Source organism: Mustelus asterias, chromosome 5 (genome assembly GCF_964213995.1).
Source record: "Mustelus asterias chromosome 5, sMusAst1.hap1.1, whole genome shotgun sequence".
In the NCBI taxonomy this organism is placed as follows: domain Eukaryota; kingdom Metazoa; phylum Chordata; class Chondrichthyes; order Carcharhiniformes; family Triakidae; genus Mustelus; species Mustelus asterias.
The window spans coordinates 98827620-99115977 of record NC_135805.1 but is presented as its reverse complement, the minus strand read 5'-3'; the positions used below and the strand labels follow the sequence as shown (position 1 = coordinate 99115977).

The following is a 288358-nucleotide window of genomic DNA, read 5'->3' as shown; positions in this document are numbered from 1 at the left end:
CTAAGAAAGCGATAAAGAAAGGAAGGATAGACTATGAAGCTAGGCTAGCAATTAATATAAAAACTGATAGTAAAAGTTTTTATAAATATATAAAAAGGAATAGAGTGGCTAGAGTGAATGTTGGACCCTTGGAGGACGAGAGGGGGGAGTTAATAGTGGGAAATGAGGATATGGCTGAGTCTTTAAATAAGTTTTTTGTGTCGGTCTTCACGGTGGAGGACACAAATAGTTTGCCAAATATTAACGATAGAGGGTTGGCAGCAGGAGAAATACTTAATACAATTAATGTTACCAGAGAGGCAGTGCTGGGTAGACTAATGGGACTGAAGGTGGATAAGTCCCCGGGTCCGGATGGAATGCATCCCAGGGTATTGAAAGAAATGTCAGAGGTAATAGTGGATGCGTTAGTGATTATTTATCAAAACTCGTTGCATTCTGGGGTAGTGCCGGTTGATTGGAAAACGGCTAATGTTACGCCGCTGTTTAAAAAAGGAAGGAGACAAAAGGCGGGTAACTATAGGCCGGTCAGCTTAACGTCTGTAGTAGGGAAAATGCTGGAATCCATTATTAAAGAGGAGATAGCAGGGCATCTGGATAGAAATGGTTCGATCAATCAGACGCAGCATGGATTCATGAGGGGAAAGTTGTGCTTGACGAACATGTTGGATTTTTATGAAGATGTGACTAGGGCGGTTGATGGAGGAGAACCGGTGGATGCGGTGTTTTTGGATTTCCAAAAGGCGTTTGATAAGGTGCCCCATAAAAGGCTACTGAAGAAGATTAGGGCACACGGAGTTGGGGGTAGTGTGTTAAAGTGGATTGGGGACTGGCTATCCGACAGGAAGCAAAGAGTCGGAATAAATGGGTGTTTTTCCGGTTGGAGGAAGGTAACTAGTGGCGTGCCGCAGGGATCGGTACTCGGGCCGCAACTGTTTACCATTTATATAGATGATCTGGAGGAGGGGACGGAGTGTAGGGTAACGAAGTTTGCAGACGACACAAAGATAAGTGGAAAAGTGAATCGTGTGGAGGACGGAGAAGATCTGCAGAGAGATTTGGACAGGCTGAGTGAGTGGGCGAGGATATGGCAAATGGAGTATAACGTTGAGAAATGCGAGGTTATACACTTTGGAGGAAATAATAACAAATGGGATTACTATCTCAATGGAAACAAATTAAAACATGCTACCGTGCAAAGGGACCTGGGGGTCCTTGTGCATGAGACGCAAAAGCCCAGTCTGCAGGTACAACAGGTGATCAAGAAGGCAAATGGGATGTTGGCCTATATTGCGAAGGGGATAGAATATAAAAGCAGGGATGTCTTGATGCACCTGTACAGGGCATTGGTGAGGCCGCAGCTGGAATACTGTGTGCAGTATTGGTCCCCTTATATGAGGAAGGATATATTGGCATTGGAGGGAGTGCAGAGAAGGTTCACCAGGTTGATACCTGAGATGAGGGGTTTGGATTATGAGGAGAGGCTGAGGAGATTGGGTTTGTACTCGTTGGAGTTTAGAAGGATGAGGGGGGATCTTATGGAGACTTATAAGATAATGCGGGGGCTGGATAGGGTGGAGGCGGAGAGATTCTTTCCACTTAGTAAGGAAGTTAAAACTAGAGGACACAGCCTCAAAATAAAGGGGGGTCGGTTTAAGACAGAGTTGAGGAGGAACTTCTTCTCCCAGAGGGTGGTGAATCTCTGGAATTCTCTGCCCACTGAGGTGGTGGAGGCTACCTCGCTGAATATGTTTAAAGCGCGGATGGATGGATTCCTGATCGGTAAGGGAATTAAGGGTTATGGGGATCAGGCGGGTAAGTGGTACTGATCCACGTCAGATCAGCCATGATCTTATTGAATGGCGGGGCAGGCTCGAGGGGCTAGATGGCCTACTCCTGCTCCTATTTCTTATGTTCTTCTTATGTTCTTATTATCACAAAAGAGGTAGTGTTGGACAAGTTAATGGGGCTAAAGGTAGACAAGTCCCCTGGTCCTGATAGAATGCATCCCAGGATACTAAAAGAGATGGCGGGAGAAATAGCAAATGCACTAGTGGTCATTTACCAAAATTCGCTGGACTCTGGAGTGGTTCCCGCAGATTGGAAAACAGCAAATGTGACGCCACTGTTTAAAAAAGGAGGTAGACAAAAGGCAGGTAACTATAGGCTGTTTAGCTTAACTTCTGTAGTAGGGAAAATGCTTGAATCTATCATCAAGGAAGAAATAGCGAGACATCTGGATATAAATTGTCCCATTGGTAAGACGCAGCATGGGTTCATGAAGGGCAGGTCATGTTTGACTCATTTGGTGGAATTCTTTGTGCAGTGGACAATGGGGAACCTGTGGATGTGGTGTATCTGGATTTCCAGAAGGCATTTGACAAGGTGCCGCACCAAAGACTGCTACATAAGATAAAGGTGCACAGTGTTACGGGTAATGTATTAGCATGGATAGAGGATTGGTTAACTAACAGAAAGAAAAGAGTGGGGATAAATGGTGTTTTTCTGGTTGGTGATCAGTGACTAGTGGTGTGCCTCAGGGATCAGTGTTGGGACCGAAATTGTTTACGATTTACATAGATGATTTGGGGTTGGGGACCAGGTGTAGTGTGTCAATATTTGCAGATGACATTAAGATGAGTGGCAGAGCAAAGTGTGCAGAGGATGCTGAAAGTCTGCAAAGGGATATAGATAGTCTAAGTGAGTGGGCGAGGGTCTGGCAGATGGAGTACAATGTTGGTAAATGTGAGGTCATCCATTTTGGTAGGAATAACAGCAAAATGGACTATTATTTAAATGGTAAAAAACTGCAGCATGCTGCTGTGCAGAGGGACCTGGGTGTCCTTGTGCAGGAATCTCAAGGAGTTGGTTTGCATGTGCAGCAGGTAATTAAGAAGGTAAATGGAATTTTGTCCTTCATTGCTAGAGGGATGGAGTTTAAAAACAGCGAGGTTATGTTGCGACTGTATAAGATGCTGGTGAGGCCACACCTGGAGTACTGTGTACAGTTTGGTCTCCTTACTTGAGAAAGGATATACTGGCACTGGACGGGGTGCAGAGGAGATTCACTAGGTTGATTCCAGATTTGAGAGGTTGGCTTATGAGGAGAGACTGAATAGACTGGGGCTATACTGATTGGGATTCAGAAGAATAAGGGGAGATCTTACAGAAACATATAAGATTTGATTTGACTTATTATTATCACATGTATTAACATAGTGAAAAGTTTTGTTTCTTGCGCGCTGTACAGACAAAACATACCGTTCATAGAGAAGGAAACGAGAGAGTGCAAAATGTAGTGTTACAGTCATAGCCAGGGTGTGGAGAAAGGTCAACTTAATGCAAGGTAAGTCCATTCAAAAGTCTGACAGCAGCAGGGAAGAAGCTGTTCTTGAGTTGGTACGTGACCTCAGACTTTTGTATCTCTTTCCCAAAGGAAGAAGGTGGAAGAGAGAATATCCAGGGTGCCGAGGGTCCTTAATTATGCTGGCTGCTTTGCCAAGGCAGCGGGAAGTGTAGACAGTGTCAATGGATGGGAGGCTGGTTTGCATGATGGATTGAGCTACATTCATGACCTTTTGTAGTTCCTTGCGGTCTTGGGCAGAGCAAGAGCCATACCAAGCTGTGATTCAGCCAGAAAGAATGCTTTCTATGGTGCATCTGTAAAAGTTGGTGAGCATCGTAGCTGACATGCTAAATTTCCTTAGTCTTCTGAGAAAGTGGAGGCATTGGTGGGCTTTCTTAACTATAGTGTCAGCATAGGGGGACCAGAACAAGTTGTTGGTGATCTGGACCCCTAAAAACCTGAAGCTCTCGACCCTTTCTAGTTCATCCCCATTGATGTAGACAGGGGCATGTTCTCCTTTACACGTCCTGAAGTCGATGACAATCTCCTTTGTTTTGTTGACATTGAAGGGAAGATTATGAAGGGAATAGATCAGATAGAAACAGAGAAGTTGTTTCCACCGGCGGGTGAAACTAGAACTAGGGGACATGGCCTCAAAATAAGGGGGAACAGATTTAGGACTGAGTTGAGGAGGAACTTCTTCACACAAAGGGTTGTGAATCTGTGGAATTCCCTGCTCAGTGAAGCAGTTGAGGCTACCTCATTGAATGTTTTTAAGGCAAGGATACATAAATGTTTGAACAGTAAAGCAATTAAGGGTTATGGTGAGCAGCGGATAAGTGGAGCTGAGTCCACGAAAAGATCAGCCATGATCTTATTGAATGGCGGAGCAGGCTCGAGGGGCCAGATGGCCTACTCCTGCTCCTATTTCTGATGTTCTTATGTTCTTAATCCTTACCAAAACAGAAAATGATGGAAAATCTTGGCAGGCTTGACGGCATCTGTGGAGAGAGAATAAAGCTAACTTTTCAAGTCTGGGTGACCCTTCGTCAGAGCTGAAAACAATAGAAAATGGGATGAGATTTGTACAGTTGTAGTGAGGAGGTGGGGAAGCTGTGGGAACTAGATAGAGAGACAGCAGTTGGTGGAGACGAGAAAGACTGACAAAGCTGTCACAGATAAAAAGACAAAGGAAATGTCAATGGTGGTGATCATGGCTGAGAAGGGTGCTGATGGTGGCACATTAAGAGATCGGAATGTGTAAATGGCAGAACAAAGGTAAGCAGAATGACTAAGGATAACCTGAGACATGTAACAGATGGCCCTAGTGGCGTTGGGGGAGGGGAAACAGTGATGGGGGAAAAAAGGATGGAAAGCAAGAATGCAAAAATATTGAGAAATGAAGCAATGGAAGAGTGAAAATAAATTGGAGGAGGTTCAACAGATTGATTCCGGGGATGAAGGGATTGACGTATGAGGAGAGATTAAACAGTTTGGGCTTATACTCACTGGAGTTTAGAAAGATGAGAGGGGATCTGATTGAGGTGGATAAAAAGGATTGATAAAGTAAATGTAGACCAAATGTTTCCTCTTATGGGGCAATTTAGAACAAGAAGTCACAGGTATAGGCTGAGAGGTGGTAGATTTAAAACTGAGATCAGGAGGGACTACTTTGTGGAACTCGCTGCCCCATAGCGCGGTGGAGTCGGAATCATTGAATGGTTTCAAAAAGGAGATAGATATATTTCTAATAAAAAAGGGAAAGAGGGATATGGGGAACAGGTGAGGAGGTGGATTTGAGACCAGGGAGAGATCAGCCATGATCTGATTGAATGGCAGAGCAGGCACGAAGGGCTGAATTTGCTTACGTCTGCTCCTAATTCCTATGTTCCAATGTTCCTAAGCATCTGCAAAGCCGATAGTTCTGGATCCATTATACAGCCACTGAGATGCCCTTTAAAATGACCAGCTGACTCACATCGACTCTTTTGGTCCCCAACCAAAGTTGAAGATTACCCACATGATGTGATACACATAGAGTTATGACAACTGATTGGGGAAACGCTTGAGGAAACACTTGAGGGAAACCTCCAGTGGTAGATCTCCATAGCTTCTTCAGACATTCCTACAATCCAGTTTCACCTTCTCGGCAGAAACTGAGCCAAAGATCTGTGCTCTTTTTAACTGTGAGCAGAAGGTCATCTCCAAGCAGTCCCATGCCCTTTCTGATTATTCTTTTACTCCTTATGTTCCTGTTATTTCATGTTACGTTGACTGTCAATCTTCTTTCATGCACTCGCTCCCTTTTTGCTTCCCTTCTATACATTTTCAAAAAGAAATGCTCTTAGCTTTTTCAATTCGTCACTTTGGTCAAACCTCAATAGCTTGCTGCATCTAATTTTAGATTAAATCCATACAAATTTGACAGGAAGTCATTAAAGAGTATGTCAAAGACAATATTGTCTAGATTGCTGCCACTTGAAGACTAAATCGTTTTGTGAAAATGAAGGTTTAGAGGCAAGTACCATGGCTTTAAACTAATAAAGAGAACACATCAACTTGAACTTTGTGCCATGGTGGCACAGTGGTTAGCACTGCTGCCTCACAGCTTCAGGGACCCAGGTTCAATTCCAGCCTTGGGTGACTGTCTGTGTGGAATTTGAACATTCTCCCCGTGTCTGCGTGGGTTTCCTCCGGGTGCCCCAGTTTCCTCCCACAGTCCAAAGATGTGCAGATTAGATTGATTGGCCGTGCTAAATTGTCCTTTAGTGTCAGGGGGATTCGCAGGGTTACAGGGATAGGGCAAGAGTGGGATTGTTGTTGGTGCAGACTTGGTGGGCCGAATGGCCTCCTTCTGCATTGTGGGGATTGTATGATGTATGATTCTATGAAAGCAACACAATTTTGAGCTGAACTCCAAGTGTGAAACAATAGAGGGTACAAGTCAATTCAATCCTTCAGTCATAGAAACTGACTTGGAGGAAAGAGCTGCCACTGAGTGATGTCAACACAAAATGGGGACTAAACTGCCCAAATTTGGGATTGAAATGTGTGAGTAGCCTGTGCCTAGTCAAAATGATGCAGGATACCTCAGCAGTCAAAGTTAACTTTTATTTATCAGTCATAAGTAGGCTTACATTACACTGCAATGAAGTTACTGTGCAGCAGGGGCCCAAGTTCATGAGCAGCTAGCGCCACCCAATGCCAGCCTACACCTCTTAAAACTGGCTGCAGCCGAGCCTGAAAACGCTTCAAGAAATTGCTAGGAGGAAGCAACAGAAAAGATAGAATAGGCCAGAAAGCATGTCCCAAGACACTCAGATGCTACGCTGGAGGCTCTGGTGTTGAGGGTGGACAGAAGAAGAGAGAGATCATCTGATCTCAACAGCTAGAAGGAATTTCAAACAGGTATTGAGAAGGTAGTGGGTTCAGGCGGTTAGAGAGGTGAATGCATAGCCCCAAGGATCTGGATGCAATGCCAAGATAAGTTTTTAATAATCTTACACAAATGGAAAAGGTCAGCAAACTCATAATCTATCAAATGCACCAGTTGCCTCACATCCTACCCTATTCACCATACTCTCTCCTTGAGCCTACCAGCAATCAATGTCAACGACATGCAAACCTCACACACTGCTGTAAGCCTCGCACTCATATGTCACAGCTTGCACACACTGTCAGCTTTTCTACTGTGGTAGGCACATTACTCAAACAGATTGCACCCACTCACAGGTACACTTGTCCCTTTTGCAGAACAAGATGGCCATTAGTAGATGACAGTTGCAGCTTCCCTGTTGGGTTGGTGAGGGAGGGGTTTAGGCACGGCTATATGCGCTGAGCCCCATGGGGCAGATGGGGGAAATAACTGCAGCTGCCGCTGCTGAGACTGAGGCCAGCCCTGTCACTGAAGTCACCCAGGATGATGTGCCTAATGCACCTTCTCAAGTTTCACTTCACCCCTGGCCCACATCTGTAAAAGATGCAGATGGTGTAACTATGCATCTCTTGCTTTCCCCCTAAATCCCTACTTCCCTGATTTCAACCCACCCTTTGTGCATTTAAGCTTTAGGAATTCAGGAACTGCCTCCTGGACAGCCAGTGGTGTGGGATTCTGAAAGCTCAGAGGGAGAACAGACTGAGGAGGAAGATACGGCATCACTTGACCTGACCACAAGCAGCCACCACCTCTGATACTGGCACTGCGCAAACTTTAGAGGGTCACTAAGAGTCGGGATCTACACACAGTGAGTCACTGGCCGTGAGTCAACATGGTGGCTGATAGAGTGCTGATAAAGCAGATTGGTGCAGGATGAAGAAAACACACCTGATGCCAGGATAGTGGGCATTTACCAGCATGATATATTGGGCATTGTGGAACACCAACTGCACATTGAGTGAGTGGTGCCCTTTGCAATTTTAATACATTCAGCGTTGAGATGCGGTGCCCGCAAAGCTACAAGTGTGCGGTCGATGTCACCCTGCACCATGGAGAATCCTACGCTCTTCCTGATTCCCTCCATTCAGAGTGAAAACAATGAAATCTCCTCTCCCGGTGGCACCTTTTCCTTCAATCTGTTTGGGTGATGTAGCAGTCAGGGTTGAATAACTGACAAAGTGTGCTTGCAGCAATGCTAAGTGTGTGAGGGTAAGGTGTAGCCCTGATTGATAGAGATCATTAGTAGTTGTGCGGTATGGATGTGACTCCCTTGTGCAGTTGATGTATGTAGCATTCAGTGACTTTGGTCACTCCAGTGAGGTCATTGAACATCTTGCAGCACTGCATCCAGTACCCCAAAATCTATCAACTTCTGGATTGAATATACTCAATGGTTGAACTTCCACAGTTCTCTGGGGCACAGAATTCCAAAGATTTACAATCTACCCTGTCAACCACAGTAAGAATCACCTCACATTCTTCCAAACTCCTGGTATTGTATGGGCCTGATCTCTCTTCATAGGGGCGGCACGGTGGCACAGTGGTTAGCACCACTGCTTCACAGCGCCAGGGACCTCGGTTCAATCCCAACCTTGGGTCACTGTCTGTGTGGAGTTTGCACATTCTTCCCGTATTGGCGTGGGTTTCACCCGGGTGCTCCGGTTTCCTCCCACAGTCCAAAGATGTATGGTTTAGATTGATTGGCCATGCTAAATTGACCCTAGTGTCAGGGGGATTAGCAGGATAAATATGTGGGGTTATTGGAACAGTGCCTGGGTGGAATCGAGGTTGGTGTAGACTTGATAGGCCAAATGGCCTCCTTCTGCACTGTAGGGATTCTATGATAATCCCCTCATCCCAAGAACCAGTCAGTGTTGCACTCCTTCAAGGGCTTGAATCCTGACATTGTTTTCCATGGCTATCAAGTACCACAGAGTTTTTCTGGAGGACATCCTTGCCCCTGTGGATAAAGCCCATCCCCCCCCGCCCCCCCCCACCCCCCCTTAACCAATGTCTACAGAATACTGGAACTTTAATGTTTGCATTGTAGTTCTTATGCAAGATAACCAAAGGCAAATCAATTATTGATTGAGCTAACTGCAGTTTATTAATTATTGAGAATTAGCCCCAGGGCCTTGCTTATGAGTTTCCTCTATTGCATGGAGTACTGCTGGCATGTTCCCATCAAACCTCTTCAATTAGTCCATTCTACTGGCCTTCAGTGCATTCAGCTGCCTCTTGCTGGACTAAACAACATTCTTCATGCTGTGCTCTTCACACCTGTAAGTATTAAATAGTTAACACTACAACTATTGTATGAAACAAACTTTATAGTTTTTGAAGAGGCTTCTACATTTTAAACTCACTGCTCACTTTTTTTAAAAATCAGAATTTACCATGCATGATTTTGTTTATATTAAAGCCTGACGATTAATGTCTGAACATTACAACTAGTATGCAAACTTTTAACATGTTTAATTGATACTTCTCTTTGTTTATTATTTGAAATATGTTAACCTGATTATTTTATGAGTTAGAATCTGTGTTAAAATAGCAGGCAAAGGAATGTGTTTTGAATAAACATGTTAAACATTGTGAGTTTTTATCATAAATACTAACTTCCGGGCAAGCTTTAGATTAAAGTAGCTACTTGAGTTCCGATTTTAACTTGGGGTGAAAGGTCAACTTGAGTCTTGCAGGACGAATGGCAGCCTCAACTCAACGGACCAATTTGTAGCCTGGGCCATTTTAACTCATGAGAATTAAGAAATAGAACCACTTGGCCCCTCTAGCCTGCTCCATCATTCAATAAGTTCCTGCCTTATCTCTACCCCAAATCCACCTTCCAGCATTATCCCTGCATCTTTAATTCACTTAGTAGCCCAAAATCTATCAAGCTCTGGATTGAATGTACGCAATGACTGAACTTCCACAGTTCTCTGGGGCACAGAATTCCAAAGATTTACAATCTACCCTGTCAACCGCATTAAAAATTTCCTATCTTTCAACTCGATAATCTCACGTTCTTCTAAACTCCTGGTATTATATAGGCCTGGTCTACTTAATCTCTCTCCATTGGATAATCCCCTCATCCCAGGAACCAGTCTGTGTTGCACTCCTTCATGGGCAAGTATGCCCTTCCGTAGGTAAGGAGATCAAAATTGCACACAGTATGCCAGATATAACTTCACCATTGGCCATGTACAATTAGACTTCATTACTCTTATTCTCCAATCCAATAGTCCTCTTAGTTGTGCATGGTCGGTTTGTTATACTGCTCAATTGAGCAAACACAAGGGAATGTTACTTGTTGCCTGTTTGCTACATGGCGCATTCCCGATTGTTGCATGGCCATGAGGAAACATTGCTCCAATCCATTTGGAACAAAAACTACAATTTGGCTTCCTAATTGCTTGCTGTACCTGCATGTTAACTTTTGGTGGTTCATATACAAGGACATAAAAGTTCCTCTGAATGCAAATGTTTCCCAGTTTCTCTCACCATCACTATTCAAAAATATGCTGACTTTTTCTTCATTTTTCATTTTCCTATCAAAGTAGATACATTCACATTTTGCCACATTACATTTGTTATTATAATGAAATGATACCTTGGGCTTATTTACGTCCTCGATACAAATCACTCAAGGGTAAAAGCAAATTACTGTGGATGCTGGAATCTGAAACAAAAACAGAGAATGCTGTCAGCAGGTCTGACAGCATCTGCGGAGAGAGAACAGAGGCAATGTTTTGAATGTGGATGACCCTTCGCCAAAATTCGAAATGTTGGCTCTGATACAAGTGCTGTCAGATCTGCTGAGATTTTCCAGCATTTTCTGCTTCACTCATAAGGGATTGGATAAATAGGTTGTGGGCTCACTTATTAAGACGAGACACATAAGAATAGTTTATACCTGGGTATAAAGCTTGAAAGCATCAGAGCTGAATGTGTGGCTCTGCTCATTGCTGTTTTGGAGTATCAAAGTAAAGACACCCAACACTTAGCGATAAGCAAATCAAGCAAAGTTTATTACCAATATGCACACAGGGGGACCATCTCTTGGCTACACCAGGAGGCAACTCAACTCACATTCATTCAATGCACAAATTTATTGTCACTTTCGTTCAGCCAGCTGCCTGTTACAATATATAGTAGCCTTCTTTGTTCTACATATCAGTTGTGACGACTCATTTAGTTCCCTTCTATGTTTCACTCTCTGCCTCTGGTCATACCTCACATTTCTCAATAACAAATTGCCATTATCAGCTTGTTACAATGCTGGCAGTCCCCAGCATTTGTATTATAAAATCCCAGGTTCCCCATATTGTCAAGTATCCCAGGATTCCTCACTTCAAAGCAAAAGTGAAATTAACATTGCATCGCATGACCCATTACCCATCCCAAAAAGTGATGTCAAGCAGATCTCGCTTAAAAGCATGTTATAACAATATTCTATGTCATGTTCTTGACCACACATTCAACCCCTCAATATCCCTTTGCAACCTCCTTGAATCCCTCCTCACCGCTACTTTCCCACATAACTTTTTACCATCAACAAACTTCGATGTGCTGCACTCAATCCCGTAAGTCATGAAGATAATATGCAAATACCTGAGGCCCAAGTTCCGATCCTTGTGGTATTCCACTATAGTTCTAGCTTACTAACCTGAAAATATCCCATTTATTTCTACTCTCTATTTCCTGTCTATCAACTAATTCTCAATCCATGCTATAAATTTTATGAGTTCTAATTTCATATATGATCTATTTAGTGGCACCTTACGAAATATTTGTGTTCTGAAAATCCAAATACACTGGATTCACCTGCACCCAGTTATCCGCCTTCTTCCTCCTGGCCTCATAAATGCTTGTTGACTCTGCTTAATCATAGTAGTGCCTAATAATAGATTATAGCATTTTGCCCACTACAGTAAGTCTCTGTTTAATGAACATTTAACATCATTTCACTTTAACCTTGGTCAGTTCATGGGGGCATTATTCCCATTTTAACACCATTTCCCCCCAGTCTGACACAGGACTGCATAACCCAACCAGCACCATGTTGGAGCAGTCTCTCAATTTTAAATGACTGTCGAACTGGTCTTCCGACCTGCTGCCATTCATCTCCAGACCCCTCGTAGACAGCAAGGGTACAGGAGAGGGAAGAGATGAGCAGGAGCATTTAAAGAAAAAATGTGGATTATTACAACCCCAGCTGACCACTTCTACACAATTAGGACTTGCACATTTGCAACACTGGAGATCCGGCTTCAGATTGGATCTGGATCTCCAGTGGGAATATAGGCTTAGCAGAAGAAAGTAGCAAGTGGGAGAGTCGGAGAGTGGGAGGTTCAGTGATATCAAATATCGGGAGACATCTCTTTAACCTGTGCTTGGCCCTCTCTCCACTCACATTGTCTGTACCTTTAAGACTTGATTACCTGTAAAGACTCGCTTTCCAATCATTACCTTGTAAATTGAGTTTGTGTCTTTATATGTCCTGTTTGTGAACACAAGTCCTCACTCACCTGAAGAAGGAGCCTGAGACTCCGGAAGCTGGTGCCAAATAAACCTGTTGGACTTTAACCTGATGTTGTGAGACTTCTTACAGACAATGCACCCAGTGGCCAGAGTCAGGAACTGCAGATGGATGCCAACCTAGATTAGATTCAAAGATTCGTAGATGTTTACAGCACAGAACAAGGCCATTCGGTCCATTATCATAGAATCATAGAACCCCTACAGTGCAGAAAGAGGCCATTCGGCCCATCAAGTCTGCACCGACCACAGTCCCACCCAGGCCCTATTCCAGCAACCCCACACCATTTACCCTGCTAATCCCACTGACACTAGGGTCAATTTGGTAATCCATTTAAACCGCACATCTTTGGACTGTGGGAGGAAACCGGAGCACACGGAGGAAACCCACGCAACCATGGGGAGAACGTGCAAAATCCATACAGACATTGACCCGAGGCTGGAATTGAACCCAGGTCCCTGGCACTTTGAGGCAGCAGTGCTAATCACCGTGCCACCGTGCTGCCCACATCTATCTGGCTTTGGGGTACTAACAAACAAATCTGATATTGTAACCAGCCCGGGAGGAGCTACTTCTGAAGTGGGGCACAGAAAAGGCAAGGACAGCTCCTATCCAAACAACAGATAGTCACTGGCAAAGCTATGCTGGAGGCACACCTGGTTTGCTGTTGAGATCTTCTCCTTGTTTGAACTTTGAATAAGTTTTCTGTCTCAATGTTACACAGTAAAAAGGAGGAAAAAAATGGCTTTACAACCTCAGGATATCCCAAACACTTTACAACCAACAATGTACTTCTGAAAAGTCGTTACCATTGTGACATTGGGTAAAATAGCAGCCAGATTGAACACAGCAAGATCCCACAAACAGCAACGTGACAACAATGAGGATATTTTTAGTGGCCAGGCGACCGGTGATAAATTCCCTGCTTTCTTTTGAAATGGTGCCACACAATCTTTTATGATCACCCATGAGGGTCACTGGGGCCTTGGTTTAATAACTCATCCAATAGCCTCCCTCAGTTCTGCTCTATTGCGATTATATGCTCCAGACTGGCACTGACAACCTCCTTGTTCACAGGCTGTCCAAGGCGGTCAACAAAGATCTGACTACAATAATCCCATTTTCCAGCACTTGGTCCATAGCCCTGGAGGTTATGGCAGTGAAAGTGAATATCTAAATACTTCTGAAATGGTATGAAATTTTCTGACTCAATCACCCTTTTAGGCAGTGAGTTCCAGGCTCTCACCCCCGGGTGAAAAAGTTTCTCCTCAACTCCCCTCTTGGCCTTCTACCTCTTACCTCAAATCTATACCCCCTGATCCTTCTACTAATGGAAAAAGTGCCTTACTATTCACCCTATCTATACCCCTCATAATCTTTTACACCTCAATCACGTTCCCTCTCAATCTTTGCTGCTCCAAGGAAAACAGCCCCAGCCTATCCAATCTCTCCTCATAGCTCCGACCCTCCAACCCAGGCAGCATCCTGGTCAGTCTCCTCTTCACCCCCTCCAGTGCAATCACATTCTTGCTATGATGTAGTGACCAGAACTGCGCACACTACTCCAATTGTGGCCTGACCAGCAAGAAGGGGCTATGTACAATTAAGAAAGAAACACAAGCAATAGGGAAATAACTGGATTTTGATTTTAGCTTAGACTATAAGTACAGCTTAAGGCTTTAGATAATTAATATTTTAGAACCCCAAAACTGAATTTCATCATTTGAAAGTGTTAAGGGGTTGTGGTTGCTTGTCTGACATAAACAAGAATGACATTTTTCTAGTCTATATATTCTATTTAGTTAGGTTATGTCTGGGGAACTCAGTCCATGATTCTGCACTATGTGGGAAATACTAGATGCTCCTGGTGATCTGGATGATCATGGGGGCAATTTTCCCATCACGCTGCGCTAATTCTTTAGTGCAGCAGCCCAAGAGAATTGCGAGTGGGCCAATTCACAGGATTCGTGCATGCATTCCCGACGCGCATGCATCTCTGAGCTCCAGATATCCGGCGTGGTCAGGAACATACTGTGACCAGCAGGTAAGTCATTCTAATCTTATTTTAATGTTATTTAAATGTCATTATCAGGCCCGGGACTGAAGGCTCTGGGCCTGATAGCATCTCCCACCCGCCAGTACAATTTCACTCTGGCGGGGTTTAGAGTAGCTCCCCACTTTTAGGGACATAGCGGGAGATCTCACTGGAGTGAAGGGGAGCAATTGGGCCCCCCAGTAGGTTGGGCAGTGGGGGTGGTGCCCCCTGGGCATGTGTACCGTGCCAGTGCCCCAGCACTGCCCAAGAGGCAAAGTGCCCATGCCCAGGGGGCACCTTGGCACACTGCCCACTGGACATCAGGCAGTGCCAAGGGGGCAATCGATGGATGTGGGGGATCCTACTGCCACTCTGCATTGGGATCAAGCGGGGCTGGAGGGAGGCCAGTGATTGTGGCGGGCTGGGGGGGGGTGTCTGCCAGGGGAGTCTGCCTGGGTGGGCATCACTACTGCGGGGGGGTCTGGATCGGGGCATTTTGGGACAGGAGGGGGGGTCGGGGCTGGCCAACAAATGGCCCTGGGGTCTGATTTATACCAGTTTTCCCTCAAATTCAGCACCTGGAACTTTTTTGGGAGAATCACCCCCTCCACGTGTGCAGGAGATGTCTCGGCTGGAATATCACGAGCTCCGTATTTTGGAGCTTGTGGCAGCTGAGGGCACTTTGGTGCATTTACGAGGCTGAGAGGTTCATAGATGGCATGTTTCAGGACTTGGTCACCCTACAGCTTAAGGAGGTTCAGGCAGAGAAGGAATGGGTGACTGCCTAACAGAGGAGACCAAGGGGACCAGGCAGGGATTGAGGGAACCTCCCGAGTGCATTTTGCTCACAAACCATTTTTCAGCCTTAGAAAATGGCGAGAGTGACAATTCCTCTGTGGAGGCCAACCTGATTTTAACAGGGAATTAGATGGAGTATCTACAATTGTGATACCTACAAATGTCACAGCCAGTTACAAATGTAACAGAAGGTGGACACAATTTATGGTGAAATCTCACAAGGAATGCTGACAGGTGAGGATAAATACTGATTTTAGTAATAAAGAGATCTTTCTAACATCAACTAAAGTTACAATCAATATATTTGTTTTGTTTAATCTCTCTCAAACCCTCTCTAGTGGCCGAAATCTTTCCACCATTTTCCCATCCCACAGCAGTGAACAGAGATTTGGCTGGCTGCCAAATTCTCCAACTTTGTTGCAGCGGGAGCGTGGCATGAACGGCAGGTAAGATCTCACCCGACTTTCTTTTAAAACCAGAATAAAGCTATCGGAATTCATGCTCTGGAATTTCTTCAAATAATTTTGAAAAGCAGCCAGATAGATTTTCTTTAAGGCTGATTTGGCCAGCTCAAAGTTACTGATGAGTCCCGCACACACGCACACACACGCACGCATAGGCTGCAGGGTTTGCCTTCAGTTAATCTGAATCACTGGGCTGGGCAAAAACATCACCTTGAAATTCAGGCTTGGAGTAAATTCTTCATTTTTATTTTAAGTCCTCATTTCAAATATTTGATATTTCAGGTTTTAAAGATTCCTTAGTTTTATGAAAGCACTTTGAGTGATTTGATTGCTTTACCAACAAAGGATGACAGGAAAAACTGACATGCGGTTACCCTGTGGCACGCTGACACATAGGGCCCGATTTTACCATTTTGATTCTAAGTGCCGAATCTGGGCGTCGTACAGATCCGACCTTGAAATCCGCTTTCAGACGCCCCCATACGCTTTCAGCCGGCTCCAGTCCGATCCGCACTGTGGGTGGGGCTTAGCGCTGCCAGAACGATTGGAGCTCTGAACTGTGCATGCGCAATTCGCAAATAATTTGAAAAAGTGCGCCCGGGTCGGGGAAAAAAAAGTGGAGAGTGGCTCTCTGACACAGATCATCCTCTGGGGGGAGGAGGCAGGTCAGATGTATCTCTGGGGGGGGGGGGGGGGGGGGGGGAGGAGGAGGAGGTGGTCAGTGATAGAACAAAGAACAATACAGCACAAGAACAGGCCCTACGGCCCTCCAAGCCCACGCCGCTCCCTGGTCCAAACTAGACCATTCTTTTGTATCCCTCCATTCCCACTCCGTTCATCAATGATGTAGATCATTGATGTGCCTTGCACTGGAAGTCGCTCCTGTGCTAATTTTATTCTGGTAGTCACAGGAAGATGGAATCTTGTAACCCTGTGATGACTTCCAAGTTTAGGTGAAGGAGAGCCTGGGGGTTTTAGAGAGGTTCTGCTGTAAAGAAGGCAGAAAACAACAGCTAGCATGGCCACTCCAGGAGGAGGGACTCGTTCCTCCGGTGGGGAGAAGGGATCGCCCGCAGAGTGGCAGCGGACACCCCTGCCCCTCTACCAGTGAGAGATCGGGCCTCCCCCCCCACCAGACAATGATCAGCCCTCTCGTGCCCCCCCCCAGAGATACATCTGACCCACTTCCCTCCTCCCCCCCCCCAGAGGATGATCTGACCTGCCTCCCTCCTGCTCCCCCCCCGCCCCCCCCCCCGAGGATGCTCTGACCCGCCTCCCTCCTCCCCCCTCCCAGAGGATGATCTGGGTCAGAGAGCCATTGCAGGCTCTGAACCCGCTTCGGAGGTTCCCCCTGCAAAATAAAAATCCGAAGCAAGTCGCTAAAAGTGCGGATCCGGAACGGAACAGAGAAGGTAAAATGGGAATTGATGATAGAGTTGGGCAGGCGGTTCATTAAATTGACTTAAATGCGTGCTAATGCATTTAAATCATCGGGCCGCCTGATTCAGGCACGGAACAGATCCGCGCCCGAATCAGGTGTCGGTAAAGTCGCGATTTGCTCAGACACGGGTGCAGATCGCGATAAAGGCCTCACACCCGATTTTACTGCGATTTTGCGCCCGAAAACGGGTGCAAATTGTTGGTAAAATCGGGCCCATAGTTTCCTTTAAACATGCATGATATAGGAAGTAAGATTTATATGTACAACAAATGTACACTTTATGCAAAATTTTTAACATGCTAGTAGATCTCCCACAGCATTGTTCACATGATTCAATGGAAAAAAAATCATTTAAAATAATATGCATTTTATGAGAAAAAACAAACCTTTCAGCTTGTGAAAGTCTTCAAAGATTTATTTACATATTCTTCAGACAGAAAATACAATGGTGATAGAACAATTTGGAGAATTGTTCTATCGTCACCCAGTGTGCAATGGCAATTGCAACAGTTAACACAGCAAAACTGAATGGGAAATATGGGCATATAATTGGGGAGGATTGACAACATAATTAGTTTTTGTAGAAAGGAAACAGCAGGGCAGCGCAGTGGCACAGTGGTTAGCACTGCTACCTCACAGCATCAGGGGCCCGGGTTCAATTCCGGCCTCGTGTCACTGTCTGTGCGGAGTCTGCATGTTCTCCCCGTGTCTGCGTGGATTTCCTCCGGGTGCCCCGGTTTCCTCCCACAGTCCAAAGATGTGTGGATTAGGTTGATTGGCCATGTGAAATTGCTCCTTAGTGTCAGGGGGATTAGCAGGGTAAATGTGTGGGGTTACGGGGATAGGGTCTGGGTGGGACTGTGGTCGGTGCAGACTCAATGGGCTTCCTTCTGCACTGTAGGGATTCAATGATTCTACGATTCACCAACTGAAGATTTTAAGTAGGATAAACAAATTTAAAAATCGATTATTACTGAGAAATATCTGCTTCTTAATTAGTCTGCTCATTTGGTGTTGTAATAAAAACCTTGGTTCAATGAAATTGTCAGTGTCTTATATTAAAAATAATTGTTTTATCACTATTGGTTTATGTATGTTGGTGCATTAGTGAGAAAGCGAGTGAGAGTTGCTCAGATATTAAAGTATGGCCCTATGGATTTTTGATATCCCTGTTTTACGGTGGAAAGATAGAGTGCTTTTCTCTTCCTCACCAGCATAAATATCAATGTCATTGCTGTTATTCCAACACCAGCAGTGTCATCTAATATTGATCTAAATATTTTTCCATCAATTGTTGCAAATCAGTGAAAATTCCAACAATCAGCTTAATAAATCTTGTACAGTTTTTGCTGATTTGGTTTTGGCAGTTTGAACAGATAAATTAACCTGATATTAACAACCACTGTTAGACAGTCTTTGCCAATCCTCATCTCTACTCTGGTTTACTAACCTCAGATTATCCTGTTGATCTTGAAGTTGCTGATTGCGTGGTAATCGTCTTCTATTTGCTGCTAGGTTGTGACTTCCTGATCTTTCAGTTGTTCTTGTAGACTGTTAATTCCTCCTTTTTAGCTCTGTGAGGTTAACTTTTGAACTTTGACTTGCAAGGTTTCAAAGTAAAATTGAAGAAGAGGAAATGCATTGCAGTGAAAAACACCTATGGGTTGAAATTGCACTTGCACTACTTTGCTGGCATACTGAAAGTTTGTGCCACAGGCTTATATATTCTCCATTCACCTGGCTTTTTGAGGATCTTAGAAACTTAGAAACCCTACAGTACAGAGAGGCCATTCGGCCCATCGAGTCTGCACCGACCACAATCCCACCCAGGCCCTACCCCCACATCCCTACATATTTACCCGTTAATCCCTCTAACCTACACATCCCGGGACACTAAGGGCAATTTTAGCATGGCCAATCAACCTTCATTAACATCCTTCATTAACATATCACATAACAGCATTGGGAGTTTAAAGATTGGCTACAGGATTTCTTCTATAAATCTTTGAAATTACAGGTGCAGCACCTTAAAGCTGTACCTGCTCTTTCTCTTTTAGGAGAACAGCTTCTCCTATCCTGGTATTAATTGATTTAGGAAATGAGCCACATAAAAGATCATTGACCTGAAACAAGATTCTGCCAGACCTGCTGAGCATTCCTAGCATCTTATATTGTAAGATCTGAATTTGGTGAAAGACAAGGGCCAGAATTCTCCGACCTCGAGCCCATCAGGGATTCTCCAAATCTTGCTGCTGTGAATGAAGATTTGGCTGAGCGCCAAATTCTCTGTTCTTGCTACCAACAGTAGCAGGACATATGGCATCAGAGAATTCCAGCCAAAATAGAATTTTAGGATGAAGAAAACATCGATGCTCGAAGTGAAAACCATTTATATCCTTTTATTATAGACAAAGAGTACAGACAATGAAGCTAAGGAACACATTTTCTTTCAAGGATGTACAAATAATGCTCTAACCTATTCAGTTCTTCAATTTGTGCCTGTAAATGGTTGTATTTTTTTACAAGTTGCTTCAACTGTGACTTGCAGCAGTGGAATGAAGCTTGAAAATCAAATAAGTGGAAATAAATCTGTAACAGTAAGTCTTGCACACTTTCACCATGCCACAGATTTTGAAGGTATCACATGTCGTGTTACCTGGAGGATAACAACTCCAAAATGACAAGTTAATAGTGCAAAAAAATCCTAATTGTCCCAATTATCCAGAAAGTGGTTAATGAAATAAGAGGTTAACTTAACATATCAGGTAGTTCATAACTGCAATGAAATAAACATCTTTCTTTCTTCAAAGCTAGCTGGCAATATGACAAAACTAACCAAAGAATTTCTTCAAAAATGTTTTAACATGACTTTTGATGCCATTCAATTTCTTCACTCAAATTATTTACAGTCGGAAATACAAGCATTTCCAGCATAGACCTGTAAAAATGAAAAAAGGTAATCTTATTTATAAAATAGGCTATTTAATGTTGGAAATACCTGCAGAAAAGTTTCCCTAGATAGGTGTGTGTGGTGAACCATCGTTGGTTCCCACTGGATAGTGCTGAGCCAGGGGCTGGCCAGGACTACAAGGATGTACATATGTTACTGTTGGATTGTGCTATTGTTGCTGTTGGGTTAGGGTGGGGTTGTTACACCTTTGTATTGTAGTGTTGTGGCACATCCCAGTCGGGCTCCGCCTCCTGGGAGAGGTATAAGAGTCCCTGCTCTGGCCGGGACCCCTTCAGTCTGGGATAGTGTATATAAGTTCTGGTCGCTTCATTAATAGTAAATAAAAGCCTTCATTTACTGAGCTTCGAGCCTCGTGTCTGAATAGCGCATCAGTGTGTTCCTAGGTCTCAAACTGAAAATCTTAGCTGGCATGTGTTTGCTGCTTTTCAGCAGTTCTCATGGGAAACATGTTTATGTGAGAAGTATCTCACTGGAGTTACTGGCACCTAGAATGACCTTTGGTTGAGCATGCAGCAATCTGAACTTTTGGCAATGCATAAACACGGTGTTTTGGGACAGCGGTTTAATGCTAAACACTTGAAAAGCACCAAAAGAGCAGACCACGCTAACTACCATTTCAGCTGTCAGGGATGGGGAAGGTCGAGGATAGACTTCCCACACAGAACAATTGAGGCCTTTAAGTGGACAATGAAGGATTGTGTAAAAACTCCATCCAGCCAGTGGCAGGAGAGACTCTCTGCCATATGGGGAGGCTGATCATACAAGTTGGTGACCTCCTTGAGCACAAGAAAGGATGACCTCTGGTGTTCCCACCATCATTGCTGCTCCTGACTGGCTGCAGTACCAGCTTCCATTCTGTTAATTGGCCAACAGGTGTTAGAGGCAGGATATCTACCTTTAGAGGGACAGGATCTCAAACAGTTAATTGGCTGATGAGCATAGAATCACATCAGGTCATTTCATAGCAGGGTTGTCTACGGCTTTCTGGCCCAACATCAGTCCAAGTAATCGGAATTAATCACTAGCTGACCTAATCACCATCTGCAACTATAATATTCCTCCAAGCATGAATATCAAATAGTTCCTCAATATATCTGAACAGTTAAATAAAATTTAATCACAAAACCATCCACTAACAAGCCACCAGAGAGACCTCCATGTATTTTATTCTATTTCTACAATTCATGGAACCCATGACAAAGAACCTGAAGGTAAAATTCATTCTTTGCACCCCTGAAGTATGGTGTCTATGATTTTCCATCCATTAATAACACAAATGTGGAACATTGCCTCTACCTTATACAGAAATTCACATATTAGAATGCATGCCAAGGCTACAGTAAACATGAGAAATTGATATACCATATATCACTTGAATACTTTAATGCAAATCACCTTGTAAACACATTCCAGATTGTTATACTCAATATTTTCATTTTATAGCAAACAATTCACTTCACTTGGTTGTACTAACCTTGCTTTCTTTTTTCTTTGTATGCCTTCCTGCAAAGTAAAAAGAACAAGTAATTGTTCTTCCTCTTCGGTAATTTTCTGCAACTGATCCTGAGCTGCTTTAAATTTTAATTCTGCAGAATTCAGAAGAGGAAAAGGATCATAGAATCCCTGAGTGCAGAAGGAGGCCATTCGGCCCACTGAGTCTGCACCAACCACTATCCCACCCAGGCCCTATTCCCTCAACCCCTCATATTTACCCTGCTAATCCCCCTGACATCAGGGTTAATTTTAACGTGGCCAATCCACACATCTTTGGACTGTGGAAGGAAACCAGAGCATCCGGAGGCAACGCACAGGGAGAACATGCAGACTCCGCACAGACAGTGACCCGAGGCCAGGTCTATGATAGGGTCAAACGCAGGAGAGATTAAGGATTAAGACCTTAATCTTTGCCGATTCGAAAGCGTTCCATACCTTAACCAAAATAATGCTCCAAAGCCCCCAAATCCACAAGACCCACAGCTGAATCTGGCACCAGCTATTTCTGCTGGTGGGGCAAACAGGGCATGTTCTATGTTGCCCAACTGCAGTTCACCCAGTGCCTTTATGCGGAAGGAATTTTGGCCAGCCAGGTTTCTGAAATACATTTGAGGAAAGGATCGCAATCTGTCGACGTTCTTTGGAGAGGTAAAGTGCCCTTTTGGAAGTGGTACCCCTTTAGGAGAAGACAGATAATCCTTGGGATTACTAAGAGTTGATATGAATGCGTGTAAAGAATGGATAGGATTGTGAAACTGTTAAGCTTTCAAGTCATTTACTACCCTAGCTCTTAAAACGTGGTGAGAAAGATCAACCTGCATTTCAGAAAAGGTGCTTACAATTTCACACTTTGTCAACATAAACCAAATGGTTTCATTATTGGATTAGTGCAGCTTGATTGCTTCTACAACCTATCATTATCACAACAGGTGGCCTGCAAATTCACAGTTTGATTGACAGTTCCAAGTGGTGTTCAAGACATCAGCTATCTTTAATGTGGGGCCTATGAATACAAATGATTGTTTTATAAGGGCTTAAAGAATTAAAGGGATTTAGTAAAAGTGAAAGGGCTTTTACCAATTAGAATGTTTTTTTTATACAGTCAAGTCTATAATAGATGTTTAAAATTGTATTTTATTTCATCTCATATCTCCTGAGATCTGCCCACAGTGGATACTAGCTGAGGCACGGAGGGTGTAAAAGACAAATGTTGTTGGGTGGAGTCATGAGTTGGCATGCACTACATTGGTGTAAGAGCTATAAAGTGCCATGGAGTTAATGGGCTGGCCTGAGTTGGCACAAAGTTGGCATGGGGCTGAAAAGAGCCATGGAGATAAGTGGGTGGCCATGGGTTAAAGATTTGTCCCTAAATGGAAAAAAAGGGATGCTGGTGCAAGGTAAAAGGGTGCAGGTGGCGAAATAAAAGATGGGTCAATAAGTGGTATAGCTGACAGGCAACAGTTGCTGGTAGCAATTCTGTTACTAAGAAACTGGTTATGGTCTCAAATTATTCAACAAAATGTTGAGTCCAGAAAGCTGAAAAGTACCTAATCACAAAATGAGTTAGGATTCCGCGAGCTTCCATTGGGCTTCTTTAGGAAGGGACAGAGAGGACAGGGATGGCATGCAGAATTTAAATAATTGGCAATTAGAAGCTCAGGGTCACACTGTGGACTGAACAGAATTGCTGAGCAAAGCAATTAACTAAACTTCCTTTGTGTTATAGCTTACCATTCAGCCTATCATGCCTGTCTTTGTTCCTTGAACCATCCAATTTAGTCCTTGACATGATTTTATTTTCCTGAAAACATGCAAATTAGTCCCTTTTAAGTGCAAGTCCAATTGTCCTTTGAAAGTTCCTCTGAAATTTCTTTCTATCCTTCTTGCAGACAGTGTTCCAAACCTTAAAATCCCCGTGTGTGGAAATTCTTTTCCTCATTTGCCCTCTAGTTCTTTCGCTAATTATCTGCCCTCTATCATTTCCCAGTTACTAATCCAACTTGCCAGAAGAAACAATTTATCCCTACTTGCTGAATCACAATCCCTCATAATTTTGAATACCTCAATTAAATCTCCCTGAATAAGAGCATGATATAATGGCCCATGTCTCTGCATTATTACATTTCCCAACTTGCAGGGGTTTACTACACACAGCCATGTGCCTGTCAAGGTGACCGCGCAGGATCTGATGCACTCAGATCCTGCGCGGATCAGCTGGTGGAGGTATTCACAGACATCTTCAACCTCTCTTTACAACAATCTGAGGTCTCTATCCGCTTCAATAAGACAACCATCATCCCGGTACCTAAGAAAAACCAAGCAGCGTGCCTTAATGACTATCGGTCGGTGGCTCTGACATCCATCATTATGAAGTGCTTCGAAAGGTTAGTCATGGCACGAATCAATTCCAGCCTCCCAGACTACCTGGATCCACTGCAGTTTGCCGACCGCCGCAACAGGTCCACAGCAGACGCCATTTCCCTGGCCCTGCACTCAACCCTGGAACACGTAGATTACAAAGACACCTATGTCAGACTCATATTTATTGACTACAGCTCAGCCTTCAACACTATTATTCTCATGAAACTCATCTCCAAACTACGTGGCCTGGGCCTTGGCGCCTCCCTCTGTGACTGGATCCTGAATTTCCTAACTCACAGACCACAATCAGTAAGGATAGGCAACAACACCTCCTCCACGATCATCCTCAACACTGGTGCCCCACAAGGCTGTGTTCTCAGCCCCCTACTATACTCCTTGTACACCTATGACTGTGTGGCCAAATTCCCCTCCAATTCGATTTTCAAGTTTGCCGACAACACCACCGTAGTGGGTTGGATCTCAAACAATGACGAGACAGAGTACAGGAATGAGATAGAGAATCTGGTGAACTGGTGCAGCAACAATAATCTCTCCCTCAATGTCAACAAAACGGAGGAGATTGTCATCGTAAAGGAGAACATGCCTCTGTCTACATCAATGGGGACGAAGTAGAAAGGGTTGAGAGCTTCAAGTTTTTAGGTGTCCAGATCAACAACAACCTTTCCTGGTTCCCCCATGCCGACACTATAGTTAAGAAAGCCCACCAACACCTCTATTTTCTCAGAAGACTAAGAAAATTTGGCATGTCAGCTACAACTCTCTCCAACTTTTACAGATGCACCATAGAAAGCATTCTTTCTGGTTGTATCACAGCTTGATATGGCTCCTGCTCTGCCCAAGACCACAAGGAACTACAAAAGGTTGTGAATATAGCCCAATCTATCACGCAAACCAGACTCCCATCCATTGACTCTGTCTACACTTCCCGCTGCCTCAGCAAAGCAGCCAGCATAATTAAGGACTCCACGCACCCCGGACATTCTCTCTTCCACGTTCTTCCTTCGGGAAAAAGATACAAAAGTCTGAGGTCACATACCAACCGACTCAAGAACAGCTTCTTCCCTGCTGCTGTCAGGCTTTTGAATGGACCTACCTTATATTAAGTTAATCTTTCTCTACACCCTAGCTATGACTGTAACAGTACATTCTGCACTCTCCCGTTTCCTTCTCTATGTTTTGTCTGTATAGCATGCAAGAAACAATACTTTTCACAGTATGTTAATACATGTGACAATAATAAATCAAAATCAAACCAAATCCGATTCCTAATCCGCCTCGTTCACCATCACATGTTCCTCCTGAGCTGTGTAGTGATTCATCTTCTCAAACTCATATCCTTTGAATGTTTGTAGGTATGTTTCTGCATGCAAATTTTGGTTAAAAAAACATGTTTTGGGGTAGTGTGAGGTGATGTTGCTCTATTGGCAGTGTTACTCTTCCCAAAGGATAAAAGAAAGGATTTGTATCTATATAGTACATTGATGCCCCAAAACATGTTATAGCCAATTAAGTACTTTTGAAATTTAGGAACATGCAGTGATCAATTTTCACGCAGCAATGTCCTACAAACCATTCCTAGCAATTTGTTTAACTGATGTTTCCTGAGGCATAAATATTGGGCAGGACACTGCGTGAACTCTCCTGGTCTCAGTCATGGAGACTTTGATATAAGGACTGGATACTATTCCTCAACATTTCCTTCCCCTTTGAATATTTTACCATACTTTTCCACTTATTTATACAAGAAAAATGAAAGAATTGCAACCATATCAATTCTTATTCTATGAGCCATTTTTCTAAGAATAAAATTTCAGATTATTTACCAATGCCCATGCCACCTTATTCTTAAAATATTCTCGTTTTTCCTGTAACGCATTGAGTGATGCAAGGTTTTTATAATGACGTTCTTTTTCCTTGACTTTCTTCTTTAGCTCTGTTAGGTTTTTTTGGAAAAATTGAATCATTTTGTTATCAATTTTCAGCTTACTTCACATACCTTTTGATCAAGAGTTTACCTTTGTTGCATAATAATATGGTGCAGAGAGCTGTAATAATAATCATATAACATATGAATTGGATGCTACAATCTAACACGTCACCTAACGTGCTATTTCTTTGCAATGAATAGTTCTAATATCAAAATTAAGGATTTGAACAAATAACAAAATAAAGTAAAATGATAAAATATATCTATTGAATTGTCTTTTATTAAGTACCTTTGAGGAAGTCTTGTAGCGCAATGGGTAGTATCCCTGCCTCTGAACCAGAAGTTCTGGATTGAAGTCCCACTCTAAGAATTGATGACCAAAGAAGATGAGTTCATAATCTGGCCAAACAGGTAGAGTATCAACTTGTAAATCCTTCCAACATATGCCACTGGCAGGCAATAAGAGTGAGAGAGATTCCTGGTCAGCCATGTGACAGAAAGAAGGGTGGAGCCTTTATCATCACGATTCATAGCTCCAGGTTACAATATGTATGTAAAAGTGTACGTTGCCAAAACAACTTGGGTTTCTTGGGTTGCTGGTTGGCTGGATGGTCAGTGTGGATCACATTGGGGCCAACAGCATGAATTCTGAACCCTGTCCTGGCTGGGGTGGATTTGGAACCTGCCTCCTTGCCCCACCTGTGGTGGATGTTGTGGTGCTCTGAGTTGGGCCTGTGTTTGGGCAGAGAACTGAAGAAGAAAAATGATTGTTGTTATTGTTAGTTTGGAGGCCTTAGCTTCCACAAATTTGATTTTGCTCTTGATATTTAATTAAAGCTCTCTGAGCTGAATTTGGAAGTCAAAGCATGGTTGGTGCTAATTTCCCAGATATATCAGTGGGATGAGAGAAGCAGGAACAATTCTGAGCTGCATTTTTCATATCAACATTTAAAATTTAACAAGGGCGTCACGGTGGCACAGTTGTCTCATAGCGCCAGGGGCCCGGGTTCGATTCCCGGCCTCGGGTCACTGTCTGTGTGGAGTTTGCACATTCTCCCCGCGTCTGCATGAGTTTCCTCCGGGTGCTCCAGTTTCCTCCCACAGTCCAAAGATTTGCGGGTTAGGTGGATTAACCAGACAAAATTGCCCCTTAGTGTCAGGGGGTTATGGGGATAGGGCCTGGGTGGGATTGTGGTCGGTGTAGGCCTCCTTCTGCACTGTAGGATTCTATGATTCTAACTCTATATGGGGACAATCCTATTTATAGGTATAAATGTATTTTTCATCATGGTGGTGTTTCATCAACTGATTGAATTTGTCAAATGTTTTTGAAAAGATTGTTGGAACAAGTGTTCCTACTGTCAATCCAGTGTCTTAATTACAGTAATATCCTCAACAATATTATTGTACCTAAAAAATGTGTGTACAATAAAGTCCCGCTTTTGTGACTTCTTTGTTCACTTATTTGCTTACCCACACTAAAGCCTTTGTACGTCAGATCACCCATTACAGGCCCAATTGTTTGTTTCTTCACGTTTATGTATGTTTAAAAAAAAGCCAATGTTACAAACTGCTGAAAAAATAACCTGATTTATACTGGAAATAAAAACTGCCCCTGTGGTCTCGTAGCTTGCTCTAAATTCTTTACCCATGGGGCTCAATGTTTATCAGCAGGTCACGCTCTAAATGGGTAGGATTTGCTCTTTTTTTTATTCAACTTGTGTTAAACGCACACTCTAAATGCTGAGCAAGCTAGTCTGACAACAGACTCTTCCTAAAGTTTTGCTTTTTCTTATTGAGGGTAAGACACCATTAAAGTAACAAATCTTTTCAGGCTCAAAGGCATTGTGCCTTCTTACACACAGGTGAGAATGAGGTGCCGCAGTTACAAAGGTGATTTTATACACCTTCTGTGCTGAACACATACATAAGTTGCTGTTATACACAGCCATGAAGGTACTTCATAAAACATCATGTATAAATGACTAGTATGATAAAAATGAGATTTGAAGGCTGTGATCAACAGAAAGTAACTCCACACACCAACACTGCCCTCACGTTGCTGAAACCTAATTAACCCCCATTGTGAAGCATGTTTGTCATTTGTGATTCCGCTGTACACGAGGTTCCACAGGAACATAACCCCGGGAATGGCTGCACTTTACTGTATGAAGTCACACTCTGATTTGGAGGGAGCAAGGACATATTTACGGGAGTTGTCCTTGACACAGAGAAGAAAAGAAATATTTGGTAAAGCATTGTTGTCCAATCATTTTATGCTCGATAATGTCCAACTGTGCTTATGTATCATGATATAACAGAGCCAAAACCAAGGCTGTAGCATTATACTTGATTGATTCACCTAGGTGGCATCTGAAACTGAGTTATATATACTTGTGCTCTACTGATGTCATCTTGTTTTTCAATCTTCTCCTTTGCTATTGTCTTCATCTGCATTATTTGCCAATAACTTTTGCACATCTGATCCAAGTGAGTAGCTTTCATAAAGAACTTCAAAAATACATCAACTTCAAAAATACATAGCCTGGGGCATCCTGAAACCAGAGAGCTCTCATTATCTGCACCTCTGATAAGGAGTTCACAGCACTTGAATGAATTAAAATTAAATGTCAGGAAGCTCTGCTCAACCAAGCAGTTAATTGTAGTGGTGCTAGCTTCATCATCTCCAGTTAAAGGAAAGGCAACAAGAGATCTCGTTCTCAGATATTTTCCAGCAAACTCTGCTGCAAATATACATAAGATGTGAGCAAATTCCTGATCAGCTTTGATTTTCTCGCTTTATTTCTCCTTCATCGCTCCCTCAATATGGCCAAGCAGCTGTCCAATCCAATCCTCTGAGTAACATCTACTTAGGTGAGATAGAGAAGAATGACTGAAGCCAGTGGAATAGTATCCCAGCAAGGCACTCATCTCTTGCAATGAGGAAGAGAGGGGTTTGGCAAATTAGCAAGAAAGAGAACTGGCGTTATATAGCTGTAAATGTACTTGCATTACATATAAAATTATACAGAAAACTACTCTAGGTGTCTCATGGGACAGATCATGGCTAAATTTCATGCTTCCCCACCGGTGGGTTTTTAGATGGGGGCAGGGGGGAGCGTGAAATTGAGTGAATGGGATTCCCTTTGAGATCCTGTCCACCTTGACAAAGCAGTGATTTTACACTGGGGCGTGCAAGCCCTCAGACAATACAATTGCGCTTGCCCCAATTGAGACACTCAGCCTCAATGTTTAGGCAGGCAGAAGGATTTACCTGGCTTGGGAAAGCCCGACAATGAACAGGCTTAGATCTTGGCAGGAAGTGTGTGGGAATGGGGTTGTGCCTCCATCAGAAGCCTGATGTGGGTGTACCCACCCCCCCCCGCCCCTCCCTTAAGGTCCAGTAGTCACTGGATATCCCTTTTGCTCCAGCCTCACCCCATTCCACTTCCCCTCCCACCGCTCCAAAAATCACCCCTTTGCTTCCCCCATGCCTTCCCTATCCTCCCCACTCTGGGACTCCTTAAGCTTACCTTATCCTCTGGTCCTGGGAACTCAGGCATCTTCCTGAAGTTCCCCTTCAGTCTACTCCAGTTCTTGTTGCTGCAGGAACTGGAGAGCTGTCAGCCAATCCGGTCAGGATTCCCTCTCAGGTGAGGGGCGGAAATCACACCTGCAGTCAATTGACACTCATTTCAGTGTGAGTGGCTCAGGGGCAGGAAGGGAAACCCGCCATCCAAAAGATTCAGGCCCATGTGTATAAAACAGAAGCTCTATAAATTCTCAACATGTGATATATTTAATATATCTCCCTATATTAGTTTGCAAATTAATATAATAGTTGCCAGTATCCAACAAATCTTTCCACAAAAGCAAGTCAACTAAAAACACTGTTCAGTTCAATATAAATTAACAGGTGGTTCTTCTCAAAACAGCAGAAACAAATTCCAATATAGCTTTTTTCACTTCAAGTGGAATTACACATATGAATAAGTTAAACATACTGTTGTAGTCATGAGTATGTGATTAAATAATGTGCACGACTGTATGCATTTTACATAACACACTGGCTCCACATATACAACACAGTTTACCTTTTAATTTTCTGCTCCATTTTTGGATTGCAATAAAAGTTTGCTCATTTCTTGATTTAAAACAGACCTGGGTTATCCACCAATGTAGCAAGAAAACTGCCTTATAACCTAGAGTATGTAGATAGACAATAATGTTACTGCAAGGAACTTTTCATTTCATACTAATTATTGGAATACACCATAAATTGTCACACAAATCTCCTCTTTAAAGAGGACAGATTAAAATAGAGCTGATGCAATGGGTTGAAACCAGTAAGCGGTTTCAGATCAGATATTTACATGAATGAACTATACACAGTTCTCACAGTATCAATGTCCTCCACGTGTATTTCCTTGCATTCCTGGGTTTATGGAAGCAAAAAATAGAACTCACTTTCTCTCCAAGCAGAAGGCCTTTAATACCAGCTTCATCCCTCAGCCCCAAGCAGAGTTAAGCTTTTGAATGTGGACAGCAAAAATTTACATGCATAATTCTCCTATGTAAACTGTTGCCTTAAGCTGTTGAAACGAATTCTCTGGTTGTGAAGTTATTAATCATAGAGGGCTCAAGCCATTTAGGGATCTGGCTCTTCCTTCAAAGGCCTCAGCAATGTTTGTCAATCAATGTCACTACCCCAAGCTGCGGAGGCGTACCATTGATGTGGGACCTAGAGGCTTTGAAGAAGCTTAAAAAGCAGCACCTCATCTTTTCTTTAGGCACTTTACAGCTTCTGCCTCAACACTGAATTCAACAAATACTGCATATCAATGAAGCAGCTTGGTAATTTTTTTGTGTTTATATCCAATTCAATCCAATCAAAGTCCAATTCAAAGTCTGAACAAGTAAGATATTCCAGATCCAAGCTGACAAGACAAGCTCGCCGCTCCTGTCCTGGGCTTGATCTACATTATCTAAGTTGATTGGAGCGGGCATTGCTCCTCCTCCAAGGCTTGATCTCATTTGCATCTTAGCCAAAAGGCCTAGATGCCGCTTTTAAAAATTGCTTCAAAAGAAGCTTCAGTGTAACGTCATGACTTCGGCCAGGTGCAGGACAGCAAAACTACACTTGATCTTAGCCAAACGGCTGAGCAAAAGTGGAGGCATCAGGATAAGTGCTGGCGAGGTAGAGTTGACTGTCCTCAGTTTGCAAAAACTAACTATGTGCCTTTTGAATGATATTGTTGAGGGGTAGCATGTAGACAAGAACCAGGAGGGGCCATATGGATCTATGGGTGATCACAGTAAGAGTTTTAACAACACCAGGTTAAAGTCCAACAGGTTTATTTGGTAGCAAATACCATTGGCTTTCGGAGCACTGCTCCTTCGTCAGATAGAGTGGAAATCTGCTCTCAAACAGGGCACAGAGACACAAAATCAAGTTACAGAAGACTGATTAGAATGTGAATCTCTACAGCCAACCAGGTCTTAAAGATACAGACAATGTGAGTGGAGGGAGCATTAAGCACAGGTTAAAGAGATGTATATTGTCTCCAGACAGGACAGCCAGTGAGATTCTGCAAGTCCAGGAGGCAAGCTGTGGGGGTTACTGATAGTGTGACATAAACCCAACATCCCGGTTTAGGCCGTCAGTACTCAACGCCGACAACTGCCAGTTTCCAGATGTAATTTTACAACTCACCCGCTTCATCCTGGACCACAATGTCTTCACCTTCAACAACCAGTTCTTCATCCAGACACACGGAACAGCCATGGGGACCAAATTCGCACCTCAATATGCCAACATCTTCATGCACAGGTTCGAACAAGACTTCTTCACCGCACAGACCCTTCAACCGATGCTATGCACTAGATACATCAATGACATTTTCTTCCTTTGGAGTCATGGTGAACAATCACTGAAACAACTATATGATGACATCAACAAGTTCCATCCCACCATCAGACTCACCATGGACTACTCTCCAGAATCGGTTGCATTCTTGGACACACGCATCTCATTAAGGACGGTCACCTCAGCACCTCATTGTACCGCAAGCCCACGGATAACCTCACGATGCTCCACTTCTCCAGCTTCCACCCTAAACACGTTAAAGAAGCCATCCCCTATGGACAAGCCCTCCGTATACACAGGATCTGCTCGGATGAGGAGGATCGCAACAGACACCTCCAGACGCTGAAAGATGCCCTCATAAGAACAGGATATGGCGCTCGACTCATCGATCGACAGTTCCAACGTGCCACAGCGAAAAACCGCACCGACCTCCTCAGAAGACAAACACGCAACACAGTGGACAGAGTACCCTTCGTCATCCAGTACTTCCCCGGAGCGGAGAAGCTACGGCATCTCCTCCGGAGCCTTCAACATGTCATTGATGAAGGCGAACGTCTCGCCAAGGCCATCCCCACACCCCCACTTCTTGCCTTCAAACAGCCGCACAGCCTCAAACAGACCATTGTCCGCAGCTAACTACCCAGCCTTCAGGAGAACAGTGACCACAACACCACACAACCCTGCCACAGCAACCTCTGCAAGACGTGCCGGATCATCGACACGGATGCCATCATCTCACGTGAGAACACCATCTACCAGGTACACGGTACCTACTCTTGCAACTCGGCCAATGTTATCTACCTGATACGCTGCAGCAAAGGATGTCCCGAGGCATGGTACATTGAGGAAACCATGCGGACGCTACGGCAACAGATGAATGAACACCGCTCGACAATCACCAGGCAAGACTGTTCTCTTCCTGTGGGGGAGCACTTCAGCGGTCACGGACATTCAGCCTCTGATCTTCGGGTAAGCGTTCTCCAAGGCGGCCTTCACGACACACGACAGTGCAGAGTCACTGAGCAGAAACTGATAGCCACGTTCCGCACACATGAGGACGGCCTAAACCGGGATGTTGGATTTATGTCACACTATCAGTAACCCCCACAGCTTGCCTCCTGGACTTGCAGAATCTCACTGGCTGTCCTGTCTGGAGACAATACACATTTCTTTAACCTGTGCTTAATGCTCCCTCCACCCACATTAAGACCTGGTTGGTTGTAGAGATTGGCATTCTAATCAGTATTCTGTAACTTGATTTTGTGTCTCTGTGCCCTGTTTGAGAGCAGATTTCCACTCCATCTGATGAAGGAGCAGTGCTCCGAAAGCTAATGTTATTTGCTACCAAATAAACCTGTTGGACTTGAACCAGGTGTTGTTAAAACTCTTACTGTGTTTACCCCAGTCCAACGCCGGCATCCCCACATCTATGGGTGATAACAGAGATAACGAAGTGGAAGCAGGATGTGAGGCCATTGCAAGTGATACTCTCGTTACGATATAATAGATAAGAATGGAACCAGAAGTCTGCAGTCCCACGCAGCTGGATGACAGTGGAGAGGCATTAGAAGAGGAGGCACGTTCAACCACATCAAAGGCTGCAGGAAGAGAAAGAGGATGAAAAGAGATAGGTTACATTTGTCACATTCACAAAGGGTGTCATTTGTAATTTCTGTAAGAGCTATTTTGGTAATGTGGTTGCGATGAAAACTTGATTGGAAAGTTTTAATCACAGAATCCTACAGAGCAGAAGGAGGCCATTCGGCCTATCGAGTCTGCACTGACCACAATCCCACCCAGGGTGTATCCCATAACACCATGCATTTATCCTAGCTAGTCCCCCTGACACTAAGAGACAATTTAACACCGCCAATCCATCTAACCCGCACATCTTTGGCGTGTGGGAGGAAACCAGAGCACCTGGAGGAAACTCACATAGACATGGGGAGAATGTGTAAACTCCACACAGACGCTGACCCAAGCTGGGAGGGGAGGGGGGTGGAGGGGGGTGGAGGGTGGAGGGGGGGGGGGGGGGGGGGGGGGGGTGGAGGGGGGGTGGAGGGGGGGAGGCGGGAGGGGTGGAGGGGAGGGGGTGGAGGGGAGGGGGTGGAGGGGAGGGGGTGGAGGGGGGTGGAGGGGAGGGGGTGGAGGGGAGGGGGTGGAGGGGAGGGGTGGAGGGGAGGGGTGGAGGGGAGGGGGTGGAGGGGAGGGGGTGGAGGGGAGGGGGTGGAGGGGAGGGGGTGGAGGGAGGGGGTGGAGGGGAGGGGGTGGAGGGGAGGGGGTGGAGGGGGGGAGGGGGTGGAGGGAGGGGGTGGAGGGGAGGGGGTGGAGGGGAGGGGGTGGAGGGGAGGGGGTGGAGGGAGGGGGTGGAGGGGAGGGGGTGGGGGGGGGAGGGGAGGGGGTGGGGGGGTGGAGGGGAGGGGGTGGGGGTGGAGGGGAGGGGGAGGGGGTGGGGGGGAGGGGAGGGGGTGGGGGGTGGAGGGGAGGGGATGGGGAGGTGGAGGGGAGGGGTGGAGGGGGGTGGAGGAGGGGGTGGAGGAGGGGGTTGGAGGAGGGGGGTGGAGGGGGGTGGAGGGGGGGTGGAGGGGGGTGGAGGGGGTGGAGGGGGGGTGGAGGGGGGGTGGAGGGGGGGTGGGGGGGTGGGGGGGGTGGAGGGTGGTGGTGGAGGGGGTGGTGGAGGGGGGGTGGAGGGGGGGAGGGGGTGGAGGTTGGAGGGGGGTGGAGGGGGGGTGGAGGGGTGGAGGGGGAGGGGGGGAGGGGGGGGTGGGAGGGGGAGGGGTGGAGGGGAGGGGGAGGGGAGGGGGTGGGGGGAGGGGAGGGGGGTGGAGGGTGGGAGGGGAGAGGGTGGAGGGGAGGGGGGAGGGGGGTGGAGGGGAGGGGGGAGGGGGTGGGAGGGGGGTGGGAGGAGGGTGGGTGGGGTGGTGGGTGGGAGGAGGGTGGGTGGGGGGGCTGGGAGGAGGGTGGGAGGAGGGTGGGAGGAGGGTGGGGGGAGGGTGGGTGGGGGGTGGGGGGGAGTGGGGTGGGGGGGAGTGGGTGGTGGGAGGAGGGGGGGGTGGGTGGGGGAGGAGTGGGTGGGGGTGGGTGGGGGAGGGGAGGAGTGGGTGGGGGAGGGGGGGGTGGGTGGGGGAGGGGGGGTGGGTGGGGGGAGGGGGGGAGTGGGTGGGGGGGAGTGGGTGGGGAGGGGGAGGGGGGAGTGGGTGTGGAGGGGAGGGGGGGGAGTGGGTGTGGAGGGGAGGGGGGGAGTGGGTGGGGGAGTGGGTTGGGGTGGTGAGGGGGGGTTGGGGGGGAGGGAGGGGGTGTGACGGGAGGGGGTGTGATGTCTCATTCCCGGGGGGGGAAGAGGGGGTGTGACGGATCATCCCCTGGGGGGAGAGGGGGTGGAGGGGGGAGGAGAATTTCAGTATCAATCAATTCATGTCCAAAAATTGAAAACTTTGATGCTGAAGTAGCTTCTCCTGATGCAAATTAATCTAAGGTTTTTTATTTTTGTTTGTGACGTCTCATCCCCTGGTCGGGGGGGGTTCCGCTGCGTGTCTGCGGCCGATCCCTCCTGGCACCATCACTGGGACACTACCAGCCATAGATTACTCTTCCTGCAAGTGCGAGAGAGCGGGAGAGATGGCTGTGGCTAGTGTACCAGTGAATGATCCGTCACACCCTCTCTCCCCTCCCCAGGGGTGATAAGTCTCACCCCCTCCCCTCCCAACCCCTCACCCAAGAGGGCGATGTGGGCCCGCCCCCTCTCCCCATTTCCCCCCCCCCCCACCAGAGTTCCAACTGGGCCCCGCCAGCGGACCTGTGTGAAGTCCGGTCACTCCAGCCGTGGCTCGAAGTCAGTGTCCAGGAACGTGCTGCAGGCTGTCGAAGGACTGAAGGTGAGCGGGAAGGATGGTGGAGGGAGACCACGATCGAGGTAGGTTAGGGGTGTGCTCTGCTGGGGGGGCCTGCTTCCCAGAGGGGTCTGATCCCGGGGGCGGGGGCTGCCTCCCAGAGGGGTCCGATCCCGGGTGGGGGGGGGGCGTCTGCCGGGATGGTTAGAGGGGGTGTCCGCGAAGGGTGGGCCTCGGCGATTCCCCTGCTGAATAAAAGTACAAGTTGGACTTTTATTTATCAGGTCAGTAAAGGCGCGGGCGCGAATTGGGCCAAATGCTGGTAAAGGGGGAATTGATGGTAAAGTTGGGCGCGCACTTCAATAAGTCGATTTAAATGCATGCAAATGCATTTAAATCGTCGCGCCGGCCGAGTTGGGTGTGCACCGGAACGGCGCCCGAATCGGCCGTTGGTAAAGGCGTGATCCACGAGGGATCGGGTGTGGATCACGGCATAGGCCCGACGCCCAACTTTACCGCCATTTCGGGCGCGAAGTTTTGGTAAAATCGGGCTCACCGTTAAGAATTATGTTGTGAAACCATAATAATTCATCTCTTCTGTGCTGATTCCAGGTTTACAAGAATGTCTCTTAACACATTCAATAAAGCAAAAATCTACTCAACCCTAGCACCCTATTGTGCTTTATCACTACTATTTTGTGGAGGTGTGTAGGCAGAATTCGCAAAGCTGCAAGGGCCATTAATATCCAGGGAGCTGGAAGCATTGCATTACTTAGATAATTTGTAGGCAATAAAAAACACCTTCTATCCAATAACCATGAAACATTTTAGGACAGTACAGGTAATGCAGTGAACATTTGATGAGAAAAAAATTAGTGCGTTGTGTGAACAATTTTTCAGTTGAGCCAAGCTACGAAAGGGCCGAAACTGACACCCAATTTGGGGTTGGTTTGGCATTAACAGTAACACCTAATGATTTCAGAGTTATGTCAACATAGTGAGAAAAATAAATAGGTTTTGGATTACAACAGATTGGAATTTATATATATGACCTGGATTTAAAAATTCAATGCAATTTGCAGATGACACCAAACTGAGAAGAGCAGTGGAATCAAAGGACGCAGCTCAGAATGAGTTGGGCACAATATATATGTCGATGGAACAATAGCAGGTGAAAATGAAGGCAGATAAGTGTGAAGCACAGCAGATAGACTAGAAAAATAAATTACAAATGTATAAACTATTGTTTGCAGATAACAACTGATTGCCTGAAAAGAGATCTCAAAAAAATTAGTAGACTTAATGTTCAACATGTCCAAATACATGAGAGCAGCAACCAATGAAGCCAATGGAATATTGAACGAGATGATCAAAACAATGCTTAGGATCTCACTGGATGAATTAATTTAGATGGGCTGAATGGCCCTCCTCATCGTAACCATCCTACAATCTTACAGAATGTTTGGGACCATGTTCTCTTACCTTAGACAATGCCAGCTCTTGGAAACTTTGAAATAATCAGCAGCTGTTAACTTATTATATCCCTGAACAGCAAGGATCTGTGCTAGGACCGCAACTGTTCACATTATATATTAATGATTTGAATGAGGGAACTAAATTTATCATCTAAATTTGCAGATGATACAAGGTTGGGTGGGAGGGTGAGCTGTGCAGAGGATGCAGAGATGCTTCAGTGTGATTTGGACAGGTTGAGTGGGTGGACATATGCATGGCAAATGCAGCGTAATGTGGATAAATGTGAGGTTATTCAGTTTGGTAGCAAAAATAGGAAGGCAAATTATTATTTGAATTGGTGTAAATTTAGAGAAGTAGATACTCAACGAGACCTTGGTGTCCTTGTGCATCAGTCGCTGAAAATAATTGTGCAGGTACAGCAGGCAGTAAAGGCAGCAAATAGTATGTTGGCCTTCACAATGAGCAGAATTGAATATAGGAATAGGAATGTTTTGCTGCAATTGTTAAGGCATTGGTGAGGCCACACCTGGAGTTTTGATGTCTTCATCTGAGGAATGATGCCCTTGCTATAGAGGGAATACAGTGAAGGTTTACCAGGCTGATTCCTGGGATGGCAAGACTATCATATGAGGAGAGGCTAAGTCAGTTAGGATTATATTCACTGGAGTTTAGAAGAGTGAGAAGGGATCTCATAGAAACTTATCAAATTCTAACAGGGTTAGACAGGGTAGATTCAGAAAGAATGTTCCTAATGGTGGGGGAGTCCAGAACTAGGAGTCATAGTTTGAAGATAAGGGGTAAATCTTTTAGAACTGAGATGAGGGGAAATTTCTTCACCCAGAGAGTGGTGAATCTGTTGAATTCACTACCACAGAAAGTAGTAGGGGCCAAAATTGTGATTTCAAGAAGGAATTAGATATAGCTCTTGGGACTAAAGGGATCAAGGGGTATGGGGGGGAAGGGGGATCAGGATATTGAATTTGATGATCAGCCATGATCATAATGAATGGCAGAGCAAGCTCGAAGGGCCGAATGGCCTACTCCTGCTTCTATTTTCTGTGTATGTTCACATTATTTGGCTACACTTAATTACACTTCTCATTGACATTGCCAAATACCTAACCTGTTCGTTTCAAATTCTTCTTTTTGTTATTTTGTAATAACCCGGTTGAAACAGCTATTAACATCCAGGCCTGGGGAATTTGACATAAGCTCATGAAATCGCTGACGAAACAGGCTCATTTTCATTTGGACAAAGCTCACTTGAAAGACAAAATTTACCTCTATGTTGAATTGCTCTGAGATCATATTGAGTTCTTCTTTCTTTATAGAAATGATATCCCCTAGAAGAAATATATGGATCTTAAATAATGAAAGGATTTTGCACAGCTGGCATATTTCATCAAAGATTTGTATTATATAAATCAATCATTTGTAAGGCAAGTGTGGAACTCAACTTTTTCTTTCATTTGAAAGTTGATTGATGTATTGTTATATACTAGTGTACATACAAACATAATGCTCCAGAACCGCTTCATAGCACACTTTCTGCAATATTTGCATAATATTTCATATTATGACATTTGTTGCAACACAAAGACATGGCAAGAAGTTTGATATATTAATGTAGAACACAATACAATGAAGTTATTTATTCTCTTCTCTGTCACTGGAACAGAATTGGTGTATCATTTAATGACAAAACCTTATCAGAGCATTACCAGGACTTACAGTTATAAAGCGAGTGAAGAAATTTGAGCTCAGACGAAGGGTCATCTCGACTCGAAATGTTGGCTCTATTCACTCTCCACAGATGCTGTCAGACCTGCTGAGATTTTCCAGCATTTTCTGTTTTTGTTTCAAATTCCAGCATCCACAGTATTTTGCTTTTATCTTTTGCATAGATGTGCTGGACTCCTCCATCATTGAGGATGGGGATATTTGCGGAACCTCTTTCTCCAGTGAGTTGTTCAATTGTCTATCACCATTCACAACTGGATGTGTCAGGTCTGCAGAACTTTGATCTGATCTGTTGGTTATGGAATCACTTAGCTCTGTCTATCACTTGCTACTTATGCTGTTTGGCACATATATAGTCCTGTGTTGTAGCTTCACCAGATTGGCACCTCATTTCTAGGTATGCCTGGTGTTGCTCCTGCACCCTTCATTGAACCAGGGTTGATTCCCTGGCTTGATGATAATGGTAGAATGGGAGATATGCCAGGCCATGAGGTTACAGATAAGGCTGAAGTACTTGCAGCAATCTTTTGCCAGAAACCGAGTGGATGATCCATCTCAGCCTCCCCCAGAGGTCCTCAGCATCACAGATGTCAGTCTTCAGCCAATTTGATTTACTCTACATGTTGTCCAGAAATGACTGAAGGCACTGGACACTGCAAAGGCTATGGGCCCTGACAATATTCCAGCACCAGTACTGAATATTTGTGCTCCAGAACTTACCATGCCTCTAGCCAACCTGTTCCAGTACAGCTACAGCACTGGCATCTACCTACCCAGCAGTGTGGCAAATTGCTCAGGTATGTCCTGTGGGCAAAAAGCAGGACAAATGTGTACCGGGCAATTACTGCCCATCAGTCATTAGTAAAGTGATAGAAGGGCCATTAAGTGGCTCACTGAATCTCAGTTTGGGTTCCGCTTCTGATGTCATTACAATCATGGACTAAAGTGCAGAACTCCAGATGAGTACGACTTCCCATCAAGGCAGCATTTTGACTAAGTGCGCCCTCAAGGAGCCCAAGCAAAACTGGAATCAATGCGAATCAGCAGGAAAACTTTCCACCATTTGGAGCCATTCCTATCACACAGGAAGATGGTTATGGTTGTTGGGGGCTAATCGTCTCAGTTCCAAGACATAACTGCAGGAGTTCCTCAGGGTATATCCTGGGCCCAATCATCTTCAGCTGCTTCATCCTTCCTTCCATCATAAGGTTAAAAGTGGGGATGTTCACTGATGTTCAGCACCATTTGCAACTGCTCAGATACAATTCACATCCAAATGTACCAAGACCTGAACACATCCAGGCTTGGGCTAACAATTAGCAAGTAACATTTGCACCATATAAATGCCATGTATTGACCATCTCCAACAAGAGAGAATTTAACAATCACCCTTTGACATTTAATGACATTGCCATTGCTGAATCTCCCACTATCAACATGACCAGAGACTGAACTGGACTAGCCAGTAAACACTGTGGCTATAACAGCATGTCAGAAACTCAGAATCCTGCTGCAAGTAACTCATTCCTGACTCCCTAAAGCCTGTCATAGAATCATAGAATCGTTACAGTGCTGAAGGAAACCATTTGGCCCATGAAGTCTGCACTGACCATAATCCTACCCAGCCCCTATTCCCGTATTTATCTTGCTAATCCCCCTGACACTAGGGTCAATTTAACCTGGCCAATCAACCTAACCCGCACATCTTTGGACTGTAGGAGGAAACTGGAGCACCCAGAGGAAACCCATTCAGACACGGGGGGAATGTGCAAACTCCACACAGACAGTGATTCAAGGCTGGAATTGAACCCGGGTCCCTGGCACTGTGAGACAGCAGTGCTAACCACTGTGCCACCGTTTCGCCCACTGTCCATCAACTATAAGGTACAATTCAGGAGTGTGATAGAATACTCTCCACTTGCCTGGATGAGTGCAGCTCCAACAACCCTCAAGAAGCACCATCCAGGACAAAGTAATCTGCTTGATTGGCATCCCATCCACAAACATGCATTTACTTCATCACAGACTAACAGTTGCAGCACTATGTACCATCTACAAGATGCACTGAACGAACTCACCAAAGCTCCTTCGGCAACACCTTCAAACCCACAACCGCTACCATATAGGAGGAAAAGGGCAGCAGATACTTGAGAACACCACCACCTGTGAGTACTTATTCCAAGCCACTCACCATCCTGACTTGGAAATATATTGCTGATCCTTCACTGTCGCTGGGCCAAAGCCTGGAAATCCCTCCCTAAAAGCATTGTGGCTGTACCTACACAATGTGGACTGCTATGGTTTAAGAAGATAGCTCACCACCACCTGTTCAAGGGCAATTAAGTTTGAGTAATAAAAGCCGGCCTAGCCAGCAATGCCCACATTCCGTGAATGAATTTTTAAAAGCAGATGGATCATGACAGTGCAGCACTATTGTGGCACTTACAGTGCTCTTTGGTGTTTTTTAAAAATAATATGAACACATTTTATTTAAGTCGTATATATTTAGCTCCAGCCACAACCCTCTCTTAATGTGCCACAGCTGAACATGACATAAATGACATTAAGGATTCCCCCACCAGCACTATTCAAAGGCTTCATCAATTTACAGGTTAGTTTCTGAATTGTTTCTTCTGGCTGTTGCTGCAATTCTACACACTTTGGACATTTACCCATACTTGTTTAAAGTTTTAGCAGTGTACAGGGAATGATCTGACTCATGCTGAAGTACCTTTTTGGTGACTTGAGGCTCATACAGGAATCGATTGCATCAGATACGTGTGGACTAGTGGGACTCCCCCTTGGAATTGAGCATGACTGAGAGAATGAGCCCATGCAGAGAAGACAAGCTGCTAGAAGGAGTGGGAAGCTGAGAAAAGGGCTCCTTAGGTAACAATTCTCTTACCTAACTTCTGGCACAATCAAATGCTCGAGTCGTTATTGCTTCAAAAGAGGTGGAGACTTAAAACTGCTAACGACTGTAGCCATGACTGCAATCTCAAACTAAGACAAAAGCAGCATGCCTATTGCTGTCAAGATGACTGTAGCTCTTTTTGTGCATCTGGCTCCTTCCAGGCTGCTACTGGAGATATAAGAACATCTCACCCAGCCTGAGCTGGCATCTGCGCTAACCTTTCCTCCTTCCCTGGTTCTTATCCAATATTTCACCTTGGGCAAATTCCTCCACTACCCTAGCCTTAAAAAAAACATGCAGTTGCTGCTGGCTGTAAGTGTGAGACTGCGTGATGGCATCTCTTCACCTTTACTGCTTTCTTCCTCTTTCTTCACTGATTGGGAAGGCTCTGGTTTTTTTAATCTGTAAAGAAAAAGGGTTGGGTAAAGTTGGGTAGAGAGGAGAAAAGACCATCAGCAGCTTTTAAGTCAGAAGATATTGTAAAATATGAGGGAAACATTAGATAAAAAGAGGAGGATTAAGTGTTTTGCAATCTTATCATCAATCAATTCAGCCTGCCAGTGTCTTTGACTTCAGTGATATCCATTCCTGTGATGGTCAGCATGGTTCCTCCATGGAGACCTAGACATTCGTGAGAACCTGATAATACCAGAAACAACTGTGGAAGACAGTACCTCAGTTGAGGATAATTCAACACCCAGTCAACCTCCGAACCCTATGTCGACTCCAGCTGAGGCAACTATAGACGACATCCAAACTAACCAAAAACACCAGAGGTTGCAGTCAACACGGAAAAGCAGATGCTTGAGTTTCACCGACAACCACCCAGAAATCGCATTCTCGGAAACATCTAACATACTGACTGTGCATATTGTGAATTTTGATTGTTAACATGATATTGTGTTTCACTGCAGAAAGCTCGAATGTAAAGGGGGAGGAAAGTATTGTATATTAATGTGTGTTCCTAGTTGGAACAAGGTCACTTTAAGAGTCCAATCATGTGGCGTATTGATAAAGTCATTGTCAGTTTAGGCAAGCTAACAGTCTATCCTAACAGCCTCTAAACACTTTTCCAATAAAACTCTTGTTGGCTTTTGTATCTTTGTATTCTGCAAGCCTGTACATTAAAAATACCACAGGAATCAAACCCGAGAACTTTCCAAAAAAGATTTGGATAAAGTGTTTGAATGTATAGGCTGCAATGAAATAGCATTCAGTATTGCTGCTGCGAACTACACAAATGTAGTTTGGGTCTTTTAAGTTGGATTTCACCTTAGGGGCGATAGTGCAAAGTTAAAGTTTATTAGTAGGCTTGCATTAACACTGCAATGAAGTTACTGTGAAAATCTCCCAGTCGCCACACTCTAGTGCCTGTTCGGGTACAGAGGGAGAATTTAGCATGACCTAATCAGCATATCTTTCCGACTGTAGGAGGAAACCGGAGCACCTGGAGGAAACCCACACAGACATGGGAAGAATGTGCAGACTCCCCGCAAACAGTGACGCAAGCCAGGAATCAAACCCGGGTACCTGGTGCTGTGAGGCAGCAGTGCTAACCACTGTGCCACCGATTTGACTCAAAGTGGATTCTGTGCTTAAACTGATGAGAAAAAAAGCAACATACTGCAAGAACAGGAGGCTCTGCACAGGATGAATGCAGAAATGTAGTGGATCAGCAAAACTATTGGCTAGAAGAAACTGAATCATTACGTTTCTACCTTCAGCACAGAACAAAACCTTCTGTTCCTGCAGTATGCTGTTCTTTTCTCATCAGTTGTAGTGTCAGCTTTCAACCAAATTCACTGTCACTTCACCATTCAAGGGTGAAATCAAACAGAATGACACGGAAATGACCCATAACAGTCTCGATAATAGGATAGAATTCTACATTTGGGCTTGAGTGAAAGAGGAATGAGTCATGAGTCGAGGTTCTAAATTGAGGCAAAGCTGATTTTAGATGGGATGAGGCAGAAATTCACGACACAAAAGATGAGGCAGAACTGTATTGGATAAAACCACAGGGATGGATTTTCAAAAGAAAACATTCGATAAAATACAAAAACTTTACATACCCATAAAGGTTAAGTGATCTACTTCTGTAATAAACAAGTATGGTTGACAAGAGAAGTGAGGAATAACATTTCTATAAAGTTAAAAGAAAGCATGTGGACTGGGAAAAATACAAACCACAAAGGGATACAAGTTCTTGTGCTGGGGAAGTGTTTGGGGCTCTCTTCACAAAGGAGATGCCATTTTTTGGTTTCCTCTTCCATCTACTTCTCTATATTTGCTATGAGAAATGTTCATTATTCTATTTATAACAGCTGCCTGGTGTGTTTCAAGTCCAGAACAAAAATGAAAGTACCTGGCAGCTGTGAAAATAAAGTTTTTAAAAAATGGGCGTTTCATGTTTCATCCATGTTGCCTGTGTCACAGAATGGGTACTCACACTTTACCATTTATCTGATGATGAATTGTTGGAAGCTTCGAACTTTAGCATCAAGTTCTTTTGGTGTCTCTAAGCGATCTTAGTCCTTTGCTGAAACAGCAGATATTTTTGCTCTGTAAAGTGGCTACACCAACTAGCCATTGTTCTGAAATCTTAGCTAGGATCATGCTTTGATTTAAGCCACTTAAAGCTTTAAAGTTTATTTTTCTGTGTCACAAGTAGGCTTACATTAACACTGCAATGAAGCCACGTGAAAATCCTCTGGTCGCCACACCCCGGCGCCTGTTCGAGTACACTGTGGGAGAATTTAGCATGGCCAATGCAGCTAACCAGCTCATCTTTCAGCCTGTGGGAGGAAACTGGAGCACCCAAAGGAAACCCACACAGATACGGGGAGAACATGCAGACTCCGCACAGAGAGTGACCCAAGCCAGGAATTGAACCCGGGTCCCTGGCGCTGTGAGGCAGCAGTGCTAACCACTGTGCCACCTATTTAAGTGTGTAAATACACACTGCATTTCTGGTGATGATGGAACCACTCTTGAAGATTTTCAGGGGTCCATCCAATCCATGTTTCTCAAGATCAAGCCAATGGTCGGTCTATGTTCGCATGTGATTTGTTCTTGGGCATCTTCATCAGGGTGGGTTCCTTCTTCTTCCATTCTTGCATCAGTTTTTCACTAATACTGAATTCACTGCAGCACAGTTACTTGATGATTAAGCAAATCATAGAATCGTAGAAACCCTACAGTGCAGAAAGAGGCCATTTGGCCCATCGAGTCTGCACTGACCACAATCCCACCCAGAATCTACCTCCATATCTCTACATATTTACCCACTAATCTCTCTAACCTACGCATCTCTGGACACTAAGGGGCAATTTTAGCATGGCCAATCAACCTAACCCACACATCTTTGGATTTTTATGACTTTTAGCTTGAAACCAGCTTCATACTTCATTATTTTTATTGGAGAAATGATTTTTGTTCATCACTAGCCATGCACAGTCCACTCTGTGTGGATGTGCTTTAAAGTCCCATGCATCTTTTTGACAAGATGACCTCTATCACCTGCTTGATCCCATGCGCTGACGTAAAGCATGTTTCTAAGATGAGAAATTGAGGCCGACTGCTATTGTGGGTATAACACGTCTTAGCAGAAAAGGGAGTCAACTTATATGCCTTTATAGACCTAAACATGATTTCTGGCACTGAAAAAGTAGGATCTTCATATACATTGGATTGACTTATATGCTGTGATATATGGCAATAAATTGCTACTTATATCAGTCTTTAGAGGATGACGGTAAGTTCAAGAGATACGAGGAAAACAAAATTAAAGTAAGAGGAATATGATGTTGGCGAAAGTATGGCTATTAAAGCTGGTCAAATCCCCGGAGCTGAAGGGTCATCTTGGATATTATTTATCAGACTTCTAGAAGACATTTAGCAGTGTTCGACAGGCTGTTAACAAAGATGTAATTACAGTCTTGTATAGTAGATGGGACATTTATTGAACAAAGCTCCATCAATGCCTAGATGACATTGCTGCTGATAACAATTGCTTCCCACTAAAAATTTGCAAAAGTGTTGAGACTAAAGTTTTGCCACAGGCTTTGGAACTCTGATATCAGGCCCAAATGGGGATCATGAGCCTGCACTTGGCAGTACGGAGAACGGTTCAACAATCCTCCTGTTAAGGACAGTGGACAGGCTCTCAACTCTTCCGGCCCAGTCAGAGGGCCGGCACCTCTGCAACCCCACCGGGAGAGATTGGCGTGGCTGAGGCAGGTCAGGCATAGTAAAGATGCTGCAACATGGACGCAGCCTCATGGGGCTGCACACCAGTGAAAAAACTAGGTCAGCAGATATACAATTAGATGTACAACTGTCTGAAAATGTTGACATCTGTTCAAACATTGCTGCAGTGAAGCCACAAACTTGTGTCTGAAGCTATGATCTGGTTAACTTCAGAGTGTCACAGAGCAGGAGAAGAAGCACTGGCATTTAGTTGTATTGAGGTGGATGCATTCTCAGATACCTTGTTGCATGCGATACATCAGCTTTGAAGTATCCTAGTGTGATGGGACTTGCACAGCTACCATGGCAGCAAGTGATTTATTTTCACGAAGCTTGACACTTGGAAATATGACTCACAACAACGCGTATCTGACAACTCTGAAGCAATGGTTTCATATGAATTCCACAGATTCTGCAGTGCATTTGATTCTACGATAACATTCTTGCAACTGGAGGCCATAAATATATTATAGTCAACAATAAATCAAACTTCTTTCTGCAGAATGTGGTTAGAATGTGGCGCACACTATCAAAAGAAGTTGCTGAGGTAAACATTGTAGAAGCATTTAGGCAAAACTCAATAAATACATGAGGGAGAAGGGAACAGAAGGATATGCTGCTCAAGGGAGATGAATTACAGTGGGAGTAGGCTTATTTGGAATATAAAGACTGACATAGCCTTGTTTTTAATGATTATTTTAATTAAAATCAGAATTTAATGAAATCCATCAATTCAATAAATTGTGTACTTTGCATGTACTTTCATTCATGTTAGCACGGTGGCACAGTGTTTAGCACTGCTGCCTCACAGCACCAGGGACCCAGGTTCGATTCCCGGCTTGGGTCACTGTCTGTGTGGAGTTTGCATGTTTTCCCCGTGTCTGCGTGTGTTTCCTTCGGGTGCTCCGGTTTCCTCCCACAGTCCGAAAGAGGTGCTGGTTAGATGCTAAAATTTTCCCTTGGCATACCCAAACAGATACCGGAGTGTGGAGACTAGGGATTTTCACAGTAACTTCATTGCAGTGTTAATGTAAGCCTACTTGTGACATTCATGTTAGCCCAGGTGTCGCCTGATACAGATATGCCATCTGCCAGTGCATCTAGATTCCATGCTTCTATATTTTATTTAGAAGTGTTTCCACTTCCTAACATGGGCCTTTTCAATGGTGGCTCTGAGATCAGAAACCATGAAGGGTGCAAAAAGAATGCAGTACTCCATAGTTCCTATTGTCACCTAGGCAGCCCAGCCTACATCAGCGATAAATATTCACCCAGTGTAAAATGGGGGATTTCTCACCATTTTGGCCACAGGTTGCAATTTTTTCATCCCTCCTGCTGGCTTCTATTGTATCAAGTTCCTCTATGCTTCGAGTATTCATTTTGTTTCTGGCTACAGTTCCATCACAAAGATCTTTCGTTTGTTTATAGTGAAAGGCAGGACCTGAAAATGCAGAAAAGTTGCCAAATTATTTGGTCAGAGATAGGTTATCATTGAGAATTTGAACTTCCACATCAATTTATATAGATTTTAAGTTCAGATCTTCCTTAACTTTTTGCCCATCTTTTGAAGATCCATGAGTTGTTTTCCAGAGAGCAGGACTGTTAGACCACACAATTATCCACGTCAGTTCTTAAATTCTAAAAGAGAACAAAAATAATTAATTGAAAGCAACTGAACTGCTTGATATTCTACCTCATCTGCCAATACATGAAAATGACTAATCTTTCATAAAGAAAAAAATGTTAGAAACTTAGCTTAAAAGGCTACTGCTCCTATTTAGTGAATACTTACTATAAACCTTGCAATATTGTTGTCGATACAAAGTGTCAGTACTTCGACTGTAATCATTCATAGTGAACCTAATACAGTAAGTGATAATTATAGTGTTATAGTTGTCAGTAAATAAAGTGTGTGAGTGGTCCATCAAGTTTTGTCTTGCACCTTACAAGTGTGTTTACAATTCTTAGTAAATGCCTGTTACATTATATTCACTGGAGCATTTGAGATTTTCTTGGAATTCTCTGAGCAGGACGGCTTGGTGGCACAGTGGTTAGCACTGCTACCTCATAGTGCCAGGGACCCAGGCTCGATTCCCGGCTTGGGTCACTGTCTGTGTGGAGTTTGCACGTTTTCCCCGTGTCTGCGTGTGTTTCCTTCGGGTGCTCCGGTTTCCTCCCACAGTCCGAAAGAGGTGCTGGTTAGGCGCATTGGCTGTGCTAAAATTTTCCCTTGGCATACCCGAACAGGCGCCGGAGTGTGGAGACTAGGGGTTTTCACAGTAACTTCATTGCAGTGTTAATGTAAGCCTACTTGTGACATTAATAAATAAACTTAAAACTTTCAAACTTTAAACTTTTGTCAATTTATAGTGGCCACAATGCTGCAACAATCGAAGGGCACTTAGGCAGGGTTCACTGGACTTGCACTTGTCCACACTGGAGGTTGGAATAATTCGAAATCTATTCCAGTGCTGTGAGCCCTACGGGAGATTTTAGACTTGTGTGAACAGCCATCAATAGTGTATCTGTCTAACCAGTCAGAATGAAGCTGGTCAGGTATTCACCACCTGCGAGGTGAGCTGAGATTAATGTTCAAGGACTCCTTGAAAGTGAACCTCAAGAAATATATCACAGTCATCGTGGACTGGAATTAAAGAAAATACACATGAAACTTGGGAGTGATCTCAAGGAGTGGCACTGTTTTCTTTGAACAGCAAAAGCCAGAAAGACAAGACACTCCCAACAAGTTCAAGACAATTCACCCTTGCCTGCACTGTGGAAAGCCATGCAGGTTTGCAATCAGGCTGTGCAGCAATGTTAGAACATACTCCAAGAAACAATCACCTTTGATCATGACAGGAAACTGATGATGACTTCCATCCTGGTTACATCAGGGACTATATGTCCTGTTTATACTTTCAATTCCACATAAATATGGCTTTGCAAAAAGAAAGCTCACCCCGTCCATATTTATCCATCATTCCCCTCCTTTTCACTCCAAGAACATTTTATCCCCTACTTTGTCCGATACTTTCAACTTTCCGTTTCCCTCTTTTGGCTCACTTTTTATCAAGAATCTAGAATTTATTAATAATAGCAATGTTTGAATCCATCTAACCTTATACCTGTGATTTCAGCAAAACTATCTCCCCTTATGTCTCCACTTAGCACTTACAATTGTGTCTGTTTACTCATAGCCTAATTATTCTGTTAGTCCTAAATCATTTCTGCAAATTCAACAAGGCTAAGCCAATTATGTGATCTCATGTATATATGTATACATATATATATATGCACGTGTGTAATCTCATGTATTCACCCTTTCACGTTCATCCAGGCAAGCGGAGAGTAATCCATTATACTCCTGATTATGCTGAGTAAACTGTAGATGGGCTTTGGGGAGACAATAAGTGAGTGACTCTCTGCAGAATTCTCAGCCTCTGGCTACTCTTGCAGCCATGATGTGGAGATGCCGGCGTTGGACTGGGATAAACACAGTAAGAGTTTTAACAACACCAGGTTAAAGTCCAACAGGTTTATTTGGTAGCAAATGCCATTAGCTTTCGGAGCGCTGCTCCTTCATCAGATGGAGTGGATTTCCACTCCATCTGACGAAGGAGCAGCGCTCCGAAAGCTAATGGCATTTGCTACCAAATAAACCTGTTGGACTTTAACCATCCAGATGTTGGTAGTGGGGGAGTCAGCAATGGTAATGCCATTGAATGTCAAGGCATGATGGTTGGATTCTCTCTTCTTGGAGATGGTCATTGCCTGGCACGTATGTGGCACAAATGTTATTTGCCACTTATCAGCCAGGCCTGGATATTGTCAGGGTCGTGTATAAATGGGCACAGACTGCTTCAGTATCTGAAGGAATCACGAATGGTGCTAAACATTGTGCAATCTTCCATGAACATCCTCACTTCTGACCTTATGATAGGAGGGGGGTCATTAATAAAGCAGCTGAAGATGGTTGAGCCGAGGGCACTGCTGAGGAACTCCTGCAGTGACGTTTTCACTGTAAACACTGTGTAATATTTGCATTAATTGTCTGGTTTGTAGCAAATTGATTTTTGAAAACAGCTATTATGGCACAATTTAACATTTTTCCACCAAAACAAAGAAATAAAAGTATTTAACTCAAAGTGAAATTAAAGCTACGATAAGTATCTCAGCAGTACAAAATCAAGTTCGAATGGGCCTTTTCACTTCACTCTCTTTCCATGTGTACTCAGATACAACAGGCAGAATTTTAGTTGTCACCATTGGGATGAAATGCAGTTCTAGAGCCTGGAACTGCCAACAGTAAGACCCTGAGGGAGATTTTGGAGGAGGCAGCCAATGAACTGGCCACCTCTGGAAGCCCCATCCAGTTAAAGATGATGTGTGGGCTCCTGAGTTGATAGGACCAACATAAGGCCATCCAGCACAGAAAAACAAGCAGCCCCACCATCAAATGGAGGCACGAGGGCACCTCCATTCCCAATTGTGATGTATCTGCTCAGAGCTTTGACTCTGTGTGAGTAGAAGGCAAATTTGTTGTGTGAACAAGTACAGTGCATAAAGGTTTCCTCCAATTCAGTAATCCATTAAGCGGCACAGTAGCACAGTGGTTAGCACTGCTGCTTCACAGCTCCAGGGACCTGGGTTCGATTCCTGGCTTGGGTCACTGTCTGTGTGGAGTTTGCACATTCTCCTCATGTCTGCGTGGGTTTCCTCCGGGTCCTCCGGTTTCCTCCCACAGTCCAAAGGTCTGCGGGATAGGTTGATTGGCCATGCTAAAATTGCCCCTTAGTGTCCTGGGATGCGTAGATTAGAGGGACTAGTGGGTAAAATATGTAGGGATATGGGGGTAGGGCCTGGGTGGGATTGTGGTCGGTGCAGACTCAAATGGCCTCTTTCTGTACTGTAGGGTTTCTATGATTAGCCCCTTTAAATTCTTTTTCTTCAGCTTCTAGCAGTTTAGCTTGTAACAATATCTGGTTTCCTTTTTCAAAATTAGAAACACAGAAAATAGGAGCAGGAGTCAGCTTTGAGCCTGCTCCGACATTCAACATGAACATGGATTCTCTCTCTCAACGCTATACTCCAGCATTCTCCCCGTGCCCTTTAACACCTTTAGAGTCGAGAAATCTATTTCCTTCTTAAATATAATTCAGTGATTTGGCTTCCACAGCCTTCTGTGATTAAAAAAATCCATGGATTCACTATCCTCTGAGTGAAGAAATTTCTCCTCACCTCAGTCCTAAATGGCCTAACCTGTATCCTGTGATTCTGACCCTTTATTTACTTTGTAAGCCTCGGTTGGGCTGCTTTTCTTGCTTTGTTTTTTTTTCTAAGAGTTGCTTCAAGAAAAGCTGGAGAATAAACTTCAAAATCTTAATTCAGGATAAGATTGAACTGTGTTATTTTTAAATGGAGATATGAAGCCAAGTTTTCAAGGGCCGGTGGAAACCAGTCTGAAAGGGAGGCCCAAAACAGGAGAGAAATCCCTTACATGGGCCAGCTACTTGTTCACTGGTTTCTGCAAGGGGCTAGGAGATTACAAGACTGGTTACCTGACTGGTTGCAACGGGTATCCCCTTGAGGGTATAATCAAGGGCATCCTTCTAATGTTGCCTGGATTGTGCAGCCAGCATACGGGAGACTCATTGAACCAGGAGACCATACAGGAATGGGTGGGAGCCTCCCAACAGCAGACCATGTAGCTATCAGAGCCAAAGGTTCCATTCAATGGGGAAGACAATGTGCTAATAAAAGGTCACAACCAGGGTTGTGCCTGTTACTGTGGTGGGCTTTTCTATTCAATGGCCTTAACCCTGTTGGCCCTTCATATACCCCCTCATTTGTGGCCAAAACAGAACTCCTAGTTATGGCAAGATCATTGACACGCATGTAAAATGTTATTATTTTGCACACTGATCTCACCACTGTTAGCTTACTCTGCAACGTCCTGGTTTCCTTATTGGAATTGGCTGCTCAGTGTGTATGGAACGAATCAGGAGTGGTGTGGCCAATTAGTAGCTAACAATTCAGCTTTTTGATCGTTGCTGCAATTTGATTTGCTGGTGTCTGACAGAAAATCATTAAAAGATATCATAGAAATAAACATCAAGTAAAAATCAGTACAAGGAGAAAGGCTAAGACTGTAAAAGTCCTTACCATTATGTGGTATCAAGAGACTGTGGCTGTTCAATTTAATTACAGTATCTAGCATTGTGAGAAATAAAACAAAATAAATACAAAAAGCAGTTACATTTTCATTACATTAAACCTTCAAATATGTGGGCTCTGCTTTGATCAATCCAAGCAAGATAATCCTGAGTTAAATGTATAAACTTAAAATAGCTGCGCTAAGATGCCCAGAAATGATGTTGGCCCTTTCAAGCACATTCAAATGTTAATTAAAAAGGATAACTATGGTTAGTTAAGGCATGGTAACATTGATTGGAATCAACAATTACTAATCAAAAATACAACCCTGAGAACTCACTCAGCTTCTCAACTGAAAAAGAAACCTTGTGATGAAGCAAAGGGAATGCACTACAATATTGGCGTGAAACACAAGGACCTGTATTTTGAAGTTAGCGGTGAAAGGATAACGCTCTCTACTGACTTCAATAAAAGCTGCCTATAAACCTATAGCGGCCTCTACAGCATCGGATCCTTTATTCCAACATGTCTTCGAATCCGGCACTATCTACGGGGTCCAGCAATAACGCATGCAGCAATCTGACTGATCAGCCATTCTGATTGGAGAGTTCTCACATGGCAATGCATGAAGTAGTGTTATAGTTTATACCTTATGAAAGTGTAGAGAAACGGAATTGAAGATTGGGTCAAATTATGGAATTGAAGTAGAAGGTGAAATATAATGGACAAACTAAAATATAAAATGCCCCAGATGGTCTTCCCACTACCGTCCAGCCTCCCCTACATCCTCACAATTTTATGATGGGACTTTGACTCTTGGAGCTGCTTGTAGTCCCGGTGGACAGTGCCAAGGTGCCTGGTGGGCATTAGAGGTGCCAGACTGGCACTGCCCAAGGGGCATCCCCCTGCCCTCGACCTCCCTGCAGGGCCTCAATGGCCTCCGGTTCCACTGGCGATGCCAACATGACTGTTCCCCATTCATGGGGAGCAGGTGTGTTCCTCGCCGGAGAGAATATCTCCTGGCGAGGCCATAAAGGCAAGTGAGCCCAGACGATTGAGCGCCGGGTTCACTAAACACATGCTAATCAACATTAAAATATATTAACATAATTTATCCAGCCTCGCGCCCATTTCCAGCGAGAGGCTGACCTCGCCAGAAATCCTGCTCCCATAAGATGGCGAGAGCCGAGAAATGAGGCGTGATCCTGATTTCTCAGCTCTCGCGGGATTTTACCGGCCTAGGAGCGAGTCGATAAAATTTCACCCAATACGTTATCAAGAAAAAGTCACCAAACGGTAAAAATTGGAAGGCTGTAGGGAAAAAAATAAGGAAAACTTAAACTTTTATTTATATTCATTCATGCCATGAGAGCATTGTTGACAAGGCCAGCATTTATTCCCCTCCCCTATGCTACTGAATGCTGTGCTCAGCCATTTCAGAGTGCAGTTAAGAGTAAACCACATTGCAGTGAGTCTGGAGTCTAGGAATGTTATAGTTCATATGTTTTAGAAATTTTTAGTTTTAGAAATTGAATTTTAAATGCAAGTTCAGTGGGAGAAAGATCTTGGTAAAAACATCTAGAGGCTGACAAATCACACATGCTTAAAATAATTACAAATCAAAAGATAACTTCGACGGATAATCCTGACTCAAAACGTTGGCTCTATTCTCTCTCCACAGATGCTGTCAGACCTGCTGAGATTTTCCAGCATTTTCTGTTTTTATTTCAGACTCCAGCATCCTCAATATTTTTGCTTTTATCTGGTAACTTGTATTTGCTGGATGAGGTCAGAGGAAAAGAATAAGAGTCGTGAAACAGCAAGTGAGTTTACTTAGCTATGAAAACTGGAGACATGAAGTCTGCAGTTATTCCAGTAAAGGATATGTTATTCATGTGGTTTCCCAGAATTAAGGAAAGCTTTGGAATTAAAAGATAGTTAATTTACATTTCTAACTGGGACCGAATGGCTTCCTTCTGCACTGTAGTGATTCTATGATATTCTATGAAATAACAAGTTGTATGTGTCTACATTGCTGTAGAAATGTGTGGAGCTTAGTGAGATTTTTTGTTTTGAGATTATCTCTGTGAATTCAGTTAGTACATAGCCGCAGGCAAGACTGGTTGAGAAAAGCAGCTAAGAAGAGACAACCAGCAGGAAGACTGATTGGCGCTTAGAAAAGCTGCTAAGAGACAGTGTCAGCTTTGGGTTTTATGTAGCTTGTAATCCCTTGGAAATCGAGAGATAAAGGCAGACCTTTACCTGAAGTAGAGTAAATATTGGATCTATCATCCATGATGCAGAGTTTGATCGAGTATTCAGTGCAAGACAGAACTATTGGAAGATTTGTTTAGCTGGAAGCTAAAGGAGGAAATCTACAATCATCCCATCAATGAAAGACAGTTAACTTTCTTGTAATTGTAATTCTAGAAGTAATCAGCTTGATTGCCGTTTGAAACTACAAGGGGATATTGAAAACCAAGAGTGCTTTCTGATGTTTTAAGCCATTGCATAGGAGTAGGGCCATGCTGGAGCTGTGGAATACAGAATCATGAAGTACTAAAGGAAAGTTGAAGCGTCCATTAGTCAAAAGCTGATGGAAGACCCTCATGAAATTTTGCACCTTGGAGAATAGCTCGAACGCTGAAGGGAAATTAGAAAGGGAGAGTTGTGATGTACCTTTTGGATTGGTCCCAGGAAACGTGAATGAACCGCCAAGATTTTGTAAGATAAGGAAACTCTTGGGGGGGTGGGGGAAGGGGAGGTTGGGGGGGGAAGGGGAGGGGTGGGGGAGGAATGAGGGAAGCCTGGGAGTTAAAAAAGTAGAACTGAGTTCATTATATAAGTAATTATAAACTATGGTGTTAAGTTAATAATGCTTATTTGTTTAATTATTTTTGATATACAATAAAGTATGCTTTTGTTTAAAAAGGTCCAATCTTGTGATGTAGTTCTTTAGGTTACTCTCTGGGTGTTGAGATTTCTTCTTTAAACCTTACCAGTCCCTAACAGGATCATAACAGGAGTCACATATGGGCCAGACCAGCTAAGGAGTATGAATAAACCAGATGGGAATTTAATGACAATCCAGTAGATTTTCTAGTCGTAATTACTAAGAGTAGCTTTTCATTTTGGATTTATTTAACTAAATTTCAATTGCCCTGCTGCCATGCTAGGAATTTAACTCAGTAACATAGCTACAATGCTACCATACCCTATATAACTGCACTGTGGAGTCAACTTTTGGGGGGGGGGGGGGGGGAGGAGAGGTTAATTAGATATTCTTTCATTGTGTGATTAGATGCCTTTTAAATGAATCAGACAAGTAGATTAATTGTAACAGTACACTCTCTGAATTGTGATAACAACTGCACTAACTCCTTTCACTGATCAAATAAAGTCTTCAACACTGAAAATCCTCTGGTGGTTCAGGTTCATTGCAGTTTGTGGAATGCAGTGCGATCCCACAGCTGCAAGAAATCTTATGAATCAGTGAAGGTATGCTGCATGTGCTGTATGGCTAGTCCCTGAGCAACACTCTGAAAAGTATCAATTGGTGACCTTTGTTATATGGCCTTATGGAGTAGTCATGATGTGGAGATGCCGGCGTTGGACTGGGGTAAACACAGTAAGAAGTTTAACAACACCAGGTTAAAGTCCAACAGGTTTATTTGGTAGCAAAAGCCACACAAGCTTGATGAAGCGTCATTGACCTAAAATGTTAACCGTGTTTCTCTCATCACAGATGTTGCCTGCCCTGTTGGGTTTTTCCAACATTTTCTATTGTTATTTCAGAACAAACTCTTACCGGTTTCCCTTGTGTGGCACTCAGGAGAACACTCAATTCAAACTCTAAGACATTCTGTTTCACTCCCAGTCCGAATCTGGAATGGCCCCGACACTAAAGCACAAATTAAATAATGCATATGATTCTTCTTTTCTTAAATGTTTGAATGTTATTGCAGATACAACTCTTCCTGACACCTGTATATATGATACCAGCATCCAATTACATGCTAGCTTGTGCCAGAATTTTGTCTTAAAGTTAGGGCTTGATCAAAATTTAGCCACATTCATCTTTCTTGACAGCGAGTTGACCCTCATCTCTTTAAGTGCACCTCACACACTCAATACAGAACTGGAACTTTTTATTGTAGATTGTGCAAGCCAAGAACTTCAAGGAATTCAGCAATCGTATCTCATGTTCAACTTCCTTGAATACTTATTAACAATCTGAAAGAACTTAAAAATAAGAGCCTAATAAACTAAGGAAACTTTTTGTTAGCTATTGCAGCTTTACCTTTCTCTCTATATCTCTATACATCCAAACTTACCAAGCCAGTATCATCTGCTCTTCCATATTTCAGCACTCCTTGGAGTGCAGAAGAGTGAGCGGTGACCTTATTCATACATAGAAGATCCTGAGGGGACTTGGCAGGGTAGATGGTGAGATGTTTTCACTAGTGGGAGAGTCTCAAACAAGGGGACATAGCTACAAGATAAAGGGCCGGTCATTTAAAACTGAGATATGTAGAAATTTCTCCTTGCAGAGGGTGGTGAATCTCTGGAATTCTCTGCCCTAAAGGATACTGGAGGCTGGATCATTCAAACTATTTAAAGTGGAGGTAGATAAATAATTGATAGACTAAGGAATAGAGGGCTATGGGGAAATGACACAGAAAAGGAGTTGAGGCCGGCATAGATTAGCCATGATCATATTGAATGGCGGAGCAGGCTTGAAGAGCCTGGTGGCCGACTCCTGCTTCTATTTCTTGTGTTCTTGTGTTGAAACAGCAATTTGCTAAGTGCCATTCCCTTACCTTTTCCCCATATCTCTGCATTTTTTTTCCTCTTCAGATAATGATCCAATTCTCTTTTGAAAACTTTGATTAAATCTGGCTCCATCACATTTCCAGGCAGTGCATTCCAGATCCTAAAGTTAAAGTTTATTCATTTTTGTCACAAGTGGGCTTATATTAAAACTGCAATGAAGTTACTGTGAAAATCCCATAGTTGCCACACTCCAGTACATGTTCGGGTACACTGAGGGAGAATTTAGCATGGCCAATGCACCTAACCAGCACATCTTTGGACTGCGGGAGGAAACCCACGCAGACACGGGGAGAACTCCACACAGACAGTGAACCAAGTCAGGAATCAAACCCGGGTCCCTAGCGCTGTGAGGTAGCAGTGCTAACCATGCTCGCTGTGTGAAAATGTTTTTTTCATGTCACCATTGCTTCTTTTACCTTAAATCTGTGCCCTCTGGATCTTGATCCTTCCACCAACAAGAACAGCTTCTCCCTATCAACTCCAAGGCTTGGGAAAGGATGCAAAAGATACAAAACGCTAGGGTCTGTGTCATCAGGGGCACCCAGGTCCAACTCACAGCTTTTGCCTTTATTGGCAGCACCATCGCTCTCAAGTGGCCACTCTATGCCGTGTGCACTCACACACAAGCACATGGTGGGCACTTTATTCAGGGACACAGTTCCAATACTTGAGATCGATTACCTGAAGAGAGAGCCCAAGTCCATGCTGCCATTTGTTTTGACAGCTAGGGTTCATTCTGGGTGGTGTATTCTGCCCTTGGCCACACTCTCACTCTCCTGCACAGGCACTGGCTAACTAAAGGACTACAGGAGCTTCCATCCCATCATGATGGCAGAGTGGGCAAGCTGATGAGCTGCAGCTGCAACAACAGCCAGGCCGCGGAGTGGCACAGCTGGAGTATTAAACAGTGCAGAGAAGAAGCGCATCTTGCCAACTTCACAGCTGTCCTGAACTTCTCCTCAGTGGAAGGGAGGGAGTGACAGAGAGATTGAGTGAATGTGAGAATGAGTGAGAGAGTGAAAGTGAGTGAATGTGTATTTATTTATTAGTGTCACAACTAAGGCTTACATTAACGCTGCAATGAAGTTACTGTGAAATTCCCCTAGTCACCACACTTCGGCACCTGTTCGGGTCAATGCACCTAACCAGCACATCTTTCAGAATGAGAGGGGAAACCGGAGCACCCAGAGGAAACCCACGCAGACACAGGGAGAACGTGTAAACTCCACACAGTGACCCAAGCCAGGAATCAAATCCGGGTCCCTCGCGCTGTGAGGCAGCAGTGCTAACCACTGTGCTGCCCAAGGTGCGTGAGTGAATGTGAGAAAGAGTGAGTGAGTGAGTGTGTGAGAGAGAACTCTAAGGTTGGAAGTGAGCAAACACACAGAGACAGATCCTGCTCAGGGAGCACTCACACACATCTTGCCGCTCCTTCTCTTCCTGCCGCAATAAAAACCTGTGCGCACACCAGGCTGGGAGAGGAGGAAAACCCAAGTTGAAAGACAACTTGCTTCAAACCACCACTTTTGTGTGAATTACGACGTGTGTACATAATAAGTCTTGGCTGACAGCCCAGACATATCTTAAAATACAAGAACTCCTGTTTAAATGTATTTATTAGTGTCACAAGTTGGCTTATATTAACACTGCAATGAAGTTACTGTGAAATTCCCCTAGCCGCCACACTCCAGTGCCTGTTTGGGTACACTGGGGGAGGATTTAGCATGGCCAATGCATCTAACCAGCACGTCTTTCCGACTGTGGGAGGAAACCGGAGCACACAGAGGAGAACATGCAGACCCCACACAATGACCCAAGCAGGGAATCAAACCTGGGTCCCTGACATTGTGAGGCAACAGTGCTAACCACTGTGCCACCATGCCGCCCAGAAGTTCCTGCTCCCCAGAAGCATTGTTTGATTGACTGTTCAGGCTCTCTGATCTCTGTAGTCAATTCCATAATGTGTCTTGACACAACAAAGAACAAAGAAAATTACAGCACAGGAACAGGCCCTTCGGCCCTCCAAGCCTGCACCGACCATGCTGCCCGACTTAACTAAAACCCCCTTCCTTTCCGGGGACCATATCCCTCTATTCCCATCCTATTCATGTACTTGTCAAGACGCCCCTTAAAAGTCACTACCGTATCCACTTCCACTACCGCCCCCGGCAACGAGTTCCAGGCACTCACTACTCTCTGTGTAAAAAATCTGCCTCGTACATCTCCTTTAAACCTTGCCCCTTGAACCTATGCCCCCTAGTAATTGACTCTTCCACCCTGGGATCCTGACTATCCACTCTGTCCATGCCTCTCATAATCTTGTAGACTTCTATCAGGTCTCCCCTCAACCTCCGTCGCTCCAGTGAGAACAAACCAAGTTTCCCCAACCTCTCCTCATTGCTAATGCCCTCCATACCAGGCAGCATCCTGGTAAATCTTTTAGAACATAGAAAGCCACAGCACAAACAGGCCCTTCGGCCCACAAGTTGCGCCGATCACATCCCCACCTCTAGGCCTATCTATAGCCCTCAATCCCATTAAATCCCATGTACTCATCCAGAAGTCTCTTAAAAGACCCCAACGAGTTTGCCTCCACCACCACCGACGTCAGCCGATTCCACTCACCCACCACCCTCTGAGTGAAAAACTTACCCCTGACATCTCCTCTGTACCTACCCCCCAGCACCTTAAACCTGTGTCCTCTCGTAGCAACCATTTCAGCCCTTGGAAATAGCCTCTGAGAGTCTACCCTATCCAGACCTCTCAACATCTTGTAAACCTCTATCAGGTCACCTCTCATCCTTCTTCTCTCCAGGGAGAAGAGACCAAGCTCCCTCAACCTATCCTTTTCTGTACCCTCTCCATAGCCTCCACATCCTTCTGGTAGTGTGGCGACCAGAATTGAACACTATATTCTAAGTGCCGCCTAACTAAGGTTCTATAAAGCTGCAACATGATTTGCCAATTTTTAAACTCAATACCCTGGCCGATAAAGGCAAGCATGTCGTATGCCTTCTTGACGACCTTCTCCACCTGCATTGTCACTTCCAGTGACCTGTGTATCTGTACACTAGGGTGGCCATTTCCAAATTTCCAAAAAGGAGGACATACCTGGTCAATGATCAAGATGCTGGCAGCGGAACCGCGCAGGCGTGAAATGTTCTCCCAGTATGCACCACTCGGGTCAGATTTTAAGACACAATTAAAAAAAAGAATTGACATTCCCGAATTGAGCAGGAACCGAAATTCTGACGGGAGCGAATAGGAATAAAAATCATCAACATTATAAAAAAATATTAAAATGTGAGCATGCCTGTGAGCATGTGCGGGAGGGGAATTCTCCCAGAGGGCAGCGCGCGGCCACCACCGCATTGAAGCCGTCTCTTCTGGCAACGCAAGATGGTCGCCAGCCGTCTCCCCTGGCAAAGCAAAACAGACGTCGGCTGTCTCCCTTGGCAACGCAAGATGATCGCCGGCCAACTCCCCTGGCAACGCAAGACGGATGCCGGCCGTCTCCCCTGGCGACGCGAGATGGTTGCCGGCCGTCTCCCCTGGCAACACAAGATGGACGCTGGCCGTCTCCCCTGGCAACTCAAGATGGCCACTGGCGGTGAGTGATTGCGGCCCAGCCGCAAACCGGGAATGGAAGGCGGGCCCAAAAAAGGAGGACAAATTAACATCTGGCTCGAGGTGGCGCCGGACGGAGGACAGAGTGCTCAAAAGCCGGACTGGCCGGCCTAAAGCCGGACATCTGGCCTCCCTACTGTACACCCAGATCCCTTTGCCTACCAATACTCTGAAGGGTTCTGCCATTTACTGTATATTTCCTACCTGTATTAGACCTTCCAAAATGCATTACCTCACATTTGTCCGGATTAAACTCCATCTGCCATCTCTCCGCCCAAGTCTCCAACTGATCTATATCCTGCTATATCCTCTGATGGTCCTCATCGCTATCCGCAAATCCACCAACCTTTGTGTCATCCGCAAACTTACTAATCAATCCGGTTACATTTTCCTCCAAATCATTTATATATATTACAAACAGCAAAGGTCCCAGCACTGATCCCTGAGGAACACCACTTGTCACAGCCCTCATTCAGAAACACACCCTTCCACTGCTACTCTCTGTCTTCTTTGACCGAGCCAGTTTTGTATCCACCTTGCTAGCTCACCTCTGATCCCATGCGACTTCACCTTTTGCACCAGTCTGCCATGAGGGACCTTATCAAAGGCCTTACTGAAGTCCATGTAGACAACATCTACTGCCCTAACCTCATCAATCATCTTCGTCACTTCCTCGAAAAACTCGATCAAGTTCGTGAGACACGAACCATGTTGCCTCTCGTTAATACAAGTTAAGCAGTTTCAGATTTTGGGGTTTGTTAAACTTCAAAGGGCCTGGATGATTTACATTTTATTCGCTTGGTCCAAACCTCAACATTGTCGTTGGATTACATTATTTTTTCAGTTTTTTTTCCACATCCCACAAGACATTTTTGTTCTAGAGACTGCAGAGTGTGTCAATGGTCAATGAAATACCAGACTTTTACATAGGAGACATAAGAGGACATTGGGAGTGATTGGGAGGTCAGAGCTTGGCATGGGGCAAGAGAGGACATAAGGGGTAGGTGGGGGCATGGATGGGGCATGGAGTTTTTTTAATGGGTGAAAGGGGCTCAAGGAGGTGAGGGCTGGATGGGCTTTTTTCCCCCCACTAGGATAAAGTTACACGGCACTGAGATGGGTCTTTTAAACAGCCCGCCTCCAAACCAGCAGCTCCAATGGTTACCTCCGCACATCTTTCCTGGTCAGTTGACCCAACTCTAGTCTGCACCTTAGTCCCGAGGCAGACGGAATGAGCCACGAATTTCTCAGCTCCCCCTACCCACCTTGAGGATGAAAATCCAGGCCTGTAAATCCATGCTCAGCAAGGCCAGCTGCTTCTTCCCCTGATGGTAAACTCGGTGCCTGTCTTTCACTGAGGCTTGCTCTGGGCCCTTGTCCCTAAGGTAATCAGATCACATCGATTTGCCACTAGGCAAAATTAGGAGGAGGTCAAGTGCCCCTCTCCATTATTCCATTTTACCTTGAATTAAAGGAGACATTTTAAAACATAACCATCTTATAAAACATTACATTCGTAACAATAACTTGAAGTGCAATCAGTCAGAGACAAGAAAAAGCAAGGTGTTTTTTAGCATTTCACAAATGAGCTAAATGCTATACAGATTGTTGAGTACCAAAGCTTGCACTCAGGCTGAAGACTGCTGATGAGCTAATCATTAAAGTGTTTCAGTTATTATTTTGAAGATCAGTTAGACTTGAACCGTGGAAAATCTCCAACAATATAAATCTTGCTCATCGAAAACTTGGCGGGAAGATTCTCCCAATCTAGTGGAATACCAACAACACTTCAGCAAAATCTACTTGTTGGAAGGAAGGAATTCTCAGTGGGAAAAATGAACAATACTTGTATATTAAGCACATATAATAACCTCTCTTGAGGAGTTAGCAAAATAGACTTATGGTGTAAAAATTCTCAGAATGTGGGTATTCATAACAAACATGGTATTTAGTGCCCATCTCTAGTTGGTCTGTGAAGGTGGGAACACAACTGAATGGGCTGCCAAATCACTTCATGTTGCAATTAAGAGTCAATCACACTGGTGTGAGACTGGAGTCACATAGAGGCCAGACTAAGTAAGAACAGCAGATTTCCTTCCCTAATGGGCTTTATTAAAGTGACTGTTTTTTTAAAAAGAGAATCAAATAAGCTCATGGTCATTTTCTTAACTGAAAGCTTTTTTATTTAATAAAAAACAGGATTCAAGATGCTATGGTGAGATCTGAACTCTCATTCTCTGGATTATTAGACCAGGCCTTTGGATTGGTAGTCCAGTAACATAAGGACTATTATACAGCTTTCATTCTCACAGGTCAGTGATCAACAAAAACATTAAAACTGTCACAATTCTAATTGTATATTTACATCCATCAGAAAGGATGGATGGGGGCTCAGTTTAATGTTTGAACAAAGGCTGCAATCTCAACTATGCAATGTTCCTTCAGCACTTTTTCTCAAGGGCAATTAGAGATTGGACAATAAATGATGGCCTTGCTATTCTGTGCAAGATTTTTAAAAAGTACTGCAATGAAGTGTAAACTTTAACTATATGCTTAAATTCTGGAGTTCAGCTACCTGCCTCCAAGTTGTATATGCAGCAGGACAAACTACCTTAGGTGCCACACTGGGGTGTCTTTGAATCACTGATGCTGCTTGAAAATGTTGAGTATTGTAGCGGGCTCCCTCTTTTTAACTCCACTCGTGGGCTTATTTTAGGTTTGGTTCTCTGTTACCTAAACCCCACCAATGCCCGAATGATTCTCTCTCTCGCGCATGGAACAACGGCCACCTTGCGCTGACTTCACTAGAGTAGCGCTCCCAAGAGAGAGAAAAGGAAACTGCTGCCTATCCACTACCTGGAAGCCTTTCCTGAGTGGGCGGGTTCGAATCGCCCAGAGTACCCTCGGTTCTCGACTCCCGGAATTATGGTAAGGGATATTAAAATGTGACCTGACCAGAGATAGCTGATGAGAAAATGAAAGAGCAAGATGGGCTTCAATCGAGTTCAAATCATATATCTTTTATTAAACACCAAAATTAAACCTCATCAACACCAGAAAACAACATATAGGTATCTTATACTCTATAACTATAACTATGGAGACAAAACTAAATGGGCACAACGTAAATTCTAACTTTAAACAGTGTTAGCAATATCATATACTATGAAAAGGTTCATGCACCCACCATTCCCACAAAAGCCTCCACTGCTATGTTACCCTCGGGAACTTCACAAATTACTAGGAAATACTCAGTTGAGCTGACCTTGACCTTCTGGGCTGGCTGTGTGCTGGAAAACTGTTGTCTGCAATGCGGTTCAGGAGGGTGAGAGAGTTGCCATGCTGGTCCGAAGAGAAAAAGAGAGAAAGAATGGCCGCGAAGCCACACATTTTAAAGTTCAGATTTCAAAAGTCCCGTGAGCTCCGCCCCCACCAGCAATTGCAAGAACAATGGTCCTAGATCGCTATCAGCTTCAGTGATAGCACAGTCTATTGAAATCACAAATGGCTGAGACTGCCTTGTCCAGTATGAATGGTATGAATGGCCCATTGATGTTCCTCATCACTTTACCGGGGCTTACAGATTGCTTTCCCATCATGGAGATGGGTTTCTCCTTACTGCTGGATAGCCCCATTATCATATCTATTGTATCTTATCCAGGTACATTGTGGCTGGTATTGATCTTCCAATCTCTATGCAGGTCTGGTCTGGTGACGTCATCTGCTCCCTTTGTGATTCAGTTAATCTAATCAGCAGCCCGTCTGGACCCTGACTGTTTGTGAATTCGACTGGAGGCAGGCAGGGCTGAGCCTGCTGGGAGAAAACAGCCAGTTTCTGCAGCCAAACGTGGCCACTTCTACCATTTAAATGGCCAATGTGCGTTTTACAGTCCTTATATGCATTGGTGTTGCCTGAAAAACTTACAGTATCAAATGATTTCCAAAGAGATATTTTGATGCAGACTGTCTCACTAACCTGAAGATCCTGCCTGAAATTAAATTGTAATCTCATTTGATGACATTGGGGAGGCGATGACCTGTTGGTATCATTGCCAGACTATTAATCCAGAAACTCAGCTAATGTTCTAGGAACCATCAAGGCAGATGGTGGTATTTGAATTCAATTATAAAAATCTGGAATTAAGAATCTACTGATGACCATGAAACCATTGTTGATTGCCGGAAAAACCCATCTGGTTCACTAAAGTTCGTTAGGGTAGGAAATCTGCTGTCCTTTCCTGGTCTGGCCTACATGTGACGCCAGAGCCACAGCAATGAGGTTGAACCTCAACTGCCCTCAGGCAGCTAGGAATGGGCAATAAATGCTGGCCGATCAGAGATGTCCATGTCCCACAAATGAATAAAAAACTCTGGGGTGTGAACCAGTCATATTGACTTACTTACACTTGAATTCGAGCAGCGGGCTTGATAACCTCCTTTCTTCAATACGTCTTCAACTTGTTTTATTTTCAAGAGGAGGATAGGGCACAGATAAACAATAATTCATCTGTAGATTTAATTTCTCAATTAAAACGAGTCTTGTGATTGTCAGTGGGCTATAAAATTCAGACATCTGACAGACTTGACTAGAGGCAAAGACAACTGACCCATTCTTCAAATCTTTGCAGGTGATGAGAACAATAATTGTAAAAACAGCAATAATAAATTCTTAGCTTGTAAAGAATGGAATATCTACTTTACTTTATTGGCTTAATCCTGACAAAAATTAAACAGAAGCTTTTCTTCATTTAAGGGAGACTATATACAGAATTGTGTTATCTTCATAGTGATAAAAATGGATGGCGATGCTCGAGACCAGAGCAGTGAATATAGTATTTAAGATTTCAAACAAGATAGGTAAGAACAAAAATAAACAAATTACACTGGGTCCCAACCAACCCAAAAAAGCATGTAAAAAATCCCAAGGATAGTAGAAAAGCAGGGCAGCAGAGAGGATTCGTACAGAACCTAGAACCAAGAACCAGGGGACACAGTTTAAGAGGAAGTTGTCTCTCATTTAAGACAAGAGTTTAGGAGGAATGTTTTCTCTCCGAGGGTCCTTAGTCCTTGGAATTCTCTTCCCCAGAGAGCAGCGGAGTCTGGGTTATTGAGTATGTTCAAGGCCGAGATGGAGAGATTTTGGATTGACAAGGGAGTCAAGGGTTATGGAGGACAGGCAAGAAAGTGGAGTTAAGGCCACAATCAGATCAGCGGTGATCTTATTGAATGGCGGAGCAGGCTCAAAGGACTGAATGGCCTACTCCTGCTCTCATTTCTTATGCTCCTATGGCTAAATGCAAAGTAGCCGCAATATAATCCCTTCAGCTGGAATATTTCTACAATACAAAATAAAAAAGAATAGGAAGGCATTTAAGACTGAATATTACTGAAATGCAATTCCATGTCAAATTAACTACTTAGAATAAATTATTTAACTTCGCTCGAACTATTGTGTAAGATTGATAGGATTTTGAATGAAATCACCTGATCTGAAAGCATAGCCCAGACTACACATTTTCTCTCTTAACAGGTGACTGACATTTTGGTGAAGTTTCATTTCAATTCTATGTCTCCTGAAAAAATCATAAAAACCTTAAAATAGGACAGGAGTAGCTTATTAAGTTGTATTAGTGTAGACAATGGATTGAATGTTTATAATTGGCACGTTATTCAAACATGAACTCCTCAGCATATTTAAACTATTTATTTGCAAGGCTTAAAAATACCAAGCAAAGATTCCCTGGTGTATCTGACATTTTAGAATTTCCTACAATATCTAAAGTATTCATCTCATTAGCTACTAGAAATATAAATGGCGACTTTTAAAATTCTTTATAGAACTAATGATCTAATCTCAAATCTAGTGCCATTACATGTGTGAAAGTAGGATTACCTGATGGGGTTCTGAAATTTCCACTATGCTTGTTTACTATTTTGTTATTAGGGCCACAATTGCTTTGGTCAGTAAGACCCACACTACTATATTTGTGTTCCTCAGGTTGTAACCTTTTCTTTTCAGACAAGAACAATGAAACTGCTATGCAAGAAGATCTCATACAAAACATGGTGAAAAGGAACTAACAAATTAGATTATGCAGAAAAAAAATAAGATTCATACCTGGAAATCCGAAACTGGCACTGGGATATCGGGCAGACAAACCAATAATGTAAGGAGTCATTACAAAAATAAGAGATTAAGGAACTGGGTAGGAGGAGTCAAGAGCCTGGCACTGGAGAGAAATAAGATTCAAAACAGACTTGGGAACTGATGGATTCCCAAGGATGAAGGGTAACCAATTGCAGAAAAAATGAGAGATAAGGCAACTGGCTCCCACCCGTTATCGACAGTAGTTCAACTAATAAGAGTTATGTCCACTTATTAGATTCACCATATACAGACACACATTGCACTCTTTTTGATGAGATCATGAATTTTCAGAGATTTTGAGCAACTGTCCAAGAACACACTCAAACAAGATAGAATTAAGCACTAGATCCTTGTCTCCCAAATATTAATGGAATTCTTTCACAGGAGGCAGACGTAGCTGGCTAGGGCAGAATTTGGTGTCCTCCCATAATTGTATTATCCTTGAGAAGTACTTGTATGGTCTATTCTGTTAACCTTTGATGCTTTTATTTTAGGACTTTACGTTTCGTTTTCTGGTAATTTGTAATTTACAATAAAACCTGTTAAAAGGGATTATGCCATGGATATTTATTGAAAAGTTCAAAACCAAATTACAAACATCCAATTAAAAAACATGCACAACTTTACCTCGCTGGAATGTTAAGAATTATCAAATGATACGATGGGTCAATGAGCCCATCATGCTGTTTTTTCTCTTTGATAGAGATATCCAAAATAATCTAATTCCCCTTCTTCTTTCCCATAACTCTAAATATTTTACTCAAGTATTTATCAAATTGTTTTTTGAATCTGCTTCCACCTCACATTCAGGCAGCTCATACAAGTTCATAATTTTCTTGCTTCATGTTGCCTCTGGTTCTGTCAGCAAAGACCTTATAGCTGCAGCAAAGGTCGCAGATTAAATTTCTCCTTATTTATTCTATCAAAACCCTTTCATGATTTAGAAAACCTCCATTAATTATTTTCGTAACTTTCCCTGCTAGGAAAACAGCTTTGCTGTTGCCTCCACAAAATGAAGTCCCTCATCCCTGGTACATTCTGGTAAATCTCTTCTGTATGGTCTTGAAAACCTTGATATCCTTCAGTTAATGTTGTGGTCAGAATTAAATACTCCAGCTTTGGCCTAACCAGTGTCTTGTAATGGTTTAGTATAATTTCTTTAGTTTTATACTCAATTACTCCATTATTTAAGCCAAGGATCCCATATGCTTTTTTAATATTTTCTCAAGTAGTTCAATCACCTTTAAAAGAACAAAGAACAAAATAGCACAGGAACAGGCCCTTCGGCCCTCCAAGCCCATGCCGCTCCCTGGTCCAAACTAGACCATTCTTTTGTATCCCTCCATTCCCACTCCGTTCATGTGGCTATCTAGATAAGTCTTAAACGTTCCCAGTGTGTCCACCTCCACCACCTTGCCCGGCAGCGCATTCCAGGCCCCCACCACCCTCTGTGTAAAATACGTCCTTCTGATATCCGTGTTAAACCTCCCCCCCTCACCTTGAACCTATGACCCCTCATGAACGTCACCACCAACCTGGGAAAAAGCTTCCCACCGTTCACCCTATCTATGCCTTTCATAATTTTATACACCTCTATTGATCAAGGAAAACCCCAAGGCTTTTTACTCTTATGTGAGGAATAAAAGAATGACCAGGGTGAGGTTAGGGCCGGTCAAGGACAGTAGTGGGAACTTGTGTATGGAGTCAGTAGAGATAGGCGAGGTGATGAATGAATACTTTTCTTCAGTGTTCACCAAGGAGAGGGGCCATGTTTTTGAGGAAGAGAAGGTGTTACAGGCTAATAGGCTGGAGGAAATAGATGTTCGGAGGGAGGATGTCTTGGCAGTTTTGAATAAACTGAAGGTCGATAAGTCCCCTGGGCCTGATGAAATGTATCCTAGGATTCTTTGGGAGGCAAGGGATGAGATTGCAGAGCCTTTGGCGTTGATCTTTGGGTCCTCGCTGTCCACGGGGATGGTGCCAGAGGACTGGAGAATGGCGAATGTTGTTCCTCTGTTTAAGAAAGGGAATAGAAATGACCCTGGTAATTATAGACCGGTTAGTCTTACTTCGGTGGTTGGTAAATTGATGGAAAGGGTCCTTAGGGATGGGATTTACGACCATTTAGAAAGATGCGGATTAATCCGAGATAGTCAGCACGGATTCGTGAAGGGCAAGTCGTGCCTCACAAATTTGATAGAATTTTTTGAGGAGGTAACTAAGTGTGTTGATGAAGGTAGGGCAGTTGATGTCATATACATGGATTTTAGTAAGGCGTTTGATAAGGTCCCCCATGGTCGGCTTATGATGAAAGTGAGGAGGTGTGGGATAGAGGGAAAGTTGGCCGATTGGATAGGCAACTGGCTGTCTGACCGAAGACAGAGGGTGGTGGTCGATGGAAAATTTTCGGATTGGAGGCAGGTTGCTAGCGGTGTGCCGCAGGGATCGGTGCTTGGTCCTCTGCTCTTTGTGATTTTTATTAATGACTTAGAGGAGGGGGCTGAAGGGTGGATCAGTAAATTTGCTGATGACACCAAGATTGGTGGAGTAGTGGATGAGGTGGAGGGCTGTTGTAGGCTGCAAAGAGACATAGATAGGATGCAAAGCTGGGCTGAAAAATGGCAAATGGAGTTTAACCCTGATAAATGTGAGGTGATTCATTTTGGTAGGACAAATTTAAATGTGGATTACAGGGTCAAAGGTAGGGTTCTGAAGACTGTGGAGGAACAGAGAGATCTTGGGGTCCATATCCACAGATCTCTAAAGGTTGCCACTCAAGTGGATAGAGCTGTGAAGAAGGCCTGTAGTGTTAGCTTTTATTAACAGGGGGTTGGAGTTTAAGAGCCGTGGGGTTATGCTGCAACTGTACAGGACCTTGGTGAGACCACATTTGGAATATTGTGTGCAGTTCTGGTCACCTCACTATAGGAAGGATGTGGAAGCGCTGGAAGGAGTGCAGAGGAGATTTACCAGGATGCTGCCTGGTTTGGAGGGTAGGTCATCTGAGGAAAGGTTGAGGGAGCTAGGGCTATTCTCTCTGGAGCGGAGGAGGCTGAGGGGAGACTTAATAGAGGTGTATAAAAAGATGAAGGGGATAGATAGAGTGAACGTTCAAAGACTATTTCCTCGGGTGGATGGAGCTATTACAAGGGGGCATAACTATAGGGTTCGTGGTGGGAGATACAGGACGGATATCAGAGGTAGGTTCTTTACGCAGAGAGTGGTTGGGGTGTGGAATGGACTGCCTGCAGTGATAGTGGAGTCAGACACTTTAGAAACATTTAAGCGGTTATTGGATAGGCACATGGAGCACACCAGGATGATAGGGAGTGGGATAGCTTGATCTTGGTTTCAGATAAAGCTCGGCACAACATCGTGGGCCGAAGGGCCTGTTCTGTGCTGTACTGTTCTATGTTCTATTAGGTCACCCCTCATCCTCCGTCTTTCCAGTCAGAACAACCCCAGTTTACCCAATCTCTCCTCATAACTAAGCCCTTCCATACCAGGCAACATCCTGGTAAACCTCCGCAGCACTCTCTCTAAAGCCTCCACGTCCTTCTGGTAGTGTGGCGACCAGAACTGGGCGCAGTATTCCAAATGCGGCCGAACCAACGTTCTATACAATTGCAACATCAGACCCCAACTTTTATACTCTCTGCCCCGTCCTATAAAGGCAAGCATACCATATGCCTTATTCACTACCTTCTCCACCTGTGACGTCACCTTCAAGGATCTGCACACCCAGATCCCTCTGCGTATCTACACCCTTTGTGGTTCTGGCGATCTCTTCTTCCGCTGTGCCTTTTGTTATATTCCAGGTTGAGTACCACAAAGCTGGCTACCCGAAAAGCAGATATTTTAATGATGTTCCATGTATCAATTTTAATTAGAATTTAAAAAATCTTACCTGGACAATTTGGTTAGGTGCTGCATGATGCGGCTCTTGCCAAGTTACTGGCTTCATGTGCCGTTCTATCGCGCACACCAAGTGATTCTTGACCCCACCCAACTGGCCCACATCCTGAACTGCCTGACCCCACGTCCAGCAATACCCGAAACGCAGCACTGCCTAGGTCTCGAATTTGAAGTACTGTAGCCTGTTTTTAGGAAGAATTAGAGGCAATGTGAACTAAGAAAATGCATTACTTTACATTTCACTGTATTAAATTTCATCTGCCATCTGTCAGTCCATTTCAGTCTGTATAATGACGCCTTTAAAACCTCTCCCCCCCCTCATTGTTTACATTTCCAACTTCTTCATCTTTCAAATAATGCCCTGTATACCAAAATTCAGGTCACTGATATATATTATAAAGAGTAGTGGCCCCCAAATTGACCCATGGGGAATAGTACTGTATATCTCTTACCCATCTGAAAAACTGTTGAGCACTGCTCTGTTTTCCATCCCTTAACCAATTTTGTATACATGCTGCCACTAATTCTTCAATCCCATGGGCTTTAATTTTGATAACAAGTACATTATGTGGCAGTTTCAAAATGCTTTTTAAAATATCAAGCGCATTACCCTCATCAATCTTTTCCATCATTTCAAAGAATTTATCAACTTAATCAAACATGATGTGCCATTAACAAATCTGTGCTGATTTTCTTTTATTAGCTTATGTTTCCAAATGCCAATTTATTTTGTCCCAGATTACTAACTCTGCAAGTTTCCTTCGCAATTACGTTAGACTGCCTTGTCCCTCTTTTAACAGAGATGTAATATTTACAATCCCCCATCAAGGACAACTTTTGCACAAAATCTCCTTTCACACTGTTGGGATAAAACCTAAATCCAAGGAAGAGTTGAAGTGTGAACACTTCTCTTCTGAACATATTTTGACGTATAGGAAATTAGAAATCACTTTAAAAGATCATTTATTCATCAGTAATTTCAAACTTTTAGCTTATTATATTTTATATTTTGCAATCAATACACAGAGGATAAAACTTTAAAAATGACAATTATCTTTTATTGTACATTTCATAGTGAAGGGTTGAAACTTACAATTATTATATTTTCCAGAAGCTTGACCATGAAAACATTAGTTTATCTGTTTAGACAAAAGATAATAAAGCTCACTAAGCCTTTCCCTTCATGCAGGCAATGTAAAAAAATGCTGGTAAAAGTGTATTTGGTGCAGTACCTATGCATTTGTAATGGCTTTTATGAATATCATGGATTAATACACAGGTCATCATTATAAATTAAAAGGTGCTACAAACAGAACTCAGAACAGATAAAATAAAATTGGGCTAATATATGAAACAAACTGAGGCATGGACATATTTCAACATGAAAACCATTCTGGTAATTTATTTCCACTTTCAAAATATACTACTTCATTATTAAAAGAACAAGCACGTATCAATGCTTCTTTTAAATAAATGTTCATTCACATAAAAACTGAACAATATTTATAAGGTATGTCAATAGCTATTTAATCATCTGAGTCTTCAGCTTGATCTCGTGAACGGAAAGGTAATGTGGTCTGTCCTCTTTCAGGGTCATGCATACGAAGGATTCTAATTAGGCGACTGGACGGCAAAGAACTGAAAGAAAACATTTTAAAAATATGCATAGTTAATGAAACAGCACTCCAGCAACTATAAAGAAATGTTTCCTTTAACTAATGCTACTGTTGTTATCTTCAGACTTCATCATAAATGCCCGTCTGGATGACTTCCCATCCTCCACAAACTTAATCTCATCCACTACTTTGTTGCTGTCACCCGATTCTACACCAAGTCCAATTCGCTCATCAACTCTGTCCTCATAGATTTGCACTGTTTTTGGGTGACCCAATTTAAAAATTCTCTTGCTCAGGCTTAAATTTCTTTTAGAATAGCAATGACAGAGTCCCAATGATTTTTCTTCCCCTTCAGGCACTATACAAAATGTCATATTAGAAAAATTCAGGCATATGGAAATATGGAGAGATGAATACAAAGTCTTAATCAAGGGTTTGATAAAACTGTAATGACTTGATGTGTGCACTAAGCATACACACTATTTCCATATAATCCGTTTTTGTCATTTTATGAGGAATGATTTTGTATGGCAGCTTGGCTGACAAGTAACTTCTCTATGAAATATTAGAAGAAACGAATTTAAACTGTGTTTTCTCCAGAAGCTTGGGAAATTACAGATCTACAATGATAGTACAATAAATTACTAAGAACTTCAGACAATGACAAGTACAGAAGAGTTCTGACTTGGCAAAAGATGCTCAATAATGAAAAAGGTCAAAATTTGAGGATGAGGATATACAGCTATTGTAATCAAAAGAAATTTGAGTGGAAGCAAGCCCACATGGCATATAACCACCCTCTTTTCCACATTCCTCCTTTGTTGAAGCTGATAGAGCTTATCAACTGTTCAACCAATTGTTAGTAATTAATGTACAAAGGAACAATGTTTATTTCCACATTATTGCGCACAGACATGGGGAGGTTAGGTTAGGGCCACTCATGCCAAATGTTAAGGCATTATCTATTGGTGCAGTGACAAAGAACTTAAGAGTCACAAAGCAATACAGCATGGAAACAGGCCCTTTGGCCCAACCGGTCTGTGCGGACCATGGTGCCCTCCCAGCTAGTCCCAATTGCCAATGTTTGGCCCAATAGAGTAGAACTTGATTTGTATCAATAAAGCCATGAGAAACATTTCATGTGGAAATGAAATCAAAGATTGCTTTTCCAGAAGAGTTTCAAACTCAAAGTGATTCCATCTTCAATGTCTGCAAGAATGCAGCAAAGCTTACAGCTGGCTTTGCAAACTGAAGAAGGGAGATCAATAAATTGGACAACCAGTTCAGCATTCAGGTAGTTTAATGAAGTGTTGATTTTCAGTTGAATGGAGTTTGTGTCAACAATTTTGGCCATTTTCATATCTGTCTGCAAATTTTACAGCTAGAGCTTGAAAAAGTTGCAATTGTTTCAGACCTCTTCACAACTCAAGAATGCAAAGTGTAGTATGACTCAGTTGGTTGTTTGGATACTCATGCCTGACCTGTAACAACCGTGTGACAAAGTCAATTTTTACATTCCAACAAACTAAAATTTACAATGGTTGTACTTAATTTAGAACATGTATATATATATATATATATATATATATATATAATATATATGTATGTATTCAAAGTCACGTCAGGACACTTACGAGCAGTCACTGAACAATATCATGGTTCTTGAATCAGCAGAAATGGAGGCGAGTGATGCAAACAGACTAATCAATGATTTGATCAATAATTGTAATTTAAAACACATTCAAAACTGGAAATTAATACCAATAAAGAACAGCAAATTCAGTGGACACCAGCAGGGGAAAGTTGTTTTTGTGTCCACTTCATTTCATATTTTAACAGCCAAATTATTTGTAACACAAGTTGTTATCCCTGATCTTCTGAATCGCAAACAGAATGCGTTAAACACAGTTGGCCATTCAGCCTGTTGTGACTGCGCCAGCTCCCTGCAAAAGCAACTCACTTTGTCCCACGTACCCACCTTTTCCCCATTGCCCTGCAATTCCTTTCTCTTCAGATAATTATCCAATTCCCTTTTGAAAGCCATGATTGAACATACCTTTACCACAATCTCAGGCAATGCATTCTAAATTCTAACCACTCGCTGTATAAAAAAGCCTTTCTTGTTGTAATCCATGGTCCATCTTAAAATTTTGTCCTCAGGTTCTTAACTTTTCCAACAATGGGAACAATTCCTCTAAGCTCTGTCCAGATCTCTGGTGATTTTGAACATTTCTGCCAAATCTCCTCTCAATCTTGTCTTCTCTAAGGAGAACCCCAGCTTCTCCAATCTATCACATAACTGAAGTCTCTCATCCCTGGAACCACTGCACCTTCCAATGTCTTCACAAATGCTTTCTGAAGTATGGTGTCTAGAATTCGACACAATATTCCAACTGAGGCCAAATCAGTGTTTTTTAAACATTCACCAGAACTTCTTTTGCTTTAGTACTCGATGGGGGGAATTTTCCCATCCTGCCTGCCACGGGAATTGTGGCGGGCGGGATGCAGACCATGCAAAGATCCATTGACCACAGGTGGAATCTTTTGGTCTTGGGATGAATGCGGCCGGAAAATCCTGCCCTAGGTCTGTATGAAGTAGAGAACCTTGTGTGATTTGAACCATTTCTTAATCAACCCTGCCATCTTTAGTAATTTCTACTCATATACTCCCAGGTCCCTCATTTCTTGGCAGCCCCATAAAAATGTTATCCTTTATTTTGTGTCACTGTTCCTAGTTTCTCCTACTGAAACGATCAATATCCACCAAATGTTCCCCTATTGACCCGTGATCCACCTCATTCCCCAGAACCAGACTCAGCAATAAGAACATAAGAACTAGGAGCAGGAATAGGCCATCTGGCCCCTTGAGCCGGCTCCACCATTCAATAAGATCATGGCTGATCTTTTAGTGGACTCTGCTCCACTTACCCGCCTGCTCACCATAACCCTTAATTCCTTTACTGTTCAAAACTTTATCTATCCTTGCCTTAAAAACATTCAATGAGGTAGCCTCAACTGCTTCACTAGGCAAGGAATTCCACAGATTCACAACCCTGTGTGTGAAGAAGTTCCTCCTCAACTCAGTCCTAAATCTGCTTCCCCTTATTTTGAGGCCATGCCCCTTAGTTCTAGTTTCACCTGCCAGTGGAAACAACTTCCCTGCTTCTATCTTATCTATTCCCTTCATAATCTTATATGTTTCTATAAGATCTCCCCTCATTCTTCTGAATTCCAATGAGTATAGTCCCAATCTACTCAGTCTCTCCTCATAAACCAACCCTCTCAACTCTGGAATCAACCTAGTGAATCTCCTCTGCAGCCCCTCCAGTGCCAGTATATCTTTTCTCAAGTAAGGAGACCAAAACTGTACACAGTACTCTATGGGCCCGATTTTACCAAAACTTTGCGCCCGTTTTCGGGCGCGAAATCGCGGTAAAGTTGGGCGTCGGGCCTATACTGCGATCTGCACCCGATTCAGAGCAGATCGCGGCTTTACCGACACCCGATTCGGGCGAGGGTCCAGCCCATGTCCGAATCAGGCGGCCCGACGATTTAAATGCATTAGCATGCATTTAAATCAACTTAATGAACCGCGCGCCCAACTCTACCGTCAAATCCCACTTTACCGTCTTCTGGTCCGATGCGGATCCGCGCTCTAATCAACCTGCTGAATAAAAATCCGAAGTCGCCGCTGCAGCCTCCGAAGAGCGGGGTCAGAGACTGCAACGGCTCTCGGACCCAGCTCCTCCTCTGGGGGTGGGGGGGTTGGGAGGAGGAGAGGGGGCGTGACTGATCATCCCCTTGGGGGTGGGGGGGGCTGCTGCCACTCTGCGGCCAATCGGTGGGGAGCGAGGGGGCAGGGGGTTCCACTGCCACTCTGTGGCCGATCCCTCCTCCCCACCGGAGGAACAAATCCCTCCTCTCCGGAGTGGCCGCATACTTCAAACACCACGACTGTCATTATTCAGCTCAGCGTTCCGCAGAGTGGCAACGGAACCCCCTGCCCCGCCGCCCCCCCCAGGGGATGGTCGGTCACACCCCCCACACCCCCCCCCCCCCCCCCCACCACCACCCACCAACCCCCCCCCCCCGGGGATGATCGGTCACCCCCCCACCCCAAACCCACCCGATGGTCTGTGTCAGAGAGCCGTCCCCTCTGCTTTTTTCTTTCGCGCCCGAGCGCGCTGCTTCAGATTTTTTTCAAACTGCGCATGTGCAGTTCAGAGCTCCGATCGGTCCGACAGTGCTAAGCCTCGCCCACAGCGCGAATCGGACCGGAGCCGGCAAAAAGCATATGGACGCGCTGGAAAGAGGATTCCAGGCTCGGATCTATTTGACGCCCAGATTCGGCACTCAGACTCAAAATGGTAAAATCAGGCCCTATGTGTGGCCTCACCAGCACCTTATACAGCTGCAGCATAATCTCGCTGTTTTTAAACTCCATCCCTCTAGCAATAAAGGACAAAAATTCCATTTGCCTTCTTAATTACCTGCTGCACCTGCAAACCAACTCCTTGAGATTCCTGCACAAGGACACCCAGGTTCCTCTGCACAGCAGCATGCTGCAATTTTTTAGCATTTAAATAATAATCCATTTTGCTGTTATTCCTACCAAAATGGATGATCTCACATTTACCAACATTGTACTCCATCTGCCAGACCCTCACCCACTCACTTGGACTATCTATATCCCTTTGCAGACTTTTAGCGTCCTCCGCACACTTTGCTCTGCCACTCATCTTAGTGTCATCTGCGAATTTTGACACACGACACTTGGTCCCCAACTCCAAATCATCTATGCAAATCGTAAACAATTGCAGTCTCAACACTGATCCCTGAGACACACCACTAGTCACTGATCGCCAATCAGAAAAACACCCAACTACCCCCACTCTTTGCTTTCTGTTAGTTAACCAATCCTCTATCCATGCTAATACATTACCCGTAACACCATGCATCTTTAGCTTGTGTTGCAGTCTTTGGTGCGGCACCTTGTCAAATGCCTTCTGGAAATCCAGATACACCACATCCACAGGTTCCCCATTGTCCACTGCACATGTAATGTTCTCAAAGAATTCCACCAAATTAGTCAAACATGACCTTCCCTTCATGAACCCATGCTGCATCTTACCAATGGGATAATTTATATCCAAATATCTTGCTATTTCTTCCTTGATGATAGATTCAAGCATTTTCCCTACTACAGAAGTTAAGCTAACCGGCCTATAGTTACCCGCCTTTTGTCTACCTCCTTTTTTAAACAATGGCGTCACATTTGCTGTTTTCCAATTTGCGGGAACCACCCCAGAGTCCAGCGAATTTTGGTAAATTACCACTAGTGCATTTGCTATTTCTCCCACCATCTCTTTTAGTACCCTGGGATGCATTCCATCAGGACCAGGAGACTTGTCTACCTTTAGCCCCATTAACTTGCCCAACACTACCTCTTTTGTGATAATGATAGTTTCTCGGTCCTCACCTGCCATAGCCTTCCTGTCATCAATTTTTGGCATGTTATTTGTATCTTCCACTGTGAAGACTGACACAAAATACCCGTTCAATGCCTCAGCCATTTTCTCATTTCCAGTTATTACATCCCCCTTCTCATCCTCTAAAGGACCAGTGTTTACTTCAGCCACGCTTTTTCGTTTTATATATTTGGAGAAACTTTTGCTATCTGTTTTTATATTCTGAGCTAGTTTACTCTCATAATCCATCTTACTTTTCTTTATAGCTTTCTTCGTGGCTTTCTGCTGACCTTTAAAGATTTCCCAATCCTCCAGGTTCCCACTAACCTTTGCCACTTTGTATGCATTTTCTTTCAATTTGATATCCTCCTTTATTTCCTTAGATATCCATGGTTGATTATCTCTTTTCCTACAGTCCTTCCTTATCATTGGTATATACAATGCCTCTTTCATTGTTCAGTAAGAAGTCTCACAACACCAGAATAAAGTCCAACAGGTTTATTTGGTATCATGAGCTTTCAGAGCGCAACTCCTTCATTGTTGGACTGGAAACATACTAATCTAGAAAATTCTTCTGAACGCACTTTGGGATCTCTTCCTCCATCATTAATATCCTCACTTAAACTGCATTCTCGCAGCGCGTTTTCAATTTAGCATTTAAATAGCAGAGCGTATGTGAATAGTGCAACCTTCCTTTTTGTTTTAGCACGGTTACTAAGCATGCTTAGCTACTTCAGTCTCTGCCTATTCGAACTTCCTTGCTAAATCTCATTTGCTGTTGCGAAGTTGGGTGGAGTAATTGTAGATTGGTGTTTGTAAAATGCTCGGGAAAAAGCATTGCATGGTCCCTTTAAAAGGTGGTGCTTTTTCTGCGCTTAGAATTAAAAAAAATACAAGTACATAGAGAGCCCCAAACTGAAACATTTGTATTGAAAGGCCAAGCAGCAGTTTTTACCAAGACAACAGGCTTTTGAATTTAGCCAATTTGAATCAGGCACTTAGATACCAAGAACCTATTAAATTTAAATCTGATGGTTTTGACAACCTAGGACCAATCCTATTGTGGGAAATATTGATATGTCATCACAGGTATAAAGAAGGGGGCAGTGGAACAAAAAGGAGAGAGCAACTGCCACCTCCCGGAGATAACAGCTCTCAATTCTCTCTGGAGAGAAAGAATCGCTGGCTCTCATAGCTTCATCTATGTTTTAGAGAAAGCACCATCTCGATAGCAAAGGTACCAAAGAAGAAAGAAGTTCCGGACAGAAGAATCAACAGAGAAGGCCCAGAATATTCCGGAAGACACAAAACCTGGTTGTAATTTAGAGAGTGACTAAATTCTATTTTTGTTAATGAGTGGAAATTGTATTTACCGGTACAGCATACCATTAGAATCTTATTTTATTTGGGAATAGTCGATAGTTAGAAGGCTTGTTAATAAGTTTAGTAAATTTTTTCACTGTTAGTTAGATAAATAAATAAAGTGTTGATTTTAGAGTTTGTGTCAGGGATTTATCTTGTATTTAACCACTAGAACTTGCTGAAAGGCAGGTCACACCACGTTACACACTTTTTACAGATTATAAGGCGAGGTACTCCTCTTTGGGTGTTTCGGTGTTAGTTCTCAGAGAGGTGGGGGGGGGGGGGGGGTCAACTTCCGCTTTATAATATTGCCATTTCCCTCTCCCACTCTCCCGCCCACTGCTTTCTTCTCCCACAATTAATCCCATGTTTTCTATCCCTTCACCACTTGCCAATCACTGCATCCTGCTCATCACCTCCCTCTCTCAATACTTCACTAGTCGCTTCCCGACACAATAGTATTTGCCTCCTCCCTCTCCCAACCCTGCCCTTGCCGCGTCCCTCTTCAGACCCTGCCACTCGCTGCTTCCCCCTCGTGATGGTGCCCCTCACTGCCGACCTCTCTTGACCCTCCCCTCTCACTGCTTCCCTCTTCCGAACCTCCCCCTCACTGCTCCTTATGATCCTCTCCCTTGATGCTTCCACCTCCCAAGCCTCTCCCTCACTCTTCTGACCCTCACCCTGCCATGTCCCACTTGCTACTTCCTTCTCCCAACCTTACCGCACACCACCTCCCTCCCCTGAACCTCAGGCTTGTTGCTTCCCTCTCCCACGCCATTCAATTCCCCCAGGTTGCCACGCCACTAAAAACCTGCCATGCGCAGTTTCCCTTTCCTGATCCTCTTGCAAGCCCTCTCTCGGAATAGCAAGTTAGTAACAATAGCAAATTAGTTAAGCAGCAAGTGAAAAGAGATTTTTTGGGCCAGTTAGGTTCAAGGCAGCCAATAGATTTTTAACGTAAAAAGATCAGGTCAGGAATGTAACGCACCATTTTTACAAGCTTTGCTTTAGGGAAGTGGTTTCTGTTTAGCATGTTTTAATTTAGCACACCTGTTTTAAAGAACGTATTAGGAATGCTAAACAATAAATAGCTTTATTCGGATAATTAAAGTTGTACAAGGCTCTGGGCCAAGTGCTGGAAAATGGGATTAGAATCGTTAGGTGGCTTGTCTTTGACTGGCTCAGACACGCTGGGCCGAAGGGTCTTTTTCTGTGCTGTATACCTCTATTACTCTATTATAACTACTCTACAGTTTTTTCACCCCTCTAATTTCTTTACAAATTTATTCCTCTATATCTTTTCCACAGTTGATGATCCAGCAGCAGTTTCAACTTAAATAGTATATTAATGCTGGTGGAAATAGAAAAATATAAAAGCAGAAGTGATAGCAGATTATAGACCTGGCAAGGAGATTGGCTGAGTAGCCTGAGAGAGTAGGACTAATGGGGAGGTACTTGAATTGACTAGTGTCTCACAAGAGTCTACGTTGGGGTTACAATATTTATTAATGACTTGGATGGTGGGATAGGAGGTCACATATCCAATCTGCTAATAACAGAAAGGTAGACAGTAACGTAGATGGAAGTATAAAATTACAGAGACATATAAATAGCTTAAGTGAATGGAAAAACATGTAGAACAAGGGCAAATATGAGGTCATCCACTTTGCACCTAAAAAAGATAGAACAGGGTACTTCCTAAATGGTGAAGGAATGGTGGCTCAAAGACACCAGGGAGTCCAGATACACAGGTCATGAAAATAAGTAACAAAACAAATGGAAAGCTGGCCTTTATAGTGTACAAGTGGGCAGAAGTCAGGTTTCAGCTATACAGATCGCTGGTTATCCCACACCCTGGAGCATCGCTGCAACCACTCCCTAAGAAAGGATATATTGGACTTGGAGAGAGTGTAGCATAGATTTATAAGAATTATGTCTGGATTCCAAGGATTAAGTTACAAGCAACAATTACATAAACAAGGGCTGTATTCCCTGGAATTTAGAAGTTAAAAATTTGATCGAAGTTTTCACATATTACAGGGAATAGATAGTTGATAGAGAAGAATGATTTCCACTGAGTGTGGAGTCTAGGACTCTGGGACATAGTCTAAAAGTTAGAGCCAGATCTTCCAAGAGAAATATTTCTACAGCTGAAGGGTGTAAAAATTTGGAACCCTCTCCCACAAACCATAATTGATACAGGATCAATTGAAAATTTTAAATCTGAGATTTTTGTTATCCTAAGATAACGAGGGACAAGGAGATATGGAGGTAAATCATGGATTATTCTGATCTCATTGAATGATGGACCAAACTCGAGGGTCTAAGTTACAGTAAAATATAATCAAATGACTACTTTTAATATACATATCCACTTTACATGGAAACATGTAAAGTTTACATGGAAACATGTAAAGTTCATACAAGAAAAGAATAGAGTACATACCTCATGTTCTGTGGAGTAAGGAAGATGAACTGACGGTAACGCTGGGAATTAGCCACCTTTAACATCATGTCCATAGAAATCCTACGATTAACCATATCCTACAATTGAACGGGAATATAAATACTGATATAAAATAGGTTCACAAAAACAACATTTAGCTCCATATTTAGCCGTTTAATACGGCAACAAATTCATAAGAGCAAGTAACTTAACAGGAAAGCTGTGAAATAGTGGAGTCCATTCATATGTAGAAACAAATTCTCAAATGAATAACTAAAGTAAGCTTTGTTAAAGGAATGTACAGCTTACAAATCAAATACAATATAAAATAAACACAACTATATATTGTATTATAAATTATCCCTTTAATTTTATCTCTATGGTTAAAAGTAATCAATTGTCAGACTTGCCTGAAGACTGAATGAAAGTATCTCATTTGCATGCATCTACAGTAACTATAGCTAAAAATCAAGGAACCCTCACATCATGGATATGGTAGATTTGTCAATTGGTTTAAAAAGTCAGAAGTCTGTCTTTCTAAACATTGTAGCTAGAACTCGTGTAACTAACCGTAGATGTATACTTCTTCACTGAATTTTAGAACTAGTTATTTGTTTGGTATTAAATTAAAAATACTGCACCCATCATGCACAAGGTGTTGCAACAGATGGCAGATAGTTATATTTTACAGCCATACAGTTTAGGTTGACTTTGAAGAACCAAACCACCAAGCGGATTGTTTTCACCGAGACCTTTCTCAACTCTGTGGCATTTAATCTTAAACCAAGAACATAACTCACACTTCTATCAAATAAGTGCTTCTCCTACATACAATAGAACAAACAACGTTAAGGAGGCAAATCATGGATTTGATTGAAGATTTTGTTGGCTGTTGTCAAAACTCTGTCAGTCACTTTCACCTCCTCTCCAGAGAAATACTTAACTAACAAGGTGTAAATGTGACCCAACTTGGTCTGCAGAGCAATATTCCCAGGGCTGCAGGACTTCAGGTGAAGAGACGTATTTCACTCCACAATTCCTGGAGCAGTCTGTACAGTGTTGAGTGACAAGGGAGAGGATCAGTTGACAGACTAATCACCTGTTCACAAGTTACAATCCTTATTTGGACTGTGCTTGGTGTGCACATTTTCTTCCCTCATAGGCCCAGCTGATTCAAGTTTCTTTGCTAAGGGGCTGGGGCCATTTTCTGGATAATGATTTGTTATATTTCATCCAGAATATCATAGGGCAAATTATGATTAGTGAAGACAATTTTGACAATTAGTCAAGACATAGTTCAAATTACTGTGAAGGCAGTATTTTAAACTTTTGCATTTCAGACAAAAGAAACATGTCTCAGACTCAGAATGTAAGGTTTACCAACCATCTTGCATTCTTTCCATAAGTCTCAATAAAGTGGCTCAACAAGAATTGACCAAGCAGGAACTGTCAGTCTCAGCTGGATTCATTCCTGACACTCTCTTGTTGAATTGCTTGTGTGCACGATCAATTGCCAGTAAGGCAACTAAACACCCCAAACTGGATCATAAATCCGCAATAAATTAACCAACTGATCTGTAGAATTGTGCAACTTGATATTTAAGCAAACACAAGGAGATTTGGTCGTACAGGCACTTACAGCTGTAAAAATGGAAGATCACACGGGGTCCAAAGAAAATCAGTCCTTTCTAATATTCCGACTAATGATCTATTATCCATGTAGAATATAATACTAGTTGCAGGTTTATATTATGGATATTGAACTAATTTCATCAAGCAGTCATTTTTCTCTTATAAAAAACATTGCTAAGCTATGGACAATTCCACAATTAGGAGATTTAATAATAATACAGAATATTAAAGGCTGAACATGATACAATCTTTACCCCAGTGGTTTTATACTCACTACTGAAGTACAAGAGAATGCAATCAGCTTTTTAAAACAAATCTAAAACCTGTCAGCATACCACCTATTTAGCCAGAAGGCCTGGAACACTCCATTGGTTAGGTGGCATATTAGAAATAAAAAAAACTCCAGTACTTTCATGCTCCAGAACTAGGCTGACAAAGTTAAAAATGACAAGTTGTGATAAATATTAGTGCGCGAAAGATTAGCTGAGCCCAAACATAAGCATACCATGTAAACATCAAACTCATCTAGACAACGGAAAGGAGATTCCATGGTGTCCCACAGCGAAAGGATGAAACACACAGTTGAGAATGAACGTTCACCACCAGAAAGCGATCGCATATCACTGAGTGCTGCCTTGTCTCCCTCTCCAGGTTGAACCTTTAATAAATCAAGAGATTTTCAAGAGGATGAAACACAAATAAGTTCAGCAAAAATAATAGAAGGATAAAAAACAATTAAATAAGGAACTCTTGCAAGCAGCTCAAATCTTGAGCAAAATGGATGCCAAGCAACATAACCCTTGTTGGGAAAAAAACTGGCCTAAAGATAACATTCCCATATAAAAGAAACTTCAATTTGCTTAGCATCTCAAGCATCCCTGTTCAATTAAAAGGATCTATTTTTTTTCCAAAGTTCTGCAGGACTGTTGCAAAATGAACATCTTCGCGAACAACTGAAAAAAAATAGACATTGTGATGTGGCTTTTCAATGGTCATTTTTCTCATTGCTGTAAGTATTTAAATATGCAGAATGTTAGCAGGTGACCAGCGGGCGTTGCTGCTCAGTAAATTGAAATAGCCTGCAGTTAAGCAAGTATTCCCTTTCAAGAAAATGCATTTTCTCCTGCCCAACATTCTTCATTATTTTTAGTTTACTACTTTTCGTTCTTCCTTTTGAGTTTTGTCAACTTCCCGACAAAAGGGCTTAAAAGCAAAAGTGTTTGAGGATCTATTTACATTTGCACTATATTGCATTAAGCACTTTGCACCATCAGCCACCTGACCCATACTTTGTCTCAATTGAGGCTTCCTATGACTAAAATTTCCTAAACATCTATATAATTCCCATAGTGTTAAAGTTAGAACCATCAGATTTAATAATTGTCAAATGTAACTATAGGACCTGACACCCATTAGTCTCTAAAGTAAACATTGTTCTGTCAGTCCAAGGTGGAAAGCAATGACCTCATGTCTGATGAATCATTTCACGAGTTCAGACCCAAAATGATGGGTGTTTGGAATTTTTCTCTGGTATAAAACCAGTCAATAGCCATGGCAATCAAACAATTAGGAAATCTGCTATATGCAGATGAAAGCTGTCCAAGACAGCGAACAAATTAATTCCGATCAATAGGCAATTTCTTTTCAAAATTTCAAGTGTATTTCCTAGCTGAAATTCAAACAAAAGGAAATTAATTTCATAGTTGTAACAGAATAGGATGCAACAAACATTTGTCACACCGCCCACTTAACAATGTCTTAATGCCAGGTTAAATCATAAGTTTATTTTATTAATCCTCAAATAATTCATAGCAAGCAAAAACTTCCAGAATAACATTTTTAAAATGTGTCAGTTTAAATGCAGTATCCAGCGTTGCTTTGGTGCCCTCTACTGACTAAAGCCCATCCCTTTTAAACATAATGTAACACCATGGGTGAGATTCTCTGGCCTCTCAGTGGCAGCAGGCAACATGCTGTTTGCTGGTGACGGGATTCTCTGATCCTGCCGCTGTCAATGGGACTTCCAAGGGAAGCCACCCCAAGCCACAGGGAAACCCGTGGCAGGGGATGCGCCACCAGTGGGAGCAGAGAATCCTGCCGGTGTGAACAGCTGGAGAATTCTGGTTTAAAGCACAAGCAGGCATGCCCTCTGGTCTCTCTTCCCAACCTTATAGCTATGGCCAGGGTAAAATTAGTCAAAAACTATGTAACGATTTATTTTAATACTCAATTACATGGTTTACGGAACTCGAGGAACTAATTTCATAACTACAGGAACCAGAGGACAAAAGCTAGCCTGCAATTTTTTGAAAATAAATTATATTGACTGTGTGAAGACTGGAACACACTAGTGCACAGCATATTTAGTAGCCAGCTCCAACTGTAGCTTCCACACTTTCCTTTGGGTGAAGGCCAATATGTAATTAAAGACTGAGCGCTATAAGAGAGTTTAGAAAAAAACTGTAACTGTCAAAAAAGTCTGAAAATCGGAGTGAGTTTGGCACTACAATCTCCCCCCATACTCAACTGTTTTGGCAGTCGGGGAGGAGGGGGTGCAAGGAAGGAGAGCCGGCTGCAGAGTGCTCGGGTGCCATTGCACAAGTGCCCCTATCTCCCAGTGCATTAGGTGATCTTCTTTCCCACCCATATGGCAACATGGGGCACCAGCATCGGGATCCACCCGATTAGTCCCCTGTCACGACCCCCTCCACAGCCAACCACCTCCGTAGCCCTACCCTGCACGCTCCCCTCCCTCTTTGCTGGTCTTCCCCAGTCTGCCGATCGCCCTGCTTGTCAATCAGCCCCCACCCTTGCATACCTCCCCCTACAGAGCTCTCCTCTCCTGTATACCAACCCTCACCCTGCAGAGCCCCACCCCCTTGGCACTGTTCCTGACACAGTTACTTCACTTTTATTAACAGTGCCACTGCATTTTAAAAAAAACTTAGAAAATAGGAGTAGACCTTCGAGCCTGCTCCGGCAATCAAAATGATCATGGCTGATCCTCTATCTCAACCCCACACTCCTGCAATCTCCTCCCTGACACCTTTACAGTCCAGAAATCTATCTACTTCCTTTTTAAATGTGAGTTGAGTGAATAAGTTTCTCCTCATCTCAGTCCTAAATGCCCTACTCCATATCCTAATACTGTGACCACTTGTTCTAGCCATACCCCACCCCCAGCAAAAATAAATAACATCCTTGTATCCAGTCTGCTCACTCCTGTCTGAATTCTATATCTTTAAATAAGATCCTCTCTTATTCTTCTAAATTCCAGTGACTATAGGCCTAGTCAATAAAGTGCGACATCCTTAGAGACAACTGGGAATCCCTGGCTCAAGACTATTCGAAGTAGAAGAAAAGCTTCCAGGAAGGAGCTGAACACAGATTTTAATTGCTGAGAGCAAGCTGAAGTCAAGCATCAACAGTGAAAGGAGTACATGGCAACCCCGAGCATCCCACCCACTCCTCCAACCAACATGTGCCCCACCTGAGAGAAGGTCAGGCATTGGACTCGCCAGCCACCTGAGAACTCATTTTTAGTGTGGAAGCAAGTCATCCTCTACTCCGAGGGACTGTCTAAGAATTCAATCCAATCTCTCCTTGTACGACAATCCTGCCATCACAGGAATCAATCTGATGAAACCTTCACTACACTCCCCTCCATAGCTGGTATATCCTTTCCTGGGTTAGGAGACCAAAATTGCATACAATCTTCAACGGTGGGAAGAATAGTGAAGGCAGGTCAGACCTTGCACATTCTTAGGATGCTTCAAAGCCCTTCACAGCCAATGAAGCATTTTAAAGTGTAGTCACTGTTTTAATATGCAAGCAATTTGCACACAGGGTCCCACAAGCTGCAGTGGGATAAAGTGAATAGATCGCCTGTCTTGGAGTTGTTGACTGAGGGATCAATATTGGCCAGCACAGAAAAAGGGCCCCTACACTTTTCAGTGCCATGGAACATTTTTTCAAGCACCTGCAGCACAGCCTCAGTACTGTACTGAATTGTCAGCCTAGATTATGGCCAGAATTCTCCCAAAAAAATTCTAGGTGTCGAATTCGGGTGAAAACTAGAGTAATTTGTGATGGTATTTTCAGTGGGAGTTCAGAGAAGAATTCCCTCACTCTGTGCGCTGCAGAGGCCACCAGTGTGAATATCATTAAAACTAGGGAGCGGGCCTACCCTGCTGGAGAGATTGAAATCAGCACGCGGAGCGGGCTACTGCTCATGTGCCCATCTGTCAGTGGCGAGATTGGCGCATGTGCAGTGGCCCCACACAGATGGCCTCCCGATCGCTGGCCAGCCCTGCGATCCCTGCAACGCTGGTTTTCCCCTCCCTTCTCCGCGGCCCAATCGCTGACCCCCCAACCATTCCCAGGACCAGCCAAGTCTTGATCTCCAGCCCTTTTCCACTAATTCTACCCCCTCCACCCGCAGTGCCGACCCCCCCCAAGCAGGCTGACTGCTCCCACCCCCATCGATCTCCCCCTAGGCCCTGTCCCCAGCTCGCCCCACCCCCTTGGCACTGTCCCCAGGCCCCACTCCCTTGGCACTGCCTGATGGACAGTGCCAAGGTGTGCCCTGGGCACCCTGGCACTTTGCCTCATGGGCAGTGCCAGGGTGCCCATGCCAAGGGGGCACCACCCCCCCTGCCCGACCCCGGGGGCCACCCCGATTGCCCCCCCCCCCCTCACTCTAGCGGGGTCTCCAGTTAGTTCCCCAAAAGTGGGGAGCTACTCTAAACCCTGCCGGAGTGAAGTACTCCTGGCAGGGTGGGAAATGCCATCGGGCCTGGAGAATTCAGTCCTGGGTCCGATAATGACATTTAAATTACATTACAAATAGATTAAAATCACTTATCTGGTCTTCCTGCCGGTTTCCTGCATGGTCCCGACCGCGCCTGCTTTCTGGCGGTGGGAAAAGCAGTGGGGATGCATGCACGAATCCTGCAAATCGGCGCACGTGTGCATCTCCCAACCCGACCCACCAAAAAATTAGCAAGTCGGAATGGGAGAATCAGCCCCTACATTTCTGCTTTTGCTCTGGATTTTTGGAACTATCTCCTTTATAGTTGTATAAAAAAGCCACAGAATCAGTTCTAAATAACTTACGGCAATTGAAAGTGTTGCATTCTTATGATCGAAGCTCATTTTCCCATGGTAACCTCGCTGGGAAAGCATAGAATCAAAATAATACTTGCAGCGAAGAGAAATGTACCTATTTAATTCAAGCACAAAATGGAAATAATATTACTGATGCTTCCATGGTACAGCAGACACAAAACATATGCAGCCCTTCAATTATTCCTCTAAGGAGCACATTAACAGATTGCTAGAACTAACTGCAAGTTTCATAAATATGTTGGGGTTTATGCAAGAGGCATCACCATACTATCACAAAACACTTATCTCTGGATTCTGTCATTTTCTCCATTTTACTTTCAGCTCCAGCAAGCAATCACCTTTAGGAGCTACTACAGGAATGTGGGAAAAGAAAATCAAGCCCAAATTAACAGTAGATATTGAAAATCTGAGCCTATAATATTTGTGATGTGGAGTAGCCAATGTTGGACTCACCTGATGAAGGAGCAGCCTCTGAAAGCTCATGATTCCAAATAAACCTGTTGGACTTTAACCTGGTGCTGTGAGGCTTCTTACTATAAAATTTGTGGCCTCCTTCTGCACTGTAGGGATTCTATGATTCACAGTCATATTGTTTCATATTTCTACATCTCATATGAGTATTTGCACGTGTGCATGACAAAAGCAAAGCAATTTTGCACTTCAGTGAAGTAGTTGCAGAATTAGCTTGGTAATCTCGATCATTAGTATTGATTTAGAAGAGTGAGAGACAACTTGATTGAAACATACAATATCCTTAGGGGCCTTGACAGGGTGGATGTGCAGAGGATGTCTGGCCTTGTGAGAGAATCTAGAACTAGGAGTTACTGTTTAAAAATAAGAGGTCACCCATTTTAAAAAAAGATGCAGCAAAATATTTTCTTTTAGAGGGTTGAGAGGCTTTGGAACACTTCCTGAAAAGCTGGTGGAAGTAGAGTCTTCGAATATATTTAAGATGAGAGGTCACATGTCACCAGGTTATCGTCCAACAGGTTTATGTGAAATCACAAGTTTTCAGAGTGCTGCTCCTTCATCGGGTGAAGTGAAGAGAAATGTACCTATTTCACCTGGCCATGGAGCAGCGCTCCAAAAGCTTGTGATTTCAAATAAACCCATTGGGACTATAACCTGGTGTCGTGTGACCTCTCATCTTGTCCACCCCAGTCCAACACCGGCATCTCCACATCAGGAATATATTTAAGGCGGAAGTGAATAGATTCTTGGTAAACAAGAGGGATGCAGATTTGAGGTTACTATCAGGTCAGCTATTTTCTGTTTTTAATTCCAGATTTCCAGCATTTTCCTTTCATTGTTTGGAAGTTGGCGTACATCACGTCAACAACATTATTTTTTTATTCTTTTACAGGACAGCACTGGTTAGACCAGCATTTTTATTGCCCTCAAGGTGATGGTGACTTCTTGAACCATTGCAGTTCATGTGTGTAAGTACATCCATAGTGCGGTCACTGTCACCAACCCTCTCTGTTGCCTCATAAGAAAACACAATTATGTGTTTTCAAACTCGATTTGCTTTTCACAAGTCCTTGCTGGCTGTCCGTTCATCCACACTCGCCCAAGTGATATCATTTTGTACCAGATTACCATTTCTAAAAGCTTTCCAAATATCAAGGTTGAACTAATTGGCCTGCAGTTGTCGGGTCAATCCTTGCACCCTTTTTTTGAACAAAGCTGCAATGTTTGCAATTTTCTTGTCCTCTGCACCACTCTTATGTCAATGAAGAATTGAAAGACTATTACTACTGTTTTCATAATTTCCACCCTTACATCCCTCAGCAATCTTGGATGCATAGTTGGAATGGAAGCAAATTTGGTGGCTTTTTTTGTTCTATCCTTCATTGTTTTATAATATTCTAAACTTATTCAGAACAACTTTTTTTTTTAATTGAGTAAGTAATATAAAACGAATATGCAGTTAAATTATGGAAATACAATAGCTAATTTGCACATAAGGTGCTGTAGTGAAAATAGGAATGCGATAAATGAGCAAATAGGTTGAGGGATAAACTTAGTGTCACAGGATCTTTTGCATCTACCCAAGCAGATAGAACTGCAAATGAATGCATCATTCAAATGATAATAACCCTTATGCCTGCACCGAAGTTTAAGCCTGGATTATATGCACAAATTCTAGAGTAGGAATTGAATCTGCAACCTCGTAGCTCACTCAAGTTAACTAGCTAAACAAATTGTTCAAAATATATGCATTAGTTATAACCTAATAAATGAAAACATAAGGCGGAATCTTCCAAACCACTCTTTAAACAAACACAATGATGGAGCTCCACATTTCTGGCCCAGACTTACAAAACAGGCTTCTTCACAAATGCAGAGTGGGCCTGTTTTTGTAGTCATTCCTCGTAGAACTAGCTCATTGACCCATAGTGTCCCTACAGTGCAGAAGGAGGCCATTCCGCCCATCGAGTTTGCATCAACTCTCTGAATGAGCATGACCACCTCCTGCCCTATCCCTGTAACCCCGCGCATTTAACATGGCCAATCCACCTAACCTGCACATCTTTGGACTGTGGGAGAAAACCAGAGCACCCAGCCGAAACCCACGCAGACACGGGGAGAACTTGTAAATCACGGCCAGAACTGAACCCAAGTCCCTGGTGCCGTGAAGCAGCAGCGTTAACCACTGTGCCACCGTGCTGCCTCATTGGTAGAAGCTGAGCCAGACCCCCGTTTAATGGCATTAGCTGCTGTGTTCTGGCAGGTCTTCCTTTACTAACACATTGAAAAGCTTTGGAACATGTATTTAATTAGCTTTTCAGTGCATCAGTAAACAAGTAAAAGTGAGGGAAGTCGGTAAAGTGGTCAGGGTTCAGATTGTGTGTGTGGGGGGGGGGGTGCAGGCGGAGGGGAGAGTTAAAGTTCTAGTGGCCAAGGGGGCAGGGTCAATCGGAGGAATGGGTTGGAGTCAAAGATGTGGGGTGCCTGGAAGATGGATTCAGAGGGTTGGGGGAGGGTGCAGTCAGTTGTATAGTTACCTAGGAGTTAGACATGGATTTAATCAAATATGCCAGCAGTAAGTATCTTAGCAACGGAGTCAGAACCCTGCAAATTCTCCGACTCTTCTCAAGAGTTGGGAGACTTTTTTGGAGGAGGGAAATGCCCATTCTAAGTTAAAACTTCTTAGGCAACTCCAATGGAGTCGTTGAGTTGAGATGTCAGAGGAGTCCCATAGCATGTTTTCCAGGTATATCCGATGAGCAGCATCCAGAGATCGGAAGATCAGAGCGATAATTGCATACAATAGTGAAGAAAACCTAAACTCTGTAAAAGGCAAAGAAAAGTTCAGTACAATTTCTAAATGAGATTTTATGCTAGATTTCCCAGCACTAAAAATGGAATACAATGGGTAGAAAATATGCTGCAGTCATGTAAAGATCTGGTGAGACTCTGGATTCAACTCTATACCTCCCTGGGCTTGTAGACCAAGATTAGTAAATATATTAAACAGGTATATCAGGTTTTGTGCATCACACAAGATCTAGTTTTAGAGCTCACGTTTCTTCCAAGACTCAGATGATCACTGTGCACCAAGACGATAAGTGCGTACAATGCCACAGTAATGAATTTGTGCAAAACTGCCAACTCAGACTAAGGAAATTACAGCATATCTGAGCAGAGCTCGGATAACCCTGTAAGCCTCACTAGAACAATGCAAGTGAAAAGATATTTCATTGAGGAATGAAATGCACATCAGTTATGACATTTAAAATAATGATACCAAATTAAATGAATCAGTTACCTCCTAAATATTTTATATGCTTTGTGTCTTTCCTCCATTATTTTATCAAGCAGCTGCATAAACTTCTTCAGGTTCTTAATTTGGCTTTTGACATTCTTATATGTTTCCAAAACATCAAAGTACTGCCTGTTCAAAAAAAAAAGCAACAAAAAGTTGAATCAGTGTAAGCAAAATTGAAGTTTCAAGAACACAGGTTCACCTGAACAATAGTTGGAACTCACAATTTGTTCTCGGATCTGATTGGAAAGGGAAATCAATCTATGCAACAGCATATGCTGCATTAAAATTTTAAAAAAGCACTAAATTTGCCCATTATTTTTGCTTAATTAGAATAGACATTGCCCCATAAGATTCAAAATATCCATTGGTAAATAGTTGTCAACATAAATTTCAGCTTTGTATTGTGGAAATGGTGGTGATGATTTAAGTTCTGGTTCTTCAGTAACTAACTATAGCAATTTTTTTCTGGATCAGAATTTCATGGCCGACTAATATTCTGCAAAAAAAATTTTGCCACTGCAAGTTTTCAATAACTTACTCTGAATCTCAAGATCCTAACAAACAAGTAGGAAACCGAGCCCTGGGCTCTTGCTGACTGAATTCAGTCGAACCTGCCCATAATTTTCGCTTTAAAGATACTCAGCCCTTAACAAATCACTTCTCCCAGAAGGTTGCCACCAAGATCAAATATTAACTGGTATTTAAAATATTAATTTTTGCACTTGCATCCATAAACACTGTTGTAATGCCTGAAATACGGCAGCTGATCTGCACACAGCAAGGTCTGACAAACAAGCAATGAGATGATGACCAGATAATCTCATTGATTTGAGAAATTAGTATTGGTCAGGTTCTGGAAAGAACTCAAGTTATTGTTCTTCAGACTGTGCCATGGGATCTTATGCCCCGTCTGAGAACGGGGATGGAGTCTAGATTTAGCCCCGCATCCAAAAACACCAGTTGCAAACGTGCAGAAATCCCTCAGTATTGCAATGAAGTGTGAACCTGGGTTATGTTCTCAAGTGGAAATTCAGGTCATAACGTTCTGACCGAGGCCTGAGTTCTAGTAATGAATTACAACTGACACAACATCACAAGGGGGTAGCATTGCCCTTAGATTGAATGAAACAGAGTGGGGGGGATTGGGGAGGTGGCAGAACAACTATGAAAGAAATATATATCATTAAATTTTATGCTAAAGTTACCTTGCAGCTTAATCACCTGCAACATGGTAATTGTAATGCTGATGTACGTTGCATCTTAAAACTACAAAAGACAACTTTCGCCAGGATGTTTGAGACTCTATGCTGAAATTACTGACATAGCTGCCCAAGAATTTATACCTCGTGAGAAAGATAGGAATTAGGAGCAGAAGTAGGTAATTCAGCCCTTCAATCCTGCTCTGCCATTCAATCAGATCATGGCTGATCTCTTCCTGGTGTCAAATCCAACTCCCTACCTGTTCCCCTTATCCCATTTTTAAAAAAAATCAGAAATATATCTATCTCCTTTTTGAAACCATTTAATGATTCAGACTCCACCATGCGATGAGGTAGCGAGTGAAAATGGGTGATAAAGACTGAAAAGCAACACTTTGAATTTGGTGGGCGACTGGATGTTGGTGCAACGCTTTAGCTTTCTAATATTGAGATGGTCAAAATACGCAACATTAAACAATGCAACAAGGTCATTTGGAAAGTGATAAGAAAAAACAGTAGCAACATATTCATGACATAAAACGTGTGGAAGAATAAATAACAATACAGCAACAATGCCCATCACTGGACCAGCCAAGCAGTTTAGCAACCTCACAAATGTGATAAAGAAGGATTAAATAAAAACACAAAATCTTGATATGATTAGTCTTGTACTTTAAAAGGGAAGCTTTGAATAAAAAAAACATTCCTTTTCTTTCCCCTTCAAGTTCTAAATTCTCCATCAGTTCAATCTCTTCCGACTGTTGCTGTGTGCAAAGTGGTCACTTTGTTTCCCTCAATTATAATATTGACTACACCGCAGAAGTAATTTGTTGGTCAGTACACACTTTGGGACATCCTGTGACTGCAGAGGGCATCCACAAATGAATGTTATTTCCTTATATACAATATTAAATTGCAATGGGATTTTTGATTCCTTCTTACGCACATCACACAGGACAAATACCTGGTAATCTCCTCTCTGTTCCCATGCCGTTCCTGTTCTGTGCTGATCCTCTCTCTTAGACGATTCATCTCCACATCAATACTTCTTGGAGTTCGACTGACCGCCAATCGTTCTGCATAAATTTGCATGGCTTTAGCAGTATTTTCCTGGGATAAACAAGAACATAAAGAGCTGAGAAAGGAAAATAAGGCACTTGGCACGACAATCTCATCTCAACTGCCAATGTTTTTCAGGTAGCAACGCGAAGTATAATTCCTGGTTCCACATGTACGAGCATACAAATGATAAATTTATGCCCCTGTGCAGTCGGCTCAAACAGGAACAATCTAATATACAAGTTCAAACCACTCTTATTTTCTTCTCAGGTGAACAATTTCTGCAAAAGATGGTAAATGCAGCAGCACATTACATTCACTCATATTCACTTGGCTGTGGCATTTAAATGGCCAATAGAAAATCAAACAGATTTTTAAAAAATCATGAGGAATTTTGATAGTGAATAGGGAAAACTTATTTCCTCTGGTTAGGGAGTCTGTGACTGGGGGCCCAATAGTTTTGGAGAAACTTCTTTTTTGAAACAGAGTTGCATGAAATCATTTGCCATAAACTGAGGCAAAGCACTGCTTCTTTTAAATAAAAACTGGATAAATGGAGCAGTGAATAATTCAAGACTTTTGAGATAAAACAAAGCAAAATTAGTTGCTGCAACAAAGAACTGGCAGAGACGCGCTGAGCTGAAAGGTCTCCTTCTGTGTTTTAAACATCTATGGCAACTTGCCCTCCAGACTACTGGCTCAGGCTATTGATTGCAAATCACATCTCCATGCCTCCCATGCTGGGCTGTTGCTCATTCAACAGCAGAGTCTGGACAGCACCATTTAAATGCTTCAGTGTTAAGGAAGTAGCACATTTTGACCTAGGGCTGTTTTGTCTGTCCTGTGACAGCTCTCACTCTTGGTTTTAGCCCACTTTCCTCTTACTGAGTCAAAGTCAGAAACAGCACAAAGGATAGATCCACGCCATAACAATTCTGCAATAAGGAAGATGAGTTTTAAATATTAACAGAAAGAGCTGGGACTAAATCAGGACAGAGAGTGCTGTTGAAACAGTGCAGTCTCAAAGAAGCCAAGCAAAGGTGACGCAAGAGCTTAAACAAAAGAAAAAGCAGAATACTAAGAAATGTATTTTATGGGATACTGGATTTCAACATACTTTAAAGTAAGGGAATGACTGCTGTGGTACTGCATTAGCAGATCATCTCTTTAATCATCCCCTAAGGCCCATGCTCATATCAACAGTTAAACAAAACAGTTGAAACAGCAGAATGCAGCACTAATAGCTGTAGCTTTATCTGCTTTTTTGGCTGAGTACCTCATGAGGGAATACAAAATGCTCATATTCTAAACCGATTGCATGACAAAGCTATTAATGCTCATTAAAATCAAGGATATTTGAATTACATTTTCAAGCTAGTTGTAATGTTTTAAGTTGTTTCGTGGTGGTTCAGAAGCCACAAGCAATCAGCTGGAGGCCAGTATTCTGAAAGGATATAAATTTGGTGCAGTAAGAAGGCCTTCTGTTGAAATTGAATGGTTTGTGGCAGCATCTTTATTTCTCAAATGTCTCAAAATATTGTTTCAATTCAAATGACATATTTTGCAAAATTATTTTATTAGTTTCTCCAAAAGCACAACAAGTTTGCATGAGTAGATAAGCCACACACACCAGGAAGGTGAGAGTTTCAAACCCTGGTCTGAGCTTTTAATCTCCACCAGCTCATCAGAAAATATATTACAATGTGCCCCAGAGTCTTTGGATTATGGATGGACGATAAATAAATAAACCCTGAATATCTAAATATCTGATAAAAACAGAGTCAGATTCAGCTGCAGTGTGCTTTGTGGTAAATAACCATAACACTCAGACAAATATTACACGTGAATTATAACATCGTCTGACCCAATTTCCAACAACCAAAGCATGACACATCTAATCCCTAGCATGGAATGGGAATCTTCACAGGAGGAGGGAGAAGAGCAAGGAAAGATTGGTGGGCTAAGGGAAACACTTGACTGGCTAATGATAATTACTTTATTCCTATCAAATCTCCAAGTACTCTTTTGAAAACTGAATTGCCAAAATTATACAACTTAAAAATTTCACTGAAAATTATCTAGAAATTTTGTTCAGAGGAAAATAATTAAAACTATTCATCTAGGGCCCGATTTTACCATCAAGTTGCTCCCGTTTTCGGGCGCAAAATCTTGGTAAAGTCGGGCGTGAAGCAGTAGCGAGATCCGCGTCCTCCTTCGCACCGGTTCCCCTTTTACCAAGGCCTGAAAACAGCCACGATCAGGACCATGCGTGAAGCGGGCGCGACATTAATTTAAATTGACTTTATGGGCTGCACACCCAAACTTACCGGCACTTCCCCTTTTACCACCGTGTTCGCCCGTCCAGATTCAGTGCAAAACAGACATGGTTCGCAAAGGTCCGATGCGGGGGCTCCAACTTCTGAGGAGGTAAGTTCCGAGCTCCCGGCAGTTCTCTGACTCAGATCGGTGTGTGTGTGTGTGTGGGGGGGGGGGGTTGTCAGATGACTCTCTGACTCAGATTGGTGGGGGGAGAGGGAGGTGGGTCAGATGGCTCTACTCAGATCGGCGGGGAGGGGGAAGGGGGGTCCACTACCACTCTACGTGTGATCAGTAGGGGAGGGAGGGAGAGTCTGTTGCCACTCTGCGTGCGCTCGGTGTGGGGGGCCCCCGCTGCCATTCAAGCACAGTGATTATTGTTAGACAGACAAATTATTCTGCAGCGTTTCGGGTGCGTTTAGCCCCGCCCACAGGCTTCTGCAGCGCGATTCAGAATCGCTGCTATTTTTTCAGGCAGAGTGTGTATGGGGGCGCCTGAGAACGGATCTAAAAGTCGGATCTGAAACACTCCCAGTTTCAAGTCTGCCCCAGCACTTAGAATGAAAATGGTAAAATAGGGCCCCGATAGTCAAACAATAAATAAAACAGTAAAATAATTTGTCTAACAATAATCACTGTTGTTGAAATGATTAAGGATACTGATATAAGATACAAGTTAGAATCTTCCACATTAGTATTTCTGCTGCACTATGAAGTTATAATGATGCTTTAACAGATGATCATTGACAGAAAGAAAAAAATTGTGTACCTCCAAACTTTTTTCTTTATTTTCCAGACGCTCTCTCAGTTTATCTATCCCATCCAAGTGCTCTTTTCTTTTCTCTTCATAATGTCTTTTATGATGTTTACACTTTCCAACTTCTGTATCAATTTTACTTAGGTCATCCTATTAAGAAATAATGCAGGCCATTTTTAAACGGATAACGCAATTCTGAAACAAATAAGTTCATAAACTTTACACAATCAATCTGCACCTTGATTGGATCAGCTCCTTCAGCTATTAAATTGATCTTCTCCTTGATCTCTTTGTACTTTTGTTCAGCCTCACTCACTATCTTTCGGTGCTCATCCATATCCTTCCTTGAATGCTCCAACTTATCCTTGCCAGACTCAATTCTGTGCCAGATATCTTGCACTTCTTCTTCCTAGTTTTCATTAAAAAAGTTAAGAGTCAACTAGAAAGGAACCAGTTATCATCCAAATTGATACGAATGACTTATCTTCATGCAATCTCAAGTATCAAAAATAACATGAAAATAAAATTCAGAAGTCTATTTGAAGTAGGAGATTTGCACCAATTCAAAAAAAGTTAAGACACTCACCAGTGTGGAAATATCCACAGACTGGGGCTCGTCCACATTCTCTAAATCCGTAATTTCTACTTTTACCTTTGTCATATTTTCCTGAACCATAAAAAAAGAAAAATAGATAGAAAGGTTATTTTTCTTTTTATGTAAAAAAAAGGAAAGCATGTTTTCCCCCAAATTTGTAATTACGGACCTGGATTTTCCTCTTCTGCATTTGTTTCATTTTCATTTGAGACTCATTTGTCCGTATTTCTTCTATTATTGACTGCAATCGTTGTTGAAAATGTGACAATTTGGCCATTTTATTGCTTACTTCCATCTCCAGCTGACTGCAAAACAAAAAAAAACATATTGACCAAAGCACTTATGCCCCTGGAAAACAAAAGATAATTAATATATGTTCAGTAATAACATTTTTTTGAACTCACGCAACTCATGGGCAGACTCATATTAATAGTAGACCAGGGTGCAAGCTGGTTCCTAATGGTGAATCCGCAGACTAGAATCGCATGTTCAATTACACCAACTCCTCACATTAGTAACTATCAGACAATGTCCATATTTCATAAACAACAATTATAACAACTTAGCAATACTATATTCTTAAAGGATGGTATTATAAATGGATTGGCATTAACAGTCAGGAAACATGCAAAGGTTATTATTTGTCACTAAAACAGCACTTGAGGATGTTATAATTTAAACATTGGTGATTCTCATGATCAGCTTATCATACAAAGAGCATAATTTAGTTCAATAGACAAACACAAGATTAAATTTCAGTGAGGTGATAGGCTGACATTTTACCTCTCTGCAGTTTATAAATTATAATGCTAATATGCTATACAACAGCACTGCGGAATTCTTTATTCTCTTAAGGTTTTAGAAAAACTGGCGGTACAAACTTTCCACCAGTATCATAGAAATCATAGAAACCCTACAGTGCAGAAGGAGGCCATTCGGCCCATCGAGTCTGCACTGACCACAATCCCACCCAGGCCCTACCCCCACATATTTACCCGCTAATCCCTCTAACCTACACATCCCAGGACTCTAAGGGGCAATTTTTAACCTGGCCAATCAACCTAACCCGCACATCTTTGGACTGTGGGAGGAAACTGGAGCACCCGGAGGAAACCCACGCAGACACGAGGAGAATGTGCAAACTCCACACAGACAGTGACCCGAGCCGGGAATCGAACCCGGGACCCTGGAGCTGTGAAGCAGCAGTGCTAACCACTGTGCTACCGTGCCGCCCAGGTTATAGAGCCAGCCATGAGCGGCACGGTAGCACTGCTGCTTCATAGCGCCAGGGACCCGAGTTCGATCACTGTGTGGAGTTTGCACGTTCTCCCCGTGTCTGCGTGGCTTTCCTCCGGGTGCTGCGGTTTCCTCCCACATTCTGAAAGATGTGCTGGTTAGGCGCATTGACCCGAATAGGCGCCGGACTGTGGCGACTAGGGGAATTTCTCACTAACTTCATTGCAGTGTTAATGTAAGCCTTATTTGTGACTAATAAATAAATTTTATTCATTTTAGTTTCTTCATTTGTTTTGCCAACCTCTCTCAACCATGAGCACAATTATCACCCAAGATTTCAGAATCATACCTCAACATGTAGCAAGCCAGAAGGGAAGACTGACAAGAAGGGGGAAGGGAAGCAAGACTGTAGAGGGAGAAGGAAAAGGATGATGTACAGGACTGGGCTCCCAGAGTGTCTTTAAAGATTTATGGCTCCAACCCACATATTTTTGGAGAAATTGCAATATTAAGATAGCTGATAGATACATTTACCAACCTGATTTCGGATTCCACATCGCTACCCAAGTATCTTGCCCTGTCCGTTTCTGAGGAGTAATAGCGGTTGCTAAAGACCTGGTCACCTGCTGCAGTAAAAGCTTCTCTACAGTTCATGGGTGGTTTTTGCTGTTGCATAATTTCACGAGCTCTGCTGTTGCTCTAGAAATGAAATAATATTTAGTTTCTTGTTAGAATTTCTTTACTATGAAAGTGCTTGTTTGAGAAAAAAATCCAGTACAATCCTCAATATGTTACCCATTGTTCTATGAAGGGCAATTAAATAACCTGTTGGCTATATTATACTGCCATAAAAATCATATAATGTTTGACCAGCGAGTTAGTACTGTGCACACGAAAATGCAATTTTAGAGACAAAATAGCATTGGACCAGACCTCTGGCTGCAGTGGAACCTAACTCTTAGTAGGCAATGAAATCAAAGCACGTTGAAGCTAGAATATAGAAAGAGAAATTTATTTGCCTCAAATTTTGAAATATAATTTTAATTTATTTTCTGGTATATTTCTACTTTGAATAAGCGAATGGATAAAATTTAGAATAAAAATAATCTGGTCCTGGTCGGTGGTAAACTCCCCAGACCAAGAAACAGAAGCTGCTTAAGATTTTCCAAAACTCCCGATTCTAGAATGGTTCAACAGATTGCAAGTTAGTACATGTAACATGGTTATTCAAAAGGGAGGATGAGAAAAACCAGGGAACTCCAGGTCAGTCAGCCTGACATTAGTTGCTGGGTAAATTTTGGAATCTATCATTGCAGAACCTGAGCAATGCACTTTGAAAATTATAGTGTGATCAAACAAAGTCAACATGGTTTTTACAAAAGGGACATCATACTAGACAAGTTTACTAAATATTTTTGAGGATGTAACTATTAGGACAGATACAGGGCAACCAGTAGGTGCAATATATTTAGATTTGCAAAAGGTATTTGATAAGGTGCATTGGTCTTTCTGTTGTGGCATGAGATAAGGGCTGTTCGAATTGGGGGCAATAACATGGATAAAGGGTTGGTTAACAAACAAGAAGCAAAGAGTATCGATAAACATGTTGTCTTCAAGTTGGCAAGCTGTGATGTATGGAGTACCATAAACATCAATGCTGGGGCTTCAGCTATTTATAATTGTTATTATACAAAGCTACGGCATCTCCTCCGGAGCCTTCAACATGTCATTGATGAAGACGAACATCTCGCCAAGGCCATCCCCACACCCCCACTTCTTGCCTTCAAACAACCGCACAACCTCAAACAGACCATTGTCCGCAGCAAACTACCCAGCCTTCAGGAGAACAGTGACCAAGACACCACACAACCCTGCCACAGCAACCTCTGCAAGACGTGCCGGATCATCGACACAGATGCCATCATCTCACGTGAGAACACCATCCACCAGGTACACGGTACATACTCTTGCAACTCGGCCAACGTTGTCTACCTGATACGCTGCAAGAAAGGATGTCCCGAGGCATGGTACATTGGGGAAACTATGCAGACGCTGCGACAACGGATGAATGAACACCGCTCGACAATCACCAGGCAAGACTGTTCTCTTCCTGTTGGGGAGCACTTCAGCGGTCACGGGCATTCGGCCTCTGATATTCGGGTAAGCGTTCTCCAAGGCGGCCTTCGCGACACACGACAGCGCAGAGTCGCGGAGCAGAAACTGATAGCCAGGTTCCGCACACACAAGGACGGCCTCAACCGGGATATTGGGTTTATGTCACACTATTTCACATAAATATTTCTGCTTTTTTCCTCCTGAGTCTTTATCATGCGATCCTAGAATCAGAATTTATGTCACACTATTTGTAACTCCCACAGTTGCGTGGACCTGCAGAGTTTCACTGGCTGCCTTGTCTGGAGACAATACACATCTTTTTAGCCTGTCTTGATGCTCTCTCCACTCCCATTGTTTTGTTTCTTAAAGACTGGATTAGTTGTAAGTATTCGCATTCCAACCATTATTCATGTAAATTGAGTCTGTGTCTTATAAGTTCTGTTTGTGAACAGAATTCCCACTCACCTGAAGAAGGGGCTCAGAGCCTCGAAAGCTTGTGTGGCTTTTGCTACCAAATAAACCTGTTGGACTTTAACCTGGTGTTGTTAAACTTCTTACTGATTATACAAAGAGACAGAGGTGGAGATCCTCATGGCTACCATCGACACCACAAACCACCGGCTCAACAAAGGGACAGAGAGTACTATGTCTTGGATTGCCGATAACAAAGCTTGGTGGAGATGTAAGCTGAGATGAGGACACAAAGAGGCTGCACAGAGATATAGACAGGTTAAGTGAATGGACAAAGCAGTGACAGATAGAGTATAATTTGTGGAAGTGAGATCATTCAATTGGGTAGTAATAGAAAAGCATGATATTTTTTAAACAGGCGTGAAACTTGGAAATGTTGATATTCAGAGGGACTTGGTCCACTCATGCAAGGAACACAGAAAATTAGCATGCAGGTACAGCAAGCAATTAGGAAGGCGAGTGATATGTTGTCCTTCATCGGAAGGAGATTGGAATACGAGAGCAGGAAAAAAATAAAAGCAAATTACTGTGGATGCTGGAATCTGAGTAGGGAGAGTTGGAAGCCTTGCTAGAATTGTATAGGGCTTTGGTGAGACCACATCTGGAGTATTGTACGCAATTTTGGTTTCCATATTTAAGGATGGACATGCTTGCTTACTTTGGAGGTGGTACAGCAAAAGTTAATTCTGGTTCCTGGGAAGAGAGACAGAGTAAATTGGATCTATACTCTCAGGGATTTAGAGGTGGTCTTATTGAAGCACAAAATATTCTGAAGGATTCAAAGAATAAGCACCGAGAGGTGTATTCCCATCGGGAGAAACAAGAACACACAATCTCCAAATAAGTGGCTGCATATTTAAGATTGAGGTGAAATATTTCTTGAGGGTAGAGTATTTTTGAAATTCTCTCCCCAGACAGCTGTGGATGCTCCATTGTGGATAGATTTAAGGCTGAGATAGAAAGTTATTTGGTCTCTCTATGAATCAACAGATAAGAGAAGGGGGTGGGTATGTGAAGTTGAGACTGAGGATCAGCCATGATTGTAGTGAATGATAGAACAAGTTGTAGGGGCTGTATTGTCCACCATTTATATTCCACTATTCCTATTTATTAGGTTCTTGCATTATGTCCAACTCATGAAAACCTTACACCTCCTACAGTGAATTGTCTCATTGAAACACAGGGGCCATCTTTAGGAATGTGGCTCACCCACTTCATTCTTGTTTTTATTGATTTAGGGATATGGGCGTCGCTGGCTGGCCAGCATTTATTGCCCATCCCTAGTTGCCCTTGAGAAGGTGATGGTGAGCTGCCTTCTTGAACCGCTGCAGTCCCTGAGGTGTAGGCACACTCACAGTGATGTTTGGAGGGAGTTCCAGGATTTTGACCCAGCGATAGTGAAGGAAAACAGTGATACATTTCCAAGTTAGAAGTGACTTGGAGGGGAACCTCCAGGTGGTGGTGCTCCCAAGCATCTGCTGCCCTTGTCCTTCTGCACAGTGGTGGTTGTGGGTTTGGAAAGTACAGCCTAAAGAGCTTTGTTGAGTTCCTGCAATGCATCTTGTATATGGTACACACTGCTGTCGCTGTTTGTCAGTGGTGGAGAGAGTAAATATTGTGGAAGGGGTACTAATCAAGTGGCCGTGTTGTCCTGGATGATGTCAAATTCCTTGAGTGTTATTGGAGCTGCATTCATCCAGGCAGGTGGAGAGTATTCTTTCACACTCCTGACTTGTGCTTTGTAGATAGTGAACAAGCTTTGGCGAGTCAGGATGTGAGTTACTCACTTCAGGATTCCTAGCCTCTGACCGTTTATTTAGCTTGCCTGTATAAATAATGGGGGATTCAGCTAAGATAATGCCACTGATAATCAAAGGTGATGATTAGATTATCTCTTGTTGGAGATGATCATTGCCTGCCTCTTGCACTGCACAAATACTACTTGCCACTTGTCAGCTCAAGCCTGGATATTGGACATGGACTGCTTCAGTATCTGAGGAGTTATGAATGGTGGTGAACATCATGCAGTCATCAATGAACACCCCCACTTCTGACCTTATGATGGAAGGAAGGTGATTGATGAAGCAGTTGACGATGTTTGGGCGTAGGACACTACCCTGAGCAACTCCTGCAGAGATGCCTTGGAACGGAGATGATTGACACCCAACAACTACAACCCTCTTCTTTTGTGCCAGGTCTCACTCCAAGCAGAGGAGAGTTTGCCCTCAATTCCCATTGACTCCAGGCTTGCTAGGGCTCCTTGATGTCATACACAAGTGATACCTTGATGGCAAGGGCTGTCAATCTCACTTAACCTCTGGAATTCAGCTATTTTGTCCATGTTTCAACCAAGGCTGTTAAGGTCAGGAGCTGAGTGACCTTGGCAGAACCAAAACTGAGCACGATCAGGTTATTGCTAAGGAAATGTTGCTTGATAGTGCTGTTAATAACCCCTTCTATCACTTTACTATGTTTGTCTCTTACTTTATATGTACGAGTTTTGAAAAATTTGAAGTGTTCCATTGAACCAAAAAGCTTGGGTACTTGTTCTAGAAGCTGTTACCAGAACAACTCCACACATATCAATTATATGACATGAAGCACAGAGAAAATAAAGTAACAGGAGAAAGAAGTTATACTTTAAGTATCAAACTTTTCTTTGCACAGTTTAACTGAATACCAAAATGAATCCCACTGATGATTTCTTACACATGTAGCTCTTTCAAACAATGAGATAATTTAAAGGCAATTCACTTTTTTGTTTGTAGTACTTGAAGAAGGAACACTAGTCAAGACACCAGTTAATTGTGTAAGACATAAAGACATGGAAGTACTGTGTGGGTGGGTGGGTGGGTGGGTGGGTGGGGGGGGGGGGGGGGGGGAAGAGGACATAGTTTTATAAAAATTCACAGTCTATCAGCCTCAACTGGGCAACTGTGCCCAATTCCAAGCACCACATTTTAGGATGTGGAGGCTTTTAAGTATTTTCCGTGCCATCTTTAGAGAATGATTCTGGGGTGAAAGGCTTCAGTTATGATAGATTGGGGAAGCTGCGCCTGTTTTCTTAAAGAGGAGATTGACTGAGATTGAATAAAGATGTTCAAAATCATAAGGAGCTTGGAGAGCGCGATGAGGAGAAAGCATTCCCTTTGTAGGAAGGATCGGAAACAGAGGACACCAATTTAAGATGATTGTCAAAAGAAGCAATAACAACATGAGGAAAACATTTTTATCACAGTGTCTAGCATCTGGAATACGCTGCCTGAAAGTGTGGTGGAAACAGATTCAATTATAGCTTTCAAAGGAGAGCTGCATAAACACGTGAAAGGAAAAAATTACAGAAATATGGAAAAAGGCAGGGGAATAGTTGAGTAATTCTTAAATAGAGCTGGCATGGATGTGATGGGCTTAATTGCCTCTTTCTGTGCTGTAACTTTTTCATAATTCGACAGGGCATGAATGCTATTGGCAAGGTCAGCACTTGTTGCCCAACCCCAATTGTCCTTGAGAAAATGATGGCAGTTTGCCTTCCTGAACCACTGGAGTCCATGTGGTAAAGATATACCCACCGTGCTAGTGGGAGAAAGTTCCAGGATTTTCACTACGCTGCAGTGAAGGAACAGCACTTACTTCCAAGTCAAGATGGTGTGTGGCTTGGAGGTAAATTTGCAAGTGGTCACGTCTCCATGCACTAACTGCCCTTATCCATCTAGATGGTAGAGGTTGCAGATTTGGAGGGTGCTGTCAGAAGGCTTGGCGAGTTGCTGCAGTGCATCTTGTAGGTGGCATACAGTGGTGCTACAGTGCATCGGTGGAGGAAGTGAATGTTGAAAGTGATGGGTGAAGTGTCAATCAAGAGGATTGCTTTGTTTGGGATGGTGTCAAGCTCGGGTTTTGTTGGAGCTGTACTCATCCAAGCAAGTGAAGAATTTCATCACGTTCTTGACTTGTGCCCTGTAGATGGTAACATGCTTGGGGAGTTAAAACATGTGTTACCTGCCACAAAATTGCTAGCGTCTGACCTAATCATATAGCCACAGTATTCTTTTTAATTGGTTCAGTTAAGTCTCTGGTCAATGGTAACCCTCAAGACGTTGATGGTGGAGATTCATTGATGGCAATGCTGTTGAATGTCAAGGGGAGATGGTTAAATTCTTTGTTGGGGATGATCATTGCCTGGCAAAAATTACTCGGCACTTATTAGCACGAATCCAAATGTTGTGCACATCTTGCTGCATGCAGGCACTGAACATTTCAGTATGCAAATGTTTCAAATAATACTGAACACTTTCCAATCATAAGCAAACAAGCCAACTTCTGATGTTATGATGGATGAAAGATCATTGATGAAGTGGCTGAAGGTTGTTAGATCTAGGGATTTCTGATTACAGTGATTGACAGGGTTACGTGATGATGTGGTTTATGTCCTGGGTCTGTAGCAGAGGAATAGGCTTTTGCAGAAAGCAATTTGTTTGCAGCTGAAGCTAGGAGGATTTTACAGGTTTCTGGAACTCCATCTCTCTCTGAAAGCTTTAAGTCTGTCTACACTCATTATAGCAAGTATATTTAAGATCGCTAGCTGTATTTAAAGTGGCATTTAAGTCTGTAAGAGGAATGTTGCTTATTTGGAACTGAAAAAGTGATGTTAGAAATTAAAGTTGTCCTTTTCATTTCTAAATATTGTTCAATTGTTGAGGTTAAGCTGCTTCATTTGTTGGAATTATATTTAAAACGTGTTATTAAAAGTTAGCTTCACTATAAAAATCTCTACTTTCTCAATGGAATCATTCCTGAAAGGAAGTATCCTTTCCTCATTTATGCCAAAATAGAAAAATTGTTATGGTCCAGTCTGGCTTCATAATATACCTTGGAGTTCTGGTCCGGGACCCTAACAAAAATTGGGGCCTCTTGCCAGGATGAAAAAGTATAATTCCTTGTTTGGTTTGGGATTATTGAATTTAAAGACAGCGAGTGTAGAGAAATGGTGCTTTCTTTCAGATGTTGCATTCGGTTAGTTTAAATAGGGAGTACCTTGTGAAAAAATGGCTCTTTCAGTGGCTAATGATTTCCTGGGTATGGAAAAGGCTACTCAAGGTGGTTAAAGCAAAGCTTTTGGAGTTGGCGAACAAACTATAGTTGACTTTACCTGAAAAGACAAGGAAGGCGGAGATAATTTCAGTGATAGCGCAGCGTTTAAATTTGCCAGACACAGTTCGAATCATTGGAATTGACTAGATTTCAATTATAAACAGTTGCAACAAGGATTCTGAGGAGCTGAGAAAAGCCATCTTAAGTGCATAGGAACTAGTACCAGAAGCCTACAGTCAGAAGTTTAGAAACCTAGGAAAGAAGGTGGTCAGACATGTATAGAATTTGAAAGAATCAAACCAAGTAACTTTGATAGGTGGATAAGAGTCTTAAAAATAGACCAAACATATGATGATCTAATGGAAATGGTTATTTTGGAGGAATTTAAAAATTCACTTCCTGCCATAGTGAGAACTCACATGAAAGAACAGTTAAAACTGTGAGATTAGCAGCCGAAATGGCAGATGATTTTGAATTAGCTCACAAATCAAGGTTTGGTTTTTGACCTCAATTTCAATCTGTGAGGGATAGAAACTGGAAAAAAGAGAAATCTACAGGTGGTCAAGACAAAGGAGGTCACGTTGTAGATAGTACGCACAGTTTGCGTTAGGTTAAAAAGGAAACTTGAGGGTGGAAGAGAGATCAGAAACCTTAAATGTTTTCATTATAATAAAGTTGGACACACAAAGTTATCCAGAGGATTGGGATAAAGGAATTCCATTTGCACTCTTTGCAATTAGGGATGCACCTAATGAATCAACTAAATTCAGTCCATTCAAATTGATTTTTGGACATGAAGTAAGAGGACTTAAATTGATCAAGGGGAAATAGTGAGTCAGTATTCTGATTCTACATCGTTGGAATATGTGTCAAACTTTAGGGAGAGATTAACTAAGGCTGATAAATTGGCTAGACACATTTAAAGGTGACACAGCATGTGATGACAAAAGAAGCAGATATCAAAAAAAATCATAGTTTTGTTAGTGAGGAGAAAGTATTAGTATTATTACCAGAGGTAGGTGAACCTTTAAAAGCAAGGTTTAGTGGGCTTTATCAAATCGAAAGAGTGAGGGAAACTATTTGATAAGAACGTTAGATAGAAGGAAAACTCAGTGTGTCATGTTAATATGCTAAAACGTTATTTTGATAGGGAAGAAAAACAGAAGAGGATGTGTTAGTTGTTAGTAAAGAAGTAAATCCAGATAATTCTGAGTTTGACATTCCGCAAATTACTTTGGACAATGAGGAAGTAATCAGAAATGCTAAAGAATGATATCACTGAAGTGGCACCTATACTGAAAGCAGAAATTCAATTATTAAATGACAGAACTAAAAGTGAAATAAGCTTCTAAATTTGAGCATTTGTCCTGAATTAAATAAGCAATTGTTCTATTAAGATACTCAAAAGGCTAGGCTATGTTAATTGACTGACATTTCAATTATGCTAATTAAACCCATTTACAAATTGATTCCATGTTACCAATGCCCTACTCTTACTGAAGCTGAAGGAAATGCATTTATTTTGTTTTGGCAGACAAAGTTATTTCTCTCATTGTAATTGAAGAGATTAGGTAGATAGCAAAGCAGGCTCCTGTAATTTGAATATTAAGGATTTGAAATTGTTAGGACTCAACCACAATATGTAAGTCTTCAAACAATTCATCTGGCAGATCACTGAAGAAAAGGTGACATTTTCAAATGAATTCTTAGATTATAGATGAACATGACAAACAAACCAAAGTTTTGAATAAGCACACAACTGGTCAAATGGAGTACTCTAACCACAAATTGCACCTTTGGAATTATAGTTGGAAGCAATGCACTACATATTTGATGAAACAAGCTTCTTAACAAAATACAAATAGCTCTGGTTCAGTATGCTGCATTATGGAGGTCAATTCAATCATTTTCCAACTTTAAAACCACCACAGCCACTTCTAAAATTGTATGAAAAGAAAATGGCAAAAGGAGGACTTACATTGATTAACAGGATTCTTTCTATGCCTCTCATGTCAATCAAACAGTTTGCCACCACTGGGTTACTTATTTCTAAGGCATCAAGAACGGTTGGGAAATCTGGATGACGAACAGCTCTTCAAAGAGACAATATACATTTTTAATTATTTTTGTACCGCCTCCCTCATTAAGCTTTGAAAACAGTGAGTGTAATGAGCGAAGAATATTAAATTTTACAGATTATGACAGCAGTGAAATGTTGTTTTCTATTAAAGACAATACAATTAAGCAGTTTATGAAGAATCAAAACAAGACATTTACATTTATTTTGACAATTTGATAATACAGAACTTGAGTATTGCTGAAAACAGAGACAAGTTATCAAAGCTTTTCGTCTTGCACTCATCAGGACAGCTCACAAGAAATTACCAACTGTAAACAAGGCGACAAATTATATTACACAAGAAGAAGGTGCTGATTGGTTGGCGAGTGGACTTTGATTGGTGGAGGCATTGCTATGGAGAACGCAGCATGGAAGTTAACTACCCAGCTTCCTTCAAATTCAAAAAAGGCAAGTCAACTCTGACTGGTTAAGGCATTTCCCTAGGGAAGGAACCAGAGAGTGACTGTTCCCCAAACTATTGAAAAAGGCGCAAACTATTGAAAATGTGTGGACCTGTTCCTTCCGTCTGAAAGGGACAGAGCGGTCTCTGTCTGTGAATGCATGTGGCTTCTAGCATGCCCAAGTGAGCTGCACCGTGAGCTCGAGTAGCGCAGCGGGCTGGGAGATAACGGGGCTAGCCCGGGGGGGGGGGGCGGGGGGCGTCCTGTAGCCGGACGTGCAACTGGGCTCCAGCCCAGAGAGTCTCACAGGCTGTTTTTTATGGTCATAATCAGCCTTGTGCCAGTAATCAGCACGAGGCAGATTACTATATTGAAATTCACAGCCTGGGACGGTATCCGCTGGGCTCGCTAATGCTGGTACTGCCAGCCTGGCACTGCCCACTGGGCACCATGCAGTGCCAAGGGGGGTGAGGCCTACTCAGGGGAGGGGGGCACCCGCTGCGCAGTCTGCATTAGGGATCGATCGGGTTGGGAGGGAGGGAGGGAATGAGCCATCAGGGCTGGGCATGTGGATGGGGGAGAGTCATGGAGGCTGCTGATTTTGGGGGTGGGGGGCGTGGATGGGAAGCAGGCGATCAGGAGGGAGGGCCTAGGAAGCAATCGGAAGACCTGTGATGGTGGACCCAGTGTGCATGCACCGATCTCCCCACTGAAAGATCAGCACATGCGCAGTGGCCCACTCAGCACGCTGATGCTGGCCTCGCGAGTAGTCATTCAACTAAGTATGCCCAAAAAGCTGGCAGGAAAATCTCCCATTTTCCCACCCATTGGACACTTGGTTTCTTTTGGGAGAATCGCCCCTTATATTCCGAGTGGTTGCGTACAGTCAGTACTTTGCCTGTTGCAGACAGCTAAAGGGAAGTGCGAGTTGATATGATCCACCAGTTGTTGGGACGTATGGTCAATATTGCTGCTATCACTGATACTGAAATTCATATATCCCTTTCACTGTGTGAGATAGGCAGACATCATTTTTGGCTTGATGCAGTATTCTGTTAGTGGAGAATATCACTCATGTTGCTATTGCATAGTAACAGCATGCAACAGTTAGCATCATCTGTTGTTCAAATTGTAAGTAAAACTCAAAGCTTTGATAGCATGTCTTGCTTTTTTCGACAATATTTTGACAATGTTATGAACTTTGCCACAATCATGTACAAAATCACCCGATTGCATTATCACTAACACGGGCATCTGCACACAAATCCTTTTTCTATAGGCTTAACTGTGTGGGCAACAGTTTAATAGACAGACATGTAGCACATTGAAGAGTGAATGCTGCAGCATAATTCTTTTCTCTGAAATTTATACCAAAGACTCAAATGGGACTAGCCACAGCTATTGTACAATACAGTAAAGCAATGAGGCAATGTGGCTTTAAAAATATCTACTTTTACTGACGAAAGTAGACATGCACATATTTTAGACAGAGAACTTAACATTGGGTAAACAATATAAATTAAATACAATGCTTTTATGTACAGGTTTTTTGTGTAAAAATGTCTTAATGAAAGATTAAACATTTGAGAATCTTGAAAACATACCTGTCTTTTACATTGTACATTTGATTTGAAAACTCACACACATTAATTTGTGGTCGTCTTCCTGAACTGAAATGTCGAAACATCAAAGTCTGCAGCACCTGCTCATCTCTGTAATTATCGCAGCAAAATGAAAGCAGCAGTCCTTTCAAACAACTTTCAACTGCCAAAGCCAGTTCAGGATATTTCAGTCTGAAGCAAGCACCTAAACAAATAAGTAAAACTTTTACACAGTAACTAACATTCACTATTTTTAAATTTATATGGTTATGTCCTAATATACAGTAAAAAATGTTCCCAAGCACATTTATCCCAACCATAACTGTTTACATCAAAAGACTTGTATTGCCCAATGGATAAAATAATACTTTAGTACGCCACTCAACTCAAGCAGTCATTTTTAAAGCTCTTTACTGGCTTGATGCATTGCATTACACATTACTGAGCAATATAGAATGGAACAGTAGTTGGATGGTAGTAGGAACCCCACGTTTCACCTCATCATCTTAAGCTAAGTGAAAATTAATCAGGGTTTTTGCACCGATTATTATGCAGCAATTCTCTTAAAAGTGTACATGAAAACATCAGGTGAAGCAAGGATCAGAGTTACTTGCACTGCTGCCAAATGACCTTACATTCCTAGACCAAGCTGACATAAATAAGCACTTGAGCAAGATACCAAACTGATGACAGTAACTGCAAAAACAAATGATGCATTAATCCAAGCCTTTAAAAGGCAAAGGATGTTTAAAAGATACAAGAGGTAATTCTGATCCACCACGCATGCTTATTAACTGACCACTGTTAGTAATCAAGCATAGTTAGAAGCATCAACATAATTTTAAAGTCAGTTAAACAAGCCACTCCAAATGTATTGGCCAAAAACAGGTATTTACCAAAGTAGCAGAGCAGCAAGTGTGTCCAAGCAGTGCAGTAGAGGAAGAAACATTCGTCACATTCAAAATTCAGATTGTCAAAACTGGGACATGAGCGATTGAGTTTGATCGGCTCAATAACTCTTGCAAAGTATTAGAGATCAGCATGCAAGTTTGCTCAAAAAAAAGATAATAGGTTTCACAGTACTCGGGCAGCATTTCCATAATAAAAGTAAACAGAAATTGAAATATGGGAATAGGTAATTAAACTCAATTAGCCAGTGTTACCATTTATCCTTCACAGAAGTAGTAACCCTGATTGCACATGCCTGCCTTATTCCCATAATTTTTTATTCGTCTTTCTTTCAACCAGTTATCAAACCCATTCCTAAAAGTTTACATTCCTTATCTTAATTATGAACGCAGTAGAAGTTGGCCCTTTTAAGTAGTATATCTGAGTACAAACCTGTGACATTATTTACATTAAATCTAATCAGGTTACAGCCATCATTTTTTAGGGACCTCACTGCATCCATTTCCAGAATGGCATCTGGGTCACTCAAGTCATGGATTTGTCTAGTAACAATAATTTAACAGGGCATGATAAATCCCCGGGACCTGACGAAGTATATCCCAAGACATTGTGGGAGGCTAGGGAGGAAATTGCGGGTCCCCTAGCCAAGATATTTGAATCATCGATAGTCACGGGTGAGGTACCTGAAGATAGGGGAGTGGCAAATGTTGTGCCTTTGTTTAAAAAGGGCTGCAGGGAAAAGCCTGGGAACTACAGGCCAGTGAACCTCACATCTGTGGTGGGTAAATTGTTGGAAGGTATTCTGAGAGACAGGATCCACAGGCATTTAGAGATAAAGGACTGATTAGGGACAGTCAGCATGGCTTTGTGAGTGGAAAATCATGTCTCACAAATTTAATTGTTTTTTGAAGGGGTAACCAAGAAGGTAGATGAGGGCAGTGCAGTTGATGTTGTCTACATGGACTTTAGCAAGGCCTTTGACAAGGTACCGCACGGTAGGTTGTTGCATAAAGTTAAATCTCACGGGATCCAGGGAGAGGTATCTAAATGGATACAAAATTGGCTTCTTGACAGAAGCCAGAGGGTGGTTGTAGAGAGTTGTTTTTCAAACTGGAGGCCTGTGACCAGCAGTGTGCCTCAGGGATCAGTGCTGGGCCCACTGTTATTTGTCATTTATATTAATGATTTGGATGAGAATATAGAGGGGCATGGTTAGTAAGTTTGCAGATGTCACCAAGATTGGTGGCATAGTGGACAGTGAAGAAAGTTATCTCCAATTGCAACGGGATCTTGATCAATTGGGCCAGTGGGCTGACGAATGGCAGATGGAGTTTAATTTAGACAAATGCAAGGTAATGCATTTTGGTAGATTGAACCAGGGCAGGACTTACTCAGTTAATGGTAGGGCGTTGGGGAGAGTTACAGAACAAAGAGATCTAGGGGTACATGTTCATAGCTCCTTGAAAGTGGAGTCACAGGTGGACAGAGTGGTGAAGGCGGCATTCGGCATGCTTGGTTTCTTCGGTCAGAACATTGAATACAGGAGTTGGGACGTCTTGTTGAAGTTTTACAAGACATTGGTAAGGCCACACTTGGAATAGTGTGTGCAATTCTGGTCACCCTATTTTAGAAAGGATATTATTAAACTAGAAAGAGTGCAGAAAAGATTTACTAGGGTGCTACCGGGACTTGATGGATTGAGTTATAAGGAGAGGCTGAATAGACTGCGACTTTTTTCTCTGGAGCGTAGGAGGTTGAGGGGTGACCTTATAGAGGTCTATAAAACAATGAGGGCCAAATAATGAGAGAGTCTAAAACTAGAGGGCATAGGTTTAAGGTGAGAGGGGAGAGATACAAAAGTGTCCAGAGAGGCAATTTTTTCACACAGAGGGTGGTGAGTGTCTGGAACAAGCTGCCAGAGGTAGTAGTAGAGGCGGGTACAATTTTATCTTTTAAAAAGCATTTAGATAGTTACATGGGTACAGAGGGATATGGGCCAAATGCGGGCAATTGGGATTAGCTTAGGGTTTTTTTTAAAAAAGGCAGCATGGACAAGTTGGGCCGAAGGGCCTGTTTCCATGCTACAAACCTTTATGATGGGATGCAACCTGCCTAGCAACAGGGAGAAATCTGCCTAGCGATAGCAGTAATCAGCATTCAAAAGATCAGTTTTTCCAGGAACAAGACTGGCAGGCATTTAGACAGAACCAGTTGTAAATCGCCCTATTAGTAGGAAACAACTTACCTAGATGATTGAGCGATCAGTGGAGGTATTCAATTTTTAAGAGTCCAGGATTTTGAGAGATGCAGACAGCCAAATGCAGAATTAAGAATCAAAAAGGAAGAATGGTATAATTGCCAGCACCCTCAGAAGCAGGCAGGCCAGTTTACATCTAGCAGTCAAGAGGAGAGTTTACTTCTAACAGCCTGAGACCAGTCCACAACTCACAGCCAGGAGGCTACACCAGCATCTAACTTTCAAAACAATGGCAGTGCAGAAACCTTTATGAAGGCAGTTTAAATATCTTTGCTGGACCAGGAAAATATGTTTCCGAAACTTGATCCTCAGCATTGTATTGTGTGGTAACTAGAAGCTGGATTTGACTTTGATTTGTTTAATTTGGATGTTGTCTGGGAAGGGGGAAGTCTTAGGGAGTTCAGTGCTCGCAGATATGTTTTGGAACAAGGGGCAATTTCTACATAAACTGTGTGTTTAGTGATTCATGTACTTAACTGTAGTTTTGTTCGTGTCTTTTAATAATTATCATACGACAATTGGCCTAGTTATTCTCACTGGGGTTTCACATGACTCCTCACACTATTTCCAAAAACAAAGCTATGCACCACCTTAAACCGGTGTTCACGTTGGGACACCTCCTGCAAAGCTGTAATGATTCCCTTAAATTAGATACTGTAAATTGCCAGCTCATTAATATTGAAGAATATTTTGGGTTTCTAGTCTGTTTCTTTTTAAAGCACCTTCAAATTTAGTTTGACCCGTTTGTTACAGAATAATTTCCAGATAATACAACTACAGAAACACGACTAACAGCAAGATGAGTTGATAATTAACATTATTGCTTCAGTTGAGGTAAGATTTTAGTTGTGAATCATTTTAGACCTGCTGAATATTTAAACTTCATGTTTTGTTTCCATAGACATTCTGACCTCAAAAGAGGACAGCTGTTATAATGTTTGATGCATCTTGTGTCTATTAAGATGCCCAATTGAGCATGGTGGTGGTTAAATTAGATAGACAAACTGGTAAGAAGCAACCCAAATAGAGAACAAATGCCTGTTTTTAATTACATTTGCATTTTTGCAAATATAGCAAGTTACAAAATTGGAACGAAGGGAAGAACAGGATGCTATGTTCCTTTAGCTTTTCCATGCAGTGTTTCACAGGTGGGTTGTCAGGCAGTGAATTTGGATTTAAATTGCTAATGGAGATAACTGAAATCCAGCAAACTAAAATTAAGATCACTTCACAACATCAATACCAGAATGATCTCAGAAATTATTGAGATGTCTACATGGAAATGCTGGAGAGCTTTGCAATATGACTGATATCAAGACTGTTATGGCAGCTTAATGTCTTGAACAGGATTAATCTCCAAGACTGAGAATATGGGTTTAATATGTTTATGAAGGACTAAGCAGATACGACAAGTGGCAAGCTGTTCTGCTGGGAACACCTAGAGGCAGATAGACTGGGTACTACATTATAAATTTCCAAACTAACTATTTGGTTAGTAGCAAAAACAGAAAATGCTGGAGAAACTCACCAGGTCTGACAGCATCTGTGGAGAGAGAATAGAGGCAACATTTTGAGTCTGGATCACCCTTCGCCAGACTCAAAACATTGGCTCTATTCTTTCTCTACAGATGCTGTCAGGTCTGCTGAGTTTCTCAGCAGTTTCTGTCTTTGTTTCAGATTCCAGCATCCGTAGTATTTTGCCTTTATTTGGTCAGTAGTATATAGTGAAAAGGAAGCAAATGAAACAGATGTAAATTGAGGAGGCTCAATCACTCTAGAATCAGATTTTGTAAACATAATGCATTCTGACTCTTGTTAGGAATGTCACATAATAAAGCTCAGAGCTTTGACTTGATGGTGAGTGTCACAAACTATTATAGAAACATTATTGCAGGAACACAGTAAAGTGGAGACACATCAGTAGATATCTAAATAAATCGAAATACATTGGAGTCGCTTTTCCTTGAGGTGAAGGAATAGAAGCCATTTCAAAATACCAAAAGTCAGATGCAAAAAATAATAAACAGCAAATTATTTGATTTGAATATACAAGTGCGAAATGACAGCTACAGCAGTTTTTCCTCAGTGTAAATTCTCATTTTTTCTAATTATGATGATTAAATTTCTTGGGTAGTTACTTTGTTTTTCATGTTAAAAACTAAGTTTGACCAATTTACACTTGGATCTAAAGGGATTGGATAAAACTTGAAGGGAATAAATTTACATGGCTATGGGAAAAGAGCAGAGAAGTGAGATTAATTGTATAGCTCTACCAAAGATGCAATAAAAATGTGATGGGTCTCCTTCTTTGCTTTACAATTCTATGCTTTTATTGAAACATGTCTGAACCTAAATTTCTGAATTATGCATCAGAACATTCCATCACAATCTATTAAAAGCTATCAGGCTATATGACAACTACAGTCACCTAAATGGTATAGCAAAAAAGTTCATCATTAAAATTTAATTAACTTAAAACTAGAGAACATAAGACACTAAATCTTGAAAATGAACATGAACATATTACAAGAGATTCAAAGCAAATCAATTTGAAATTATTTGGCTTAAATAACCGTATAAGTTATTGAAATTTACCTAAAGGACCGACTGGTTTATGCCTGAAGCGGCCCTGTTCATATGCGTCCGCTATTGCATCAAGTAACACAGGCATGTTTTCTCCAAATCGTTTCAATTGGTTTGTTCTACTGGCTTTCAGTTCTTTGAGGCGCTCCTTCCTGGATTCAGCAGACTGTTTCACATCTTTTTCTTCTTCTCTAAGGATATATAATAAGAGCCAATGCTACAATTGCAACATGCATATACACAAACTGAACACAAGATTAATATTGTCACAGAAAAACAATTTTATTGAAAACGATTCCAAGCTTTAAATTCACATAATAAAATTGTTGCTTCATTATTGAACATGCACATTTCTACTTCTATTAACATACTGAACTTGAACAAATTGTCTGTTCTCTGTCGGTGGAGGGGAAAGATTTACCGGGATTCAAAGATTAGCATATTCTGTAAAGGGAATAAATTGGAATTCTTACGGAACGTGGGGAATCGTATACTGCAAAAATCAGAACACACACTCCTGTATTTCTTCAACATAGACCACGTAATCTTGGTTTCCTATTTTCAGCTGATTACAGACAGCCAGTATGGATATGTAAAAGGTAGATTATCATAGAATCCCTACAGTGCAGAAGGAGGCCGTTCAGCCCATCGAGCCTGCACTGACAACAATCCCACCCAGACCCTGTAACTCCACATATTTACCCTACTAATCCCCGACACTAAAGGGCAATTTACCATGGCCGATCCACCTAACTTGCAGATCTTTGGAGTGTGGGAGGAAACCGGAGCACCTGGAGGAAATCCATGCAGACATGGAGAGAACGTGCAAACTCTACACATTCGTAGAGTCATAGAGCTTTACAGCATGGAATCAGGCCCTTTGGCCCAACTTGTCCATGCCGCTCAGTTTTTACCATTAAGCTAGTCCCAATTGCCTGCATTTGACCCATATCCCTCTATACCAATCTTACCCATATAACTGTCTAATGCTTTTTAAAAGACAAAATTGTACCCACTTCTACTATTACCTCTGGCAGCTCATTCCAGACAATCACCATCCTGTGTGTAAAAAAATTGCCCCTCTGGATCCTTTTGTATCTCTCCCCTCTCATCTTAAACCTATGCCCTCTAGTTTTAGATTCCCCTACCTTTGGGAAAAGATATTGACTATCTGCCTCGTCTATGCCTCTCATTATTTTATAGACCTCTACAAGATCACCCCCAAGCCTCCTGCAGTCCAGGGAAAAAAGTCCCAGTCTATCCAGCCTCTCCTTATAACTCAAACCATCAATTCCGGATAGCATCCCAGTAAACCTTTTCTGCACTCTTTCTAGTTTAATAATAACCTTTCTAGTTTAACAATATCCTTTCTATAATAGGGTGACCAGAACTGTACATAGTCACCCAAGGCCAGAATTGAATCCGGGTCCTTGCCGCTGAGGCAGCAATGGCACTGTGTCGTGATGTTGGGACTCCAATTGTTCACTGTATTTATCAGCATCTTAGATAGAAGATCACCCAGCCAAACTTGCCGATGACACAAAAATAGGTGGCACAGTCAGCAGTGTATATTAAAGTATAAAATTATCAAGTTATATTGATAGATTAAGAGAATGGGCAAAACTAAAGGAAATAAATTTTAAAATGATCAAAAGCGAGGTCATTCACTTTGGACCAATAACCAGTTGCAATAGATCCAAAGAATCTAGGGGCCCAGATACCTACATCAGTAAAATGTCATGAACAGATCCAGAAAAGAATCAAAAAGGTTTAATGGCCTTCACGTCCAGGGATTCTGAGGGTGAGTGGGTAGAAGCCATTCTGTAGCTATTTAAAGCCCTACTTATATCACATTATAAATATTTCTGGGTAGCACTACTAAGATACACAAGCCTTGGATGGAGTGCCGTGCAGATTTTCCAAATTTATAACTCAATGTTAAGGGTTAAATTATGGCACAAGATTACAAAAACTAGGGTTTGTCAGTAATTTAGAAGGCTAAGGAGTGACTGGTCAAAGTTTTCAAGATATCAAGGAGAAAAGATAGGAAAGAGAGGGGTGGCGGTTGGGAGTGGTGGGGGGGGGGGGGGGGGGGGGGGGGCGGGTAGATGGAAACAATTCCTGTTGCTTGGGCAGGGGCATAATCAAATAATTGCAGCCAAACTTTCAGAAATTAGGAAAACTTCTATGTGCAAAGTGAAACGCTCTTCTGCAAATAGCAACTGATAGTCGATGAAATGCAAATTTTAAATCAGAGATTGATAAAATCTATAACCAAAGGTATAAGTGGTATAGATGAGTATATGAAATTAGGTCACAGATTAGCTATGATTTTTTTTTATTCATTAGTGGGACATGGACATCAGTGGCTGGCCAGGGTTTGTTGCCCATGAGAGGAAGTGGCTTGCTTAGCCATTTCAGAGGGCAGTTTAGAGTCAACCACATTGCTGTGGCTCTGGAGTCACATGTAGGCTACATTGGACAAGGAGGGCACATTCCCTTCCCTAAAGGACATCAAAGAACCTGATGGGTTTTTCCGACAATGGTTTCATATCAGCAGTAGATTCCTAATTCCAGATATTTTTTATTCACTTTGAATTCCACCACCTGCCGTGGTGGGTTTCGAATCTGGGTCCCCGGAACATTAGTTGAGTTTCTGGATTAATAGTCCAGCGATAATATTACTAAGCCATCGCCTCCCCTTATTGATTTGTGGAGTGGGTTTGAGAGTCTGAAGGCATACTTATGCTTCTACTTGCAAGGCATTCTCTTGGAAATTTATTTCTGCCTCAAAACAACATACTTGGTCCCCAGATAATATGTACAATTGAGAATTTGTTTCCATTTATTTAGAAAACAGATTTCTGCCAATTCAAGCTTCATTAACTATCCATAAATATTTAAGTGGACAGCTTAACAGTGACTGTTTGATATCAAAATCTTAACGATAACGTGCCAACAAATCATAGTCATACAGTACAGTCTTCAAGTGGATCCGCTTCGAAGGTAATTAAAAGACCAGTGGGAATTTTCTGAAAGGAAATATATGTGCGTGAGGCTTCCATTTAAATGATGCATGAGTTTCAGCCCTAAAACTAAAAATGTGACTTTTCTCCTCATTAAGCAGCGTGCACAATATTTAGATTATGCTTCGCTTTTTCCTTCCAAGTTCAGTCATTTTCTATGATTCCAGATCTACTAAAGGCCACAATGGAAATCTCGAAGCATCTTCTGTTAGCTCAACAGCACAAATTCAAATTGTCAATGTAGCCATTTAACATTGCCCTTTTTACAGAGCATTATCATATGTGAATTTAAAATATGTTAAAGCTTCATATTTTCATAAGTACAATTTTTTTTATTTTGAGCTGCATATGCTGTTAAGTTGTCAATTGTATGCCTGAATTACAGGCATGGTGGGCCACTACTTCTTGGCTCCCCACTGTTGCTTTTGGGAAGTAGTCCAAAGATGCACAATTGAAATTCCCATATAAGGATTTACCCAGCAATTGTCCAGAAGGGCTAACTACCTCGGGACAATTGTGCCAGGCTGGGAATCATCCAAAAAAGTGATTTAAATCGCTAACTTTGGATCGTTCTGCCAGTTTTACCCCTCAGAGTTTCTAAGGGAAACGAACACTTCTAACTTCAGAGTAACTATATTAAACACCAATAATACAAAATATATATAGCAAGCTGAGTCTTAATTATCAGTTATTTAAGAATATCAGTTACATAATAACTGTTGAACATTTCTTACTGTCTATGCTATTACAGGTGCTGATAACAACAGCTAAGCAGCTATTATCTGTACCAGTGACTTATCTCTACTCTGATTACGAACCCAAGCTTATTCTGCTCATCTCTAGACTTGCTGATTGCATGTTGAAACTGTGCCAGCTGCTGGGAGGTTGTGGCCTCTTGATCCTCCAGTGCTTTCAGTTGCTTTTGCAGACTGCTAATTCTTTCTTGTCGCTCGTTGAGGTCAGCCTCTGAACTTTGATTTACACTATTTTCAAGTAAAATTGAAGAATAAAGTTATTACAGGTGATATGTTTGACAAGAGAAAAAAGTTACAGTAAATAAAGCACTGCTGGCATCAAGTAGAATTCTTTGCAAAAATTTGAAATATATACTATGGAAAACAAATTGCAGTCAAGTACAAGATGGATTTATAGCTCAAATACAACACAACTTGCATTTTGTAGTATCCTTAATATGGTAAAATATCCCAGTGTTATCGGGCAAAGTTTGATACGGAGCACACAAGGAGATGTTCGGACAGGTAATAAAAGATTTAGTCAAAGAGGTAGGTTTTAAGGAATGTGAGGAGGTAGATAGGATAAAGAAGGAAGAGGGCAAGACCATACAGGGAGTTGAAAACAAAGATGAAAACTTTAAAACTGAGGAATTGGATCAATTGACAATCAAGATAGGCCAGCGAGCAAGTGGGTGAACAATATTTGTGCAAGTTAGGATAAAGGCAGCAAACTTTGGATAAGCTCGTGTTTACAGAGGGTGCAAACTGGGATTCTAGCCAGGAGAACATGGGGAAGTTAGAACTGGATGTCACAAAGACACAGGTGAGCTTTCTAGTGGTGGATGTGTTGATGTAGGGTAGATAAATGGGGGTGTTATGGGGAAGTAGGTGGATGAAGAAAATGGATCAGAAAATCAGTTCAGGAGCAAATAGGATGTCAAGAAAATAAAAGGCATCTGATTTATTCTCCAGCACAATGTCTATCTCTCAGAATGGAACCTGCTCATAATTCTTTCAAAACAATACAAATAATGTTCTGACCTATTTCGCAGTTCTTCAATTCGTCTCTGTAACTGATCGTGGTCTTTTTCAAGTTGTTTCAACTGTGTCCTGTAGCGGTGGAATGTGGCCTGCAAGTAAGTTCAAACAAATTTGGCTTAAAAACTGACTTTATTAGTGTAGAAACATAGGTATGTAAATAATAAAACTGAAGTACTAAAATTGAAAACTAAAAGAAGTGACATCTTAAATACAGTAAGAAGTCTCACAACAGCAGGTTAAAGTCCAACAGGTTTATTTGGCAGCACTAGCTTTCGGAGCCTCAAGCTCCTTCTTCAGGTGAGTGAGGACTTGTGTTCACAAACAGGGCATATAAAGACACAAACTCAATTTTGCAAGATAATGGTTGTAATGCGAGTCTTTATAGGTAATCAAGTCTTAAAGGTACAGACAATGTGAGTGGAGAGAGGGTTAAGCACAGGTCAAAGAGATGTGTATTGTCTCCAGCCAGGACAGTTAGTTAGATTTTGCAAGTTCAGGCAAGTCGTGGGGGTTACAGATAGTGTGACATGAACCTAAGATCCCGGTTGAGGCCGTCCTCATGTGTGCGGAAGTTGGCTATCAGTTTCTGCTCAGCGATTCTGTGTTGTCGCGTGTCATGAAGGCCGCTTTGGAGAATGCTTACCCGAAGATCAGAGGCTGAATGCCCATGACCGCTTAAGTGTTCCCCAACAGGAAGAGAACACTCTTGCCTGGTGATTGTTGAGCGGTGTTCATTCATCCGTTGTAGTAGCGTCTGCATGGTCTCCCCAATGTACCATGCCTCGGGACATCCTTTCCTGCAGCGTATCAGGTAGACAACGTTGGCCGAGTTACTGTGTACCTGGTGGATGGTGTTCTCACGTGAGATGATGGCATCCGTGTCAATGATCCAGCACGTCTTGCAGAGGTTGCTGTGGCAGGGTTGTGTGGTGTCGTGGTCACTGTTCTCCTGAAGGCTGGGAAGTTTGCTGTGGACAATGGTCTGTTTGAGGTTGTGCGGTTGTTTGAAGGCAAATAGTGGGGGTGTGGAGATGGCCTTGGCGAGATGTTTGTCTTCATTGATGATATGTTGAAGGCTCCGGAGAAGATGTTGTAGCTTCTCCGCTCTGGGGAAGTACTGGACGACAAAGGGTACTCTGTCCGCCGTGTCCCGTGTTGGTCTTCTGAGGAGGTCGGTGCAGTTTTTCGCTGTGGCGTGTCGGAACTGTCGATCGATGAGTCGAGCGCCATATCCTGTTCTTATGAGGGCATCTTTCAGCGTCTGGAGGTGTCTGTTGCGATCCTCCTCATATGAGCAGATTCTGTGTATACAGAGGGATTGTCCGTAGGGGATGGCTTCTTTAACGTGTTTAGAGTGGAAGCTGGAGAAGTGGAGCATCGTGAGGATCGCAACCCCCAGCTTCTGTCGTGACACTACGGACTTCCTACAGAAATCCAGCACACAGTTGAACCAGGAGCACTTCTTGTCACAATGGATGTTTTGGCACTCTGCACCAGAATCCCCCACGATGACAGCATTGCTGCAACTGCCTCAGTACTCAACGCCGACAACTGCCAATCTCCAGGTGTAATTCTACAACTCATCCACTTCATCCTGGACCACAACGTCTTCACCTTCAACAACCAGTTCTTCATCCAGACACACAGAACAGCCATGGGGACCAAATTCGCACCTCAATATGCCCACATCTTCATGCACAGGTTCGAACAAGACTTCTTCACCACACGGGACCTTCAACTGATGCTCTACACTAGATACATCGATGACATTTTCTTCTTTTGGACTCATGGCGAACAATCATTGAAACAACTATATGATGACATCAACAAGTTCCATGCCACCATCAAACTCACCATGGACTACTCTCCTGCATTCTTGGACACACGCATCTCCATCAAGGACGGTCACCTCAGCACTTCACTTTACCGCAAGCCCACGGATAACCTCACGATGCTCCACTTCTCCAGCTTCCACCCTAAACACGTTAAAGAAGCCATCCCCTACGGACAAGCCCTCCGTATACACAGGATCGGCTCAGATGAGGAGGATCGCAACAGACACCTATAGACACTGAAAGATGCCCTCATAAGAACAGGATATGGCGCTCGACTCATCGATCGACAGTTCTGACATGCCACAGCGAAAAACCGCACCGACGTCCTCAGAAGACAAACACGGGACATGGTGGACAGAGTACCCTTCGTTGTCCAGTACTTCCCCGGAACGGAGAAGCTACGACATCTTCTCCGGAGCCTTCAACATGTCATTGATGAAGACGAACATCTCGCCAAGGCCATCCCCACTTCTTGCCTTCAAACAACCGCACAACCTCAAACAGACCATTGTCCGCAGCAAACTACCCAGCCTTCAGTGCCGGATCATTGATGCCATCATCTCACGTGAGAACACCATCCACCAGGTACACGGTACATACTCTTGCGACTCAGCCAACGTTGTCTACCTGATACGCTGCAGGAAAGGATGTCTTGAGGCATGGTACATTGGGGAGATCATGCAGGCGCTACGACAACGAATGAATTAACACCGCACAACAATCACCAGGCAGGAGTGTTCCCTTCCAGTCGGGGAACACTTCAGCAGTCATGGGCATTCAGCCTCTGATCTTTGGGTAAGCATTCTCCAAGGCGGCCTTTATGACACACGACAACACAGAATCGCTGAGCAGAAACTGATAGCCAAGTTCCGCACACAAGAGGACAGCCTTAACCGGGATCTTTTGGGTTCATGTCACACTATCTGTAATCCCCACGACGTGCCTGGGCTTGCAAAATCACACTAACTGTCCTGGCTGGAGACAATACACATCTCTTTAATCCGTGCTTAACCCTCTTTCCACTCACATTGTCTGTACCTTTAAGACTTGATTATCTGTAAAGACTCGCATTCCAACCATTATCTTGTAAATTGAGTTTGTGTCTTTATATATCCTGTTTGTGAACACAAGTTCTCACTCATCTGAAGAAGGAGCTTGAGGCTCTGAAAGTTAGTGCTGCCAAATAAACCTGTTGGACTTTAACTTGGTGTTTAGAGACTTCTTACTGTGCTTACCCCAGCCCAATGCCGGCATCTCCACATCACATTTTAAATAGGCAGTAACCACAAAAGAACAATATTTTTCTATTAAACAGAAAAGATTAGCTGCCCCAACTGTGCATAATAGGTCAATGTGATTGTTAATCTTAATAATTCTAAGACCAAACTGAGAAAAAGGGAGGCAACAAAAGAGAGAGTAAAATAAGGGAGTACAATTTTTTAAAATCCATTTCCTACCTCTATCACTGAAAGCCGATTCAGTGAACTACAGTTTGGATCATATTCCAATGCACTAAATCTATATTTGAGATGAACCTGAAGTCATATCGTTTGAACTTTCCTAACATACTTTATATTATCCAACACCTGTATAAAACTTCTACTCAGTTTTACGATACTCCATTAAATTCACTGACCTCAAACTCTTTGCACATTTTGTTTTTTCTTTGTACATCATCTTTTAAAGTCGTACACTGTGGCCGTAATACTTGAGCCTCTTCTGTAATCTCCTGTAACTGCGTCTGAACTGTCTTAAAATGTTCTTCTGCCGCATTGACTTTACCCTGCAGAGCAGGGGAATAAAAGCAGAGATTTAATTTTATCTTAAAAAGAAAAAAATAGAATTTTCAATACTTCGGTAGCAGCAATGTTTTAATGTCGACAATTGATTGTAGAAGCATAGAATGACAAAGCGCATGAGGCAGCGAGTTGGCCCACTGTCCTTGTGCTGGCCCTTCAGTTAAGCTATACAATGAATCTCATTTCTCTGCTCTTGTCCCATAGCCCTGCAAATTTATCACCTTCAAGTATTATCAAATCCGTTGACACGTATAAATTCATTTAGAAAAACAGTAATTGCCCATGGAAATTAAGTAATCCAAAATACCGACCCACCTGCCACTCCTCTACTTTCTGATCATATTTGACACTGCGATTTTCTTCAACTCTAATATGATCTTTTAGTGGTTGTATGTTCTTTTCAACTTCAATGACCTTACAATGCAAAATTAAAGAAATTTACATTAAACTTAGTCTTGAGTTATGTGACAGAATTAATTAATGACCTCAGGGTAAATGCACCCCTCGGTAGCAGCGATCACAATATCATTGAATTTTACATCCAGTTTGAAAGAGAGAAGAATGGGCCTAAGGCTACAATTTTAAACTTAAATGAGGGCAGCCAAATGGGCATGAAAGCTGAGCTGGGTGAAGTGAACTGGGATACTAGGCTAGGGGACAGATCAATAGAGAAGCAATGGCAGACATTTATGGCGATATTTCAGAATAAGCATATTCTCACTGTAAATAAAAAAATCTAAAGGAAGGAGCCACCATCCATTATTAACCAAACAAGTTGAGGAAAGCATCAGACTTCAGAAAAAAAATGATAACAGCGCAAAGATGAGTGTCAGAATGAAAAGAACAGAAGAGAATAACAAAGGTTAATCAGGAGAAAGAAATTCTCGTACTAAAGGAAGCTAGCTAGGAATATAAAAAGAGATAGCCTGAGTTTCTACAGATAATTAACCAGAAAAAAAGTAAAGTAAGCAATGGCCCTCTTGATAGTGAGAATGGGGAGTTAATAATACATAATAAGGAAATGACAGATGAAATGAACAGATATTTTGCTTCCATATTCAATATAGAGGGCGCAAGAAACATTCCAGTCATAAGCTGTAAATCAGGAGGTAGAGTGAAGAGAGGGACTTGGTAAAACAGCAAGGAGTACTGAGCAAACTGAATGAGCTGCAAGCTGACAAGTCTCCAGGTCCTGATTAAGACTAGAGCTCTTTGAAGGAGTAATATGTGCCGTGATTGAGGGGAGTCTCTGGATGTACTATACTTGGATTTCCAGAAAGTATTTGATAAGGTGCCACATCAAAGGTTTTGGAAAAAATAAAAACTCATAGTGGGGTAACATATTAGCGTGGGTTGAAGATTAAAAGCAAAATACTGCGGATGCTGGAATCTGAAACAGAAACAGAAAATGCTGGAAAATCTCAGCGAGTCTGACAGCATCTGTGGAGAGAGAACAGAGCTCTGACAAAGGGTCACCCAGACTCGAAATGTTGGCTCTATTCTCTCTCCACAGATGCGGTCAGATCTGCTGAGATTTTCCAGCATTTTCTGGGTTGAAGATTGGCTGGCTGGCTGGCAGAAAGGAGAGTATGGATAAATGAGTCTTTGATTGGCAGGATGTGACAAGCAGAGTCTCACAAGGGTCTATAAAGGGGCCTCAACGTTCTGCAACTTACATCAATGACTTAGACAAGGGTAATGAAGACACAGTTGCTAAATTTGCAGATGAGGCAAAGATAGGTCGGAAGGTATGTTGTGAAGCTGACATATGGAGTTTACAGATGGATATAGATGGGTTGAGTGAGTGGGCAAACATATGATAGATGGGAATGTGGGAAAGCGTGAAGTTGTTAAGGCAGGAACAATAAAAAAAAGTACTACTTTAATGGAGAATAACTTCAGAATGCTGACATGCAAAGGGATTTCTTGTGCATGAGTCACAAAAAGATTGTTCAAATGCATCATGTAATCAAAAAGGCTAATGGAATGCCAGCCTTCATTACGAGATGAATTGAGCATTAAATTAAAAGGACGTTATGCTTCAGTTATACAAGGAATTGATGAGGACACAGGCACAATTCTCCCCCAAAAATTTCAAGTGTTTTGCCCTTGGTGGGAAATTTGGTGAGGGTCCCACTCGGTGGGTCAGCGGGATTGCCCTCCACCAACCCAATCATTTTTTTATAGCTTGGGGAGATTCACATCAGCAAAGAGATGTGTGGGACCTAAAGATGCCAGCACAGCCGGCGCCTGGAAGATTGGAGCACCGTTTCTAAATGTTTTACTCCACTCTTAAAGTTACAAACCCAATGCTCAGAATGGACAAACCCAAATCCATCTCCTTGCTTGCTCCAAAAACCAAATTCAAATTGAATCCAATTCATGGTCTCCACAAGAGAGACAAACAAGATCCAAGCTGACAAGATAATGCACCCCATCTTGGATTTGATCTGAGGTTCGATCTTAGCCAAAGGGCCAAGAAATGGGCGCCCTGATATCTAGACAATTGGGCACTTCTGCCTCCTCCCCCCAATCCCTCCCAACTCACTGCCATCCGTCACTCCCCACCCCAATTGCCACCATCAGCAGCCACCATTCCCCCTCCTATTTGGAGACCAGGAGTGATTCCCGCTAGCTTCCCGCTGAGTTTAGAAGAGTGGGAGGTGATGATTGAAGGAGATAAGATCCTGAATACTATTCACAAGTTGGATATTGAAAGGATTTCTCCTCTTGTGGGTTAGTCCAGAACTAGAGGGCACTGTTTAAAATTAGGGGACACTCTTATAGGACAGATGAGAACATTTTTCTCCCAAAAGGTTCTGCAGCTTTGGAGCTCTGTATCAGAAGATGATGGTAGATTGATTCTCTTGACTAACAAGAATCTTAGGTCATCGGGGTAGATGTGGAATGTGGAACTCCATGCAAACAGATCAACCATGATCGTATTGAATGGCAGAGCAGGCTCAAATGGCCAAATACATTTCAGTATTTTTGTCTCAGGGCATTTTTAAAATCATCGATCAGAAGAATAACACGCCATTCATTTCATCAAGAAGCAGCTCACCACCATCTTCTGAAGGGCAATTAGGGATCAGCAATAAATGCTGTTCTAGTCAGCGACACACATATCCCATGAATGTATTTTCAAAAAATTCCATCAAGACTGCATTGGTGGTTTTCCCCATATCATCACTTATCTACACATCACTTGCAATATTATTTTTTTCAAGCAAACTTTTAAAAAAAATACTTCAAGCCATGGTAGAACTTTTGCTTAATGCTCTTTTGAACTTGGCTCAAATCAATTCATTAAAGCAGAAGTCGTATTCTACTACCATTAAGATAGCAGCATACTAGTTGTCACTGATTGTAGCACAACTGTTCAGTGACAGACTAAATGGGCACCATAAAATGGACTGCCTGAAGAAAGTCACTGGATCAAAAGATCATCTATCCAGGAACACATCAGCATGAGCATGCCTTTGCAGGGATCTTATGCTGTCATCAATGAAGGAAATTTACTTCCCAGACTCTGCAGAGCTAAGTGTCCAACTAATAATGAGCCAAAAAGGTAGGAAACATGAAGTTGGTCCATTAACAGACAAATACATTTCAATTACTATCAACTGCCCCATCCACCAATATCATCATCTGCTAACTATGCCTGTGAGATAATTTATACAACAAAAAATTGAAGTATAATTCTGACCCTGAGACATTTTTCCAAGACAAAACGTTATTTCATATTGCTCACCAATGCCCAGGCCATATGATTCCTAAGTTGCTCCAGCTTCTCCTGTAGTTCATTCAGTGATGAAAGGCTTTTATAACGATCTTCCTTTTGCTTAACTTGATCCTTTAGCTCCGATAGGTTCTTTTTAAAAGATTAAAATAATATGATACAAATGACAAAAACTACTTACTGAAGCACATTCATTGAAGGTGCATTTCCAATTCATCACACATCAGGTCATTATTAATGGACTAGATCATAAATCAAAATGTATGCAAATAAAGTGTATTTTTCAATAATGCTCATTAATGCAGGACAAAAAATAATCTGCAATAGTATGTAACGCATTGAAACATGGTGATGTGGATGCATTTAGGAACTGCAATTGCAAAGCTGATTTTGTCATATCAAACATTAAATCTGGCAGAGATTTTGTACATGCTATTATACCATTCTAAATCTGCCTGACTTTGTTTCATATTTCAATAATATATTTTGAGAAAAAAAGAACAAAATATATAAACAAATTAAAAGTAACATTTGACAACCAAGTTTGTAGGACAAATATTGAAATGATTTGGATGAGCGGTTACAAATCCATAATTCATAAAATGGACAATCGACATGGATTCAGAAAAAAAGAGAATCTCATGCCTGACAAAAGCAAATTACTGCAGATGCTGGAATTTGAAACCGAAACAGAAAACGCTGGAAAATCTCAGCAGGTCTGGCAGCATCTGTAAGGAGAGAAAAAACCTGACGTTTCGAGTCCAGATGACCCTTTGTCAAAGTTAAAAGGCATAGAAAGTGCACTATAGAATGCAATTTCAATATTACAACCAGAGTCAGCAAGATTAAACTTGTGGTTAACTCATCCAACAAGTGGCAAATGCAATTCTAGTGTGTAAATGTCAGATAATTATGAAATGAACAAATGATGAAAAAGGAGAATATGCTAAATGGAACAGTGGCACAAGCAAGCTGAAGAAGAAGAAATTGATTGATCAGGACATGAAAAGCGATCATTGCAACTATTATCATAGAATCATAGAAACCCTACAGTGCAGAAGGAGGCCATTCGGCCCATCGAGTCTGCACCAACCACAATCCCACCCAACCCTACCCCCACATATTTACCCGCTAATCCCTCTAACCTACGCATCCCAGGACTCTAAGGGGCAATTTTTAACCTGGCCAATCAACCTAACCCGCACATCTTTGGACTGTGGGAGGAAACCGGAGCACCCGGAGGAAACCCACGCAGACACGAGGAGAATGTGCAAACTCCACACAGACAGTGACCCGAGCCGGGAATCGAACCCGGGACCCTGGAGCTGTGAAGCAGCAGTGCTAACCACTGTGCTACCGTGCCGCCCATTATATTATATGGTTGAAAAACAAATACTCAGACAGAAGAGCTTTTAAGTATTTCACTGTTGCCTTATTGAAGGGAATCATTCTTCAGTGAAAATGTGCATCAAGAGATGAGAGGGAAAGAGGAATGAAAACCAATTACAATCATCAGGGAAAGAGTGCAGAAAAAATTATTAAGACTTCCTCCTAGGATCTTAAAAGAAGTGGCTGCTGAGATAGATGCATTGGTTTTAGTTTTCCAAAATTCCCTAGATTCTAGATTGGAAAATAGCAAATGAGAAAGACAGAAATTAGGAAACTACAGGCCTGATAGCTTAACATTTGTTATATGGAAAATGCTGGAATCTATTATTAAGGAATTATAGTGGGGCACTTACAAAATCTCAATGCAATCAGGCAAAGCCAACATGATTTTGTGAAAGGAAAATGGCGCTTGACTAATTTAGAGTTCTTTGAGAAAGTAACAAGCAAATTGGATAAAAGGGGAAACCTGTGGATTTAGAGTACTTAGATATCTAGAAGTCAATTTGACAAGGTGCTAACCTTGTTTACTGCACAAAATAGGTCCATTGGACTCTCTTCTCCAGAAAGTTGTGGAGGCTGGGTCATTGACTATTTTTAAGATTCTTGATTGACAAGGGAGTGAAAGCTTATAGCGGTTTGGAAGGAAAGTGCAGTTGAGGCCATGGTCGTGTCCAATCGTGGAGCAGGTTGAGCAGCCAAATGATCTACTCCTGCTCTTAATGAAACAGAACTGCGAATGCACAAATTAAGGAAATAGCTTAATTATGGTGGCGAAATTAAGAGGAATCCTACTTTACTTACTCAACTAAAGACCAGAAACAAAACCAAAAACACTGAAAACACTCAGCTGCTCAACAGCAAATCACAAGGCAGCTGACATTTCAAATTTAAACCATTGTTCAGTTGAGTCAATGGACTGGTGTTTTCTTGACAGATGCTATCTGACTTGCTGTCTCCCGCATTTCCATTCTAAGTTCATTTCACTTTGACAGCACAACTGGTAAACTTTAATAACAAATCAATAGTATCAGGAACTTAACTCTGAAGACCAGTTGAACCTTTACTAATTTTTTAATTTCTCTCCCTTCCCCTGACCTTTCCCCAAATCTATACAGATAAGCTTTACAAGAACAGTGGAATTGTATCATCAGGATTTCCTTCCACATTCCAAAAGACATGCTGGTTAGGTGCACTGGCCATGCTAAATTCTCCCTCAGTGGTTTCCAGCAGCTTGTTATAGGACATGCGAATCCTGTACAGCCAGGGTCTCCTTCTCTGCCATCTTCTGAATGACCCCTCAGGCTGATGGATGGCAAGGTCCTGGCCCTGGCCTACGGCGGCCCCCTGTTGGCCTAATGCAGCCTCTGGCCAGAGTTGGCCTTGCCACGAACAGGCGCCAGAGTGTGGTGACTGGGGGATTTTCACAGTAACTTCATTGCAGTGTTAATGTGAGCCTACTTGTGACACCAGTAAATAAACTAAACTAAACTAAATATTCCTCATTCAAATTAAATCAAATTTGATATAAAATTTACCAATTATACTGCATAGATTGCTAGATTGCTTCGCCACTTGTGCTGCCAGGATAGTTACTTAAAATTGCAAGAGTAAAACAGATGGACAGGATCCACACCAACAAAATGCAATTCTAGACCAATAGTAAGAAACTGCTCATTTAAAAAAAAATACATTCAATTATTGGATGGAATAGAGGCATGTCATCATTTAAGAAACAATTAACAGAAAGGTCAAAGGAATAATTAAGAACCAGAGCAAAAATGTAGTTATATTTGAGTAACAGAACATTTAATAGAACAAAGGGAGCTATACACACTTTCACTTACTTCATCCTGTTTTTCAATTTTCTCATTTGTTAGTGCCTTCGTCTGCATGATATAGGAATAATCGTCTCGCATTTGCTCTAGTTGAGTAGCTTTCATAAAGAACTGTGGAAAAAAAAACATGGTTGGTTTCCTCAAATTTGAATTAATGCTTTGATTGCTGAAAATGTTTGTTGCAGGCAGGAAAAAAATAACTTGCTTTATATTTCGAACTGTCACATTACCGCTACACACACAACAAAAACTTACCTTATATTTGTCTGCTTCACTTTTTGATTGCAAAAAATGTTTGCTCATTTCTTGCGTTAAAATTGACACTGGGTTGTCCACCTGTAAGGAAATAGGATTGTATTACTAAAATGGCCATCTACATCTTTCATGGATCCAGAATTGGCTTGCCCAAAGGAGGCAGAGAGTGTGCATAGATGAGTCTTTTTCTAAATGGAGGTCGGTCACCAGTGGTGTGCCCCAGGGATCTGTTCTGGGACCCTTGCTGTTTGTCATTTTCATAAATGACCTGGATGAGGAAGTGGAGGGATGGGTTGGTAAGTTTGCCGATGACACGAAGGTTGGTGGGGTTGTGGATAGTCTGGAGGGATGTCAGAAGTTACAGAGGGACATAGATAGGATGCAAGACTGGGCGGAGAAGTGGCAGATGGACTTCAACCCAGATAAATGCGTCGTGGTCCATTTTGGTAGGTCAAATGGGATGAAGGAGTACAATATTAAGGGAAAGACTCTTAGTACTGTAGAGGATCAGAAGGACCTTGGGGTCCAGATCCATAGGACTCTGAAATCAGCCCCGCAGGTGGAGGAGGTGGTTAAGAAGGCGAGGGATTGAGTTTAGGAGTCCGGGGATAATGATGCAGCTATATAAGACCCTCGTCAGACCCCACTTGGAGTACTGTGCTCAGTTCTGGTCGCCTCATTACAGGAAGGATGTGGAAATGGTTGAAAGGGTGCAGAGGAGATTTACAAGGATGTTGCCTGGATTGAGTGGCATGCCTTATGAGGATAGGCTGAGGGAGCTCGGTCTTTTCTCCTTGGAGAGACATAGGATGAGAGGAGACCTAATAGAGGTATTTAAGATGTTGAGAGGCATAGATCGGGTGGACGCTCAGAGGCTTTTTCCCAGGGTGGAAATGGCTGCTACGAGAGGACACAGGTTTAAGGTGCTGGGGGGGGTAGGTACAGGGGAAATGTTACGGGGAAGTTTTTCACACAGAAGGTGGTGGACGAGTGGAATCGGCTGCCGTCAGTGGTGGTGGAGGCAAACTCAATAGGGACTTTTAAGAGACTCCTGGATGAGTACATGGGACTTAATAGGATGGAGGGTTATAGGTAGGCCGAGAAGGTAGGGATATGTTCGGCAAAACTTGTGGGGCCGAAGGGCCTGATTGTGCTGTAGTTTTTCTATGTTTCTACATCTCATGATTAATTTTGCCAATTTTGCCAAATAATTTTGTATCAGCATGGTGAACCTTGTCTGAACATTCCAATGCAAGAATACCCTTCTTTAAGTAATGAGACTAAGGGCCCGATTTTACCATTTGGAGTCTAAGGGCTGGATCCGGGCGTAATGCAGATCTGAGCCCAGAATCCTCTTTGCAGCGCGCCCATACGCTTTTTGCCAGCTCCGGTCCGATCCACGCAGTGGGTGGGGCTTAGCGCTGCCAGAACGATCGGAGCTCTGAACTGCACATGCGCAGTTCGAAGAAAAATCTGAAGCAGCGCGCCCAGGCGCGAAAGAAAAAGACAACAGAGAGAGCAATATTTTGAAATATTTTCCCAAATTTTTGACTGTCAGGTTTTTAGTTCCTGCGATTATAATTTTGACATTATCTTCCAAAGGGAATTCCTCTAATTCTGTGCAATGTTCAGATGAAAACAAGATGACAGAAAGGAGCCAAGGCTGCTCCAGAGGCAGATTAGCTGCACCCAACTTTGCCCATGCAAATCACATTCATAAGTAGAGGCACGTCTGCCATGGAATGTGAGAGAAGAGTTGCCAATACAAACTTCTTTTCACTATGGTTGATTTCCCAGATTTAGTAATCTCCTTGAATCTTATTTCCAACCAAGTTCCACCACGGGGACAATTCTTCCAAGTTCACCACATGACTCTGAACATTCGAGCACCTGGCTCATGGCTATAGGGACATCAACAATCCAGTTACAGATCACAAATGTATTATACAGGTCACTAATTGCTCACTAGGACACTGTAGTTTAATTACCTTTCCCATAGATAATTAGGCAGCACAAAGAAGATGCCACATTATTTTCAGTTTGCAAGACTCTCCCAAGTCCATCCTCCCCCCTTAACCAGAGATCCATCTGAGCCCGCCCCCCTCCTCCGGCAGACGCCACCGGAAGGCTAGAAAGGTGCTGCAGGCTCTCAAAGGACTGCAGGTCGGAAGGATGGTGGAGGGAGACCAGCGATCGAGGTAGGTTGGGGGTGTGCTCTGCCGAGGGGGGCCTGCCTCCCAGGGGGGTCCGATCCTGGCCGGGGGGGGGAGGGGGGGGGGGGTCCTGCCGGGGTGGTTAGCAGGGGGGGAGGGAGGGTCTGCGAAGGATGGTCGAGGAGGATGGTGACTTCACGACGGCAGAGAGGGCTTTGGAGGTTCCCCTGCAGAATAGAAATCCGCTTCGGATTTTTATTCGGCAGGTCGCTAAAAGCACGGATCCGGAACAGGCCAGAAGACAGTAAAGTGGGATTTGGTGGTCATTAAGTCGATTTAAATGCATGCTAATGCATTTAAATCGTCAGGCTGCCCGATTCGGGCGCGGGCCGGACCCTCACCCGAATCGGGTGTCGGTAAAGCCGCGATCTGCTCGGAATCGGGTGCAGATCGCGGTATAGGCCCGACGCCCAACTTTACCGCGATTTCACGCTCGAAAACGGGCGCGAAGTTTTGGTAAAATCGGGCCCTAAAACTACATAGTATGCCAAGTATGGTTTCACTAATAAACTATACAGTTGTAGCAAGACTTCCATATTTTTATACTCCATCCCCCAGTTAACAAAGATGAAAATTCCATTTATCTTCAATACCTGTATCTGCATATGAACATTTTGCGATTCATGTACAACAAAACTCAAATGCCTCTGTATTGCAACATTCTACTGCAACATTCTGCATTTTCTCTTTTAAATAATATCCTGGTTTCCTTTTCTTCCTGAGGTGGAAAACCTACATGTGAACATGGAACTTAGAAACAAGGGTAGGCCAATCGGCCTCTCTAACTTGCTCCACAATTCAGTTAGATTACGGCTAATCTGGTTGTGGTCTTAACTCCACTGTCCTGTCTGCATCCTATAACCCTTGACTGCCTTGTGTATCAGAAATCTATTCAACTCAACCTTGAATGTATTTAATGACCCAGCCTCCACTGTTTTCTGGAAGAGAATTCCACATACCAATGGGCCTCAGAAACAAATTATTCTCATCTCCATCCTAAAAGGGAGATCACTTACTTTAAAACTGTGTCCTCTAATGCTAGTCTCCCCCACAAGAGGCACCATCTTCCCAGTGTACACCTTATCAAGTCCCTAAGGATTTTATGTTTCAAAAAGATAGTCTTTCATTCTTCATCAAGCTCTTTAATGAAGTAATAGGTGGCTGAAAGTAGTGCAGTTGATGTTGTGCACCTGCCTTTCAACAGCAGAATTAAAGTCCACATGTGAATGAAGAGAGCACTGATACAAAATTGGTTTCAGAAAAAAAGCAGAGATTATTGGTGAACCGGAAGAGATACACAGTAATATTTCCCAGGGTTACTAGTATTTGGACTACTGCTCTTGGATGTGCAGGTCATCATTTCAAAGTTGGCAGATAATACAAAACTTGTAAATATGATAAATAATGAAGATATTAATGGGGACTTAAGGGGGAGCAGATTTAGGACTGAGTTGAGGAGGATCTTCTTCACCCAAAGGGTTGTGAATCTGTGGAATTCCCTGCCCAGTGAAGCAGCTGAAGCTACCTCATGGAATGTTTTTAAGGCAACAGTAGATAGATTTTTGAACAGTAAAGGAATTAAGGGCTATGGTGAACGGGTGGGTAAGTGGAGCTTGAGCCCACGAAAAGATCAGCTATGATCTTATTGAATGGCGGAGCCGGCTCAAGGGGCCAAATGGCCTACTCCTGCTCCTAGTTCTTATGACTTGGCAGTTAAGAGTAATTTAATGTAGAAATGTACGAGGTGTAACATCTTGGTACTAAGACTGGGAGACAAAATATGAACAAAACTGTAAAATCTTAAAGTGCAAAAACAGAGATAAGGGATGTACACATAAATCTTTGCAGGTGGTAGGACAAGTGGAGAAGATTGTTAAAGGTGCATTGGGACTTTTAGTTTTGGAACAGAGAACAATCAGTGCAGGATGATGCTGGCACCAATCTTTTAATCATTTACTGAATGATACAAGCACCTGAAGTCAACACACTCAAGTGCCTTTTTACACATGCTCAAGTAAAACCTACAAATAACATCATAGAATCATAGAATCCCTACAGTGCATAAGGAGGCCATTCGGCCCATCGAGTCTGCACTGACCACAATCCCACCCAGGCCCTATCCCCGTAACCCCATGTATTTACCCTGCTAATCCCCCTAACACTAGGGTTAATTTATCATGGCCAATCAACCTAGCCTGCACATCTTTGGACTAGACCTGCATACATTGACAACTGACATACCATTACCAGTTATGCTAAATGGCTATCAAAAAAGGGGGAAGAGGATAAACTTTGAAGCCTCAACACAATTAGCCTAAACCCTGTTTTAATTAACTTCTTCATGCTCTTTGATGAAGTAATGGGTTGGGGGAGGGCAGTGTAAAAGTTCAAAAACGGGTATAAAATCCACCAACCCCAGGCTAGTCCATTTATCCTCAATCATGGGGAGGGCAGAGTAGATAGGGAAAAACTGTGCCCACTGGTGGCATAATCAAGAAAAAGAGTACAGATTTAAGATAACTGGCAAAGGAAGGAAAGGAGGTAGGAGTAAAATGTTATTCACACAGAAAGCGGTTGGGATCTGGAATGCACAGTGTGTGTACTGGAAGCAGGTTCAATTGAGACATTCAAGAGGCAATTAGATTATCAGTAAAGCAGGGTTTCCAGTTTATATACATTTGAAGTATGCCAACCCAATATGGTTTTATGCTGAATTATGCTCATCATAAGGCCTGATCTTAGCAACACGTGCAAACTCGATAAGGGACAAAACATATGGCATTAGGCAGTGATGGAGGACATCATGGCTAAACAATTACTCTCTCTCTCCTACTCTCCCCCCCCCCTTCTTTTAACTGAGATCTTCTCTGCTTCTTCTCCCCCCACCCCCCCGGGGCCTACTCTGTTTCCCACCTACATTTACGTAAAGCTTTCCATGACCACCAGATGTCTCAGTGTGCAGAGCAAACTCCCACAAACACTAATGTGATAGTGACTAGACAATTTGTTTTGGGATGTTGATCGAGAGATATAAATTGGTCTGGACACTAGAGACAATGCCCCTGCTCTTCGCCAAAATAATGCCACAGGACCTTCTACGTCCACCTGACGAGGCAGACTTGTCTCAATCAAATGACAGCACCTCCAAACGTGAAATACTGAGTGTCAGATTTGATTTCCTTGTTGTTACTGTGTTGAAGTAGGACTTGAGCTCAGAACCATCTAATTCAGAGATGAGAGCACTACCAACTGAGCCATCGCTGACACTATTGGTGTTCTAAATAGCATCTCCCCCCTTTGGATTTCTACGTTCAACCTCAACCCAATGCATGTTGACGACCATGCTACTTCTGGATATACACTGTTTGAAATCCTTAGTACACCAATATTATGTCAAAACCAGCACGCAAGACTAACTAAATGGCAGGGAGAACGCAGAAGCTATTAGAAAACAAAGACAGACAGTTGCAACAAGGCAAAAATAAATCAACCGACTAGATATATGCATTCGTGTAGGTGGATATGCTAATACCCAAGGGACATGTTGCATTTTTGTGTGTATGCAGACATAAGCATTAGCAACAAATGCTACATTTCGGTCCTGCAAAATTTTGTGATTTCATGTAAAGCTAGCAAAGCTATCAGGTCCATTTTAAGGTCGCAACATAATAACCAAAAGAAGCTCTTGCAAGTCATCCCATTATTTTTAATCTGTAAAAAGAACATCTCTTCCAATGTTGGAGACAGTATGGTCAAACCTGTGGTTAGAAGATAATGGTGTGGCAACAATTGCTGAGTTAAAACGAGATTTAATTCGAACTGCTCATCAATTCATTTGGGACAATTAGCTTCATCAGGAGGAAACAGGAGACATCTGGGGTATATCCTCTAACATTCTGAATTAAATTAGCCAAGCTCAGCTGTTACCAGTCTTGAAACAATAAACAGTAATTTGAATCATCTAGCTGTACAGAACTGCTCAGTATTTACATTACTTCAAAACAACGTTTCCTGTTGTGTTCATTGTATATTTATACAACCAGTTCATGCAGCAGCAATTCTTAGGCTGTGAAAGGTATCGTTTTCATAATGCAAAGCAGATTTTAGAGCAATGGAACAACAAATAACTTGCAGTTTTATAAATTTTATGTACTACAGCTTCCCCAAATAGCTGGAGGCAGTGTATGGAATTATGGGGAAGGAAGGTACAAGCGGAGAAATTAAATAGAATTATTCTCTCTCACTTACAATGCTTCCAAATCATGAACAAAACCATGTTAGGAAAGTCTTCTTTCTCACCCATTTCGGATCTTTGACTTAGTGGAACACCCCAAGAACATTTAAAATTTGGCACTGATTTTAATATTAATATTAAAATATTAGGACAGGCAATGGATTAATGCTATCTGTTTTAAGGAATGACTTAAAGGAGATGAGAGAATTCAACAATATCTTGTATTTATACCACACCTGTAAAGTAGTAAAATATCCCAAGTCGCTTCACAGTAACGTTATCAAACTAAATGAAGTCATACTGCCATATTAAGGCAAATGATTGAAACTTGTTTTAAAGAGTCGCTTGAATAAGAACGAGGTAACAAGGTGGAGTAATTTATGGAAGAAACTCCAGAGCTAGAGTCTCAGGAACCGAAGGCATAGCTTACCAGTGGAGCAATTAAAATTGGTAATGTTATGAATCTAGATTTGGAGGAGTACTGAGCTTGCAGAGGGTTCTAAAACTGGGAAGGTGAAAGGTTAATAATCACACAAATTTAAAAATCACATAAGCTACTAGACTCAGTCACACAGGGAAAGCTATGAGAAAAACTACAGGTCATGATTAAAGCAGACCCAAATAAGCATCAAGGAACATAAAACTCCCAAGTTACAAGGGAGGCTTTAGTCACACAGTATGCGCACAAGTATTCAATTGAACAATGTGCAGATGCAGCTCATGTGTGTCCATTAGAACAAGGGACAATGGAAAGGTTAAAGTTTAAAGTTTATTTATTAGTCTCACAAGTAGGCTTACATTAACAGAGGACATGGGAAGTTGATATATCATTGGTCAGACATATAGCTATCATACTCGTGTCTCGAAGGTGTAGCTGGTAAAGAAAAACACTTGTTGATGATATTATTAGGTAGATATGCACAAGTTGTAAGTGGACAACTATACCCTTATATAAACCTAATCAATAGTTTCAGTGAACATAGATAACTTCTACACAAAGGTACATCTCTGATTGATATATGTTAATTACTTGTAATCGAATCTGGAAGCATATCTGCTTGTGTAACTCTGTATCTAGTGCTCTGGACCTCGCCACCAGCTGGTGTACTAGAGCCCTTGCTATAGCTCATAAATAAAAGCCGATTTTAAAACTCTGAAATCCTTCGCCTGGTCACTTGAAGGTAACAAAGTCCATAAGCAGCTGACCACCAGCAGCTCCACTACAGGAGGTTACAGAGATAATGATGTCAAGACCATGAAGGGACTTGGAAAGAAAGGATGAGAACTTTAAAATTTTGAGGTTGAGCCAATACAGGTCAGCAAGCACATGGGTGATGGATACAGGCAGAAGAATTTTGGGTGAGTTCAAGTTTCGGGAAAATGTAAGGTTGGAGGTCAGCGCTACAACACTCAAGTCTAAAAGGCATGGGTGAGTGTTCTTTACACAGGTGGAAATAAGAGGTCTGGGTGATGGAGCAGATATATGCTCAGAAGTTAATCTCTGTATCAAATAGGAGACCAAGACTACAAACAATCTCATTCAACCTCAGTTAAAATGAAGAGGGATAGATTCAGTGGCTAAGGAGTTGAGTTTGAGGCAGGAACCAAAGGCAATGGTTTCAGACTTTCCCATATTTGGCTGGAGGGAGTTTCTGCTCACTGTATGTTGTGACAATTCACTAACAGCGGAGGGATTGAGAGAGGTGGTAGTGAGGTAGTGCTGGATGTCAGTGTACATGTGGAACTTGACATTGTACTTCCAGATGATTTCACCAAGGCACAGTGTGTAGCTAAGATATACAATAGGTAATAAAGGTATTGCGTGCAAGAAAAGATACATACATTTAACAAAAAAATTCAAGATTTTAATGTCAAAGCTCACAAATACAGCCAGATGAACATTGGTCCAGAATAGAATCATAAAATTAAATGCATTTTAGTTAAGTTTGGAATTGTTAGCACAGATCAGCAAGTACAAATCTTTTTCTACTAGCTGTCCAATGAATATTGTAATCAATAAAAAAAAGAGTCTATTAAGTTCTGTCACCTCCTTAGAATGATAATGATGTGCTCTAGGGTTCATGAAAGTATTACCCAAAATCTCATACTGGCCTTTTCAAGCACATACAAATGGAATATACAACAATGCTGTGAAGTTGGCTAGGATTATATTACTCAACTTTGAGGACTGTGTCATCTAATTATCTGATTCCATATCATCAGACATAAAAACCATGTGTTCATTTATGCACAGTAAGAAGTCTCACAACACCAGGTTAAAGTCCAATAGGTTTATTTGGTAGCACAAGCCACAAGCTTTCGCAGCACTGCCCCTTCATCAGGTGAGTGGGAATTGTGTTCACAAACAGGGCATATATAGACACAAACTCAATTTACATGATAATGGTTGGAATGCGAGTCTTTACAGGTAATCAAGTCTTAAAGGTACAGACAATGTGAGTGGAAAGAGGGTTAAGGGCAGTTTGCTGTGTCGATGGTAGCCATGATGTGGAGATGCCGGCGTTGGACTGGGGTAAGCACAGTAACTCCCACAACTCCCACTCACCTGATGAAGGGGCAATGCTCCGAAAGCTTGTGGCTTGTGCTACCAAATAAACTTGTTGGACTTTAACCTGGTGTTGTGTGACTTCTTACTGTGCTTACCCCAGTCCAACGTCGGCATCTCCACTTCATTTATACAAACACTGATGGGAAAAACATACCTGAATATTGAATTGGTCCAATATTGTATTGAGTTCTTCTTTCTTTGTGGAAACTAGGTGCCCTACAGAAAAGAAACATAAATTGTGAACACGATGGGCCATTGAAACTGCATAAATAGCATATAGAATTGTCACTTAAATCCAGTATATAAATTGGTATATTGGTACAAAGCTCAACATCTTCACCAATTAATAATCCACTGATGCAAAGGAATTGACAATGAGAATGTAACATCCTACTGCTAAGTGATGTATTCTGAAATCTTTGAATGTCACGTTATCAAAAAAATACTTGATCAAAAAGGCATTTACATTTCCCGTAATTTTGTTTCATTCTTCCTATTCAACACTCAGATGATTTCCTATTTCCAAATCATAAAGCAGATATATCCCAGCTAGATATGAATGAGAACAAATTAAAAGAATTACAATTATTCAAAGTATTCAAATACATTTTACTGTACTAATTTGTTCCGAGATTGATTGTTCTACTATTGTAAAATAAGCACGATCACAAACAGCAGGTTTGTACAGTCAATCTATTTTACCTGATTGACTTTTCAATCTGTACTGTCTTATTCCATCCCCAGAAATACGCTGTTCCACAATAACAGCCTCCCCATATTTATCAGGTTTAAAAGCATCAGGTCCTCTGTTTCTCAAGGTTATCGAAATATCTGCAGAACTACAAATTCAGAATGTTAGAAATTTGAATTTAAAAATGCAGTAATACCATTGTTTAAACACTCTTATGACACCAAACTTGTTAATTTAATGGAAAATTCAAATTTATCAAAATAATTACAAATGGGGTGCCAAACAGCGAAAATAAAACTGAAAAAACTAAATGGATCATGTTTAGCACTCCACATAAGCCAGACAAACTAAGAGCAAAGCATCTTACTACTGATAAAATATAAGCACCCATGTATTACAACCCAAAAATAAATGTTACAATCTTCATAATATTTGAACCAGAGATTCTCAATGCGATTCTCCAAGCATGACTGAAAATTGAGTTCAATTCGGTGGATTTTGGGTACTGATATACATAGGATTTTAGCTGCACATTAAATTCCTCTCTTCCCCCAGAATGCATACACATGTCTTCGGCATATATCTATATGATCAAAGATAAAAGATGAGGTATACTTGTATTGCACTTCAAGATTCATGCTCTGCAGAAAACTTTTGAAGTGCATATGAATGATGAGGTTGTTTGGAAATATGCACGAGAGGGCTTACACTTAGACACGTTGCAGAGTCCTATTTTATTTTAATTGTTTTTTGATCAGATTGGTTTCCGTTTCTCTTAAAGGAAAAAAAATTAAATGTAGAAATTAAATATTTCAGTAATCAACTATAACATTTGAGCTACAGAAAACTGATCAAAAAGACATGAGTAAAATTACTTAATTCCCTTACTTTTGACCATCTTTTACAAATCCTTTTATAGATGATCCCCTATTCGTGGCAGTAGCTTTCCCACCAAGCCCTACAATAAGGGCCGTCAGTACAGCACTCTTTCCGCCTACAGACAGATGGGAACAAGATTTTAGTTGATTTTTGCATCAGTCCTGCGCTAATCTATTTCAGAAAGAAAGTTTCACAACTTGGGATTATACTGCTGTGGAAAATAGCCTGCAATTGGCATATATTCAAACTCAAGCAGGTACAAGATCAGCAGATTCCTGCCAATTGCCAGAGGAGCAATTTTATCTTTGATGATCAATATTATCACTGGAACAGTGCAATATCATTAAACATGAGAGAAGCCTTAAGGTGGTGAAAAATTCAACCAAGACGATGCAGAACACAATTCATTAGAAAAATAGATTGATGTTTAGGGTGAAGAATCTGAAAAGAATTAGAGCAACCAGGAAAATTGGGGCAAGTATTATGCGAGTATAATATTTTACTCATTTTGTGGAATCATAAAATCCTACAGTGCAGAAGGGGTCTGCACCAACCACAATCCCACCAAGGCCCTATCCCTATAATCCCATACATTTACCCTAGCTAGTCCCCCTGACATTAAGGGGCAATTTAGCATGGCCAATCCACCTAACCCACGCATCATGGACTGTGGGAGGAAACCGGAGCACCCGGAGGAAACCCACGCAGATACAGGGAGAATGTGTAAACTCCACACAGTGACCCAAGCCGGGAATCAAACCCAGTTCCCTGGTGCTGAGAGGCACCAGTGCTAGCCACTGTGCTGCCCCTAAACACAAGGCACAAGTATAATAATAACAGAAGCTAACAGTTGACAACACTTACTTCCGTTGTTTCCGACTACAAAATTCACATTGGGTCCAAACTTAAATGGCCCAAGGCAAGCATGGCACATAAAGTTTTTCAATGAAATACTTTCAATTATTCCTACGTCACCTTCATTCTGAAAGAAGAAAATCCAGATTAGCGCTCTATAAAGTAAACACCTGGGAGAAATTAGTACTACTGTTCAAGATAACAACCTACGGTGTGAAGCATACAGAATATCAATGTCACCTCAAAATATTGCTGCGGATCTGGTTTCATCTTCCCTTGAGCGATACGAGTGCCACATTACAAACATCAAATTTTGAATAGCATTCTGTAAACCACTTATTAAATACAGTGGCTCTGATCATTAAGTTTGAGAAATTTTGCTGCTGCTTAGCACTTGTTTAATTACTGTCATTTCCTCGGCCACCAAATGACACTCTTCTTGACAGCTGGAAGATACTAGTATTACAGTACTGAGGAGTCACAAGTGACAATTGAGAAAAAAGAAAAACACAATTCTCATGTTTCCTCACTGGAACACTTCATTCTCCTGCCAACAAATTATGAACTGTGCTTTGGAATACGCGAGGACAAACAATAACAGAGTCTTTGATTCCCTCTCCCCCAGGACAGAAAACAAAATGGAAGGGTCACTGATTGAATTAGCCAAAATAGCTTTAAACACAACAGCACTGTCAGGCAGATTTTACTCATAATTCTTGATTAAATCTATGCTGAACGTGAAATTGAGTTATGAAACATTTTACAAATATCTGAAGGCAATTTCTTTTTTTACACAATACCATGCCCATCACCATTACTATTTATCTCCTTCAGACACATCCCTTGCACATACACAAATGAAAATGAGAATATCCCTGCAGTTGTGATATGCTGTACAAAATCTGCCTTTACTTAGAAAGTGCTGTAGTTTGTTTTAAGGAAATAAAGTTTTTCTTTTAAATAAGCAAAATACAGGAATACAGATCCAAAGAGAACTAGGCAAGACAATAATGATGATAAAAATGAAAGATCAAAGACTCAAATCAAGACCAGTGAGAGCATTGCTGAAACATATAAGAAATTAAACAAGATTACTAATATAATTGAAAGTAGTACCAGCAAATAACAAGCAATATTGACACAGTATACACAGCTATGCAATCCCAGTCACAATAATACACAAAGCATACAATGCAGTATTCGTAACACTGAAGTAGCACACATTTACTTATAGGTTGTTTTAGAACCAATGTAATCAGGATTTTTATGCCCACTTCGCCATTCATAAATGGCGCAATTTTGCTTATCCAGCATTACAGTATACATTTTTTACCTCTGGATCTTGATGAATCCCAACCTGAAACAGCCCACTCTATCTGGTTTAATTGCTCTTAAAAAAATATTTTTTTTCAGAGAAACTAACAAACAACAACATGTTAAATTTATCTGGAATATTGTTCTATTCAGACACCAAGAGGTGCACCAAAGAGGTGCACCTCTTGGTGTCTAAATACAGGTGCAACTTTACTGACCATTTTGCTTCCTACTTGGGGAAGTGTCCCACTTACACAATCTAACCTGGACTAATGACAAATAATTTACCAAGAGTGAATTTGGAGGTAGGCCGTCTCCACTTTGTCCATTAGTTGTCACAGCTTTCCCATTGCCCCTGTTGACTTCTTCTGTATCACATTCCTTTATGTTTTCAGTTTTGATTCTCTTTAGTGGTACTGTTCCCTCAGAAAGGTCTTCTTTTCGTTTTGACATGCTAAATATTCAGATTGCAAAAATATAAGAATGGTGGTAAAACATTAATGTTGTGAACTTCAATTTCTCCCATAGATGTCAATTTTAAGTCTGTGTCAATACTTTTTTGACAGCTTTTAGAAGAGACTCAGTGGAAGATTTCCAAGGGATCTGAAGATATTATAACACCAATTTTCAGTTATTTGAATAAATGTGGCTAATACTGATTGCAGTCTTCATCACTCATAAGTTCCTTTTCACTCTAGACATGTCCTTGACCTTGGGGCATATTCACAAACTGATGTGCAATGTTACTATTGCCTTGGCCATGCTATGTCAAATACTGTCACTCAGCTCTTCCAGTTTCCACTGACAGTTATAGAGGCCTATATTATAAACTGCATCACGCAAGTTTCAACTTTTCTTGTATTGCTTCTTAAAATGTTGAGGGGGTTCCTAGCCTCCACCATCCTTTTGGGCTCTGAGTTCCAGATTCCTACCATCCTCTGGGTGAAAAGGTTTTCTTCAAATGCCCTCTAAATCTCCCTTGGTTATTGACCTCTCTGCTAAGGAGGGAAGGTTATTCTTATCCACCCTAGCTATATCTTTTATAATTCTGAACACTCAAGTCAGATCCCCTCAGCCTTCTCTGGTCTAAGGAGAACAACCCCAGCCTAACCAGTCTCTCTTCATACTGGTGAATTTCCTCTGCACCCTTTTTAATGCAATCACAACCTTTCCATCGTGCGGGGACCAGACGGCACACAATACTCTAGTTGTGGCCCAATGAGCTTCTTATACAACTTCATGATAACCTCCCTGCTCTTACATATATGCCTCGGCTAATACAGGCAAGTATCCCATCTGCTTTCTGAATTACTTCAACGACCTGTCCGACTGCCTTTAGGGACCTACAGAAATGCACTCCAAGGTCAGTCTGGTCCCCTGTACTTTCCAATGTCCTACCTACCATTCATTGCGTATTGCAAAATACTTATTTGTGGATCATAGAAATCATAGAAACCCTACAGTGCAGAAGGAGGCCATTCAGCCCATCGAGTCTGCACCGACCACAATCCCACCCAGGCCCTACCTCCACATATTTACCCGCTAATCCCACTAACCTACGCATCTCGGGGGCAATTTTTAACCTGGCCAATCAACCTAACCCGCACATCTTTGGACTGTGGGAGGAAACCGGAGCACCCGGAGGAAACCCACGCAGACACGAGGAGAATGTGCAAACTCCACACAGACAGTGACCCGAGCCAGGAATCGAACCCGGGACCCTGGAGCTGTGAAGCAGCAGTGCTAACCACTGTGCTACCGTGCCGATTAATTTATTAAGATCAGGCACATGAGACAATATACATGGGTATAAATCTTGAAGGCACATTAGCTCTGCTCTAAACCAAAGTCAATCTAAAACAAGATCACATGATACACTTCCTTTCTGATGTCCCTGAAACACATATTACAACACTTTCAACATTGTATTTTCACATGAGCTCTGATTTTCCAGAAGTTGGACTGCTTACCACCCCATCTCCAACCTCCCTTTCCTCTTCAAAGACCTTGAATAGGGCGGCATTGCTGCCTCAGTGCCGGGGACACGGGTTCGATTCCTGGCTTGAGTCACTGTCTGAACGGAGTCTGCACGTTCTCGCCGTGCCTGCATGGGTTTCCTCCGGGTGCTTCAGTTTCCTCCCACAATCCTAAAGATGTGCTGGTTAGGTACATTGGCCATGCTAAATTCTCCCTCAAGTGTACCTGAACAGGCGACGGAGTCTGACAGCTACTGGATATTCACAGTAACTTCATTGCAATGTTAATACAACACTAAACTAAAACTAACATAATTGCATCTCCCAAAGGATGTCGCTCTTTTCCCAAATTCCATGTTTTAAACTCACCAATTAGATTTCCATCCCATCACATTACTGCAACATATCTTGCCAAAGTCACAAATGGCATTCTGCTTGACTATGACAAAGGTAAAATGTCCCTTCTCAACCAGTGTGCAGCCTTTAATTTTATTGCCTAAGAAATCACAACTCTGGATGGAACTGCATTCACCTAATTCCATTCTTGTCTATCCAGTTTGAGCCAAAGAATCACCTGCAATGCTTTCTCTTCCCACTCTGCATCATTATCTCTGGTGTCCTCGCCACATCCTTCCCCACCTTCCTGCAAACAAAGTTTGCCTGGCTCCCTTTAATTTCTCAACTACCTGTTGTCCCTGATAGCTGGGAGGGGAGAAGAGGAGGAATCTCATCTGAAAACAAAGCATCATGTCTCATATCTACATCAATGACACCCAGCTCAAACCACCACCTCTGTCAAGTGTTCCACTGTCATTAAATACTCTACTTGTCTGACAGTCAACACTGAATGATCAGAAATTTCATCGAACAAGGGTTCAGGAGGATGAGGGGGCAAATTCAACCTCAAAATCTCAGACAGCATACGAAAAATCAAAGGGGGAAATACTTGCAGAAATAAAGGTCTCCCCATTGTAACCTCTCAGTCTAGAACCCCAAAATTTGGAAAGATTAGTGGTCCAGAATTTTGGCACTGCTTCTACATTGCCTTTTTCCCTCCCTCCCCGAGTCTAGGCTGTTGTTCGAATTATTTTTCATTTCATTGTGAGCTGCTGGTGGCTCTCTCTTTCAAGTTAGTTGCTGGAATCTTGTAGCTTATAGAAGATGAATGTGCAGAGCATTTGCAATAAAGTGGATGAACTAATCACGCAGAGAGATGTAAACAGGCAAGTTAATATTGGGATTACAGAGACATGGCTGCAGGGTGGCCAGGAATGGGAACTGAATGTCCCAGGGTATTCAGTATTTAGGAAGGACAGGCATAAAGGAAAAGGTGGTGGCACTGCTGGTTAAAGAGGAAACTAACACAATGGTGAAAAAGGATATTAGCTCTAACAATGTGGTGTCTGTAAAGTTGAGAAATACCAAGGGGCAAAAACCATTAGTGGGTGTCATATATAGACCCCTAAGCAGTAAGATGTTGGGAATGGCATTAAACACAAAATTAGAGATGCATGGGATAAGGGAATATTGGTGATCATGGGTGATTTAATCTGCATGTAGATTTGGCAAATCAAATTAGCCACAATGCTGTAGAGGATGAATTCCTGGAGTGTATATGGGATGGTTTTCTAGACCAATATGTGGAGGAACCTGGAGAGCAGGCCATCCTAGGCTGGCTACCGTGTAATGAGAAGGGAATCATTGCCAATCTAGCTGTACAAGACCCCTTAGGGATGGGCGACCATAACAAGATAAAAAATGTTATCAAGATGAAGAGTGAAGTAGTTGATTTGGTGACTACAGTGCTGAATCTTAATAAAGGAAACTATGAGGATATGAGGTGTGAGTTGGCCTTGATAGGTTTGGGAGAGTTACTGAAAGGGGTGACAGTGGATAGGCAATGGCAAACATTCAAGGAACGCGTGGGGGAACTGCAGCAACTGTTTATTCCTGTCTGGCATGAAAGCAAAATGGGTAAAAGGGCCAATCCATGGCTTACAAAGGAAATTAGAGATAGTATCCGATCCAAGGAAGAAGCATACAGATCTGAGGATTGGGAGCAGTTTAGAATTCAGCAAAGAAGGACCAGGGATTGATTAAGAAGGGGAAAATACAGTACGAAAGTAAGCTTGCAGGGAACATAAAGACGGACATTAAGAGTTTATATAGATACATGAAGAGAAAGAGGTTGATGAAGACAAATGTAGGTCCCCTATAGACAGAAACGGGGGAATGTATAATAGGGGGCAAAGAAATGGCTGAGCAACTAAATACATAATTTGGGTCTGTTTTCACAAAAGAGGACACAAATCAGATGCCAGAAATGTTGGAGAATGCAAGATTTAGTGACAGTGAAGAACTGAGGGAGATCAATATTAGTAGAAAAATGGTGCTGGGAAAATTGATGGGATTGAAGACGGATAAATCCCCAGAGCCTGATAATCTATATCTCAAAATACTTAAGGAGATGGCTCTAGAAATAGTGGATGCTTTGGTGGTCATCTTCCAGGATTCTATAGACTCTGGAACAGTCCCTGCAAATCGGAGGATAGCTAATGTCACTCCAGTATTCAAAAAGGAGATAGAGAGAAAACAGGGAATTATAGACCAGGAAGCCTAACAATGATAGTGGGGAAAATTCTCAAATCCATTATCAAGGCGTTTATAACAGAGCATTTAAAAGCAGTGGCAGGATCAGACAGTCAACATGGATTTATGAAAGGGAAATCATGCTCGACAAATCTGTTGGAATTCTTTGAAGATATAACTAGTAGAGCTGATATGGGGGAGCCAGTCGGCGTGGTATATTTGGACTTTCAGAAAACGTTTGACAAAGTCCCACATAAGAGATTATTGTGAAAGATTAAAACGCATGGGATTGGGGGAAGTGTATTGAAATGGATAGAAAACTGGTTGGCAGAGAGGAAACAAACAGTAGGAATTAAAGGATCCTTTTCAAATTGACAGGCAGTAACTAGTAGGGTGCCACAGGGATCGGTGTTGGGACCCCAGCTATTCACAATATATATTAATGATTTGAATGAGGGAACAAAATGTAACATCTCAAAGTTTGCAGATGATACCAAGTTGGGAGGGTGAACTGTGACGAGGATGCACTGATCCTTCAACATGATCTGGACAGCTTGGGTGAGTGGGCAAAGCAATGGCAGATGCAGTATAATTTGGATAAATGGGAGGTTATTCACTTTGGAAGCAAAAACAAGAAGGCAGAGTATTATCTGAATGGCTGTAAATTGGGAGAGGCGAGAGTGCAGCGGGACCTGGCTGTCCTTGTGCACCAGTCGCTGAAAGTAAGCATGCAGGTGCAGCAGATGGTAAAGGTGGCAAATGGCATGTTGGCCTTCATTGCGAGAGGTTTCGATACAGGAGCAGGGATGTATTGTTGCAATTATACAGGGTCTTGGTTGAGGCCACACCTAGAGTATTGTGTGCAGTTTTGGTCTCCTTTTCTGAGGAAGGATGTTCTTGCTCTCGAGGGAGCGCAGCGAAGGTTTACCAGGCTGATTCCGGGGATGGCCGGATCGATGTACGAGGAGAGATTGACTAGGTTAGGATTGTTTTCGCTGGAGTTCAGGCGAATGAGGGGGGATCTCATAAATACTTATAAAATTCTAACAGGACTAGACAGGGTAGATGCAGGGAGGATATTCCGATGGTGGGGGAGTCCAGAACCAGGGGTCACAGTCTGAGGATTCAGGGTAGACCATTTAGGATGGTGGTGAGGAGACATTTCTTCACCCAAAGAGTGGTGAGCCTGCGGAATTCATCACCACAGGAAGTGGTTGATGCCAAAACATTGAATGTATTCAAGTGGTGGCTAGGTATAGAGCTTGGGGCGAATGGGATCAAAGGTTATGGGGAGAAAGCAGGATTAGGCTATTGAGTTGGATGAATGGTGGAGAAAGCTCGAAGGGCCAAATAGCCTCCTCCTATCTTCTTTGTTTCTATGAAATTATCACCTGGCAATCAATCAAAGGCTGCTTCTTCCACCACCAGCCCCATCATGACAATGACAACGCAAGTTTGCAATGTTAAATATGTATGTGTTTGTGTCTGAGGTTTTCTCTCACTAAATCCAGGATTGCACGGAAAATGCAAATTGCTAAGTATGTTTGATTGCAGGTGTCCATTTGCTGTCAAGGGAAGGGAGCTGGGCATGATTTTTTTTTTTAATTTTTAAAACAAGCACATCAAAAAGCAGTGGAAAAGCAGGTAACATGAAATTGAGCGCAGGTCCAACTGAAGGATTCACAACTAGCTGTTCAGAATACCCAAAATCCTGACTTACTTATCTCCCAACCAATATAACATGTTACAACATGAATTGATTCCAAACACAAATGTATAGGCCACTTTCCCTTTGGGGAATTACATGGCTTCCCTGCAACAAGCCAAGATCAAATCAATGCTGAAACCTCAGCAATACAAAACACAAGCATGGACAAAAAATTATTTTAAGCACAAATTGTAAATTAGTTTTCCCTGAAGCTAGTGCAACTTAATTGCCAGGAAACAAAGTAGCTTGCACGTATTCAAACAACCAATAATAGGTTGTAGGTGTGTCCTGCTGTGTTACCACTAAGTTATAATCAGTAACTAAGCAGTAATAGCTTTTGCTCCAATGATGAGACAATCTAACACATACATCCCCTGCACTTAGAGGAAAATCAGATAAGCATTAGAACATTCATCTTTCCAGCCTCTTACTTTCCATAAACCTGAACTCATCTCAAACTCTCACAAAGTCCCATTCTTCCATCACCCTGGTGTTCAGTGACCTGTACTAGCTCCAAGGTTCAAAATACATAGAAATCATAGAAACCCTACAGTGCAGAAGGAGGCCATTCGGCCCATCGAGTCTGCACCGACCACAATCCCACCCAGGCCCTACCCCCACATATTTACCCGCTAATCCCTCTAACCTACACATCCCAGGACTCTAAGGGGCAATTTTTTGGAGGCAGCAGATGAATTTAGCCCTGAAACATCACAAGGAGCCCACAAGAAAAGAATTGGAGAAAAATTCAAGGGAGGTCATGCACTTACAATCTAATTATGGCTCTTCCATGGTCCAAGTAGGGCTGAACAATTGAAGATGTAGGCACTGGCATCTTATTGGGAGTGGGAAAACAATGTTGAGTTTAATTAAAGGAGTAAAAAGCATGGGAGACACGCTTCCCTCCCTGTCATTGCTCTGCCAGATAGAATCTATGATTGGAAGAGCAACAAGTTGCAGACCCACATTGGACGTCGTCGTTGAGCGGCATGATGGCACAGTGGTTAGCACTGCTGCCTCACAGAGCCAGGGACCCAGGTTCGATTCCAGACTTGGATGACTGTATCGAGTTTGCACGTTCTCCCTGTGTCTGCGTGAATTTCCTCTCGATACTCCGGTTTCCTCCCACAGCCCAAAGATGTGCAGGTTAGGTGGATTGGCCATGCTAAATTGCCCCTTAGTGTCCAAAGATGTGTAGGTTAGGTGGATTAGCCATGGTAAATGTGCGTGATAACTGGACTGGGGTGGAGGGGTGGGGCATGAGTAAGATGCTTTTTCAGAGAGTCAGTGGAGACCCGATGGGCCAAATGACCTCCTTCTGCACTGTAGGGATCCTATAATTGCAGGAGGGAACTTGTGGTTGAAGGAGCTGGAGCAGTGATCCTGGGCGAATTGAATCCATTCGACTATGGAACTTCAACATCCCCTGAAAACGCGAGGAGAAAGAACAGAAGAAGGAAAACAAGAGGACAGGGACAGAAAGTGAGTGGGAAGGCAACGAGATATGAGGTGAAGGTCTGTTCCCCACTCTCTCCCGCTTCCCACAGATTGTCTGACAGGTGTATACTTCTAACACAGCACCATCCTGCATCAATCAGAAAGCGAATAGACCCTCACTCCCTGAATGATGATTTTAATCATCCATCTCATTTTAATCTTGACATCAAGGTTGCATTTGACCAAATGTGGCATCAAGGAACCCGAGCAAAACTGGAATCAATGGGTTTCAGGGGACAAACTCTCTGCTGGTTGGAGTCATACCTAGTACGTAGGAAGATGGTTGTGAAGGATCAGTCACCTCAGCTCCAAGACATCTCTGCAGGAGCCCCACAAGGTCGAGTCCTAGGCCCAACCACCTTAGTTGCTTCATCAATGACCTTCCCTTCGTCATAAGGTCAGAAGTGGGGATGTTCACCGATGATTGCACAACGTTCAGCTCCTTTCACGACTCCTCAGATACTGAAGCAGTCCATGTTTAAATGCAACAAGATCTGGACAATATCCAGGCTTGGGCTGGCAGGTGGCAAGTAACATTCGCGCCACACAAATGCCAGGCAATGACCATCACCAATAAGAGACACTCTAACCAACGTCCCTTGACATTCATTGGCGTTACTATCACTGAATCCTCCATTGCCAATATCCTTGGGGTTACCATTGGCCAAAATCTCAACCGGACTCGTCACATAAACACAGTAGCTACAAGCCAAAAGAGAAAATGCTGGAAAATCTCAGCAGGTCTGGCAGCATCTGTAAGGAGAGAAAAGAGCTGACGTTTCGAGTCCAGATGACCCTTTGTCAAAGCTCAAGTAGCTATAAGAGCAGGTCAGCGGCTAGGAATACTGCGGCTAGTAATTCACCTCTTGACTCCCCAAAGCCTGTCCACCATGTACAAAGCACAAGTCAGGAGTGTGGTGGAATACTCCCCACTTGCCTGGGTGGGTTCAGCTCCAACAACACTCAAGAAGCTTGACACCATCCAGGACAAAGCAGCCCGCTTGATTGGCACCACATCTACAAACATCCACTCCCTCCACCACCGACGCGCAGTAGCAGCAGTGTGTACTATCTACAAGATTCATTGCAGCAATTCACCAAAGATCCTTAGACAGCACCATCCAAAACCACGAAAACTTCCATCTAGAAGGACAAGAGCAGCAGATACATGGGAACACCACCACCTGCAAGTTCCCCTCCAAACCACTCATCGTCCTGACTTGGAAATACATCACCGTTCCTTCGCAGTCACTGGAATCCCCTCCTTAACGGCATTGTGGGTTAACCACGCAGCGATTCAAGGCGGCAGCTCACCACCACCTTCTCAAGGGCAACTAGGGATGGGTAACAAATGCTGGCCAGCCAGCGACGCCCATGTCCCATGAGTGAATAAAAAAAAATCTTACCAACCTCGTGCTGAGAGAGGCCTTGGATCTGCAGCAAGAGAGGAGGGTCTTTGTCTGATTGGCTAGGATGTGGTTAGGAGTCCTGCAGGAGCCAGTGTTGGAACCTCAATATTTTGCAATTCACATCAATGACTTAGATGAGGGGAATATAGGCATGGTAGCTAAGTTTGCAGATGACACAAAGATAGGTCAAAAAGTACGTTGTGAAGACGACATATTGAGTTTGCAGATGGATATAGATAGGCTGAGTGAATGGACAAAAGTATGACAGATGGAGTATAATGTGTGGAGGTGTGAAGTTGTTCATTTTGGCAGGAAGATTAAAAAAGCAGAATATTGCTTAAATGGAAAACGACTACAGAATGCAATGATGCAGAGGGATTTAGGTGTTCTCAAACATGGGTCACAAAAAACTAATATGCAGGTGCAGTGTGCAATCAAAAAGGCCAATTGAATGCTATTCTTTATTACGATAGGAATTGAGCATTGAAGTAAGGGTGTTATGCTTTAGTTGTACAGGGCTTTGATGAGACCACACTTGGTCTCCTTAGTTGACAGGGATGTGAATATGTAGGAGGCAGTTCAGAGTTTTGCTCAATACATACCTGGAATAAGCGGATTGTCTTACAAGGACAGGTTAAAAAGGCTGGGCTTGTTTCCACTATAGTTTAGAAGAATGGGGAGGATCTTGTTTGAAGTATATAAGATCCTAAATGGTATTGACAAAGTGGACATTGAAAGGATGTTTTCTCTTGTGGGTGAGTCCAGAATTCACTGTTTTAAAATATGGGGATGCTTTTTTAGGACAGAAACAAGGTTTTCTTTCTTCTCAGAGGGTTGTGCAAATTTGGAACTCTGAATTCCAAACTGTTCAGTTACAATTCCTGACATTTTAGCATCAGACTTGAAGAGAAACTTATTTCTGATTCACTCATCTTGACATGCAAACAGGCAGTGGCTCCATTGCTATGTCCAGCAAAAAAGATCAATGTGCACACCATTACTATTCTTATAAATACCTAGTTCATGGTTTATAACAATATTTTGAGAGGCAACTTTTAGATCTGGGAAGATTAAAGCTTAACTGTAGAAAATGGGATAAATGCAACTAAAGTAGCCTGAAGACTATTAGGTTAGGGCCATGTTAACTTAAGGGGCTAACAGCTAGAAATGTTAACAATCATAAACAGCAGGTCGGCCTACTTAACTGAAGGATTGGAGATGGGGTGTCTACACTGCGTGAAAAAAAAAGCCCAGAGAATTGCATTGTTTTGGGGAGGTAAAGCTGCAATTAAATTAAGAGCATTCAGTGAGCTCTAGAAAGTTATGTCATCATGGAGTGCAGCTTACAAGAATTCTAGGATTTCAATTTATCTGTGTGATTGCTGGGCAAGTGTCTAACAAGAGAAAAGGCAATACCAAAGAGGTGCAGGTGTTAGCAGGCTCCAGGTAGCAAAAGAATTGCTGTCAGCTGGCTCTGTGCAGTTGGAGCTCAGGAGAAATCCCAGGAACCATTTGATAGATCAGTGCAGTTAGAGTTCCGGAGAAGTGATGGGGAGCTGGGAAAATGGTAGTAGAACGTAGCCCAGTCCACAGTTTTGTCTGTTAATGCACATGTACCTTATACTAACTGTAAATGTTAAAATATAAATTGTTTAATCTTTTGGAATTTGTATAGTAAATTGTATTTTGTTTGTTCAAAACCCATGAATATTGTGGCTTTATTTTCTTAGCAAGTGTCTTGAATGTCAAATTTTGTTTACTTTTAAACAAAACGTTATTAGTCCGGAACCAGATCTTACTAAAAACTTTGGGGTCAGGATCATAACTCAAAGGTGTCAATTTGGGCAGCATCCAATCAAAAGCCAAGAAAAGTCTTCAATAGATATCAAATTCATTCTCCACCCGATACCTTTTTGGAAGCAGCAGTTTGAAAATAAGATCAAATTGCAAAATAAATAGGCAGCAGTTAGTAACATTTGCATTGACTGTATTTTGTGATAAGTTTTGTATTCCAACGTACTTTAGCTCCACTGTTCAGGTTTAAATAATTGAGAATTAGCTTGCAAGATTAATACCTCTACCAGATATTGTCTGACTTCTGATTGATAGTGTTGCTCTGCTGATACTCAGTCAATGGCTTCTGCCATTATATTATGCAGAACAAGAATAGGCCCATTGGGGAGACCATCTCAGCTGTTTGGTCTCTTTAACACTGGAAGAGCAGTGGTCTTAAATACTGAGGGCATGGAGACCAATAGCAATTTGGCTTGGTGCAGGTCACTGCAAGAACATTTCTATATACTTGTGGGAAAGACTCACCAAACCCTCAAGCTATGCTATCAGAGATCTTTGGAATGTGCTGTGCCTAAATTTTACAGGTATGAATCTACCCCAACACATTATTCAGATAACGTTAGGAAATTCAGTGGTGGAACTACATAAATGAAAAAGACAGACTTGCATTTATATAACCTTTTTCACAACTTTCACATCTTTAAAAGCACTTCAAAACCAACTTTTGCACAGCATGCACTCAAACAATTATGCTAGTGATCAGATTATTCATTTTTGTTATGTTGACTGAGGGATAGATATTAATTGGACAGAGGGACAAAGGGTCTTAGCATTCATCATAAAGCAGTGCAAACAATCAAAATTAGCATGCACACGCACAATATCTCAAAAACAGCAATCCCGTGACTGAAGTGTTGTCAGATTTTGAATCTTCCCTGATTTTGGATCGGAAAGTTCAGGCCAAGCCAGGTCAGTTGGGGTCACAAGTGACTTGGAGCACAGGAATAGACTAGCTAATTGGAGAATGAGTCTTGCACAACAATATACCAATGCAGTGGATAAAAGCAAATTATTGCAGATGCTGGAATCTGAAACCAAAAGAGAAAACGCTGGAAAATCTCAGCAGGTCTGGCAGCATCTGTAAGGAGAGAAAAGAGCTGACACTTTGAGTCCCGATGACCCTTTGTCAAAGCTCTTTTCTCTCCTTACAGATGCTGCCAGACCTGCTGAGATTTTCCAGCGTTTTCTCTTTTGGTGCCAATGCAATGCCTGTTCCACAATGTGCCAATACAGTGCCTAGCCTAATTCTTCACGCAAGTTTTTTAAAACTTTACTCAATTAAAATTGAGCACATTCTAAAAATACATAGTTTTCAGACAACTCTGGTGTGTGGACAGCTGGATTCAAGACACTGCACCAGTAGTAATGTTTCATTTATGTAAGAATATGCTTGGAAAAGACAAGTGCAATGTCATTTCAATGCCATGTGATGCCAGAACTTTCCAGGAAATTACAAGTAATTATCTCTACATAATGAAAATAAATCCTGGAACTGCTTCGTCAATCAGCTGCTTGAAATCAAAAAGAGAAAGAGAAGTAGAGTTGTGCTCTCTTGAAACACTGCTTCCCCAAAGGATTCATGGGCATCACGGGCATTCGGCCTCTGATATTCGGGTAAGCATTCTCCAAGGCGGCCTTCACAACACACGACAGCGCAGAGTCGCTGAGCAGAGACTGATAGCCAGGTTCCGCGCACATGAGGACGGCCTCAACCGGGATCTTGGGTTCATGTCACACTATCTGTAACTCCCACAACTTGCCTGGACTTGCAAAGTCTCACTGGCTGTCCTGTCGGGAGACAATACACATCTCTTTAACCTGTGCTAATGCTCTCTCCACTCACATTGTCTGTACCTTTAAGACTTGATTAGCTGTAAAGACTCGCATTCCAATCATTATTCATTATTCTGTAAATTGAGTTTGTGTTTTTATATGCCCTGTTTGTGAACAGAACTCCCACTCACCTGTCAAAGGAGCAGCGCTCCGAAAGCTAGTGGCGTTTGCTACCAAATAAACCTGTTGGACTTTAACCTGGTGTTGTTACACTCCTTACTGTGTTTTCCCCAAAGGATTGTCAGGAAATCAGCACAACAGGAAAATAATTTTATCACACTCCTTAGCTCACAGCAAAAGTTAAAATACCATTCATAATTTACCACAGACAGCATATTACGACACTTCAAATCAAACATGCACAACAGACGATATTCCCAAATTAGCCACCTTTGTGGCTTTTCAATCTGCCATTTATACAATTAGACCCTTTTGCAAATGTAGAATAACTACACAATCACTACCTGGCATTCTCTTCTGCTCTCCCTGATTGTCATTGCTCTATTCTCGTTACCTCTGTGAAATAATTTTTAAAATATTCTGCAAACATGAATCCATCTTACTCTTTTCAAATGCTAACTTACCTGTTTATTTTCAAAGTTTTCTGTTGTCAATTTCAGATTTCTGGCATTGTTTGAATTTTTAATTCCCTGTAAATTAAATGATAACCTGCTGAGTGTTTAATTATTAATACACAGAACCACAACAAACAGGGATTGATGATACTAAAGCTCATAGGATCACTATTACTTATCATAGGTAACTTCAGTCTACGTTACATAACTAGATCTTTAAGGACAGAAAGTAACTCATCCAGATGTCAGCAACTCAAGATATATACACAAGAGTGTATTACTGAGTCTGTCTATTTATTCAAAACATTTTAAAAAGGAACATGCCCTATCTTTTCATTTTACAGATACTGAGTGAGCACTTAATGTATTTCCAGTGATTTTGTTGTTGCTTACGTTTAAAGTGTGTTTTTGGCTGCACGTTTTTCAATATTTATGGGTGCACACACTAAACAGTAAAGGCATTGTATCACCAGCTTCGAGGAAATCGCTCATTCAGCTGGGTTGACAGAGGTATCATGACAGGGAACACATTGGTAGCTAGAGAGAAATTATTTCTGATGGTTGCGGAATCGAAGATTAGAGAGACTAATCATTAAAAAATCAGAACATTCAGGAGCGAAATCTAAACACAAAAAAAAAAATCGGTAAAAGTTTGGAACTCTTCCACAAATGGCAATTCATGCTCGATCAATTGTAAATTTTAAATCTGAGGTTGATAAGGTTTTTGTTGCCCAAATATCTTAAGTGATACAGCATAAAGGCAGGTTTATGCAGCTCCGTACAGATCAGGCATAATTTCACAATGGCAAAATTGGCTTGAGAAATTAAATAGCTGACTCCTATTCCTATGTTCCTACATGCCCCCATGTAAAGTAATGGATCAACCCATATTCTCACACATGGAGCTTTGAGTGGGAAAAGAGTTAACCTTAGCTGAGATGCCATCTCCACGTAGTTAAACAGTTCGTGGACATTCATTATAATATCTCACATATTTTTGTGGACACTCATTATGCAATCTCACGAATGAATCTCAGCGGTCATGGCACTGGAGAGCTCAATTGTCCAGCTACCAGTCAATGTCTACAAAAGGAGACATGCTAACAAATAGCTGAAATTAATACATTACAAACAGAGTCACTAGTGGTAACCAAAACAAAATCCATGTTTATGAATGGGTTATGAGGATGTGTTCAGTGTCACTCTCCAAGATTTCATTTGTTTGGCTCATAAAAACCACAATCCAGGCCAAGACTTTTGAGTCCACTCCACTGCTGGTAAAGGACAGGGTCAAGGCATGTTTGAAACACCTCACAGTACTAACATATGTTGCAAAAAATGATGCACAGGTACGAGAGGTAGTGCTTTTAAAAATTTACACGGGTGACATCTGAATAGAGATTGTATCCATCTCTGGAAAGAGGGTTGACCAAATTATGAAAAAAATATTATATCAGGTGGACGTAGAATAATGTGTTTACACTTGCTGGGGAGCCCAAAATCAGAGGTCATTAATATAAGATAGTCACCAATAGAGAATTCAGAAGAAACTTTTCTATCTGGAACATGGTAAGAACATGGAATTCTCAATCAGATGCTGGGCACAGCAGACGCCATTTCCCTGGCCCTGCACTCAACCCTGGAACACCTAGATAACAAGGACACTTATGTCAGACTCCTATTTATTGACTACAGCTCAGCCTTCAACATTATCATTCTCATGAAACTCATCTCCAAACTCCGTGGCCTGGGGCTCGGCACCTCCCTCTGCGACCGGATCCTGAACTTCCGAACCACAAGGATAGGCAACAACACCTCCTCCACGATCACCCGCAACACCGGTGCCCCACAAGACAGTGCTCTCAGCCCCCTACTATACTCGTTATACACCTATGACTGTGTGGCCAAATTCCCCATCACTTCAATTTTCAAGTTTGCTGACGCCACCACCGTAGTGGGTCGGATCTCAAACAATGACGAGACAGAGTACAGGAATGAGATAGAGAATCTGGTGAACTGGTGCAGCAACAATAATCTCTCCCTCAATGTCAACAGAATGAAGGAGATCGTCATCAACTTCAGGAAGCGTAAAGGAGAACATGCCCGTCTACATCAACGGATATGGTGTGGAAGGGGCAAGAGCTTCAAGTTTTTAGTCGTCCAGATCGCCAACAACCTGTCCTGGTCCCCCCCATGCTGATACTATAGTTAAGAAAGCCCACCAACACTTCTACTTTCTCAGAAGACTAAGGAAATTTGGCATGTCAGCTACAACTCTCGCCAACATTTACAGATGCATCATAGAAAGCATTCTTTCTGGTTGTATCACAACTTGGAATGGCTCCTGCTCTACCCAAGACCGCAAGGAACTACAAAAGGCCGTGAGTGTAGCCCAATCCATCACGCAAACCAGCCTCCCATCCATTGACTCTGTCTACACTTCCCGCTGCCTCGGCAAAGTAGCCAGCATAATTAAGGACCCCACGCACCCCTGACATTCTCTCTTCCACCTTCTTCCTTTGGGAAAAAGATACAAAAGTCTGAGGTCACGTACCAACCAACTCAAGAACAGCTTCTTCCCTGGAGGAGGGGAGGAAAGTTGCATGGTATTCACAGCACACCATCATCCCATTTGGCCAAGCAGATCCATGTTATTGTTTATGTTCCAACGGATCTTCCTCATTTGACCCCATCAACCTGACCCTCAATTCCCTTCAAACCACCCTCCCCCCATCATGTGCCTACCCAGATTCATAGAATCCCTTACAGTGGAGGAGGCCATTTGGCCCATCTTCTGCTGCTGTCAGACTTTTGAATGGACTTACCTTGCATTAAGTTGATCTTTCTCTACACCCTAGCTATGACTGTGGCACTACATTCTGCACTCTCTCGTTTCCTTCTCTATGAACGGTACGTTTTGTCTGTATAACACACAAGAAACAATACTTTTCACTATGTTAATAAAGGTGACAAATAATAAGTCAAATCAAATCACAGAGTAGTTCGGGTTCAATTCCAGCCTAGGGTCACTGCCTTTGTGGCGTTTACACATTCTCCCCATATCTGCGTGGGTTTCCTCCGGGTGCTCCAGTTTCCTACCACAGTCCTAGATGTGCTGGTTACCTTGATTGGCTATGCTAAATTGCCCCTTAGTGTCAGGAGGATTAGCTGGGTAGACCAGAGTGGGATTGTTGTCGGTGCAGGCTCGATGGGCCAAATGGCCTCCTCCACTGTAAGGGATTCTATGAATCCGGGTAGGCACATGATGGGGGGAGGGTGGTTTGAAGGGAATTGAGGGTCAGGTTGATGGGGCCAGATGAGGAAGATCCGTTGGAACATGAACAATAACATGGATCTGCTTGGCCAAATGGGATGATGGTGTGCTATGAGTACCATGCAACTTTCCTCCCCTCCTCCAGTTACACGCCCTCGGGACCCGCTTTCACCCGGCCAAGTGGCTGGGGCCCGGGACAAGCCCGGGCTTCTCCCTGGGCCCGCATTTCAAATGACACTTAACACCGGCTCGGAGGCCAGGGGAGAACACAATGCTCAGCAGCAGACCGACAAGCTCCCGCTCGCTGAGCCGGGTCCGCCTCGTCCATTACTCACCTCCCCAGCCGCGATCCTCCCCGATCCAAATCCGCCCAAACTCAGTTCAAACTTCGGTACAGATGTGCGCACGCGCATCCTCAAACGGCTGACTCGAGCTTCACTTCCGGCTGGGACTAATGGGCATGCGCACTGAAGCCGGCTAGCCCACCAGTGGGGGAACATACTGCGCGTATCCAACGCCGGCGTTCTTTGTCTCTGTCGCCGACACAGACTCGGTCCCCATCGCCACACAGGATGAGACGGTGAATAATGCGCATGTCCGAGACGGCTGTGCGTATTGCGCATGTTTGAAAGCCGTTACCTTCGGTTAGGTTATGCGCATGCGTGCTTTCCCAAGGTGTTTTTGACGGTTGGCCTTGCCCAGGTTTGTAGTTTACATTTAAAACGCTGCGGTATTTATTCCCTGTGCCAATTATATGCATGTTATTAGAACAAAGAAAATTACAGCACAGGAACAGGCCCTTCGGCCCTCCAAGCCTGTACCAACTTAACTAAAACCCCCTACCCTTCCAGGGACTATATCCCTCCATTCCCATCCTATTCATGTATTTATCTAGATGCCCCTTAAAAGTCACTATTGTACCCGCTTCCACTGCCTCCCCCAGCACCGAGTTCCAGGCACCCACCACCCTCTGTGTAAAAAACCTGCCTCGCACATCTTCTCTAAACCCCGCCCCTCGCACCTTAAATCTATACCTCTTAGTAATTGATTCTTCCATTTTGGGAAAAAGCCTCTGACCATCCACCCTGTCAATGCCCCTCACAATCCCGTAGACCTCCATCAGGTCGCCCCTCAACCTCCGTCGTTCCAGTGAGAACAAACCAAGTTCCTCCAACCTCCCCTCCGAGCAAATGCCCTCCATACCAGATAACATCATTATTGTATGTACCCCAATTCGTTCTGATTTGTTCCCTGACCGCTGCTGCCAATTTACATGGAAATTGTAAATAAACACCATGGGAGCCCAGAGCGCGAAATTTGAATCAACAGAAACTGTGGAGAAGGTGCAAAGATAGAGGAAACCGTACCCCTGGGAGAGAGAGAGGGGGGGAACTGTACCCCTGGGAGAGAGAGGGGGGGGAACTGTACCCCTGGGAGAGAGAGGGGGGGGGGAACTGTACCCCTGGGAGAGAGAGGGGGGGGGAACTGTACCCCTGGGAGAGAGAGGGGGGGGAACTGTACCCCTGGGAGAGAGAGGAGGGGGGGGGGGAACTGTACCCCTGGGAGAGAGAGAGGGGGGGGGAATGTACCCCTGGGAGAGAGAGAGGGGGGGGGGGAACTGTACCCCTGGGAGAGAGAGAGGGGGGGGGGGACTGTACCCCTGGGAGAGAGAGGGGGGGGAACTGTACCCCTGGAAGAGAGAGAGGGGGGGGGAACTACCCCTGGGAGAGAGAGAGAGAGGGGGGGGGAACTACCCTTGGAAGAGAGAGAGGGGGGGAACTGTACCCCTGGGAGAGAGAGAGAGGGGGAACTGTACCCCTGGGAGAGAGAGACAGGGGGAACTGTACCCCTGGGAGAGAGAGGGGGTGGGAACTGTACCCCTGGGAGAGAGAGAGGGGGGGAACTGTACCCCTGGGAGAGAGGGGGGGGGGAACTGTACCCCTGGGAGAGAGAGATGGGGAGGGGAACTGTACCCTTGGGAGAGAGAGATGGGGAGGGGAACTGTACCCTTGGGAGAGAGAGAGGGGGGGAACTGTACCCCTGGGAGAGAGAGAGGGGGGGAACTGTACCCCTGGGAGAGAGAGAGGGGGGGGGAACTGTACCCCTGGGAGAGAGAGAGAGAGGGGGGGGGGAACTGTACCCCTGGGAGAGAGAGGGGGGGGAACTGTACCCCTGGGAGAGAGAGAGGGGGGAACTGTACCCTTGGGAGAGAGGGGGAAACTGTACCCTGGGAGAGAGAGAGGGGGAAACTCTACCCCTGGGAGAGAGAGTGGGGGGAAACTGTACCCCTGGGGGATAAAGAGGGGGAAACTCTACCCCTGGGAGAGAGAGAGAAGGGGAAACTGTACCCCTGGGAGTGAGAGGGGGAAACTCTACCCCTGGGGGTGAGAGGGGGAAACTGTACCCCTGGGAGAGAGAGGGGGAAACTGTACCCCTGGGAGAGAGAGGGGGAAACTGTACCCCTGGGAGAGAGAGGGGGAAACTGTACCCCTGGGAGAGAGAGGGGGGGAAACTGTACCCCTGGGAAAGAGAGAGAGGGGAGGAAACTACCCCTGGGAGAGAGAGGGGGAAACTGTACCCCTGGGAGAGAGAGGGGGAAACCGTACCCCTGGGAGAGAGAGGGGGGGAAACCGTACCCCTGGGAGAGAGAGAGAGGGGGGAAACTGTACCCCTGGGAGAGAGAGAGGGGGGGGAAACCGTACCCCTGGGAGAGAGAGAGGGGGGGAAACTGTACCCCTGGGAGAGAGAGGGGGTAACTGTACCCCTGGGAGAGAGGGGGAAACTGTACCCCTGGGGGAGAGAGAGGGGGGAAACCGTACCCCTGGGAGAGAGAGAGGGGGGAAACCGTACCCCTGGGAGAGAGAGAGGGAAACTGTACCCCTGGGAGAGAGAGAGGGAAACCGTACCCCGGGGAGAGAGAGAGAGGGGGGAAACCGTACCCCTGGGAGAGAGAGAGGGGGGGAAACCGTACCCCTGGGAGAGAGAGAGGGGGGAAACCGTACCCCTGGGAGAGAGAGAGGGGGGAACTGTACCCCTGGGAGAGAGAGGGGGGGAAACCGTACCCCTGGGAGAGAGAGAGGGGGGGGAACCGTACCCCTGGGAGAGAGAGGGGGGGAAACCGTACCCCTGGGAGAGAGAGAGAGAGAGGGGGGGAAACCGTACTCCTGGGAGAGAGAGAGAGATGGGGGGGGGGAACTGTACCCCTGGGAGAAGGAGGCGGGGAGAGGAGGGAAGGAACTATACCCCTGAGGAGGGGGGGGGAACGCGACTGTATCCTGGGGGCGAGGATGGGGGGGCCTGTACCCCGGGGGACGGACTGTACCCTGGGGGAGTGGGAGGGGGGAACTATATTCCAGAGGAGGGGAGTGGACTGTACCTTGGAATGGGGGAGGGGAGGTCTGTACCCCAGGGGACAGGAGGTGGAGCCACCTGTACCCCAGGGGAGAGGGGGGTGACTTTACCCAAGGGAGGAGTCAGAATTGTGCCAAGAAAGAGAGAACTGTACCTAGACCGAGAGAAAGGATGAACTGCCTGGCAGGGAAGAAGTCTTGCCAGAGAGGGAGAAGTGGTGCGAGAGGACGTAATGGTCAGTGGGTATGGGGTAGGGATGCAAAGAATGTTGCAAAACAAGGATTTGGCATTGTCCTTTTGGATGATATTGAATCCACAACTTTATGACTCTGGCAAAGATGCTACCAGCTGAACCATGCTGATCATGTGTTACTTTTAATATTTAAAAGAACAACCTTTATATCCTTGACTGTCTGCTTGCTGTATTTTTGCCCTTTTTTTTAGGAAAACCTAGCAGCCAGTGGCCTGAAATAAAAGCTGCAATCATGGGAGTGAATGATTTGTGGCAGATTTTAGAGCCTGTAAAAGAATATGTTCCGTTACAAAATCTTAAAGGGAAAACATTGGCTGTGGATATGAGCTTATGGGTTTGTGAGGCGCAAACTGTGAAAGGCATGATGGGAACAGTCACCAAGCCGCACCTCAGGTAACAGAATATCAAGTGTTATATGATCTTTCATGGGATGTGAGTGTTGCTGGCGAGGTCAGTATTTGTTGCCCATCCCTAATTGTCATTTAACTGAATGAAATTGTGAGGCCATTTCAGAGGGCAGTTATGTGACTTACTTGCTCTCTTGTTTCCACATCCCCATATTGCCTACGAAGGGTGCAAGTTCTGTACATCTTAACCCCTGCCTTAAACCAGTTGCTGGCAGAGCAAGACTAACCCAGAGAGACTTTTTTATTTTCCCTCCCCTTGTGAAGCATCTGGCCTGTCCACTGACACATTGAGATCAAAAGCTATCCACGTAAGAAATCAACAAAAGCATGTAAAATTTCCATAGTCCCAAATGACCATAGGCTATTCTCCCCTTTGAGGGTGAAAAGCTGATTGATGGTGATTTAACCTGAGGAGCACCACACCTCGGGCACGGTTAAGAAGGTGGGCCTTCATGAATAACCATGTATGTTATTCCTGTGGCACAGGTGGTCTAATTACTCTGACCAAAAATATACCTTCAAACATGGTCCTACACTGAACATTGGTGTGCATCATGTACCAAATAGGGTGATATTAATGTAGTGGTAATGTTATCGGACTAGTAATCCAGGAGCCTAGGCAAATGCCTTCTTAGCATAAGTTCAAATCCTACTATGGTAGCCGGTGGAATTTAAGTTTAATTAATAAATGTGACAAATAAAGCTAGTCTCAGTAATGGTGACTATAACAACTATCGATGATTGCTGTAAAAAAAAATCTGGTTCACTAATGAATGTCCTTTAGGGAAAGACATCTGCCACTCTTACCTGGCTTGGCCAACATGTGACTTCAGAACCACAGCAATGAGGTTGTAATGCCACCTTAATTATGCAAAATAGAACAGGAATTTTAAAAAAAGAAACAACTCAAGAGAATAGATATCCAATTTTGCCTCCTACTAAATACAGAATTCCATATAAAAGCAACATACTATTGGGGTTGAATAAAAGCAGATGCTGGAAATCTGAAATAAAAATAGAAAATGTTGCATTAACTCTGCATGTCTGGCAGCACCTGTGGGGAGAAATAGAGTTAAATTTTAGGATCTAAATTATCCTTATATGGAACTATTAGGGTTTCTCATTTCAGAGCAGCAGTTCCTGCACAGCGAGGAACTTTGGAATCAATATCACAACCATAAACATATTCTGTATATTAGATTATATTTGCAGCTTATTGTAGGCATGCCATATTGGCATAATTATTATTGGTGTTGAGTCAAAAACAGGAAACATTAGAAATACTTAGAACAGCCATCAATTCAGAAAAGGGCAAGTTCGCATTTCGGGTTTAATCTTTATTCAGACATTTCTGGTTTATTTGATATTCAGCATTTGCAGTATTTTTTTCTTGTTTTACATTTGAACATTATTGATGTTGATCCATGATTTGCTTTAATTTTAGAAATTTGTTTTTTCGTATTTCATGTCTCACTTTGATGGATGTGAGACTTGTCTTTGTGGCAGAAGGAAATGCACCAAAGCTGAAGGCTGACACAATAAATAAACGGAATGAGGCAAGGCGTGGTTTGCCCAGAAAGCCAAGCAGCTTTACTGCTCAAACAAAAAGAACCCATTTTAAATCTGTTCTTAAAGAGGTTGGTAATGTCTTAGAAGTAAACATTTCTTGCCAAATGAAAATATTTACTATAACTCAGTTCAAGTATTTATGACTTTACAAGCTGACAATCTAAATAAAAATCACATTCAGTGTTTAGATTTGTTCTCTGAATTTGAGAGAATATTGATGTGTTTTATACTTAAAGGATCTTTTCAATTTTTAAAGTTAAACAGGGTAACGTTGGGCCGGGTATGAGTGCCTTTAGGGTGCCAAAATGGCATCTGTTTCATTCTTGTACACCTCTGAGGCAAAGCATGCCTGTCGGTTAACATCCATCAAATGTATGCAGGAGAAGATATAGTCCCCAGCAATTAGTCTTTGGGAGAAATCACTAATTGTCGAAGTGTGATAGTCCTCTGCCTCTAGAAGGTACTGCAATTAGTTCAAAGTTTTCTGCACCTTTGGCTGTTTTGCATGAAGGAAGACGGGCTTTAATCAAAACTGCAGTCTCTTAAAAAAATCAATGAACACTAATGCATCATAGGATCATCTGAGTGTTCAATTCAAGGAAATAGTTATGCATAAAATAGAATGCCATAGGAGATGGAAAGGCCTTGGTAAGACAATAGGTCAAGATAGTAAAATAGTACCTATTAAATGTGACAATTAAACTGTTACGGTTTTTCTCACCATTAATCAGAATTAATTACAAAATCCATTTGTCAACTGAAAGAAGTAAATGGTGCCCCTTTTGCCTTAAATGTTTGTGTATTTTGTGATGATGGTTTTGAATAAGAGAATGTGGTGCGTCACAGACTGGATAGTGATAACCTGAATGATGACACATAGCAGGACTATCGCACCTCCAGGCTCACATCTGCACGCCAATTGCCAAGAGTGGCAACTCAGGTGATATATATTCCATATGGGGTCCAATGAATGGAGGGATGTGGCGATTGTACAGGAAAAGCTAGTGATAAGTTCCTGTTCAGCTGAATGGTCAAGATGATGACCAAGGAATAAGACCTATAAACTGTTAAAATGTGTTTAAGTACTGGAAAATAAGAAAGCATGGTATAACTACTGCTAGTGAGTTCAGAAATAACTTACGCTGGAGAAGGAAAGTGCAAAGGAGTGATCCCACAGTTATTTTCACCGTGCAATTGTGCAAACAAAGGATGTAGTTTGAATAGATTAAGCAATGAAATAAGAGTCACAGAACAGGCTCAGAACAGAACTTGAAGCAGAGGTCCTGCAGGCTGTGAAGTTTTGGTGGCTACCAACAACTTGAGGATAAACTATCGATAGACAAAACAAAGGACATTAGATAGTTGGAGAGATTTTAAAGTTTATTCCGAGGTATCAGCTAAGAGCTATGTCATATAAGTAGAGTTGCACTGAAAAAATTCTTGCAGAATTCTCAAAACTAAAACAGCCAGTAACTAGGAACTTGAAGAGTGACTGGGTGATACAGATGGTAGAATGAACATTCCCACAGCTGGAAAACTAAGTTAAGAATCTCCTTGGCTCTTCTAGCTACATGTTCATGGAAGTGTAGTTTTTTTGACATACAAGCCACATTTTTGTGGCTGAGAGTGAGAGAAGTGTTTCTAAAATCACCCAAATGGACAGGAGATACAGAAGGATGCTTCCAGAGTATTATAGTTAGATTTGTTTTGCTTAACATTGTGTTGAACTGAAAGTAGATCCTACAAAGTTTTATTGGTATCAGGCAAAACATTCCGCAATCTTCATGATGCATGATGACTTCTTATGGGGTGGTAAATTAAAGTTTTATTTATTAGTCACAATTAACACTGCAATGAAGTTACTGTGAAATTCCCCTAGTCGCCACACTTCGGTGCCTGTTTGGGTCAATGCACCTAACCAGCATGTCTTTCAGACTGTGGGAGGAAACCGGAGCACCCAGAGGAAACCCACGCAGACACAGGGAGAATGTGCAAACTCCATACAGACAGTGACCCAAGCCGGGAATCAAACCCGGGTCCCTGGCGCTGTGAGGCAGTACAATGGAATTTTCAAAATGTGTTCCTAAGTTTTAGAGTAAAATTTAAAATTGGGAATCATGCTTGTGGAGTTTTAAAATATATTGCTTTAGATATTAAGCAGAGTAGGCGCGGAATAACTTTCAATCAACAATCCTATTTTGAGAATGTCACTCCCATTGTGATTAATTGTACTTGGCCATCATAGATATTATATTTAAAGAAGATGTAGAGGCAATTGTGAAGCTTGATATGGTCTTATAACTGACCAAAGACATATCAAAAGTAGGTCATTCAACCCATTGAGTCTGGTCGCTATTCAATGAGACCATGACTAACCTGATGTGACATTCCTCAACTCCACTTTCCTGCTTTATCCTCACAACCCTTGATTCCCTGATTGTTAAAAAACTGTCCATTCTGTAAAAATCGCAGCCTTCACCATACTAAACAACCCAACCTCTGTGGTAAAGAATTCCACACATTCACTACCTTCTGAGAGAAGAAATTCCTTCTCATCACTGTCTTAAATGGGTGATCCCTTGTTCCGACATTATACACTCTGGTCCTAGACTCTTCCATAAGGGGAAACAACTTCTCAGCATCTGCCCTGTCAAGCCCCTGAGAATCCTTAATAAATAGTTTGGAATGCTTACTCGGACTGAATAATATGTTGCAGCACGGGGAGTACATGTTCGGCACCTGTAAGTCGGCAGCTTTCCAACTTCCAGGCATGCCTTCAAAATGCACCCAATAAATGCTAATTAGAGTAATTGAAATCGTGGGGTGGGTTTGATGCTTTCATCCCATCCAATCAGTGCTGAAGATCTGGATGTCTGTGCTCCGAAGTCATTGACTGTGACTCAGGATGAGGTCACGGCCAGTAATTTAAAGGGCTCAAGAGACCCTGCAAATGCCAGCATTGTTCATAGTTTGGAAGCTTATTGTCACTTCAGCGATTTGCAGGCTTTTAAGATGAGTGTGTGTTTATTTGAGTTCTGCTGTGTGCAAACTTTGTTACTGGGCCTTAGTTTTGAACCGGAACAAGTTTTCCACATCCTTGCATAGGCAATTGTCTGGTTGTTACCATCACCTAAATTTCTTTGCCTCACAGCTTTGCTTTCTCCTTTAAAACATTCTTTGGTACCTACCTAATTGAGCAACGTTTTGGCTATCTGCCCCTGGGATGCTTTGTGGTGTTTTATTGCATTAAAAGTGCTATATTAGGGTGGCATAGTGGTGCCTCACTGCGCCGTGGTCCCGGGTTTAACATTAAGAACAACCTATGGGTGGCACGGTAGTTAGCACTGCTGCCTCGCAGTGACAGGGACCCAAGTTCGATTCCCGGCTTGGGTGACTGTCTATGCAGAGTCTGCACATTCTTCCTGTGTCTGTGTGGATTTCCTCCGAGTCCTTCGGTTTTCTCCCACAGTCCAAAAGACGTGCTGGTTGGGTGCATTGGCCAATCTAAATTCTTCCTCAGTGTACCCGAACAGGTGCCGGAGTGTGGTGACTCCGGGATTGGGCGGCACGGTGGCACAGTGGTTAGCACTGCTGCCTCACAGTGCCAGGGACCCAGGTTCGATTCCTGGCTTGGGTCACTGTCTGTGTAGAGTTTGCACGTTCTCCCTGTGTCTGCGTGGGTTTCCTCCGGGTACTCCAGTTTCTTCCCATACTCCAAAGATGTGCCGGTTAGGTGAATTGGCCATGTTAAATTGCCCCTCAGTGTCAGGGGGACGAGCTAGGGTAAATGCATGGGGGAGGACCTGGGTGGGATTGTGGTTGGTGCAGCCTCGATGGGCCGAATGGCCTCCTTCTGCACTGTGTGATTCTATGATTTTCACAGTAACTTCATTGCAGTGTTCATGTAAGCCTACTTGTGACACTAATAAATAAACTTTAAGTTCAAATTCTTGTGATCTCGCAAACTCCCATTCCTCTGTCTTTCACAAATTGAAATCCTTACCAAAGATTTCTCGTAATTGTGGAATGTGTTTTAATTTGTTTGGTTTCTTTTTCAGTGTTGTGGATTGCTGGATTGTTTGGGTATCCCGTGGGTTTGTGCAGCTGGTGAGGCTGAAGCTATGTGTGCCTATCTAAATGAAAATGGATATGTTGATGGTTGCATCACCAATGATGGGGATGTTTTCTTGTATGGAGCTCAAATTGTGTACAGAAACTTCACCATGAACACAAAGGTATCTGTAAAAAGTGTGATGACATCAGCAATATTAATGGTACCTGTTTCTTAAATTCAAAACTATTGCACATTAATTGTCTTTTCAAGCATTTCCTGTTATGTATTATCTGTTGCTGACCTATTTGATTAAACACCTCAAAACAAAATAGCAGCAATTTAGAGCTGAATGGTAGAGAAATTGCAAATCAAATGCAAAAAAAACCTCAAACTACTGTGGAACTGCTAAAGATCTATAAGAATTAGAACCATAGAAGGGTGGCAAGGTAGCACAGTGGTTAACACTGCTGCCTCAGAGTGCCAAGTACCTGGGTTCAATTCTTGGGTGACTTCTGTGGAGTTTGCATGTTCTCCCTATGTCTGCATGTCCCCAAGGTCCTCTGGTTTCCTCCCACAGTTCAAAGATATGCAGATTAGTGGATTGGCCATGCTAAATTGCCCCTTATTTTCCAAAATTGGATAGAATAGGTGGATTAGTATTGGTAAATTTACGGGGTTACTGCAGAGGGAAGAGTTAGTGCAGACTTGATGGGCCAGATGACCTGTTTATGCACTGTAGAGATTCTTATTAGAATTATTAATTATAAATGGCGAACAAAGCAAATAGACCACTAAAAGAATGTTATGGGCTTTCAGCTTGTTTGTAGAAAACCTCAGTACAATCTTTTTCACCAGCTTTCATTTTCCATCATTCACCTTTTCTGTATGTTACTAGGTCATAAAATAAAAACAGTTTAATTTGCAAATATCTCTAGATAAAGCCTTTGATACCACAGTAGAAGCATTCCGTTCTCCTGGTCGGAAACATCTGTCTCAGTTTGCACATAGTAGAAATCTAGTGAAAAGATTGTCTTAAAAATAAGGTCCACATTGGGCTGGATAGTAATATTATATTTACTTAGAAAACTGTATAACCTCTTTTCTGTACCTGGCATCACATTAGACAAATATAGAAAATAGAAGCAGGAGTAGGTCACTCGGTCCATCAAATCTGCTCTGCCATTCATTTCGATCATGGGTGATCAAATTCAATATCCAGATCCCACCTTCCTTCCCCCATATCCTTTGATCCATTTAGCCCCAAGAGCTACACCTAATTTGTTCTTGAAATCACGCAACGTTTTGGCTTAACTACTTTCTGTGGTAGTGAATTCCACAGATTCACCACTCTCTGGGTGAAGAAATTTCTCCTGAACTCGGTCCTAAAAAGTTTATCCCTTATCCTCAAACCATAACCCTGAGTTCTGGACTCTCCACCATCAGGAACATTCTTTCTGAATCTACCCCGTCTAATCCTGTTAGAATTTTATAAGTTTCTATGAGATTCCATCTCTCTTTTCTAAACTCCGATGAATATAATCCTAACCAACTTGGTTTCTCCTCATATGATAGAGCTGTCATCCCTGGAATCAGCCTGATAAATCTTTGCTGTATTCCCTCTATAGCAAGGGCATCCTTCCTCAGATAAGGACATCAAAACTGCACACAACACTCCAGGTGTGGCTTCACCAATGCCCTGTACAATTGCAGTAAATCACTTCTTTCACTTGTATCCAATAGATTAGATAACTCTGAATTTTCCCACTTTAAGGCTTCTCCTCACGTCAACACATTGTTAGCTAGATGAAGGGGGATAGATTAAATGTCATCAGGGTCATCACTACACTCCCATTGAGTGCACAGACCAGTAAGCCAGTATTGAGTGATCAGATCTTTCCACAACTCTCATCTCTGCTCCTCAAGGAAGGATATAAATCATTTTATATTCTCCATTTTCTTTAATAGGACCCTCATGTGGACTGCTATAAAATGTCAGTAATTCAATCCAAATTGGGGCTTGACCGAGATGCGCTGATTGGTTTTGCAATTTTGCTTGGCTGTGATTATTTGCCAAAGGTAAGGGTCAATCAAAAGTTGTGGATGTAGTAACAGTGTTACGTTGCACTTCAATGTTTTAACATTGATCCTTCTGCCAAATCAGTGAAATTAAATTTAAAAGAAAAACACAATTTGGATTACATGTAATGTGTGATGTTAGTATACCTTTAAGATTTTTTTTCTGTAGCTAAGCAGCTTTGGGTTTTTTTCATTGTTGCCAGGCTGTCTGCTCAAAGTCCTTTTATTGCTGCTTCAATGGTTTAAATGGGGTTTTGTTTATTTTTACTCTAGGCCTCCGGTACTTTCTAGGATTGTTAAGGGGAAGACTGAGTGGCAGGTCATGTGTTTTGGACAGCTTTTTTTCTTCAAAGTGAATTTAAAGTTTCACTTTCAGCTTTGGGGATGCTAGTTACTGGTTTAGTTAGAAGCTGCCCTGGTTGTCAAGTGGAAAAGTGTTTTCCTCTCTCTCACTGGTATTATAGATTTTGCAGGTCTCCTGGTCTTCTTGGAGTAGAAATTCTGCGGTTGGTGATTAGCTTGCCTAGAGTCTCTCTCTCTCCCTGGTGTTTTGAGAAGCTGTTCTAGCTTCAAGCTGGTCTGGGTGTGTATCAAGAGGGCTAACAGAAATTACAAGGCTGGAAAGTCAGAATTTCAATTCTCCACCCAAAGGACTGAGTTCCAACATCACGTGAGCATTCGTATTTGTTGTATTAAACCCGTGGCAAGGGTTTTGTTTATGGGATTTGTTTGGTTGGAATGGTGTTTAGCTGTTAAAGTTTATACAATTTCATGTTTCTTTTTCCTTGTTTATAAATCGGTAAAAGTTATTGCTAATTTTCTTTCTATACATGTCAACTGTATACTTAAATAAACTTTGTTTGATAAAAGCTCCCTAGTGGGTCAGTTGAATCAATCCTGAAGTGAAGCATCCCATGCTCACCCTAGCCAAATTCAAAGTGCAAAACTTATGATCCAGGCGAACTTCATAAAACACTTTGGAGTTTGTGACCTGAATTATAACAAATGTCATTATGAATTTATTTGACAGATGAGAAGCATGGACGTTGGAAAGCAGATGAGTGTGGGGAAGTATTAGAGATGAAATTGGTTTTGTGCATTGGTGTTGGAGACACTGCTTTTAATTTTCAATCACTGTTTTGGGTGACTAAGGGATACAGTTTATAGTTAAGCATAAGGAATTTAGACAACTTTTATTTTTGTAAGAGAATTGCATTGTAAAAATCAATTACCAGTAGAATGTGGGACAAAGGCCATGGAAGATTTTAAAATAGGACTAAAATAATTCCTTGTAAGTGACGTATGACTTCAGTGCATCAGGAAAATACTCTCTTGTATTATGAAAATCTTCACTGATGTGATAAAATTTCTAATTTCATTTCCAAGTAATGGCATACACTGCAAAATGCTTTAAAAGTTTGATTAAAAATTGAAGATTTAGAATTGTTATCCAACATCTATAAGCCTGTCACAAAATTTATTTTATTAGTTGTTAATATATCTCTTAATTGTGATTTTTCTCTTGAGTACTTTAAAGTTACTTTTAAAGAAAATTTAAATATTATGTTTTTTATATATATATGTTTTGTTATTCTGGTTCTAGGGTGTTCCGGGGGTTGGAAAGGAACAAGCTTTGAGATTAGTTGAGACAATGAATGGACAGAGCCTTCTTCAGAGGTAAAATAATCCTTAGGCTGCCAACAGGTTCAAAGAATCCCTTGTCTCCCTGATCAACCTTTTTCATTTACAAACTGTTGTGCTGAAATAACACTAACATCACAGTCATAAGACTGCACAAACATCAATATTTACTTCACTATTCTTGACAACCCAAAACTATGAAAGTAAATGGCTAATGCACAATTATATCTAAAATGATGCTTTGCCTATGTTCATCATGCAATCCTCTTTCTTTCTCCTCTCTCATCCACCTTGTCCAGTTATTCTACACAATTTGACAAGGAAGTATACTATGAAAGGTAAATAGGGTGATGAGAAAGGCATACGGCACACTTGCCTTTATCAATTGGGGTATAGATCACAAAAGCAGAGAGGTTGTGATGGAGTTGTATAGAACTTTTGTGAGGCCACAGTTGGAGTACTGTGTGGAGTTCTGGTTGCCACATTATAGGAAGGACGTGAATGCACTGGAGGGGGTGGAGAGGAGATTCACCAGGATGCTGCCTGGGCTAGAACATTTAAGTTATGAAGAGAGGTTGGATAGGCTTGGGTTGTTTTCATTGAAGCAGAGAAAACTGAGCGGAGACCTGATTGAGGTGTTCAGGATTATGAGGGGCATGGACTGGGCGGATAGGGAGCAGCTGTTCCCCTTAGTTGAACGGTCAATTACGAGGGGACACCAGTTAAAAGTGAGGGATGGGAGGTTTGGGGGGATTTGAGGAAAAACCTTTTTTACTCAGAGGGTGGTGACAGTCTGAAATGCGCTGCCTGGGAGGGTGGTGGAGGCGGGATGTCTCACATCCTTTAAAAAGTACCTGGATGAGTACTTGGCATGCCCTAACATTCAAGGCTGTGGGCCAAGTGCTGGCAAGTGGGATTAGGTCGGCAGGTCAGGGCATCTCATGCATCGGTGCAGACTCAATGGGCCAAAGGCCTCTTCTGCACTGTAGTATTCTGTGATTCATTGAATATCTAATGTAGCTATTTTAGCTTCAAAATGGTCTACTTTCTTCTGTCCCCATGTTCCACTTCCCAATGTAAACATTTGGAGGGTGGGCTCAGTTTATACAAAGCTTTACAGCAAGTTTTACAGCCAGATTACGAAGGCTGTTATGAATAAATTCTTAAAGATTAAATATTTTGTAATGACTGATTTTAATTGTTGATAGTAAAAAGAAAAGTCAAAATGTGAAAGAAAGTAACTGTCTGTTATAATTCAGGTCAGAAACTCCAAAGTGTTTTATGAAGCCCACCTGGATCATATGTTTTGCACTTTGAATTTGGCTAGGGTAAGCATATGTTTCACCTCAGGTATGATTCAAATGAGCCACTAGGGAGCTTTTATTAAACAAAGTCTATTTAAGATTATCGTTAGCATGTATGGAAAGAAAATTAGCAACTTTTATCAATTACAAACAAAAACAAAACAACCACAATAATGTATAAGCCTGTATCTAAGATCTTCTAATCAAACAAAACTTCCTTTAGACAAAAAAAGACCCTTTTCACAGGTTTAACACTGCAAAGACTAAAGTGATACTGAAATTGAGTCCTTTGGTTGGAGAATTGAAAATCCTGATTTTCCAGTCTTGTAACTTCTAGCAGCCCTCTGATACACTCAGAACACCTTCCCAGAACACCAGGGAGAGACTCTGGTCAAGCCACCAACAGCAGATTCTCTACTCCAGGAAGGCAAGAAGACTTGCTTTCATCTAACCAGCAGAACTTCCAAAAACCAGGGAGAGAGAAAGAGAACAAAGAACAATACAGCACAGGAACAGGCTCTTCGGCCTTCCAAGTCTGCACCGATCATGTGTTCCTAACTAGACCATCTGTTTGTATCCCTCTATTCCCAGTCTGTTCATGTAGCTATCTAGATAAGTCTGCGTGTCTGCCTCAACCACCTTGCTTGGTAGTGCATTCCAGGCCCCCACCACCCTCTGTGTAAAATACATCCCCCGCATATCTGTATTGAACCTTGAACTTGTGACCCCTTGTGTTTGTCCTTTCTGACCTGGGGAAAAAGCTTCCGACTGTTCACCCTATCTATGCCCTTCATAATTTTATGAACTTCTATTAGGTTGCCCCTCAACCTCCGTCTTTCCAGGGAGAACAACCCTAGTTTACTCAATCCCACCTCATAGTTAATGCCCTCCATACCAAGCAACATCCTGGTAAACCTTTTCTGCACTCTCTCCAAAGCCTCCACGTCCTTCTGGTAGTGTGGCGACCAGAACGGGACGCTGTATTCCAAATGTGGCCTAACCAACGTTCTATATAACTGCAACATCATATGCCAACTTTTATACTCTTTTTCCGTCCAATAAAGACAAGCATGCCATATGCCTTCTTCACCTTTTCCACCTGTGTTGCCACCTTTAAGGACCTGTGGACTTGCACACCCAGATCCCTCTGTGTGTCTATACTCCTGATGGTTCTGCCATTTATTGTATAGCTCCCCCCTGCATTAGATCTACCAAAATGCATCACTTCGCATTTATCTGGATTAAATTCCATCTGCCATTTCTCCACCCAATTTTCCTGCCTATCTATATCCTGCTGTATTCTCTGACAATGTTCATCACTATCCGCAACTCCAGCAATCTTTGTGTCGTCCGCAAACTTACTAATCAGACCAGCTACATCTTCTTCTAAATCATTTATATATATGTATATTACAAACAGCAGAGGTCCCAGTACAGGGCCCTGCGGAACACCACTAGTCACAGACCTCCAATCAGAAAAAGACCCCTCCACAGCTACCCTCTGTCTTCTATGGCCAAGCCAGTTCTGTACCCATCTAGCTAGTTCACCTTTGATCCCGTGAGATTTAACCTTTTGCACCAGCTTCTTTTCAGCTTGATATCCCTTCTGAAACTAAACTGCTGTGAGCCAAAACAGAACATGAAACCTTGAATTCACTATGAAGAAAAAAAACTATCAAACACATGACCCACCACCAGTCTTCCTCCTAACAATGCAGAGTCATAAAACATTCCAAAGTAAAAATAAACGAACCCCCATTGAAGCCACTTAAGGAGCAATAAAAGGACTTCTCCAGCCAATTCGGCAACAATTACATCAGCTGAGACTGGCAGAGCTGCAGAGACCATGATTTAAAATAAAAATTTCTTAAAGGTACACTAATGTCACATTGTCATTAATCTTTCTAGGTTTAAACTCTGGAAACTAGAATTTGAGGATGTTGCTACTCATACGGCTGTTGAAAAGAAAGCACACTGCTCAGTATGCCGACACCCAGGTAACCAGCTCTCCTTTTCACATGCTCTTCAAAACCACTTCATAGCATTCTTGTGGCATTCACATTTACAGGCTAGCAAAATAAAATTGATTTTTTTTCCTGTAAAGCCCAGAAAAGTTTCAAGCTCCACATGTTTACAAGTGTAAAAACAAATCTGTTAAGCGCTGTGATTAAACTAATCTGCTTAATTCACAAGTTTATCATTAAGTTGAAAAATGCCGATGTTGGAAAATGGAACGGTTACCCATACTTTGGCTTCATGCTGTCAATCAGTACAGTTTAGTTGACATGTAATGCTCTTTCTGTGACTACAAACAATGGGAGATCTATATAAACTCATTCTGATAAAACAGGTATACAATGTTACTGCATAATAACAACAAGGGCAATTTTTCCTCTTAATCCATGTACCAGCTGCTCTATAAACAAAACTTTGCCTTTATTACCAACCTGTGGATAACCCGTCTAAGGGAGATTGTCATTATGCAATGAGGAGTCTTGTCAACAAAGAATTAGAGCCGTTCCAGTTCACCGTAGTGTTAATTTTGCAGATGCAGAGTAAATTGGATGCAGTTACAGTGAATTTGAATTGAAACATGCCCATCATTGATGATATTTGGATACCTATTCACAGATTCGAGCAAAAAGATCTGCGGCATAGAACTTGCTGTTCTCTTTTAGCTGCATGATACTCCCTGCAGCTGGTGGCCTGGATTTTATGGGGCTCTACGGTCTGCACCCCTCGGCCCACCCATGTCTAAAAGTTTGCGGGTAGGAACCCACCTACGATGTAGAAGGCTGCAGCACAGCAATTTAATATTAATTGCTTTGAAATAAGATTTCCACGTCTTTATCGGGAGGAAATCCCACCTTAGTAGAGCTGCTGGTCAATTGAATTGCCGACAGCTCTGTAGTCCACACAGTGGGGACCAGCGGCCAGGTAGTCCCACCACACCAAGGAACCCTGGTAAGTCTGGAGTCAGGGTCTTGGCAAAAGGGTCATGGCCTCAGTAGAAGAATTCAGGCCAAGGGTTAAGGAGGCATGCCTTTAATGGGCCAGGAAACCAGTTAAAGATGTTCCACCTCCCTTACCTAATACTAGCCCACAAAGCGAGGGCTGCTAGCGTGGCATAGGCCTTCCCCCTGTGGTGGGTAAAATAATGGCACAGATGGGATGAAGCCCTGGAGTGGGTGTTAATTGGCCACCTAAAGGACTCAACAGGCCTAAAAGTGGGCATGCAACCCAAGAACTCCCTGCCCCATGTAAAACTTCAGACTGGCTGGGATGGGCGGCAAGTGGAAGGCATAAAGGCCACACGCTGGATCTTACATTTCAAACCCATTGGGGGGCAGGGGGTGTAGAATCCAGGCTATTATGGTTTCATGGACCGAAACCCATTAACTTTTTCATTTATTTAGTTTCAGCTACTTTTGAGCAAGAACAATTTGCATTTATATAGCACACTTAACATAGAAAAATATTTTAAAATGCTTTACTGAGGGAAAACCAGACAAAAATGAACACTGAGGCGAAGAAGATGACTAAAGGGGAAGAGGGCGGGGGTAAAGCAGAGTCGAAAGGAGGTGGAGAAACTCATAGAAATCATAGAAACCCTACAGTGCAGAAGGAGGCCATTCGGCCCATCGAGTCGGCACCGACAACAATCCCACCCAGGCCCTACCCCCACATATTTACCCGCTAATCCCTCTAACCTACGCATCTCATGATTCTAAGGGGCAATTTTTAACCTGGCCAATCAACCTAACCCGCACATCTTTGGACTGTGGGAAGAAACCGGAGCACCCGGAGGAAACCCACGCAGACACGAGAATGTGCAAACTCCACACAGACAGTGACCCAAGCCGGGAATCGAAACCAGGTCCCTGGAGCTGTGAAGCAGCAGTGCTAACCACTGTGCTACCGTGCAGCCCGAACTGAAGAGTTAATGGAGAGAATTCCAGATCACAGACCTGTATTGCTGATGGCTGAAGTAACTGCACAAAAATGTATAAACCATAGTTTGATCAAGCTATATGTTTCTCAGTTTTATTACGAAAAAAGAATTGCACATTTTTCTATTGTGTTCCATATAGGATTAGCTAGGGAACATACAAACAAGGGCTGTCAATTGTGTGCAAGTGATCAAGGCTGTTTACCGCATGGAAATGACGATATATGCCCTTGTGATTGGCATCAGGCAGAGTGGAACAGGAAAATCAGTTTGGTGGAGAGCAACATCAAAAAGTAAGTACCTTTATGCTGTATCAAGATGCTGCATCTGTGAGAGATCCGAAGTTAGCATAAAATTTCTTTAAAATACTTTTGTCATATCAGTTCCCATATATGTTAACACCATGGTATTCAATGCATTGCCTGTCTCAGTTAGTCTAATTGTCTACCGATGCACCTGTTATTTTCCATTCACTCATAAAGCTGGTTTATCAAATTGTTCAATATTTTTCAAATATTCCTGTGTGAGAGATCTGCGCACCGTGCCTGTACTGAGGCAACCCGGTACGTGCAAGAGAGCTGTGCCCTTGCGAGGGATGCGTATGAGGAAGCTCTGTGCGTGCACGTGCAAGGCAACCCAGTGCGTGCGAGGGTGCTGTGCCCATCTGAGGAAGTCCTGGGCATGTGAAAGCTGAGAGTGCACGCCTGGGAGAGAGCCGGGTGCGTGCGTGAGAGAGCTGCGTGTGTGCATGTGTAAGAGCTGTAGATGGGGATTTCCTCTCGAGGCTATGTATTGCTCAAACTTAAGCTAATACAAAGACTCAAAATGCAGTGCACTGATTTTTAAGACGTAACTTTATTTAACCAAACGATCGAATGGCAGAATGATATGAGGAAACCCTGCACTCGAGGTAAAGGATGCGGGCAGCCCAATATCAGTCTGAAAAACAATGGCAATTATACGTTTACCAAATTGTATGGCCCACCTTTCCGGTAGACATAATCCAATAATCATTAATACAAATCAGTCAATAATCATCCTGTCATTAACTCCAGCCAATAATAATACACATCATAACCTAATTTGTTATTAATTATGGACAATATCCTCCTCCTGTTCCATAACATGAGATGCTGGACATGAAACGGGAGGACGATTCCCACTGAATTGAACCCATGTGACTCTCGTCCAACCTTGAGAAACTCTTTATGTCTGTTCGACACCTGCGTTATCACTTGGAGTTGTATGACCCTATTCATAAAGCTAGCATTGGTAGCCATCTTGTTTCCGACCACTGCTGATAGCATTACTGCTTTTCAGTGGATCTGTTGTTTCTTCCCTCTCCCACCAGGGCCTGCTGTATTTTGTCACTGACTGAAGTTTCACAAAATGTAACCAAAAGCAAAACATCCATCTTATAAATTCAAAATACATGTTTTAAATGAGAAATATTTGTTAATCATGCAGAGCTGTCTTCTATGGCAACAGCCTTGGCTGGCTTATGTTCCCATAGTCCAAGATCATTCATTCTCAAGTTAGTATCATGTTAGTGTTCATAAATCTATGGTCAGGTGTTTTATTAGCATATTCTAGCCCCCTACATCAGAGCCGAGTGCGTGCGATACCTGAGAGTGCATGTGAGTGAGCTGAGAATGTGCGTGTGTGTGTGTGAGAGTCAGCTGTATGTGTGCTCGTTCTTTGGGGGGTGGGTCTGTTTGTGTGTGCGTGCACATGTCTGAAATGAGAATCCAGCTCTCCAGCAGCACTCCCAGTATTAAATGAATTTGTGAGCAAATGATTAGCATCACTCCTCCCATTAAAATTACAAAAATGTAAGACTTGGAAGTATTTATTGACTGAGAACTTTTTAATTATAAATGTATACACATAAGAAATATAATAGTTTTTTATAAATCTATTTTGTATGTTTGTACCTATTGCACAATAGTATTCATTTTTATTTGTGGTTTAACTCTTCAACATAATAATTCCTTCTTTGGGGTTCTTGGGAGGTTGAAAGGGTTCTGTAGCTGCTAAAGTTTGGGAAACACTGATCTAGGTTGATATTTAAGTGAATGCTGAGAGTGTTGTATTGATGAGGGTGCCATCTTTTTGATTTTCATTCAGCTTGCCTAGATTGGTGTGAAAGGTAGCATGGCGCAATTCAGAGGAACAGGGAATCCTAGTTACCCTACCTTAACCAATTTCAGAAGTAGATTATCAGGTCAATCATTCGCTGTTTATGGGACCATACTGTTCATAAATTTGCTGCAACACTTGTCTACTATGTTTCAGAAATAATTCATTGGATGCGAAGCCTCTACAAATGTGAGTTTTTGTCTACAAATTTGAATTCCTTGTTTCTTTCAGAAAAGCAAGAGCCTGTGACCACTTCCCATTTGAAGAGGTAAATTTGAAAATGTTTTTAAAATGTTAACTCCTTATGATACAGACCTGTAGTGAACATTAACTTACTATTAAAGAGGTTTATACTAACTCGGCTGGAAGATACAAACTAGGATGTAATATTAGAAGGAAAAAATAGATGCACAAATGATTGGGAGAGACAGATTGCACTAGAGTAAGAAATACTAAAGCATTTTGGCCTTAGTGACTCCATACATGGAGTATTGTGTGAAGTTTTGGTCTCCTTACCTAAGAAAGGATATACTGAATTATCTTATAGACTGGATTAGTGATAGTGTAAAGGGTAGTTTCCTAAGCGTGTTCAGGAAAATTTTCAACCTAAAAAGGAAGGAGGCATTGCTGAATCTAGTTGTAGGGAATGAAGTGGATCAAATGACAATAGGAGGGCATTTAGGGGGCTGTGATATAAATTTTAAGTTAGCATTGGAAAAGGACAAGAAGCAACCTCGAGTAAAAGTAAGTAATTGGGGGAGAACAGGTCTAGCCCATATAATTTGGAATCAAAGAGCGGCAAGCAAAATGGGCTGCCCTTAATGAGGAAATGGCTCAGGTACAGTCAATGTACATTCCCACTAGGAGGAAAATTAAGACAAGCAAATCCAGATCTCCACGGAATATGAAAGGTACAAAGAGTAAAATGAAGCAGGAAGAGGGTGCAGATGAAAGATGTCAGTAGATAGTACAAGTGAGAACCATGATAAGAAAGTTCAGAGCGGTAGTGAAAAACTAAATCTGAGAGGGAAGAAGAAACAATGAGAAGAGACTGGCAGCTAAAGACCAGGGAATCCAAAAGACTTCTCTTGGCATGCAAGTAGTTAAAGGGTAGTGAAAGGCGGGGTGGGCTGATTAGGGACCGAAAAGGATTTACACATGAAGGCAGAGAGCATAGCTGAGGTACAAAATGAGTACTTTGCATTTGCCTTTACCAAGGAAGCAATTACTCTCTAACTTATAGTAAAAATAGAGGCGTGTATGAAATGTTGATTGTACTTAAAGTTGATATGTCACCAGGATCAGATGGAATGCATTGAGGATCATAAGTATCGATGCAAAATTGATTGATTGACAGGAAACAGACTAGTGATGAACGGTTGTTTTCCTGACTGGAGGAAGGCATACAGTTGAGTTCCCCAGGGATTAGTACGAGGACTATTGCTTTTATTTGTGGCCTAGACTTGGGAGTGCATGGCACAATTTCAGTATTTACTGATGACGCCAAACAATGAACAATTGTGAACTATAAGATAGTGATAGACTTCAAGATTGTAGACAGCTGGTGGTATGAACGGTTAAGTGTCAGATCAAATTTAATGTAGCGTATTAAATTTAATGAAGAGTGATGATACATTTTGGTAGGAAGAATGAGGAGATTAGAAGGATTATAAAAGATACAACACGAAGAGCAATACAGGAGCAGAGAGACCTGTGGGTATATGTGCACAAATTGTTGAAGATGGCTGTGCAGTTTGAGAAAGTAGTTTAGCCACATGGGATCCTGGGCTTTATAAATAGAGACAGATTACAAAAGCTGAACCTTTATAAAACACTGATTCAGCTTCAGCTGGAGTGTTGTGTCTAATTCTGGGCACCACACTTTAGGAAGGATGTGAAGACATTGGAGAGAGTGTCAAAAGGTTTAACAATAATGGTTCCAAAGGTGAAGGTGTTCAGTTATGTAGAAAGATTGGCGAAGCTGTGGTGTCCTCTGAGGTTGATAGAGATGTTTAAAATCATGAAGGGTCTAGACAGAGTCGATAAAGACAAATGGGTCCCATCGACGGAAGGGTTGAGAACCAGAGTACATTGATTTTAATAAAAGCAAAAAACTGTGAATGCTGGAATTCTGAAATAAAAACAGAAAATACTCCAAGAGCTTCTGCCTGGTAGTATCTGTGGGGTGTAAAACAGAGTTTTGAGTCTGTATGACTTCAGAGATTTTAAGGTGATTGGGGAAGAATCAAAGGCAACATGAGAGAAAGCTTTTTTCACAGTAAGAGGTTAGAATCTGGAATGTACTGCCTAAGGATGTGGTGGAGGCAGATTCAAACATGGCTTTCAAAAATAAATTGGTTAATTATCTGAAGAGAAAATATTTGCAGTGTTATGGGGAAAAGGCTGGCGAGAAGGACTCAGATGATCTGCCCTTTCAAGGAGCTGACACAGACACAAAAGGATCAAAAGGCCTCCTATGCTATTGATTATGTAAATATTTTCTGTGCTCCAGGTGATCAGAGAATTTCTTATCGGTAAAGACCAACCAATGCAAAATATTCAGTGGAAGCGACCAAAATTGCTTTTACTTCAGGTATGGAATAACATTTTGCTAAATTTTACTCAAAATGTTACTATCATGCATTTAATTGAAAGATCAGATTGAAAATCTTCAGCGTCAATTGGTAAGTGAACCATGCAGTGCTGATCTATACAGACCAGGTGGGTCTCAAGTTTGGTCCCTAGCTTTTTATTATCTGATTTTATCCAGGGATTCTAATTGCATTACATTAGAACAATGCCTTCTCAGGCTAGCAAGGAAAAAATCAAGCGGGAGTCCCTTTCCTGATCAGCATCCACCAGGCTCAAGACTGTTACAACATAGAATCCTTCAAATATGCTTTTTTGCTTCAAGCACAAAGGAGCACTTCCACAAACAAGCTCTTGTTTTTCATGAGCTGAAGCATGGCTTTATGTGCCAAGTATTGTTCATTAAAGCATGTCTGGGTACACTGGCTTTTTTTACGCCATTCATCAGTTTGCTGAAAATTGTGCAAGACATCTGACTGATAGACAAATAACATTCTGAGATTGTGTAACTCAGGTTATAAGCCACAAATCGGGTTGATAGAGAAGTAAAATTCAAGGTAAGCAAGAGGAAACACAGAAAATGTCAATATATTACAGTGTGAAAGTACATTTTGTTTCTCTTCTATACTTAAAACCCAATTTGTGACATATCAGCATAGCAGACAAAATAGAGTGCATAGGCATTGGTTTGGCGAATAAAATTCCCTAGCATAATATCTACACTTGTAGGCCAAAGCAACTTCCTTGCAGAGAACATTTGGATTTCCTACCCAGATGGATCTGGCAATCCCTCGACAAATATCTCATCATGCCACATTAACAGAAGCTTTTGCTTCATACATCCAGAATTTTGCCCGGGATAAAATGGAGTGGCCTAGACACTACACATGTGAGAAAGTGCTGATGTTACTCTCACACCACGATATGACGGAAAGAAAATTGGGAAAGAGAGACCCGTGTCATTTGCAACCGATAAGGTACTAATGAACTAAAGTGCTTAATTAACCACTTTGTATTTCATTTTTGATTTAATAATCTTGAACAATCTATGTTGCTATTTTGTTTACAATTCTAGGCATAACTGAAGGCAGCTTATCTGCTTTGCATCATATTGGGTGCCCGTTACAATGTCCTGGCAGGGAATGCTGATGCTTGATTACAAGAAATGGTTGAGCAACCATGCACTTGCACAGTTTTGATTTGTGGAGCGGGGGCTGTCCCACTGCAAATGTCTTCTCATTCTTGCTCAAAAGCCAGACATATAGGAGGGAATAGAGTGCATATCTTCTATAACAGCCTTTAACAGTGATCATTATAATTCTTTACATCTGGATGTTATAATATGGTTTTGCTGCACTACAGTCTGTAACAAGTATTCTGTTGGGTTTCAGACTTCTTTTGTTTTTTGCTTTTAAGAGTTGTCAGAACAAGAATTCGGAATGGAATTCCATGTTTTGAAATTCTATGGGGAAAGCCAGGTAATTTGTTTTAAAGTTTTAAGTTTTGAAAGATGTTATAAGGTCTGGCTATGTGATCATAATTTCAGCTTATATCAATGTTGACCACATTTCATGTAAGAGAATCACAGAACTCCCACAATGGCCATAAACAATTGCCTGTAAATCTAATCTATGAGTTTGCACAATATCTTATTAATGAAATCCTTCATCACAGGCCCAGTTGTATGCTCCTATCTGGAGGACCAGCTAATCTAGGTCCTTTCTTTCAGATAGGTCCAGGAAGCAATTCCAAACTTTTCCAAAATAAAATTTTCCTCTGTAACTCGAAGAAATGTCAACTGGATTTATTGTGAGGTTATTATAAAGTTCATAGTCTGAAAGTTGCAGATGGGACGTTTCTGCCAAGAAAGCAGATTATAAGTATGCAAACCTTGGGAGGTAAAAATACATCTGGTGGGCAAGTCTCAGCAAATCCATTAGCTACAAGTGTCTTTGTAGCTGAATCCCCTCATGACACCTTGCAGATCCATCTACTGACAAAATGGTCTCTAAACTGTTTACCTGCACCAGACAGTGAAAATGCACCAAACAGGCCAGGCAATTGTAAATAATTGAAAGAAGCTGCAACATAGGACTACTTGCATGCCAAACAATGAAAGCAGCATACAATTGACAACTAAACGATCCCACAACCAATGGACCAGATCTAAGCTCTGCAGTCAGGCCATATCAAGTGTTGAATGGCAATGGACAACTAACAGGACAAGGAGGCTCTGTTATAATTCAGGTCGGCCTCTGACCTGCTCTTGTAGCCATTGTGTTTATGTGGCGAGTCCAGTTGCGTTTCTGGTCAATGCCAACCCTAAGGATGTTGGCAGCGGGGGGGGATTGTTGGAGGTCAGTCATCTCAGTTCCAGGACATTGCTGCAGGGGTTCCTTGGGGTTATGTCTTAGGCCCAACCATCTTCAGCTGTTTCACCAATGACCTTCTTTCTATCATGAAGTCAGAAGTGGGGATATTTGCTGATGATTGCACAATATTCAGCACCATTCATGACTTCTCAGATACTGAAGCAGTCCGTGTCCATATGTAGCAAGAACTGGACAATATTCAGGCTTGAGCTATAAGTGGCAAATAACATTTGTGCCACACAAATGCCAGGTAATGAAATCTTCAACAAGAGAGAATCTAACCACCTTCTTTTGGCATTCAATGACATTACCATCACTAAATCCCCTGCTTAAGAGCATCCAGGGGTTACCATTGACCAGAAACATACTCAGACCAGCCATATAAATACTGTGGCTACAGACAGCAGAGTAAGAAGTCTCACAACACCAGGTTAAAGTCCAACAGGTTTATTTGGCAGACCTGTTAGATTTTAACCTGATGTTGTGAGACTTCTTACTGTGCATACCCCAGTCCAATGCCGGCATCTCCACATTACAGAGAGCAGGTCAGAGGTTGGGATTTCTGATTTCCCAAAGCCTATCACCATCTCCAAGGCACAAGTCAGGAATGTGATGGAATACTGTCCACTTGCCTAAATGAGTGCAGCTCCAATAACACTCAAGATGTTTGACGCCACCCAGAACAAAGCAGCCCACTTAATTGCACCCCTTCCACCACTTTGAACATTCACGCACTCCATCACCGATGCATGTACCAGTGTGTACTGTCCACAAGTTACACTGCAGCAACTCGAGGCTCATTCAGTAGCACCTTCCAAACCCTCAACCTCTACCACCTAGAAGAATGAGGCTGCAGATGCGTGGGAACACCACCACCTGCAAGTTCTCCTCCAAGTCACTCACCATCCTGACTATATCACTGTTTTGTCAATGTTGCTGGGTCAAAATACTGGTACTCCCTTCCTAACCACATCCTTGTGGATGTTTCTACAACGCGTGGACTGCAATGTCTCAAGAAGACAGCCCATCAGTACCTTCTCAAGGGCAATTAGGGAAGGTCAATAAATGCCGGCCTAGCCAGCAACATTAATATCCAATTAAGAATGTTTTTAAAAAATCAAGGTCCAGATTTTTCTTATTGCTACTTACACTAAACAACCTGCATGGGTTGGAAAGCTCAACTTTTAGATATGTTTATAAATACTGATCCTCTAAATTACAATTTAGTATATGAACTCTTGCCAAAGATTCTGCTTACTTCACTGAGCATCACATACGTAGCTTCTTCTCATAGACATTTTACAAATTTTAAAGCCAACAATTGAACATGAGAGATTTTTGCCTTCACTGCCTGGGCAGGGCAAATCTCCTGCCTGACTTTCCTGAAATAAAAAAAAATGAGGTGGGTTCGGTAAAGGGCAGGCATATCTGGAAACCCAGTCAGATTGTTGGTCCAGTAGTTGAGGGTGAAAATCTATCCCATAATAAACGACTTATTTTCACCTACAATCAATTGTATCTGAGCAATTGTTTAATGGTTAGTTAGTATTTATAAAAGACCACTTGAGCAACCGGTAATAGCCTAGTAACAGATGTTTTAATAAATGATTTCCTTTGTTAACCAGAGCATTACATTTACTCAAATGATCAATCTGAAGATTCTCAGAACACTGTCTCGACCATAGAAGATCAGGTTTCCTTTCAGGCAGCATACCCAGACATCACTGCTCAATTCCACAGACAGAAAGCTGAAAAGGAGGTGGAGAAGAAAAAGCAAAAAAGTAAGTTGCGATATTAAAAGGAGTGTAACATCCAGTCTATTAGCCCAGGAATGCATGAGTTTTTAATGAAAGGTTTGCATTCCAATCAGTACATGATGTTTTGACAGGTTGAACATAAACACGTTTATTGAGCTTTAGGAAAAATTGACTCGTTTTCAGGAAAAGGGGAAATCTTACTATAATCAAGTAATTTGTTTGTAATAAATATATTTATGTTATGGGAAGGAGGAGGATTAATTTAAGAATCCCAGATTTTTCCTTTCACTACCCGTCTGTAACAAAAAGGCATTTTTGATTTCCCCCTTTATAAGTGGTGGCATATTTTCCCCGACCGTTCAGTTTGGTGTGATCAAAACTTTTATTCATAATTCCACATCAAACTTTTGATGAGCTAAAATAAGAGGGTTTGTGTATTTTATACACACATAACGCACAAAGGGATTTCCACAATAACCGTCCCTTTTTGCACTTGTACAACAAAAGAGGGATAAGGGAAAGAAAGAGGTACAGGGTCAGACCATGATAAAAGTAAGACATATGGTTTCATGTGAGTCTAAAATCAAAAGTCCAATGGCGTTTTCCTTCAGAGATGATCTGTCTTTCCAGAAGCAAGGACTTCCATAATGGGAGAAGGTACATAAAAGATGAGTTATTCTTGAAAGCACAGATACAGAAGTTTCCGTATTAATGTAAATAGTGTGGTTGAGAGCCAGGCCATTTTAAACCTGGACAGAGTTCTTTCTGTTGCCACCTGTGAGATAGTAAATGGTAAACCACCTGAGTTCAGTTCCACACAGCAATATTATAGGTTCTAGCAGCTTGGTGGAGCTCATGACTTACCTCCCATCACTTCCATTCCTATAGGTCTCAAATCGTGAGATGTTTGTTAGAGGAAACAGGGTCCTTTTTGTCCATTGCAGCTATACCATCTGCAGTGGCTAGAATTCTTTAGAAATGCTAAGAGGCTTTGTGCAATTCCAGGAAGGGGCATTAGCACATCTTTAGAGATAACTAGTCTCTTATGTTTGTCTGAGGGCGAGGAATTCCTCTGCTATGAATCATGGTTAGTCAGGGTAAACCCTTGGTTAATTTTTTAAAATACGATATTAATTTTATAGAGCAGCCAGATTGAAGTAGAAATGTATTTTCCACACTGTACTCTGGTTGGGACAGTGTGTTTTTAAATACAGAGTCACTCCATTTATCTTTCTTTTGTAATGTTATTAACCAGGTGGATGAAGCCAGTGTTGAAGTCCTGAAAAACTATGGCTGGGATTTTCGGGGCCCATTCGATGCAGGTGCAAATCCCATTATGGCCGTGAACTCTAGCAAGAGAGCCCTAAAGGGATTTGCACCAGGGAGACCTCAGAATGAAATCTTCCTCACTCCCCCGCCAGTGACATAATCAGGTTCATGGAGGGTGTGAACCTGATTTCCAACCATTTGAATATGCATAAATGGCTTTACGCCATCGCTTCCGGGTTCTCCATAAGTTCCTCCCACCAGTCGTGCTGACCACACCAGTGAAGGAAATGGCTGGGCAGTGCCCTGGCACAGCACTCTGGAAGGGTGCCGGGGCAGTGCCTCTGGGGATTCCCATTAGGGGCTTCCCATCATGTGAAGGTGGGGGCAGTGATTTTAGGGATGGGCTCTAATGCTGGCAGAGAAGGGGGACGGGGTTCTTTAACTTCATTTTGATATTCGGGTGCCCTTTTTAAAGGGTGATGGTGGTGGACATAAGTTTATTTACTATAATAGTTCAGCAAATTAAAATGAATTGTAACAAGTTCCAAGTGGGAGTGCTGTGGTGTAGAAAGGGAAAACCTATGTGAGATTATGAAGGGAGGTCCAGACTAGGTGTTTCTCCCTGATCCATATTGCTTCCCCTGTCTCTACTTGCTTTCTGTCTCAACGACTGAGCATCTGTCACTCTGTGGGATGGAGGATTCCAAAGGTTCACAATGCTTTGAATGATTTTTTTTTTCATATCTCCACCCTATATAGCTGACCCTTATTCTAAGATTGTAACTCCTGATTCTAGACTCCCTAGTCAGGGGAAAGATCCTCCAAGCATCTGCCCTATGAAGCCCCTCGAGAATTTTATATGTTTGAGTGACTTCCTCTCATTCTTCTAAAATAGGAAATAATAGGCCCTGTCAAATGGGTCTACCCAGTCGCTCATAGGCCAATCCCTTTATCCCATCTATCAGCTTCTAGCAGCTACTTTAAAATAGCATTGGTGGATCAGTAGAGATAACCTCTGCAGCCATGTGCCTTTCTAGCTACTGTGGTTGCATAGCACAGGGAACCCAAGAAATATAAAGGATGGTAGCATTTTAATGTCTTTTTTGAATTAATAGTTGTTTAGTTGTACAGACCTTGTGTACTGCTGAAAAAAGATTTTAATTAAAGCGCCTTTTGTCTAGCACTCATCAGACCAATCGCAAGAAAATCAATGTCAGAGGAAACAACTTTATACTGTATGAGAAGAGAGTGCTGATTGGTTGACAATTGGACTCTGATTAGTAGAGGCTTTGCTATGGAGAATGTACCAGTTAATCATGACTGGCAGTTGACTGGCAGTTAACTGCCAAGCATTGTTTGAAAATTTAAACCAGACAGCTTGACTCTGGTGAAAACATTGTCCTTTGGGGAGCTGCCCCTTTTACTTTGTCCCTGAGTTAATTTGAGTTAGTTTATTTGGTTTGCCCTAAAAGAAAGAGGAATGAACCAAGAAATATCTATCACTATTTTGTTTAACTGGAACAGCACAATGTACGTACGTGTTCTTTCTGTCTGCAAAGAACAGGGACTTCTGTATTAATATATACAGCTTCCAGTACATACAAATGCACCACACCATGAGCCTGACTGACACTCTTAAATTGGCTGTCAGTGTAATTTTTGGAACACAGGATTATTTAACAAATGTTGTCCAATCACAGAATCACATCTATTGCAAGCACAGACTGGTTGGTTATGGCTCTTTGCAGACAGAAAGTATATGTACACACATTGTGCATGTTTCAGCTAAACAAAATAAGTGATAGCCATTTGCTGATTCATTCCCCATGGCAATGCCTTGATCAACTAGAGTCAAATTGTTTGGTTTAGATTTTCAAACAATACTTGGCAGTTAACTGTCAGTCACCATTAACTCGTGCATTCTCTATGGCAACACCTCTACCAATCAGAGGGCACTTTCCAACCAATCAGCACTCCTATACAGTATAAAGTTGTTGTTTCCCTGACATTGGTGTACTGGCGACTGTCCTGATAAATGCAAGATGAAAGGCTTCGACAAAATATATTCTCAAATATAAACTCATTCTATTTTACATACCATTTAGATTAAAACTTTTGTATTTTGAACTAATCAATCATTTTACCCTGCAGACAGTTCAAGTTTGTCCAAGTCTTCAGTTGGTAAATACACTGCATGGTCACAAACCAGCTTCAATCGCTGAATGTACGCATTACCATAGGCCCCCTGTGGTTGGTGATGAAGATTTAAACTCCTGGTCTCTATGAAACTCATTTCCTAAAGATTCACTAATAGCTTGTGAAGACCAGCTGTAATGCCCATCACAGTATGGTAGCCTAACTGGTGCTCACATTTGATGTTCACGCAGAAATAATGAGCTTCCAGCATTCATGAAGCCATGCCCAGTGAGATTTGCTGCCTTTAGAGGAGGATAGGAGAAAAAGAAACTGAAAATATTTGTTTATTGCATTAATTTTAAATGATAAAGAAATTGTAGTACCCATATGTTGCCACCAGGTGTCCTGGCTGTGCTTATTTACAAAGAGCAGTGGAGAGGCCATATATTGAAAGGCAGCACATTCTTTAATATACACTATACCTTCGCCCATTCCTCCTCTCCTAATTAGTTATCACCAAATTGTCTTTCCAATCAATTGGGCTACTGTTTTTGACCAACGCTCAATATAACTTGCAGTTTTTGAACTAAATGCTAAATATCCAATGTAGTATCAAGTAAAAAAAAAGGAAGAGCAGCTAAATATGTTTTGTGATGTTTGCCAAAATATTATTTGAAATGGAAACTAATTTAGTTCTTTAACTTAGATGATTAATGACTTGTATTTTATTTCAGGTAAAAGCAAAAGAAAGGGCGGGGTAGCTCCATTGCCTGATGAAATCACTCAACTACTTGCTGGAATGAATTTACAACCTTCCCATAAAGGTGAGGTTGCAGCAAGAAGTGAACCTGTTCAAAAATGTGCAAGTCAAGAGGCAAATCCCTCCAAACCCCCTCTTTCCATTGACTTTTCTCCTGAAGACTCTCAGGTGCCCAAAGAATTCTGGGGAAAGTCTCCAGATGAAATTGCACAGCCTGCAGTTATATACAGTGCAGAAATAGGAAACTCTGACTGTGAGTCTCTATCTCTTACAGAATCAGAAAATGAACTTAATACTTTTGCCCTCTCCCCCTCAGCATCAATGTTAGTTGCTGAGATGCATTTGAGTGGCATTGACTGGAGTCAATCATTTAGTACACCGCTATCGGAGTGCAATCCGACAACTCGAGTTGAAACACCTGAACAGGCTCAGCTGATCATCAATAAGGAGTCCTCTGTTCATGTGGGCTTTACCAGTAAACTGACAGAAGACAGAGCATTGAAGGAAAATGCTGCAGTGTCTAGGCAAGATCCAGTTCAGAAAAATATGAGGGAATTATTTCATGAGGATGCATCTATGCTGGATGATCTCTATCATCTATCCTTAAAAGACCGAATTCTATTGAAGAATTCATATCAGTTTTTATCTCTGCAGCAATCAGATACTAATTCCAGTGCAACCGGCTCCCTGTCATGTTCTTCAGGTCATAAAAGTGATGTTTTATCTCCTAATGTTGATTCTCTTATTCAAGGAAAACTTGCAAATAATTTAACATTTTGTAATAAAGAGGGACTCTCTGGCTACAAATTCTCAGAAACTCCATGTCATCAGCAAGAGCAAAGGGACATTTTCACTTCTGACCCAACTGCAACTCAACATACAAAGCCATTAATTCAGTCAGGTAAACAGAATTTAGTGGATTCAATGGAGGAGGCTTTTGGAACTCGTGATGCAGCTATGTATTCATACCAAGCTTCAAAGACAGATAGCATCTCATTTAAACCGAAGAAAAACAAGCCAGCCAAACCACGCCAAATGAAATTGGTGAATGGAAATACTTTAAAAGTTCAAAAAAAGAGCGTTTGTTACAAAGTGTCGTCATCCAGCGAAGATAGTGATACTGAGAATTCAAGAATGATACAAAAGCTTGGTGTTATACCCAGAACTACAGAGAACATTGTGCTGTCGTCCTCCATTGCAAATCATAGCCAAGTATGGACCCAGCAAACCCAATCCAGACCTGCCATTGGTAGAGCAGGTCACACCAAGATAGACACTGGGTGCATTCGACTCCAAGTACTCAGCAATGCTGGTGTTAGGAAAACTGAGCAAACTCAATTAATGCAGAAGCAGAGCAAAGCTCATCGCAAAATTGTTACATCCCATAAAGATACCTCTGATGCTAAAACAGAGAATGGAAGCAGTACTCTCCTGCCAAGACCTGATCTGAGCAACGTGCCATTTTTCAAGCAGCTCTGTGGTGATGATGATGATTCCATCATAGTAATAAGTGACAGCCCCCTTCCATTGTCAGAAAGGCTGAAGCTTTGACTCCAAGTATTTGAATTGTTACTCGAGTGCATATACTCAAGAACAGATTCTCAGGAAGTTTGCCATTTATTTTTAATTAGATGTACCATGTTTTGGTAATTTTGAATGTTTGGTCTATAACATATACTTTTATCCCCCAATATTTTCCAATAAAATGGATTACAATGTTGTAAACTGTCAGTCATTTAAAATGTTCCCTGTTGTAAATTTAATAAATGATCACAAGGTTAAAACAACTTAGGTTCCTCATCCTATTCCAGGTAAATGCTCAGAGTGTCATAGCTAGCCCACAGGTTAATCGTTCAGTTCAATTCATTTCTGGAACTGAAAGGGGCATGTTTTTGGGAGGGGGGAGGCACATAAAGTAGCATCATCTCCCCCCCCACCCCCCAAACTTACTCCCAAGCTCACCCTCATCTATCGTTAAAATGCAAAATTCTATTAAAGTGGGTGGGGTGCCATATTTAAATAACTACTCGGGTCAATTAACTTGTTAACAAGCCAATAGACCTTAATCATATGTTGTCACCACCATAATATGGCTGCTGTGGGCAGCCTGAAGTGGGCGAGCCTTTTTTTAAACTTTTGAAATTCGCAGGAGAGATTTCTAACCTTGGGGAGTTGCCCTTTGCACATTGGGGGCAGCCCAAGATAGTACCCACCTTTCTTACCCATCTGCTCTATAAAACCCACCACTCCTGCTCCTCTTCCTAAACTGTCCAGCCTCTCCCCACCTGATATCCCAGACTTGCCTTTTTCCAGATCCGTAAGCCATCGTCTTAACATAGAAACATAGAAACCCTACAGTGCAGAAGGAGGCCATTCGGCCCATCGAGTCTGCACCGACCACAACCCCACCCAGGCCCTACCCCCACATATTTACCCACTAATCCCTCTAACTACACATCTCAGGGACAATTTTTTAACCTGGCCAATCAACCTAACCCGCACATCTTTGGACGGTGGGAGGAAACCGGAGTACCCGGAGGAAACCCACGCAGACACGAGGAGAATGTGCAAACTCCACACAGACAGTGACCCGAGCCGGGAATCGAACCCAGGACCCTGGAGCTGTGAAGCAGCAGTGCTAACCACTGTGCCTTGGGCCTGCTTGCAGTCCCAGTAGCATCCACTCCAGCGCTCTTGCGCTGCTGGATCTGACGGCTAATCCAATTGGTCAGCAGCTTCTACGGACAGGATTTCCTTTCCAGTGAGAGGCGGAAATCCCACACGCATCTATTTAGCCAACCTACAGCACAATGTGGCTGCTGGGTGGGCCAGCATGGCTTCTTTCCAACTTTACTTTGAGGGTGTAGGGGATGGGAGCCCCCACTATATGTTGCCCTAAGTTTAAATAATTTTTAAAAAGTGGTTTCTGTTAAATATTTTAAGTAAATTTCATGCATTCAAGAAAATGTTTATTGCCACCCTTTTTTATGAACTCTGAGCCATGAACCTTTCCCAGTAAAGAGTTGCACTTGATCCCGCTACATGGAAGGATGGCTAAGCAGCTCGGATGACTTATCAGCTGATTATATTTTTTCTATTCCTCCCAGTATCTTGGTCTGAGAAAGTGCCTCCTATCTGCATGTTCTCACTGTTGGCTCAAACTAAATCCAATATCTTGTTTCATCTCTGAAGCATCTTACAACTTATTTCAGTTTTAAAAGGACATTATAAATACAAATTGAAGTTGACAGTCTCTTGAAACCATTGTGCAGTGCATACTGAGCTTAATGGAAGTACCCAGAATTATTGTTTTTATAGAAATTATTTTTAATTAACTGTACCAGTTTCATTCTAGTTTATCCCCAGCCTTTCCTAGCCCACAGCTAGAAGATTTACTGTAGCCATTAAACTTCAGCCATGTAAAGTGATTGTATGTACTGCTAAACGGTTAATAACGTGCTGTTTTGTCTGTTAGACGTCTTTGTGAAGTGGTAGATATCAGGATTTTTAGCTGTGTAAAATTGATGCATCAATAAGGCAAACATCGGCTGCATTTTCTAAAGCTACACCACATCTTTTACAAAATGATTTGTTTTATGTGTCGCTTTTCATAGCTTCAGGATGTCCCACAGCTTTTGATCAATAATGTACCTTTGCAGTGGAGGCACTGTTGGTCTCTTTCTCTATACACAGACGAACAATCATTTAAACCATGTTGTCACGGTCCTATTTGGAACTAATTTCCAGGCCTGTATTCCAACTAAATGTTTGTTGAGTGGTTTTAGAAGCTATTTTCCCATTATTAAAGGTGCTCAACAATCTTAAATTTGATCCTTTCTCAAGGGCAAGAAATGTGTCATTTCCTGACACAGTAAGAAGTTTAACAACACCAGGTTAAAGTCCAACAGGTTTATTTGGTAGCAAAAGCCACACAAGCTTTCGAGGCTCTGAGCCCCTTCTTCAGGTGAGTGGGAATTCTGTTCACAAACAGAACTTATAAGACACAGACTCAATTTACATGAATAATGGTTGGAATGCGAATACTTACAACTAATCCAGTCTTTAAGAAACAAAACAATGGGAGTGGAGAGAGCATCAAGACAGGCTAAAAAGATGTGTATTGTCTCCAGACAAGACAGCCAGTGAAACTCTGCAGGTCCACGCAACTGTGGGAGTTACAAATAGTGTGACATAAATTCTGATTCTAGGATCGCATGATAAAGACTCAGGAGGAAAAAAGCAGAAATATTTATGTGAAATAGTGTGACATAAACCCAATATCCCGGTTGAGGCCGTCCTTGTGTGTGCGGAACCTGGCTATCAGTTTCTGCTCCGCGACTCTGCGCTGTCGTGTGTCGCGAAGGCCGCCTTGGAGAACGCTTACCCGAATATCAGAGGCCGAATGCCCGTGACCGCTGAAGTGCTCCCCAACAGGAAGAGAACAGTCTTGCCTGGTGATTGTCGAGCGGTGTTCATTCATCCGTTGTCGCAGCGTCTGCATAGTTTCCCCAATGTACCATGCCTCGGGACATCCTTTCTTGCAGCGTATCAGGTAGACAACGTTGGCCGAGTTGCAAGAGTATGTACCGTGTACCTGGTGGATGGTGTTCTCACGTGAGATGATGGCATCTGTGTCGATGATCCGGCACGTCTTGCAGAGGTTGCTGTGGCAGGGTTGTGTGGTGTCTTGGTCACTGTTCTCCTGAAGGCTGCTCCGCGACTCTGCGCTGTCGTGTGTCGCGAAGGCCGCCTTGGAGAACGCTTACCCGAATATCAGAGGCCGAATGCCCGTGACCGCTGAAGTGCTCCCCAATCATGACTACCATAGACACCGCATCATGACTACCATAGACACCGCAAACTGCCGGCTCCAAGTGGAGAGGACCGCCAAGAAGATCGCGCATATCGACACAGACATCAAGTTTCTACAAAGATGCAAGAAAGCAGACAAGATACCGAAAGGACTACAGATCACGAACCCACTCAGGTCAACCTATAACACAGACTACGCTGAGAGACTTTGCCGTCGCACCTCTCTCACCCTCCTCAACCACCTCATACACCAACTCTACAGCAAACGCCGCAGCCTGGAAACCAAGATCGAATCCATATTCTCAACTTGCGCTCAGGACGCAGACCAGCTGCGAAACTCTGCCAAGCAGACGAGACAAAGGAACTACACCATCTACATGCACACCAAGAACAGGAAACTTGAGAAACTCGGCATCACCACCAGCAGCAACCAAGCCTCCCCCGGTACCACAGTAGGAAACAGTCCCACTGCAGGGAAGTCCATTGTCAACTTGTCCGACTACACACTTCAACCAGATGAAATCGAAGTTCTCAGCCGAGGGCTTAATTTTTGCCCCACCACCAAAATAGACCCCATCAGTCTCGCAGCAGACACAGAGGAATTCATCAGGCGAATGAGGCTGAGGGAGTTCTTCCACAAACCCCAAGAGGCCAACAACGAACACAATGAGACAGCCAATGAACTGGAACAGCCGACAGAGAGATCCGCAGTGCATCCGAAGAGGAAAGAGTCGAATTGGACTCCTCCGGAAGGCCGCTGCCCTCGACTTGACATGTATGCCCAAGCCGTCAGGAGGTGCGTCAACACCAAATTCATCAGCCGCACTCACAAGACAGCCCCGAACATCACCCAAGCACAACGTAACGCCATCCACGCTCTCAAGACCAACCGCAACATTGTCATCAAACCAGCAGACAAAGGAGGGGCCATCGTCATACTGAACAGAACGGATTACTGCAAAGAAGTGTACCGACAACTCAACAACGAGGAACACTACAGACAGTTACCTGCAGATCCGACCAAAGAACACACCCGTCAACTCAACACTCTGATCAAGACCTTTGATCCGGACCTTCAGAACACCCTCCGTGCTCTCATCCCACGTACTCCCCGCGTTGGAGATCTCTACTGCCTCCCGAAGATACACAAGGCAAACACACCCGGCCGTCCCATCGTATCGGGCAATGGGACCCTGTGCGAGAACCTCTCCGGCTATGTCGAGGGCATCCTGAAACCCATTGTACAAAGAACCCCCAGCTTTTGTCGCGACACGACGGACTTCCTACAGAAACTCGGCACACATGGAGCAGTTGAACCAGGAGCGCTCCTCGTCACAATGGATGTCTCAGCACTCTACACCAGCATCCCCCATGACGATGGCATTGCTGCAACGGCCTCAGTGCTCAGCGCCAACAACTGCCAGTTTCCAGATGCAATTTTACATCTCATCCGCTTCATCCTGGACCACAATATCTTCACCTTCAACAACCAGTTCTTCATCCAGACACACGGAACAGCCATGGGGACCAAATTTGCACCTCAATATGCCAACATCTTCATGCACAGGTTCGAACAAGACTTCTTCACCGCACGGGACCTTCAACCGGTGCTATACACTAGATACATCGATGACATTTTCTTCCTTTGGACTCATGGTGAACAATCACTGAAACAACTCTATGATGACATCAACAAGTTCCATCCCACCATCAGGCTCACCATAGACTACTCTCCGGAATCGGTTGCATTCTTGGACACGCGCATCTCCATTAAGGACGGTCACCTCAGCACCTCACTGTACCGCAAGCCCACGGATAACCTCACGATGCTCCACTTCTCCAGCTTCCACCCTAAACACGTTAAAGAAGCCATCCCCTACGGACAAGCCCTCCGTATACACAGGATCTGCTCGGATGAGGAGGATCGCAACAGACACCTCCAGACGCTGAAAGATGCCCTCATAAGAACAGGATATGGCGCTAGACTCATTGATCAACAGTTCCAACGCGCCACAGCGAAAAACCGCACCGACCTCCTCAGAAGACAAACACGGGACACAGTGGACAGAGTACCCTTCGTTGTCCAGTACTTCCCCGGAGCGGAGAAGCTACGGCATCTCCTCCGGAGCCTTCAACATGTCATTGATGAAGACGAACATCTCGCCAAGGCCATCCCCACACCCCCACTTCTTGCCTTCAAACAACCGCACAACCTCAAACAGACCATTGTCCGCAGCAAACTACCCAGCCTTCAGGAGAACAGTGACCAAGACACCACACAACCCTGCCACAGCAACCTCTGCAAGACGTGCCGGATCATCGACACAGATGCCATCATCTCACGTGAGAACACCATCCACCAGGTACACGGTACATACTCTTGCAACTCGGCCAACGTTGTCTACCTGATACGCTGCAAGAAAGGATGTCCCGAGGCATGGTACATTGGGGAAACTATGCAGACGCTGCGACAACGGATGAATGAACACCGCTCGACAATCACCAGGCAAGACTGTTCTCTTCCTGTTGGGGAGCACTTCAGCGGTCACGGGCATTCGGCCTCTGATATTCGGGTAAGCGTTCTCCAAGGCGGCCTTCGCGACACACGACAGCGCAGAGTCGCTGAGCAGAGACTGATAGCCAAGTTCCGCACACACAAGGACGGCCTCAACCGGGATATTGGGTTTATGTCACACTATTTCACATAAATATTTCTGCTTTTTTCCTCCTGAGTCTTTATCATGCGATCCTAGAATCAGAATTTATGTCACACTATTTGTAACTCCCACAGTTGCGTGGACCTGCAGAGTTTCACTGGCTGTCTTGTCTGGAGACAATACACATCTTTTTAGCCTGTCTTGATGCTCTCTCCACTCCCATTGTTTTGTTTCTTAAAGACTGGATTAGTTGTAAGTATTCGCATTCCAACCATTATTCATGTAAATTGAGTCTGTGTCTTATAAGTTCTGTTTGTGAACAGAATTCCCACTCACCTGAAGAAGGGGCTCAGAGCCTCGAAAGCTTGTGTGGCTTTTGCTACCAAATAAACCTGTTGGACTTTAACCTGGTGTTGTTAAACTTCTTACTGTGTTTACCCCAGTCCAACGCCGGCATCTCCACATCATTTCTTGACGCCAGATTTGTCTAAAGTTGGAGAATAAAGGTTGTTGCTCTTTGGGGAATTGAATACCGTTTAAGTAGCATTTATACACGAGCATAATTTATAATAGAACCTTTTTCAGCTAAACAACCCAACACTAAAAAAGATTTTCTTTATTCGTTCACAGCATGTGGGTGTCACTGGCTAGCATTTATTGCCTAATTGCCATTGAGAAGGTGGTGCTGATCTGCTTTCTACATGCATTTATATAACACTTTCTATAAACTCAGATCATTCCAAAACACATCACAGCCACTGACATATTTTTGAAATGTGGGAACTATTATCATGTATGAAAGATGAATGCCAATTTGTGCACAGCAGGATTCCACAAATCACAATGTTCCAATGACTATACAATCTGTTTTACTTGAGGTTGCAGGATAAATATTGCTCAGGACACTAGAGGAGACGTCCCTTGCTTTTCTTCCAGAGAGGGCAGACTTTAACATATTTTCCAAAGGATGGCACAAACAATGCAGTACTTCCCACAGTGGCAGACTGGAATGCTAGTCTACATTTTATGCTCAAATCTATGAAGAGATATTAACCCACATTCTTCTGATTCAGGTGAGAATGTTCCCACTGAACCAAGGCTGACACCTAAACTGGCACACAATTTTTATAGACTTCTAGGGACAATTGGAAAGGCTTTATTCCTGTCGTCTTTACCCTATCAACAAGCTAATCACACGCCTTTACCGTCTCCACTGGCTGACACCACCTGCATGCCTTAAGTAACCTTGCCTTTTCATCCATCCTGCTCTGTACTGCCATCATCCATTCCTACTTTTGCCACAAATATCCCTACTCCTAACTGCTCCTGCCCCTCCTCTCCCCAGAGTATTAGGTTATTTCCATTCCATCTTGCCAGTGCTGTTGTAAGATTGATAACGTATTGCCAATCAGCCTAAACAAAGTCATTTTCACTGTTATTCTCATGATTAGCCCACAGTCTTCTTCCTGATGGTCCAATCCCTTCTGTCACATTCCAAGGTCCTGACTGGAAACCATAGATGAACAGGGATATCCACTGCTTGCTGAAGTCCAGGTCTGAGGTGTTCAAGTCAGGCGACCCTGACCTATACAAGAAAGTCAGATATAATCTAAGGACATCCATCAAAGATGCCAAAAGACAGTAATGGACCAAGCTAGTGTCCCAGGCTAGCACACAGACCCCCATTGACTATGGCAAGGTCTGCAAGACATAACAAGCTACAAAATAAAGGCATGTAAAATTGCCAGTACCAATGCACCCCTCCCTGATGAGCTCAATGCATTCTATGTTCACCTTGAGTAAGCAGTCAGCGAGAGCATGCCCTCCACCCCAGAAGCCTCTGATGTATCTGTATCCAAGGTCACCATTGCAGACGTCAGAGCAGCCTTCTCGAAGGTCAACCCATGGAAAGCAACTGGCCCGGATGGTGTACCTGGACGAGCACTCCGATCCTGCATGGATCAGCTAGTAGGGGTATTCGCAGACATCTTCGACCTCTCTTTACAACAATCTGAGGTCCCTATCTGCTTCAAGAAGATGACCATCATGCCAGTACCAAAGAAAAACCAGGCAGTGTGCCTTAATGACTACCGTCCAGTAGCTCTGACATCCATCATTATGAAGTGCATCAAAAGGTTAGTCATGACACAAATCAATTCTGGCCTTCCAGATTGCCTGGATCCGTTACAGCTCACCTATCAGAACACCTAGATAGCAAAGACACCTATGTCAGACTCCTATTTATCGACTACAGCTCAGCCTTCAACACCATTATTCCTACAAAACTCATCTCCAAACTCTGTGGCCTGGGGCTTGGCTACTCCCTCTGTGACTGGATCCTGAACTTCCTAACCCACAGACTGCAATCAGTAAGGATAGGCAACAACACCTCCTCCACGATCATCCTCAATACCGGTGCCCCACAAGGCTGTGTCCTCAGCCCCTTATTTACTCCTTATACACCTATGACTGTGTGGCCAAATTCCCCTCCAACTCAATTTTCAAGTTTGCTAATGACACCACCGTAGTGGACCAGATCTTAAACAATGACAAGACACAATGCAGAAAGGAGGTAGAGAATCTGGTGAACTAGTGCGACGACAATAATCTCTCCCTCAATGTCAACAAAACGAAGAAGATAGTCATCAACTTCAGGAAGCATAGTGGAGGACATGCCCCTGTCTACATCAATAGGGATGGAGTAGAAATGGTCGAAAGCTTCAAGTTGTCAAGGTGTCCAGATCACCTACAACCTGTTCTGGTCCCTCCATGCTGACGCTATAGTTAAGAAAGCCCACCAACGCCTCTACTTTCTCAGGAGACTAAGGAAATTTGGCATGTCCGCTACGATTCTCACCAACTTTAACAGATGCACCATAAAAAGCATTCTTTCTGGTTGTGTCACAGCTTGGTATGGCTCCTGCTCTCTCCAAGACTGCAAGAAACTACAAAAGGTCGTGAACGAAGCCATCACTCAAACCAGCTTCTCACCCATTGACACTGTTTACACTTCCCGCTGCCTTGGAAAAGCAGTCAGTGTAATTAAGGAACCCACGCACCCTGGACATACTCTCTTCCACCTTCTTCCATTGGGAAAAAGATACAAAAGTCTGAGGACACATACCAACTGACTCAAGAACAGCTTCTTCCCTGCTGCCAACAGACTTCTAAATGGACTTACCTCGAATTAAGTTGATCTTTCTTTACACCCTAGTTATGACTATAACACTGCATTCTGCACTCTCTCTTTTCCTTCTCTGTACGGTATGCTTTGTCTGTATAGCGCGCTAGAAACAATACTTTTCACTGTATACTCATACATGTGACAATAAATCAAATTGAAGCCATCCCACATCGAAGACTATCCTCTCACACCTACCACATCAGCTTACCCATCCAGTGCTCCACCCTATAATGTTTCAAAATTCCAGGCCTATCTTTTATTCCCTTTACGCCCTTCTCTGTTCACACTTTCTGGTACCTTTCTAATCCCAAGTACCCCAAGCCCTTACCAGCTCTCTAGCACAATGTAGCTACATTGAACTCCCTCCACCCAATCCATCCCAATCTCCAGTACCTGCAATATTTCTTCATTCCTAGGTGTCCATAAACTGGATCATCTATCACGGCTGAAACCTTTATAGGCTTGGCTTTAAAAAGAAATTGTGAAATAAAATTTTAAAACTTAATTGAACAAACAATAATAAATTCACCCCTTTTAATGCAATTATTGCCATGATCATTAAGTTAGACTAGAAAATCCCAATAACACACTCTCAAAACTGTCTAATAAAAATGAACTTTGAGTTATTAAATCAACTGTCATTTAACATATAGTGCATTAAATGGGATAAAACTTTGTAACCACAAAATGAGTAAGAAATGTGATGCATAAGCTTCTAGTTTTCTTGATTAAAAATGTGTACTATGCCTCTTATTCTACACATTGCTGCTATCCCTTAATGAAATTGGACAAAAAGTTAAATTACCTACTGGAAATATAACAGTTGCGTGTATTTTTAAGAAAATATTTACAGATGTCCAAAACATATGAATAAAAGTGATGGTATTTAATCTCTGAAATCATTTCGTAGGAATGAAAGTTTGTTTTGTGATTTGAGAGTTGAAGAGGTGGATGATATTTGTTTTACCTACATAACTATCTAATTGCAAGAAACTATGAATGTAAGACAAGGTCCCTTTTTGTGAGATTCCACTGAAAAGCTATAAAGGTTTCAAAATAAACTTATTTTGCTGTCATTCGTACAAATGTGTGTATCAGGAGTTATTTCTCATTGGTATCTCTGATTAACTGGATTCTGGTCCTGGTACTCCATTTGAAAAGGAGACAGTTTATTTCACCATTAATACTTAAAGCAATTCGCAAAGATACTGTAATTAATGGAGTGTAGTCATTTAAGTTGTTTGTGAAGTTCATTTGCTTTTAAGTTGCAGGAATCTCTTTGAACTCCTCTACTCAGCTGTAAATTGACAAAGTCTCACCTCCTTGCTCTTACTGAAGAATTCCTCTATCCAGCAGCTTCAAACCAATTTAACACAAAAATCAATTCAACGGGAGTGTTGGCTTCCTACCCTATATTGACATGGGAGATAATTAGGGAATTTATTGCTGATAGTTTCCTGCTTACAGGCTCGGGAATTCTCTGCTCCAATTATTCGGTCCTCTGCTTATGGTTCGGAGATAAACTTTTCATATTGTGTTTGGTAATTAAAGAAACTGCTCATAGGACATTTTATTTGTTTTGGGAAAGCTATCAATTATTTTCTTAGAAGTCTGCTGCAATACTAGTATGTTAACGTGTCTAGCAAAGACCTGTGCAGCAGATGTTTTATCTCTTGCAATGTGCCTTGTGCAATGGGGGAAGCTCGTGTTACAATCGGGCATAGCAAGCAATGTGGCATGCATGATTCCTCTCAACAAGTACTTGTGATAGAATTTTCCAGGTTTGCCAGGATTTGAACATTTTCCATGTGAGGTGAGAACATTTCTTTAATTATCATCCACAATATAATCATACCAGGAAAGATTGCTACTTGTACCTGAATGTAGAACGAGGGACAATCATGAGACTAATTGTGCCTTTTGTCTATGAAATCCATCATTTGATTTGGATCTCTTTAAGACAACTAACAAGCTAGTATCTGAGCAATAACAAAATTCCTTGTCCTAACAATCATGACATGATGTTATCCTGTCGCTGCATTCTACACTTTCAACTACACTAATCCACTTTTTCAGTAATGTTTAAATAAAATATAATCAAATCCTAATTATGTATAGGAATACAGCTAAAGAAAATATTGTATTTTTCTGTTACTTGAGGCATCGAGCTACTTGGCAAACCAGACCAAGCGGATGCTGGGTTTTGCTAAAATTGTAGGCAAAAAATTCAATTTTATCAAACCCAATAAACTGCTACTTTTTTCCTTGGATTGATCCAAATCCTGTCTTCATTCAGCATTCATGCATGTGGAATTTCAGGAAGGGTTAAGAAGGTAATGATTGGAATGAGAACCCCAGTTTACAGACACCATGGTTAAAATGTTGCGACTGTTGCTACACGGAGGTCAACCCAGTGTTACTATCAAATAGCAATTAGATCATTGATTCCTGCCCCCAATGTCTGAAAGTTCCAATTTCTCAAATGGCATAACCATTTAGAAAATACTTTGTATATTTAGGGTATGGAAAACTATTTTCCAAAATCGCACCAATTTTAAATTACTAAAGTGCATCAAAGGAATATAATGTCTACTGGACATTCAGATTGGAATGGTTTACTAGAATATGTGTATACTAATCTATAACTCGGTCACTTAAAAGAGCATTGAAATAGGAGCAGGTGTAGGTCTTTTGACCTCTTGATCCTGCTTCCCCCAGTGAATACGATCATGGCTATTCTGATAATAGCTTTATCACCACTTTCATGCCTGTTCCCCATAATGACTCCCTTTTCGATCACAAATCTGTCTAACTCAGCCTTGAATATATTCAATTACTCTGCTTCCATTGATCATACTGCTCTGAAAGAAACAATTTCTCCTCATCTCAGTCTTAATTGTGAACTCCCTTATATTTAAACTGCTCCCTAATTCTAGATTCCCCCATGTGAGGGAACACCCTCTCAGCGTCTACCCTGCTGAGTTCCCTCAGAATTTTATATATTTTAATACGGTCACCTCTCATTCTTCCAAACTCCAATAAATATTAGCTCAACCTGCTCGGCTTTTCCTCATAAGACAATCCCTTTGTTCCAGGGATCAGCCTGGTGAACATTCTCTGAACTGCTTTCAATGAAAGTATATCCCTCTAAGTTAGGAGATCAAAACTACACAATACTCCAGTTTCCCCAATGCCCTGTAAAGTTGCAGTAAGACTTCTCTGCTTTTATACTCCATCTCTCTTGCAATAAAAGCCAACATTTCATTTGTCTTCCTAATTACATTCTGTACCGGAATGCTAATTTCTGTGATTGATGCACAAGGCACCCAGATCCCCATCTACTGCAGCATGCCACAGTCTCCATTTAAATAATCTATTTATCTATTCTTCCTGCCAAAGCGTATAACTTCACGCTTTTCCTATATTATACTTTATCTGTTAGATTTCTGCCCACTCATTTAACCACCGATATTCCTTTGCTGATTTTTTTTTGTATCCTTCCCATAACTTGCTTTCATTCCTACCTTTTGATTTGATATGATTTATTATTGTCACATGTATTAACATACAGTGAAAAGTATTGTTTCTTGCGCGCTATACAGACAAAACATACCGTTTATAGAGAAAGAAACGAGAGAGTGCAGAATGTAGTGTTACAGTCATAGCTAGGGTGTAGAGAAAGATTAACTTAATGCAAGGTAAGTCCATTCAACAGTCTGACAGAAGCAGGGAAGATGCTGTTCTTGAGTCGGTTGGTACGTGACCTCAGACTTTTGTATTTTTTCCCAAAGGAAGAAGGTGGAAGGGAGAATGTCCGGGGTAAGTGGGGTCCTTAATTATGCTGGCTGCTTTGCCGAGGTAGTGGGAAGTGTAGACAGAGTCAATGGATGGGAGGCTGGTTTGGGTGATGGATTGGGCTACATTCACGACCTTTTGTAGTTCCTTGCGGTCTTGGGCAGAGCAGGAGCTGTACCAAGCTGTGATACAACCAGAAAGAATGCTTTCTATGGTGCATCTGTAAAAGTTGGTGAGAGTTGTAGCTGACATGCCAAATTTCCTTAGTCTTCTGAGAAAGTAGAGGCGTTGGTCGGCTTTCTTAACTATAGTGTCGGCATGGGGGGATCAGGACAGGTTGTTGATGATCTGGACACCTAAAAACTTGAAGTTACAAAGAACAAAGAACAATACAGCACAGGAACAGGCCCTTCGGCCCTCCAAGCCCGCACCGCCCCCCGGTCCAGGATTGAATCCTGAATCCAGGATCCCTGCCCAATTTTCCAGCCTATCTACATCCTAATATCCTATCCACCGAGCTGTCCCTCACAGCTACGATGCTTTGTTCATCACAACCTATTAACTCACCCCCACCCCCCCATTCCAGACCATGTGATCTCCAGGGAGAGGCGAAAACCCAGAGTGAAAACCCCAGGGCCAATATGGGGGAAAAAAAAAATCTGGGAAATTCCTCTCCGACCCCCTGAGGCGATCGAAACGAGTCCAGGAGATCACACTGGCCCTGATCAGAAAATGCTTCCCAACCCTATTCATTTCCACTTCTGCTTTACGAACACCATCTGAATTCCCTGCCCCCGAGACAGGTTCCCGGCCCTTTCTACTTCGTCCCCATTGATGTAGACAGGGGCATGTTCTCCTTTATGCTTCCTGACGTCTACGACAATCTCCTTCATTTTGTTGACATTGAGGGAGAGATTATTGTTGCTGCACCAGTTCACCAGATTCTCTATTTCATTCCTGTACTTTGTCTCGTCATTGTTTGAGATCCGACCCATTACGGTGGTGTCGTCAGCGAACTTGCAAATCAAATTGGAGGGGAATTTGGCTGCACAGTCATATAAGGAGTATAGTAGGGAGCTGAGAATACAGCCTTGTGAAGCACCGGAGTTGAGGATGATCATGGAGGAGGTGTTGTTGCCTATCCTTACTGATTATGGTCTGTGAGTTAGAAAGTTCAGGATCCAATCGCAGAGGGAGGTGTCGAGGTCCAGGCTACGGAGTTTGGAGATGAATTTTGTGGGAATAATAGTGTTGAAGGCTGAGCTGTAGTCAATAAATAGGAGTCTGACATAGGTGTCCTTGTTAGCTAGGTGTTCCAGGGTTGAGTGCAGGGCCAGAGAAATGGCGTCTGCTGTGCACCTGTTGCGGCAGTAAGCAAACTGTAGTGGATCCAGGTAGTCCGTGAGGCTGGAATTGATTTGTGCCATGACTAACCTTTCGAAGCACGTCATAATGATGGATGTCAGAGCCACCGGCCGATAGTCATTAAGGTACGCTGCTTGGTTTTTCTTAGGTACTGGGATGATAATTGTCTTCTTGAAGCAGATAGGGACCTCATTGTTATAAAGAGAGGTTAAAGATGTCTGTGAATACCTCCGTCAGCTGATCCGCACAGGATCTGAATGCAAGTCTGGGTACCCCATCCGGTAAGAAGTCTCACAACACCAGGTTAAAGTCCAACAGATTTATTTGGTCGCAAATACCATAAGCTTTCGGAGCACTGCTCCTTCGTCAGATGGAGTGGAGATGTGCTCTCAAACAGTGCACAGACACAGAAATCAAGTTACAGAATACTAATTAGAATGCAAATCTCTACAGCCAGCCAGGTCTTAAAGGTACAGACAATGTGGGTAGAGGGAGCATTCAACACAGGTTAAAGAGATGTGTATTGTCTCCAGACATTGTCTGTACCTTTAAGACCTGGCTGGCTGTAGAGATTTGCATTCTAATTAGTATTCTGTAACTTGATTTCTGTGTCTGTGCACTGTTTGAGAGCACATCTCCACTCCATCTGACGAAGGAGCAGTGCTCCGAAAGCTTATGGTATTTGCTACCAAATAAACCTGTTGGACTTTAACCTGGTGTTGTGAGACTTCTTACTGTGTTCACCCCAGTCCAACGCCGGCATCTCCACATCATAACAAACTAGAACCCATAATAAGGCACAATCCATTAATACACTCACCTAAAACTGTCATTTTCAGATGGAAAACCTACAGTGCTGAAATCCATTAGCACTTGAAACTCAGCCAAATATTCATAATACAAAATCCTGAGCGCAGACTCTCCATGCCTGGGAATGGCAGCGAGTGCTCAAAATCCAGAGAATTTTGAAAAATGTGATTCTCACTGGTGAGATTGCATTTTGCAATTTTGGATCATGTCTGCTGGCGGAGTGATGCAGAACATTTTCTGAATTGCTTTCATTGCAAGTATATCCCTCCTTAAGTAAGGAGACCAAAACTACACAAGACTCATTGCAGTCTCCCCAATGCCCTGTACAGTTTTCTCATGTACCCTCCAATCTTTATACCAATTACTTTAAATCAACACCCCCTGGATTGTTGTTATCCTCTGCTGAAATAAATAGGTTATATTTACACTATATAGGCTCCTCATAAACACCACAAATGAATCATCACTCAGCCTCCTCTGTTCCAAGGAAAATATAAGATGGTAAATGAGGAAGATGTGGTGCAACTTTGGATATGGCCAGCAAGGTTTCCTCCCACAGTCCAAAGATGTGCGGGTTAGGTTGATTGGCCATGCTAAAATTGCCCCTTAGTGTCCTGAGATGTGTCGGTTAGAGGGATTAGCGGGTAAATATGTAGGAATATGGGGGTAGGGCCTGGGTGGGATTGTGGTCGGTGCAGACTTGATGGGCCGAACGGCCTCTTTCTGCATTGTCGGGTTTCTATGATTTTTTAAGATCAGAGCAGATAGAAGCTGGGAAAGTGGCAGAGGAGCATTGGAATGCACAAGCCTGCAGGTCACAAAGATGTGGGTAGCAGATTAAATAGCCGATGGCTGAGGGAGGAATGGAGTCTGACAATGCCATAAGGCTGAAATTAGGTGGTTTTGGCAATGAAAATATATAGGGCTGCCTAAAATGGAGAAATGTTTGAATCTCTTCCAAACTGATGCCTGTTGGTGCACCCTATTCTTGGTCAGTTTACGCTGTGATGCCCTTATTGAAACTTTGCTAGTTTAAGAAAATTATGTCGTCCCTCAGGTTCAATCAAGAGAATGTATTTGGAAGTGAACAGGCATCAATATAAGTCACATACACAGCATGCCCTATCACGCTAGTGTGTCAGGCAACTCTAGCAACACAAGCAAAACCTACCAGTAGTATAGCATGCTAGTATGCTCATGGCTATCTGTCATCAGTGCTCGGAGCGAATGTGTTTTTGCCAAAGAATTATTATAAACAAAAAAAACAAAGAGTATTCAGTGCATATGCAAAGTGATGTGCAACTAGAATGCATGAGATATAGCCTGGCTGCTGGTTTCACACTAACACAGAAGCAGTCATATAATTTTCCACAGAAACTATGTTTTACTTGCCTTGTTGCTGTCTGCATTGATTTGGATATATTTGCATATTTGTAGATAAATATATATGTTGCAATGCAAGAACAAAAACTGGGAATACAAAGACATGTGACCAGCTGAAGTTCATCTGAATTAATGGATAATACTGTTTTGATCATTGTGAATTAATCAATCTGCAGATTCCCAAAATTAGAGAAGGTGATAGTGGCAGATTTCTCTGCACATTTTGAGAGAATTAGCAGTTCAAATGTAGCTGGCGTAAGAGAGAACACTGTACTTCAAAGGGCTTGATTCTCACAAGTTACATTCATCTTCACTTGTAAATGCTACCAAAGACATTAAAGCAAAGATACTCTTTCATGAATGACTGTTCTTTTTCCCTCATTCATAGATCATTCCTGGCAATTTACTGTCCATCTCTAATTGCCCCTGAGAAGATGGTGGTACATCAACTTCTTGAAACACAACAGTCCATGTGGTATCGGTATATCCAAAGGTAGGGAATTCTAGGATTTTTTACTAAATTAAAGTGAAGGAGTGGCAATATATGCTCAAATCCTCCGGTATCTGGATTGTTGGAAATCAGACAAATAATCAGTGATGAGGGTCAGGCCCCTATTGGTGTCCTGACACACTAATCAATGGGAGAACTACCTGGGATATTTTGAGTTCGTATGGGCAACTCCCCGATTACACAAATCTTTCTGACTTTGACCCTCTAACTACCAGACCTGCTGACTATGTCTGACCTACGCCCTCCCCCGATCAAACTACTATCTCACCCATCTGTAACCCTACCCACCTGCCACCTCATACATTTACCATCTCACCCTCTTCCAACCTACCTCCCTCCTCACCCATCTGCCACCACACTCACCTGCCCCCCCGCTACCCATCTACAAATTTGATTCTGATTCACACTATGTGATACCATGAAATTGATGATGACATTGCATATTGCAAAGGCAATGGGCCCAGACAATATTTTGGCAATCGTACTGAAGACTTGCAGTCCAGAACTTCCTCCGCCCCTAGCCAAGCTATACCGGTACACCCACAACATTGGCATCTAACCAACAATGTAGAAAATTGCCCAGGTGTGTCCTGTACAGAAGAAATAAGACAAATCCAACTCAACCAATTACCTCCCCATCAGTCTACTCTTGAACATCAGTAAAGTGATGAAAGGGGTCATTAACAGTGCAATGAAGTGGCACTTACTCAGCAATGACCTGCTCACTGACGCTCAGTTTAGGTTCCACCAGGGTCATTCAGCTGCTGACCTCATTACAGCCTTGGTTCAAACATGAATAAAAGAGCTGAACTCAAGAGGTGGGGTGAGAGTGACAGCCCTTGACACCAGGGCAGCATTTGACTGAGTGTGGCATCAATGAGCCCTTGCAAAACTGGAGTCAATGGGAACCAGGAGAAAATCCTTTCACTGGTTGGAGTCATACCTGGCACAAAGGAAGATCGTTGTGGTGGTTAGAAGTCAATCATTGTAGCCCCAGGACATCACTGCAGATGTTCCTCAGGGTCGTGTCCTCAGCCCAACCATCTTCAGCTACATCATAAGGCATTACCATTGCTGAATCCCCCACTATCAACATCCTGGGTATTAACATTGATCAGAAACGGAAATGGACTAGCCATATAAATACTGTGGTTACAAGAGCAGGTCAAAGGCTAGGCATTCTGCAGCAATTAACTCACCTCCTGACTCCTGAAAGCCAGTCAACCACCAATAAGGCACAAGTCAAGAATTCAATGGAATATTCTCCACTTGCCTGGATGAGTGCAGCTCAAACAACACTCAAAATGCTCGACACCATCCAGGAAAAAGCATCCACTTGTTTGCTTCCCCAACCACAACCACAAACATTAATCCCTCCACCACTGATGAGCAGTGTGTACCATCTACAAGGTGCACTGCAGGAACTCACCAAGGTTCCTTAGGCATCACCTTCCACACACACAACTGCTTAGAAGAACAAAGGCCGCAGATGCCTGGGAACACCAACACCTGGGGATTCCCCTCCAAGTCATTCACCATCCTGAGTTGGAAATCACCATTCCCTTCACTGTTGCTGGGTCAACATCCTTAAATTCCCTTCCTAACAGCACTGTGGGTGTACCTACACCTCAGGAAGTACAGCAGTTCAAGAATGCAGCTCTCCATCACCTTCTCAAGGGCAACTAGGTATGGGCAACAGATGCTGGCCTAGCCAGTGACGCCCTCATCCCAGAAAAATGAATTCTAAAAAAATGCTGCCTTGATGTCCCTTTTTTTTACTTATTTCTTCTGGACCCCGCTCTTCTATCAACATGCCTCCCTTTTACTGTTCCCTTTTCAGGCACTCCGCCCTTTCAAATCTACAGTCCAACTCTTCAGTATTCCTTCCTGCTCTATTGTCTTAGTTTAGGATTGACCCCTGCTGAGATAGGCCCACAGCTTTCCTCTGTGCATCTCATGCCAGCATCCAAAAAGTTCCTCAAGGCACTCAGTGCCATTCTCCTTTCCATCCCTCTCACTGCTGGCACTGTAGACCTTGCTAGCGGATCAATCATTCATCTCCACCTCTTTCTCCAGAATATTTGTTCATTTGAGACCAAGTTTCTTGATTTCCATGAATGTATTGTGAGTGATTGCTTTAACATCATAGCCTTGATGGAAACGTGGCTGAGGGGTGATATCACTTTCCTGTTTAACTAAATCTCCTTGTCTGGCTATACCTTCCATCACTTACCCAGTCCAGATCACCATGGTGATGGTGTGCTCTTATAGCCAAATCACATCCTGGTTCACCTCCTTACTCCTCTGACTCTTTCTCTTCCTTTGAACATCTTGTTAAAATCCTGTAAGGGACTGTTAACTTTTTACACCCGATAATCAACCGACAAACCATGCCACAAGATTTCACATTTTTAAACAGAAACTAACTTTATTGTATGTATGATTAATTAAACAATTACTTAACACTACACTTCTTAACTACTTATGCTATGAACTCTGTCCTACATTTTACTGACCACCCCCAACTTCTCCCCACTAAGAACACTCGCATACATTGCAGTAATCTTGAAGATTCATTCACTTTTCCTGGTGTTAAAATTTCAGCTGATGTTACTACTGGACAGTTCAGATCCCCAACTGGAACCTGGCTTGATAGATCCTAACTTTTATTTTTGTTTAGAAAACTGTAGAGGACAATTACTAAACAGGTTCATAGGAGTCTGCTGATGTACTTCTAACAAAATAATAAAACATTTATTAAACAAGAAAAATGAACTATATTACACCAGACAAAAGACTGGAAAGATTTCAATATGAGCACTAGTTAATGAGACAAATTACAAGATTCCTTCATCCCAACTACACCTTTGCAAATATACCATACAAATTTGTAAAGGTAACACAATTTACAATATCTACCTTATACTATAATATTCACAGTAGGCATTTGGTACATATGAACCAATAGACATACTGTGGTCTGCCACCCACACTCCAAAACCAAATGACAGGTTCCACCAAAGCAGATTCTATGGGATTTCTCATCAACGCACCTTCCCCCCCCCCCCCCCCCCCCGCCTTCCCAGATGCTTGCTATACCGTAAGCCAATTGGCCATATTGGAACCCTATCTTTCTCAAGAGGGCTCCCAAACTCTATGCTCAAAGAACACATTTTGGAATTTTCTCCCAAACAATGCTTTCACGTGGAATCCTTTAACAAGGATCCACCTCCTGGGTTTCAATCTCTCTTCCTGAGGTTCCTTTTCTCTGGATCTCCACAAGCATTCAAGCTTCACCTTCATGCACAATCTCAGATATTTGGCTGTGCCAAGCAGAACACCACTACTCTAAACATCTGTATTAAACTGTACTCTCAGGTCTTCTGGCTTCTCTCAAGCTCACTTTGCTTCAATTCTACACCCTGCAACATTCTTTTTTAATTCTGAGCCTTTTCCTCTGCTCCTACCTGTTTTGGGTTCCTGTCCTTATTCGTTAACTAAACTTCCTTCTTCGGACATTTTTCTATCCCACTCCCTGATTTGGGACTTGCTTCTTTATTTGGAACCTGCTCACTGTCCCTTCCCATGTCCTACTCCTTTGGGCACTCTCTTTGGAATGGCAGTTCCCTTCCAGGTCATCTGATCTTTTCGTGTTGTTTCAATTTCTTTCTTTTCTTTCTCTCTGCGCAGGTGAGGGCCAGCTTCCCAATAAGAAAAAACAAAGAAAGCGAACTGTGCATTTGTGCAGGGCCAGTTCCCAGCATGAAGATGTAAACACTCACTAACTGTGCATCAGCTGGTACATGCACAGAAATCAAAGATCAGAAAAAGGAATGAACTGCATATGTGTGACCACTAGACAGCCGCGGATGTGCACAAACCCCAGAGCCTAGTGGAAACTGGAGTTTTCAGCCTCTGAACTCTGATTCAAAAAATTTTTTTCCCCTCCTTTCCTTGGGGTTATTCACACAGGCACCAATTCAAAGATATACCACAGCCCTCTGAAGTTCTTATTGTTTCTCAGTATTCCAGCTTACTCCGAGGTATGAAATTTTGTTAACTTCCATTAACTTTTGGCTAAGTGATGCTCCAAACTCTCTTCCAAACCTCATGAATGTGAACTTTTCTCCTCAAACTTAAGCTTCACTGCATTCTCAAAACTAACTGCTGCTTTTCATGTTAAAGGTTACTGCAGATTTCTTCCTCCAACTCCAAGTCAGGCAGCATTTCCAGCTTCTTTACTCCCTCATGAATTCCAAATCTTCAAATTAACTGACTTCTGCCAGAAGGTTAACCATCTTTCACCATGAGTGTAGATTTTTTCTTCTATCTTCAAGCTAGGCTAATCTTCTGGCTTCTTTTATCCTCTCAAATTTCAAATTGAGATCAAGCCACATTTCTTGTAGTGAAGAAGAAAATTAGTATGAAAGCAAAATACTGCGGCTGCTAGAAACTTGAAATAAAAACAGGAAATGCTGGAAAAGTTCAGCAGGTCTGGCAGCATCTGTAAAGAGAGAAACATGGGCCAGAATTTTTCCATCCCGCCCGCCACTGGAATTTTAGCAGGCGGATTGCAGAGAATGTGAAACGCCATTGACGGTTGGGCGGGAACTTCCAGCTTTTAGACCAGCACACTGGAGAATTCCGCCCATGGTTAACGTTTCGAGTCCATATGACTTCTTCAGAGCTAAAGAGAGGGAGAAATATCACCTTTTGTGATTCAATATCAACTTTGCTTTATAATGCTCCTTGGGATATTTTGTTATATTAAATCCACTATATGAATATAAGTTTTAATTAGTTGCATTGTCATTGAATATATTGCACAAGTTAAAGCAATTTGGGCATGTAGCCCATTTCTTCTGCTAATCATGTACAATTCAGATGGTCATATATCTTACACAATTTATTTATCTCTGGAGGGACTATCCATGATGTGGAGATGCCGGCGTTGGACTGGGGTAAGCACAGGACTAATTTTCTTCTTCACTACAAGAAATGTGGCTTGAGCTCAATTTGGAATTTGAGAGGATAAAAGAAGCCAGAAGATTAGCCTAGCTTGAAGATAGAAGAAAAAATCTACACGGTACATACTCTTGCAACTCGGCCAACGTTGTCTACCTGATACGCTGCAAGAAAGGATGTCCCGAGGCATGGTACATTGGGGAAACTATGCAGACGCTGCGACAACAGATGAATGAACACCGCTCGACAATCACCAGGCAAGACTGTTCTCTTCCTGTTGGGGAGCACTTCAGCGGTCACGGGCATTCGGCCTCTGATATTCGGGTAAGCGATCTCCAAGGCGGCCTTCGCGACACACGACAGCGCAGAGTCGCTGAGCAGAAACTGATAGCCAAGTTCCGCACACACGAGGACGGCCTCAACCGGGATATTGGGTTCATGGCACACTATTTGTAACCCCCACAGAGTTTCACTGGCTGTCTTGTCTGGAGACAATACACATCTTTTTAGCCTGTCTTGATGCTCTCTCCACTCACATTGTTTTGTTTCTTAAAGACTTGATTAGTTGTAAGTATTCGCATTCCAACCATTATTCATGTAAATTGAGTTTGTGTCTTTATATGCTCTGTTTGTGAACAGAATTCCCACTCACCTGAAGAAGGGGCTTAGAGCTCCGAAAGCTTGTGTGGCTTTTGCTACCAAATAAACCTGTTGGACTTTAACCTGGTGTTGTTAAACTTCTTACTGGGACTATCCATGGCAAAGGTTTGTGAAAATCCTCTGGATCTTTCTCCAAGGAAATATAATGGTAGCTTCAGCACAACAACCTACATTTCAATCTATTTTATTCAATGTCAAACAGCTGCATCTGCAAGGTAATACCAAGGATGCATAGTTATAAGCAGAGATGTAAGATACCAAGACAATTTCCATCAAGGCAGGAAAGATCAAGAGAAGATTTAACCACAGGTTAGCAAATATGATAGGGTAAAAAAGAAAAACTTCCCCTGGTTGTAGAATCAGTCAATGTAAAACTTAATTTAAAAATCCTCTCGGCAGTGTGAGTCTTTGGATGCCTTATTGTGGGGAGTAGGTAAGATAGAGACCATTGTATAATAAACCAAAATTGTGGGACTAGATTTGTTGGTTTAAAATATTTGACATAAAATAGCAAATTAAATGATATGGTTGTAGCTCAGTCTGGATTGACGATTTCATATTCCTTGATGTAAATTTTTCAAGTGGTTTGGAGAAAGAAGAAAGGGAGGAAAGCAGAAGTATCAATTAGAGATAATGTAACAACAGCAGAAGATAAGAACTTAAGTAGAGAACTGGGTCAATGGTATCCTGTTCAGTCACATTACTGGAAGTACATCAAGAAGCTGCAAATTGTGGAAAGGAAATTGAGAATTAAATCGTAGATTAATTGGACAAGGCTGTATAATAATATAACCATTATCGAAGATGAATTTTTGACTACCCAAAAAAATTGAAATAGGGAAATGACCATACATAGAGTTTTTTTTACAGCATCTTTGGCATTGTTTTCTGTGAATGTGTTGCTGAATAACAACAAGGATGGAATTATCGTTTAATCTGGTTCTGAGTAAGGAAGCAATTAGGTAATCTAAAGGGAAACTTTTACTACAATATAGTCAGGGTGAGTGTCGGCAAATAAAAGTCGACTATAAGTCTTTGCCAGAAAAATATTACATAAATAGCAGGGATCTTGCCCAGCTTAGATGGAGGGATAAGTGACAAATAGAATTGGGGATCAGCAGACAATATAAATAGGCAAAACCAAAGGTGCAATTCAAGTATATTTCAATAAAGAAAAGAATAGCAATGTATTGTAAGCTACCATTTCTTGAATGAATAGGAAGATTTTATTATTTAAAATTAACATTTAGTCCTTAACAGGGTTGATGACACTGAGGACCGGGCAAATATAAATAATATGTGAAATAGGGAGATTAGAAAAGCATATATTAATATAAGGATATATGATAAAGTATGGATGATGCACTAAGAAATAAAAGAGGCTCGCATGTAGTGAAGAGTAAAGGAGCGGTAGATGTTGACAATTGTTCCCTTAGAGAAAGTTGATATTGGGATTATAGTCTTGGCTGGCAGGTAGAATTAAAATCACCCCTCAAATTACTAAGTATTTTTAAAAGGGAATTAGATCGTTGCTTGAAAAAGTATATTAAAGGGTATGGGGAATGGGATTAAGACTATATGGTTCCTGTGGAGAAAACAACATTACAACATTGAATGTTTAAATGGCCTGTTTTTGTATGGTTAAATTCTATGATTGTTTTGGTCAGGACCCGTTGTCCTGTGATCTTGGATATAAGTTGTGGCCAAGTGGCAAAATGCAGTTGGATACAAAAGCAGGAAAATCAGAGTACTAGAGGGATAAGCTTCACTGAACTAAAAAACTTGTTTAAATCCTTGATTTTCTTATGTTCCTACTTAGTTATTAACAAATGAGTAAACAAAGTGTTAAAGAATATTTTAATCACAATACAAGAAATATTAAAGCACTCTTCACCCTCCTTAGTTCACCGTGAATAAAGATTATAGAGATATGCGTTACAATAATTTTTGTTGAGATCTTTAAATATGTGATTAAGTTGAAACATGAGATTTGTCACAAGAAAGTCTGGGTTATTCAATTCATTCTCTTTTTCCACAGATTTACTAACGTGTCTTCCTCGTATTCTTCGTACTACAAACATTAATGAGTCTATTTATATATATTTTGCCACAGCTTTGTGATCCTCTCATACAAAATTATTTCTGGACATTTGAGGCACTTTGCTGAGAGGTGACAATGGATGAAGTGTGTTAGGCAAAGTGCTTGAAGTTGGTTTGCATTTTAAAACTCAACACTTTCTCTCTTCTTTGAACTTGCCTCCTCAGCTGTGAATCCACAAGCTGTCACTTCTCCACTCTCTATAAAACACTCTCTTCTAGTAATGCATTCAGTCATTCACTCTGTCTACAGGCTCTGACTATTGACTAACATCTTCAATGTGCACGATGGACAATCTTCTGAAAACTTTGCTGGAAATGGATGACAGCTTTGGACTGATTGATGTGGAAATGCTTTCAGATTTTAACTGGAAAGTTGAAGAAGACACGTTTGAGCCAAGCCGAATTCTGTTGCCATGTAGTTTCTCACCGGCATCATCTTTTGAATCCTTCTATTCCTCTCTTCCTCATCTTGCAGAGGTGTCAAGCAGTACGCCAGGAGATGATAATTTCTTGAAATCCTCTCCGCAAACCCGTGCCATTGAAGAGAGCTGCACATCATCCCGGAGGCTGACCAAAACAAAGATGTCAGGGAAACGCAGGATGAAAGCAAGTGAGAGGGAAAAGCTGAGAATGAGGAGGCTTGCTCGTGCTCTTCACACTCTGCAGAGTTTTCTACCACCCATCTACAGCCAAAGAGGTCAGACTCTCACCAAAATTCAGACTCTGCACTGTGCCATCCAGTATATTTCTGAACTTTCCACTTTATTGGCGCAAGGAAGACATAATGATTCAGTACATAGTATGTGAAAAAAAACTGGTTTATAAGACATGCCTTAAAGGCAACTGGACTAGAATCAATGTTTTCTATAAATTTCAGTGAGCTTGGTTCAGAATTAATGTATTCTTGGCTACTTGTCTTCACCATTTTATATTAGTGTAATACAATTATCACAACAGTACATATTTCTCTGTATATATCTGTAAGATTTTATAGTTAGTTAACCAAAGATGTTGAATGAAAAGCATCTTACAAATAAGATTGAGATTTTTTAATCAAAATTTATCTGACCATACGTTATGATTACTTAAGGCTTAGTTTTGAATTGTATAAACAATAAAAGCCACAGCAAATGATTTCAAGTAAATGAGATGTCTCTTGTATTCACTCAACGACTATGTTTTATCAGATTGGTTACCTAACTTCCTTCAATGCCACCACTGAACTGCTGTTTATAAGGATTTCCATTAACATTACTAAAATCACTTCATTTGGACAGAACTTTGTGAGGCTGTCCAAAGTCTTGTGTTAGGTAAAGTCTTGGATGTCGTGATTGAATTGTTGGAAAACCATGCTTGCCTTGCATGCTATTTTCAATTCGCATTGACATTAATGAATGAAAAACCACATGCAATAGAGCACCGACTTTCTGTAAAGCTGCCAGCAGTGAGCAAAGCCCAGCCTGTGGTAGAGAGCTTCCATGAGTAATTCTCCCGAATTTTATTCTAAATGTGATCCTAGCATTGTGTATGCATATAAACAAAGGGTTTGATTTCACTCATTAACGTAAGAGTAGCTGATTTGAGCATTTTTCTGGCACAGTTGCTTCTCGAGATTTGTCGACAGGAGAAACAATATGATGCAGAGATGTGGACTGTTCATTGAACTGCTGGATTATTATACAGGGGGATATGGCACCAGGGGACAAAGGAGGGGAAGACCATGAAGTGGAAGATCTTCAGAAAATCTTCAGCCTCCTGCAATAACATTTCTATTCAGCTGAACTGTTCCACAGGTAGTCTGGTGGTTTGATGGCAGCTTCTCTAATTTCAATAATTTTCATGGCACGGTTGTTAAACTAGTCCTGGTGTCTTTGGGCACTTGGGGTGGCACTGAATCTGTAGAATTAATTGAAGGCACTATTCTTGTGTTACCGGCCTCATATCTGTCATTAAGAATTCTTTATTTATGATAACTTCATTCAAAATTCCCAAATTTTCTGCATTTGTTTGTCTGACTGATTCCACCTGGATTAGAATAGAACCATAGAATCCCTACAGTTCAGGAACAGGCTATCGAGTCCATCGTGTTTGCCCCGACTCTCCAAAAGAGCATCCCACCCAGGCCCTTCCCTCCACCCTATCCCCATTACCCTGCACATTTACCATGGCTAATCCACCTAACCTACACATCTTTGGACTTTGGGAGGAAACCAGAGCACCCGGAGGAAAATGTGAGGTTATTTATTTTGGAAGCAAAAACAGGAAGGTAGATTATTACCTGAATGGCTGTAAATTGGGAGAGGGGAGTGTGCAGTGGGACCTGGGTGTCCTTGTAGACCAGTCACTGAAGGTAAGTATGCAGGTGCAGCAGGCGCAGCAGGCAGTAAAGAAGGCAAATGGCATGTTGGCCTTCATTGCGAGAAGTTTCGAGTACAGGAGCAGGGATGTGTTGTTGCAATTATACAGGGCCTTGGTGAGGCCACACCTAGAGTACTGTGTGCAGTTTTGGTCTCCTTTTCTGAGGAAGGATGTTGTTGCTCTCAAGGGAATGCATGAAGGTTTACCAGGCTGATTCCGGAGATGGCGGGACTGATGTATGAGGAGAGATTGACTATGTTAGGATTGTTTTCGCTAGAGTCCAGATGAATGAGGGGGGATCTCATAGAGACTTTAAAAATTCTAACAGGACTAGACAGGGTAGATGCAGGGAGGATGTTCCTGATGGTGAGGAAGTCTAGAACCAGGGGTCACAGTCTGAGGATTCAGGGTAGACCATTTAGGACGGAGGTGAGGAGACATTTCTTCACCCAAAGACTGGTGAGCCTGTGGAATTCATTACCACAGGAAGTAGTTGATGCCAAAACATTGAATGTATTCAAGAGGCACTTGGGGCGAATGGGATCAAAGATTATGGGGGAAAAGCAGGATTAGGCTATTGAGTTGGACAATCAACCATGATCATAATGAATGGTGGAGCAGGCTCGAAGAGCCAAATAGCCTCCTCTTCTATGTTTCTATGTTTCTATGAAACCCACGCTGACATGTGGAGAATGTGCAAACTCCTCCGAGACAGTCAGCCAAGCCCGGAATCGAACCCCAGTCCCTGGCACTCAGGCAGCAGTTACTGGCATAAATGAGGGGAAATTCTTCTCTGATGTGCATATACAGAATTTACATTCACATAATAATTCAGCTGCAAATAATCAAGGCCTTTGATGGAAACAATTAAGCATTTATTTTATATACAAATTACATAAAATGGAAATTAAATATTAATCAATTTTGACCTACCAAACAAAATCACATGTGAGCTCTTATCCTTCCACATTGTCTTAGCATTGTGATCTGCATTGCACTGATAAATGTTAGAAGTTTCTGTTGCTGGAGAGTGAGAGAAAGGCAACATTACATAGAGGTGAATATCACGGCATTGAAAATGTAAGCAAAAGCTGCCTATTAAGATTATAGACAGTCTACATAAACCCAGCCTGTACCTCCTAAAGAAAGGTGGCTGCAGCAGGGGCTAAATCTCACTGGGGATGAGTCTTTGAGCAGGAAGAGGAGAGGAAATAGCATAACAACAGTGTTCTCCAAATTCTCAAATGCGGTACTGGAAAAATTGGTGCAAGAGGTAAACAAGGGAAGTGGGGTCCTTCAATCGTATGTGGCCTGGAGGCCCTCCACACAGAGAAGGTACTGGGAGCAGATAGTCATTGCAGTCAATGCTCCAGGAATCAGGATGCATGGCATGAAGAAACTTAATTATCAGACATCTTAGAATGGCAGCATTTGACCACTTATCACTGCATCCAACAGTGCCATTGCTGTCGTCTGCCAGTCAGCCAGCACAAACTGCTACAACCCATGTTCAGGGGCTGCAGCCTGGAGCTGGGTCCTCAAGGTCCAAAGCTTCTTGAGAATGTCCGCTAGTGAAAGTTAGCAACCTCTTACCAAACATACTAAAGCCATTCAGGTGGCACAGCCTGGAGCACTAAAATACATCCAAGATAGGCACTAAGAATGCAAAAGAGTTGATTAGTTATAGCCAAACCAACAATAGTTGGTCAATAATTATTTGCACTATCTCACAGAGTTTCTTTAAGTTTAAGTTTATTTATTAATGTCACAAGTAGGCTTACATTAACATTGGAATGAAGTTACTGTGAAAATCCTCTAGTCGCCACACTCCAGCACCTGTTTGGGTACACTGAGGGAGAATTTAACATGGCCAATGCATCTAACCAGCAATGCACTTATTTCAACTGAAGTTCCATCCTTCATCTTTCATGTCTTTCAGACTGTGGGAGGAAACTGGAGGAAACCCACGCAGACACGGGGAGAATGTGCAGACTCTGCACAGACAGTAACACAAGCTGCAAATTGAACCAAGGTCCTTGGCACTGTGAGGTAGAAGTGCTAACCACTGTGCCACCCTGATGTTGATGTTGATACAGTGGGACACTTAAATTGCTGAATTCTAGGGTTGCTAGAAGCAACACTCAGGATAAGAACCTGACCATTATCACTTTGATCATCCTGAGAGAATTGCCCAATATCTGCCTGGTGTGATGTTCAGAAGGGTCTGTACAAGCAGCCTAACTGTCTGCAATGGGAGAAGAATGATTGTGTGTGCAAATCAGTGACCTACACCAATTACAAGTGCTGAATGGGAATGGCACCGAGAGAAGAGCAATCAAATACAGAGAAGGTTAAGTGAATAGTTAATTCATATACGTGTTTTGCCTGAAGACAGCTCCTTGGCTTATTGTCTGCTGAAGCTACATCCTGAGTAATTTTCTTGGGAGCTTTTATCAGTAACGGTTTGTCATTGCCTTCCACTCTATGGAGCAGGGTAAGGAAGCAGGCCCCTATCCTATGTTAGCTGGAATAGGAATTGTGTCTGTGCTGTTTGCATTATTCTGAACAACATGCTGGTCAAATAACCAACTGAAAAAACCAGCCCCAGATATTTAACAGAGGCATTCAAAATTGTGAAAAGTTTCGATGAAGTAAATACGGAGAAAATATTTCCATTGGCAGGAAAGTCACTGAACGAGTAGTACAGATAGTTTTATTCACTCATAGGATGGATGTAGGCAACATTGGTGAAGTCAATATTTATTGCCCATCCCCAGTTGCTTTGAGAAGGTGGGAAGGTTTAGAGTAAAGGCAAAATACTGTGGATACTCAGATGTAGACTTATTTTGACTCAAAATGTTAACTCTGTTTCTCTCTACACACAGTAAGAAGTTTAACAACACCAGGTTAAAGTCCAACAGGTTTATTTGGTAGCAAAAGCCACACAAGCTTTCGAGGCTCTGAGCCCCTTCTTCAGGTGAGTGGGAATTCTGTTCACAAACAGAACTTATAAGACACAGACTCAATTTACATGAATAATGGTTGGAATGCGAATACTTACAACTAATCCAGTCTTTAAGAAACAAAACAATGGGAGTGGAGAGAGCATCAAGACAGGCTAAAAAGATGTGTATTGTCTCCAGACAAGACAGCCAGTGAAACTCTGCAGGTCCACGCAACTGTGGGAGTTACAAATAGTGTGACATAAATTCTGATTCTAGGATCGCATGATAAAGACTCAGGAGGAAAAAAGCAGAAATATTTATGTGAAATAGTGTGTCACGGGCATTCGGCCTCTGATATTCGGGTAAGCGTTCTCCAAGGCGGCCTTCGCGACACACGACAGCGCAGAGTCGCGGAGCAGAAACTGATAGCCAGGTTCCGCACACACAAGGACGGCCTCAACCGGGATATTGGGTTTATGTCACACTATTTCACATAAATATTTCTGCTTTTTTCCTCCTGAGTCTTTATCATGCGATCCTAGAATCAGAATTTATGTCACACTATTTGTAACTCCCACAGTTGCGTGGACCTGCAGAGTTTCACTGGCTGTCTTGTCTGGAGACAATACACATCTTTTTAGCCTGTCTTGATGCTCTCTCCACTCCCATTGTTTTGTTTCTTAAAGACTGGATTAGTTGTAAGTATTCGCATTCCAACCATTATTCATGTAAATTGAGTCTGTGTCTTATAAGTTCTGTTTGTGAACAGAATTCCCACTCACCTGAAGAAGGGGCTCAGAGCCTCGAAAGCTTGTGTGGCTTTTGCTACCAAATAAACCTGTTGGACTTTAACCTGGTGTTGTTAAACTTCTTACTGTGTTTACCCCAGTCCAACGCCGGCATCTCCACATCATCTCTCTACACAGACACTGCTGTACTGCTGAGATATAGTAAGAAGTTTAACAACACCAGGTTAAAGTCCAACAGGTTTATTTGGTAGCAAAAGCCACACAAGCTTTCGGAGCTCTAAGCCCCTTCTTCAGGTGAGTGGGAATTCTGTTCACAAACAGAGCATATAAAGACACAAACTCAATTTACATGAATAATGGTTGGAATGCGAATACTTACAACTAATCAAGTCTTTAAGAAACAAAACAATGTGAGTGGAGAGAGCATCAAGACAGGCTAAAAAGATGTGTATTGTCTCCAGACAAGAGAGCCAGTGAAACTCTGCAGGTCTCGGCAACTGTGGGGGTTACAAATAGTGTGACATGAACCCAATATCCCGGTTGAGGCTGTCCTCATGTGTGCGGAACTTGGCTATCAGTTTCTGCTCAGCGACTCTGCGCTGTCGTGTGTCGCGAAGGACGCCTTGGAGAACGCTTACCCGAATATCAGAGGCCGAATGCCCGTGACCGCTGAACAGTCTTGCCTGGTGATTGTCGAGCGGTGTTCAGTCATCCGTTGTCGCAGCGTCTGCATAGACGCTGAATGAACACCGCTCGACAATCACCAGGCAATACTGTTCTCTTCCTGTTGGGGAGCACTTCAGCGGTCATGGGCATTCGGCCTCTGATATTCGGGTAAGCGTTCTCCAAGGCGGCCTTCGCGACACACGACAGCGCAGAGTCGCTGAGCAGAAACTGATAGCCAAGTTCCGCACACACGAGGACGGCCTCAACCGGGATATTGGGTTCATGTTACACTATTTGTAACCCCCACAGTTGCCTAGACCTGCAGAGTTTCACTGGCTCTCTTGTCTGGAGACAATACACATCTTTTTAGCCTGTCTTGATGCTCTCTCCACTCACATTGTTTTGTTTCTTAAAGACTTGATTTGTTGTAAGTATTTGCATTCCAACCATTATTCATGTAAATTGAGTTTGTGTCTTTATATGCTCTGTTTGTGAACAGAATTCCCACTCACCTGAAGAAGGGGCTTAGAGCTCCGAAAGCTTGTGTGGCTTTTGCTACCAAATAAACCTGTTGGACTTTAACCTGGTGTTGTTAAACTTCTTACTGTGTTTACCCCAGTCCAACGCCGGCATCTCCACATCATGACTGCTGAGATATTCCAGCACTTACTGCTTTCATTTCAGATTTCCAGTACCCACAGATTTTTGCTTTTACTTCAGTGTTGAATTCACCTCCAGGAATGCCTACCTTGAAGAAGCTCTGTCCTTCTTTCCGACCGGATTTCTGTTGGTCTCTTTCACTGTGTTTGCCTTCATTGCTTTCCCTCCTGATTGTTGACAAGGTGCTTACACAAATTTGCTTTGCAACCCACATCTCCTTCCTTGGTGACTGCCTCTGGCTTCAACTTACTGAAGTTCCATCCTCCATATTTCAGATCCAGCCAGGATTACAGGCATCTCCGAGACATGTAACGTCTCTCGGACGGCTGTTCTCGCCACAGCCTAAGATCCACACTCAGTGCCATGCGTCATCACATGTACACACCTGACCTCTCTCTCCAGCAGCACTGACTCACTCTATCTTAGAGTTGTCCTCTACAGTTTCATTTCTACATCCTTCATCTCATCCGACACTTAAGCAAAAAACTTTTTATTTTTCTTTCATGTGTTAAGGACTGCAAACTTCAACAATTTAAGTGCGGTGACACCCCTCTGGATCCTTTCCTCTGACCCCATCCCTTCTAATCCTACCTCTTGTCATGTATTCATGATACATCACTGATGCTGAATAATCTATGTTAGCAAAGCGTTATCAACTTACACCCCCAGCAGAATGAATTTTGTTTTGCACAACATTGAGTTCTTCTATCATCACCTTGTCTCCATGCTTATTGTTTTGGGCAGGAGTGCTCTCCCCAACCTGCAGACCCTTTCACCCCTCTCCAGTATTCTCCCTCCACAGAGTTTAAGAATAAGAGGGTAATGTGGGAGCTGTACAGAATGCTGGTTAGGCCACAGCTGGAGTACTGTGTGCAGTTCTGGTCAACTCACTATAGGAAGGATGTGATTGCACTAGCGGGGAGGAGATTCACCAGGATGTTGCCTGAGATGGAGCATTTGGGCTATAAGGAGGAATTGGGTAGGCTTGGATTGTTTTCTTTAGAGCAGAGAAGACTGAGTGGGTACATGATTGAAGTACATAAGATTATGAGGGGTATGGACAGGGTGAATAGGAAGGAGCTGTTCCCCTTGTTGAGGGGTCAGTCCTGAGGGGGCATAGTTTTAAGATAAGGGGCTGGGGATTCAGAGGGGATTTGAAAAGACATTTTTTCACTCAGAGGGTACTGGGAATCTGGAATGCACTGCCTGGGAAAGTAGTGGAGGCCGGAAACCTTACAACTTTAAAAAGTATTTCGATGAGCGCTTGAAACATCATAGCATTCAAGGATATGGGACAAGTGCTGGTATATAGGATTAGTGCAACTTCAGTGGTAGTTATTTTCGGTACACACTTGTTGGGCCAAAGGGCCTTTTCTGTGTTGTTCAGCTCTATGACTCTATCACGCCATTGTTTCCATGACTGTCACTGACCTCATCTCCTCTGGAGAGCTTCCCTCCATTACCTCCCACCTCTGTTCCCCAACCTCCAATTGGGAATAGCCCACCTTTGTTGCTTATTACAAGGGAATGTAATATAAAATTGGAATGTTTTATTATGTTGTACAGGCATTGGTGAAACCACAGTTGGAGTACTGTGTACAGTTTTGTCTCCTTATTTAAGAAAGGACATAAATGATTCTTGAGTAGTCCAGGGAAAGTTCACTTGACTGATACCTGGGATGGGGGATGGCGGGGAGGTTATCGTATGAGGGAAGGTTGGACAGGATGGGCCTGTATCAATTGAAATTAATGCAAAATACTGTGGATGCTGGAAATCTGAAACAAAACAGAAACTTCTAGAAAATCACAGCAGATCTAGAAACATCTGTGGAGGGAAAAATAGTTCGCGTTTTGAGTCCATATGACTCTTCTTCTGAGCTAAAGAGAGGGAACAAAGTGATGGATTTTATACTGTTAGCAAGGGGGTGGGCAGATGGAGCAGAGTAGAGGGTCAGGGATAGGCGAAAGCTGGGAGAGATTGCAACAAAGATGTTATGGGCACAAGACAAAGAGAATGTTAATGATAGTGTTGAAAGTGCTGATATATTGGCTTAAAGGTAAGACAAACTAGTAATAATATGTATCCATTTGAATTTAGAAAACTGAGAGGTGACATTAATGGAATATGTAAGATCCTGAGGGGACTTGACAAGGTAGATTCTGAAAGAATGTTTCTCCTTGTGGAGAGACGAGAACTGGGGTACACATTTGAAAAATAAGGGGTATCCCATTTAAGATGGAGATAAGGAGTTTTTTTCACTCAGAGGATCATGAGTCTTTGGAACTTTCTTCCCAGGAGACTGGTGGAGGCAGGGTCATTGAATATTTTTAAGGCAGTGGTGGATAGATTCTTGACTAACTAGGGGGTCAAAAGTTATCAATGTGGTGTTGAGGCTACAATCAAAGCAGCCATGCTCTGAGTATGGGCGACACGGTGGTTAGCACCGCTGCCTCACAGCGCCAGGGATCTAGGTTCAATTCCGGCTTTGGGTCACTGTTTGTGTGGAGTTTGCACTTTCTCCCATGTCTGCTTGGGTTTCCTCCGGGTGCTCCGGTTTCCTCCCACAGTCCAAAGATGTGTGGGTTAGATTGATTGGCCATGCTAAATTGACCCTAGTGTCAGGCGGACTACAGAGTAAATGTGTGGAGTTATGGGAATAGGGCCTCACTCCGGCACCTGTTCAGATACACTGAGGGGGAATTTAGTATGGCCAACACACCTAACCAGCATTTTTGGACTGTGGGAGGAAACTGGAGCACCTGGAGGAAACACATGCAGACACGGGGCGAACATGCAAACTCAACTTATTTGTTCCTGTCCTGTGTCCTTTTTTTCTCCCCTTCTCACCTACGTCCATCATTCATCTAATGCCCTACGCCATTTCCACAATTTCCAGATTCCCTAGCTGCCTCCTCTTCACTATGGATCTCCAATCTCTCTACGCTGTCATCCCTCACCAGAATGATCTGAAGGCTCACCACTTCTTCCTTGAACAGAGACCTGAGCCGTCTCCATTCACCACCACCTTTCACCACCTACTTGAACCTATGAGACTTAAGTTAATTGGCAAATGAATCAGAGGTGAGAGGAAGAGAGATCTTTTTATGCAGCAATTTGTTATGATCCGGAATGCCCTGCCTGAAAGCGTAGTTGACATAGATTCAATTGTAAGTTTTGAAAGGGAATTGGATATATAATTGAGGGGGGTGAATTTGCTATGGGCCACTACAGGGGATTGGGAGTAATTGGATAGTTTGTTCAAAGGTCTGATACAAATAGGATCGGCTGAATGACTCCCTCTGTGCTGTATACGTGCACACTTTATTTGCTTCCCCTTTCCTGGAAGGATAGGCATTAGTTAGTCAACAGACAACTTCTAGACACAGGTGGGAGCCTTTCCTAAGCAGGTAACAGGTATTAGGAATTCTTCATGGGTGGTACCATTAGCAGCACAACTAACCATAAGGTGTGGAGAGTGTACGGCATGCCCACTGGATGGAGGCACCATTAACAAAAGTCCTCCCAGACAGAGGTGTGGAGTTTTAGCAACAGCTGTATGCCTTTCTGCAATCCAATCAAAACTTTCCACCATTAAAACACAGAAGAAACAGTAAAACTGTGACAAGCCAATATTAAATAAATCCAAAAGCTCATGTAAGGCTTCAGACTGAAAAAAAATGATTCACCAAATTCCCAGTTGCAATTCAAAATTATGCTGTTACTGAAAAAGGTATTTATTATTTTATTATGTCTCACCATGATCTGGAAGCCCATTTTATCAGTACTTTACAATCAGAATGGAACAGATGCTGGGAATAAAACTGATCTTTGGCAATAGTATAAAATGAGTGAAGACAGAAGAAGATAATGCTCGGTGCACTGTAAAGCAGGCTGTCAATATGCTATCACACATTCCACATTATCACTGAAGGCCAATTTCATCTGTATTGTCTCATCAATAATTTAAGCTCTCCCCTTAATTAGTTGGGTACTGCCACCATCTTTTACACAGTATAATGCTAATAAATGATCCAGTCTCCAAATTTCAAATATCTTTTCTGATTAAAAATGATCAAAAATGGTAAAGTTTTAAAAATACATTGTTTGAAAACTGGGAGTGAATATCATTAAGGAAAGGCAGCTTTGTTAAAAAAAAGATTTGCTGATAACAATTCAGAATGAATTTCTGAAACCCCATCCTGATCGTTACCAAATAGCTTTTGTTAAAATTCTTTTATCTGTTTAACCATCGTGGAGGCTTGGCTGCTGTGAGTCCAGAGGGAAAACTGCTCACAATTTGGCATTAAATCTGCACCAAGCTGAAAGTTCCTCTTTGAAAGTCCACAAGATTAGTTGGTACGTGGGGTGAAGAAATTCACACTGGCCCAGCAGGGGATGGGTCTTTTGAGGTTGGGGGTTAAAGATATGTTGTTCCGGCCTGAATGTGCTCCGCAGCTAACTCATGCTGTGCCTACCTAGGAATATTTGTTCATTCTTCCAATGAATGAATAGGAAAACTGTTCTATCTCCAATGCTTACATCTTTTAATAAGCACAATGTCTATTCTTTAATTTAGAAACAAAAATCAGCAGTGATGGAAATATTAAGCACACTGAAATATTTACAACAAAACATTTACAACAAAGTCGTTTTGAAATAAGAAAATGGATATAATGGGGTAGAGTGCAAGTTAATTGCTTCCAAATAGGTTTGTTGATCATACAAGAAATCTTGGTTAATTTTTATTGTCAGTATCAGTCATGTTAAGGGCACGGATTAGTAGTTCTGAGAATGACAGTGTTTTAAATCTTTTCCCCTGGATTGATATGTGCCTTGCTGACAGGACCAAGGATTTACCTGTGACTGTATTGTCAATGCTATTGGAGTTTTTGAGCCCACAAGGGAGAGAGCTAGAAAACAAGGCAATGTTCTTGTGCAGCTACTGTAGCTGATTCAAGAGTAGCCTAGCCTCAGCGGGGGAGGCTATGATTAATATATAATATGGAAGTATCTAAAGAGAAGGAAATAATATAAAACATTTTGTGAAATTTAACACAACCAGATGGGATTCAAACATAAATTTGCTTAAAATTCTTGTAGAGTGTTTATTTTCCTGGAGTCAGTGTCGGCATTAGCAATAGAGAATGCCAGATATTAGGATGGAGTGCCCCCTTTCTCCATTTTAGATTCACCAATCTTGAAAACTAAGGATTAAAATGTTAAAAGAAAAGCACAAAAAGGTGATTTAGGTCCCTTTTCGTATTAAGAACATAAATCAATGCTTTAAAAATATTTTTGAAATAAAAATGAGATATAAAGCCAAAGAAGTTAGTTGCTTCCAGCATGGGTTTGTTGATCATACAATCATACAGAGCAAAAATGTAAAAGATAGAGAAATTATATTAGATCATCGTAGGGACCCATTTTGTTTTAAAGCAGTAATTTTAATGGGGAATGTGGTGGAGGGATTTTAATTTGCAAAAATGAGTGGGTTTGAATCAGGTGGGATGTAAAACTAAACATTCTCAATTCTGAACACAGCCTGCAACCAACCCACCCGCTAGCAGTTTAAACGGAGGTTGGTCGGAGGGTTGGGTGTGGTTGGCAGGCAACCAACTCATTTCCAGGAGGCCAACTGGCAATTTAAATATTATGCTGATACTTTGTGCCTCATATATTCAAACAAGTTTAAATTTAAATTCCATTGAAATGTCATGGTCCTGAAACATGGGTTTCCTCCAGGTGCTCTGGTTTCCTCCCACAGTCCAAAAATATGCAGGTTAGGTGGATTGACCATGGTAAATTGCCTCTTAGTGTCCCAAGATGTGTAGGTTAGGGGGATTAGCAGACTAAGTATGTGGGTTTAGGGGGCTCAGGTCTGGATAAGATGCTCCGTTGGAGAGTCTGTGCAGGCCTGATGGGCTGAATGGCCCCCTTCTGCACTGTAGCAGTTCTATGAACATTGGACCAGATTTTCATGGAGCAATAGAGACTCCATGAACATTTAAAAATAGTGGACGGGACCTGAATCTGGAAATCCCACCACCATTTCTGATAAATTTCAATTCTACCAATGGAACATGACTCACACTGAGTTCAAACATACCATATTTATTTGCTGGAACAAGGACTATATCCTGTAGTGTGGGAGTCATGAATTTATGTAGAAGATGTAAGTCACCACAAGGATGGATAAGGTATGTTGAACTGTCAATTCAAATTCACCACATCCACCCTTGTCTATTCTGCTGGTCAGTTTATGAGAGGAGATCATAAAGAAGGCAAATAGCCCTTTTTGTGTATTAAGAAACTGTGCTTCTAGGCCAGCAGGGCAGAATAAGGAAAGATGCAGAAAATGGACCTCGAATGGGGTCCTGCTCTCTCTCTCTCCATCACGGCACGGTAGCACAGTGGGGCGGCACGGTAGCACAGTGGTTAGCACTGCTGCTTCACAGCTCCAGGGTTCCGGGTTCGATTCCCGGCTCGGGTCACTGTCTGTGTGGAGTTTGCACATTCTCCTCGTGTCTGCGTGGGTTTCCTCCGGGTGCTCCGGTTTCCTCCCACAGTCCAAAGATGTGCGGGTTAGGTTGATTGGCCAGGTTAAAATAAATTGTCCCTTAGAGTCCTGGGATGCGTAGGTTAGAGGGATTAGCGGGTAAAATATGTGGGGGTAGGGCCTGGGTGGGATTGTGGTCGGTGCAGACTCGATGGGCCGAATGGCCTCCTTCTGCACTGTAGGGTTTCTATGATTTCTATGAATCCTGTAAACTTGAGCCCTGCCTGTTATTTGATCAACTGTATGTTGTGGACAATGTTTAAAAACTAACACAGCAGCTGCTGACTCCAGGAGACCCAGTAGACATGATCCGTCAGCATCTTTAAATTGTACCAACTCTGAATTTGGAAAGCCATCCTGAAACCATCCAAGGCAACAAACTTACCCGACTGTCCTTTTTTTGGGACTTTTAAACTGCTTAACCAAACTTCCCACTTTGTAAATCGCATGAACCTCCATGTGTGTACGTACCCTTGAATGCAGGTGTTTGTGAGAGTCAGTGTTTTTTATTATTTTTATTTAGATCAGTTGTTAAGTAAAATAAATACTATTATCTTTTCTTAAACACTCACTGGATTGGTAAGCATATTCTCTTTAAAAAAATCCCTTGTGGTCAATCAAGGAAGAAAAGAGACATTCAACCATTTCCCACCTGATCAGAACACAATGCTCAAGGAGTCAAATGCAACAGTTGTTTTTACCCTGTCTCCGACTTTGCCAATGCTCCCTTTTACAATTGTAGCATCTTGTTCCTGGGTTGGGAATTTCCTTGGATTTGTTCTATTACCACCCAAATCTCATGCGTGTGGTGAAAACTGTAAATGGGATTCACATAACACTTCCGGCAAAGTTTTGTTGTTGGAGTGGGAGCTGGCTCTGAGGAAATTCTTGGCCTATCGTAACCCTGGATCTTGCCATTTCTCTATCTCTCCCTACTCCTTTAAGACATCTTTGGCCAAGTTTTTTGTGTCTGATTGTACCCCTGTGTAGAACTTGGTGACATTTTATTACATTAAAGTTGATCTAAAATTGTTTTTAGTTCTGTATCCTTACAATGATTCTAACATCTTCCCTTGCATGTGCTGTCCAGAATTGCACTCTATGGTACATTGGTGGCTCAACCAATGTTTTGTACAAATTCCACACATGTTCCTTGATTATTCAGTGCCTCTATATTTAAATCTCAGAAATCCATGCTCCTTTTCCTAAAAGCAAATCAGGGCTGGAGCCCATTTGCTCAGTGTGTACTTTTAACCCGAATGAAGGTGTTGTGTCTGAAAATCAGGTACTAAACAACCTGTTGTGTGTTTCCAGCATTGCTGTGATCTGATTGTTTTAAAGAATCAAAGCCCCAGAATTTAAGCAACAAATTCCACAATTGAGGGAAGAAGGTGGGAATGGGCTTCGATTCCAGTGGAGAGGCTGGATTTTATGGTCAAGCCCACATTTACCAGGTTTTGGCCTCATTTTGCATGCATCTCTGTGAAGATGGGAAAACATTGAGTGTTACAGATGAACTTTGTGGCCATATCTGGAGGCTGAAATGGGAATTCAGTTCCATTTGCCCTGGATAAACCCAACAAGATATATGCCTTCTGAGAGCAGGTGTAGATCTGGTCCTAGTTCTCTCTTACCGCCCTATCAAAGCTCAAAACAAAATCCATCTTTACAAAATTGTCTCTCAATTCTTTGAGGGGGAATAAAATTAAATAAATGGATGCTTTATAGAATCATAGAGGTTTACAGCATGGAAACAGGCCCTTCGGCCCGACTTGTCCATGCCGCCCTTTTCTTTTTTTTAAAACCCCTAAGCTAATCCCAATTGCCCGCATTTGGCCCATATCCCTCTATACCCATCGTACCCATGTAACTATCTAAATGCTTTTTAAAAGATAAAATTGTACCCGCCTCTACTACTACCTCTGGCAGCTTGTCCCAGACACTCACCACCCTCTGTGTGAAAAAATTGCCCCTCTGGACACTTTTGTATCTCTTCCCTCTCACCTTAAACCTATGCCCTCTAGTTTTAGACTCCCCTACCTTTGGGAAAATATATTGACTATCTACCTTGTCTATGCCCCTCATTATTTTATAGACCTCTATAAGGTCACCCCTCAGCCTCCTATGCTCCAGAGAAAAAAGTCCCAGTCTATTCAGCCTCTCCTTATAACTCAATCCATCAAGTCCCGGTAGCATCCTAGTAAATCTTTTCTGCACTCTTTCTAGTTTAATAATATCCTTTCTATAATAGGGTGACCAGAATTACACACAGTATTTCAGGTGTGGCCTTACCAATGTCTTGTGAATGTCAACTTCAACAAGACGTCCCAACTCCTGTATTCAATGTTCTGACCGATGAAACCAAGCATGCCGAATGCCTTCTTCACCACTCTGTCCACCTGTGACTCCACTTTCAAGGAGCTATGAACATGTACCCCTAGATCTCTTTGTTCTGTAACTCTCCCCAATGCCCTACCATTAACTGAGTAAGTCCTGCCCTGGTTCAATCTACCAAAATGCATCACCTCGCATTTGTCTAAATTAAACTCCATCTGCCATTCGTCAGCCCACTGGCCCAATTGATCAAGATCCTGTTGCAATTGGAGATAACTTTCTTCACTGTCCACTATACCACCAATCTTGGTGTCATCTGCAAACTTACTAACCATGCCCCCTATATTCTCATCCAAATCATTAATATAACTGACAAATAACAGTCATAGAATCATAGAAATCATAGAAACCCTACAGTACAGAAAGAGGCCATTCAGCCCATCGAGTCTGCACCGACCATAATCCCACCCAGGCCCTACGCCCATATCCCTACATATTTTACCCGCTAATCCCTCTAATCTACGCATCCCAGGGGCAATTTTAGCATGGCCAATCAACCTAACAGTGGGCCCAGCACTGATCCCTGAGGCACACCGCTGGTCACAGGCCTCCAGTTTGAAAAACAACTCTCTACAACCACCCTCTGGCTTCTGTCAAGAAGTGGAGATGCCGGCGATGGACTGGGGTAAACACAGTAAGAGTTTTAACAAAACCAGGTTAAAGTCCAATAGGTTTATTTGGTAGCAAATGCCATTAACTTTCAGAGCGCTGCTCCTTTGTCAGATGGAGTGGAAATCTGCTCTCAAACAGGGCACAGAGACACAAAATCAAGTTATAGAATACTGATTAGAATGCGAATCTCTACAGCCAACCAGGTCTTAAAGATACAGACAATGTGAATGGAGGGAGCATTAAGCACAGGTTAAAGAGGTGTGTATTGTCTCCAGACAGGACAGCCAATGAGATTCTGCAAGTCCAGGAGGCAAGCTGTGGGGGTTACTGATAGTGTGACATAAACCCAACATCCCGGTTTAGGCCGTCCTCATGTGTGCGGAAATTGGCTATCAGTTTCTGCTCAGTGACTCTGCGCTGTCGTGTGTCATGAAGGCCGCCTTAGAGAACACTTACCCGAAGATCAGAGGCTGAATGCCCGTGACCGCTGAAGTGCTCCCCCACAGGAAGAGAACAGTCTTGCCTGGTGATTGTTGAGCGAATGAGGCTGCAGGAGTTCTTCCACAAACCCCAAGAGGCCAACAGCGAACACAATGAGACAGCCAATGAACCAGAACAGCCGACAGAGAGATCCGCAGTGCAACCGAAGAGGAAAGAGTCGGATTGGACTCCTCCGGAAGGCCGCTGCCCTCGACTTGACATGTATGCCCAAGCCATCAGGAGGTGCATCAATACCAAATTCATCAGCAGCACTCACAAGACAGCACCGAACATCACCCAAGCACAACGCAACGCCATCCACACTCTCAAGACCAACCGCAACATTGTCATCAAACCAGCAGACAAAGGAGGGGCCATCATCATATTGAACAGAATGGATTACTGCAAAGAAGTGTACCAACAACTGAACAACGAGGAACACTACAGACAGTTACCCACAGATCCGACCAAAGAACACACCCGTCAACTCAACACTCTGATCAAGACCTTTCATCCGGACCTTCAGAGCACCCTCCGTACTCTCATCCCACGTACACCCCGCATTGGAGATCTCTACTGCCTCCCGAAGTTACACTAGGCAAACACACCCGGCCGTCCCATCATATCGGGCAATGGGACCCTGTGCGAGAACCTCTCCGGCTATGTCGAGGGCATCCTGAAACCCATTGTACAAAGAACCCCCAGCTTTTGTCGCGACACTACGGACTTCCTACAGAAACTCAACGCACATGGAACAGTTGAACCAAGAGCACTCCTCGTCACAATGGATGTCTCAGCACTCTATACCAGCATCCCCCACGATGATGGCATTGCTGCAACGGCCTCTGTACTCAACGCCGACAACTGCCAGTTTCCAGACGCAATTTTACAACTCATCCGCTTCATCCTGGACCACAATGTCTTCACTTTCAACAACCAGTTCTTCATCCAGACACACGGAACAGCGATGGGGACCAAATTCGCACCTCAATATGCCAACAACATCTTCATGCACAGGTTCGAACAAGACTTCTTCACCGCACAGGACCTTCAACCGATGCCATACACTAGATACATCGATGACATTTTCTTCCTTTGGACTCATGGTGAACAATCACTGAAACAACTATATGATGACATCAACAAGTTCCATCCCACCATCAGACTCACCATGGACTACTCTCTGGAATCGGTTGCATTCTTGGACACACGCATCTCCATTAAGGACGGTCACCTCAGCACCTCACTGTACCGCAAGCCCACGTATAGCCTCACGATGCTCCACTTCTCCAGCTTCCACCCTAAACACGTTAAAGAAGCCATCCCCTACGGACAAGCCCTCCGTATACACAGGATCTGCTCAGATGAGGAGAATTGCAACAGACACCTCCAGACGCTGAAAGATGCCCTCATAAGAACAGGATATGGCACCTGACTCATCGATCGACAGTTCCGATGCGCCACAGCGAAAAACTGCACCGACCTCCTCAGAAGACAAACACGGGACACAGTGGACAGAGTACCCTTCGTCAACCAGTACTTCCCCGGAGCGGAGAAGCTACGGCATCTCCTCCAGAGCCTTCAACGTGTCATTGATGAAGACGAACATCTCACCAAGGCCATCCCCACACCCCCACTTCTTGCCTTCAAACAACCGCACAACCTCAAACAGACCATTGTCCGCAGCAAACTACCCAGCCTTCAGGAGAACAGTGACCATGACACCACACAACCCTGCCACAGCAACCTCTGCAAGACGTGCCGGATCATCGACACGGATGCCATCATCTCACGTGAGAACATCATCTACCAGGTACACGGTATCTACTCTTGCAACTCGGCCAACGTTATCTACCTAATATGCTGCAGGAAAGGATGTCCCGAGGCATGGTACATTGGGGAAACCATGCAGACGCTACGACAACAGATGAATGAACACCGCTCGGCAATCACCAGGCAAGACTGCTCTCTTCCTGTGGGGGAGCACTTTGGCGGTCACGGGCATTCAGCCTCTGATCTTCGAGTAAGCGTTCTCCAAGGCGGCCTTCACGACACACGACAGCGCAGTCACTGAGCAGAAGCTGATAGCCAAGTTCCGCACACATGAGGACGGCCTAAACCGGGATCTTGGGTTTATGTCACACTATCAATAACCCCCACAGCTTGCCTCCTGGACTTGCAGAATCTCACTGGCTGTCCTGTCTGGAGACAATACACATCTCTTTAACCTGTGCTTAATGCTCCCTCCATTCACATTGTCTGTATCTTTAAGACCTGGTTGGTTGTAGAGATTCGCATTCTAATCAGTATTCTATAACTTGATTTTGTGTCTCTATATGCCCTGTTTGAGAGCAGATATCCACTCCATCTGACGAAGGAGCAGCGCTCCGAAAGCTAATGGCATTTGCTACCAAATAAACCTGTTGGACTTTAACCTGGTGTTGTTAAAACTCTTATTCTGTCAAGAAGCCAATTTTGTATCCATTTAGATACCTCACCCTGGATCCCGTGAGATTTAACTTTATGCAACAACCTACCGTGCGGTACCTTGTCAAAGGCCTTGCTAAAGTCCATGTAGACAACATCAACTGCACTGCCCTCATCTACCTTCTTGGTTACCCCTTCAAAAAACTCAATTAAATTTGTGAGACATGATTTTCCACTCACAAAGCCATGCTGACTGTCCCTAATCAGTCCTTGCATCTCTAAATGCCCATAGATCCTGTCTCTCAAAATACCTTCTCACAATTTACCCACCACAGATGTGAGGCTCACAGGCCTGTAGTTCCCAGGCTTTTCCCTGCAGCCCTTTTTAAACAAAGGCACAACATTTGCCACTCTCCAATCTTCAGGCACCTCACCAGTGACTATCGATGATTCAAATATCTTTACTTCAGTCCAACTTGGACTTGCTCCTATTGGATTGGCAGGGTAGCAAGTGATCCATCTCTTCATCAGGGCAGTCATTTCTTTTGCATCTCGATAGATGTTGGTGCCCATCCCAATTTGTTAAAACCTGTGGTTACCTAGAAGATAGGATGGAGTCAGCACAGAGCAATGCGATGGGTATAACTCCCACTGCACTTCTGAGTTCTTAAATGGCGCTAGGGAGTTCTGCTCTTTTATCTCATGGTGGTACAGTGTTTAGCACTGCTGTCTCAAGATGCCAGGGACCCAGGTTTGATTTAGGCCTTGGGTGACCGCCCGTGTAGAGTTTGCATGTTCTCCCTGTGTCTGCTTTGGTTTCCTCCCACAGTCCAAAGATGTGCAGGTTAAGTGGATGCTAAATTGCCCCTTAGTGTCTCAAAATGTGTAGGTTCGGTGGAATCGCGGGGCTGGGGTGGACCTCTGAAAGATGCTCTGTCAAAGAGTCGGTGCTGACTTGATGGGCCGAATGGCCTCTTTCTGCACTGTAGGCATTTTATGATTTATTGGAGCTAAAGGCGTGTATAAACAAGTTTTGTTAGTGCACATACACAGATTAAAGTTCAACCACAACATTGATTTTCACATTAACCATATATTAGTTGTATGGTGGTTAAGTTTTAAGTTTGTTTATTTATTAGTATCACAAGTAGGCTTACATTAACACTGCAATGAAGTTACTGTGAAAATCCCCTAATTGCCACACTCCGGTGCCTGTTCAGGTACACTGAAGGAGAATTTAGCATGGCCAATGCACCGAACCAGCACGTATTGCAGACTGTAGGAGGAAACCGGAGCATCCAGAGGAAACACACGCAGACATAGGGAGAAGGTGCAGACTTTGCATAAACAGTCACCCAAGCCGAGAATCGAACTCGGCACTGTGAGGAGCAGTGTTAACCACTGTGCCGCCCATAGGTTGTTCTTAATGTTATCTGGAAAAAAACTCCACTATAGCATTTATTTGAGTTGCTCTGGTACTAAGAGATGTCTGTTCTCAGAAATTCTAGGTGTTCAAATAATCATGCACAATGGAATAATAATACACCATAATTCATTTGGTGTTGAATTAGCAGTTTGTACTGGTTTAATTGGTGTGAGGTAGTAAATCCACAGATTCCCAAGATTACAGAGTGTAACAGTGACAGATGTCTCTGCATCTATCACCTTTAATTAGGGGTGTCTGGCAGCTCAGCCTGAGCTGGTGTGAACTGGATTTTTCAAAAGGTTTGTCTCTCACTAATGACTTTCATCTCTACTTGTATTAAATACTGGAGAACAGGCCAAGTGTTATTCAGGAATATAATTTGACACAACAGTTTAACTTTGCTTAATTGCTTTTACTTTGTCCAATATTAAATTAAATGAAAATTAAAAGGGCTGATTTTTATAGGAAGGTACTGCAGTAGTGGGACCAGAAGTAAATAATTATATCTTGTAGTGAGGTGTATGAGGCCCACTAACCTAAATAATTATTGAGCACCTCCCAAGCAGATTAGGCTATGTTCACCACGTATTGGGCAGTGCCAAGGGAGCGGGGCCTCTGTGGATAGGAAATCGGTGGGGGTGGGGGGTCCTGCTGCCCCTCTGCACTGGGATCAGTGACAGAGAGGGGGGAATCGGCCTGCCAGGGGGGGTTGGGACTGCAGGGGTCAGGGCTGCAGTGGGGGGTGGGAGGGATCAGGAGATAGGGACTGCTGGGGAGGGGGGAGAGGGAGATCACGGCAGGTGGGGGGAGGGGGGGGGTCTAGGCTGGCCCGGACACTTCCGGGGGAGCCAGCAATCGGGCCGTAGGGGGTTCAGAGGAGTAGCGATGGGGGGCTTACTGTGCTGGCCAGTGATCGAGTTGGCCAGCGATTGGGAGGCCGACAGTGCGGGGCTACTGCGCATGTGCCGACCTCGGAGCTGACAAATCGATGCATGTGCAGTGCCTGCTCAGCGCTATGCTGCCGGCCTCTCCAGCAGGAATAGGCCCCGTCCCCTGATTTTTCCCGTGAATCATGTTAGTGCACACTGCAGTGCAGAGTGTGGGAGATTCATTTTGAAACTCCTGCTGAAAAAAACAGCGGGATTTACTCCAGTTTTTTTTACGAATTCGACACTTAGAATTTTTTTGGGGAGAATCGCTCCCAATATCTTTCCTTAAATAAGGGGATCAAAACTGCTTACGGTACTCCAGCTATGGTCTCACCAGTACCTTGTACAGGTGCAGCATGACGTCCCTACTCTTTTCTCCAACTCCTTGAAATAAGGGCCAATATTCCATTAGCCTTCCTGATTACCTGCTGCACCTGTGTGCTATCTTTCTGTGTTTCATGCACACATACCCCCAAGTCCCTTTGTGTTGCAGCTTTCTGCAGTTTATATCTATTTAAATAATACTCTGTTCTTTTGTTCTCCCTTCCAAAATGAACAACTTCACACTTTCTCACAACATACTCCATTGGCCAATCAATATCTCTTTGTAAACTGTTGGTATCCCTCTCGCAACTTGTCTTTCCACCTATTATTACATCATCTGCAAATTTGGCTACAGTATATTCACTTCCTTCCTCTTAGTTATTAATATACATTGTAAAGAGTCCCAGCACTGATCCCTGTGGAACCCCAAAATGGTTACAGGTCATCAACCTGAAAAAGCACCCCTTATCCCCACTCACTGTATCCTCGCCATTAGCTAATTTTCTATCCATGCCAATATATCACCTCCAACACCATGGGCTTTTATCTTACGACTTAACCTTTTGTGAGGTACCTTGTTGAAGCAAGATATCCTTGCTCCTGTACTCCATTCCTCTTGCAATGAAGGTCAAAATACCATTTGCCTTCCTGACTGCTTGCTATACCTTCTTGCTTGCTTTCAGTGACTGGTGTACGAGAACATCCAGGTCCCTTTGTACATCAACGTTTCTCATTCAATCACCATTTAAATAATACTCTGCCATTCTGTATCTCCATCCAAAGTGGCCAACTTCACATTTATCCAGGTTATACTGTATCTGCCATGTATTTGCTCACTCACTCAGCTTGTCTAAATCACCTTGAAGCCTCTTAGCGTCCTCCTCACCACTCACATTCCCACCAAGTTTCGTGTCATTAGCAAACCTTGAAATATTACTTTTGGTTCCCTTATCCAAATGATTGATGTATATTGTGAATAGCTGGGGCCCAAGCACTGATCCCTGAAGAACCCCACAAGTCACCACCTGAAGAAGACCCATTTAATCCTACTCTGTTTCCTGTCTGCTGACCAATTCTCAATCCGTGCCAATATATTGCTCCCAATCCCACGTGCTTTAATTTTGCACACTAACATCTTATGTGGGGCTTTATCAAAAGCTTTCTGAAAATCCAAATGTTCCACATCCATCCTTCTTTATTCTATTAGTTACATCCTCAAAAGCTCCAGTCAGTTTGTCAAACATGATTCTCTTTCATAAATCTATGTTGACTTTGTCTAATTTCATTGATATTTTTTGAGTGTCTTATTATCACATCCTCTCTAATAGACTCTAGCAATGTTCCTACTACTGATGGTAGGCTAACTGGTCTGTAATTCTCTTTTTTTAGGATGAAAGACAGAATCCACCTGGTGAGAGTTAAAAAGAAATAGAGTATAATCATGCTACTGTGGTTACTCTATAATTCTCCAAATAGTAAGAAAGAGAGCCAGACAAGCAAAACTGCAGGGAAATCATAGAGTGACGTAAGAACCAAAGAATGATGATATTTGGGAGTCTTTAATTACCCAATTATTCATTGGGATACTGTTAGAATAAAGGTTAAGGAGGTGGAGGAATTTCTGAATTGTGTTCAGGAAAACATTCTTTACCAGTAAGATCACAGTCCATTACAGTTGGAAGAATGCATTTTTGGATCGAATGCTAGGGAACTAGATGGACTAGGTGGACCAATTGTCTGTAATGGAAAACTTGGATAAGAGTGATCATCGTGTCGTAATGTTTAGATTAGCAATGGAGAAGCTCCCTGCTTAGAACAATGTATTGTCCTAAGAAACTGTCTGAAATATTCTCAATGAACTCATCCTCAAGCCTACCTTTGACAATTTGACTCATCCAATCCCATGAAGATTAAAATTACCAACAAGTCCCTTTCTTAAAAGATCACTTTATTCCTTGAGTTATATTCAGTCCTACCGCGTAGATAATGTTAGGAGACGTATAAACTACTCCAACCAATGACTTCTTTTCTTAGCTATGGGGTATCTTCAACCAAACTGATTCTATTGCTGGAATTTTACCTGCCCGAGGCTCGTAAGATCTTGCCCGAGGCCAACGGAGAATGCCATTCTGCGAGCTTCACCCGCGTGATTCTGGGGCGGGCGAGGCGGTAAGATAATTTCTCACTATTGCACTGATAACATCCTTTATACTTCATTTGCCATTCTTTCTGGCCATCTGAAATGTCAAATACCTTTGAATATTCAGGTCCCAACCTTGGTCATCTGATAACTACATCTCTGTAATTATTTTTTGTAGTTTATTTTTTAGTGTCACAAGTAGGCTTATATTAACACTGCAATGAAGCTACTGTGATAATCCCCTGGTTGCCACACTCCGGCGCCTGATCGGGTAGACCGAGGGAGAATTTAGCATGGCCAATGCACTTAACCAGCACATCTTTTGGACTGTGGGAGGAAACCGCAGCACCCGGAGGAAACACACAGATACGGGGAGAACGTGCAGACTCCGCACAGACAGTCACCCAAGCGGGGAATCGAGCTCAGTGCTAACTACTGTGCCACCATGCCACCCTTTATTTCTATTTATGTCATCAATTCATCCATCTTGTTCTGAATGCTGTGGTATTCAAATAAAGAGTTTATAAATCTGTCTTTTTCCCTTTGTATTTCCAACTCTGGCCTTATTTGCTGGTGCATTCTTATATTTGTAGTGTCTGTGCCTTCCTGGCACAGTCTGGTTGCCATTACCCATGTTTCTGATCTGCATTATTACCTTGTCTTTTCTCTTTAAATTTACAAGTCTCTGTTCAAATGAACCTTCCCCCCATTATTTGTTTAAAGAACTCTCTACTATCCTAGCTATCTTATTTGGCTGGATACTGCTCGAGCACAGTTCAGGTGAAAATTGTCCAAACAGTTTAATACACGTACCAGTGCCCCATGAATTAATCCCCATGTCTCTCACATCAATCTTTGAACCATCCATTCATCTCTCTGATCTTATTTAACCTATGCCAATTTGCTTCTGGCTCAGGTAGTAATCCATAGATTATTACCTTTGTGATTGTGCCTTTCAATTTAGTTCTAAAATCCTCATACTTCCTTGTTAGTGCCTCTTTCCTAGTCCTTCCTGTGTTGTTGGTACCCACATGACAATTTAATTCTTCCCCATTCACAGGTTTATCTCCAGCCCCGAGGAGATGTTCTCAAACCTGGCACCAGGCAAACAAAACAGCCTTCAGGAGTCTTGCTCTTGGCAGCAGGAAATAGTATCTATAACTATACAGTCCTTTTAACTTCCTCAACTCAAATGGCCCTCTGTCCCATGGTGCCATAGCCAGTTTGCTCAGTCCTTATTCTTGTGCACTCAAGTTGCAAGAACCTCGAATCTGTTGGATAAGTACGAGGGCGAAGGCTCCTTTATTGCTATCTTCTGGATTTCCCTTTTGTCTCACCTGCAGTCACACCATGCTGTCTCTAACCATGGACCAAATCTGAAGTATCTAATCTAAGGGGTGTGACTACCCCCCCGAAACAAAGGGTTCTGATACATTGAAGCTCAGACTCCAGCTCATCAATTCTGAGCCAAAGCCCCTCAAGCTGCAGACACTGCAAATTTGGTAGCTGTGGATCACACAGCTATCCACCAGCTCCCATATGTTACAGCTGTAACAGATGCACCAACCAGTCTTTATTTGTAACCTGACCCATCAAAGTCTTCATCTGAGCCCTCTGCAGCAGAACCTGTGTGGTGCGTCACCTTCCCTGAGCTGGAGTCTGCACTGTCCGTGTCCCTGCACTTCTACAGGGCGCTCATGCCCCGTTGCTCATTACGTGTAGATTCCACCTTTCTGCTATGCTCTAAGACATCTGAGTTGATGGTTGCAGTGATTATCCACTGTCACTCTCTTCTTGGTCCTCCTCTACTGCCCAGATAGCATCTGAAATTGGGTATCTGGGAGGAAAAAGGGTCAGGTTGTGATGAGAAGAAGAGGAAAAGTAACAGGTATCTGTTTATTCCAGTCCATAGCTTGCAAGTCAAAAGAGATTCTGGGATGAGGGAATAGTGTGATATGAGAAAGAGGATTAGGTATGGGGCTATTGCCATCTTGAATAGATTCAGACTCAGCTCTGGCCAAGGCATCAACAATGGCTCTTCCCACAATGACTACACCTCCTCCATGGGGGATTGAACATACAGGTGTGACTTTCCCCTCCTAGGTTAGTTTCTGCCTATGGTTGTGAACCATCTTCTCCTGCAAGAGCAAAGAGAGGGAATCTGAATTTTCGGTTATTCTTCAGATCTACCGTGTTTCTACCCAGTTGAGTGATATTTAGTAATTGTGATATGAAGGTGGGAGGAACTTCTTAGGCTTGCCACCTAGCAGAGCAAATGAACATTGCGGGTATATACGGAAGCTGCCATGGAAATTCTGCTCTATTTGCTGCTGAAAAGCGATATGTCTTCTGAGAGCAGGTGCAGATCCTGTTCTGGGATTTAATAAGGCCCTACCAAAGCTCAAAGCAAAATTGACCAATTACCTTTACCAAAATTGCTTCTCCGTTCCTGGAAGGGAATGAAAATAAAAATTCTGGACACCCACCTTTAATCAAATTCGGACTTTGGGCTCCCCCTCTCAGCTCTGCAATGTGCCCCCCTGAGTTCCCATTGCCTCGTCAGAGAAACTGTTTCTGTTGCATCTCTACATATGTGGATGTCCCTCAAAATGTTTAAATGCTGTTTTTACCTGGAAGTTGGAAGGGAGCAAAGTGGTAGGTGGAAGTCCTAATCTGTTGTCATTTGCAGTACTCAAATTGTGCTGTTTCTATTGATTTACTGGGGCTGATGGTTAGGATAAACGGGGTTTGTTAATACACATACTGAGATTAGATTGCAGAGTATTGTCACAGCATTGACTCTCACATTAACCTTATATTAGTTATATGTTGGTGAATGCATTGTTCTTAATGTTATCTGAAAAAAGTCCACTCTCACTTTTCATGTCACCCTCATTCTGAGAAATACACCATCCATCTGTTCTGAGCAGTTTTAGTTAATCATAAAATCATATCTCCGTGTTTACTAAAGGAATAATAATTCATATGGTGGATCCTAAACTTGTGTTGAATTAGCAGTTTGTACTGGTTTAATTGGTGTGAGGTAGTAAATCCACAGATTCCCAAGATTACAGAGTGTAACAGTGACAGATGTCTCTGCATCTATCACCTTTAATTAGGGGTGTCTGGCAGCTCAGCCTGAGCTGGTGTGAACTGGATTTTTCAAAAGGTTTGTCTCTTACTAATGACTTTCATCTCTACTTGTATTAAATACTGGAGAACAGGCCAAGTGTTAATCAGGAATGATTGAATGATATACATTGGTGTAAGGGTTGTAAGACTGTTTTATGACTCAGTTTAGTTCTTAGTTCAGATAGGCAACTGTGAAAATAACACTGTTTTCTCTTAAATGTACTATGACAAAATATTTCAATTTTGCTTAACAGTTTTGTATTTAAGAAGAAATTTAAAGGACCAATTTTACAGTGCATTGTACTGGACATTAAAGGACATTGTGTTGGTGGGTGTGAAGTATATAATTACATTGTGTGCCCTGAGTACATGGAGTGGTCTTTGGGAGGTATATGAAGGTATTATTCATTTAAATAATTATTGAGCAGTCCCTAAACAGATTAGCCTAGATTCAGATCAGGCTAAATTCAAATTAAGCTATTAACCAGGTTTCAGTTAGGCCTAATTCAGGAAACATGCAGGCAGCAAGGAAGACAGCAGATCCAAGTGAATCTGAGTATCATTGGGGTCATTTACTCTTTTGTTAACATCAATAGTCAGAATGAAATATAGGCATAGGTAGCTAATGACGTTTTGGCAAATATGTTGTGAGACTTCTTAATATGGCAATTCCCAGGCTGTTTACTTGATCATTAATAAATTTTCATATTATATTGTAACTACCAATGCTGGCCACCTTGGGATCTTTCATTCATGTTCACAATTCTATTTACATACAAGTAGTAGTTGTTGTATTCCTGTTATACAGAACAATTTCTTTGTTTTTTGTGTTAGATATTTCCATGATCGTATGCAAAGTAGCTCCAAAGCATCATTGCTATTAATATTGTATTTGCATTTCATAGCAAAAAAGGTCTTATGTCCGATATCTATCTTTTCCCATGCCCAACTGTGTGCATGTAATTGGCTCCTATCCTGGAGCTTAATCATCTTCTGATTTCTATAGCTCCTCTGTTCTCTCTTCTTTTAGTAAGGAGTCTAACAACACCAGGTTAAAGTCCAACAGGTTTATTTGGTAGCAAAAGCCACTAGCTTTCAGAACAGACTATCCCTTTGTCAGGTGGATGGGAGTTCTGATTACAAACAGGGCACAAAGACACAAACTCAATTTACATGAATAATGATTGGAATGTGAGTCTTTACAACTAATCAAGTCTTAAAAGGTACAGACAATGTGAGTGGAGGGAGCATTAAGCACAGGTTAAAGATATGTGTATTGTCTCCAGACAGGACGGCCAGTGAGATTCTGCACATGACGAAGGAGCAGCGCTCCGAAAGCTTGTGGCTTTTGCTACCAAATAAACCTGTTGGACTTTAACCTGGTGTTGTGAGACTTCTTACTGTGTTTACCCCAGTCCAACGCCAGCATCTCCACATCATTTCTTCTTTTCATCCAGCCTTGTCCCTTTTCATCTTTCCCTACTGCAGCACCAAACCTTCCTCAGACCCTCTCCATATTTGTCACATATTATGAACCAATTTCTTTTCCTGCTGTTTTCCCAGAGTCGAGACCCTCTTGAGCAAGCCCATAGTCTCACGCTGCCCCTCCGATAGTATTTTCCATCATGCCCATTGTGTCACTTGCCACACTTTCCTTCAACAATCTTCAGGTCTGTGTTGTTGTTTACCTCTGATCACCAAACTGATGTTCCCTCCTTCAGTTATCCTATTCGCAGGTAGCCTTCCAACCTTTCTTTTCAAATCCTCATTGTGCTCTACTCTCCCAATAACCTATTGATTGTCTCACAAAGATGTCCTTCCATTTATATTTCCTTAACCTCTGCTCTGAGCAAGCACTCACTCATTGGTGATTTCAAGCTAAAACTAAACTCCCCTAGACACCTCTCTGCTCTTTTATCCTCATTCATCCTCACCTGCAAATCTCCTACCCACAGCCGAAACTACCTCTCATCCATCCCATCTCTCTTAGCCCTTCCACTTCAAAGATTTCAATCAGTGACTGGATTACCTCTGATCACTTCCTTAATTCTATTATCATCTACACCCTCCTACCTTCCCCTAACCCCAAAATCATTCCTATTACTACTCCTTACTAATCTACTGGCACACTCTAACTATCTCTCCATCTGTTAAGATGGCTGTTCCGTTATTGACCCAAAAAAGCACTGAAACAGCCTTGACCAACATTATGAATGATACTCTCTGCAATCTTGATCATAATGCATTATCTCTTTTTTTCCTCCTTGATCGCTTCGTGGTATTCAATGTAATGACTTCACCATCCGACACACAATCCTTTCTTGATTGTGGAACTGGACTCATATATTTCCTCTTCAACCTAATGATAGAAATTGTTGGCAGAAGAGTCTGGGAATGCTGAATTGAGCTAGCACTGTAACTGATAGGACAAGGCATGTGAAGATGCATTCACTGATCTTGATCACTTGTGTGAGGTAATTGAACTTCATTCAACACTAGATCCTTGGGGCTAAACCTCTGGCATTGACCTCCATGGTTATCCATGGCCACCTCATCTCATGCCTGCAGGGTCTCCTACCACTTCACCGTCATACCAATGTGGATACAGAGCATCTCTGCTTTGTCCCACCTCCTCCACCAAGACCTCTATTGCAATGTCTAATAACCTAGGTGCTCCTGCTTTCCCATGGTCAGCCACTCTTTACTCTTTCCCAGATTAGATTCAGTTGCAGAACAACTTCCAGCACCTGCCCCAGCCACAATGTAGCTCCCTTAAGAGAGGCATAAGCTGGCTTTACGTAATGCAGATTACAAGATCATAAGATCATGATCTCCCAGCTGATGTGTGCAGCAAATGAACAGTGTGGTTAGTAGTGTTTGCATGAAGAAAACATCATAATGACCAGTCAGAATCAAGTTGTTGTGTTGCCTGCATTACGTTGAATGAGCATCAGTTAATAATGCATTGCAATTTTCAGGGGATATCTAATTCAACTCCCCAGGTTCTATCGTGGAAAATGACAAAATATTTCCTGGTTAACCTTTAAGTCTACTTGACAGTTGCTGTACTACCCCTGCATGGATTTCTAGGATTAAAAATTTCTTGATGTCCAGTTTAGGATCCAAAGGTGGAAATTTGTCCAAAATGCCCTCAGTGAGAAGCCTATGGTTAGCCTGAATTTGGTATTTGTGCAACACCTCAATAATTTGAGTGATTGTCAGTGCCTGGTGTGACTCTACCAGAACCAAATATTCCAAGGCACTTGACGTTTAGAGGAAATAGGCAACATGGGAAAGGAATCATGCAGCCTTGATAATAAAGGATGGGATGAAAACAGAGAATGGGTTCTGGTGCTGAAATCAAGATTATAGGGTGGGATTCTCTGGCCGTTCACTGGCGATGGGATTCTCTGTTCCTATCAGTAGTGCACCCCTGGCCGCAAGTTTCCTGGCAGCGTGAGGTAGCTTCAGTGGGAAATCCCATTGACAAAACCAGAGAATCCCACTGCCAGCAAACAGCACGCTGCCTCCTGTTGCCGAGAAACATGCATCTGGGAGGCCAAAGAATCCAGCCCATAGAATTACTTGGGTAGAGCTAAGATACAATAAAGGACAGAAATACTGGTAGGAGTAGTTTATAGGCCTCCTAACAGCAGTTATAATGTAGTGTAGGTTGTATATCAGGAAGTTAGAGATGTACACAATAAGGATAATACAATAATCATGGGGGATCTTGGATCTTCATATGGACAGGACAAACCAAATTTGCAGTAATAATGTGGAGGGCATGTTCAAGGAATTTAGACAAGGGTTCGCTAAGATTATGTTAAGGGAGATTATTTTAGATCTAGAAATATGCATTATGAAAGAGTTAGTTAATAACCTTGTTATAAAGGAGTCTCTAGGAAAGAGTGATCAGAATATAATAGATTTTTATATTGAGTTTGAGGATGATTGAGTTAATTATAAAGCTTAGAGTCTTAAATCTGAACAAAACAAAATATGGATATGATGGTAGTTAATAATTGCAAATATTCAAATCATTAAATTATAACTTTAAAGTACATATACATTTTCACATACATAACATATGTGTTCTCTTAACTGTCCATGATCAGTCTGTTTTGTATGTAAGAGATGTGTGTTTTCTTACCCTCAGGTAGGTTCCAATTAAATGATTTCAGCAGCAAGCTTTTGTGAGTTTAAAAATAAAGGGAGTTATTAATTCTCATTTAATTACCCCCAAAATAATGTAATGTTTCATTCACTCATCTCATACACACTCAAAAATTAAATACAGAAGAAGGTATTATACTATTACAGATTGTATTTATTTCTGTCTCTTTCATGGTAGGCTGCATCTCCTTAGATGGTTTGAAGCATTAAGTTTGGAACAAGGGTCTTGCAATGCAAAGCATTCTCAGCAAGCTGTGTTGTTGTTTGTCATCAAATTTCTAGGAGGTCAGTTCTCAGGTGAACTTGGAGGCGTCCCTGTCTCTGCTGGAACCTCCCACTTTCAAGGTATTGCTGTTGCGTATCTTAGCTGCTTGCTGACCTGAAGCTAATTCAATGGCTTTTTGGTGGAATTCTGCCTTCGAGCAGCCAGAAAACATAGCTGCCTTATCATCTGGCCTTTAACATTTTCAAAGCCCTTTTCCGACTCAGGTGGGTGGTTATGTTGATAACACATTCTGTGCTGAGGGTTTAATACATTGAGAGTTTGAGACAGCTAGTGTCTTCATATTTGAATGCCTCACTCAATTTAATAATATCTTTTTAGGTTAGTTTCAGGAAAGGACATTGATTCAACATTCGTCTGGAATGCTCCTTTTGTTCCCTCTTGAGTCAGGGGAATGGTTTCAGTCCATGAAAAAATTCAGGTGACCCTTGGGTGGCCATTTTTTCAGCCTTTTGTATCCAGTTTTAAAATATTAAAAAGAGTTTGAAGGTCAGGATATACTGGGGCATGGCAACATTATTTTAAGGAATAAAAACTCCATGGGAAACATCATAACAAACAAGAAAATTTGAAAATAGTATTCAATTAAATGATGAAGCCTATAATATTGCCAGAAAGAATATTAAGACTGAGGATTATAGAATTCAGGAAAAGATGACCAAGAAATGAATAAAGATGGAGAAAAGAGATTATGAAAGTAAGCTAGCAAGAGAAACAAAGACAGATTGTAAAAGTTCCTGTAGATATATGAAAAAGGGGATATCAGTGATAGTAAATGTGGCTCCGTTAGGGTCGGAGACAGAAGAAATGATAGAAAATAAAAAGGACATTAAGCAAATAACTTTGTATCTGTCTGCGCATTAGAAGGCGCAAAATCAAGTTCTGGAAGGAATGAGAAACCAAGGACCTAATGAGAATGAAGAACTTAAAAGTATTTACTATTAGTAAATAATTGACACTGACAAAATAAACGAGATGAAAAATTAACAAATCCCCTGTGTCTGATGGCCTGTACCCTTAGGGTTTTGAAAGACACTGGGTCTGATTTTACCATTTTCATTCTAACTGCTGAATCTGGGCTTAATTCAGATCCGACTTGTAAATCTGCTTTCAGGAGCCCCCATATGCACTCAGGCTGAAAAAAAAATCGTGAGTCCCGTTCGCGCTGTGGGCAGGGCTTAGCGCAGCCGAAACAATTGGAGCTCTGAACTGCACATGCACAGTTGGAAAAAAATTTGAAAAAGCGCGCCCGTGCCAGATCGCTCCCAGGCCGCAGAAAGCAGAGAAAGCGGCCCGGGAGCAAACAGCAGGAGCGATGGTGCACACATACATCACTGTTCCCCTTATCCACCCACCCCCCCTGTTACCGAGACCGATCACGACCCCTGACCCCTCCCCCCGACCCACCAGAGATCCATCTGCCCACCCCCCCACCCCCACCAGTGAGCGATCGGGCCCCCCCCCGCCCCCACCAGAGATACATCTCACCCGCCTCCCTCCTCCCTCCCCCGAGAACGATCTGGCCTCACTACCCTCAGGGAATGATCTGGCCTCCCTCCCCCCCTCCCAAGAGAATGGTCTGGCCTCAATCACCACCCCCCTGCCCCCCCCCTCAGAGAACGATCTGGCCTCACTCCGCTCCCCCCCCCCAGAGGAACATCTGACCCGCCTCCTCCTCCCTCCCCACCAATGATTAGCCCTCCTCCCCCCCCCAACAACCAGACAACGATCAGCCCTCCCCCACCCCCCACCCAACGATCGGGCCTCTCTCCCCCCCAGAGATACATCTGACCCACCTCCTCCTCCTCCCCCTTCCCCAACCAGACAACAACCTGGCCTCACTCCCCCCCTGCCCGCCCCCAACCAGAGAATGATCTGAACCGCCTCACTCCTCCTCCCCACCATCCCACCATCGATCTGAGTCAGAGAGCCGTTGGAAGGTCTGAAATCGCTCTTCAGCAGCTGGAGCACCCAATTCAGACTTTTATTCAGCAAGTTCATTTTGGCGCGATTCCGGATCGGCGAACACGGCAGTAAAGGGGGAAATGCTGATAAAGTTGGGCGGGCAGTTCACTAATTCAATTGAAATACATGCAAATGCATTTAAATCACCGTTGCACCTGTTTTGGGCACGAATCGGATCGCTGCCATTCCTGGGTTTCGGTAAAGTGGCCATCTGCGCGGACGTGGGCGCGAATTGCGTTAATGGCCTCACACCCAACTTTATCACGTTTTCGCAATGCTAAAATAGGGCCCACTGGATTTGGAGGGGTGGTGAGGGGAGCAGGGAGCAGGATATTATTAAGGACATGTTCTTCCCGTGTCTGCGTGGGTTTACTGTGGGCACTCCGGTTTCCTCCCACAGTCCAAAGATGTGCAGGTTAGGTGGATTGGCCATGTTAAATTATCTCTTAGTGTCTCAAGAAGAAAATCATAATATGATTAGGCAGAATCAAAATGGATTTATAAAAAAAGAAATCATGTTGGACAAAGCTGTTAGAAATTTTTTGAGGATGTTGGGTTGAAGAACAATTTGTGTACCAGCTCTCTGGGGGATGGAGTATCCGATGACTTTTGCTGAAGGGATTCCAGTGCGGCAGTATACAGTAGTTTGCTGATGTGCAAGTTGTTCAGACATAAGTGTGGAATGGTAGGCGCATCTCTTCCTCGCCCTGAAGATCCCATCAACTTGATTCACTCCACAAGATATCAAGACTTGCCCCCATAGTGTCTGGTCACCATTTCCACTGCAGCAAAGGCAGAAACCTCCCAACACCTCAGTGCTACAGTGAAAGCTCAGGTGGAGATCATGAGATCTATGCTTGTTATGCAGGTTGAGGCTACAGTGGATCTGATGTTCAAAGAGTCTTACAGGCTGTCACAGCAGTCTAGCAATCTGTTCCCCAGCTGATCACTAGGATTGCTGAGGCACCCTGGGGTAGTGACAGTGGCAGTACAGCATTAATCTGCTGTCCTCTTTCAGGATGACTGCCATTCTCTCAGTCCCCTTGCTTCTGAGCCAGCCAGTCCATTCTGCTGTCACCTGTGCTGAGCTGGTGCAGTGCAAAGCTGGATCCTAAAGCTCCATGGCTGCCTGAGGTTATCCTCCAAAACCACCTGCAGTCTCGCCCCTTTGAAAGTCAGCAGCTTTCCATTCCCCCTCCCCTCACTCACTATGCTACAGTCACTGACATAACACTGCATAGGAGCACAAAGCCAGGAAGAGGCATCCTGTCGGACGGCACTGAGTAGATGCACAAAAGTAAATAGCTCAGTTTTGAATGTGCTGCTGGATAGTTTTATGGGAAGGATTTTTGTTGATAGTTATTCTTTCAGGATTCTGTCCAAGAGGATGCTATGATGATCCATAGCAGATGGATTGAAAGATGGGAAATTATGGAGCAATGATGAGGAAGTCTGAGGAAGCTCTCATTACAAAACCAGAAAATGCTGGAATATCTCAGCAGGTCTGACAACATCTGTGGAGAGAGAGTAGAACCAACATTTCAAATCTAGATGACTCTTTGTCAGCTCTCATTAGTTGTTTGTGGACTGTTAGGCCAGAGCAAAGGAGTCCTAGGTGTTATATTCCAGAAAGTAAAATGGTGAAGAATATAAATTGAGCAATTCTTGACACTTTTTTAACCATTTATTTACAAAGATGTGCATTGCAAACTTGCACCGCCTTACCCAACAACTAGCATTTCAGCCTGTTTCACAGGAGTATGAGAGTCTCTAGTTAATGCCCACCAACTACATCCCATTAAATACAATTAAGATGAGATGTCTCTTTCCTGTTTTCTCTTCCTCCACTTTGCCTGCTCCTCCTCCTGAGGGTGCCTTCCGAGTGCTTGGTGGCAAAGACAGTGCCTCCCTCATAGTGAGTTTGTGAAGAACACAGCAGACCACTGGAAACCTGGGCATCCACTCTTCTGAGTACGGAGGGGACTCTGTCCGAGCTGCCCAGTTGCTTCAGGACATTGATAATTTGGCCCACTATATTCTTTATGGCTACATAGGTTTCATTCCAAGCACTTTGGCCTTATGTGATCAGGTAGGAGAGGGGAGGAAAAAGTCAGATAAACAGAAAATGCTGGAAAAGCTCTGCAAGTTTGAGAGCATCCGTGAAGAACGAACAGAGCTAATGGGAGCGATTCTCCCAAAAAAGTTCTAATTGCTGAATTTGCGGGCAAACTGTTGTAAATCACGATTGTTTTTTCAGTGGGAGTTGTTATGGTGAAATCAAAGTGATGGACACAAAATGGTTACCTGGCACACAAAATGGACTCTGGGAAGTGACATTAAGAGGCACTGACTTTGGGCACAGACAGTTACACAAAGAGTTAAAACTTGTAGTGTCTAAATTGCTGCAGGAAACTGGTCAGACCTTGAGGCACCTTAAGACTTGAGATAAGAGCAGACCCAGAACAATGAGTTTGATAACAAGATCAGCCACAGAATGGGGACAAATGCATAAATGTAACGAGATCAGCCACTGATGGGGGCATAAATACTTAAATGTATATCGAAACCAGTCATTGATAGAGGACATAACTGCATAAATGTGTCCACTCTATGTACAATGATGTGTTAACTGTCAATGTCCATACCTGTCTGCTTGTAATGATGTGTTAACTGTCGATGTCTGTATCTGTCTACTCAACTTGTAATGATGTGCTAACGGCTAATGTCCGTACTGTCTATTATCTAAAAAGTATAAAAGATGCTCAACTACCATTGTGTAGTTGAGAAGGTGACTGCCTGTACTGCGGAGTGCCAGCGCTTCTCCCAAAGCTTTGTCCGAATAAAACTGTTTGTTAAACCTCCAAGTCTGACTCCGAAGTGGTGAATTTCCCACAACAGTGTTCACAATCGAATCTCCCACATTCTGTGCAATGCAGAAATCACAATTGTGACCACATTAAAAGCTCGGGGGCGGGGCCTATTCACGCCGGAGTCGGACAGTTCTGGAACTCTGCGCATGCTCAGTGTCCCTGATCTGTCAGCCTGCAGTTTGCTGGACAGCTCGATCACTGGCCAGCCCGGGCCCCACAAGCATTCCAGGGCTAGTCCCGACCTTCCCCCACCAAGGAGCGCCCGATCTCCAGCACCCCCCTCAGCAGTGATGTTCACCCCACCCCCCGCCCCCCAGCAGATACCCCCCACGGGATGCAGACTGCCCCAGCAGACCACCCATCCTCCCCAATTGCTGGCCTCCCTCCAGCCCCGATTGATCCCAATACAGAGTGGAAGAAAGACCCCCCCCATCGCCCCTAGGCCCCATACCACCTGGCCCTGCCCCTTAGGCCCCACCCCCTTGACACTGCCCTTAGGTCCCGCCCCTTTTGCACTGCCCCATGCACAGTGGGCAATGCCAAGGTGCCCCCTGGACAGGGGCACTTTGCCCATTGGACAGTGCCAGAGGCAGAGGTGGGCACTGCCAGGGTGCTCATACCCAGGGGGCAGCATGCTCCCGCTGCCCGATCCCCTGGGGGTCCCCGATTGCCTCCCCTTCATTCCAGCAGGATCATCCCGCTAGTTCCCTGAAAGTGGGGAGCTAGTCTGAACCCCACCGGAGTGAAATTGTACTGGCGGAGTGTGACACGCTAGCGGGCCCGGAGACTTCAGTCCTGGGCCCGATAATAGTATTTAAAATAGATTTAAATGACTTACCTGCTGTTCCCGCCAGTTTCCCATGTGGTCCTGACTGCGCCGGATATCCGACGCTGGGAGATTCGCCATGTGAGGAACTCATGCACGAATCCCACAATTCGGCAGACAAGCGAATCTCCTACCCGATGGGAGAATCGCCCCCAATGTTTTGAGTCCGGATGACTTTTCATCCTCTCGGAGTGGGGTGCTGTCACCACCCTGGGGCCCTGTGCCAGAGGCTCCCTCACTGTTTTACCTCCCATGTCCCCCTTGGCCTATCCAACCAGAACCAGAAATGCCCACTGCTCCCACTTGATGCTGTGGGTATGCAGGGCTGCCAGCCTCTGATCGGCCAGCGGCTCTACAAGGCAGGACTTCTTTCTAGGTGTAGATGGATGTCCCACCTCATACTAGTTAAGGGACTGTCGTCAAAACAATTAGTGTGGAGGGAGGCTCACCCTTGAAGTTGGTGTGCTCGGAGCTTGCCCTTGGCATAAAAACCAGCCCGAGAACTAGAGGTCACAGTTCAGAATAAGACGTTGCCCATTTAGGACTGAGATTAGCAGAAATTTCTTCACTCAAACATTTGTGAACCTTTTTTGGTATGCCTACCCTGGAGAGCTATGAATGGTTAGTAATTGAGTATATTCAAGACAGATTGGGTTTTTTTAGTATTGGGGGATTAAGGGAGAAGGGGATAGTGCAGGGAATTAGACCTGAGGTAGAAAGAGTAATATGATCTTAATAATCTCAAAGCAAACTTGAAAGGTTGAATGGACTACTCCTGCTTCTATTTCTTATCTTGCTGTGTTCATGTGTTTTTATCCATATAATGCTTAGAATCCCTACAGTGCAGAAGGAGGCCATTCAGCCTACTGAGTCTGCACTGACTTTCTGACAGAGTATCTTCCCCGCCCTGTCCCTGTAACCCTACACATTTACTGTAGCTAATTCATCTAACCTACACATCTTGGGGCATTAAGGGGCAATTTACCGTGGTCAGTCCGCCTACCCTGCACATTTTTGGACCATGGGAGGAAACTGGAGCAGCCAGAGGTAACCGCCACAGGCACGGGGAGAACATACAAGTTCTGCACAGAGTCATCCAAGGCTGGAATTGAACCTGGATCCCTGGCGCTGTGAGGCAGCAGTGCTAACCACTGTGCCACCATGCTGCCCCTCATGACTCATATCTCTGTATGAAAGAATTTCTGGCCACCTCCCTTAACAGCAATGGCCTGAGGTAAGCACGAGGAGAAGAAAAGCAAGATTGGTAGGGAAAGGGAGGCAATGGTCACTGGCAACCAAGTACCTCCAAGATCCAGTGGCAACCAGTTCTTTGGCCATTTCCATGTGTCTTGAAACTATGCAGAGTAAGCACAGCAATTACTTCACTCCTTGGATACCAATTTCCCAAAGCATCTTAAATCAATCTCTGGGCCACTCATTTACATGTGTGTAAGGTCCCCTTGGGAACAGTTCTTAACAAGGCCCAATTTCTATCCACTCGAATTATCAAATTAGTCTAAAAGGTTAATATAACGTTGTTATTCCCCAGTAGTGGAATAAATATTTGCAAAACTTTATTGAAAATGCAAATTGATTTGCAATTCTTTACATAGCCTATTATAATTTGATTTAGTTGAATGGCACACGATGCCATTGGCTAGGATTGGCAGTTTATTTCATCATCGTTTATACTTAGGAGGAAAAGTGAGTTCGGAAACATTTTCCTCATCTGGGAAACAGCGTGGTTGGAGGATTACGGATCTGTTTTAATTCAGTTTGTTCAAAAATAACTGCAGAGTCTGGAGAAACCGTGAGTAATTATTCTATTTGTTTTGCTTTGTTGTCTTATTTTTCCCGAGGTACTAATCAATGAAGCATATAATCACTGATTCTCTTAAACTAATTCAGAAACGTGGTCAAATTTGATTGAAGAAAGCTCACAACTTGATTGTTTTCGCATTCTTAAAACAGAAATTCCTTGCATCAAATTCACAGGTTACTCAAAATATGTACAATGGTTTAAACATGCTGAACTTCAAGATTTGATCTGTTTTGCTGTTAAAAATGATCAAATTATTGCTGATGTGTAATTAATATTTGTAACAAAAATCAGTCCTTAAACGGGATTTATTCAGTTTGAAGTGGCTTTATGGAGTCGACTTTGTTTCCATTATTTGTCATATGCAAGTGTTCCAGCCCCTTAATCAACACAAGTGAAAACTGGTTTTTCATTCATTTGATATTAATGAAGCTTGATCTGCAAATTGACTGCTGTATTAGCCTTCAAAACATCACTGAGTGCACTGTTTTGGGACAATCTAAGAACATGAAGGGTACTATAACATTATCACTATTTTTTCAATTGGGAATCCAGAGCTTTGGGCTAAAAATCCACAGAGTTTGAATTCAAATTCTATAATAAAATTTGGGGAATTTGGCGTCAATCTCAAGTGGTTCACTAATGACTTTTCAGGTGGAAGCCTGATGTCCTTATCTGGTTTGACCAATATGTGACTCCAGTCCCACACCAAGGCTGTCCACTGGAAGTGCTCACTCAAGTGACCTAGCAAGCCACGCGGTGGTCCCACCACCACCTTCTCGAGGGCAGCAGAGAGAGAGAAGCAAGATTGGCCTTCATGCACACATCCCAAGAATAAATGAAAATACTTGTGCAGTATTTTTTCTTTATTGACCAGAATTCTCTCCAAATATGCAAATATTGATTCCCTTTAATAACTTAAGTAGGGAATTGGTTATGATATGCTTAGCAACATTTGGAGTATGCATTAAGTAAGCAATGCTGTTCTGTGACTTCTTTGTCAGCACCCCAGTATAATTTATCCATATGCTTCCATGTTTCGAGCAACCAGCGAGGTCAATGTTTTTGCATTATCATGGGCCCCGAAAACCTGTGAGCTGTTCATCCCAATATTTGCATCTATTTTTGACTTCTGTGCTGATCCTCCCAAAGTTTGCAAGGTCAGCGGGAAGTTCATCTAAATGAAAGGTAGCACCTTGCCACAGGGTGGGGAAATGCTTCTGTAAATTGTTTAGCTACTTGCTGTTTAAGCCACAATCCAAGCTTGGAATCTCAATCGGGCCCCTCAGCTGTTAGACTTTGAGCTGATACATCCAGCCTTGCTTGCCATGCCAATCCATTGCTCGTCAGCTGACTGCTAATGAAGGCATCACCAAGCCTCCTGGCTGGTTACCTTGGCGAGAGTGAACAGATCCAAACTCATATTTTCACTGTTCAGGTTAATGTTTCCGTTTTTTTTAAAAAAAACTTTCTTCCAGAAAAATCTGAAAATCATGGGCGTGATGCTTCTGGCGATTATATTTTTATCGCTTTTGACGTCACTTCCAAGTTCACAGACCACTTCACAAGTAAGTGACTGCTCTTTCAAGCTTCCTAAAATACAAGCAAGTGCATCTTCGCATGAAGCAAGTAACAATCAGATTTTGTTTGTCACGCCATTTCAAAAAAATGCTCTGACTAAATCTAATTCTGCCATTATTGCCTGTGCTAACTACTTTCCAAGGCATTCCAGCAGTGAAATGCCACATTGGAATTAAAACAAACAATTGTAATCCGGTAACTTTTATGAAATATTAAACAGGATAAATGCAGAGTTTGAGGGAAACAGTAAAGAAAATGATTGGAAAATTTAAACGGAGTTCAATCTGGTAAATGATATGAAGGAAGTAATTACATTATGGTTGAATATATGAAGTTTAAAGTTTATTTTTATTAGTGTCACAATAGGCTTACATTAACACTGCAATGAAGTTACTGTGAAAATCCCCTAGTCACCACACTGTCGGCGGCTGTTCGGGTACATTGAGGGAGAATTTAGCATGGCCAATACACCTAACCAGCACGTCTCTACAGACTGTGGGAGGAAACTAGTGCACCCGGATGAAATCCACGCAGAGACTTAGAGAACGTGCAAACTCTGCACAGACAGTGACCCAAGCCAGAAATCGAACCTACATCCCTGGTGCTGTGAGGCAGCAATGCTAACCACTGTGCCACCATGCCGCCGCCCCTGAATTCTAGAAGAAGGATACTGAGTTTCAATTAGATTATTGATTAAAGTCTAAATGTAAGTATTTCTATGCTTCTACTGATGACAGGAAACAGCGGAGAAAATGACAGAATCACAGTGTATTTAGAGTACAGATGGAGGCCATTTGGCCCATCGAGTCTGCACTGGCTCGTTGAAAGAGTATCCTGCCTAATTCAACTCTCTGGCTTATCCCCATAACTTTGCACATTATTTCTTTTCAGAGAGCAAACTAATTCCCTTTTGAATAACTCAATCAAATTTTCCCCTACCACCTTTTCAAGAAGGACATCCCAGACTCCAACCACCATTTGAGTGAAAAAACTTACTCACACCACTTTTACTCCTTTTGATTATTTTGAATCTGTGCCCTCTATAGTTCTTGATATACTCTTGAGAGGGAACAGTTTCTCACTATTTATCCACACCCCTCAGGATCTTGAATACCATGATCAAGTCTCCTCTCAGCCTTCTTTTCTCCAAGGAAAACAGACTCAACCTCTCCAACCTATCCTCAAAGCTGCAGTTATTTATTCCTGGAGTCATTCTTGGGAATTTTCTCTGTGCTCTCTCCAATGCCTTCATATCATTCCTCAAGCATGGTGCCCAGGACTGGATGCAGTATTCCAGATGAGGCCTAACCAGTGTCTTATACAAGCTTAACATGAACTCCTTACTCTTGTACACAATCTCCTATTAATAAAACCTCAGATAACATTTGCTTTATTAACTGCTCTCTCAACATGCCCTGTTAGCTTCAATGACTTATGAACATAGACATGAAGGTCTCTTTGTTCCTGCCCATCCTCAAGAGTTTCTCCCTTTATTTTATACTGTCTCTCCACATCCTTATTGCCAAAATGAATCACTCCCCCCCCCCCCTCTCTGCATTGACCTTCAACTGCCAGTTGTCTGCCACATCCAACAATATGAAATGTCCTTTTGAAGTTCAAGACTATCCTCATCACAGTTGACAACATTTCCAATCTTCGTATCATCTATAAATTTTGAAATCATGCTCTGAGCACTAGGTCATTAATGTTTATGAGGAAGACCAAGAGTCCCAACACTGACCTCTGGGGACTTCACTACAAACCTTCCTCCAATCTGAAAAATAAACTATTTATCACTACTCCCTATTTCCTGTCACTCAGCCAATTTCTTATCCAAGTGACTACTTTCCCCTTTATTCCATGAGCTAGAATTTTGCTCACAGGTCTGTTGTGTAACACCGTATCAAATGCCTTTTGAAAGTTGCTTTCACCACATCAACAGCAGTCCCCTTTTCTGTATTGCCTCAAAAAACTTCAGCAAGTTAATTAAATATGATTTTCCCCTGATGTATCCATGATGAATTTCCTTAATAATCCTGCACCTGTATTGTTGGTGACTTTTGATTTTGTCTTGAATGATAGTTTCCAGAAATTTCCCTACCACTGAAGTCAAACTTACTGGTCTGTAGTTGCTGACATTATTCTAGTACCACTCTTTGAATACGGGTGTAACACTTGCAATTCACCAGTCCTCAGGCACAAGCTCCATGTCTAAGGAAGACTGGAAGGTTATCACCAGTGCCTCTAAAACACTCACCTCACTCACTACAATTGGTTGCATCTCATCCGGTGCTGGTGCTATATCTGTCATGGCATTCAGCCTCTGATCTTCGGGTAAGCGTTCTCCAAAGCGGCCTTCACGACACACGACAATGCAGAATCGCTGAGCAGAAACTGATAGCCAAGTTCCGCACACATGAGGACGGCCTCAACTGGGATTTTGGGTTCATGTCACATTATCTGTAACCCCCACGACTTGCCTGGGCTTGCAAAATCTCACTAACTGTCCTGGCTTGAGACAATTCACACCTCTTTAACCTGTGCTTAACCCTCTCTCCACTCACATTGTCTGCATCTGTAAAGACTTGATTACCTGTTAAGACTGGCATTTCAACCATTATCTTGTAATTGAGTTTGTGTCTATATATGCTCTGTTTGTGAACCCAACTCTTCACTCACCTGATGAAGGGATAATGCTCCGAAAGCTCGTGCTACCAAGTAAACCTGTTAGACTTTAACCTGATGTTGTGAGACTACTTACTGTGCTTACCTCAGTCCAACGCCTGCAACTCCACATAATGGAATAATGGACAACTCAGGGGCCTGCTTTATACAGGGCTCGGTTTATGAGGCCCAACTGTCAATTACTAATCCCCAGGGAGTTCATATTCAATGAGTCCTACTGGGAGGTCAATCAGTGATTCCTCATGCAAATCATGGGGGTTATCACAATGAGCAAGCCTCCTTTTTTATCCCTGCTCTTTCTTTCAACCATCCTTTCTATTATTTATATGCTTATAGAAGACCTTGGGATTTTCTTTATGTTAGCTGCCTGTCTCTTTTCATGTTCCCTCCTTGCTTTTGTGATTCTTTTTTTTTCATTTCCCCTCTGGTCCTTCTATGTTCAGCCTCATTTTCCAATGTATTTTCTATCTGACATTGCATACCTCTTTCTTTTCATCTTCACCTCTATCTAACCTTATGATACAATTGTCTCTGTCCCCTAAATGCTCTCCCACTAATATGTGCGTGGGTTTCCTCCGGGTGCTCCGGTTTCCTCCCACAGTCCAAAGATGTGCGGGTTAGGTTGATTGGCCAGGTTAAAAAAAAAATTGCCCCTTAGAGTCCTGAGATGCGTAGGTTAGAGGGATTAGTGGGTAAATATGTGGGGGTAGGGCCTGGGTGGGATTGTGGTCGGTGCAGACTCGATGGGCCGAATGGCCTCCTTCTGCACTGTAGGGTTTCTATGATTTCTATGACTTGGGCCAACTTATGTTGTGCCTAACCATAGAACACCTACAGTGCAGAAAGAGGCCATCTGGCCCATCAGATCTGCACTGACTCACCGAAAGAGCATCCCACGAGGTCCTCCCCTCCATCCTATCCCCATAATACGCATTTAACATGGTTAATCAACTTAACCTGCGCATCTTTGGAGTGTGGGCGGAAACCGGAGCACCCAGAGGAAACCCACACAGACATGGGGAGAATATGCAAACTTCACACAGACATCCAAGGCTGGAATCGAACCCGGGTTCCTGGCGCTGTGAGGCAGCAGTGGTAGCCACTGTGTCACCATGCCGCCCTGACTTTTGATCTGTCTGAGGACCTCCTTCATAACCTTTAAATGACCATTAAATGGTTACCACAAGCCATTCGGCGACCATCCTGAATTAATTGTTTTGAATAGGTTGCATGAATCTAGAATGATTTTCTGGTTGGTCAGCCAGTGAATGTGACGTTGTTACACATCTATCCAAATTAAGCATGAAAAATGGTAGTTTACCTTGTGTTTTGAGCATAGGATAATGACTGACCTTTGTGATTTAAATGTTTTATAAATTGTTGGTCATATGTCATATTTGTATGTCTCACAGCATTCATCTCAAAGATACAAAAAAAATGAAGAAATTAATGGTAAGATATAAAATACATCTGCACGTTTATGTTAGCCAGTGATTAAGGCACTGTGGTAAAATCTAAATTAATTCCATGTTCTCTTAACTTCAGCATATTCCATATCTTGGAAACAGATCAATATATAAATGAATGATTATGATGCTGCTTATTGCATTTCTCCTGGATTTCCATAGACTTTCTGTTGAATGTTTAGGAGACCATCAGGATAATGTACATGGAAACCCCACTCCGTAAATTGTAGATTATGATCCAGAACCTCGCTTAATATTTCATACTGAGTGTTGATATAAACCTGTAACTCCATGGCATTTAATGGTTAATTAACCCGTGGGCTGAATGGCCTCCTGTGTTGTAAATATTCATTGATTCTATTCAAATATTTACAGAATGGTTAATCTTAAACAGAATGAGGTAAGACTGACTCAGTGCTACATAGTTTATGCTTTTTCAATTTTATCGCAAGTGGAAGGAGCATAAGAGATTGTGACCTATGAGGAAGTGATTTGGCTTTTTCCTGAAACTTCCTAATCTATAAATAGAAACCATTATTTAATTTGCTCCAAGTAAATTACCTGGATATCTGCAATCTGTGTCCCAGCCAAGGGTACATTCAATTACCTCTTTCAGGTGATACATTTGGTGAAACTAGCAATGTATTCACTAATGGCAACACAAACATTGGACATTAACAGAAGGCAGAGAGATCATTGAAGTCAAGCTGGAAATGTTCTTTAAATGGCACTGTCCAGGGAATGGAGATCGTAGAAACCCTACAGTGCAGAAGGAGGCCATTCAGCCCATCGAGTCTGCACCGACCACAATCCCACACAGACCCTATTCCCATAACCCCACATATTTACTCTGCTAATCCCCTGACACCAAGGGGCAAATACCCTAGCTAGTCCCCCTGACACTAAGCGGCAATTTAGCATGGCCAATCAACCTAACCCGCACATCTTTGGAGTGTGGGAGGAAACCGGAGCACACTCATGCAGACAAGGGGAGATTGTGCAAACTCCGCACAGACAATGACCCGAGGCCAGAATTGAACCTGGATCCTTGGCACTGTGAGGCAGCAGTGCTAACCACTGTGCCACCATGTCGGTTAGCTTGGTTAATCAAATAAATTACGATAATCCCATCTGGTGTCAAACTGCATTGTCTGTGCAATGTCTATGTTCTTCTGTAGATTTTAAAACTTCTAACTAACCTGTGTAAATAAATAGTATGCCAACCTCACACTTGATGGAGCTGAATTTAAAGTTGCTACTGAATCCTTATACAAATTCCTTTTCCCTTCACTTAATGATGTTGAATTAAACATTACATTGAAGTTAAAATTGCCATCATTATGATACTTAACAACCTTGATGTCCACAAGCAGATATTAACTAGGGGGGTGGGGGATGGGGGCACAAGTATGGCAGCTGATTGGACCATAGAGTTGGGTAGGTAGCTCAGTCTATTTTTGTGCCCAATGCTTATTACCATGTTACCGACCAACTGTAAATACTAATCCAGCGGCCTGAACGCTGACCCAGCCAACAAGATAAATCTGCAGGTGGCGGCATTCCCATGGTACGTGTGGTTCCAGTTGTCCTTCTTGGTGGTAGAGGCTGTGGGTTTGGAAGATGCTGCCAAAGGAATCTTGGTGAGTTTCTACAGTACATCTTGAATATGGTAAATGCACTGCTGCCACTGTGCATGAGTGGTGGAGGGAGTCCATTTTAAGGTGGTGGATGGATCAAGTAGGTTGGCACTGAGCTTCTCATGTATTGAATCTGTCATTATCCAGTCAAGTGGAGAGTATTGCATCACATTCCTGACTTGTGCTTTGTAAATGGTGGACAGGCTTTGAGGAGTCAGGAGGTGAGTTACTCGAGGGAGAGAACCCCCAGCTTCTGAACGTTTGTGTTTAACCCAGTTGAGTTTCTAGGTGAGGGGAAAGCCCCAGAATTTTGATGGTGGAGGATTCAGTGATGTTAAAGCTGTTGAACGGTGAGGGGAGATGGTTAGGTTCTCTTTTATCGAAGATGGTCACTGCCTGGTACTTAGTGTGGTGCAAATGTCACTTAACACCAATCAGCCCAAACTTAAATGGTGCCCAGCTCTTGTTGCATGTCGGCATGGACTGCTTCATTATCTGAAGAATTGTGAATGGAAACGAACATTGTACACTCATCCATGATCTGACCCACTTCTAACCCACTGATGATGGAGGAATGGACATTGATAAAACAACTGAAGATGATTGTGCCTAAGACATTACCCTAACTCCTGCTGTCGTATCCTGGGCTGAATTGATTGGCCTCCAATAATGATAGACATCTTCCTTTATGATTGTTATGAATCCAAAGAGTGGATTCCCATTGACTTCAATTTTGCTAGGGCTCTTTGGTGCCACACTCAGTCAAATACTGTATTGATATCATGGCCGGTCACTCTCATCTCACATCTGGAATCCAGCACTTTTGTCTATAGTTGGGCCAAGATTGTAATGAGACCTCACACTGAATGGCCCTAAAGAATCCCAAATTGAGCATCAATGAATGAATTATTGTTGTGTAAGTGCCACTTGATAGCACTGATGATGACACCTCCCATCCCTTTGCTGATGATTGAGAGTAGGATGATGGGGTGATAATTGGCCAGATTGGATTTGTCCTGATTTTTATGGAGACGACATACCTGGACAATTTTCCACATTGTCAGGTCGATGCTAGTGCTGTAGTTTGGCTCGGGATGTGGTTAGTTCAGAGGTGCAAGTTTTAGCACTACAGCTGGGATGTTGTTGAGGCCAATAGCTTTTGCTGTCTTCATTGTGCTCAACTATTTCTTGATATCATGTAGAGGGAATCAGCAATTCACCAAAGATCCTTAGACTACACCTTCCAAACCCATGACCACTTCCATCTAGAAGGACAAGGGCAGCAGATACATGGGCACACCAACACCGGCAAGTTCCCCTCCAAGTCACTCACCATCCTGACTTGGAAATATTTCACCGTTCCTTCGCAGTCGCTGGGTCAGAATCCTGGAATTCCCTCCCTAACGGTATTGTGGGTTAACCCAGAGCACATGGACTACAGCGTTTCAGTAAGGCAGCTCATCACCACCTTCTCAAGGGCAACTAGGAATGGGCAATAAATGCAGCCAGCCAGCGATGTCCATGTCCGACGAATGAATAAAAAAAAATCAAATTGAGTGAAGATTGGTTTGTGTGATGCTGAGGTTCTTAAGCCAACTATTGACTTTGTGAAATATCTGGAATGTTTAACTTGTTGCTTTGTATACTTTAATATTTCAGAACTTAGAAGAAAGATATGCAATGTAACAGCAGAAACATTTAAATGCCCAGAAATTCTAAAGAGTTTGGCCATTATGGTGTGTCAGGATGATAAAAATGGTAAGTTATATTTACTGCTTTAAATAAGCAAGATAATAACACTTTATTTTTCTCCACAATTCTTTGCTATGTGTTAGAACCATTGAATCCCTCCAGAAGGAAGCCATTGAATTGGCACCAATTCTCTGAAAGAGCATCTTACCCAGGCCCACCGTCCCAACCCTACACATTTACCATGGCTAATTCACCTAACCTGCACATTTTTGGATTGTGGGAAGAGAAGAAAAATTACTGGAGAATGTGCAAATTCCACGTAGACAATCACCCAAGGTCGGAATCGAAACCGGGTCTTTGACACTGTGAGGCAACAGTGCTAACCACTGTGCCACTCTCAACTCAAACTAACTTCTGATTGCGTATCAAAAGTCACATCTGGGGGGGGCAATTCTCCCATCGCGCCACGCTAATTTTTCAGCGTGGTGGGCTGGGAGAATTGCACGTGGCCGATTCGCAGGATTCGCGCATGCTTTCCCGACGCGCGGGCATCTCCGACTGCCAGATATCCAGCGTGGTCGGGACCACGCAGGAAACCGACAGGAACAGCAGGTAAGTTATTTAAATCTTATTTTAATGTTATTTAAATGTGATTGGCGGGCCCGGGACTGAAGTCTCCGGGCCCGATAGCATCTCCCACCTCGCCAGTACAATTTCACTCCGATGGGGTTCAGACTAGCTCTCCACTTTCGGGGAACGAGCAGGAGACCCCACCGGAATGAACAGGGGGGCAATCGGGGCCTCCCAGGGGGTCGGGCAGCAGGGCGTAGTGCCCCCTGGGCATGGGCATCCTGGCAGTGCAGCCTGTGCCCCTTGGCACTGCCCAAGAGGCAAAGTGCCCATGCCCAGGGGGCACCTAGGCACTGCCCACCAGGCATCAGGCAGTGCCAAGGGGATGGGGCCTAGGAGATGAGGTCTGCAGAGGGTGGGGCCTTGGTGGCAATCTGTGAGGGTGGGGGGCCCCGTTGCCACTCTGCATGGGGATCGGTCAGGACTGGAGGGAGGCCAGCGATCGGGGCGTGCTGAGTGGGGGTCTGCTGGGGGGTGGGCGTGTCTGCCAGGGGGCCTGCCGAGGGGAGGGTCTGCAGGGGTGATCATCACTGCTGAAGGACGGCTGGAGATCAGGCGGTCCAGGAAGTGGGGGGTTCGGGGCTGGCCCACAAATTGACAGGGGTGCTGCGATCTGGCTGTGGGGGGGGGTCGGTGGAGGGGCAGTACTGCGAGGGTCCCGGGCTGGTCAACAACTGGGCTGGCCAGCAAACTGCAGGCTGACAGATCAAGGCCACTGCGCATGCACAGAGTCTCAGACCTGTCAGACTCTGGCATGAATAGTCCCTGCCCCCTGAGCTTTTAGTGATATTCACAATTGTGATCTCTGCATTGCACAGAATGTAGGGGATTCAAGTCTGAACTCCCACTGAACAAACAGTTGTGATTTACATCAGTTTTCCCGCAAATTCAGCACTTAGAACTTTTTTAGGAGAATCGCCCAATTAGGATGTGGTCAATATAAAAATTTTCAGAATTCTGTAGTTACAGCAATAGAAAAGAGATTAAACTTACCAAATAGGGAGGTCCAGACTGGTTTTATAGCTTGGACATACCTTCACCAACCATATCCTCCACTCCTGATACTGAACTATAGTGTATAAGGCTAATATGCTTCCTCACACAAAAGTCTCAAAATATAGAAGCAACTAAGCACACGGAAGCTCATTTTGGAATCACTACTTTCCAGACCAGAGGCCTTATCTCGTGCATACCTCGTTCACACCATTCCCCACATTCCACCCCACCCCAAACAAGATGACAGGAAATTCATGCACAATTTAAGAGGCCCAGAGTGTCGGTGGTTGTTGTAGCAGACCCCATTAAATGCCAAAATGGCCAATATCATTTCTCAATTTGTTTACCCTGCTTCTGTTTAAAAGACAGCTGCCTCACTTTAAGAAAGCTGCAGCAAACTGCTTCCAAACTGTGAACTCTTAATTGGATGACACGAAGAGAGCTGGTTTGGAATGATAGTCAACTTGTTTGATATTTCACTTTTGAAAGTTAAGCAAGTAAAGCAACTCAGTAAAATGATTTATAATGTGTAGTTCCATAAACACAGTAAACACAGTAAGAAGTCTCACAACACCAGGTTAAAGTCCAACAGGTTTATTTGGTAGCACAAGCCACTCGCTTTTGGAGCGCTGCCCCTTCATCAGGTGAGTGGGAGTCGTGTTCACAAACAGGGCATATAAAGACACAAAAGCTCCGAAAGCTAGTGGCTAGTGCTACCAAATAAACCTGTTGGACTTTAACCTGGTGTTGTGAGACTTCTTACTGTGTTTACCCCAGTCCAACGCCGGCATCTCCACATCATAGTTCCATAAAAGCATTTTTCACATCAGTCGCAGGTGTTAATGTTTACAGTTTTTTGGACATTCTGATAATAACTGTATGAGTGTTGTTTTCTTTAATCAGTTAACTGCAGCCTACATGCCGACCAATGCTTTGGGGTAGTAGAGTCAGGAGAGACGGCAAGCATAAATTGCTCAAATAATCAGGAGGGAACATTGAGGAAAAGGTGCCTCAAAAATGGAATATACGGACCAATAGAAGACTTCTGTGTAGCACCCGAAATCAGTAACATGCTAAAGGTACTACTCCATTGCATTTTATTCCATTCTTTCCCTGGCAAGCAATATTTCAGAATTTACCTTGATTTAACTACCATATTCCTCTTGTAAAAATATTTCTACACTATAACAAATGTCAATATTCTGGTTCAGCCTTTTTGTTTAGGTTAGAAAATTCTTTGTAGCCATTTCCAATCCACTCTGTAGATTTGCTATAAATATACCTCAAAGCCCTGGTTAGACCAAACCTGGAGTATTGTGTTCAGTTTTTGACACCTTGGGAAGGAAATTAGCTTTGGAGGGCGTGCAGCTTAGATATTCCAGAGCAACACCTGGACACCAAGGGTTAAATTACCAGGAGTGGTGACATAAACTGTGCTGGATTCCATGAAGGTTGATCAAAGTTTTCAAGATATTAAGAGAACTAATATACAAATTAAAGGTGGGAGTAGTCCATTCAGCCCCTTCAGCCTGCTCTGCCATTCAATAAGGTCATGGATGATTTGGTTGTGGCCTCACCGCCACATTCCACCTACCCCGATAATATTTCATTCCCTTGTTAGTCAAGAATCTATCTACCACTGCCTTAAAATTGTTCTATGACCCTGTCTCCACCACTCTCTAGAAAGAGAGTTCAAAAGATTCACAACCCTCTGAGAGAAAATAATTTCTTCTCATCTTTGTCTTATATGGGAGACTTCTTACGTTAAACCCCTGTTACCTAGTTCTGGTCTCTTCCATTTGGGAAACAACCTTCCAGCATCCACCCTATCAAGTCCCCCCAGGATTTTTTATGTTTCAATAAGATCAACTCTCAATCTTTTGAATTCCAATGGATACATGTTCTTAAAGGATAAACACCCCCAGTCCAGTTATCAATCGAGTGAACCTGTTCTGAACTACTTCTAATGCATTAATATCCTTTCTTAAATAAAGAGACCAAAACTGTACATAGATGTGGTCTCACAAATACCCTGTACAACTGTAGCCATTCCACTTGCAATAAATGATGACATTACATGTGCCTTCCTAAGCACTTGCTGTACCTGCATGCTAGCTTTTTATGATTCCTGTACCACGATACCTAGATGATTCTGTGCCTCTGAGTTCTGCAAACTCTCTCTCCATTTAAGTAATAGGCCGCTTTTCAATCTTCCTGTCAAAGTGGAAAAGTTCATATTTTCCTATATTATTCTCCATCTACCAATTATTTGCCCATGCATTTAATCTACCTATGTTCCTTTTCAGACTCCTAGGGTGAAATTTTATGCCAAACGAGCGTGAAAACAGGAGAGAAAAATGCGCTAATTTTTTGGGCGAGTTCCCAGTCGCAATCGTACGGCACTTAGTTAATAAAAAATGCCCAGATGCGATTCTCACCAGGGCGGCGGGGAGAGTGGGGCCGTCTAATCTTGCCGGTGAAGCTGTTTGCTGTGCTCTTGGGGCACCATTGCGCGGGTACCAACCCCCCCCCACCAGACACTGGGAGCCGCCACCAATCGCTCTCTGTGCCAATCTCCCCCCCCCTCCCCCCCCACCCACCCCGGACTTCGTGTGTCACCCCCAACCCCACCGATTGCTGCCACCAAATCAGTGCCAGTAAGATCACAAGACGTGAGAAACTAGGCACGATGCTGATTTTCCATCTCTCGCAATAGCTTACTCACCAATCGACCAGTGGGATGAGTCAGTAAGATTGCACCCCTAATGTCCTTGTCACAACTTACTCTTGTATCTGTCTTTATGCCATCAGAAAATTTAGCAACCATCATCCTAGTCATTGATATAAATTGTAAACAGCTGAGGTCAAAGCTCTGTTCCCTCCACTCATCACATCTTGCCCATCCAAAACTGACCCTTTTATGCCTGCTCTGTTCGCTAGCTATTCTCATATTCATGCAAATCCGTTACCCCCCCTACACCATGAGCACTTATTTTGTGTAATAACCTTTGTGGCACCTCATCAAATGCGTTATGGAAATGTAAGAACAGCACATCCACAGAATCCCCTTTATCCACGTTACTTGTTGCATCTCAAAGAACGCCAATAAATTAGTCAAACAAGATTGCCCTTGCATAAACCATGTTGAATCCGCTTGATTTCAACAAGATTTTCAAAATGCCTTGCTATAACCTCCTTAGCAATAGATTCCAATTGTTAGCAATTTCCCTCTGACAGGTGTTAAGATAACTGGTCTGGAGTATCCTACTTTCAGTTTCCTCCTTCCTTGAATAGAAAGGTCACATTCGCTATTTTGCAATCTGATGGGACCTTTCCAGAACCTAGAGAATTTTGGAAAATTAAAACCAATGCATCTACTATCTCAATAGTCACTTCTTCTAAGCACCAGGATGAAGTCCATCAACACCTGAGGACTCGTCAGCCTTTAGTTCCAATAATTTTCTCTGTACCCTTTCCCTGGGTGATTGTAATTGTTTTAAGCTTCTCCATTCCTTCACCTCCTGATTCATAATTATTTCTGGGATGTTACTTGTATATTCCACAGTGAAGATTGATCATTTGCTCTTTCTTTATTTTTTGTTATTAATTGCCCAGAATCATTCTCTAGAGGACAAGCACTCACTTTATTTCTTCCTTTACTTTTTAAGGAACTCTTTTACCTGTTTTTGCACTTTAAGCAAGCTTTCTCTCGTACTTTAATTTCTCCCTCTTTATTAATCTTCTGGTTATTCTTTGCTCTTTCTGTCTAATCTTCTTGACCTGCCACTCATCTTTGCAAAATTATATTTTTCTTATACTTTGATACCATCTTTAACTTCTTTCATTAGCCGTGGATGGGATGTCCTTCTCTTAGAGCCTTTCTTTCTCGTTGGAATGTATATTTTGAATATTCTGAAATATTTCCTTAAATATCTGCCATTGCATCTCTACTGACCCATCCCTTAACCTAATTTCCCAGTTTACCTTAGCTAGCTCTGTCTTCATGTCCTTATAATTGACCTTATTTAGGCCTTGGACCACTCTTCTCTCCCTCAAGTTGAATGTAAATTCCAATCATATTATGATTGCTCTTACCTAGGGATGCTTTCACTATGAGGTTATCAAACCATATAATAACATTGTTTTTCCTTCTAAATCTTTTATATTATTATCTCCAGTTCATTCAGAACAATTCAGAATTAACAAAAAATCTTGGCAATCTGGTTGTGGAATTAGCCAACATTTCACAAGGGCAAACTATTTCGCCTGGAAACCTCGTAGCCACAGTTGACATCGTCAAGACCTTTGCATCAGTGACAAATACTTCTCTTAATGAGTCTGTGATGCAGGTAAAAAAATAATCATGAGGTATTGATCAAAGTCAAAATGCCCAAATATAATGTCAATTATTGTTCAAATTAATTGAAAAGAGTTACAATTATTATATTGTGGAGGACCATTGGTTCTGTTATTTCAACATTAGATCTAATGCTCCTCTTGTACTTGCCAACATGGTCACCTGCTTTCTGCTGACTTCCTTTGACAGTGAGAGGCAAAGGTGTGTAATAGTAACTTTCTGAGACCCTCCACTGTCATTCCACATAACATGGAATGTTACCTGCAATTCAGCCTTGAAGCCACTGAAGTAGCTTCATGTCCTGTGTAGGCTTCTCACCAGCAAATAATGCATTGTGCTCTATAGCTGTATGATAAATAGGGAAGCAATATACTGCTCTAGGCTTGGAAGACTTACAGCAGGTAACAGTTCCAGTCCCAAAATCAATGCCAATCTTCTTCCTTTCAACAAGTGCTAAATCAGTTCAGGAAACGCAAGGCATCAAATGAACAATGCAAAATCTACTTTTATAATTTACTCCTGAAGTTAAAGTCAAATACCAACAACCACTCCAAACATCAGGACCGGAATTCTCCCAAAAAAATTCTAAGTGCCAAATTCACGTAAAAACGGGAGTAACTCCTGCTGTTTTTTTTAAGCGGGAATCCCCCACACACTGAGCACTGCAGAGTGCCTCAGGGAGATTCACAATGAAATTCAGGGGGCGGGGCCTATTCCTGCTGAAGAGGCCAGCAGCATAGCGCTTAGCGAGCTACTGCTCATACACTGATCTGTCATAGTAGAGACCGGCGCACGCACAGTAGCCCCGCACTGACGGCCTCCCGATCGCTGGCCAGCTAGATCACTGGCCAGACCGCGACCCTGTAATGCTGCCCCTCCGATCCCCCCCATCTCCCAATCGCTGGCCTCCCCGACATTTCCCAATGTTTACCCCCCCCACCCCGCAAACCCCAATCTCCCCAACCACTCTCCTGGCAGTCCCGACCACCCCCACCCTGATCAGCCCTTTCCCTCCCTCTGCTACTGATCCCAATGCAGACTGAAAGTGGGACCCCCCCACCCATTGCCCCTCCCCCCTCCATAGGCCCCAGATCCCTCTGTTCCTGCCCCCTTGGCACGGCCCAATGCCCAGTGGGCAGTGCCAAAGTGCCTCATGGGCATTGCCAGGGGGCCAGGCTCGCAATTCCCAGGGGCACCCCCTTGCCCCCATTCACCTGAGGTGCCTCCATGGTCTCTCTTCACTCCAGCGGGCTCCCCATCAATAGGGAGTTGTTATCCCTGCTGGAGTGAACCACCCTGGTGGGGGTTGGGGGGGTGGGGGGGGAGGGGAGGGGGGGGAGGTGTAGGGGGGGGTGGATGTCTGACGTGGAGTTGATGACTCCAGAAATCCATGCCCCGGAGATATGTGAAGGCCGTGGCCCCCAGCAGGGAGCCCGTTAAAACAGCCTGAGCTGATCTCCCAGCCTGCTGCGCTGCTAGTGAAGTGCAGCGGCTGGGAAAATCACCTCCCAGTTTTCAATCTTGCAACAGGCATTTACCTCTACCACTCAAAGAGCATCAATGAAGCAGAATTGTAAGCCAATTGGAAAGGATTAATGACACAAATACATTAAAACATCATTTTTTCGGGAAATTTTCATTCTTAATCTTCACCATTTGGACAGTAATCTGAGAATGGTTCCCTCACACATCATTACGTTTTCAGTTTTTATTTCATACATATGTTTGTATAACAAGGGGCAGGAGTGGGCCCTTTGGCCCCTCAAGCCCGATCTACCATTTAATTTTAATGAAACCACGGCTGGTCTGATAGTAACCTTGGTTCTGCATCCCGCCCACCCCGATAACCAATCACCCCCTTGCTTACCAAGAATATACAAGCATTCCATTAAAGCTTCTCCTCATTATCAGTGTATACGAAAAACCCTTGGATCACAAAAACCTGCAGAGCACAATTCCCACTGTTGACCCTTCAGAAGGAACTCTTCAGGTGTAGGCAATAAAATATAACAAAACTTATTCCAACTTATAAATCAAAGAAAAAGATTTAAGAAAGAAACTTCATTACTTCAACACTTGAGGCCTCACCCTGGGCCATTGCAAGTTCTCAACAATTCCCAACAGGTTCTTATTTATATTAAGTCAGCTCGTTACCATTGGTCACACTATAACAGATCCAATGTTATCATTGGTTACATTGTAACACCCACTGTTAGTGAGATTGCATCCACAAATACCTACAAGTGCTGACTTCGTTGGCATTTGCAAAGTCAGCGGGATGACAGCCAGCAGATGACGGCACCATTGCATCTCTGAGGTCCACCTGCTCCACTGTTGCTGCTAACTTTGAAGGAATGCGCTGTCTTACACGATTCATGGACTCTTCCAATCTCCCTACAAAGGAAGCTTGTGTTAGAATTTTTAAAAAATATTTGAGTGATTCCCACATAGACCAGGGAAGTAGGAATTTCCAGCATTGGAACCCTTGCCTTCAGCCTGAGCTCTTCCATTATTTCAAGAGCAAACAGGGAATCCCAGTTGAGATCGGGGATAAAGCTCAGGCCTTTCTCTGAGTGATTCTGTCAGACTCCCACCAGGGTAACCAAGGAAACTCAGCCTGCACTCACATTTACAAGAGCATCAAGAACTCATAGATCATCTGTCCAGCTTATTAACTAGTATCACTTAAAATTTAAAATTTAAAACAAATTACTGCAAAACATTCTGTTTTTGACTGAAAATTAGCTTTATCTACTTTAGTTAACAGAAGTCCATTAATCATCACATACTAAATGGTAAGAATTACACATAAATCACCTGTAAGGAGTGTTTGGAAACTTTAATGGTGAGGAGAGAGCAGGTGAAAAGGCAGGAATTGCATCTCCTGCATTTGCGTGGAAAGGTGCAGTAGGAAGGTGTGGGTGTGTTAGGAGCGATTGAAGAATGGACCAAGAGGTATTGGAAGGAATGTTCCCATGCAATGCTGAAAGGGTAGAGTAGGGGGAGAAAATATGTTTGATGTTCACTGGAGGTGGTGAAAAGGGTGGAGAGTGATCTCGTAATTCAGGAGTCTGATTGGGTGGAAAATGGAAAGAAGAGGAAAACTACCATGGCTCTGGGAATGAGTGAGAGTAGAAGTGAGGGAGATAAGGCAGGCCTGGTTTTGGGCCCTGACAACCATTGGTTTTGGGGGGGGGGCATGGCGGGGGGGGGGGGGGGGGGGGGGGAGAGTTGGATGTGATCCACAGTTGAGACAAAAGGAAGAAAGATAATTTGCACCGGGAGGTTTCATCATCAGAACAGGCATGATAAAGATGGAGAATTTGGAAAATTAAACAGTGCCTTCACAGGAAGAAGGGTGTGAAGAAGGGTAATTAAGGTGGTTGTGGAAGTTAGTGGCCTTAGAGTGTACATTTGTTGATAACATGTTCCTCAAAAATGGAGACAGAGAAGGGAAAGTTGAATATGGACCATGTAAAGGTGACAGAACAGTAGAAATTAATAGCAAATTTGATGAAATTTTCCATTTCATGGTGAGAGCAGGAAGCAGCACTGATATAAGGGTATCAATGTGACTGAAAAAGCAGTGAGGAAGGGGTCCATATAGGACTGGAACAAGGAATGTTTCACACATCTCACAAAATAAGGTATTGATAAGACCCATGTGACTACCCATAGCAACAGGTTTTATTTGGAAGAAGTGAGTGGAGATACAGGAGAATTTGTTTCAAGTGAGAATAGGTTCAGCCAGGCAGGTGAGGGTGGTGTGGGATGGACACTGTTTAGGCTTTCTATTTTAAGAGCTGTCTTTCTCAACTACTTCTCTCTATTTATTATTCCAAATAAATTAATGAAGCATCTAATGAATCTGTCTTATTTTTTCAGGATTTCTTTGTAACAGTAAATGCTATAGTTGACGAATCTACTGTATCAGTCTGGAAAACAGCAAAAGCAGAAACCTCTAGCTCTCAATTACTAAAGTCCGTAGAATCATTTACCAGGTTATTTTCTCCGACTGAAAACACTTTCAATATCGTAAAACCAAATATTCAACTGAAGGGTATTAAGGTTCAGTCCAATTCTAACCAGAGTTATTTGGTGGATTTCAATGACTTAAAAGTCAGAAATATATCGTTAAACAGCACTGTGACCGTTGATCAAGAGGTATTGACAACACTTCCAGATAACTCCCTCATTATGAGCATTGCATCTGCAACATTAATTGACATCCTTGACCAATCAAGCAACACAGAAGACTCCAGAGTGAATGGCCTTATTGTGACAACATCTGCAGAAAGCAGTTCAATTCCTATTCAGATTAATTTCTTGCCACTGAACACCACACTTGATCCTACTAGTTCTCAGTGTGTTTTTTGGAACTATAATCTTAACGGTACCGGAGATTGGGATTCTATGGGATGCCGATTTGAAATAAATGGGCGTAATATTATCTGCAAGTGCACCCACCTGACATCCTTTTCTTTACTGATGTCTCGCTTTGCTACAAAAAGCCATGAGTTGACCTTAATAACTAAGATTACAATTGGGATATCTGTAGGGTGTTTGGTAATCAGCCTTATTCTAGAAGCAATTGTATGGAAACATGTGACCAAAAATAGGACCTCACTAGCCCGTCATGTAATAATGCTGAATATTATTCTATTTCTACTGACTGCTAATATATCCTTCACTGTAGCTCAATATCTGAAGCCAGATACAAAATTCTGCATGGTGATTGTTTTCTTCATTCATTTTTTGTATCTCGCCTTGTTTTTCTGGATGTTCATTCTAGGCCTGCTGCTCCTTTATCATTTGATTTTTCTTTTCAAAAACCTCAGTAAAGCAGCTATGGTGATTATCTCACTGACCCTGGGCTACCTGTGTCCATTGATAATTTCTGCCAGTATTTTCACAATTGGCTACTTCAGAAAACATTACCTAAAACAAGATAAATGCTGGATGAACACAGAGGAGCTCTACATTTTACTTTCTTTCAATGTTCCGCAACTGGCCATTGTCACAATCAACATCTTCATTACAATTGTGGCCATATTTAAGATGCTGCGACCAACCATCGGGGAGAAACAGAACAGTCATGCAAATATCAAAAATACGGTCAAACAAATTGCGAGAGGCACTGCTATCCTAACCTCAATCCTAGGACTCTGTTGGGCACTTGGGTATGCATTTCTGAAGGCAGATACCTCTATTGTCATGCGTTATGTATTTGATATTCTCAATGGACTCCAGGTATGTACTATATAATGCCTGTAATTTTTTTATTTTGCTAGTTGGTTTTATGGATGTTACACATGTAAAAATATCATTTACTAAACATGTTGTAACGGTATAATATGTAATGAGGCTGGGGCAATACTTCAACAAGAGCAGGTCAACAGCAGTGTAAGAGCTTAAGAACTAGGCGCAGGAGTAGGCAATCTGGCCCCTCAAACCTGTTCTGCCATTCAATAAGATCATGGCTGATCTTTTCATGGATTCAGTTCCACTTACCCGTCTGCTCATCATAACCCTTAATTCCTTTACAGTTCAAAAATCTATGTATCTTAGTCTTAAAAACATTCAATGAGGCAACTTCACCTGCTTCACTGGGCAAGGAATTCCATAGATTCACAACCCTTTGTGTGAAGAAGTTCCTCCTCAACTCAGTCTTAAATCTGCTCCCCCTTATTTTGAGGCTGTGCCCCCTAGTTCTAGTTTCACCCTCCAATAGAAACAATCTCTCTGCTTCTATCTTATCTATTCCCTTCATAATTTCATATGTTTCTATAAGATCTCCATTTATTCTTCTGAATTCCAATGAGTATAGTCCCAGTCTACTCAGTCTCTTCTCATAAGCCAACCCTCTCAACTCCAGAATCAACCGGGTGAATCACCTCTGCACCCCCTCCAGTACCAGTATATCCTTTCTCAAGTAAGGAGACCAAAACTGTACACAGTACTCCAGGTGTGGCCTCACCAGCACCTTAGACAGCTGCAACATAACCTCGCTGTTTTTAAACTCCATCCCTCTAGCAATGAAGGACAAAATTCCATTTGACTTCTTAATTACCTGCAAACCAACTCCTTGAGATTCCTGTACAAGGACACCCAGGTCCCGCTGCACAGCAACATGCTGCAACATTTTGCCATTTAAATAATAGTCCATTTTGCTGTTATCCCTGACAAAATGGATGACCTGACATTTACCAACATTGTACTCCATCTGCCAGACCCTTGCCCACACATTAAAACTATCTATATCCCTCTGCAGACTTTCAGTGTCCTCTGCACACTTAGCTCTACAAAGAAGTAAGCAAAGACCCATTATTAGAGTCCCAGTTTTGCAGTATTTACATAGTTAAGCTTGCACATGCCCACGACACAAGGAAGTACCAACACTGAACATAGGATGTGTTTTGCACAGATCGGTGCTCTGTTGGGCCATGGCTGGAAAGGGCAAGAGCAAATATCTACTATTCAGTAATGGAAGCCTTATGATTGTTCTTTTATTCTTGTGGGGGACTTTGGGGGGGGTGGGGGGGGGGAGAGTGGGTGCGACATTGATGCTCCAGTAAAGGTGGCAGCTCAAACTCTGATTAAAAAGTAGAAGAACAGGTCAACATGATGATGATGCGAACCTAGGAGCAAATGGTGAAAAAGCTCAATAACAAGATAAATAGATTTTGAATTGCATACATGCTGTCCCTCAAGCTATAAAAACAGCACACAGGATTAGTGCCTCCCAGCTATAGGATGAGAATAAGGACAGAATCTTTTTGAGGCGTCAGGAGTCCTGCCTGCCAACTGCAGAGCCAGTGATACCTGCACTGCCTCTTTTCTGGAAGGCCCAAAATCACAAGCTAATCAGGCAAGCGCAAGATCAGGGACAGGTCGTCCCCTGGAATCAAGACCCCAGGGAAGTATTGCCTATCAAGAGCTGCTGGCCAATCTCTTGTGCTTAACAGTGCCTCAGGAGAGGCTGTGTCTGCTGCAGAAACAACATCTATTGGACTCCAAAGATTGTGGAGGAACCCATGCTACAGGGAGTGAGGACGATTTTTGGAGGTGAAGGTCATGGCGAGAGGGCTGTAGGGGGTCAGCAGCAAGGACATCAGTGGTGGGGGGGAATCTCAGCATGCCCTCCCTTCCCGATGTCAAGTCTTTTGATCAGGCACTGAGTGCCTTTGATTGAAGGACACCTCTGGCGTTGACAAGAAGCCCACACAGGTTCTCCTGTTGTGCACACTGCATGGTGACAGGTCTGCCTGCAGCTGGGTTAATATCAGTGATGGCACTTACTGTAAGGGGAGCCAGTAAGCTGGGAAGGTTCTGATAATGCCATCATCTCAGCTAAGTACATGCATTTCCTGCCTCCAAACTTGCCACCAGTAAGAGCACAAGAATCTGCCCCAGTTTTCTTTTTCCATGGCATTCTTGCAATCAATATACTTGAAGTGGAAAATTCAGTATTGCCCAAGACTATGCTGAATTTTCACTCTCTAGGAATTGGTTTCTGCCCTACTATAGGGGAGGAAGTGAACTGTTGGTTAATATCCAGTAAGTGGTCAAGGTCTATTTTCCAAAGGTTTAATATTTAATAACATTGAACACAGGAGTTGGGACATCTTGTTGAAGTCGTACAAGACTACACGTGGAATACTGTGGACAGTTCTGGTCACCCTATTATAGAAAGGATATTATTAAACTAGAAAGAGTGCAGAAAAGATTTACTAGGATGCTACCAGGACTTGATGGTTTGAGTTGTAAGGAGAGGCTAGATAGACAGGGACTTTTTTCTTGGAGCGTAGGCTTAGGGGTGATCTTATAGAGGTCTATAAAATAATGAGGGGCATAGATCAGCTAGATAGTCAATATCTTTTCCCAAAGGTAGGGGTGTCTAAAACTAAAGGGCATAGATTTAAGATGAGAGGGGAGAGATTCAAAAAGTGTCCAGAGGAGCAATTTTTTCACACAGAGGGTGGTGAGTGTCTGGAACAAGCTGCCAGAGGTAGTAGTAGAGGCAGGTACAACTTTGTCTTTTAAAAAGCGTTAAGACAGTTACATGGGTAAGATGGGTATCGAGGGATATGGGCCAAATGCGGGCAATTGGGACTAGCTTAGGGGTTTAAAAAAGAAGTGGCATGGACAAGTTGGGCCGAAGGGCCTGTTTCCATGCTGTAAACCTTTGTGACTCTATGTTACTGGAATTTGTGAGATTAATAAGTATCTAAAAGAAAATAAATAATTGAATAAAATAATTAAGTCATTAATTAAAGCTCGTAGGTATGGCAGGACAGGTGATGTGTCGAGGATGCAACATGTGGAAGCATATGAATCCCCCATTGGATTCAGGGCAAGCACATCTGAAGTAAGTGTTTGCGGCTTGAGGAACTTTGGCTCAGAATAATTGAGCTGGAATCTGATCTTCAGATACTGTAACAGATCAGGGAGGGTGTTTTTTTGTGAAATTGGCAATGACACATTTTTAACATAGCAAAGCATTCCAAAATGCTTCAAGGCACATAAACCAAATTTTATGCCAAGATATATAGTGAGATATTAGATACATGAGATATTAAGCCTGGCCATAGAAATTGAATTTTAATCAATGGCTCTAAGGAGGAGAGAGAGGTAGAGAGAAGTAAAGCACCAACTAGAATTTTATTATGGTGTCTGACTGATGCTCTGGCAACCCCTGATAATAGTCTTCCAATGGTAAGTAAAGTACCTCCCGTATCAGATTGGAAAAGTATGTAGATTGGGAACACTTTTCAGCTAATAAGTTATAATATGACATACAGTACATGGACAAGTAAAAAAGCTATAATCAAGGGAAGTTGTAAACAATGGGAGTGGGGGAAAATATAACAGGATAAAAGAGGAACCAAATTTATCATCCCAAAATGGAAAAGTTTGTGAAAATGTCATGTCAGAGTAAAACGCACAAACAATTGATCATTGATCATGATCTGTGCAATTAGTTAGAAACATACACAGAAAATAGAAGCATGTGTAGGCCATTTGGCACTTTGAACCTGCTCTACCATTGATTATGATCATGGTTGATTATCAAATTCAATACACAGATCCTGCCTCTCCTCGCCCCCCCAAATCCCTTGATCCCTTTAGCCGAAATTCCTTCTTGAAATCACAAAACATTTTAACCTCAACTACTTTCTGTGGTAATGAATTCCACAGATTCACCACTCTCTGGGTGAAGAAATTTCTCCTTGCCTCAGATAAAAAATTTACCCCTTATCCTCAAATTATAACCCCTGGTTCTGGACTCTCCCACCATTGGGAACATTCTTTCTGAATCTACCTTGTGTAATCCTGTTAGAATTTTATAAGTTTCTATGCAATCCCCTCTCATTTTTCGACATTCCAATGAATATAATCCCAACTGACTTAACCTCTCCTCATATGACAATCCTACCATCCCAGGAATCAGCCTGGTAAGCCTTCGCTGCACTCCCTCTATCGCAAGAACATCTTTCCTCAGATAAGGATACCAAAACTGCACACAATACTCCAGGTGTGACTTCACCAATGCCCTATACAATTGGAGTTAAACATCCCTATTCCGATACTCAAGTCTCAATTTGAATATACTTAAATAGTCAAGAAGTTAGTTTATCGGTTTATTGATACTTCTCTTTTTTTTCAGGGATTGTTCATCTTGGTTTTTGGCGTAGTTTCTGACAGTAAGGTAAGTTGCAATCATTAGATTCCCCCAACTTCATCTGCTTTTCACATCACTTAAATGTTTTTTGTTCTGATTATTCCATTAGGTACAAGAGGCCTTAATACAGAGGTTTTCATGGTCGTCAGAACATTCACAAAAGTCGGTAAGTTTGTTTTCAGTTTCCGTCAGAATGTAGCTCTTCACATTCTAATTTTATTACCATATATCTGAGGTAGAAGACAACCTCTCCTCTTAAATTCCATACACCTCACAGAACATACTCGATCAGATAACCATGACTGTTGGAAAGATTAAGTACAATGGTGCATCACCAAATTTTTCATCATAATGTTTGATAATTGGGGTTCATTGATATATTTGCTTTCTGTCCTCTCTGACTTCCTATCAGCTGTTGATATGCCATACGAACGTGAAATGCATAGTAACTCTTCCCCCCAACTTGAGTCAGGGTCCCATTAGTAATTCTAAATCGCTTCTTTGGGACCTTGGTTGCTATCTAACACATGGTCAGATTATACCTGGAATACTGAGAGCAAATCGGGGCACTACACCTCAGGAAGGATATATTGACCTTGGAGCAATTGAGGAATTACAGTGTAGGTTTACTAGAATGATACTTGGACAACATGGGCGCAATCTTACTGACCGCTGCAAGCCGAGGATGGAGAACTTGGCGCTCAGCCAAATCTCCATTCATTGCATTTGGACCAGAAAATTCCGTCGGTATGCACTGCCAGAAAACTCCCCCCATGGTTTATCTTACAAGATGAGATTACACAAACTAAGGTTGTATTCCGTGGAATTTAGAAATTTAAGGGACAATTTGATCAAACTACTCACATTGTTAAGGGGAACTGGTAAAATGGATAGAGAGAAGCTACTCCTGCAGGTTGATGTAAATAAAAAGAGCAAGCACTGGAAATACTCAGCTGGGGTGGCAGAGAGCAGCAAGGTTAATGTTCCAATTCCAATATGACCTTTCTTTGGAAGAAAAGTTACTGAGTTTTTCCAACACTTTCCGTTTTTGTTTCAGATCTCCAGCATCCACTGTATTTTGCTTTTATCCTACTGATTGGAGAAGCTAGGACTAGGTGGCATAGTTCAAACGTTAGAGGCAAACCTTTCACAAGTGATGATTGGACTTTATCTTATTGGAGATGGTCATTGGCTGTCACTTGTGTAGCGTAAATACTACTTGCCACTTATGAGTCCAGGCCTGAATAATGTCCAGCTGATACCTATCCTTATGCCTTCACCTAACATGCTGAGTTTAGTTATTTCCAATTAAGAAAGACTTGCATTGATATGGCCCCTTTTATGACCTCAGAATGCCTAAACATCTTGTAGTCAATGAAGTACTTCTAAAGTACAGTCGCAGTTGTAGGAATATTATCTTAGACAGAATGTGATTCATTTTGAGTAAACTGAATAACAAGGTGCTGTTTAAAAAGGTTCACAACTTCACTTTGAATTATTCTGGTATATTTTGAGAAATAAGAAAAATAATTTAAAAGTACCATAAGATGAATGAATAAATAGTTTCATTTGATGACAGTCAATTTTGTTTATTTTTAGAAGCTACTGCTCAGTTCCACTTCAAATTCGCAGTGAACACCTGATTATGGGGTATTTGCCAACAGAAGGTCAGTACAATAACAAAATAAGCATTCTGAGTCTATATATCAGGTAATGGTTGGATAAAAATTGGGGGCAAGAAGAAACTTGTTGACTTACTGCTGGAGAACTGCCCATTGTGATTTTCAGGTGAACTGTTAAGTGTTTTTGCCACAAACAGGTGAAGGCCCTATAGACAGGAGGTACAGACATATCCATTCATGAATATATTCGAGTCAGTGCAGACATCATTGGCTTAGCAAAGCTAATGGGTGGTAAGGCTCTTGACTGAAATTTGGGCCCTTATTACCATCCTTCCCCATTTGAGACCTGAGAGAACTAGGAGCAGGAGTAGGCCATAAATCCCTAAGCCGGCTCCATCATTCAATAAGATCATGGCTGAACTCTCACACCTACTTGAATTTCCTGCTCTATCCCCATATTTTCAGTTCAAAATTGGAACTGCATTGACCTGATTGTGAAATCAAATAAACTTAGACCCATTCTCAGACTTCAGAATTGTGGCTCTTGCAGAGTAACTTAGGTGTCCAACCATGCACTGTGATACTTGACTCTTAATTGTTCCCTGATTCTTTTTTTTGCCCTGTTTTGGCCTTATAGGATCCTGGAATGTTACTCAGCATTGATGCTGAATCATGTTACTCCACAGGATATTCTACTTACATATGAGATATTGGCATTATATCTTATAATTGGCAGTATGAATCAATTATAATCATGGCACACTGGAATTCCAATGCACTGTGCTACTAACCTTGAATAGCTTCCGAATATGGGAATGGAGAGTGCAGTGAAATCATGTGAAAAGTACAAATTTACGACGTCTTGAAGCAGCACATCAGATTGCAAGGATACTGTCAATGCATCTTCACTGCTTCCACAGTTTCCAAAGTACATTGGACAATTCCATGGTCTGCCAATAAAGGCTACATTGATACTGTTGCTTAATCCCTCATGTGAAAATCTTGCCTAATTGTTCAAATATCTAACGATGAATTTTCTGAAATATCACTATCCAGCCAATGTCTGAATATGGGGGCACATTGAGGAAAGTTGACCTTTTCATTTATTTTGTTTGCAGATTATTTTTTACAGGTATTTTATTAAGTGTTCTTGCTTTGAGCCCTAGCATAATAGTAAATATTTTTTTCATGGCTGAATACAGTCAATGTCTACAGAAATGTGTGTTTTTCATTTAATAATGTGCATTTGGGTTCAAAATAGGCTGCTGGTTAATTCTAAACTGGAAAACAATACAAATCTGGAAATTGAACCTAAATCTCGCGATTATAATTTTTAAAAAACTTATAAAAGCACCTTACTGTACAGAACTGGTTTCACAAAAGGTTAAATACATTAGAACATGAAAAATATTATGGGTACAAAATGATAATGGAAATGATAACAGAGTGGTTCTGTTATGGGACTAATAGTGTAGTAATGAGTTCAAATCCCACAATGGCAGGTAGGGAATTAGAATTCAGTTGATTAAATAAATCTGGAAATAAAAAGCTTGAATCGGTAATGTTAACTATGAAACAACTAGACTATTGTAAAAACCCAACTAAGGAAGAAAACTTGCTGTATATCTACTGTGGCCTACATGTGATTCCAGGTACACAGGAAGATGGTTAGCTCTTGTGGTGTAATAAGCCACTCCGTTGTGTCAAAATTACCACATTTTAAAAAATCCACATGAACTGCAAGGTTTCCAAAAGTTAACTCACCACCATCTTCTCAGGGACAATTAGGAATGAGCAATAAATGCTGCCTTTGTCATATCCTGTAAATGAATTGAATAGTAAGAAATGCATCAAGCCTGCCTCACTCATGGGAGCATGATGCCTAGATAATCTCTCTCCCTTCCTGCCTCCACCACTCACACAGCCTGTGATATCTTGGGAGCGGCAAAACAGCAAATACAAACATACCGATCAATAAGAGAGCAAAACAGATGAGCCAGGGCAAGATTACGACACTGACTACACTTCGAAAGTATTTCATTGGCTGTGAAGTGCTCTGGGACAACCAGAGGTTGTGAAAGATAATAGAATATTTTGTGTCACCCAATGTGGTGACTATTTGCTGGGTTTCTACTTTTAAAAATCCTGTGTGTCTACAAATGAATATTCTTGTTAATGATTAGCAACAGCCTTTGTCAGAGATCATTTTCATTAATGATTATTTTAGATGTGTTTTTCTTGTACCTTTTTTGGATTTTAATTTTAATGATTGTGTTGGATATATTTTACTAAAACCAATTTCTCTATGGTGATTTTATGGATTAGCAATTGTAACAATGGCACAGAATATACAATGAATACATGAACTCAGATTTTGAAGTGTTTTGTTTCTAATTTCTCCTTTTATGCACTATTTGAAAATGCATCTTAGAAATAGTATGTACCTTTAGGAAATAGTATTGGTTTTAGAGTTGAATATTGTATGTTCAATTATGCAAGATAGAAGTGAACAGTTTAAATTATTTTCACTGTGACTTTTGTAAGATACTATTGTATCTTTTGCAAGTAT

General features: G+C 42.6%; 4 protein-coding genes and 1 long non-coding RNA gene across 11 annotated transcripts in view; 4 read left to right on the top strand and 1 right to left on the bottom strand.

Annotated features, from left to right (window-relative positions):
• Positions 1 to 71521: 71521 nt before the first annotated feature.
• LOC144493715 (structural maintenance of chromosomes protein 6-like) lies at positions 71522 to 162402 on the bottom strand. Of its 5 annotated transcripts, none has more exons than XM_078213090.1 (29): positions 162171 to 162265; positions 161387 to 161482; positions 158571 to 158636; positions 145409 to 145574; positions 143816 to 143933; positions 142961 to 143066; positions 142084 to 142220; positions 141536 to 141597; positions 132366 to 132446; positions 132120 to 132221; positions 128899 to 129018; positions 125460 to 125558; positions 124982 to 125128; positions 121511 to 121599; positions 120554 to 120718; positions 116722 to 116900; positions 110964 to 111165; positions 108818 to 108932; positions 99704 to 99864; positions 98099 to 98234; positions 97921 to 98001; positions 97573 to 97743; positions 97347 to 97484; positions 94167 to 94312; positions 92004 to 92129; positions 88220 to 88325; positions 83610 to 83762; positions 81473 to 81570; positions 71522 to 72218 (listed from the first exon to the last, which is right to left on the bottom strand). In XM_078213090.1, exons 4-29 carry the CDS (start codon positions 145571 to 145573, stop codon positions 72107 to 72109), a joined length of 3315 nt encoding a protein of 1104 aa, XP_078069216.1. In that variant the 5' UTR covers position 145574; positions 158571 to 158636; positions 161387 to 161482; positions 162171 to 162265; the 3' UTR covers positions 71522 to 72106. The 5 variants fall into 5 exon arrangements, 4 of the variants coding, with proteins under 4 accessions (XP_078069216.1, XP_078069215.1, XP_078069217.1 ...); XR_013497782.1 differs by having other exon boundaries at positions 71620 to 72218; positions 81473 to 82521; XM_078213089.1 differs by lacking the exon at positions 161387 to 161482 and having other exon boundaries at positions 162171 to 162402.
• On the top strand, positions 162273 to 195241 carry gen1 (GEN1 Holliday junction 5' flap endonuclease). Of its 3 annotated transcripts, none has more exons than XM_078213093.1 (14): positions 162273 to 162415; positions 165631 to 165832; positions 167291 to 167483; positions 171474 to 171650; positions 173435 to 173545; positions 175149 to 175222; positions 178399 to 178487; positions 180582 to 180732; positions 182810 to 182846; positions 185091 to 185171; positions 185897 to 186144; positions 186584 to 186645; positions 189165 to 189320; positions 193436 to 195241. In XM_078213093.1, exons 2-14 carry the CDS (start codon positions 165672 to 165674, stop codon positions 195010 to 195012), a joined length of 3117 nt encoding a protein of 1038 aa, XP_078069219.1. In that variant the 5' UTR covers positions 162273 to 162415; positions 165631 to 165671; the 3' UTR covers positions 195013 to 195241. The 3 variants fall into 3 exon arrangements, with proteins under 3 accessions (XP_078069219.1, XP_078069222.1, XP_078069220.1); XM_078213096.1 differs by having other exon boundaries at positions 162292 to 162415; positions 186014 to 186144; XM_078213094.1 differs by having other exon boundaries at positions 162315 to 162537; positions 186014 to 186144.
• Positions 195242 to 219988: 24747 nt separating this feature from the next.
• On the top strand, positions 219989 to 220510 carry msgn1 (mesogenin 1). The gene has a single exon (XM_078213583.1). The coding sequence runs from the start codon at positions 219989 to 219991 to the stop codon at positions 220508 to 220510; it is 522 nt and encodes a 173-aa protein (XP_078069709.1).
• A 50521-nt stretch (positions 220511 to 271031) lies between these two features.
• Positions 271032 to 278649, top strand: LOC144494147 (uncharacterized). Its single transcript, XR_013497823.1, has 3 exons — positions 271032 to 271207; positions 274307 to 274477; positions 278371 to 278649. It is a non-coding gene; the product is annotated as an uncharacterized LOC144494147 (long non-coding RNA).
• Positions 278650 to 278682: 33 nt separating this feature from the next.
• Positions 278683 to 288358, top strand: part of LOC144494007 (adhesion G protein-coupled receptor F5-like) — a 9934-nt gene continuing 258 nt past the window's right edge. Inside the window, exons 1-5 of the mRNA XM_078213581.1 lie at positions 278683 to 279735; positions 284153 to 284194; positions 284277 to 284333; positions 285767 to 285834; positions 287714 to 288358. The exon at positions 287714 to 288358 is cut by the window's right edge and continues 258 nt beyond it. Of these exons, the coding sequence (XP_078069707.1) occupies positions 278683 to 279735; positions 284153 to 284194; positions 284277 to 284333; positions 285767 to 285802 (1188 nt within the window). The 3' untranslated portion in view covers positions 285803 to 285834; positions 287714 to 288358. The remainder of the gene's footprint in view (positions 279736 to 284152; positions 284195 to 284276; positions 284334 to 285766; positions 285835 to 287713) is intronic.

What these genes read in the sequence shown, in the direction of transcription:
- LOC144493715 (XM_078213089.1), bottom strand. Translation starts at nt 145,573, where the DNA reads ATGTCAAAACGAAAAGAAGACCTTTCTGAGGGAACAGTACCACTAAAG. An exon ending in TACCTCCAAATTCACTCTTG is followed by an intron (nt 143,934 to 145,408) that starts GTAAATTATTTG and finishes TTCTTCTTTCAG; the next exon opens with AATGAAGGTGACGTAGGAAT. An exon ending in ATTGAAGAACTGCGAAATAG is followed by an intron (nt 120,719 to 121,510) that starts GTCAGAACATTA and finishes ACTTGAAAATAG; the next exon opens with TGTAAATCAAAGTTCAGAGG.
- gen1 (XM_078213093.1), top strand. Translation starts at nt 165,672, where the DNA reads ATGGGAGTGAATGATTTGTGGCAGATTTTAGAGCCTGTAAAAGAATAT. An exon ending in GTCACCAAGCCGCACCTCAG is followed by an intron (nt 165,833 to 167,290) that starts GTAACAGAATAT and finishes CTTTAATTTTAG; the next exon opens with AAATTTGTTTTTTCGTATTT. An exon ending in CAAAATTGCTTTTACTTCAG is followed by an intron (nt 185,172 to 185,896) that starts GTATGGAATAAC and finishes CTACACTTGTAG; the next exon opens with GCCAAAGCAACTTCCTTGCA.
- msgn1 (XM_078213583.1), top strand. Translation starts at nt 219,989, where the DNA reads ATGGACAATCTTCTGAAAACTTTGCTGGAAATGGATGACAGCTTTGGA.